The sequence below is a fragment of the Aotus nancymaae genome, unplaced genomic scaffold, assembly GCF_030222135.1.
Source record: "Aotus nancymaae isolate 86718 unplaced genomic scaffold, 86718_ANA_hifiasm-v0.15.2.pri h1tg000108l, whole genome shotgun sequence".
In the NCBI taxonomy this organism is placed as follows: domain Eukaryota; kingdom Metazoa; phylum Chordata; class Mammalia; order Primates; family Aotidae; genus Aotus; species Aotus nancymaae.
The window spans coordinates 37,535,044-37,761,044 of record NW_026988523.1 but is presented as its reverse complement, the minus strand read 5'-3'; the positions used below and the strand labels follow the sequence as shown (position 1 = coordinate 37,761,044).

The window sequence follows — 226,001 nt, the reverse complement described above, 5'->3', positions numbered from 1 at the left end:
GTAAGACTCAATATTGATTGTCAAGATGTCAGTTCTTTCCAACTTGATTTATAGATTCAATGCAATCCCAATTAAATCCTAGTAAGATATTTTGTGCATATCAACATTTTTCCCACATTTTTATTGTATGTATTTAAAAAGTGCAACATATTTCGTATATTTATATATACTGAAATGATTATTATAGTGATGCAATTAACATATCCATCTTCTCACAAAGTTACCTTTTTCATTTTATAACATAAGCACCAACAATCTAATCTTTTTGCAAAAATCTTAAGTCTAGTACAATATTATTAACTGTAGTCCTTATGCTGCATTATGGATCTCTAGAATTATTCATACTACATATCTGCCACTCCATATAAAGTTTAGAATCAATCTGTTGATAGCATAAGTATATTAAATAGCATTTGACATCATTATTAATGAAATGCAAATTAAAACCTCACATCTGTATCACCTCACATCTGTTGGGATGGCTATTATCAAAGAGATAAGAGACAAGTATTAGTGAGGATGTGGAGAAAAGGAAACCCCTGTACACTGTAGACAGAAATGTAGATTGTACAGCCACATTAGTATAGAGATTCCTAAAGAAATTAAAAATAAAACTCATGGAAGAAGTAATTAATAAAGTTGGGTTTTATTAAAATTAAAAATTTCTCCATAATCCTAACACTTTGTGAGGTCAGGGAGGTGTGGATCACTTAAGGTCAGGAGTTCAAGACCAACCTGGCTAATATGGTGAAACCCCATTTCTACTAAAAACACAAAATTTATCTGGGAGTAGTGACACATGCCTGTAGTCCCAGCTATTCAAGAGGCTGAGGCAGGAGAATTGCTTGAACCCAGGAGGTGGAGGTTGCAGTGAGCCGAGATCATGCCACTGCACTCCAGCCTAGACAACAGAGTGAGACTCCATCTCAAAAAAAAAAAAAAATTCTACTCTGCAAAAGACATTTTAAAGAGAATAAAAAGACAAACCACAGATTGAAAAAAAATATTTGCAAAAGATGTATCTGATAAAAGACTGTAGTGGGTACAAATCTAACAAAATATATTCAGTATCTACGTAAGGAAAACTATAAAACTCTCATGAAAGAAACATAAAAATACCAAAATAAAAGGAGAGGTATTTTACATTCATGGGAAGTAAGACTCAATATTGATTGTTAAGATGTCAGTTCTTCCCAACTTGATTTATAGATTCACAAATATATAAGAACTATTAAAACTTAAGAATAAGAAAATCCACAACCTGATTTTTAAAAATCAGGAAAAGATCTAAACATATACTTCACCAAAGAAGATATGTATATGAGAAATAAGCATATGAAAAGATGCTCAACATCATATGTTCACAGGGAATTGCAGATGAACAATAACGAGATACCACTACACATTTATTAGAGTAGCTAAAATCCAAACCCTGACAATACCAAATGCTGGTGAGGATGTGGAGCAACAGAACTCTTATCAATCGCTGGTGGAATTGCAAAATGGTACAGCTATGACAATTTCTTAGAAGACTAAAAATACTCATACATTCCAGCACTTGTTCTCCTTGGTATTTACCTAAAGGAGTTGAAAACTTATGTCCACACAAGAAGGCTTCAGACACGATTATAGTATCTTTACTCAACATTCAGAAGCAACCAAATGTCCTTCAGTAGGTGAGTGGATCAATAAACGGTGGTATATCCAGACAGTGGAATATTATTCAACCCTAGAAGAAATGCGACGTTAAGACTTGAGAAGATATGCAGGAACCCTAAATGTGTATAATTAAATGAAAAAACTAATCTGAAAAGGCTACCTACTGTACAATTCTAAAATGTCAAAAGTATAGAGAGAGTAAAATCAGTGGTTGCCATTTGGTTGTGAGAAGAAAAGGAGTAAATGGAGAACAGTTTTTAGGGCAGTGGTGTATGATACTCTACTGGTGGATACATGTCATTTTGCACTTGTCTAAATGTTTTGAATGCACAATACTAAGAGTGAGCCCTAATATAAATTGCAGAATGTGTCAATGTTGGACACGTTCACTGATTGTAACAAACGTACCTCTCTGGTGGGGGATGTTGATGATGAGGGAGGTAGTACATGTGTGGGGTGAGGGGCATATGGAAACTGTGATTTCCATTTAATTTTGTTGTAAATCTAAAACTGCTCTAAAAAATAAAGTATATTAAACAAAAAAGAAGGTATTATGGAATTTAAAGATAACAAAATTTCTTTGTCATAAAACATCCAGGAAGGGGAGAGCTTGTAAGCAGCCCTGTCAATGAGATCAAAAGTGATTGCCCTGAGATAGGATTTTAGTAGTCTGGCTACTGCTAAAAGAAGACAAGAACTTGTATTAATTGAACTTCTTCTCTACATCAGACTTTAATCACCGTTCTTTTTCATATCCCCTGACTCTTCCCAATAACTTCTCAAGGTTGGTATGCGTTAAGTTGAAACGTTTTATATTTCTGGGTTTTCTTTCTAGCCATGGCCAAAAGAGCACCATGGTCTGTGTTGGAAGTGAAGTTTATATCCTCAAAGAGAACTGAGTCTAGGTCAGTTTCAGAAGTGACTTTGACCACTTTTAAGCAGTCTAGTCAATAAGTAATTGCAGGACTGCTGAAGGGGCACTCTTATTCCACACAAATAAAAACTGGGATTTTGGTCCTTTGCTGAACTTCTGAACAGAATGATACACTTATGGATTCAGGAGTCTTTGTGTTCTCTTAAGTTTGATATGTGTAACTATGATGCGAACAATGATAGGAATCAACAAATTTTTTAAGCACCTACTACACACCAACTTAAATTATCTTTCTTAATTCTTTCAGCAACCTTACAATTAGTATTATTTTCAGTTTTGCAAATGAGGCAAAAAGGGTTAGCTAAATTGCACTACAATTTACAATGATGATTTATGGAATTAGAATTAAAACTCAGTTTTCTGACTGTGTGTTCTATTATGACCAACATTGAAAATTGCGTTTGTGGTCTTATCTTTTAGTAGTGTCTGAGAGTGAGTCATGAGAAACAGCACTATGTGTATGTGGATGGGTTTGCAGACAACCAGAGATGTGCAGACAGGCAGATGAGCTGTTTTTTTTTTTTTTTTTAAAAAAAAGGAAATGACAGTTTAAAAAATGCTCTGAAAGAACATACAAGTATGGTCACATCTTTTTTTATTTTGAACTCCCATGGTATACATTCCTCTTTTTGTGTGTTAGATTGCTTTGATGTATTTTAAAGAAGGAGTCAAGCAATTAACTTGATCTGCTTTCTCTTGATGCTTTTACCCTGGTTTCAAAATGAAAAACACCATTTATCATAGTTCAAAAAAACTTTAAAATGTATGAAGCTCAAGGAATGTGTGTGACCCACTTTGTGCAAGAGTTAGTTAGTAGCAAAGCCTGGATTAAAAGCCAGGTCTCCTGACTCCTAATCTACATCTCCACAGTGACTCCTATGAATGTAGGAAACATTTCCCTTCTGTATGGTTCAGGCAAAGTCTCCTAATCAGGCCTGGGGAAGGGACTCCTAGTTGGACTGTATTCTAGAGCTGTTTCTTTGACATCCTGATCTACACTCCCATGTTCCCAATTAGCATTAATTGAGGGAGAAAGAGGAGAAAACTGAAGCCTGCGCAAAGCTCCCTGTTCCACAACTCATGGAAGGGGTGGTCTCTGTAGAGAATATGTTGATAGTTACAGAAGTTGAGGCTGTGAATCATTCCATGGCACCAGTTCCCTCCTGGGAACTATTTCCTTGCTTCTCTCCCTGGCTTCCCCAGCTCAATTAAGCAGCTTGTTTGCTTTCTCATTAGCAAAACTTGTTAGCACTTTGTTCTATTCCCCTGAGTTGCTTAGGAAAAAAGTTTTGCGGGAGGATTTACTTCACTGGATAGGTCTGGCTCTCATGTTCTCTATGAGATACTGAGGTACCCAGGTCCTCCAAACAGGCCATGTGTAACAGTGGCAGTTCAGCAGTGGGTCCAAGGCTCCACTTGTGTGGCCAAAGGGGAGAGGAAGCAAAAAATCTAGACTGGCTAAGGATAGGGAAGTTCAATGCAACTGCCTCAGATCTAGCTGATGAGGAAATATTTAAGACCTGTTTTGCACACATTGCTCAAAGATTCCCAGGTGCATTGCATATTGTTGGGCCTCTGAGCAGAGGTTCCTGTGCCTCCTTCTCTCTCCTCTCAATGCACAGAACTTCTACAGACCCTACACATTGCTACAGCTTTTCAGAGCTCATCAAGAACTTTCATATCTCAGTAGTGCCTCACCAGTCAGGCAAGCTCCTACTTCCTGAGCGTGAGCTTCCTCTGTTCCTGGCTTACCCGGAACAGAGACTGACTACATTAGTAGGGAGATTTATAGCCCACATATTTCAGGTGAAGTGGAATCTTGGCTTAAGGCAGAAGCTCAATAAGAACGTGTAAATACTCAAGCACCTGGATTTCTTTTTACTCAAGGAGAGAGTCTTCCAATCTTGAGGTTAAAATATTTTCTACAGTAAAACTCTCCAAACAAAATTCATCTTTTCCTGCTGTTTAAATAATTCCAGCTCTCTCAGGAAATTTTTCAAGTTGATATGAGGAGACTCAATGGTTTCCTCTATATTGATGTGATCTATGTGAAAATGCTTTACAGTGAATGTTCTGATATCCAATTTAATTTTGCTATTATCTTGTGTGGGTTTTTTCCCCCTCTGATTCCTAAATATCAAACCACATTTGTATCTACAAATGATGCAAATATAATCTCCAGTGGATCAGTGCTTCAATCTGTTATTTATACAGCCTCTACATCCATCCAGTACATGCTTAGGGATTGTGTTCAGTTGAGGTCAGAGTCCATGTACTGATCATAAGGCTTTTATGAAGATGATGCTGATAGTGATGAAAATGAAAGTGATGATGAAAACATAAATAAACATATGTAAATGCCACATATAAAAACAATATGGTGGTTGTATACACAATGATAGCAATACTGGTTGTGGTGGTTTAGAGCACTACTTGGCACATCGTGAGTATTTGACAATGATTAAATCAATGAATAAATGATAGAGGAGATGGTGAGGGTAGCGGTGATGGTGATTGTTGTGGATACAGAGATAGTCAGAGCAGAAGTGATGGCACTGTGGATCTTTCTCACACTCTGGTAAGGTTAATAATGGAAAAACACTTTTGCAGGGATATGGACCGAGCTGGAGGGCATTATCCTCAGCAAATTAATGCAGGAACAGAAAACCAAATACTGCATGCTTTCACTTATAAGTGGGAGCTAAATGTTGAGAACACATGGACACACAGAGAGGAGCAACATGCACTGGAGCCTATTGGAGGGTGGAGAGTGGGAAGAGGGAGAGGATCAGAAAAAGCAACTGGAGCCCGGCACAGTGGCTCACGCCTGTAATCCCAGCACTTTGGGAGGCCGAGGCGGACGGATCACCTGATCAGGAGTTCATGACCAGCCTGACCAACATGGTGAAACCCCATCTCTACTAAAGACACAAAAATTAGCTGTGCATGGTGGCAGGCGCCTGTAATCTCAGTTGCTTGGGAGGCTGAGACAGGAGAATTGCTTGATGTTGGGAGGCAGAGGTTGCAGTGAGCCGAGATTGTGCCATTGCACCCCAGCCTGGGCAACAAAGAGTAAAATTCCATCTCAAAAAAAAAAAAAAAGAAAAGAAAGAAAAAAGAAGGAAAAAAAATAAAAAGAAAAAATAAGTAATGTGTACTAGGCTTAATACCTGGGTGATAAAATAATCTGTACAACAAAACCCCACGACACAAGTTTACCTATGTAATAAACCTGCACAGGCACCACACATGTATCAAACCTGCACATGGACTGCACGTGTATTAAAATGAAAGTATAACACGTAAGTTAAATAAATGGACAAACAGATTACTTCCTCCTTTCTGGTCATTTGGCTGATCTTATTAGAATGGAGAGGAGATGCAGCTGATTGAGAGGTCTTTTTGCAAAGTAATTTTTAAGAAGATTAAACTCATTTTTCGAGTGATCAAGGTGTTGTTCTCCATGTAGGCACAAGAATATATGAGTTGGATTTGTCTCTTTTTATTAAAGTCTATGTGGGACTTGCAAAACTTCTAGTGGCCCAGAGGAGGCAATGCCCCTGGGATTGGATTCTAAAGTCCACAGTGAGGTTTGCAGAATTGAGAAAAGTCATTTGAGAAATAGAGCTGCCCTGCTGCACTTCCTTTTGCACAACTTCTTGCCCTAGAGAAGTCCTTACCGAAAGCTTTACACACTTGGCAACTCCAGGGAACGTACAGCCAGGAGCCCCTGGGAGGCCTGCATTTCCAGGAATATGAAATATAAGTAGGGGGGTGTCTCGGGGTAGAAAGGACGCCGAGGAGAATGCTGTAAGTTCTAATGTCATCAAAACCATCAGGTAATGGGCAGGAGTGGTGCCGAAAAGATGAGAGTAGTCAGACAAGTAGATGAAGGCTTTGAACGTATTTGAAAGAGGCTTTGAATGAGGCTTATTAGGGTGTGGGAGGAAAACTCAAGTGACATCGATGTTGATTCCCTTCAAAACCCATAATCATTTTCCAATAACTTTACGGAAACATATGTTATCTGTGTTGTAAGAGTCTTAGGAAACAAACTCAGGCTTTTTTTTTTTTTTTTTTTTTTTTTTTAGAAGAGGAAGCTGAGGTTAAGTAAAAAGTTGCTCAACCTGATGTCCATTGCCCCTGAGTGGCAATCAAATCCCTCACTTCAGAAGAGGCTCTGCCGGGCGTGGTGGCTCTCGCCTATAATCCCAGCACTTTGGGAGGTCGAGGTGGGCGGATCACGAGGTCAAGAGATCGAGACCATCCTGGCCAACACGGTGAAACCCCGTCTCTACTAAAAATACAAAAATTAGCTGGGCATGGTGGCACGTGCCTGTAGTCCCAGCTACTCGGGAGGTTGAGGCGGAAGAATCGCTTGAACCCAGGAGGCGGAGGTTGCAGTAAGCCGAGATTGTGACACTGCACCACTCTAGCCTGGCAACAGAGCAAGACTCCATCTCAAACAAAAAAAAAAAAAAGAAAAGAAAAGAAAAGAAAAGAAAAGAAAAGAAAAGTCTCTCCCTTTTATACCAGATTGCTGGCTTCTTGGCTTCCTCTTGACTTCATGGTTTTTCCTTTTTGAGAATTCCTAGCACATATCCTTTGGGGATCATGTTTTCACCCAGCACAGTGTATCCACTGGGTGAATTATCATCAGGCACCATGGGCCTAGGAGTTCACAGTTTTCAAAGATTCTGCATTTCTTTCATTTTCCAGTTTTTCTTCTTCTAGTCCCTACCAGGATAGTCTAAACACTTCAGAGGGGTTTCCTGAAAGAAGCTTCAACATTCACTTTTGAGAGATGACTTTTCTCCCTTCTCCACAGCCCAATACTGTTGGTTATTTTATCATTGGAAATTATGGAGGGATAGCAATAGGAATTTTCTAGCTCTCTTATTATTTGATGATGGAGCAGGGGAGAAAATCACTGAGTCACTGGAGAACTGTATTATAACATAGAAAGGGTTTAAACTGGGACTAGGAGCCCTGGTTTCTAGTCCCAGCCCTGTTACCAACAGACTAGGATATGGGGACAACCATATCTGCTTTTGGGGTTTCAGTTCCTCTAGTGTAAAGTGAGGAACATTGATTAGATAATGTCTCAAGTTCCTTTCAAGTGCTCAGATTTTCTGAATAGGGAAGAAGCTTGAAGTAATTTCTATTCTATCTTTACCCCTTGTTCCTAGGAATTATGGATCACATCAATCATACCTGGATCCAGAGTTTTATCCTTGCTGGTTTCACTACCACTGGGACCCTACAACCTCTTGCCTTCTTGGGAACCCTGTGCATCTATCTCCTCACTCTTGCAGGGAACATTCTCATCATTGTTCTGGTACAGTTAGATTCTGGGTTGTCCACGCCCATGTACTTCTTTATCAGTGTCCTCTCTTTTGTAGAGGTGTGGTATGTCACCACCACAGTGCCCACACTGCTGCATACCTTGCTCCGTGGGTGTTCACCCATCTTACCAGCTGTATGCTTTATTCAGCTGTATGTCTTTCATTCCTTAGGCATGACTGAGTGCTACCTGTTGGGTGTCATGGCACTGGATCGCTACCTTGCCATCTGCCACCCACTCCACTACCATGGACTCATGAGCAGACAGGTACAGTTACGACTAGCTGGAGCCACTTGGGTGGCTGGCTTCTCAGCTGCACTTGTGCCAGCCACCCTCACTGCCACTCTACCCTTCTGCTTGAAAGAGGTGGCCCATTACTTTTGTGACTTGGCACCACTAATGCGGTTGGCATGTGTGGACACAAGCTGGCATGCTAGGGCCCATGGCACAGTGATTGGTGTGGCCACTGGTTGCAACTTTGTGCTCATTTTGGGGCTCTATGGAGGTATCCTGAATGCTGTGCTGAAGCTACCCTCAGCTGCCAGTCGTGCCAAGGCCTTCTCCACTTGTTCCTCCCATGTGACTGTGGTGGCACTATTCTATGCTTCTGCCTTCACAATATATGTGGGCTCACCTGGAAGTCGACCTGAGGGCACAGACAAGCTTATTGCCTTGGTGTATGCCCTTGTTACACCTTTCCTCAATCCTATCATCTATAGCCTTCGCAACAAGGAGGTGAAGGAGGCTTTTAGAAGGGTCATTGACAGGATCAGAACTATTTTAAGGGAACCTCAGTGATCTAATTTGTCATAGCTCAGCTTGTTGGTAATTATGAGAATCAGCTGGATGGTTTGTGAATCATGTGTTCAGAGTCAAAGAAAACACCAGTACAGAAATCAAATAGATCAGTAGTCAAGTGTGCTGCACACACCCGTGCCTGAATTGGTCAAAGTTGGAAGATGTAAAGAGAAAGGGGTTATGGTCTCTGCTTATCCCATTCTAATGGGAAAGAAGTGCCACAAAGGGAGAAAAAATGGGGATGTAAAACAAGTGGTTAAACTGTGTTTATGACTTAGAGAGACAGTGCAATACTGAAAGAAAGAAAGAAGACAAACTAAAGCTAGGAGTGGCAGCTTTAGTCAAGATAAAATTCCTAGAGAAAGGTAAGAAGGTGGAAAACTAGGTTGTCAAAAAGAAGTCTAAAATTTTAGCTTGTGTAAAGTTGCAGATGTAGATCAGTGAGCCATGAGCAGAATGCTTATCAGTTTGTGGCATCCAGGGATTCTGGGTTATTATGTGACCAAAGATTGCTTGATGGAGAAAAAAACTGAAGTCCTGATCACAATTCTTTTCTCTCCAGCTCCTCTATTGCTTCCTCTGCTGAGCAGAGTAATCCCCCATTCCTTAATGGTGTGTGAACTGGGGGGCAAGTGCCTGCTAGAGTATGGTGTATAAATTAGTGAGAAAAATAGGACCAGATCTTGGCAGAGACTAAGTATTGGCTAATCTTGAATACTTTTTCGTTTTCTTCATTCTTAACAGATCTTATTGCTTTATTTTCTGTATGTCTACACTATGCCAGAAATAGTGACAGCTGCCTTCATTTTTCAAAAATTTAATCTTTATAATATCCCTCTGAAGAAGGAAAAATATCCCAATATTAACATAATAAAATTAGGAAGATTATTGAATTTTCAGTAAAGAGAGACAAATTTAATCCTAAATCAACTTCAGCTGACCAGGTGACCCTCCTCAGCCTCTTTCTCTCTGTCTGCAAAATGAAAGGCTGGCAGTGGATGAGTACTCACATTTCTCTCAGCTTAGGGAGTTTTGATTCTATGCTTATAGCTTTTCTTAAGGAAAGCAGGACCTGAACTAGGTCCAGATACATAAGATCTGAATTTCCAGAGCAGAGATGGAAAGGTGTTGGTACAAATTCAAGTGTTGCCATTTTTGTCTCTGTGATTCTGGGCAAAAAACATAAGCTCTCTCTGATGCCAGATTTGTTTTCCCTTAAAAAAATCGACATCAAAGTGTTCCAAAGTTAAATAACACATAGTAAGTATTTCATAAACAAGTTAGTCTCAGTATCCCAGAATCAGGACAGGGTTACAGCGTGGACTTTGAAGTCTATCTGCTTGTGTTCACACATCAATTCCACCATTACTTGTTGTGTGATCATATGGAGTACACTTCCTCTACCTCAGTTTCCTTATATGTAAAATGGGGAAATAAAAGAATATTAAGCATATAAATATTAATCGTTATACTTCAAAGTTTTCCACATAAATGTCTTCATTGGGGATTTATTTCTTTTATAATGCTTAGTTTTACACAGGCATCTTCTTTTGACCTAAGGGTCCAAATTTATCTTTCTGTAAACTGAGAAGTAGTCCCTGCTTTCAAGAAGTCTATGCTGTTTCTCCAAATACAAGGTGCAAAACTCTATTCTGCTGACAGGCTGAGTCTACTGCTTTTAGGCTCCTTTTCTCTCCTTCTGTACCTCACTTCACTCAGATTACTCTTTTTGCAGGAACTATTTTGGGCTCAACAGAAACTCTTCTTTCCCTGAGGAGGCAGCACTAGAGGATGCCTCAAATTGAAATGGCTTAGATCACATTAATTAAGAGGTCATCGTGGTAATAATAATTACTAAAACCATTACAACATTTATTATTAATTGCTAATATCTGTGGGGTGCATACTGTGCAGAGAACATGAGGGACTTACCGTCCTGCAGTGAAGACGTGAGTAGTCATCTAACAACTCCAAGTGGCACATAGCTATTAATTCGTACTATAGTGCTTGGTATCCACTCATATTTGGACAAAAGAATAAATGAATAATCAAACTCTTAAGAGTCAGATGGGTGTGACAGAGATTGAGTGCCCTGCTAAAACTCCACCAGAAGTTGTTTTTTTTTTTCAGATCCATTTATAGCTGCAAACTCCCCTTGCCTTTCATTATGCACTTTTTTTTTTTCTCTTGAGATCTCCTTAGGTATTTCCTTTAGAATACAAAGCTCAGGTCATCTTTAGCACAGAGCTTCTCAACAGATACAAATAACAAATGTGCTGAGTTACCCTGCCCCTAACGCACACCCTGTGAGTGGTCAGATAGGGCCTATGGGAATGGAAGTTCTTGGACTGGTTTCCTCCAGCAGAAAGTGGCCTTTCTGTTCACCTCAGTGTGCCCCACAGATACGGTCCCTTTTATAAGTGCTATGATATGAAAATAAGAGTTTGAGAAGTAGTGCCTTAGTGTGACATATTGGGGTAAGTGCCCAAGATAAAGTCCAACTTTTGACCACTTCTCCTATGGTGACAATTGGATATTGACTCTAGCAAGATAAGCAATAAGAAGCAGTCAGATCTAAAAGGCAGCATCATCAGACCATTCACTCGGTACTAGCATCAAGGCCAACATTCTAGCTCATGGGACATTTAAATTCAAGTACATCAGAGAACAAACTGAAATGCTATCAATGTACCCTGGGATGTCAGATATAAACAACATTTTTGAGCAAACAAGGACATGTGACCTTGGGATCTATCAGTTCAATTACATAGTTATTTTGTTTTAAAAGTTTATTTGCTTCAATAAATAATACCTCTAAAGGGTTTAAAAACTCATTGTATGTGTGAAGTTAAAATTTTTTCTTATGTTTAAAAAAAACATATTTTAAAAAAATAATCAGGTGATTTGAGGACCCGTCTCCTCCCACTCTATGTAATAAATATCTAAAGGGAAGCAACAGTGTTATATGCATCATTTTCTCCAGTTCTTAGAATAAAGTCTGGGGCATAAAAGATGTTTCAAAAATGTATTAAATAAATAGATAAGCAAATTATTGTGAATTCCCCTGTTTCTCGCATTACATTAGTTGCATATCATTTCATTTTTTCCTAACATTTAGAGCATGTTCTAAAAAAATAATGTATTACATAGCACATTAAATGTTTGGTTGAATAGTTACTTCAAAAATTATTCCTCTATTCATTTCTAAATTCCAATAAGCATATGTTGTTTTTCCAAGTAGTAGCAATGATACTATGAATTTTTGAACATGTTGAATACGACTTTTTTCACTTAAGTTTTTAACAAATAATTTTAGATTTCATCTTTCTCCTCAAATAATGAATCGCTTGATGAAGGTATCAGTGTAACCACAGAACCAGTTCAATCTGGTTTAACTTTGTCAGTAACAAAATACAACAAAATGGTGACTTGTTTTTTACTTGCAATAGACCCTCAGGTTGTAATTAACCCAAGCATGGCCAGATGAACTAAGTGTACCAGATTTGTGACCTTGGAGCCAACCAGAACAAAAATGTAAATAACATGTGGAACCTAAGTATTTAGACCAAAGAATGGTGACCAAATTAAAAAGGAAGGGATGAACTGTTTTGCTGCAGCTCAGTCATAAAAATCAAGGATCCAGCATAACCTCTTCTCAGGAACCAATCAGATAATCCTTTGTTGCATTTTCCTATCTGCCTCTTAGCTGCTCTCTGCCTATAAAACTTGTGCCCAGAACTCAGTTCAGGAAGACAGATTTGAACATTGCCTCCTGCCTCCTTGCTGATCAACCTTGAAATAAGGCCTTTTCTTTCTTAAGAGCTGGTGTCATGATATTGGCTTCTAAGCCCATGTGGCAGTGAGCCATTGCACAATAAACCAGAACTTGTCATTTTTCTCACTCTGTTTCTGATACAGAATAAATGCCAAGTGAGCACTCTTTATTGACAAGTGGTGACATAAAAGAGAAGAAATAATGCTCTTGGCTAGGCAAGAACTAAACTTGGAAGCCTCAATCATTTAGTACTCATATCCGCACTAACTGATTCTAGATAATGTTTATAATTCATATATATATATATATATATGTTATTGCATTTTAGATTTGGGGGTACCTGTGAAGAACATGCAGGATTGTTGCATAGGTACACACATGGCAATGTGGTTTGCTGCCTTCCTCCCCATCACCTATATCTGGCATTTCTCCCCATGTTATCCCTCCCCAACTCCCTATCCCCCCACTGTCCCTCCCCTAGTTCCCCCCCACAGACCTCAGTGTGTGATGCTCCCCTCCCTGTGTCCATGTGTTCTCATTGTCCAGCACCCATCTATGAGTGAGAACATGCAGTGTTTGATTTTCTGTCCTTGTGTCAGTTTGCTGACAATGATGGTTTTCAGGTTCATCCATGTCCCTACAAAGGACATGAACTCATCGTTTTTTATGTCTGCATAGTAGTCCATGGTGTATATGTACCACATTTTCCCTGTCCAGTCTATCATCTATGGTCATTTGGGTTGGTTCCAAGTCTTTGCTATTGTAAACAGTACGGCGATGAACATTTGTGTGCATGTGTCCTTATAATAGAACGATTTATAATCCTTTGCTATTGTAAACTGTGCCGTGATGAACATACGTGTGCATGTGTCTTTATAATAGAATGATTTATAATCCTTTAGGTATATACCCAGTAATGGGATCGCTGGGTCAAATGGAATTTCTATTTCTAGGTCCTTGAGGAAATGCCACACTGTCTTCCACAATGGTTGAACTAATTTACACTCCCACCAATGGTGTAAAAGCATTCCTATTTCTCCACATCCTCTCCAGCATCTGTCTCCAGGCTTTTTAATGATTACCATTCTAGCCGCTGTGAGATGGTATCTCAATGTGGTTTTGATTTGCATTTCTCTAATGACCAGTGATTAATGAGCATTTTTTCATATGTTTCTTAGCCTCAAATATGTCTTCTTTTGAAAAGTGTCTGTTCATATCCTTTGCCCACTTTTGAATGAATGGGTTTGTTTCTTTCTTGTAAATCTGTTTTAGTTCTTTGTAGATTCTAGATATTGGCCCTTTGTCAATGCGTAGATTGCAAAAAATTTTTCCCATTCTGTTGGTTGCCAGTTCACTCTAATGATTGTTTCTTTTGTTATACAGAACTCTGGAGTTTAATTAGGTCCCATTTGTCTATTTTGGCTTTTGTTGCCAATGCTTTTGGTGTTTTAGTTATGAAGTCCTTGGCTATGCCTATGTCCTGAATGGTATTGCCTAGGTTTTCTTGTAGGGTTTTTATGATGCTAGGTCTTATCTTTAAATCTTTAATCCATCTGGAGTTAATTTTAGTGTGAGGTGTAAGGAAGTCCAGTTTCTCCTTTCTGCACATGGCTAGCCAGTTTTCTCAACACCATTTATTGAACAGGGAATCCTTTCCCCAATGCTTGTTTTTGTCAGGTTTGTCAAATATCAGATGGTCGTAGATGTGTGACATTGCCTCTGGGGGCTCTGTTCTGTTCCATTGGTCTATATCTCTATTATAGTATCAGTACCATGCTGTTTTGATTACTGTAGCCTTGTAGTACAGTTTGAAGTCAGGCCGCATGATGCCTCCAGAAAAACACTAAAAAGGAAAAGAGTCTGATGGGTAGCAGGGAAACAGACTTAAAGTTAATGGGTCACCTACTATGTACAAGACTGTATTTTGCCCTTTATGTATTTTATCTGAGCCAAACACAACCTAGCTTATGATGTTCTCACAGATTACCAACATCAGACAAAGTCACTCTGTGACCATAATGAAGTGAGAGGGAAAAAATACCACTTAGTAATCCTGTCTAATTACAAACAACACTGTACGATCAGAAAAATATATCTATTCTCCTAGCTAAAATGAGTGACTGATATGATCTTCCTCAATTACAGCTTTAGTCTACTTTAATGAATAAGATTCATTAAGAAACCTAGTCATGGAATTATTTCTAGTAATTGATAGGACCAAATCCAGAGCAAGCTTAGCTTTCTTGAACCCTTCCTCCTCACCTAAAATTGCCTAATGTGAGCCCACATCCTGTAATAATTCCCATCTAACACTCTCTTACAGACATGTCCCACAGCTCCAGTGGTGTGTGATTACCCACATTGTAGTGAGTCAATAAACCTAATTTTGTTGATTATGGATATGTTCCTTTCTTTTGCTGGAATTCCTTGTCCTGTCATGTAATTCTCAAAGCAACCCAAATATGTTCAGTTTAAAGGTGAAGAAAATAAGGCTGTGAGATGCTAAGTCACTTAGACAAAGTTAATTATTTGGAGTAGTTTTCATACATGTATTCTACATCTGCTACTTGAAGTGGGAAATGTAAGCTAACACACTTTAAAACTGTTATAGTTAGTGTTTGCAGTTTATCTTAACTCTCACAGCACACATTTATACATAATAAAATACTGGTTCAAATAAATACATGACTGCCTGAGGCTACATAGATAGAGTAGTAGTTAAGAGCACAGACCTTAAAACAGGCGCCACTTTACGGTAATGTGACCTTGGTTATGATCCTTTGACTATTAGGAACGTTTCTGAGGCAGTGGAGCTTAGAGGTGATGATAATGGGTTCTGGGGTCAGAGTGATTTTTAGTTTACAATTCTGTAGGGCACTTGTGTGACCTTGGACACTTTATTAAACTCTCTGGGCTTCAGTTTTCTCAAATGTGAAATGGGAATAACAATCATACCAACCTCATAGAGTAATTGTGAGGATTGTATTAGTACATACATTGTGCTTAGAACAATATGCGTTGCTTAGCAAATGCTCAGGTAAACAGGTCTTTAATTGGAGCTGCAATTCAAATTAAAGTTTCTGAAGCTCCACAACCCCAGTGTGTTTGTTTGTGTGTGTGTTTGTTTGTTTTAAAAACAGGCAGCTCTTATCAGCTTCTCAAAGGAAGAATAATAATATTAGGTGGGATTCAGCACATTATCAGAAAAAGTAATTGGCTAAAATGATGAGGGTAAATAGTCTCTTTGTATTTCTGAAGTGAGTCAAGAAATGTGAAAGTGCATGAGTTTATGAGAATGGTGGGAAGATTAGGGTCACGTTTTCAGAACCAGAGGTCAAGAGTCTAGGTTCAGAAGTCACTAACGATGAGGGACTAGAAGTGGCAAGGGAGGGTGATGAGATAGCAAACATTTGGGAAAGACTTCTCTGAGCCCACTTCTGCAGGTAAGAGGTAAATTTGGATTCCCAGGAGTCTCCCCTGAGCCAGATTCTCACCTGCCTCTGGCTTCCTTCTGCCACTTGTAGCAAAAACAATCAGTGTTAACTCTGGGGACTCTGCCTCAGGAGGATGAGATTTGTTGTAAAGGAGAAAAGGTTCGTAGATCCAGTTTCCATCTCCCACACATATACTGATCCAGGCAAGATCAAAGCAGACGCTGAATGATGATCGGTGGTTGGTAGGTGAACTAGGGGGCACATTAACTGTATTGATCAGGGATTGGAAAGGTGGCACACAATAAGGGATTTGAAAACATACTACTTCGAAATATAATAATTGATTTAGTGAAAATGTGACTTAAGTAAGCTGGAACTTGAAATAATTCGATTTTGATCATCTTAGAGTATTAGATTTGGAAGAGACTTTAAAGGCCATCTTGTCCACCATTCCCTCCATTTGATTCTTCATTTATTCTACAACCAAGAGATTAGCAATCATTTGCTTTTAAAATGTTGACAGCCAAGAAATTGTCTTGTGTGCTGTCACAGATTGGTCAAGTGCTGACACAGATGGTAGAAAGTAGAGGTTTCTAAAACAATTTTCATGAAATAGAGGCTATGACTGAGAACACCTAATGAGATATAGACAGTCCCCAATGAATGATGATTCTACTTACAGTTTTTCTACTTTACAGTGGTGTGAAAGCAATATACATTCAACAGATTAATACATGAGACATTCAATACTTTATTATAGAATAGGTTTTGTGTTAGATGATTCTGCCCAACTGTAGGCTAATGCAAGTGTTCTGAGCACATATAAGGGATGCTAGGCTAGCATATGATGTTTGGGTATATTACATGCATTTTCAACTTATTTTTATTATGATAGGTTTCTTGGGCTGTAATCCCGTTGTTAAGTTGAGGAGCATCTATACTGTATTCTCTCAGGAGAAACTGCATTTGAAAATGCTTAACCTAGAGAAGGCCTTACATAGATTTTCTATTTGGAAGATTACAGACATTTGGTCATGCAATAATTTGGGGTCCAGATGGCTTTAGGTTGCTCCTGAAATTATTACGTTTGCTAGACCTTACTTGATCTATACATACAGTTGGCTTCAGAAAAGCTAAATTGTATAAAGGGGAAACATTACCAATAACATTTCCTTACACATGAAAGATGATCAAAACTATTTCTTGAGTTTAATTTCTCTGAGTCAGTGGGAGTGATGGTGGGTCTTTCAACAAGATTAGGGAAAGTTGAGGCCAGACTAAATTTGAGATGCTAACTTTATTAGAATACTGTAAGCTTTGAACTGCTAAGAAGACAACAGAAAGGATGCATTCAGGTGCAGTAGAGAAAAATGTAACTTAAATTTAGGCTAGAATAAAACATTAACTGAGTTCACAATTACATACTTATTGTCCTAGGCATTAGCAGGGAAATACATAATAATTAATGAAGTACTACATTTATTCTCAAAGATCTTAACATAAGGGGAAGACAGACTTAGAAAAGTAACAACATGCTAAATGTAACTATTATGAGGGCATAGAAAAGGAATAAATAATTCTTTTTTTGAGGAATTCAACAGAAGAATATTTAAGGAGTTAAGATTTGATCTGATTTTGAAGGCTAAGAAGCAGTTCCCAGATGGAGAAGAGAGATGACCTAGAAGCAAATGAAATGTAATGAAGCAAGAATTTCTTTTTTAACATATTTGTCTCCTGTAATTGGAGAGGTAAATATACAGTCTCTTTAGGTTAGAAGAAAATCAAGAAGAGTCTTTTAAGTATCAATTGCTTTCAATGAGTTTAGCATTCTAAAATATCAAACCCAGAAGTTTATTTCTACTGCAGGGCATTTGAGTTTGGAAGAAATGTTTTGAGTTGGGTGAGTGGTAGAGTTGCAGGGAAAGTACTGGTCTACTAATTATTAATATAATTGTTTAAATTAATTCATTTGGTTATTAAAATCCTATTCAATACTCTTAATGTGACAGCCATTGTGGTGAGTGTCAGGACGATGAAAATAAGCAAGAGGCTTGTTTGTCAGTACGATACTAGAATTAGACAGTTCTCTTCAAATGCAGCATGAGCTACACAGGGTATGGTATGACTGGCGCTGGCTATCGTTTTATGCATTTAAAGTTGCATTGTGTTTTTTGTTGTTCTTTTCTTTTTGGATTTGTTTCACATTTTGTTTAAGAATAATTAGAATGTCCGATACTGTTTTATATAAAATTTCACCAAGCCAACTATATACTCTTCACCTATACTTATATAATTGATTTTCTGAAAATACAGGATTCATGTTTATTGCCAGTGTATCATGTTTGTTTTTGAATCTGCATTCTTACACCAAATGTGATAACCTCCCTAAACCATCTTCCTGTCAGCGACACCCACAAAGCAAATTCATACCTTCAGCTCTGAGCTTGAGTAAGAATAGTTAAATTTTAGTTATGTTTTAAAAATCTGCATCTGACTAGGTCACTCATCTATCAAACATTCCTTAGTGATGCTCTGCATCTACTGAGACAAGGTCTTAAAGCATTGAGTGAGCTCTCCCAGTTTGCTTACCACACAGGGTAAAATATATATTTATTATATATATATTAAGAGAATATATAATATATATATGTATATATAATTGCATTTTAGGTTTTGGGGTACCTGTGAAGAACATGAAAGATTGTTGCATAGGTACATACATGGCAATGTGGTTTGCTGTCTTCCTCTCCATCACCTATATCTGGCATTTCTCTTTTACCTAGCTGATCCAAGCTCTTCTTGGAAAATTCATCTTACATGCATTCTCTAAACGCTTTTTATTCAGTCATCCTGGTCTGAGAAATGAGCCACTTTTCGGGCACTCTGAAGTGTTCTGTACTTTACAAATCCTATTGAAATGTCTGCTTCTCTACAGGGTTATAAGCTTTCTGGTGGCAGAGATTGTACCTTGTTGAATTTTGTATTCCTTCTTCCTGACACATATTTGTTCAATAAATGTTTATAGAGGTGAACTGAACAATAAGAAAAGATTTGCTACTCATTAATCTCATACCCCAAATTCACTCTTTAAGAATTAACTGAAGGAAAAACTATGACCTGGAAAGAGGAGTTAGAATGCTTAGAAACAGTTTATACTATTGTAAAAACCTAGAATGTTTGAGGATGGTCTAAATGTTATTTCTGGAAAATAGTTATCTACAGGAAATAAAAAAGTGTTATAATCACGTTTTCTCTCTATTCCCGAGTTTTCTTATTTGCAAAATATGCAAAACAATGGTGCTTATCTCATTGAAATATAAAAATTAACTAAATATTGAATTCAAGACACTTGTTAAAATGTTTGATGAATAGTAAGTGCTAATAAGAGCTATTATTATTTTTACAGTAATAGTAATAGTAGTGGGAGTAATAGTTGTAATTTACATGCTACTTTTAAGTTAAAAAGAGAGAGAAAGGAGGTTTTGGCATGGATTCAGCAGTCACCTTAATCCAGTGTTTTCTTCTTTCCTTCTTTACGTCAGCCTCCCATGGATCAATACAACCATTCAAGCCTGGCTGAATTTGTGTTCTTTGGCTTTGCCAGTGGGGGCTATGTCAGGGGCTGCCTTTTTGTCCTGCTCCTGTTGGCATACCTGTTCACCATCTGTGGCAACATGCTCATCTTCTTAGTCATCCGACTGGAGTCAGCCCTGCACACACCCATGTACCACTTTGTCAGTGTTCTCTCCTTCTTGGAGTTGTGGTATACAGCTACCACCATCCCTAAGATGCTAGCTAATATTCTCAGTGAGAAGAAAACCATTTCTTTTGCAGGATGCCTCCTTCAGACCTATTTCTTTCACTCCTTGGGAGCCTCAGAATGCTACCTTCTTACAGCCATGGCCTATGATAGATACCTGGCCATTTGTCGGCCCCTCCACTACACTGCAATTATGACGACCACCCTCTGTGCCAAGATGGCTGCCACTTGTTGGACTTGTGGCTTCTTGTGTCCAATTGCTGAGGTCATCCTGGTCTCCCAGCTCCCATTCTGTGGTTACAACGAAATCCAACACATTTTCTGTGACTTTCCACCTTTGCTGAGCTTGGCCTGCAAGGACACATCCACTAACATTCTGGTGGACTTTGCCATTAATGCCTTCATAATTCTTATCACATTCCTCTTTATCATGATTTCTTATGCAAGGATCATTGGGGCTGTGCTGCAGATAAAAACAGCAGCAGGAAGAAAGAAGGCCTTCTCTACCTGTGCCTCACATCTTGCTGTGGTCCTCATCTTCTTTGGGAGCATCATCTTCATGTACGTGTGACTAAAGAAGAGCTATTCACTGACCCTTGACCGGACACTTGCTATAGTTTACTCTGTACTAACACCAATGGTCAACCCAATTATCTACAGTCTTCGTAACAAGGAACTCATTAAAGCCATCAAGAGGACCATCTTCCAGAAGGGGGATAAAGCTAGTCTTGCTCATGACTGACTTTCTTCCAAGGTCCCTTCTCACTTCTATATTCAATTCATAAAAGTTCTATGTTCCTTCAGCTTGGCCTTGAATAATCTTCCCATCACCACACATGCTCTGAATTTCATTTCCTTTCACCTCTTCAAAGACTTAATTTCTTTATGGTTTTCTTCATCTTTACTTTTTCCATTTTTTACTTGATCACTTATATCAGCATTTAAGAATATTATAGTATCTATATTCTTCTTAAAAAAAAACAAAACCATGTATATTTCCTTGGCCACACATGTCCATCCAGCTAGAGATCAATTTCTCTGCTCCTTTTTCCAATCAAACTTTTCAACACACCATATCTCCTCTTCTTTACTTCATATTCACTTTTCAACCCATTCCAATCTTATTTTGACTCAGATCTTCCAGCTAATATTTTGTGAAGGTCATTACTGACCTCCACGCTACCAGATCTATTAGAAAATTATTTTCCTCCTCTGGCCTGAACTCTTGACACATGACCAGTTTCTATGCCTCAACTCTCTTAGCTTTTTATTCCTTAACTCTCATGACATCATTATCTCCCAATTTTCTTCTTATCTTTCTAGTGAGTCTTTCCCAGCCTTCATTGTCCTGCTATGCTATTTCCTTAGATACTCAGAGTTATTCTCATGGATTTAAATACAATCTCTATCACAAGGGCTCTTAAATTTTTATCTCCAAACTACAATTTTTCTCTAAATTTTGGACTTACATGTTCAACTTCCTACTTATCAACACTACCTGGATTGGAATTCTCAATAATTTAAAACTTAATATGTCAAAATGATTTCTTAAAATTTCTAACCATAAAAGCTTGATGCTTTTGTTTCCTTGTGTTTCTTCTAGAAAATTTCAAATACTTTATCTTGCTTCCTTTTCTTGCATCCATAATTCCAATCATTATTAATGTATGCTAATCTTTTCACAAAATATATTCTTAAATAAATTTATTTCTTATTCTCTTTAGTGTTGCTATCCTGGTACAAATCGCCAATATCTTTCAACTGGATTAATATAATAATATTCTACCCACACTCCTTTCTTCTACTCTCATTCTATCCTAATATATTTTTCCACATAAAATACAAAGAAATGTATTTGAAACCTAAATTGTATATATCATTTTATAAAAATGTGAGAAGTTCTCAGTTGCCTTTAGATAAAATTCAAAGCCTCACTATACTTCATAGGGCTAAACAAAATTCTTCCCTGCCTTCCTCTCCAACATAGACTTATACTGCTTCTCCCTCAGCTCCCTCTTCCTTAGTTACATGATTATTCTTTCAGGTCTTCAAATACATTATGGATTTTTCTGGCTTCAGGATCTTTACCCTGTTTTATCCCCAACATTTCATTTGGCTCACTCTTCCTAATTGTGTGAGTTTCTGTTCAAATATCAATTTCTGGACATTACCTTTGAGAGGACTTCTGAACACTCAATCTAATTTATGTCACTCATTTTTATCTCTGATGTATGTTTTGCTTTTCCTCAAAATATGTATCACAATTTATACATTTGTGGACATTTGTGTGTGTATAGATATAGTTATAGATAGATATAGTTTGTCATTCTTTTCTACAAGTATCTATAAACTGGATTTTGCCTCAAATTATTTCAGTTTCATTATTTGTTATATGTCCAGAATCTAGCACAGAGCCTAAACGAGATGAATATTTGAGGCAAGTATAATAAATGAAACATGTAATGAATCTTACCTACATCTGTCAATAACATATTTGGCCTTGAACATGACATCATGAAGCTAATCATTACTGAAACCCACTCTTCTATAGAATGCATCGGTCTTCCCTAGTTGTACTCACTTGTTTTCTGAACATCCCACTCGACTTGTCTCACATCTGCCTTTTGAATTTCCTTGGATAGTACTGGTAACTAGTCCTTAGTTAGCCACTGTGTATCACACTAGGTTATCTTTTCTGGACCTGTATTTTTTTTTTTTTTTACTCACAAACTGGTGTTCAGGTAAGTTATCTCCAGATAATATTCATTTTTAGCTTTATATAGTTATGTGTAAACATACATTTTCGTGTCATTTGGGAAAATGCCTAAGTGTAGGATTGCTGGGTCACATGATAAATATATTATTATAATTAACTATCTAACTGTGTTCCAAAGACTAGTGCTTTTTGGGTCCCTCAGCTGCGGTGCAATGTGGGGAATGTGTAGTGGGAGTCCATTCAGCCTGGGCAGCTTTCCTGAGCTGTGGGATTAGACTTGTCATGAACCCTAGGCTTCTGCTTCTCATTGCTGCCTGTCCATGAATAATAAATCTGCTTTTCCTTATTTGTTCTGTGAGTGTTTTGTCTCATCAGATTCATGAACTTGGTAGAGAACCTTTGCATAGATATGCATGTCCTTTACTCCAAATCTTCCCTGCTGTTCTCCACACAATTTTATCACATATTTTGGTAAAATAAACACACAGTATGTTGCTTCTATGTTTGCTGTATACAGCCAGTTATTTTCTGTAAACAGTGGTGGTAAAAGACAAGAGGTTGAGACGTTAATGAGGACCAAGGAAGTTAATGGAGCTGTAGGTTCAAGACATGTGATGCCATAAAAAGACAGGCAGTTATGTGCTAAAGTCTGCTTATAGTTTTTGAGAAATGATTGATAACTTATTAGGAATTCTGTAGAACATAGCATGGAATCAGATGCAGCGGGAGTATTAGCACTATGCCAATCAGCAAATATTACAAATCAGGGTCTTTTAAAAAATGGCAGGTTATGTCAAAGCTAAATAATGCCAGACACTAAGGTGGTAAGAACAGATTTAATCAGTAATATATGAATATAATTGTGTGCATATATATATATATATATATATACACATATACACACACACACATACATACATACACATACACATATACATAAATTATCTTGGTAGCTTTGAATTTTCTCAGGCAGGCACTTAAAGAGGTGCTGGATTATCTATGGCCTTGAGCTCTTTAGAAACTATGTTAGTGTTTGTTTAAGTCTTTTAATACATGTGGTTTGGAAGGGAAGGTGGGGAGGGTGAATAAAATCATTTTTGCTGTTAGTCTATAGATTTTGTAGGCCAAGGTTGAGGTTTAGTCAAAAAGAGAGCTAACTTTCAATGAAGTAGAAAATCTTTGTTAGAGGAAAGTCAGTTGTGCAGCAATTACCCCAACACAAATAGAGATAGGATATCAGTTGGAGGGGCAGTAGCAGAATTGGTGGACATCTTTTAGGAGCAGAGGATATTCTAGTTCACAGAAAAGAAGTAATTGAAATGAAATTGACAGAGTTGGAAAATTTAGTTTAAAAGGTAGTGGTTCTTTAACCCTTAATTGCCTTATAGGGATTTAGAAAACCTGAATAAACCTGTAGTCATTAAGTAAATAAAATTATTAGTTAAACTTTATGTATACTGGTCAAAAAATAATACGTTGCCTCAAATATTGTTATTAATTAAAAGTCTATTTACCACAAACAAAATATTAAATACTTGCAACTCAATTTGAAAAAAATTCTTCAAGAAAGAGATTAGGAGATCAAAAAATATAAACTTGGACGAAGAACATTGAAAGTGTGAGGGGAACTGGGAACATGACAAAAATTAGTTAATTCTTCTCACAGTTTATATTATAGTTTGTAAGTATTTTTTTTTTTACATTATCACATTTTTAATATGAGGAAAGAAAATCTTTATATTTTTTAAATTTTTATCTGACAAATCATTATATATGTGATGTTTTGATATATGTATGCAGAGTGGAATGATCAAATTAGGCTAATTAACATTTATCACCTCACATATAGTACTTATCATTTCTATTTTGTGGCGAGAGTATTTAAAATCCAATCTCTTGGCAATGTTGCTATCCAAGGCTCAATGAGGTGCCTAATGTCACATAAGTACTTGGAAGAATGGCTGGGATTGAAATCCAAGATTCTGAGGCAGTACTCTTTACAGAGCAGGTAACACTAAAGAGGAGACTGCAGTGTGTAAGACAACACGTAACTGCTGTAAATATGAGCAACAGACAAGATTAGGAGTCGGCCTTGATGATATTTATGGCCTCAGCGTCTTCCCCTCCTCACCCTTTCAGGGTCAGAGAAGGTCAGTCAAATTTTATAAAGATCCTACTATCATAATTGAGATGTATGTGCTTACTCCCAAGTCATGCAGTACAGGAACCCACTTGAACCTAGTTTCCACATCGGTTATTGTTGTGTACTAAAGGGAGTAATTGCCTTGAGAGATGTTCTATATCTCAACTTGGACTGGCAGTTATTGTTGTAGTAACTAACAGGTAATGAAGGACTACTAGCTAATGAACTTGCTGTATGTCAGTTCCCTTCCTGAGAGAGCATGTTAGTGACCCCAGGAGGTCTGCTCAGAAGGCTCATGGGCTTCTGCCTCTACAAGGACCCTATCAAGAATCCAGGTTTTATGTGAAAAGAATTTGTTTTATGGTTTAACTTATTCCCAGAGGCTCCATCAAAGTGATAAACTTCAACCCCTCCAGGCCCCAGGAGTGGTTGAGCATAATATTGCAAATGAGATATAGGAAGTGAGCAGGAAGTTCTCTTCTAACTTGGGACTCTGAAGAAGAGAAGGAAATGGTCCAAACCTGTGAGAATTGTGAACCTGGAAGATGAGAGATTTGGGGGTGCTAGTTTTCTGTGGAAAATAATACTTGATCTGATCCTTTGATTGCTTAGACAATATGGAGGGAGTGAACAACAGCAGGTCATTAGTGAATGATGATACAATGTATAGAATGATAGTAAGTCTTTGGAGTTATGTGGAAACTTTACTTTCTGAGAAAGGAGAGGACAAGATACTGGCTTCTCATATTCAATCATGTGACTGGTCCTCCATGTAGATCTGAAAATTTAGTTAGAAAATTTAGTCCCACTCACAGATGAGTTGTCTAGATTCTGACAACTGGAGGCCAGAAAAGGAAAGAGGTAGCTCCTAGAATGGAACCTTATATTTATATTTAGAAGGGAATGAATGTAGAACATCTAGAAAAGAAGGATTTTTTTTATAAAGAAGAAATAGAAATTTAGGGATAATCCTTTATAGAAGGCAGGTGTGCCTCCAAGACTCGAAAGAAACAGAAGGCAGAATTGGGAAGTTGATAGACATGGATCTGAAGTGAGAAAAACTAAGACAAAGAAATGTTGGTTAATAAAGTAAGTATGCTGAACCAAAATCACCCATATAAAAGTCTGGCCCGGAAGTAGGTCTCTGGAATCTTAGTAGAGAAACTTCCTATACTAAGTCTTTGATTGAGAAGGGCTTTTGTATATGGGATGGACATGTTGCCTAGGTTTGGAAAATGCCAAAAAAATTAGAGTAAACAAAGTTTGGGTGAATTTTAGGATTATGGAGCGGGAAGAAGTGATAAGAAGACTGGAGGGCAGAAAAAGAACACTTGGTGTCTTTCATAACTCTTGGACTTTATACAAGCAATCCCTTTTGCTTCAAATACTCTTTTATATCATTTTTCCATCTAAAAAATTCTGACACTTTCTTGGCTTCAAATATAAATTATAACTTCTGGCAGGGCACAGTGCCTTATGCCTGTAATCCCAGCACTTTGAGAGACCAAAGCAGGTGGATCACTTGAGCCCAAAAGTTCAAGACCAGCCTGGGCAACACGGCTAAACCCTATCTCTACCAAAAATACAAAAATTAGCCAGGCGTGGTAGCACATGCCTGTAGTCCCAGCTGCTTGTGGGGCAGAGGCGGGAGGAATGCTTTAGCCCAGGAGGTCAAGGCTACAGTGAGCGGTGGTCCTGCCACTGCACTCCAGCCTGGGTGATAGAGTGAGACACTGTCTCCAAAAAATAATAATAATTTTAAAAATTATGTGTTCTATGACATTTTCCTGATTTATCACCATATCCAGTCCATGGTTCATAACTCCTACTACATATACAAATTAGCATTTATCTTACTAGATTTGCATATTAATTACACAAATATTTATTGAGTTGTTACTATATTTCAGACATGGCTCTAGGCACTTGACATACACCAGTAAACAAAATAGAAAAGGAAAAAAAAATTTGCCCTTGTGGATCTTATACTATCAAAGAGGAGAGAAACAATAAACAGTAGGAATAATAAGTAAGTACATTTTGTAGCTTAGAACATGATAAGTCCTCTGGAAAATGTTAAAAATAAAGTAGAGAAAGGCAATGGTAGTACAGAATATGGATGTACGAATGAAGGCACAGTGCAGTTATATAGGGTGGCCCAGGTAGTTGAGCTGGTGAAACTTGAGCAAAGATGAAATAAATGAAAGAGCCATCCAAATGGCGAAATAGATTCTAGAACAAGGAAAGAGCTACAGCAATGGCTGTAAAATGATATGTCATTCAACACATTTGATCCATGGAAACGCAGAACCTAATTTAGAATATAACAGGATCGCTCTGGTGTGTTGAGAAGAGGCTGCAGGTGGACAAATGCAAGTAGGGAGATCTGTTAGGAGTCAGTTACAGTAATAGAAGTAAGACGAAAGTGACTTGAACCAAGGTGGTAAAACAGTCCGTTCCTGGATATATGAGAGAAAGATGGAAACAAGGATGACTGCAGGGTTTTGGCTTGTCTGTTGGAAGACTGCAATTGCCACCATTTGCAACAAGAAAGACTATGGGTAGAGCCCTCAGGAGTTCAGTTTGAGATGGCTCTTAGACTCCCAAGAGGAGATGTGAGTAGGCAGTCAAATATATGCGTCTGGAGTAGGGGAGAGAAATATTGCCTAAGATACAGATTCAGATATCTTCAACCCATTTATAGTGTTTAAAGCTATGGTATTAGATGATAGTAGCAGAGGAGTTGAGTTCATACAGAAGGAAAAAAAAGATTAAACACTGACCCTGGGCACTGTGACATTAAAAGGGTGGGGCATGGAGGAGAAACTAATGATGGAGAATGAGAATGAATGACTGATAAGATAGGAAGGAATGGAAAGTATAGTACCCTGAGAATCAAGTGAAGAAAATGTGTGAACAGACAGGATAAATCAACACTGTCAAGAAACACAGATAGTCCAAGTAAGCTGAGGAATGAGAAATGACCACTGGATCCAGCAAATCTTAGATAGTTAATGTCCATGAGAAAGGAGGTTTTGATGGAGTGGTGGTAGTGCAAATCTAATTAAAGTGGGTTTAAGAAGGAACTTAAAGAGAGGAATTAAAGGCGATACTATAGGTGACTCTTGGAAGAATTTTCTTTCAGGGACATAGAAAAAAATAGAGCAGTGGCTATGGGATAAGTGAGTGAAAAGAAAGAATTTAAGGCACTTGCTTTTTTGTCTGTTTAGTAAATGAGAATAATAGCATGTTTTATAGAATATTCCATGAAAGAGCTGTATAATAATTAGTTGTTTCTCTATGTTCTGTATTAAAATATTAGTTTGTTAACATCAGGTGCCACATTTTATTGATCTGTTTAGTCCCTGTTCTAAGTATAATATCTAGAGTACTGAAAATAATCAATTATTGTTACAGTGACCTCAACACAGTAGAGCATGTGCATTTACTATCTACAGAAGCAAAAAACCAGAAAAGAACATTTGGAGTTGAAGGAGGGGGGGAAATGGCAGAAACAATTGATAAAGGAGCCACAGTCTGAACTTGAAATTCAGAAAGATAGATTTGCCTCCTGTCTTTCTTTGGCTCTTTTACTTACTTCAACCTTCTTATTTTGACTTGAATTCTCACCAGTGTCCAAAAGAGGTCTAAATTCTGACCTATGTGCCCTGAAAGATGCTAGTAGACCTGAGTTCTCATAGAGGAATATGAGGGAGCAGAAGGGAAAACAATTGATTCTTTGGTAGCCAGAAAGTTGAAGAAGAAAAGAAATTGAAATGAGAAATTAGAAAAAAATACTTAAATTATATATACTTTGTCCAGTACAGTATCAATATATTATGTGTATAAATGATTTGTCCCTTAGACAAACAATATGTATAAATGTTAATATACACTTTGGATTCGAAATACTTAAATTTCTAAAACCTATATAGATGCTATTGAGAAAGTCAACTGGGTTACAGAATGGATTAGGAAGGCAAAAATTGAGCTGCTTTAATCAGGGGAGACTAAATAAAAAGGTGAATAGTCTGAAGGAGGCTGTTGCCACGAAGGGCAAGGAGGGATGGAATTGAAATGTTGACCTCTCAAAGCATTTACTGAGAGGGCTTTACTCTGGAGGTGAGAGAAGGAAGGGCAATAGTAATTGAGGGTTGCCTTCTTGTTAGAACCTCTTAGCTCAACTTTTTTTTCCTGTGCTTCTGCACTACACATCTAGGCACATGAATAGTGAGCAATGGACACAGGGAACTGGAGCCAGGTAACAGAGTTCATCATCTTGGGCTTCCCCCATCGCCAGGGTGTCCAGATTTATCTCTTTCTCCTGTTGCTTCTCATTTACCTCACGACTGTGGTGGGAAACCTGCTGATATTCCTGGTGGTCTGCCTGGACTCCCAGCTTCACACACCCATGTACCACTTTGTCAGCATCCTCTCCTTCTCAGAGCTTGGCTATACAGCTGCCACCATCCCTAAGATGCTGGCAAATTTGCTGAGTGAGAAGAAGACCATTTCATTCTCTGGATGTCTCCTGCAGGTCTATTTCTTTCACTCCCTTGGAGCAACTGAGTGCTATCTCCTGACAGCTATGGCCTACGATAGGTACTTAGCCATCTGCCGGCCCCTCCATTACCCCACCCTCATGACCCTAACACTCTGTGCAGAGATTGCCAGTGGTTGTTGGTTGGGAGGCTTGGCTGGGCCAGTAGTTGAAATTTCCTTGATTTCACGCCTCCCATTCTGTGGCCCCAATCGCATTCAGCACATCTTTTGTGACTTCCCCCCCTTGCTGAGCTTGGCTTGCACTGATACGTCTATAAATGTCCTAGTAGATTTTGTTATAAATTCCTGCAAGATCCTAGCCACCTTCCTGCTGATCCTCTGCTCCTACGTGCAGATCATCTGCACAGTGCTCAGAATTCCCTCAGCTGCCGGCAAGAGGAAGGCCTTCTCCACGTGTGCCTCCCACCTCACTGTGGTTCTCATCTTCTATGGGAGCATCCTCTTCATGTATGTGCGGCTGAAGAAGAGCTACTCACTGGACTATGACCGGGCCCTGGCAGTGGTCTACTCAGTGCTCACACCCTTCCTCAACCCCTTCATCTACAGCTTGCGCAACAAGGAGATCAAGGAGGCTATGAGGAGGCAGCTAAAGAGAACTGGGATACTGGCATGAGTGGGGGCTGGGAGCAGGCCAATGCTGGGGGCTGAGGATCTGGTGACCCCAGGGATCAACAGTGGCCAGAGATGAAACCAAAAATTCAGTACTTTTCTGCAGGAGATGGTGGAGTTGTAGCAAGTGCTGACTGACTTTCAGTCTTACACCGACCTTCATACCGTCTGCTGGAGCTGCATTTGGCTTGGGACCAGAGACTAGGAAAGGTACACGTTCCTTCAACATGATGTGGTATAGTGATTTTCAAAACTTGGATGTTTATGTATCATACTTAGGATTTTTAAAAAGTCTGTGTCTTACCTACTATATGTATAGAGAGACATTTTTCAAATTTACTTGACTTCATATAGTCAGTCATGTCCTCAATTTTATAATTTAGAATATAAAATTCATAATGTTTTATGTACCACTTGCAATCATTCCATGTGGAGAAGACTGGTACAGTAGAAAAAAGCATGTTTTTTGAACCCACACATATTTGGGTTTCAATCATATTTTATTCAGTCACTTGCTAATTAATCTTTAGAAAGTAACTTAGCATCTCTGAGTCTTACTTTCATCATCTGATAACAATATTTTATTGAAGAGCATTTTGAATATTAGTGTTCATATTTGTAAACCACAATACACAGTGTCTGACATGTAGGTGATAGTAAAATATAAGTTATACTTATTTTTATTTATTTTATTCTGTCAAGACCTCTCATCATTACTCCGAGTCTTAAAACAACATCTAGTAAAACATAAATAAACAGAAATACTTTCCAGGTATTTTCCCCACAGGAAAGAAACCAGCCAGAAGGAATACTTGTGAAAATCCCTGCTGTTTTGTATAAATGTAGCACGATTTAATCATTCATTAGCCATCAGCGTTTTGTATTCTGGAACATTGGCAGCTTCAACTTCACTAGATGATGCCAAGTTGTTTCCCAAAATCTGCCTACCATCAACAGTGCATGCGTTTTTTTTATTGTTGCACGTCTTTTTAAATGTTCTCTGTGGTCACATTTTTTTCTACTTGGCTGTTGTGTAAACAATATGCTACTGCTTCATGTGCAGTTGAATATTTGTGTGTGTGTGTGTGTGTGTGTGTGTGTGTGTGTACTCCTCATTTGGTTGTTTATCTTTTCTTATTACTTGGTAGAAGCTTTTTATATATTCTAAATGATAATCAGTTATATATACATTATTACAAATACAGATTCCTAGTGTGTATCTTGTTGTTTTACTTCTTAATGGTATTATTTGATGAAAGGAAATATTAAATGGTTTAATTCATCAGTCTTTAAATTTTTATGGTTTATATTTATATTGAATTTAAAAATTTTAACTGAAATTCCAATACAATTGACTAAGCAATGCACCATTTCCACAGGCCTGTTGTGCTGGCTATGTTCGTCTTTTCCCCAGTGATCTGCTGTTACTGCTCTCACATATTTTAAAATTCCATATTATATTAGTTTATTTCTTTGCTTCTATTGGCTGTTTACTCCTACTGGTATTTTATTACAAATATTGCTTCATAATAACCTTTAGTAAATAGTAGGACAAGTGCCACCACTTTAATCTCCTTTGAAATGTCTTTTTCTTGGCCCTCATTCTTACATGTCCCACTCCTCCAGACTCAACCTGAGATTTTGATTGAAATTATTGACTTGTAGATGATTGGCATGTTTACGTAACTGAGACATTCTATTCATTAATACAGCATATGGGTCAATTTATGTGTTTGATATATTCCAATACAGTTTTTTAAAGTGCTATGTTTAGATGTAACACATCGTTTATAGTTTTGTATTTTTGTTGATACTTCAAATGGCATCTTTTCATTACATTTTTTGTCACCTGTTACTGACATATAATAATACAGTGTTAAATACATCAGTTTGTATCTATGCACTTGCTGCACTTCATGTTATAATTTGTTTTTTTATTTGTAAATTTTATATCATCTTTAATTGCATTCTTCCTTCTTTATAGTCTAATGCAGTGTGTTTCTTTTTCTTTTCTTATTTTCAAACAAAGTTTTATTTTTTATGATGAACACCCATTTTAATATATGTGTGTATATATATATGTCTGTTTATAGGTATATATACATCTCTATGTATATAATTCTTGAATGGGGATAATAATATATATTATATAATATATATAAATTTCTAGACACTGTTACAAATAATAATAGAAAAAGCTAGTCGATTTCCCAATTTGTTTCTTTGTTCCTGTAATTCTCTCCTTTGATTTCTGTAATACATCATTGCCTTCTTTTTCTCTTAGTTTCCTAAACATTTCGGGATAAGACAGTAAGGTCAACCTACGTTCAAATTCTTGCTCTGCCACCTACTTAGCTACCTGACTACAGGGAAGATACATAGTCATTAAACTTTAGTATTCTCATCTTTTAAGTGGAAACCATAATGACTAATTTATGGAACTATGAAAGGATAAAATGGGGATGAAATATAAAAATGCCTTAGCATATTTGTCACATATTTAATAAATGAAAGTTATTTACTATTAATACCATTTTTCGCTCACCTGCCAATTGTAATCCTCCAGTCTCTTCTCATATCCCCTACATTTTTTTCAATTATCTAGTGCATCCTCATAGTTCAGTTATAATCTCTACTTAAATAACGTAGACATCTGTGTCCACAGGCTTGTCATCTCTTCTGAAATCCAGTCCTTCATCTTTAGTGACAGACATTTCTACTTAAAAGTTCTCTCACATGTTCAAAATGAAATGTCTGTAACTCATCTTCTTATAATTGCCCCTACAAGCTTTTGCTTTAGCTGGTCTTAAATCTGTCAATAGTGCCATCTGGCAGACTAACTGAAGCTTATGAATCTGTTACCTTTAATGTTCTTTTTTTCATCATGGCACAAATATGGTCAGGTGTCAAATCCTATTGATTCTTTATTCACAATTACTCCCATCTCTTCTATCCCTTAATTCCATTATTACAGTTCTATTTTAGGCCTTTACTCCAGACTATTGCAGAATTGGGTCTGATGTCTGGTAGGTACTCAATAAATTTGAGTTGAATAAATTAATAATACTTCTTACTTCCATAATTTCTTTACCTAAATGCATTCTACACATCATCAATGCAATTTTATGCATAAATTATAACTCAAAAATTATCTCATAATTTTCTGTTATATAAAGAATATATTTTTGAAATCCCAATGTCAGACAGTCAAAGACCTCCACACCCTGCCAAACCCTACCTTCCAATTCTGTCTCTTCCCTACTACATTCTACATGCCATCTGATTGAAGCCAAGCGTATGTGTTAAATATTCTGTAAACATGGATCTTGTATTATCACCTCAAAATCCTAGTTGATCCTCTTCTATTAAACATACATTACCCAAGTTTAGGTAAGTCTTAGGGCTATGCATTAAAGGTTAAAATATAAATCAATATTGATAGATAATCATCAAATTTCTTAGAATCTAGACATATAACTAGACAATTTTAACAACAGATGTAGGCACTAGATGCTTTACAAGCACAAAAAAAGAGATCCCCTGGCCAGGCATGGTGGCTCACGCCTGTAATCCCAGCACTTTGAGAGGCCAAGGCAGGAGAATCACCTGAGGTCAGGAGTTCAAGACCAGCCTGGCCAACATAGTGAAACCTTGTCTCTACTAAAAATACAAAAATTAGCTGGGCACTGTGGCAGGCACCTGTAATCCTAGTTACTCATGAGGCTGAGGCAGAAGAATGGCTTGAACCCGGGAGGCGGATGTTGCAGTGAGCCAAGATCACATCATTGCACTCTGTCTGGCCTGGATGCCAAGAGCAAAACTCCGTCTCAAAAGAGAGAGAGAGATCCCCTAAGTAGCCTGCAATCAAGAAAGATTTCCTGAAAGCAGTGATGATGTATCAAATATTTAAAAATTTGTAAGAATTGCAGAGGTGATCTGAGTACAAATATTTTGGGTGGGGAGAAGCAAATTGGGATTCTAATTTCAGGAAAAGGGAAAAGCAGAAAACAAAAACAAAAAAGAACAAAAGCCAATGTACAAAACAGCAATGTGAGATTGTAACTACAATCAGATGAGATTCTGGGACTTATGGTATAAGGCAGGAGGTAGAGTGGGGAGTGGAACTAGAGAAACAAGCAGCAGCTCAAAGAGGGCCTGTATCTTTCCTGTCTTCCTTCTTGGATAAACCAAGTCCTGCTAAGTTATACTGTTATGGGATCTTCGGGGTGTGCTTTTCTGGCCAGAAACCTCTGTGGCCAGTGGCACTTTTGCCCAAGTTTTGCTCTTGCCCTCTGGGCTCGTTCTGCCCACTGAGCCTGGAAGGTTACTTATGCTGCTGGCCTAGATCCCATGCCTGCCAAGGGAGACTGCATGGAGCAGCAAGGAGTGTGTGAGCAAGGGTGGGGTCCAATCACTGTGCAGTCAGACATGCCGGCTGCTGCAGTGGGGTGGGCAGCTCTAGATGCCAGCATAGGCACTGGCTCTCCACAAGGTTGTGGCTGGACCAGATGCACCACAAGCAGCTTCCACAGCTGGCACCAGAGAACATGGGTGGTGCCCTGAAACTTGGAGATGCCAGGAACCACAAGGCCTCAAAGAAGGAGTCACAGGCCGGGCACAGTGGCTCATGCCTGTAATCCCAGCACTTCGGGAGGCTGAGGCAGGCAGATCATGAGGTCAGGAGTTTGAGACCAGCCTGACCAACATGGTGAAACCCTGACTCTACTAAAAATACAAAAATTAGCCAGGCATGGTGGTACATGCCTGTAATCCCAACTACTCAGGAGGCGGAGGCAGAATCGCTTGAACCCAGAAGGCAGAGGTTGCAGTGAGCTGAGATTGCACCACTGCGCTCCAATTTGGGCAACAGAGTAAGACTGTGTCACAAAAATAAATAAATAAATAAATAAAAACAAAAAAAGAAGGAGTCACTGCCCTGGCTTAGGAAGCTCCCAGATCTGGGCTCCCTGAACGGCCACAACTCTTCTCTCCTTCTGTTCACCACAACATGGTAAGCAAGGGACATGTCTTATCCCTGTTTACGTTAAGCTCTTTTAGCCTTATTTGGTGGGTCCTGAGTTCCTGTCCTGTGCCTAGGAAGAATGAGGTATGCAGACAAGCAGAGGGTGAGCAAGACAAAGAGGAGCTTTATTGAGTGACAGAACAGTTCAGAGTAAACACACAGTGGGCAGCTCCTTTCTGCAGCCTGGGTTTCCTGATGAGTGCTCAGCTTCTAGCCGAGAGGTTAGTTCCTCTCGGCTAGGCAAGTCATCCCCACAGGTATTCATCTATTGGCAAAGAGGGTAGCTCCTCTCTGTAGGCAGGTCATACTGTCATCACTCATTGTCTCTGTCATCTCTGCAGCTCTCAGCAGAAAGGAGGCCCTAGAGTGGGTTGCTCCTGTCTGTACCTTGTTATCCCTGGACTTTTGCTCTGGCTAAGCCCTGGGCTTCTATGGGTCTCAGAGGGGAGGAAGTGCACTCCTATTGGTCCATGGGCAGCCATAGGCAGTCTGGAAAAGGCACCACCAGTTCCCACTCTGGTGGGGCAGCTCAGTCCCCCAGTTTTCAGGCTCTCCCTGGCTTGAACGTGGGATCTTACCAGGGACCTTCCCCATTCTGCCCAGGAACCTGTCTGCCTCCTGTTGCTGTTCATGGCTGCCCGGCTATACATGTGAAGGGGAATTTATGGCTCCCTCAGTGCTCCCTCAGCTTCCCTCCTATGCTTGTTGGTGCCCAAAGTCTGGAGGGGGGCAAGGCGTCAAGGGGCTGGTGTATAAGCCCTGCCCCAAGTGTATGCACACTTGGACAGACTGCAATAGCACTAGGGCTCATCCCTACTTTGCTCCTAGATTGGAGTGGACATCGACAGCAGGGAGAAGCCAGGCAGCAGGAGCAGGCACTTTCAAGCCTGTGAGGGCAGGGGGGACCTTCCCGTGCCCCCAGGAGTGCAGAGATGCCTGGGTCTGCATCCATGGTTTGGGTGACTGCACTTGCATGGGGGGGTGGGAGGCCATGATCTGCAGTCATGACTTGGGTGGCTGCAGCCCCATCTTCCTGGGTGGGGCTTCTGTCTGCTCCATGGAGCAGGTGGCCAAGATCTACAGCCTGGGTATGGGTGAATGCAGCTGCACCCAGGAGCACCTGTTCCTGGGTCCCATGAGCACAAGGATGCCTGGGTCTGCAGCAGTGGCTTGCAGTGACACCTGGGGAGCTCCCACCCCAACTCAGAAGGGGCAGGTCTCCCCCTTGTACCCGGCTCCCGCCCCAGCCACACCTTCCTGCTGCAGTGGGCCTGAAGGTGGTGGCCACTCCAGATGGTTCACCACTGCCATCAATGCTGGAAGGTAAGAAAAGACCAAGTCTTTTCAAAAGACCAGGGAATATGTACTTGGGCCTAATCACTAGACATATAATCGAAAGGTAATGCTAGTGTTCACCTAGATTTGAATTTAGAGGATTAAGGCTCAATCTCTTCCATGCCTTGTATTGCCTGTGTGAACTGGAGAAAGCCTTTGGCTTCTCTGAGTCTCTACATCTGCAAAATGGGAATCACTGTAGTCTTGCTTGCCTTATACAAATAGTTTGTTTTTTTTAATGTGATGAAAAGCAAACCACATAAATCTTACCATGCTAGCTGTTTTTTTATTAGCATACAAATACATTTTTTAAAAAATACGATGATGTTGATTGTATCAGCAGAGGGAAAAGAAATCATAGTGAAAATGAGTAAAAGTGGAGAGGAAAGGAGTGTTTACTGACTGAGTATTCCAGAGAATAATGATCCTGGCTGAAGTTTATTCTGACTCCCACAGCTATGCCCCAGTCCCCAGCTTTATACTCTACTCCTATAGGAGAGAAAAGGTTTTATAGTCCCAGGACAACTTATGAAACCTGACCCTGGGGAATGTCTACTAGGTAACATTTTTCTCCTAATTTGTCCCTTAGAGGAGAGAGAAAGATACATGATTTTCCTTTAGACGTTGCATCATACAAAGAGAAATTCCCAGGAAAGACCATCTTTCCATTCTAGATATTCCTGGAAGAGGCCTGAGAGACATTTATACCCTTATTGACAAGCTAGGAGAAGAGGCAGGTGGCTGCAGAGATTTTGAGGAGCATTCTCATGGTGTCAGGCAGGGTAAGTACTAAAGACTGAATTGAAAGTGATTCTCTTGCCTCAGCCTCCCAAGTAGATGGGATTACAGGTGCCTACCACCACGCCTGGCTAATTTTTTTTTATATTTAGTAGAGACAGAGTTTCACCATGTTAGCCAGGCTGGTCTCAAACTCCTGACCTCAGGTGATACACCCGCCTTGGCCTCCCAAAGTGCTGGGATTACAGGTGTGAGCCACTATGCCCAGCAAAGTTGAATTCTTTAGCTAGGCTCAGGCTAGATATCAGTGCTGGGGAATATGGTGAAGCAACATAAACATTGCTGGAAAAAGAGCTCCAATAATATGTGTTTAAATTAATAACTTTTCTGAAAAACAAGAGTAAAAAACAGTTTAAAATGAAGGTACAAGTTTTAAGGCTAAACACAGAGGGATGGAACCAGAAATTAAAAAGTGACCAAACTTACAGAAAATATTTCCAGAGAATGAAATTTGTGTGTTGCTTTGCTTTGTGCACATCAATGGAAGATATTTACCAGAAAGAAAAGGTGATTTAGGGGTCCAACAGTAAATATTTCAGATGATTTTGGCATGGATGTAAAGCTTAAGAGATATTTCTAACTGGTCTCTTCGGGAAGATTCTACAATCAGCTTGAGTAAATCATGACAGAAAATTCAGTGGGTAATCAACATTCCAATTCTAGGAGTCTCTTATTTCCTTTTCTCTGTTCACAGATGACACAGTTGATGACCAGTGAGAATCAGACAATGGTGACTGAGTTCCTCTTCTCTCTGTTCCCGCATCCGCACAGAGGCGGCCTCTCATTCTTTATTCCCTTGCTTCTCATCTACGGATTTATCCTAACTGGAAACTTAATGATGTTCATTGTCATCCAGGTGGACATGGCCCTGCACACCCCTATGTATTTCTTTATCAGTGTCCTGTCCTTCCTGGAGATCTGGTATACCACATCTACTATCCCCAAGATGCTCTCCTGCCTAGTCAGTGAGCAGAAGAGCATCTCTGTGGCTGGATGCCTCATGCAGATGTACTTTTTCCACTCACTTGGTATCACAGAAGGCTGTGTCCTGACAGCAATGGCCATTGACAGGTACATAGCTATCTGCAATCCTCTCCGTTACCCAACCATCATGACTCCCAAACTTTGTATCCAGCTGACAGCTGGATCCTGCTTTTGTGGCTTCCTCCTTGTGCTCCCTGAGATTGCGTGGATTGCCACCTTGCCTTTCTGTGGCTCCAACCAGATCCACCAGATATTCTGTGATTTCACACCTGTGCTGAGCTTGGCCTGCACAGATACATCCCTAGTGGTCATCGTGGATGCCATCCACGCAGTGGAAATCCTAGCCTCCTTTGTGGTCATTGCTCTATCCTACATCCGAATTATTATGGTGATTCTGGGAATGCCCTCGGCTGAAGGTCGTCACAAGGCCTTTTCCACCTGTGCGGCTCACCTTGCTGTGTTCTTGCTATTTTTTGGCAGTGTGGCTGTCATGTATTTGAGATTCTCAGCCACCTACTCAGTGTTTTGGGACACAGCAATTGCTGTCACTTTTGTTATCCTTGCTCCCTTTTTCAATCCCATCATCTATAGCCTGAGAAACAAGGACATGAAAGATGCTATTGGAAGGCTTCTTCACTATCAGAAGAGGGCTGGTTGGACTGGGAAATAGATACAGATCCTGGAGATTCTAAAAAGCCTCTTGGAAGAGCAAAATTTCAATGTTACTTATCTTTCCCATGTCTATCCTCTTTTCCTATTGCTGCAGCTACTTGTTCTATTATTTTTAAAAAGAATGATAAACTGCTGTATGCAGGCTGTGGATGAGAAGTGGATGGCAGTTTACATTAATGCCTCTACCATGCTGGTGACAGCTGAAGCAGTAGAGATGGACCCTCTTGCTTTTAGCACAGGTTGGCTTCCTCCTTGCACTCCAGCAACTAGGTTCCTGCTAGTCTCTTCAGTGACCTCACATAGTAGGACCAGGAAAGAGAATAGAAGAGCCAAGACAGACATGAAAGTTCTGAAAGTTGCTGCTGCTAACTTCCCCAATTCCCTTTCTGGAAATGCATCCCCTGTCATTCAGTATTCCATACAAGTAAATCATTTCTTGATACTAGATAGAGGTCTTCTCCGCTTTTAGCTCATTTAATTCCCAAACTCATTTCAGCAAACATGAACTGCTTATGTACATGATGTGTTACAGAATTTTAGATCCAAAGGGGTTCCACCAAAATTAATAACGATAGCAGCCTACTATATGTTTCTAGCACATTACTATTTAAAATATTTTTACAGATATAAAACCTCTTGAAATTTAAAATACCCTGAAGTAAATAGGTCAAGGATCACCATTATTTAAATGTTGAAACTAAAACTCAAAGAAGTTTAATGACTTGCCTAAGGTCACATAGGTAGTGACAGAGCTGGGATTTAACCTTAGGTACTCTATTGTAGTCTCTGTCCCCAATAAATATATAATTTTGTGTAGTTTACTTGATGTTCCAAAAACTATGCAAACTTTTTCCCCAAAGTTTAATGAAACCTTACCAGTTTTCAGTGAGTCCCAGGAGACAATAGTTCTTTCCTCAATGAATTCCCTAGTCTTCATGTGATTATGGCATCATGGAAAGACTGTTGGACAAGGAGATTTAAGGACTCTATTTTATATCTTTTTCTGACACTAAGTTGTGCCATTTTGGATGATGTACTTAATTTGCTGGACTTCAGCCTCATCTATAATTATGTAGTTGGATTAGATCAGTAATTGCTAAAACTGATTATGAACATTTGTAGTTCACAAAATCTGAAAGTGAAGCCTGGACATTTGCATTTCTGAAAATCTCCAGAAAATTTAGATGATGGGTAAGATTTGGGAACAGCTGGATTGGATGATGACTAAGATAATTCTAGTCCTGCGGCTATTTAACATTCATAAAAGCTAACTTTTTTTATATACTTTAAGTTCTGGGGTACATGTGCAGATCTTGCAGGATTCTTACATAGGTATACATATGCCATGGTGGTTTGCTGCCTCCATCCCCCCATCCCCTACATTAGGTATTTCTCCCAATGTTATCCCTCCCCAATCTCCCCACCCTCCACTATACCTCCCTTAGCCCTCCACTCCCCAACAGACCCCAGTGTGTTCCCTTCCTTGTGTCCTTGTGTTCTCATTGTTCAACACCCACCTATGAGTGAAAATGTGGTGTTTTTCCTAACATGTATTATTTAATTTATTATCAATACTATTTAATAAATATTAACTTCTTTTTACATGAGAAACATGATACACAGAGTTGCAACAGCTAGTCCTAGTACACAGAGATAATTATTATGAATCCAGGGCAGAAATTCATTATGTCTGGTCCCAGAGCCATGTCTTTATTAACCATGATCTCATACCTAGTTCACAGGATTTCATCGTAATCACTAAACTTAAGAAAAGTTCTAAAGGAAATATGGAATTCAATAAGTAAATGTAATCATAAATTATTATACATTGAGTGGTGAAAGGGTTTATTCCTCCAGTCATCAAGATTTATTTATTTGTTAAAAGTTTGAGTAGTAACTCTATGTCAGGCACCCTGTTAGATGTAGAGGATTCACTTTGTGGCCATCATATAAATGGTCTTGGCTTTGGAGACCTTAGAATCTCATAGCAGCTATTAATGAGAACGTCATTACCCATCAAATTTACTGTTTTACTTGTCATGAGATCAGATAATCCCTATGGACTCATTTTTCCCAGACCTAGGCCATTTTATTTTCTCTAAACCTTCTGAAGTTTTTCGTGTGCATTTGAAACCTCTTTAGATAGGTACCCTTTTCTATTCTCTTCTCTCTCTCAACCCTGCACGTTGATTCTTTTCACAAAGATATTCTTAACCTTTATGGCTGAACCTCAGAAATAATTATTTTTAATACTGTTGCCCCAAGCTTCTCAAACTTGTTCCAAATTTCTGCAGTCTTCAAGGAAGATTCCTCACACTAATATCTCTGGCACTAATTTTAGAACCAATATTGGCCCTTATTTTCATGATTTTTTTTCTTTTTATTTCTCTTGCTATTAATATCGTTTTGCTTGTCCCACATCTCTCATTAGACTAAGCAGGAGTCCACAGACAGCAGAAGTGTTTTCTCATTCTTCTGATTGCCAGAACACAGAATATAATTCTGCAGATTATCTATCAACTGCCCAAGCTTTGTTCTTGACTATTGGACATACTGATTGACTGGTTGTGCTGGCTGAGAGAATCAGTGGTTCAAGCCCTGTGGGAACAAAGGAGACAGAATGAGAAGGGGCAGCCTTTGATGTCAATGAGGCCTTTTTTTTTTTTTTTTTTTTTTTTTAATTCTCAGATCTGTCCAAGGGCTAGCTCATGTGTGCTCACCAATACAGCTTTCATGTAGCAGGAAAGGTTGCCCTCCAATCCTTTCCTGACTCCATACCCTTGGGGATGGATATTTGCTGCTGGAACCCCTGAAGCCAGTGAAATCTCATGAAAGCCCCTCACTCCTGCCACCACTGCAAATGGCCCTGTGATCCCTGGATCCTTCTGAAGAAATTCTACTAAGCTGTGCTGGATAGCTCCTGGCTGAATCTTTTGCAATACAAGTCAGGGTTGTGCTGTGCGATTACTAAACTGCTCCAAAGAGTAAATTCTCCTGCCTTTGAACCACATTTTGTTAGTTTCACTCCCTTTGTTCCTTATCTTTCACCTTTCTCAGCAGATATTTTGTAGCAAAAACAATTCTTTTACACCTTGGACAGCATGGAAAATCAAGTACTCTTTTCATCTCACTTCTATCCTAACTTAAAAACCTAGCTTCCCATAGGTGTGTTGACCTCCTGAAAGGGGAGTGTGGCAGTAACTGTTTTCCTAGTTAGACACAAGGGGCATAGAGTTGCTTTTCCCTAATTCCCCAGGAGAGAACTCTTTAGAAGAAAACCTTTCTCCCACTTGGCTATTCCCTGTGAAGCCTAGACTTGTGACTGTGGTTACAACCTTCCTACTTATTGGACTGCAGGGCAATGAAGATGGAGACATCTGGAAAAGAGAAGGTGGCTCTGTTGGTTTCTGGAAGAGGTAGCTATGGACTGAGGGGCTGGACTTTCTACTTTGGGATATGAGTGAATGACTTTATATACTAGATACTGGGGAAGAGTTGTCACAGAACCGTATTATTTTCTACTGGACTTAAAGGAAGGACTTGTGGAAATTTTGTTGAGATTGTGACAACACATGAGGTAGAGTAAAGAACCATAACTTAGGGATGGAGGGCTTTGGTGAGTGTACCCTACAATTAGAGATATCATAACACCTGGACTAATTCTACCAAATTGTGCCCACTAGCTCTATGACTCTTCCATAATTCTGCTAATTTCTGAGTTAAATTAGAATCTAGGTTGTTTGTATTGTATTTAGTGGCATCAAGACAGACTCTTAAGAAAAAAGAAATGTCAGAACAACTAGTGGAGCTTATGGTTGAGATTCTGGGGTATCCACTCCTACAGAAAATGTGGGAGTCCTGTAAGGTATAACTTTGTTCCCAAGACTCTCTATCAAATTGCCTTCCTACAGGTATCTTTTTTCCTTCTTAAAGACTCAAGTTCCTATATACCTACCTTTAAAAAAACTTTCCAGGTTTCAGTTTTCTAATTCCAAACTGTATTGGACATAGAGCTTAATGCTAGTTTCCCTGTTTATCTCCCTACTGCCTCTGTAAGCAGAACACAGAACAATTATATGGGTATCATTTTCTATCATACTAGGGAAGACTGTTGAGGATAATACAATCATAAGATATTGGGGTGATGAAATACTTTTAAAATCTCATATACAGCCATATTATCTGTTCTGCTTAAAGGTTCAGATTTGATTTGGAACCCTATAGAGAGCCAGTATGAGGTTTTCAGACAGAGGATTGACAGCTTTGTATTGAGGAGATTATTTCAGTGGCTATGTGAAGAGTGAGTTGAAGTAAGACAAGTCTTGAAACAATAAGAATAATTAAGATAAAAATTGCTAGAGTATAAATTAGTTTTTATGAACCTTTGTTTTTTATGTAAAGTTTTTTAAAAGAAAAACAAGGGGATGTTCCCCTCATATTCTCCTGTTTCAACATAGACTTACTATTTTGTTGTATGTATGAAAATCAAGAGAAAAAAAATGTGGTTGCTATATACCAAGCTGAGTTCTTATTTGTGAATAGCCTCTGATACTGTGGTTTCAAAATAATGTTATCTGTTTATTGCATCCACTGGCAGTTCACGGTTGTCTGACTTTTTTGGTAGATATCAGTAGCTTTCTCCATGTAGAGGACCCATGGCAGAATAAATTCTGCCGTGCAAACATTTATTAGAAAACAGGTACACACACACACACACACACACACACACAAAAATACTGCTATTAAGGCTTTTCTCAGAAGCTCATGGAAGTCTTAACTTTTTTTTCTTATGCTTTCTGGTTAGTATAATGATAAATATGATATATGTATTTCATTTTTAAGTATCTCAATTTGCTGACTTAATAAAGTCTCATCAGGTTTTTAAAATAAACTTTTCAATCTAAAAAGAAAATTATAAATAAGCAAATCTTAAATCCTTTTAAATGTTTCAATACTGTGATCGATGAAGTAAGATTTCAACTTAAAATAGCTTAGTATTTGTGTAATTTTTATAGACTATTAAATTTAACCTGAGTAAAGTTTTCAAAGTCTAAGTTAATTTCTCAATTACAAATTTAAAATTATAATTTCGAAGTAGATCTGGTATTCTAATAGATAAATTATCTTAAATAATACAAACAAAAATATTAAATATATGTAAATTTACTAAGAAAAACATGAATAATAGGTTTTGATCCTTTTAAATAATTTTATTATTGGCTCTAAAGACCTGACGAGTTTTAAAGATGCTAACCCACTAAAGAAATAATTATATAACCCATTTTTTTTTCATTCATGCAACAAATATTTACCGAGGCTACTTGGCCTAGCACTGTTTTAGGTCGTTGGGGTACAACTGACAAAAAAATTCCCTGCCCTATGTAGCTGATGCTATAATGAGGAGAGGTATTTTAAAAATACATACTAAAAAAAAGCAAAAAAGTATAACAATTACATGAAACTATGTATTTTGTAGGAAATATAAAAGAAAATAGGATAAGATGATCTGGTGTGGGTGGCAGGATAATAACTTTAAAATAGATTGGTAAAGTTGAACCTTATTTAGAGGGTAAAATTTGAACAAAGATTTGAAGAAAATGGAGTTAGCCATATAGAGGGAGTATAAGAGTTAAAGAAGAGGAAAGAAACATGAAACATGGCTTAACAGTCAAAGACAGGTTTTCTTTACATGAAATCTGAGAGGGGCTTCTGGCTGATTTTGGTCAGGAGCACTTTCTTTTACAGACTAAGAGTATATATTGGTTTTAGGGTGAAGGGCTTATTGCAAGCTTGGAATATTTCTGTGTGAGGGAGAAGTTTTATGGCGGGGTTGGAATGTCTCTGGGAGAAGGGAGTTTATCTTGGAGCAGACATCTTTCTGGCTGGAGGGGGGTTATGTAGAGGCTGGCATCTTCCCAGCTGAAGCAGGGTTATCGGGGCTAGCATATCTCTGGTCAGGGAGGAGATTGGAATGTTTCTGGCTGGAAGTGTTATTTGTGGTTTATGGTCACGCTGACCTTAGCTATTAGGCTGATGCCCTTTGGATTTAGGTGGTTTTTTTTAATAAGGCAAACTTTAGAATGAGGGGCTTATCCAAGATGGTGATGCTCCTGCTCTGTCAGGGAGAATAATCCAGACAGCAGTAAAAGCTGGTGAAATAGCCCTGAAGTGGGTTTGGTTTTGTATATTTTAGACTGTTCCATGAGTTAGATTTCAGGAGTGAAGGCTAGAATGGAAATACATGTGCAACTTTTTAATAGAATTTTACTACCAATGAGAAAGAGAATTAGGGTAAGAAGGAGCAAGTGGGATCACTAAAAAGTTTGTTGATTGTGATTCAGAATAAATAATATACTTTAAATCATAACTTAGGACATACATACATACATTTATACATTCATATTATATTTCTAATAGAAAAGCATTTTTATAAAACAATACTTACACTTACTCTATGCAATATTTTTTATCTTTTCTATCCTGTTTTTTTCTTATTTTGTGTTGTTAAAAACATCTTTGGAACTGATTTCACTCACTAATATGTTGTGACCTTCAATTTATAAACAAAATGAGATTAGGTATTTAACCTAATTTAAATTAAATTTAACCTAATTTAAATTACCTTTGAATACAAATTTAACACATGATTTCTATTTTTAATTATCTGTGGTTTCTAACTTTTATGATAAACAATTGCATTATATTAAAAACCAAGTTTTATTTTTAAAAGCGTATGATAATTTTAAGGTGATGAAGAAAATATATACTCTTTAACAATGCTAAGATATCAGAATAGTATAATCCTTTTAAAGTAAATTAGCAATATGAGTCAAAAGAATGAATAAACATGAATATCCACTCAGAAGTAAGAGACAGAGAAAATTTCATCCATGAAGTAGAATTTAAACTGAAACTTAAAGATTGAGAAGGACTGCCCCAGAAAAATATGTAAGATAAGTCATTTGTGCAGATTCCCTTAGGTTAGAAACAGCTGGATGCATTAAAGGAACCAAATGTAGGCATGTGTAAACGGGACACAGTAAGAGTCATGAGATGAAAGCTGGAGGCAAAATATGCAAAATCTTATAGGTCATGCTTTGAGAAATTGGAGTTTAATTCAACCTACAAACGAAGATATCAAGGAGATTAAGTAAAACACTCTTTTAAAATAATATTCCTGGTATGGTATGAATAGTAGATTGGACTTGGAACAAAAGTGTGGAGGTGGGAAGGATGATTTAATATACTTCATCAGTTATCTTTTGCTATATAACAAACCACCCTAAAGTTAATGACTTAAAACAGAACCTATATGTTTGTCTCAGAATTTCATGAGTTAGCTATTTGGGCTGGAGCTAAATGGGTAGTTTCCCTAGTCCTGGTTCGCTCGTGTATCCAAGGTCAGCAACTGGTTGGCTAGAGCAGGCTGAACTGGGACAAGATTAGCTAAGACAATTCTATTCCCATTCATGTGGTCTTTTACTAACCAGAAGTCTGTTTCTGTGTTCTCCCAATTACTGATTAGGGTGTTGAAACAGAGTGTGAGTATCCAAACAAGGTATCTTGAGGCCTAGGCTCAGAACTGATCCACAGTCTCTTTTGTTGTGGCCCAATCCAGTCACAAGGAGACATAGAGGGAGGGAAAGAAATTCCATCTTTTGATGCAAGAGCTGCCAATTCACCTTGCAAGGAGCATGAATACAGGAAAGAGTTAAGATAGTATAATTTTCTTTGCAATATATAGATTATTGGTATTTTCACATTATGCTAAAATCCACTTTGGGACCACTGGAACTAATCATGTATATGTGGGCTAAAAGAGTAGAATAGTGGTCTATATTTAGAACTGTGGTTAAAAAAAAGTATCTTGAGCTAAGTAAACAAATTAATTATAGGATTGCCTTTTATGTGATCAACGGTGTTGTGGCAATGAATTATGCCTTCTTCCACAAAAATGAAAAGCCTTGAAAAAATTGACTATCCTTTCAGAGGATAGTGAAGTAAAAATAAATAAATAAATTCTTAATTTTGTTAAAAGCAATTCTTCAAAAGAACATGTATTCATACAACCTGTTGATTCTGAGCAAATCTATCAAATGAGATCCATACTTTACTTATGACACACTTATGACATAGCAGAGACACTTCGAAAGGACCCCAGTCAATGTCTTCAGATAAAGAGACCTAGGATGAAGGCTCTGGGACTAGGAATATAAATATGCAGAGAGCATGACCAGCCTGAGTCCTTGACTAACTTGCTTCAGAGGCTGCAATGCATTGGTCCTGCACAGAGCCTGGTTTGGGAGGAATAGCTTTCCCCATGAGCCTACCAGGAAAAGCCTTTACTTAGATGCTTGGAGTTCCTGACACTATGGAAAACTAATGAGAAAATATCAGAGAAGGAGATTTCCATTAATTAAGCCATGGGGAAATAGAATTGCTGCTTTTCTCTAGTTATCAGGGGAAATATCCCAGTAGAGAAATCTCCCCAAGAAACCTGTAGAAACAGGTGTAACAGTGCTTCCTGCTGAACAGAAGGGACTTAAATTTCATAAACCCATGGAAGGGTAGGGACCTCATTGTCTCTGCTAGAGGTAAGAGGAGAATGCACATGGGTTCAAGATGTAGGCTTGTCAGGGGTCAAGGAGAAAGTAAATTGCCAAATAGGTAAAGGGAAAAGGACACTTAGCCCGTGCTCTTTCTGTTGACTTAAATAACAGTATCTGGGGACATATTTGAGGCTGCATGGATGGCTGAATAGAATTAGTCTTGGTGGAAGAGGGGAAGATAAACAGGATTAGAAATTAGGGTAAGGTTATATTTTTTTTCTGGAGCATGACATACTGAATAATTGAGAATTTTTTACTGGTCATAATGTTGTTTCTCTGTTTTCATACCCTCATATTTTTCTGTATAATTATGATTGGGGAGGACACCATTGCACATACTGGTATCTGGTTTGAGCCAAATAAATATAAACCATCAATATCATTAATAGGAGAGGTCAGGTATATCAGAATAGTCTATTACTAAAAATCTTATGCCAAAGTATTGACTCAAACAGAACACAGTCTCTATCCCAGATCAATTTTTTATGCTTACCTTCCTTTCTCTCAGTAGGATTGAGTGAGCTTATGTCTTTTCTTCCGAGTCTCCAACAGATAAACTTCTAACTGACATATTAATCTCTGTAGAGCAGAACACTGATTTTCCCAAAACACAGGTAACCTGATTTTATTAAAAAATTTAGCACCAAACATTTTGAAGAAATAGGAATGCCAGAAACACAGTAAAGCTCTGACTGCTTTAGAGGGCCTTATGATCTCAAATTTCTGGAATTAGTAGCAGTCATCTCTATATTAATTTGAAAATTGAGATAGTATATAAGTCTCTTCCTTTAATCTCATGTGTGTAGGTCAGGGCTCGGTAGAGCTGAGAGACAGCATTGAGCTGAGAGGTGTAGGGGTAGTCAAGTAGAGTAACGAGGAGCCATGATGAAAGTTAACAGTGAAGTCTTTAATCACTTAGGGGGATAATGTGAGCAACAAGTTAACACTGGAGAAGGTGCTACTCCTCTCTGTTCTGTTTTCCCCCATGGACTTGTGTGCAGGTCAAGTGGATCAGTGCAGACCTGGAGATTGTTCCACTGCTGAGGGAGTTGCCCAAAAAGGTTGCAGCAATTTTATGGATCCTGTGGGAAGGGGAGGAAGGGAGCTAGAAGTGGGAAAGTACTGGGCTAAGTCAGAGAAGGGCAACATGTCTTCGAAGTTTTCTCTTCTTACCACATCACCCCGTGCATCTCCTGCCACACCAGAAGTCTGAGCAGAGATACTTCAAAAGGACCTCAGCCAGTGTCTTCAGTTAAAGAGACTTAGCATGAAGGCTCTGGGGCTAGGAATATAAATATGCAAAAGCCATGACCAGCCAGGGGTTCCTGAGTCCTTGACTAACTGCGGAGACTGCAATGCAGTCTTGGTCCTGCACCAAGTCTGGTGTGGGGAGAGCAGCTTTCCCATGAGCCCGCCAGGCGAAGCCTTTGTCATTGCCTATTTTCAAGCCTGAAAATTCCTACATAGGTTTTAACCAGGAGCTGAAATTCTTCAACTTGATATCCTAGGACAGGAGTGAGAAACATGGGTTACTTTAATATGGACCTGAGTTGGATCAGATGCTCAGGTGCTGTGACAGCAACAACTCAGGTAATTAGTCTGAGGCAATAGTAGACCTCGACTATAATCAAGATAATTCCAAGTAAGACGATCAGGCTTGCCTGGAGGATTGAATGGAACTTGAGTCCCAACTGTTACCAAGCAAGGAAAAGATGTTACCAAGCCCACTAGGATCTACTTTAAAGAGCCAGAGGGCTTTCTCCTATTTCTATATGAATCTTTTTTACCTGCCTGGAGCATCAATTTGGAAGCAAAGCAACTCTGCCAATAAGCTGACTTAAAGGCCTCCCAGGATTCTAGCATTGTCATGACAGTCGGGGTGCACACACAAGAAGCAGTTTTTCAGAGGAGTCATATGGTCCCCTGTAAACAGAGGATTAAACATTGTTAAGGCATGCCAAGCCAGGAATACATTAGGCAAGTAGTCAGGTTAGCAGGGGCCCCAGTATAGCCCCTCATCATGGGACCTCCTGCCCTTGGGTTTCCAGCTCAGTCTGAATAATTTAGTTTAATGTTTGGTTTCAGAGTAACTGCCTGAGGCAGTTTTAAATCATTTTATTTGTCTGTGGCATTTGTCTATGGGTCTTACAAATGTGGCTGACATCTGCAGGCATTTTTTGGGGAATGTGTAGAAGCTGACACCATCCTCTGTTATCTCATAGTCAGTGTTATCAGTTCTCAGCAGCTTGGAAAGGCGGCCCAGGGAAACATTTTTGGTTTGTTTTTCTTTCTTTATTTGTTTCTTTTTGGAGGAAGGGGGAAACTTCTAAGAGCAAGCCTGAAAAAAGGATTATTAGTATGATTCCCTTTCCCCACGTCTCCCCAGCTGCCGGGTTTTAGTTTACTGTTATCAATATGTCTCCTGTAGTTATCAAAATATTGTCTTTTAAAAATAATTATTGTTTATTTTGTATATGTTATGAAGCATGGAGAATCCATCCTATGGCCCATGATTGGGCTCCTTGATGTGCAGCTTGGGTGGAAAATTGGGGGCATTATCAGATGTGATGTATTCAGGAAAAATGAACAGAAAGCAAATGTGTTTTTCTAGGACATGGATAGTGAGGCCTGGGTGAGTGAAACGGACAGGAATGACTAGGTCAAACTCAGAGAAAGTGTCAGCTGTAGTCAGGATCAAGAGGAACCCTCTGAATGGGACAACGTGATTTACAAGCCAAGAACATCCTGGCCCATTGGCTTTGAACTGTGTCCATGGGCACAGTGTGGTTAGCCTTAGTCAGGTTTTGACAAGCAGACCAGGTTTTCATTCTGTTTTTGAGACTTCTGATGATAGTGGCAGTCTATGTGTGTAGGCCCAGTCTAAGATGGGGTCTGGATTTTTATGGCCATCCTCTTGTGGATCAAGGAGGTGATCAGCCGCACATCAGCTTGCTCTGGGGCTCTGTGTTTAGTTGACAAGGGCAGTCTGCTTATCGGTTATGCTCTCCTTGTTGGCATCCCTATGCTGACCTCTCGGGTAAGCATCCACATGGGTAACAAAAAGCTTAGTAGGAACAAAACTGGTTTCTATCTAAATATCTCGTCCTCATAGTGGAGCCTCTACATGTCAGTACTAGGCTTCCCAGTGGCGCCAACAAAGGGCCAGACTAATAGCTAATGTCCATGTATCAGGTAGGTTTACAGTTTTCCATATGCCTTGCTAAAATAACCTAAACTGCAATAATTTCACAGCATGGGGGCAAAGGCTTGCAGAGGTATACATAGACTACACATTAGTACTGTTAATACATTTAATATTAGGGATTATAACAGTGAAGGTTTATAGGGGTCTGATGGAACCCACTCATAATTGGGCTTGGGCAAGAATACCAGTTATGGTGATCTTGAAACAGGAAGTTATATGTTTTATCCTCATTTTGTTGCCAGTGAGACTCAGTCACCTGTAAATGGGTAGCTAAAAAGTTTAAGATGTACAATTTTCTTTTGTTTCCCTATTGAGTGTTAACCTTGGTTTAGAGTCTCTAGTCCCCTACGTACAGAAGGGCATTGTCCAAACCCTTAGTTTTGTTTATTTTTGAAAACTGTTAGGTCTGGGCAAAAGTCAATGAAGACCTCTAATCCATCCCTAGACCCACAGGGAGGGGCAGAGAGAACCCTTATCACTTATAGAGGCCGGTCCATCAGGATTTGGTGATGAGTTTTCTTGGGTAGGAGCAGGAGTTAAAGAACCAGGAGGAGCAGCAGGCTGAGGCAGACAGTTATTCTTTTTGGTCAGGACTTCTAGGGGCTGTAAAAGGCAGGCTAGTTTCACCCAAGTTTTCTCCCATCTAAGTACTAACCAGGCCCGACCCTGCTTAGCTTCCGAGATCAGACGAGATTGGGCGCGTTCAGGGTGGTATGGCCGTAGACTTGCCCAAGTTTTCTTAGCTTTCTCCTGGCCCCTCTGGTCTTTAACAAACAGGAGCTAAAGAAAAGAACTAAAGTTCTCCCTCAGAACAAATAGTTTATATAAACAATATGCTAGCATCCTTCAAGAATGCCCCATTCCTTCTCTACTAGCACTTTGCCAGTTTCATTGGTATGTTTAGAGAAGTTCCCCTTGGGATTGGTTGGCACTTCCCAAGAATCAATTGCAAAGTGCCCTGTAGGACCTTCAGACTTTTGCAAACAATCTGGTAGCATCTCTCTACGATGTCCTGCAGATTCCTCTAGCACCTCCCTACATTACCCCAAAGGATCTTCATGTTTTTTGCTTTTGCAGAATGGGATTGTTCTTAATTAGGTACCTTGCTTACTGCCCCAATTTGTCAGGACCTCAACTGAGCTGAGAGAGAAAGGAAGAGACAGAGGGAGAGAGAGAATTGAACTGCCAGGAGTAGCTGAGTAAAGAACAAGGAGCTAAAATGAAAGTAACAGGGAATACTTGAATCATTTATTTTGATAGTATGAGCAAAAGACTAAACCCCCTCCAAAAAAAGGTGATTCTCCTGTTTCTTTTATCCCATCAAATGAAGGTTGAGGGTCAGGTGGATCATGGAGATCTGGGGGTCATCTTACTGTATAGAGACAGTAAATACACTGCACATAATCATGTAACAATCACCAGAATCAACACAAGGAAAAAGTCCAGTCCTTGCAGCCTCCCCTCCAAATTTCTTAATTGCGCCATTCAAAATTGACATTTCGTTGACCAGATCTTCTGGCATGGCAATCATTATCTGTTTCTGTTCCTATGCTTTTGCCTTTTATAGAATGCTAGAGTTATATAATGTGTAGCCTTTGACGTTGACTTCTTGCACTTACATAGTTAAGATTCATCCGTGTTGCTGTGTGTACCAGCAGTCATTAATTTTTATTGCTGAGTAGTATTCTATTTATTAAATGTATTTATCACTTTTTTATCCATTTACCACCATTTAGGTTGTTTCCAGTTTTATAAATAAAGCCACTATAAGTATTTGATTTCAGGTTTTGGAGTGAACATAAGCTTTTATGCCTCTTGGGTAAATACCCAGAGGTGTTATTGCTGGATTAATAGTAAGTGTATGTTTAACCTTATAAGAAACTGCTAAACTCTTTTCCACAGTGGTTGTAACATTTTGCATTCCCACAATATATGGAAGATCTAGTTACTCCACATTCTGCCCAGGACTTAGTATTGTCAGGTATTTTGTTTCCTTTTTTAAAAAATTACAGTAGTTATTTTTATAGTGTCTGCTGTTCCTTTCTTTGTGTCCATATGAACTCAAAATTTAACTCCCACTTATAAGTTAGAACATGTGATATTTGGTTGTCTGTTCTTATGTTAGTTTGCTTAGGATAATGACCACCAGCTCCATCCATGTTATGGCAAAGGACACAATCTCATTTTCTTTTGTGGTTTCCTAGTATTTCATTGTGTATATGTACCATTTTTTAAAAATCCTGTCTACTATTGATGGATATTTAGGTTGAATCCATGTTTTGCTATTATGCATAATTCTGTGATGAAAATATGAATGCATGTGTCTTTATGGTAGATTGATTTATATTCCTTTGGGTATATTCTCAATATGGGATTGCTGGGTAAAATGGTAATTCTATTTTAAGTTCTTTGAGAAATCATCACACTGCTTTCCACAATAGCTGAGCTAATTTACACTCCCCTTAGCAGTATATAAGCATTTCCTTTACTCCACAACCTTGCCAGTATGCGTTTTTTTTTTTTTTTTTTTTACTTTTTTTTTTAAATTGTACTTTAGGTTCTGGGGTGCATGTGCAGATCATGCAGGATTGTTGCATAGGTACACACATGGCAATGTGGTTTGCTGCCTCCATCCCCCTGTCACCTACGTCTGGCATTTCTCCCATGTTATTCCTCCCAAACTTCCACCCTCTTGCTGTCCCTCCTTTGGCCCCCCCAACAGACCCCAGGATGTGATGCTCCCCTCCCTGTGTCCCTGTGTTCTCATTGTCCAACACCCACCTATGAGTGAGAACATGCGTTGTTTGATTTTCTATTCTTATATAAGTTTGCTGAGAGTAATGGTTTCCAGATTCATCCGTGTCCCTACAAAGGACATGAACTCATCATTTTTTATGGTTGCATAGTATTCCATGGTGTATATGTGCCACACTTTCCTTGTCCAGTCTATCATCAATGGGCATTTGGGCTGGTTCCAGTTCTTTGCTATTGTAAACAGTGCCGCTATGAACATACATGTGCATATGTCTTTATAGTAGAATGATTTATAACCCTTTGAGTATATACCTAGTAAAGGAATTGCTGGGTCAAATGGAATTTCTATTTCTAGGTCCTTCAGGAAGCGCTACACTGTCTTCCACAATGGTTGAACTAGTTTAGCTATTCTGACTGGTGTGAGATGGTATCTCATTGTGGTTTTGATTTGCATTTCTCTAATGATATGTAGACCACTTTTCATGTGCTTGTTGGCCATGTATATGTCTTTTTTTGAAAAATGTCTGTTCATATCCTTTTCACACTTATTTATGGGGTTTCTTTTACTGTGCAGAAATTCTTTAGCTTAATTAGGTCCCGTTTGTTGATTTTTGTGGGTTTGTTTGTTTTTGCAATTGCTTTTAGTGTCTTCATTATGAAATATTTGCCAGGTCCTGTGTCCAGAATGGTATTTCCTAGGTTATCTTCCTAAGATTTTGTGGTTTTAGGTTTTACATTGAAGTCTTTAATTCATCTTGAGTTTGTTTTTGCATATGGTATAAGAAAGGGGTCCAGTTTTAATCTGCATATGGCTAGCCAGTTATTGCAGCATCATTTATTGAATAGAGTCCTTTCCTCATTGCTTAATTTGTCAGTTTTCTTGAAAATCAGATGGCTGTAGATGTGCACATTATGGAGATGTGCAATTATTTTTGGCTTCTCTTTTCTCTTCCACTGATCTATGTGTCTGTTTTTGTGTCAGTATCATGCTGTTTTGGTTATTGTGGCCTTATAGTATAGTTTGAAGTCAGTAATGTGATACCTCCAGCTTTGTTCTTTTAGCTGAAGGTTGACTTGGCTATTTGGGCTCTATTTTGGTTACATGTGAATTTTTAAATAGTTTTTATTTTAATTCTGTGAAGAATGTCCTTTGGCTTTTCACATAGTTTTCATAATTCTCCTGTCAGTAACTCAAAATAAAAACACAAACAAAAGCAAAAGTAAACTACTGAGATTTTGATTTAAGTTGCATTGAATGACTGGTTTTGGGGAATTGGTATCTTCACAATATAAAGTCTTCCTATCCATAAACACAGTATCTTTCCACTTATGTAAGTGTTCTTTGATTTTTTTCATTAGTGTTTTACAGAGTACAGCATATTGATTCTGCAATATATTTTGAGAGATTTATAACTTTTTATATTTTTGTTATTGTGAATCATAATATTTAAAATTTTATCTTCCAGTTGTTCATTCTTAGTATATATAATATATACAGTAATTGGTTTTTTATATATTGGCCTTTTATTCACTAACCTAGTTTTTCCACCTCAACTCATCTCTGCTTTGATCCATTCTACATAATGCAACCAGACTCACTTTTCAAAATCTAAAGCTTTGTCAAATAAATTTACTTCTCTTTAAAATTCTTGAATAGTTTCCTTATTTCTGGCAGAGTAAAGTCTCATTCCTTCAAGACAAAACTTACTACTTTTTTCAAGATAAGCTTTTTGCTGATTTCTTCAGATTTATCTATAGCATCATCATCATAGTCTCTCTCTCACACACACAGATACACACACACACACACACACATACACACACACATACATTCTCTCTCTGTCTCTCTCTCTCTCTTTTGCTTTCTCTCCCTCTCTCTCTCTCTCTCTCTCTCTCTCTCTCTCTCTCTCTCTCTCTCTCTCTCTCTCTCTGTTCTGCCCAGAGGCAATGAGTTTAATTTCTGGAATGCATCAGTCTACTTTTGTGGGTTTAAAAATAAATCTTTATACTTGGTATTCTTTCTTTCTGAAACACCTCTTTATAGCTTTTTGTCTGTCTCCCTTCTATATATACTTCAGATTTTCAGAAACAAATTGTTTATCTCAGTCTTTCCCAAGCCTAGAACTAGTGTACCCTGTACTTAACTCTCATAGCATTTATATACTGTATTCTAATTGCCTGTCTTTCCAGAGGCACCATTGCATATAGAGGAGTAGCAAAGAGATTTTGTTCTCCATAACAGTATTTGGATGTGCCAGTCCCTGTTCTAAGCATTCTGTTTGTATAAACTGATGTAATTCTACAGCAACTATGCAAATTTAGCATTTTTATTATCTCCATTTTACAGATGAGGAGACTCAGAATATATATAGTTTATACAGTTGCCCAAAAATCACAGATTTAAGAAGCATTAGAGCCGTGGTTCAGACCCGTGCAGTCTATAATTAAATTCCATGTTCTTAAATACTAACTTATTTTAGTCCAGTTTCTACTATGGACTTTCTCTAAATTATGTGCTCAATAAATTGTTCACATTTAAATGAATTAACCCACTCCCATGTGCCTTCCTTCTTCATCATATTCCACTGAAAATTATTTGGATATAGTTAGCAATGATTTTCAAATCACTCCATCTAAAATATTCTTATGTTTCTACCTCTGTATTACTTGAATAATCTTCAAGATTTGAAACTGTCACGTACTACTTTCTTCCTTAAATTTTCTACCTTTCTGATGCACCTTCGCCAGTTAGCTTTTCATGATCCTCTTCCCCATTTCTTTTTATATACTGGTGTTTTCCCGGGCTGCAATTTTCTGTCACTTTACTTTCTACTTTATTACATACTTTCCCTGGATACCTTTTAAGATCCCATTGGTACTCCAAAGTCAGCCACTCTAAGCCTATCTCTTCACTTTACTCCAAATCTACTCCTCCTCCAAAATTCTCCACTTTTCATTAATTTTAATTCGTTGTGGTAAGAACATTTCTTTATTTTTAATGTTTTATTTGGTTATATATTCTCAAAGCCCAGTAAGCTATAAACTGACACACAATAGGAAATCAATAAATGTAAATAAATAAACTAATAATAACTTAAAATGGAAGAATGGTTTTAATAATTAGACCACTCAATTGCCTATACAGTGTTTTAGCATTTAGGCCATTATCTGTAATATATAAGCCTCCTCTCATTTGCAATAGGAAAAGCCACAGTTTATTCTTAGAATCATCTTTATTTTTTTTTTTATTTTTTTATTTTTATTGCATTTTAGGTTTTGGGGTACATGTGAAAAACATGCAAGGTTGTTGCATAAGTACATTTGTGGCAGTGTGATTTGCTGCCTTCCTCCCCTTCACCTATATCTGGCATTTCTCCCCATGCTATCCCTCCCCAACTCCCCACCCCCCTCTATCCCCCCCTCTCCCTCCCAACAGACCCCAGTGTATAGTGCTCCCCTCCCTGTGTCCATGTGTTCTCATTGTTCAACACCCACCTATGAGTGAGAACATGTGGTGTTTGATTTTCTGTTCTTGTGTCAGTTTGCTGAGAATGATGGTTTCCAGGTTCATCCATGTCCCTACAAAGGATGCGAACTCATCGTTTTTGATGGCTGCATAATATTCCATGGTGTATATGTGCCACATTTTTCCTGTCCAGTCTATCATCGATGGGCATTTGGGTTGGTTCCAGGTCTTTGCTATTGTAAACTGTGCTGCAATGAACATTCGTGTGCACGTGTCCTTATAGTAGAACGATTTATAATCCTTTGAATATATACCCAGTAATGGGATTGCTGGGTCAAATGGAATTTCTATTTCTAGGTCCTTGAGGAATCGCCACACTGTTTTCCACAATGGTTGAACTAATTTACACTCCCACCAACAGTGTAAAAGTGTTCCTATTTCTCCACATCCTCTCCAGCATCTGTTGTCTCCAGATTTTTTAATGATCGCCATTCTAACTGGCGTGAGATGGTATCTCAACGTAGTTTTGATTTGCATTTCCCTAATGACCAGTGATGATGAGCATTTTTTCATATGTTTGTTGGCCTCATGTATGTCTTCTTTTGTAAAGTACCTGTTCATATCCTTTGCCCATTTTTGAATGGGCTTGTTTGTTTTTTTCTTGTAAATCTTTTTTAGCTCGTTGTAAATTCTGGATATCAGCCCTTTGTCTGATGGGTAGGTTGCAAAAATTTTTTCCCATTCTGTTGGTTGCCGATTCACTCTATTGACTGTTTCTTTCGCCGTGCAGAAGCTGTGGAGTTTGATCAGGTCCCATTTGTCTATTTTGGCTTTTGTTGCCAATGCTTTTGGTGTTTTGGTCATAAAGTCCTTGCCTACGCCTATGTCCTGAATAGTTTTGCCTAGGTTTTCTTCTAGGGTTTTTATGGTGTTAGGTCTTATGTTTAAGTCTTTAATCCATCTGGAGTCAATTTTAGTGTAAGGTGTCAGGAAGGGGTCCATTTTCTGCTTTCTGTATATGGCTAGCCAGTTTTCCCCACACCACTTATTGAACAGGGATTCCTTTCCCCATTGCTTGTTTTTGTCAGGTTTGTCAAAGATCGGGTGGTTGTAGATATGTTGTGTCACCTCCGAAGCCTCTGTTCTGTTCCATTGATCTATATCTCTGTTTTGGTACCAGTACCATGCTGTTTTGATTACTGTAGTCTTGTAGTATAGTTTGATGTCGGGTAGTGTGATGCCTCCTGCTTTGTTCTTTTTGCTTAGAATTGACTTGGCTATGCGGGCTCTCTTTTGGTTCCATATGAAGTTTAAGGTGGTTTTTTCCAGTTCTGTGAAGAAGGTCATTGGTAGCTTGATGGGGATAGCGTTGAATCTATAAATTACTTTGGGCAGTATGGCCATTTTCACAATATTGATTCTTCCTAACCATGAACATGGAATGTTTCTCCATCTGTTTGTGTCCTCTCTTATTTCGTTGAGCAGTGGTTTGTAGTTCTCCTTGAACAGGTCCTTTACATTCCTTGTTAGTTGTATTCCTAGGTATTTTATTCTCTTTGTAGCAATTGTGAATGGCAGTTCATTCTTGATTTGGCTCTCTTTAAGTCTGTTATTGGTGTATAGGAATGCTTGTGATTTTTGCACATTGATTTTGTATCCTGAGACTTTGCTGAAGTTGCTTATCAGTTTCAGGAGATTTTGGGCTGAGACGATGGGGTCTTCTAGATATACAATTTAAACTTAAAACTAAAATCAGATCAGGTGTATATATTAACATTCCTTTTTCCTATAACATAATCCAGTGTATAAGGTAATTAAGATGAATATATATGTCAAAACAGCTTGTATATAATGAAAACATGTAATTGTATCTATCAATTTAAAATAAACTGAGATAAATATATATAAGATAATTACATACAAAGAGAATATATAAAAATTCACTCTGCTGTGCCTTTAAATATAATCTATTTCAAAACTTACTCTTTAGATTTGAGATTTTTTTACATTGTTATGGATTTTCTCTGCTCATAGAGTAATGAAAGTAAATTATTTTCTCCCTAATCAGTGTATAAATTAAACTGGCTCCAAATGATATCAAGGTTTGTTTACATTTTTGTTTTGTCTTGTTCTGTTTCATTTTTCTGCTTTATGTTTAATTTCTCTTCCCTAAGTAGTACTTTCCTCAAGAAAAGCCAAAAGAATTTTTCTGGTCGGTATCCATTCTGCATCGACAGATTCAAGGTCTAGCTCTGTGACTGTCAATACTCAAGTTATTATTTCTTGACAAGCTACCTTATAATGTAGCAAAAGCCTGTTTCTATTTGGTCCTCAGATTAATTTCTTTTTTTCTCAGTCAATTCATCAATGATAACCAGTTTGGAGTAAAAGGAACCTGATAATTTTCTAGCATCCAGCATCCAGCTTCATGAATTCAGAATTGTATCTCGAAAATAATACGGATATTAAAAAAAAAATGTGAATTGACCGTTGATCAACTTTCTCATATACTTTTTTAGCAACGTTTTATATTCTGAATAATATCAAAGAGGTACTAAACATGGGTGTTTTGATAGTCTGGCACTACAAGAGAAAAGTTGAAGCTCGCTCTGAAAGATTATTTGCCGAAGTGAAACAGTTAAGAGAAGCAGGGAGAGATAGATAGATGATAGATATAAACAGAGATAATAAGATAGAAAGATTATAGCTATCCACGTGCCAGATAGTCCATAAACAACAAATACATCAATAATGATTAATATCTGTAGAGCAGTAATATTTTTGTTTGCAACAATCTTTATAAAAATCTGAAGAATGAGCATATATAAAAACAATCAAAATGTCCTAATTCTCTGTAGGCACTTGATTTTTCAGAAGCTGCCAAAGTAATATTTGTCAAACTTTGTTAATATGAACTCGTTATTGATAGAATGTGTTCATGATGGATATTTTGTTCTGTAATGAGGTGCCTGGCAAATACCAGACTGTACCAAATATTTTTATTCCCTCAATCTATGTTTCAAATCCCTTGTTTTAATTTGAAACTTCAAATATTATTTCTCACTAAAATTACATGGTTTTAAATTCATGATTTATAAATAATTTTTAAAATAGTATTAGCTGAGGAAAGATATTTGCTATCTTCATGAAGAAGTGCTGGTATACAGCATAAGCCATGTTCTTGTCTAAGGAGTTCATTTTTAAAAGGTTCCACATTACCCTGAAGGAGATACTATTTTTCAAACTTCCTTTGTGTTCTAAATCTTTCTCTTTAACTAATTTTCAATCTATCTATTAGGTTAACTTCTGAATTTCCTGGACAATAAGCCCTGAGTACAGCTCACGAGTTTCTTTGCACTACTTTTAGAAATAGCATCATTATAGTTTATGCCACTTGTGAAGGACGTGGTATCAAGAGACAGAAATTGTGCAAGAATCCCTCACTTTGGCTCTTGCCTTCTTATGGTAATGGTCTTTGTCAGGATATAAACAATCTGAATGCTGAGACTTAGATATTTATCAAAAATCTCTGCTTCTTTTCAGTATTTGTCACGGACTGACTTTTAACCTGACTGACAAGATACCAAATCTTCCACTGCCGAATTTCTCACTGATGGCTTCTTTCCATTCTGGCCAATTTCTGGTAGCTTAATTCTTTTCTGCTGCTGAGAATAGAGTTTCCTTCCAAGGCTTCACCTTGATATTTGTGCCTGAAAACTTTACCCTTTTTTCTAGCCACACTCAGTGTCACATCTGACTTTGTCAATTTCTTCTAGGAAGTGAGCTGTGTCTTTCTATCCATAACAGTAACAGTTAAGGTTGCTGAGACCATGGAGAGAAGTAACCAAACTACTACAGTAACAGAGTTTCTCTTCTCTGGATTCCCACAGTTTGAAAATGGTAGCCTCCTCTTCTTTATTCCATTGTTTGTTATCTATGTATTTATTGTCATTGGGAATCTTGTTGTGATTTTTGCAATCAGGGTGGATACTCGTCTCCACAACCCCATGTATAATTTTATCAGCATTTTCTCATTTCTGGAGATCTGGTATACAACTGCCACAATTCCCAAGATGCTCTCCAACCTTATCAGTAGGCAGAAGACCATCTCCATGATTGGCTGCCTCTTGCAAATGTACTTCTTCCATTCACTGGGAAATTCAGAGGGGATTTTGTTGACCACTATGGCCATTGACAGGTACGTTGCTATCTGTAATCCTCTCCGCTACCCAACCGTCATGACCCCCAGGCTCTGTGCTCAGCTCTCTGCAGGGTCCTGCATATTTGGCTTTCTTCTGTTGCTCCCAGAGATTGTATGGATTTCCACACTGCCCTTCTGTGGACCCAACCAAATCCACCAGATCTTCTGTGATTTTGAACCTGTGCTGCGCTTGGCCTGTACAGACACGTCCATGATTCTGATTGAGGATGTGATTCATGCTGTGGCCATTGTATTCTCTGTCCTGATTATTGTCCTCTCTTATATCAGAATCATCACTGTGATCCTGAGAATTTCCTCTACTGAAGGCCGCCAGAAGGCCTTTTCTACCTGTGCAGCCCATCTTGGTGTCTTTCTGATGTTCTATGGCAGTGTATCCCTCATGTACCTGCGTTTCTCTGCCGCTTTCCCACCGATTTTGGACACAGCTATTGCAGTGATGTTTGCAGTTCTTGCTCCCTTTTTCAACCCTATCATCTATAGCTTTAGAAATAAGGACATGAAGATTGCAATTAAGAAACTTTTCTTCCCTCAGAAGATGTTTAATTTCTCTGCAGATTAATGCTAGATCATAGGCATCTTTCACTGTGGATGTTACTCTAACACAATAAACCATATAATTAATATATAATGCATTCATTGTCACACTGATATTTTGTATCTCCTTATCCTCATTCTTCCCATGTACATGTATATCCTGTTTATGCATGCTAAATTAAGATGGAATGGACCTGTCTAGATTTATACAGATGGATAAACTATATAAAGGAAATATGATGTTTAAGCCATTAAACATAATTAAAGTATTTTATGAACATTAATTTACTACTTGTATATAAACTTAATGTAAATGCTTATTGTAGTGCATAAGCATTAATAACAACTATTAATTATAAACCATGGTAGTTAAAAGAATCAGCTCTGTGGAAGAGGTTAAGTTTTGTATTTCAGTGATGCCACATACTAGCTTTGTGACCTTGAACAAGTTGATAATTAAGTTGTCTGCATCTTAGTTTTATCATCTATTAGTATAAAAGTAATATTTTAAAAGGACTTCAAATGCTAATATGAATATTAAATGAGTTACACCTCTATGCAAGTGCTTAGAATATGCATAACACTGAGCATGTGCAAAATACGTGTTCTCTGTTAATGTCCTTTGCAACTAATTACTATCATTTGTTATTGATGTTTTAAAGAATGCTTTAGTAAAGAGTAATATATTAAAAACAAAAACTCAGGAATACTTAGCTGTGATTATTATTTATAGTATATTTGTTGTTATTATTTCTCTGGAGTCAAGTTCAATTCAAACTTCATTTACTTTGACTGCTTTGGTTGAATTCATCCAATTGGTTGAATAAAATTATTTGGTTAAAAGTAGTCTCCAGCACATTCTAAAGTGATAAACAGAGGAAAATAGCAGATAAAATTAAAGAAAACTGTTTCTGAGCTTGAGAGTACTTGAGTCATGGGATCAAAACAGACTTTTATATTATGCAAAATCACTGGAAATAGAATCTGACCTGTTGACATTTTTGAATTAAAAAAAGAAAAAACTACAAGTTAGATAACCAAAATAGGTTCCCAAATCATAAGAAAAGTTAGACAAAACTCAGAAATTATGTCTTCCTATTTGAGAACTTAATACATATTTCCAGAAGAAGATGACATGATAAAAGCAATTAACTTTGAGAAAAAAAAAGAGAACATTGAATTATCGACAGATCAGTGGATGAAGCACATGATATAAATAATACTCTTGTGGAAGAAGATGAGCTATTGATCGTCAATAGAGAAGTCAACAGAACCAGTGTGAGTTGTTCAAGGTAGGAAAGACCCATACACACTCGTGGCATAAAAAAAACAAACAAAAAGACATGGTTTCCTCACTTTCTTCAGTATTGGCGCTAAATCCCCAGTGACATGTTTATTTGAAATGGCCTTATTTTCTGTAAAATAGCTTTTCAAGATGATCTTCTGGTGTCAGTATATTCTCTTCAAGGCTTTCCAAATCTCTGTGTTCATGTAAGAAGGGCAGAACCATGTCAGAACTGCCCTTTGCATAGTATACTGGTAGTGTTGAGTACACTGGTAGTGTAAGTTGCTTTCTCCAGCACTTTCATGACGGTCTCAACTGTTCTTGAGACCGTCATGAAAGTGCTGGAGAAAGAAGCTCAGGAACAGTTGAGACCATCATGAAAGTGCTGGAGAAAGAAGCTTAAAAACTTGGGAAGATGAATACAATCAGGAAAAGTGTGTATATTTATTGACAGTGTTGATCTGAAAATCTAGCAACACAAGAGTAAGAGGGGAAACGTTCTGTTAATTAACCCCATGAGGGAAGGTGATCCACTTCAGTGCAGTGCGGGGAAGAATCCCCCACAGAGCCCATTCCCCATCCTGCTATTCTCTAGGATGCTCCATGGAGAGACTATAAATCCCTTTTTGAAGAGGCTGAAGTAATATCAAGGATGCAGGGACTCAGACAGACTGAGGAGTCCCTGTGTTTTCTGGCAAAGGTGAGTGTAGATGACCAAGTCATGAAGAGAATGAATTCACTTGCTATGCATAATAATAATAATAATTTCATAACCTAAAGACCTTATTATTAAAGAATTTAGAACATCGAATAAGGGTGGAAGGCAAAGGCATTTATAGGAGGAAGTTCTATTCAGTGTGGGCCTGGGTGTGGGTATGTATGAAACAGCATGCCACATTTATGATGCCATTTTCTGAGAGATCATCTAGTCAAGACTTGATTGTGGCTCTCATTAGAACTGAATTGTTATACTTCCCTTTTTAAACAGTCCTCAGTTTACTTAGTTCACATACTCACAGCTGTCTTGTGCATTTAATTATAATTGTACCAAATGGCTGAGTTCCAAGTTAATTTATTTAATACCTACCATCTCCACATACTAACCCTGTCGTAGTCACTATGAGGGATAAAAAGCATTCACATCCCTGAAGGAGAAACTCACAGTCTAGAGAAGGTAAAACAAGTAAGTTGATGATGGAGACTGATGAATGCTTCAACACAGCATAATGGCACTCAACACTTCCAAGTGTTCCCTATATTCCTGACATGAAGGTTTTAAAATACATTTATACCTTTTGCTAGACATAGTCAATCTAGAAGTAGGTCACAGTGTGTCTCTAGAGATTCAGTGCATAAATTTAAATTCTGACCTCGCTCTTCATTAGCTGAGAATTTCTAGACAAAGAATTTAACCTGTCTATATCTAAGTTTTCTCATCTGTAAAATGGGGATAATAATTTCACCTCATTAGAGCATTAAGAACATGAGGTGAAAAAATATATATAATGTGCTTGGAATCATCCCAGCATTAAGGCAATAATACCATATGCTATACTATACAATTCTATTGTTATTATAAAATGTTTAGTCATTCTCAGGACCTCATTAACTAATATTAATATGTTCTCAGTTTTCAAAATGAGATGTTAAAGTCATAGAGAGGCTGAGTAACTTCATTTTAAGTCACAGAGCTGGCAAGCCATAAAGAGGATTTAAATGCTAGCAATTTTTTCTGGCATCTAGACTTTTAACCAGCAGTATGTATTGCTTTTGTGAGAGGAGAGGGGGCAGAGGAGGGAGAGGTATGTTACTTTAAAGTCAGAGGAAGTAGCACAAACTGGAGGGAACTGTGATTTTAGAAAGCAACGTGAACAATGGGACTGCAGGGGAGAGAGGAGTGGGAGAATGTCAGCAGGAGAAGCTACAGAGAGTTAAGAGTCAGATAGTTGGTGTGAAGCTTATAAAAGAGAGATTGGTTGGAGAAAAACATTAAGAAGTATTAATAGTTTAAATCCTGTAAGCGATTGAGGTTACTGAGAGAGCGTATAGAACTGTAAGGTTGGAGTGGATGATAGGAACCTGGGGAACGTAAACTCTTGGGAAAGAGTTTAAGAAAAACAACACAAATTAATATAAGACAGAAGAGGCAGAATAAGAAAGAAAATACAAATGCAAATAAATAAAATAGGAGCAAAAGTCAAAGCTAGAACTGCCTTTGAAGCTGTCTGGGAGTCATACCCCTTAAGAATGGAGTCGTGGAAACAGAGGACCAAAGTCTCAAGCAGGAGTGAAGAAAAGTGTCAAGTGCCAGAGACGACTGGATAGTTTCCATTAGCAATTAGCAGGGCATTGCTGAACGTGATCAGAATAGTATCAGCTTAATGCTCGGGAGGAAGCTCACAGCAGTGTTAAAGGAGAATGAGAAATGCGGTGAGGTAATTGTATCACTTTTTCCAGAAGTTGCCTGTCAAACACTGTTCAAATCTGTCTGCAGGTATTTACTAAATCCTACAGCATCCTTGTTAGATAGGTACTATTTTTAATCCCGTTTTGCAAATGAGTACTTGAGACTCTGAGACATTAAATAATTTTCCAAAAGACGTATAGGTAGTAATAGACTTAGGATTTCAATGTCAATTTCAAGTTTACATTCTAACACCCTAGAAGAGATTTTCAAAGAGCATGTGCACGACGGCCCAGTCGGGTTGGGAAAGGGCATAATATAACTTCTATTATGTTTATTTATATTCATCCTTTTTAATTTTACAATTTATTATATAAGATATATATTTTGTATTATTATGCCATAGTATAGTAAATGTGTATGACTTATAAATGCAGATACTTATATTAGAGATTAAGCTAAAAATAATTTTAGCTAGTTTTTTTTTACTATTAAAACATTTGGAGACACTTATTTCTGCAGTTGTGCCTCTGGAGGAGTAAGTATGAAAAGAATCAAATATTGTACAATACGTACAGTAGTTTAAAGTCAGAAAAAAAAATGTAAACTTCAAGTGGTTCTTTTTCTTCCTCAATGTTGTTTTCCTGTACATCTTATTTATTTTTTTCCCCGCCTCCTCATGAGCTGGACTATGCCCTCTCCTTCATTCACCTTTACTAGAAATATGGAGAGCGGAAACCAATCAACAGTGACTGAATTTATCTTCACTGGGTTCCCTCAGCTTCAGGATGGTAGTCTCCTGTACTTCTTTCCTTTACTTTTCATCTATACTTTTATTATCATTGGTAACTTATTAGTTTTTTCTGCTGTAAGGCTGAACACCCATCTCCACAACCCCATGTATAATTTTATTAGTATATTTTCCTTTCTGGAGATCTGGTACACCACAGCCACCATTCCCAAGATGCTCTCCAACCTCATCAGTGAAAAGAAGGCCATCTCCATGACTGGCTGCCTCTTGCAGATGTATTTCTTCCACTCACTTGGAAATTCAGAGGGGATCTTGCTGACCACCATGGCCATTGACAGATACGTTGCCATCTGCAGCCCTCTTCGCTATCATATGATCATGACACCCCGGCTCTGTGCTCAGCTCTCTGCAGGTTCCTGTATCTTTGGTTTCCTTATCCTGCTTCCCGAGATTGTGATAATTTCCACATTGCCTTTCTGTGGGCCCAACCAAATCCATCAGATCTTCTGTGACTTGGTCCCTGTGCTGAGCCTGGCCTGTACAGACACGTCCATGATTCTGATTGAGGATGTGATCCATGCTGTGACCATCATCATTACCGGTCTAATCATTGCCCTGTCCTATATAAGAATTGTCACTGTGATACTGAGGATTCCCTCTGCTGAAGGGAGGCAAAAGGCTTTTTCTACCTGTGCAGGCCACCTCATGGTCTTCCTGATATTCTTTGGCAGTGTATCACTCATGTACTTGCGTTTCAGTGACACTTATCCACCAGTTTTGGACACAGCCATTGCACTGATGTTTACTGTACTTGCTCCATTCTTCAATCCCATCATTTACAGCCTGAGAAACAAGGACATGAAGAATGCAATTAAAAAACTGCTCTGTCTTCAAAAAGTGTTGACCTAGTCTGGCAAGTCTGGAGGTTAATTCAAAGCCACATGTTCCCTTCCATTGTTTTTTTTTTTCTTTCTTTCTTTTTTGAGATGGAGTTTCACTCTTATTGACCAGGCTGGAGTACAATGGCACAATCTTGGCTCATGATTTTAGCTCACTGCAACCCCTCCATCTCCTGGATTCAAACAATTCTCCTGCCTCAGCCTCCCTAGTAGCTGGGAGGCATGCACCACCACGCTCCGCTAATTTTTGTATTATTAGTAGAGATGGAGTTTCACCATGTTGGTCAGGTTGGTCTCGAATTCCTGACCTTAGGTGATCTGCCCACCTCGGCCTCCCAAAGTGCTGGGATTACAGGTGTGAGCCACTGCACCCAGCCCTTTCCATAGCGTTAATGTTTGTTTAACAGATTAGAACATGAGATTACTCTATACCTAGTGCTTCGTCACAGTGTCATCCTAATTATTTTCCCTATACCTAGAAAAACATATTTATACTCTCCATGTCATCATTATAAAACTTGCTGTGCATATCATGAGGAACCTCATTATGTGGCTTAATAACTGTAGTTTCTTTCTTCTGAAGTGCTGTGATTAAAGAAAATTTGTTTGCCACTTTTTCTCTATAATTTAGAATTATAGAGTTTGCACTTCAGAAGCTGACAATGTACTCTGAGGTATTATGTCTTTGTTTAGGTAACAGATCTTAGAAAAGATTTTTTTTTGGTTGATTATGAATCATGGATTATCTGATTGGGTATTTCCAAAAATAGAGATCTAAGAAAAAGCCAAAACAATATTTAATTAAGTTATATCTTAATTTTTAGTTATGTAGTTACCTATTCATTAGAATAATAAGCATACATGTTTAGTAAGATTAGATTATTAGTACTGCCACACATGTTTAAAAGAAAACTACAATATAGGATACTATTTACAGCAATATGCTTTGGTATCCACAAATATCAATTTTAGTTATTGTTTGCCCTTTCCAGGGTGAAGCATCTTCACTTTCTTTATTTACAGTAAAAAAAAATCTGGTGTACTCATTGAATGGTAGTTTCAAAAACACATATGATTCATTTAACTTTTTGACTAATAACTTTAAAAACTTTATCCTTCCTTCCATATCATCTAACATTGCCTTAATTTAATTTTCTATAATTATTTATGCGCAATTATTTTAACTGTCTTTAAAACACACAAGTAAAATTTTGAAATGAATATAGTGATTGTATCTCATGTTTAAATTTTCTTCTTTAAGAAGTCCAATAAAATTACCAAAGCCTAGATCATATTAACTTCTTAAAGGCTTTAAGCCCAGAAATATTAATAATGATTCTCATTTCTTATTGAGTGGTCCAGCAGTGATCATGTCAACATGTGAACACAAACACACAAAACATAAAAGAACCCTTTACAACATATATCACATTGCTTCCCCTAAGAAAACCCTAAAAACCTATATAAATCTTGACAAACAGAAAAGAGTGACTTCAACAGACAAAATCTAAATGGTTTCCTGAAGACATAGTGCAGAAAAAAATAAAGTTCAAAAAAATTCAATAGAGGCAAAGGAAAGGCCTATTTAGAAGACAATTTGAAGTAATCTTTTCAGTAAGTGTTGGAAATTCCACACTGAGAACAACTTGAATGGCTAGAGATGGGGAGGTTGAAATTTATGAATATCTGAAATATTTCTAGCACATTAGGTGAGAAAGTTGCTTACCTAAATATTTGTTCTCTAGTCTTCACCTGGTGGATCGCATGCTATATAAAGCAGGGCTAGCCTAACTTCAAAAGTTCTAGTTTAAGTTCCCATAGCCATCTTTACTTGATCTGTGCTTGAAAATAAAGTTATGGCATTTAAAAAGTCTTTTAAAATAAAAACTAAAGGAAAAAATAAAAACAAAGGAAAAAATGCACAATGATGATTCTTCATAATATACTTTTACTATATTCATTTTTCTATATGAATTAGAGCTCTAATCTAACAAAGAAACCATTAAAATTAAAAGCAGCTAAGAAAGGGGAGATGACCTTTTAATCCTACATAACATTTTAACCTGTTTCCTTCCTAATCATTTTAAACATGGTTCATATTAATCATAAATAAACAAAAACTTACACCAAAATACCTGTACTTAACTAAAGATTGCACTTCATAGCTTCATGATGGCGTCCTCAGGAAATGTATTATTTTTCTCATGGGAATTCGAACCTGCTATATTAGCATTACTAGGTTTCTGGCAACATGATTTGTGGAAGAGGATGGACCAGGGGTTCTGGAGAATCCGTAGAGAGACAATAGAGTACAATTTTTACCCCAGTGGACACCTTTAGGAACTATACTCACAAGTACTTGCATTTTGCTTGTTTTGAGGGTATGTCCCCTAAACCCCTTCCCAAATGCTTTGTATATGTATGTGTGTGTCTATGCATGTGTCTATGTGTGCATTTAGCTTGTGTCATTTGGAGTTGTCTGTGTGTGTGTGTATGAAGACTACATTGAAGAGTGCATTTTCAGGTACATGATGCACCTTTGGACACAGGCTAATGTAATTTTTAAAATGAGTATCTTCTGTTAATAATACCAAATCTTTAGCCATTAATCACTCTAAGCAAGAGTCACAAAAATAATTTTAAACATATAATGAAAGCATAGAGAACTTTTACTATTAATATATGAACTATGTTAGTGATGGCAAAGTTAGTGATAATAAAAAGTTACAACATATAAAAATGCAATGGAAGAAGAAAATGGAATATTCCAGAAAACTAAACTAGAGATTTAGAATTTTGACTTCAGAAAGTGTCATAAAGCTCAAAAAATAATAAAGTGCCCTATCAAGATTGATGACAAGAAAACTAAATCCTAGAAATGTAATATTAATGAAATAGATATTCCAGAAAGAGAAAGCATAGCAGACTGAGAAGAAAATAAAATTGCTACAACAGCTAGCAATAAAAAAATTGCCTTAAAACTAAATCAGACAAATATTTATGCTTCTAACCAAAATAAAACAGCTTGTAGTAGACCTAACTTTTCACTGAAAATAATAAGGAAGCTGAATAAAACAAGATTAAAAACTCCTTGGAGGAATTTTTCAGATAGCAACACTATAGGCACTTAATCCCCTAGACACTGGGGATTACAATCCAAGATAAGATTTTGGGTGGGGATGCAACCAAACCATATCATACTTGCTTTAGGTAGCTCCTTCCCTTTCAATGCTAAACCCATATGAAGCCATGCTCAGAGAGCCACTGGTTCAGAGAAGGAGAACATGTAAAGCTCACCTGAACCCAACCTGCTTGAAGCCTGGTCGCAGAGACTAGAGCCTGAAGTCTAGCCTATCTTATTGTTGCCTCTGACTGACAGATTTACTAGCACAAAGCTAAATAATTGTTGCTTTAGTACCCATGTGTAAAACACTTCGTAAGTTACTGTCCTCGGTTGTGTGTGTACTTCCTTTGACAATGTACCATTCTGAAATTGCATAAATTTAATATATAGTACTTATCTGAATATTAAGATTGTCTATTGAGTTGCATATACTTAGAATTGTTAGTTAATTTTTGAAACAATTCTATCATTTTCAGAAAGATTTTCTGTGTCAAATGTGTTGTTACTTAACCACACTCTCTGCTCATTTGTATGCTAAAGAATTTTTATCCATTAAAGATATTTTAGGTTATTTATAAATAGAACAGGTGCCGAAGATTTGAAACTGAGTGCTGGGTGGTGAAGAGATACAAGGGAGTCAGTCTTTGAAAGTTGCATTCTCCTTTTTATAACATTTTCTTCATCATTTTTGTGGCTCATAATCATCTTTATCTGTGCTTGAAAATAAAGTTACGGCATTTAAAAAGTCTTTTAAAATAAAATAAAAACTAAATCCAAAAGCTCTTCGTATCATGTAGAAATAAGAACTATGTACAACAGATGGAAGAATTACAGAACATTTCATATTCTTTAACTAGAAACTGCTGCGTTAGGTAAGTTGGTCAGTGTATCTTTGTCTGAAATCATAATACCACTTCTTAGTACACATTTATTTAGTTTGTTTTGGGTGGAAAATTTGTTGTCCTCTTATGAAAAATATATGACCTCTTTAAAGAAGTGAGAAAACAGAGAAAACTTAGAAGAAAATTGGTGAATGATATAGACAAACAATTTAAAGGAGGATAAATTCTAAAGTCTAGTAATTACATGAAGAGATGCTTAAAAATCTTCATTAAGACCAAGTGTTAGAGAAGATGAAGAGACAAAGAAATGCATGCACAGCTGATAAGAAAGTAAACTGGTGTAGCCATTTTGGAGAAAAATCTGGTAGAAATGAAGTTCAAGTGTATCCTTGTTTTAGTAATCCTGCTCCTAGGAATATTTCTCAAAGACATTTTTACACATATTTGTAAGTTGACATACATGAAGATGTTGTTCAGAACGTTAGGTAGTTGGAGACAATCTGGAGCTTCTTAATGGGGAGAACAGGTACTTAACCTATGTCAAATGAATAGTTCAGAGAATCATGCAGGTGCTAAATATTATGAGCTATTGAACATGAAGAAACAAAAATAATTCCTTAAATAATACTAAAAGGTAAAAATAAGCAATACAATGAAATAAACACAGTTTACATAAATAAAAATACATGTGTATGAAACAAAAGTACATGTTTTATAAAAATATATAGAGAAAATATTTGTAAAATTTAATAAATAGTGTATAGAAAAAAGGAGGGTAAGTAAAATTAAAGGGAAGTACATAAAAATAAATTTCAATATAGATTTAGATGTAAACATGCATTTTACAAAAAACCCCATGAAATTAATGTTTTGATGTTTGCTCTCTGAGTTGACAATATGTTTATGTTTTTCCAAGATTTGTTTATGACTTTATTATTATAGTCATAGCATACAGATCTATTCTTTTCTATATAAAATAGCTGTAGCATAATATTCTGTGTTATGTCTGCATGCACCTTATGTTATTTATTTCATTCCTATCGATAGAAATTTAGATTGTTTTCAAATACTTCTAATTTTAAATGAGGCTACAGTGAAACCTTATATATAAATCTGAATACTGCAATATTATTGGGAGATCAAGTCTTAGAAGTATAACTACAGTATCCAATAGTATTCATGATTAAAGATTGAGTAGATAATGACAAATCACCATTCCAAATATTTTAAAACACTGCATATCCAGCAGAATTCGTTGGAAGTTTCTGTTTCAACACATTATCCCACATAGTGTATATCACTCCTTATATTCATTGCCAATTTAATTAGGCAAAAAATACATATATACATATATTTGAAAATTACCAGAGTACAATAAACTGACATATATGTAATAGCCAATTGTAGCTTGTCATTGTTGTTAACTACTTTATTATTTGTTGCCAATTTTTTTCTGCTGAGCTCTTTTATGAATTTCAATTCATTCAAAAAAACACATATTTTATTCTAATTATTAAATTGTAATTAAATAATTACAATTTAATAAATAAAATTAAAATTTTATTAATTATATAAAATTTTAAATAAATAAAATTAAATTAAAATTTATATGTGACATTATAATTTATTAAAATGTTGAACTTTTAAAATAAATCTTAAATGGTTGAAATTACGTACATTTCCTATACATGCTTTTATAAACAACTTGAAGGCTATCATTATCTGATTTTGTAATCTATAATAATAACAGAATTAAATGTAATCTTGTGTTTTCAAATAAATGTGTTACTATGTAAAAAAAAACCTAAAATTTCTTTATAGAGTCTCATAAAACAAATCCAATACTTAAAATTGCACAGATCTGTAAATTCCAGATCTAAAAATGGGCTCAACTGTAGGGTCCAAAAACCATATTCAAACCAATACTCTTTGTTCACCTTTGTAAATGAGTTCTTTCCATTATGATACAGGCAGAAATCTACTAGGGTTTTGGGGATAGCTTTTGCTCTTGCCTCCCAAACACATAACATTCTGCCTTGAATATGGAAGTGATGCCTGAAACTTAGAGTTTTACTTTGTAACCATAAGGAAAAGTCCAGGAGAATAGTTTTTTAAATGAGGAATTAAATAAGCTAAGAGCATGCCTAACTAATGTACATGTAAAATATAGTTTAATTACAGAATTACTAAACATCGTATGTTGAAAAACAATGTTAGCATGCAGTTGAAATCGTCAATGTAAAGCATAATTTAGGAAAAATACATTTCTAGCTATCTATTCTCATATGAAATAATACTCAAAGGACAAAAAAATGCCATTTATTTTCCTAAAAAGTTCATTTGAGTTACTAAAAGTTATTTTTTTTAATTTTATTTATTTATTTATTTATTTTAAAAATTTATTTATTTAACTTTAGGTGCATACTATATCTGGCATTTCTCCCCATGTTATCCCAGGAAACTAGAGCTTTTTGAAAAAGAGCTTACTCCATATCATGGGCAGGAAAATTTAAGAGGAGAATGTACTGTCTTGAGGGCTCAAAGCATGGCTACATTCAAAAAATTCTGGAGCAAAATATAAAATAATAAATGACAATAGAAACATAGATGTTTCAATTAAAAATAAACTTATAAAATCGATATGTCCATAAGGATACTTAAAAAAATGAAGCAATTCATTTTAAATGTTTTTTCTTCAAATAATTAATACATATAATTTGAATTGATACAAAAAATATAACTCTTATAAGTTAGTTATGTGAACCTTAAAAAGATTATCAAATGTCTATTCAATCACATTTATACTCAGGAATAAGTAACTTACTAAATAAATGTCATCACTTCTAGGCTTTAAAACATTGTAAAAACATTTTAAGGCTTTCAATATGCAATTGTATCTTTTATTACTATATCATTCCATAAAAGCTAGAATGAGATTGGCACTTTGGACAGACCCCTGAAAAAGTCTATTCTATTAAGTAGCCATGTGCTTATATGAGATTAATAAATTAGACAATGAAAAAGTAGATTATAACAAAACATGTAAAATCATTTTAATGTGTTTTACTCACAGATGTTAAAAGCCCTTTTAATCGACAAGAACAATCTATGCTATTATCTTTATAACCTACAAGTTAATTTCATGTCAAGCTTCCTCCAGAGACACCTTTTAAACAATGTCAGCAATTACAATTAAAGAACTGTAAAGCCTACAAGAGCATCCACATTTGCCTACTTTCAGAGGACCACTCCGCTGTTTTCCAGATTACTGAGCATCCCATATTTTATTCTTTTTTATCCAATGCTATTAAAATTCCAGAAAAAGTAAAATACTTCTTATTATCATTCTTCAGGTAGAAGAAAGTAGTTAATCATTTCTCCATCATGGGACAGAGAGTAGGTTTTCTTGAAACATTACCTATGACTAGGAGCACAGAGTTAAGCAATAGTTTTAGCCCAGTAGCCACTCTTCTGTCAAAAAAGACATGATTCAAATAACAGAGACAAGGACAGTAAAGGATAGCAGAGGCTATGACATTAACCTTCTAGAGTTGAACTCTAATTCTAATGCTTACTAGTTATGTGTCACTAGGCAGGATTCTTAACCTCTCTATACCACAGTATTCTCATTTGTAAGATTGGTATAATCATAGTTCTTAAATGAGTTTACATAGTATGTACAGTTCCTGACCCTTAGTAAGTGTTTAATAAATGTTATCTTTTATTATTAAGGTCATCTGTATAACGACTTAGTTTGCCTAGTTTTCTTTAATTAATTAATTAATTTGACTTTAGGTGCCTACTGTATCTGGCATTTCTCCCCATGTTATCCTCCCCATCCCCTGCTGTCTCTACCCCACCCCGCCAACTGCCCCCAGTGTGTGATGCTCCTCTCCCTGATGCCTTGTTTTCTTTGAGTCAACAAATAATGTTTTCTGAAGGTGTCTGTAACCACTGGTCTTTGATCTTCAACTCTTCATATCCATATTCCTGTGGATTGCCAGACCCTTTTGATTAATTCATTGCACTGCTGTCTTCATTATGTTGATGGCACCCTCCTCATCTCAAGTCCAAAAATTCACAGAAATTCACCCTTTTACTTTTCCCTTTCCCATCCAAAACACACACGAAAAACACTAACAGGAGGAAAGCATAGGAAGAGTCATATTCCTGAACATAGTTGTGTATGTGTGTGTTTGGTTTGAACAACAGATATTTCTGATTAAAAATGAACACATCTCTAACTTTAGGACCTCGACTTTGTGAATTTTATGTAAGAAACCTCTTAACGGTGTTAAAAGTCAGTAGAGAGAGAAAAGAAAGGCTGGAAAAGGAAACAGGAACCTTGGTTCCTAAAATGAAAGGTAAGATCTGTCTGTCAGATTCTAATTTCCTAAGACAGCACCTGCTCAGAGACAGCTCTGCAGAGCATAGGAAGGGAGAACACACCTTACTGACACCAGCGCCTGTAGGAAGGCCTTCTGCTTTTCATTCTTCTGATCCTTACCTACATAACAGGGTGTTCTTTGGGAGTTGAACAGAGCTGAAATTGGATCTTCATCTCATGATTTCCAGATTGGGGATCCTAGGAAGCTAGTTCTTTCAGATGTAGTTATTTTTGATCAAGCTTCCTCTGAATTAATGAGGGACAATTAATCGCCCCCTTCTAGAACTTTGTTTTGAAATCTACTTGGGAGAGTAACATTTTATGAAATACTAATTTGTCAGCATTTCTATATTCTATATTAGATATTGATTTTATTTAAAAGGGAACCAAATCGTATTAATCTTTTGATTCTCAAAATGTTAATGAATAAATGAAGGAAAGTGAAAACAATTTTGATGGGGCTAGCACACAATGCTGTTCATTTGTTTTAGTCTTGGGAGACTTCCCTGCCTGTCATTCTCTGCCTAGAAATGTCTCTGACCTCTGTGCATAAAGAAGATAAAACAAGAGAAAACCAACATTATTAGATAAAATATTGGCCCCAAATTTCAATAGGAACTAGTAGATGGAAGATGTGGAGGACCAACTGTTTTTTCTAAGGTAGGGCAAAGGCCTGGAAACAAAGAGGATGTAAGTCTAGCTCCCTCCTTTCGTTATCTCCTTCCCTCTACTGTATGAACATCCCTCAGGTCTGGGTCACGGATTTTACTTAGCATTTTGATTCATTAAAAATTCAATCCAACAAAAAATGCCACAGAAAAAGAAGTTTTTAAAAAGAACATTTATTCTGATGTCTACGGCTCTGTAAATTGGAGTTCCCTGGGACTAGGGTTTCCCTAATTACCAGCCTAAACTGCTTTACCCAATTAGAGCCATTATAGGGATAGTTGTTTTCCTACATACATCTTGAGTCATCTGTGTAGAATTCCCAAGAGAGTTTATTTTCTCATTCTAGTTATGCTTAGGAAAGGATATCCACATACCCACATGCAGAGGGAAAAAGAGATAGAAGGAGATAAAGACAGAGAGGAGAAGGAAAGAGAGAGAAGAACTCTACGGAGAGTCAGAGCTATATATCACTGAATAAAGGAAACATCTTGAGGGACTCAAGGTAGAAACATGGCAGAAGAGCAAAGAAAGTTTGTCTTAGTAGCTTTAGATACCGCATATCAGGGTAGAAAAGATAGTCTGCATCTATGTTTATTTTAATTCCATAACCCAATGGCAGCAAGGTCGTTAACAGATAATTAGAGGAAGAATTACACAACTGTGTAAAATGGATGTCCAGATAGGCCTATAGATGTTAAGAATAGCTGTTGGGAAGGTTTTGAGCAAGGACGTCTTAGGAAAGAGTATTATAGGGCACGTTAATACAAAGTGTAAAGATTTCAGTTACTAAATGTCCTAGGAAATGGGTGGGATTCAAATAGGGTCAAAGCTCAAAGGATATCTTTAAAACCACAAACCAGCATTGTGACTGACTTCTGAAATATTTCAGAAATAAATGTTGCAGAAATCAGGTGAGATTTCCAGTTATATGTTGGTCATTTAATATCATTGGCATTTGCACTAGACTTATTATTACTCAGTTTTGCATGTAGATGGTGTTCAACAGGTAAAGTTGAATGTATTTCTTTTTGGTTTAAATCTTCCTCATTATTTCTTTGTCATAATTGCAGCTCTTCAAAAAACTAGGGAATAGGTCTGGGTCTGCTCAGAAGACACCTTCTTGAACTCATAGCCTGATTCAGTTTGTAAAACCCTATTCTGAGGGCCATAGTTAGATGTGGTGACTACTTTTAGAGACATCAAGACTTATGGAAAAATCACATGAGTATGTAAAAATTCAAGAACACTTAAAAAGAAAAATACTTTTATAGGAATATATATATAATACACACACTCATCTCTATATGCACACACACACACACGCTTGTTAAAACTAGAAAAGAACGTGTAGAAATTAGGAAAAATGGAGGCAGAAATTCAGAAATTCGAGGGGAAAGGAGAGGAAGGAGAGATTCCTTTTAGGAATGTTCAGAGACCAGAAAAACATATGTTACATGTTTGAAATAACAGTTTTGCTAAACTGGATAGACAATTTGCAAGTTTCCATAGCAACAGGAGACAAGGTCTCTCTATTTTCTGCAGAAAATAACAACAAATCAATTTTAGGATCATGTTAAAGGAAGATGATGCTCACTTTTATGTATAAAAATAATAGGAGTTTGATGGAATGTAGTCACATAATCAAGTAATAAATGCATGCATAGCTAATATAAATAGGAAGTTATTAATAAATTTCCATTTCCTAAAGCATATGGAAAGCAAGATGATTATTGCCAGACATTAAAAGGAAATTTATTATTTCCTGATTCAGTGATTAGGAAAGAGTTACCCTAGAGGATTTGAGATTGTTTCACTTACAAAGAGGGGCCAATTTGGATGAACAAAATGATGAGAGAATGATACTTAAGTATAGATTTGAGAGGAGACTCACAAGAGGAAACTAATGCTTCACAAAGCTGACTTTTAGAGAATGGAGGCTTGGGTAGCCAAACTAAGACTGGATGCAGAAATTTCTGGAAACTCATTGCAATAGTGTACACACTATGACTGGGCATCCAATTCGGATAAAGAGAGTGGAGTAAAAGATATTAGAGATGTAGTAAAAAATAAATAAATTGGACAGACCTTGATGATTAATTTGGTTTTAGAGTATAAGGAATAATAGACATAAAATGAGTACAGTTGCTATCCAGGTGGACAAAAACTTTAAAAGTCAGTGAGAGAATCTGGCTTAGTGCTGAGGGTAAGGGTGTTGTATTTGTTTGCGAGGGTTGCCATAAGAAGAACTACAGAGTGGGTGGTTTAAACAGCAGAAATTTAATTTCTCACAATTCTGAAGACTAGAAGTCTGAGATTGAGTTTTCAGCAGGGTTACTTTCTTTTGACTCCTTTCTTCTTGACTTGTAGGTGGCTGTTTTCTCACCGACACTTCATATGGTTCTCCCTCCAAAATCCTGTCTAAATTTGCTCTTATTATAAGGACACTAGTTCTATTGAATTAGGGGCCATCCTAATTTCCTCATTTGAACTTTGTTACCTCTTAACTGTATGTCCAAGTACAGTCACATTCTGAGATACTGGGGGTTAGAAATTCAATCTATAAATTTTCAGGGGACACAATTTAACAGCCTATAATAGGTAAGGATGTATGCTTGGGTCAAAGTGAGGTTTCTAAGTAAGAGTCCTGAAAAAAATGTAGAGCTCATGAGAGATATCAAAAACAAGAAATTCTGGAGTCATAATAATTATGGAGAATAGAAGGCCAATACAAGTTGATAAATAATCTTGAATTAATTAGATCTTGGAACAATAGATTCTTCTGTGTGAAAGGAAATATAGAGAAAAGATAAAATGATGACAAAATTTGTGTTTATCTTTATACTTGGGATAAAAACAATTGAATAATCAATGAGGAAAACCAGGATAGTGCGACATCAAATAGGGGAAAAAGGAGAGAGATCACGCATTGGGCAATTGACCTTTGGAAGTTAGTGGCAATGAAGACAGAGGGAGGCCATTACATTTCAATCAGAAAGTTGCTGGTATACCTTAAAAAAAAGATATGGGTAGTTGAGGGTGGATAAATTATTCAAACAGATTCAAAGAAGAATGAATAGAATAAATACCTTTTATAAATTAGAGAAATAATGCAGTTGTTACAAAGGAGGGAAATAATCTGAATAGAAACAGCATTTTGTCCCAAGATAAGAAGAAATGTGCATGTTTAATTGCAGAAGAGAGAGAGAGTAAAACAAATCATTCTGAAAAGGGAATAAATTAATAGAACAATATCCTATAATGTGTGCAGTTTAAATTGTATTCTACAGGGCACTGCAGCTCTGCCCTTCCAACTACCCCATTCAATGGTACCAGAGCAGCTGTATAACTATATTAAGCATTTATTAATATAGTTAGTTTTCATGAATTACTTCATTTGACCAAAGGCTTCTGGCACAAAACCCCTTCAAGATCTCCTGACCAAGCAGACGTAGAAGAGAAGGAAAAGAAGGAGATAGAATGGACCATCTTTTAAAAGAAGGTAAAATAACTTACGATTATTTCTATAGCTTTTCTTCTCCAAATATTCTCTGAATTACGATTAAGAATATACATATGAAGAGAGGCAGAGTTATTAGAGAAAGTAAGAGGGTTGAAAGAATTCACCAGTAATGGCTTTGTCTTTATTATAAAAAATATGCCATTCAAATCATATGCCAAGAATCCAATAAACTGGGAACTTGAGAAAAAAAAATTTGGAACAGTGTGGGAAGATAAGATTTAAATATGGGAAAGAATGTCGTCTTAATTATTTGTGATTCCTTGAATGCCTTGTCTAATTCTCTGATTGCCTAAACAAAATGGTTTTAAAATATGGTCCCCTGACCAGCAGGACCAACATTGCCTGAAAATTTGTTAGAAATGAATATTCTTGCACCCTACCTCAGAACTACAGATTAGGAACAAACTCTGATTATGAGGACCAGCAATCTGAGTTTTAACAAGCCCTCCAGGTAATTTTGATGCATGTTAATATTTGAGAATCTCACATCTAAAATATTGACTATGTTTTCTGATTTTTTTTTCTATACTACAATTTATGTTGTAAGTAAATATGGAATATGGACCACATCCTTCTTCCTTGTCTCCCTTTCTATCCCCATTACAGGACTCTATCCAGAGGCTGGCTTCTTATAAGTGTATTTCTTTAACCAGTAGTCGACGCCTCCTGGAAGCCTTGAGTGCGCTGGAAATTGAAACTCTCACTTCCAGCTTGGAGATGGAGAGCCCCAATCGAACCATTGTTCAGGAGTTTATCTTCTCTGCTTTCCCTTATTCCTGGATTAAGTCTGTTGTCTGCTTTGTCCCACTGCTCTTCATCTATGCTTTCATTGTTGTTGGAAACCTGGTCATCCTCACAGTGGTCCATCTGAATACTCACCTCCACACTCCCATGTATGTTTTTATCAGTGCTCTTTCTTTCCTGGAGATTTGGTATACCACAGCCACAATCCCGAAGATGCTCTCTAGCCTGCTTAGTGAGAGAAGGAGCATTTCCTTCAATGGTTGTCTCCTGCAGATGTATTTCTTCCATTCTACCGGCATCAGTGAGGTGTGTCTCTTGACAGCTATGGCCTTTGACCGCTACCTGGCCATCTGCAGCCCTCTTCATTATCCCACTATCATGACCCCCAAGCTATGTGCCCACCTGACTTTAAGTTGCTGTGTTTGTGGCTTTATCACGCCCCTTCCTGAGATTGTCTGGATCTCTACACTGCCATTTTGTGGTTCGAATCACCTTGAGCATATCTTCTGTGACTTCCTCCCAGTGCTGCGCCTGGCCTGCACAGACACACGAGCCATCGTCATGATTCAGGTAGTGGATGTCATCCATGCAGTGGAGATTATTACAGCTGTGATGCTCATCTTCATATCCTACATTGGTATCGTGGCTGTAATTCTACGGATTCGTTCAGCTGGAGGCCGCCGCAAAGCATTTTCCACGTGTGTCTCTCACCTCATTGTCTTTTTGCTCTTCTTTGGCAGTGTGGCTCTCATGTACCTGCGCTTCTCTGCCACCTACTCCTTGTTCTGGGATACAGCCATTGCTCTGGCCTTTGCAGTTTTGTCTCCCTTCTTCAACCCCATTATCTATAGCCTGAGGAATAAAGAAATAAAAGAAGCTATAAAAAAGCACATAGATCAAGTTAAAACCTTTTTTTGGTAAGACCAGGGACCTCAAGTATGATCGTTTAATTGAGATTCTGTATAGTTGCTGGCTCCTCTTCACCTTCAGCTATCAGCCATCTGTCTTTTTCTATCAGCCTTTTATTGAAACTGGTTTCCCAACACTCACCAAAAAAAAATTTCACTAATAGCTAAAGTCAATAGCTTCTATTTAATCTTTATTCAACTAGACATATTTTTCAACCTGACTTTATTAAACTTTCTGCCACTCAAGTTATTTAAAGTGAATTGATTTTGTTGAAATGTTCTGCATAAACGTTCACTTTAATTTTAAAGCAATCAAAATATTTGTCTGTGTTTTCGGCCGGAACTGCTATCTTCCAGTAATTCGCCAAAATGACGAACACAAAGGGAAAGAGGAGAGGCACTCGATACGTGTTCTGTAGGCCTTTTAGAAAACGTGGAGTTGTTCCTTTGGCCACGTATATGTGAATCTATAAGAAAGGTGATATTGCAGACATCAAGGGAATTCGTACTGTTCAAAAAGGAATGCCCCACAAATGTTATCATGGCAAAACTGGAAGAGTCTACAATGTTACCCAGCACGCTGTTGGCCTTGTTGTAAACAAACAAGTTAAGGGCAAGATTCTTGCCAAGAGAATTAATGTGCATATTGAGCACATCAAGCACTCTAAGAGCCGAGATAGCTTCCTAAAACGTGTGAAGGAAAATGATCAGAAAAAGAAAAGCCAAAGAGAAAGGTACTTGGGTCCAACTGAAGCGCCAGCCTGCTCCACCCAGAGAAGCCCACTTTGTGAGAACCAATGGGAAGGAGCCTGAGCTGCTGGAACCTATTCCCTATTAATTCATGGCATAATAGGTGTTAAAAAAAATAAAAGACCTCTGGACTGTTAAAAAGAAAATTGTCTGTAAGACATGATAATTTAAAAAGTATCCTTTAAAAAGACTAGGTTTTATCCGTGGTGCCTCCAGCTTCTATAGTTGAAGAATGACTCAAATTTTTAAATTGATTATCCAAGTATTAATCAGTAAGCAATTTAATTGTTACTCATTAAATAATCAGTTTTTTCATAATAAATAAAAAGCCCAGATATTGTATTCACTGTGATCAAATGCATTGCACATATTAATAAACATAAAAATTATTTGTTGAATGAATAAACCAACATACCACCATGCTGCATTCTGATTTTGTAGACGATCAATTGTATTAGGCAATGGCTCTTTCAAGCGCTCTCCTTTGGCTTTTAGGATTATGAACTCTTTTTTGTTGTTGTTGTTTGTTTGTTTTGAGACGGAGTTTTGCTCTTGTTACCCAGGCTGGAGTGCAATGGCGCGATCTCGGCTCACCGCAACCTCCGCCTCCTGGGTTCAGGCAATTCTCCTGCCTCAGCCTCCCGAGTAGCTGGGATTACAGGCATGTGCCACCATGCCCAGCTAATTTTTTGTATTTTTAGTAGAGACGAGGTTTCACCATGTTGACCAGGATGGTCTCGATCTCTTGACCTCGTGATCCACCCTCCTCGGCCTCCCAAAGTGCTGGGATTACAGGCGTGAGCCACCGCGCCCGGCCCCTTATGAACTCTTTTTTATCCTACCTCACCGACGCTTCTTCTCTTGCTGAGTCTTCATATCATACATCCTTCATAAAAAGTGATTTTTTTTTCTCCAGGGCTCATGATTCAGTTGGAATAGGATAAAGCTTATTACTGAGCAAATGTTAATAAATTTTCACCCTTCTCTAGCCTGCCAAAACAAATCCTATAGCTGTCAGTGTGATTTCCCCCGCTTTGTGCCACAACCCTTTCATTACTTTTAACCCTAAATCTCATGACATTTTAAAATCAAACAGAAAGGCAAAAGTTAAGGCGAGATCATATAAAAAGGGTTAACGCTATCAAATAAAAGTCTGGGATACGGAAGAGAATAATAATCAGAGAAAAGCTGTTGATTGTGGGTGCAGGGGTTTGGGTAAAAGAAAGGCTTCAGAGAATACTTAGTTTGAGAATAGGAGGACAGAGGGAAAAAGAAATGCAAGAAGGATCACTGAGTTTAAGCCGCATATTTTTAATGTTCTTCAAATGACATGAAAAATGTCATTATTTTTCTAATCAATTGACTAATTTATGCTATTGTAAGTGCAATATTGTTACAGAGCTGATACGCATAAAGCTCCGTTATGTGAAAGGGTCACACCAGTTTTTCTCCATCCTCTCTACTTTTAAGTTTTGTAATAAATAATAATTTCCTAAATATTATCAATATCCCTAAAAATTAATATAGCTAACACTACCTGTCTTACATCCATACTTTCTCAACTTCAAATTTCTTTCTCCACTGCAAACTGAGCTATTCTTCCAACTTAATTCTGATTGCTTTATTACCCTGCCTTAAATCTTCTGTGATTAAACATACCTTCATTTCAAATTATAAACATAAAGTAATTTTACTAGCTCTGTGTGTGTGTGTTCATGCATGTAATAAAAAAAATTCCAAGCTGAGGGAAAAACAAGAGAAAATAAAATGAAAAAAAAAAGTTCATTTGTGTTGATGTTCCTCTTACCTTGTAAATTTGCTCTTAGTGAATACATAGGATTAAGGAAACACGTGCCTTCTGGCTTGGAGAGGACAGAAGCTGCTAATTTATTCCCTGTTAACTTTAAATATATTTATTTTACCTAAAATTGCACTGCATTTATTAATCAAATTTTTACAGCTGATGTTCTCTGGAAAGTGGCACCTCCTGGTAGGAGGCCAACTAGCACAAAATAGAGCATTAAACCACCAAAGGTAAGAACCCTCATGGAGTCCGTTTCACCCAGTTGCCACCTCTACCAGAGGTGAATCTCATGATGTGGCTGGCTATGACAAATGCAGCAATTTATGTATTTGGAATATTGGCTTTTAAAGTGGCAACTCTTTTTATTCTGGCATATTATACAGTACATGGAACATAGTAAGCACTTGCTAAATATTTTGAATAAGCAAATGAAAATGTAATAAATTGCATATCCAACTAGTTTTCTAAACTAGAGCCTCTTTTATTCTTTTTTGTCTCACAGCTGAGAAGATGATAAATAAGAATCGGACAGCAGTGATTGAATGTGTGTTCACTGGCTTTCCTTGCTTGCAGGAGGGTGGGCTTTTGTTTTTTATCCTTTTGCTCCTCATTTACCTGAATCTAGCATGTGTGGACACTGGCACAGTTGTATTAATCAAGCTTGTGGACATTGTACATGCTGTGGAGATCATACAGCTATAATGCTGGTGACTTTGGCTTACGTCCAGATTATTGCAGCAATCCTAAGAAACTGCTCTGCTGATGGATGCCAAAAGGCATTTTCTACCTGTGCTTCCCATCTTGCTATTTTCTTAATCTTTTCTGGAGGTGTAGCCCTGAGGTACCTGCTCTTCTCTGCCAAGTACTCCTTTTTCTGGGACACAAACATCAGCCTAATGTTTGCAGTGCTGTCACCATTCTTCAACACAATTGTCTGTAGTCTGAAGAATAAAGAGATAAAGGAAGCAATAAAAAAGCACATGCTCCAATCAATGATATTCACACATCATGTCAAATAAGACCTAATACACACCTCTTAATTATCAAAGAATATTTACGGGAATACTTACATTAACATTTTCAGTGTGTTTGTTGCTGTTGTGCTTCCTTTTTTGGTGTAGAGGTAGTAAATGATGTTTAGTCATTCTTATTATCTCTGTGGACTTAGTAAATGTCCTCCGAGGTTGATTTATCATAGAATTCAACGGAAGTAGGATACAACCATACACAAGTCCTTGGTTTATTTTTTTTTAATCCAGCAAGAGTCATAAAATATTGTCTATCCCATGATGTCTTCTTCAGCCTATTCATATTGCAGTAAACACACATTTCTCTGTTTCTATAACACAGTTTGGACCCTCTATTTGGCATGATTTTTATACTTTATTATGTCACAGTTTATGTATCTTATCTCTCTCTAATCTGTATACTACTTTAAAGAGGGTATCTTATTTTATTCATCTCCACATTTCCAATGCTTAATAGAATGCTTTGCCCATAGAAACTCTCTATAATAGTTTTCTGGATGGGTAAATGAATAATTAGAGACAGTCTTTATCTCTCAAAGCTATACATTATAGAAAGGGAAACTTAGACTATTTTCATATTATTCAACAGAGAATGGCAAGGATTGGGTAGAGAATGCATAAAGATAAGATGTATAGTATATTTGCACTTAGAGACATTAAAAAAAAAAAAAAAAACAGAATCTTGCCCTGTCCCTCAGACTGAAGTGCAGTGGCATGATCTCTGCTCACTGCAACCTCAGCCTCCCTGGGTTCAAGCAAACCTAGTGCCTCAGTCTCTTGAGTAGCTGAGATTACAGGTGTTCACCAGTATGCCTGGCTAATTTTTGTTTTTTTAGTAGAGACGGGGTTTCACCATGCTGCCCAGTCTCAAACTCCTGACCTTAAGTCATCCACCTGCTTCAGCCTGCCAAAGTGCTGGGATTACAGGCATGAGTCCCAGCACATGGCCATGGAGACAGTTTTTAATAGTAAAATGAAGCTATACAACAGGTAATCCACTCAGATTTGTATGACTGACATGTACCTAGATGTTAAATAGGGCTTTCATTAATACCTTGAGAATCTAGTACCATAAATATAGTAATTAAACTTCATAGTTTAGTCATGACCTTGAAGGCAATGATACATTTAGTTCCACACTTGGCTTTGTTTTCTACTTGCCTCTACTCAAATGAGAAATTATGTTCTTTCACTGAGCTCTTTTTAAGTTTATTTGCCTGAGTGGGACCATGTCACCAAATATACTTGTTGTGTAAAGCTTCTGATAATTTAGGCTGAGATAATTCTCTTCAGGGTTGCTGTAATCAGAGGTAATTATTAGTGGACAGGAGCATGAAGCAATTTTATGCAAGATATGCTAATGATACATTGCAAAATTATACTTTAAGAGATAAGTAGTTAGCTTTGTGAGAAATTATCCCATATCAGATCCATGTCATTTACATTCTGATTTTCAAAATTGAATGATTCAATGTATAAATTTAAGTGCATAAGTATATGCGGTTGGCATTATTCAAATCAGTTTACAATAATAATTACTTTACTATGTAGACTTACATGCAAAGTGCTTTTTAGTTTGCCACCTAAATTGAGCCATATAATGATTTTCTGGACTAGGTATTAGTCATTACTATCCTTATTATATGCTTAATACATTTTAAGTAAATTTCCAATAATCATCTGATCATTAAATACTGGAACCAGAATTTAAACCAGATAGTTTAGCTTCAAATGCAATGTATTTTCTATTGACCTAAGCTGTCTTCCAATTTCAATTATATAGTTAATTGCATTAAAAACCCATAGTTTTAGGGTTTCCTTACTCAGAGCAGTAAAACAAAATAAGTTAACAGAAAAATAATAAAATAACGTGAGAGATGATTAATATAGGAAAAGAGTTCTATTTCTTTGATTAGAGAATTACGAACTTAAGCAAAATATATATTTGATAACTTATATATTGCTCAAGTTTGCAATTCTCTAAGCAAGGAGTCAAGGGATAAATAACCTTAGAAAATCTGAAGTGATAAATCAAAGTGGATATAGTAAACTGCAAAAGGCCTTGTAAAATTATTTGAATGACATTATCTACTGTTCTAACCCATTTAGAGATCAAAATTGGAGAAGTTTTAAAATGAAAACTATTTCTGGAGAATCAAAAAGTAAATATTTATAATAATAAAATAATGATACTTCTATGAGAAAAATTAGTTTTACATTTAAGTTAAAATATTTGTCTTTATTGGTAATCAGCAGAAAAAGCTGAACTCTAAAAGATCCACAAAAAATAGGTATGGATTTTAGTGATTCCACTTGAGAAGACTTTAGAATTTCGGTATATAAAGCATCTCTTAAAGTTTCTGAGTCCAGGAGAAGATCGAACACATCACTTTGCTCTGATGCCTGAACAGAGGATGAGGCAAGCTGTTCAGCGTTGATTAAACTACTGTGTAAAATACAGACCCTCCCAGAAGTGATAACCATGGCCAACTACAACAGCCCTCCACTTTATTCCTGCCTTTGTAAAACTATATTAAACACTGCTAAGTATGTAATTCTCATTTTAAAATCTCTCTAATTTTTGACTTCTATATAGGTCAGAGCATTTAGATAATACAATGCAAAAAAAAAAAATGTTTATTTACTTTTTTTTGCAGTCAACTGTATTCACTTTAACTTCACTTCAGGTCCTCTAAGATTATTTACCCCTTAACTTGATTTGAAAATTTACTAATTACTCAAGTTTGCAATTCTCTAATAAAAAAATAAACTCTTTTTCCGTTTTCTCTTTAATTAATCTGTCTGTAACCAACTCTATAGTGTCTCCTGTAACCTCTCAGCACCAATTTATATCACATAGAATGCCGTTATTTATTGTATTTTAAATTTACTTTAAGTTTTTGAATTCATGTGAAGGTTTGTTACATAGGTATACACGTACCATGGTGGTTTGCTGCACCTATCAACCCATCATCTAGGTTTTAAGCCCCACATGCATAAGGTATTTGTCTTAATGTTCTCTCTTGCCCCCTGCCCCACGATGGGCCCCAGTGTGTGATGTTTTCCTCCCTGTGTCCATGTGTTCTTACTGTTTAACTCCCACTTATGAGTGAGAATATGCAGTGTTTGGTTTTCTATTCCTGTGATAGTTTGCTGAGTATGATGGTTTCCAGCTTTATCCATGTCCCTGCAAGGTCATGAACTCATTCTTTTATATGGTTGCATAGTATTTCATGGTGTATATGTGCCACATTCTTTATCCAGTCTATCATTGATGGGAATTTGGAGCATGCAGTTTTATAGATTGTACCTCCTTTTAGACTTCCGTGGTTTTTATCACGCATTTTGTTTTCCTAAGTCCTTTTAAATAAGGGTCTCTGTGTGATCAGAGCCAATGAATATTCTTGGGAGATTGTAGAAGTACAAGAAGAAAGTAAGAGGTCCAAATGTTAAACCATCAAGGTATGAGACTTCTTCATTATGCCCTTCCATCTATCTCAGGGACATGCCCTGTTACATAGACTAATAATCATAAACAATGCTTAGAGACTGAAGAATCAATGTTAGTTTCAAGGGACGTGGAGTCCAGGGTAGGACTGAATATTAAGTCATCAAATGCCAGAGTAGCAGCCAGAGTACTGTTCAAGCAAACTTTACAATTATTCCAACTTCTCATGAATCTCTGCTGCCTGCAATGACAGAAAACTGAAGTAACGCACCAGTTTTTATGTATCGTACCTTTTCCCTGAATGTCTCCTGTGGACTTTCATATTGCAGTTTTGCTCTAAAGACTATGATGATTCTTATGCACTTTTTTTCCTAATATGGTGAGAAACTTAACGTGAGATCTATCCTCTTAATACATTTTGAAGTGTATAATACTGTATTGTTAATATTAATACAGTATAGTGTAAAGGTACAATGTTGTACAGCATAGCTCTAGAACTCAATCATCTTTCATGGATAAAACTTCATACCTATTTAATGCCCATGTTTCCTTCCCTCAGCCTTTGACAAGCACCATTGACTCTGTTTCTATGAGTTGGACTATTTTCTATACTTCATATAAAGTGGTATCATGCAGTATTGGTCCTTCTGTGACTGGCTTATTTGATTTCACATAATTTCATCAAGGTTCACTCATGTTGCCATATACGACAGGATTCCCTTTGTTGTTATGACCTAGTAATTTCAATTGCATGTAGATGCCACTTTTTTATCTATTCATCTATCATAGACATTTCAGTTGTTTCCATTTCTTGGCTTGTGTTAATAGTGCTGCAATAAACATAAAAGGACAAAAGTGCAAATACCTCCTTACAATCCTGTTTTTAATTCTTTTCGATGTTACCCAGAAGCGGGACTGCTAGATTATGTGATAATGATATTTTTAGTTTTTAGGAAACGCTACACTATTTTCCACAGTGGCTGCACCATTTTACATATCTATCAACAGCGTACAATTATTCCAACTTCTCCACATTTTCAGCAATACTCATCTTTTTTTTTTTCTTTGAAAATAGCCATTCTATCAGTATGGCTTTGATTTGCATTTCCCTGATAATTAGTGATGTTGAGCATATTTTCTTCTTGCTGTTAACCAATTGTATGGCTTCTTTGGAGAAATATCTGTTCAAGTTCTTTGCTCATTTTCTAATTTTCATTTTTGCTTTAGATTTGAAGAAGCGCCTTGTATATTTTGGATTTTACCTCTTTGTTAGATATATGCAAATATTTTCTTCCATTTCATAAGTGAATTTTTTGTTGTTGATTGTTTTCTTTGCTGTGCAGAAGATGTTTAGTTTGATGTATTCCAATTTGTCTATTTTTGCTTTTGTTGCCTTTGTTTCTGGTACCATATCCAAGAAGCAATCGGCAAGACCAAACAGATCACTTTGCTCTGATGCCTGAGCGGAGGCTGAGGCAAGCTGTTCAGTGCTGATTAAACTACCGCTTAAAGTACAGACTCTCCCAGAGGTGATAGCCGTGGCCAAATGCAACAGCCCTCCAAATTACTCCAACCTTTGTAAAATTATATAAAATAATTCTAAATATATAATTTCATTACGTATTATAAAAGTGATAAAGCTTTTTTCCTGGTTTTCTTCAAGGAGTCTTACAGTTTCAGGTTGTAATTTAAGTATCAAGGAGTCTTACAGTTTCAGGTTGTAATTTAAGTATCAAGGAGTCTTACAGTTTCAGGTTGTAATTTAAGTATTTAATCACATTTCAGCTGATTTTTGTACATAGTATGAGTCCAATTATTATTTTTCATGTGAATATGCAATTTTCCCAACACATATGTTGAAAAGACACTTTTATTTCTGTATGATCAGTTCTGCTGATTGGGCCATACTATTTTTCTTATAAACATTATAGAATTAGTAAGCATTTTTCTTTTTTTTTATTATTAGACTTTAAGTGCTGGGATGCATGTGCAGAACGTGCAGGTTTGTTACATAGGTATACATGTGCCATGGTGGTTTACTGCACCCATCAATCCATCATCCACATTAGGTATTTCTCCTAATGCTATCCCTCCCCTAAATCCCCCACCTTTGACAGGCCCCAGTGTGTGATGTTTCCCTCCCTGTGTCCATGTGTTCTCATTGTTCAACTCCCACTTAAAAATGAGAACATGTGGTGTTTGATTTTCTGTTCCTGTGTTAGTTTTTTGAGAATGATGGTTTCCAACTTCATCCATGTCCCTGAAAAGGACATCAATTCATGAACTCATCCCTTATTATGGCTGCATAGTGTTCCATGGTGTATACGTGCCACATTTTCTTTATCCAGTCTATCATTGATGGGCATTTCGGTTGGTTTCAAAGGGCTAATATCCAGAATCTACAAGGAACTTAAACAAATTGACAAGAAAAAAAACCAATCCTATCAAAAAGTGGGCAAAAGATATGAATAAACACTTCTCAAAAGAAGACATTTATGTGGCCAACAAACATAAGAACAAAGCTCATTATCACTGGTCATTAGAGAAATGCAAATCCAAACCACAATGAGATATCACTTCGTGCCAATTAGAATGGTGATCACTAAAAAGTCAGGAAACAACAGATGCTGGAGAGGATGTGAAGATACAGGAACAATTTTACACTGTTGGTGGGAGTTTTAATTAGTTCAACCATTGTGGAAGACAGTGTGGCGATTCCTCAAGGATCTAGAACCAGAAATATCATTTGTCCCAGCAATCCCATTACTGGGTATATACCCAAAGGATTATAAATCATTCTACTACAATGGCACACGAACACATATGTTTATTGCAGCACTATTCACAATGGGACATACTATTTCTTTGGTTACAAGGTTATCACATGTTTGGTATTCTTGGTAAGATGATTCTGGAACAGGAAAACAGAATGAATAATGTTGATGGACTAAGAGGAGATTGACTAAAAAAATGAGTAGCAGAGTGCCATGATAGTCATATTGGTACGGATTTGACTATTTAAATACTTTCAAACCAGATTACCATAGAATAAAACGTTTTTGTTTTTTTTTTAGGGACTGTTTTCTCAATATGTGCCTCACAGAAATTTTAATGATTAGAAATTAATGTAAATTGATTATCTTAATATCATCTAAATATTTCATAGATATTGGTTCTTTTCTCTTAGATAAAGATAAAATAATATCCCCTCCTTATCCCAACCTCAGACAAATGTTCCTCAGTGTGTATGTGTTCATGTGTGTATAGTTCATGCTCTAAAATTATGTTCCTGCCTTTACTACTAAATTTGACTTGAATGTAATAAAGCTATATGGAAAAGTAAAGTGATCCAGACTTTCAGGAAGAGAATGTAAAGGACTCTCAGTTTTTCTGTGACATCCAAGAACAGGGGAAACCACAAATGTAGAATCAAAATCTTCTCTGGTATATCATGGAAATTAGATTATTCAAATTGTATTAAAGGGAATGAAGTTTGTCATGGATAGCCCCAAAGCCTGGTAGAAAGGTCTAAGACCACCCCACTCTTTTCTTTTTACTTATTTGCTTCACTTTTGTAAGTTAGTCTAATACAACTATGCCTATGGAAACAAAGTCTACCTCCTTTTGTTCTCCATTAAAATTAATACATAAAATAGGATGATTTGTACCATATATATTAGAAGGCAGCCCTATTTTCAATTTTTTTGTGACCTCATTAGTTTGTATATGTGGGTTTTTTTTACCCTAATTTTTCATCCAAAAACTACTTTCATTTTTTGAAGTCATATTGAGTAACTTTGAGAGCCAGAGCTTCCCAAAACTGCTGCATCACCCAGTATCTGTAAAAGTTAGCAGTTGCCTCAGCTGAATATGTCTGCTAAAGATAATGTTGATTGTCTGTGACTGGTGGGATTCTAGGATCAAGCAACAGTTTTTTTTTTTTTTGCCCACATACTTAACATTTCTGTATTTCTACTCGAATTGGACTAGACAGTTCCATGTGAATTATTTCTCTCTCTCTCTCTCACTATCTCTTTCTTTCTGACACATTTTATCTTGCCAGGTTCTAAACCTTTAGGAAAAATGGAGCAATTTACAAAGGAAACCGTGAGTACATATTTCTCTATTGTGCAGTTTGTCACTAATGCTATTATGAAAGCTGTCTCCTTTAAAATTTCTATACTATCTTTCCCAGGAACATTAATAATTATTTTGGGTTTTAAAAAGTAGATAATTTTAATTTTAACTCGTTTTTGTGAACAGTAATGTTGAGCTTATGTCTGTGTAGCACCAAAGCCCAGTAATGACTTAAGTCAGTTCCCATAGAGAATAACTAGGTAACTTGAAGCAAAATAATATCCACTAACAACGTGAGTCTCCATGGAATGATCTAATTCTAGGGCCATGCCAGTAATAGCAATTCACAGACTAGCAATTATACTACGGAGGAATAACAGGAGACTAAAATTTAAACTCTATATTAAACATTTTGGCTGAGGTAAGCTAGGGAAAATGATGTTCATATCCAGATGAATGAAGGTGAACCCTATGGTGATTTTGCTGGATATTTTCACAAACAGGTTGGCTCCCTCTATGGGAAAAAGATCCTTATATATTGTTTGACAGTAAAAGGTTTTATATTTCAAAAACCAATTGCAGATATGCTAATAATTTGAAATTTGTGTGATATTTGGGTAGAAGATGGCTGAACTTTTGATTTATAGTTTTTGTGAGAAAGCAAATAAAGAGTAAACAGTATATAAGCTTTAAGTATGAAGAAAACAAAATTTTCAAACTTGCATATATCATTAAATTAATACAAGCCATTCTTTTTTTTTTTTTTTTTTTTTTTTTTTTTTTTTTTTTTTGAGACGGAGTTTCGCTCTTGATACCCAGGCTGGAGTGCAATGGCGCGATCTCGGCTCACCGCAATCTCCGCCTCCTGGGTTCAGGCAATTCTCCTGCCTCAGCCTCCTGAGTAGCTAGGATTACAGGCACGCGCCACCGTGCCCAGCTAATTTTTTTTTTGTATTAGTAGAGACGGGGTTTCACCATGGTGACCAGGATGGTCTCGATCTCTTGACCTCGTGATCCACCCGCCTCGGCCTCCCAAAGTGCTGGGATTACAGGCTTGAGCCACCGCGCCCGGCCACAAGCCATTCTTAATTATTTATTAAGTTCAAAATAATAAGCACTTGTCAACACCTTTTTAGCCCTAGAAAGCAATAACATTACATTTCTTTTTATCTATCCAGAATTCTGTGATTTTGTTAATTAAAACTTGTTCCGTGATCAGTCCAATTTAATTCTATCTATAGAACTTAAATCCTAGCACAAATTTATGTAAAAAGTAGGGAGAGTCTTCTGGATAATCAAGAATTTTTTACCTAAATAGTAGCTCTATCTGGTTAAAAATTATATAAATATACTACAGCACTTCTAACAATAGTCACTTACAGGCTTCAGGATATCTGAACATGGGTCCAACATGAGTAAATACTTGACACATATAAACGGGGAAACACATTAAATATTTGAGAACTAGCAACAAACAGAATCTTTTTAACTTGCAGGTTGTGGAGAGCAGCGGGCCAAAGGTTTTGGAAACAGCAGAAGAGATCCAGGAGAGACGTCAGGAAGTGTTGACTCGGTATCAAAGGTTCAAGGAGCGGGTCGCTGAGAGGGGTCAGAAGCTTGAGGAGTCCCACCGCTTACAAGTTTTCAAGCGAGAGGCAGATGATCTGGGGAAGTGGATCACAGAGAAAATCAAGATGTTAAGCGATAAGAGCTATGAAGACCCAACTAATATACAGGTCACTCAGTTCTCTTGACTGCCCCAGAGCAAACCCTAAGATCTCTAGAGAGGGAAATAGGTTTTTCTTTATGTTAATGATAATGGGTATGTGTGGGTATAATTAGATTCCATTTAGAAACAAAAATAAGTCAGTGGGATGGAAAGTTAAAGAATTAAGAGAAAATCTAAAAGTGCATTTTCCCTTATGAAGTTGGAGAGGTGAGACTGAGAACATAAACACCAAACAAAATGTGATTTTTCAAATTTTTCAATTTTTCAGTTATTGAAAGCACAGAACTGTTTCTTACAATGAACTTAGATTCAGAACCTGTATTGTTTTAAATCATTAACCAAGGATATTGCTTATTGATAAAAGCATAGGATACTTTATATATTATCACGGTCAAGCATTCATCAATGCCAAAAGTAAAAAATCACATCAATTTTTTTCAGATCCAGAACAAACATTATGGTAATTTAAGTGTATATCTGGTTAACTGTAGTGAAGGTGATGTAATAGAAAGATTAGACTACATGTTAGGAAGAGAAATTCTTTGTCTAAATAGTCCATGTCTTCAATTTCTTAAACATTGGAGTGTTATTTGCAAAGGAAATTTTTCTATATAGAATTTGATGGTTATAATATTCATCTGAAATTGATCTATAGCAAATCATCAACTGCAAATTCAAGAAATTTCTGACAAACCATGTGATTTTGATATTTTGGGATGTTAAGAAGGGAAATAGAGTGAAGAGTCATCAATGCTTCTGAAGCAACTGTTCTCCACTCTTCTCAGAAAGATAAGAGTTAATCAGGTTAACAAAAATTGGATTTTTGTTAACCTGGTTAACTCTGTTGCTATTCATGGCTCTTACGTTTTTCCTAAATTGCTGTTCATGGCTCTTAAGTTCTAATGAAAGGTTTCAGTAGAAGTTTGGTGAAAGCTCCTACCCGTTTCTGATCACCTAAAATTATAGCATGTGGCGCTCTTCAGAGAAAGATGAGTTAACCAGAGTTTTATTTTCCTAAATTGTTGTTCATGGCTTTTAACTTCAAATGAGAGTGGTGAAAACTCCTACCCCTTTCTGTTCACCTAAAATTATATCATGTGACATAGTCATAATCAGAAGCAATTGATTTTGGACATGAAACACCTAGAAAAAGAACAAAATAATGTGCTATATTAAGTAGATCAATTTATATATTGCAAGAACAGACACAGCACACACACAAACAAACACCTCTCGAGTTTTCTAAACAGTCATTATTATAACTATCATCTTTCTCATTGTGCTCTACTTCCAAAAAAATTCAGTTATTCCTCTTTTCTGATGAGTAAGGACACTGTGTGTTATGCTCTTTTATTCCTATGACAGTCTATTGAACCTTTAAAATAAGGCTCAGCATAGGTCATAAGGCTCAACATAATTTTCAGTATTTAATGAAAACTTCCTAAAGGCAGTGGGGACAGGAAAGGACTCGTTATGGCCTCTAACTGAGCCTAGGACTCTTTGAGAACCTATGTTTATTGGCTCTACCTAGAGTGAACATTTCCTATGAAGACTGTGCTTCATTAGCCAAAAACTCTGATTTCTAAACTTTAGGCGAAATGTCAGAAGCATGAATCCTTTGAAAAAGAGAAGAAAGCAAAATCAAAAGTCAAGTCTGAACTGGAAAACACGAGCAAAACCCAATTTCCTGAGGGTCATTCTGCCCATGAAGAAACTAAGGTACATGTATGGGTCCTTGAAGAAGTTTCCAATTATTGATTATGTTATCAGTGTTTTAATTGATTATATCAGATATAAACCTTGAGGTGGCTGGCTTGAGAACCAGGACTCCTGCCTCTTATCTTCCACTGGGGTTGAGGCAGAAAAAATGATGGGATATCTTTGTGTTTCTTGGGGTGAAGAGAACTGTGATATGAAAGCCAACATTAAATGGCATAACATTTCTCCTATACCATTACAGGATAATTTGGCTCAAGATCAAGCCCACCTAAACCTGTTCCACATCTCCCAGTTCAATTAGCTTTTCCCAGTGTTCTTTCTAATTATTTCCTCTAAGCTCAATGTCCTTGTCTCTTAACCTCTCCAAGCAAAGAACGCTCTCTCATTTGAATGTTTCCAAAATATTTTTTTCTTTGTCTATGATGCCTCTTTCTTTTCACACCTCATATCCTACAACTACTATTGTACCTCTCCAAACTGTCCCTCCTTATTACTTCTAAAAACTCTTAAAATTCTAAGTATTCAGAAAATCTTCTCTGAACATCTAGAACTGAAGATCATCACTATTTCAATAAGCATTTATACTCTGTAACCTATTACTAATGTAACAGTTATTTTTGGACTTGATCAATGAACTCTTTCAAATGTTTGTGCTAACATTGTATATTCAGTTTGTGTGAGTGAACATTTTACTGTTTGTGTAGTTTTTAATTGTCAAAACAAATTTGCATTACATCTCTTAAAACTGGGTCTGGACTTTCTACATATAGCATAACAATTCTAGCCCATTCTGTCATCAAAACATGATCAAGGAACACCGATTTTTAGCCAGAATAGAATCTTATTTTAAAGAAGAATCTCAAACTTGTTTATTTCTAGAAAATAGAACTGACTTTTGTATTATGAACAGTTTTGCATGTAACCAACGTCTACATTAATTAAAATATTTGAGAAATGTCCAAAACATCTTCATTTCTGTCAGAATCACTGGGGCTATAGCAAATGGTACCACTGCAGGGTTTGAAGACATATGTGGTCCACATGCTACCCAGAGCAATGGAGTTAGTTAAAAAATATAAGAATCTTGAAGATATGACATAGATGGCAATTTCAGTTATATAAGACAGGTAGTACATAATGTTCTGAGTTAACCTGGCATTCAAAGCCCTCTGTAGAGTCTCAAACTGTGTAGTCCCAAAACACTCTTACTGTTTTGGTGCCAATGATTTTCTTATAACTTATAAAAATTATAGCTCTCACACTTTCTGGCAGACAGTTTATGCTAAGTTCTTCTATGCCTTTGCCCTTGCTGCTTGCTGTTCTTAGAACATGCCGTGCTTATTATTGACCTGTCAAAAATCTTTCTGCTCCATAAGCCTCAGTTCAAATGAGCACTTTTCCATATTTTCTTCCTCCTTCCCATCTTATTGTTTGTAATTATTCCATCCTTTAAAACTGCAAAGCATTTTTACAAAATGTTCTCTTATATATGTTCACATTTGGCTTTGTTTATTAGCTATTTCCATATATATCCTATTTCCTCCTTTAAGTATTTGTTGAGCAACTAATGCATGAGTAATTGAAAGAATTTTTATCCAGGTCCCTTTTTGCACAAGTCTCTGAGTGTTTCCCTGATCACAGCCTCTGTGGCTGAGTGGTTCTGCCCCTCTTTCCTAAAGGCCCATATAGAGGAACTACAACGCCTGTGGGACCTGCTGTCAGAGCTGACCGATGAGAAGGGTGCCCTGCTGAAGCAGGCCCTCGAGTTCCAGCAGTACATACAGAAGTGTGCTGACATCTTAGAGTGGATCGGAGACAAGGTAAAGAACTGAAAACAGAAAGCACGTAGGGCCTGCCACTCCTCTGTCTTAGGTACCCCAAGCAAATTACCACAGACTATTCACAAGGAAGTCAGGATGTCTGTTCCTGGCCTTTGTTCTTTGGAAGAAGAGGAAATCTGGGGCCAAAATCTAGGGGTATCTGGAGGTTAACATTGTATGGAGTAAGTCTGAATATATGGATCTGAATATGGAAAAGGCAAGACTTACATAAAGACCATGCATTGAAAGATAATTAGGCTCATCCCTCTTCTGCTTTCATGATTTTTAACTCTCTCTGTTTTGCTCTTACTCTGGGGTCTGGCTGAGAGTATTAACAGCTCTTTCTCTAATCCTTTGTCTCTCAATGCCTATAATGATGGAGGGTTTTATTTTACTAAATACTTAAAGAATACTTCAATAGTTAGGACTAAGATTTAGATAAGCAAATGGCTAATAAAATACTTTCCTGTATACTGAATACATTGAATTGAGTAGAAGCAGGATGCTAACTAGAAACATTATCCCTCATGTTTCAAAACACAAAAGGGAGCTTTCAGGGTCTCTTGCCAATAATGCTCCATTCTCGCTTAGGAACTGTCCAGAAGAGCATTTTCCTTTGGGCCAAGGTGCTACATTAACAAATATACTTCTGCTGCTGGCCTTTCCCAGGAGAGCTTCTCCCGATTTCTCCAGTATCTCCATTTGAGTTGTCCTGGGAATGCAAGCAGGGATTTTGAGCTTTTGACCTGCAGAAACTCCTAAATGTTTGCTGGCAACTATATAAACTTATCTGTGTCTACAGGAGGCTATAGTGACATCAGTGGAGCTAGGTGAAGACTGGGAGCGCACAGAAATTCTGCATAAGAAATTTGAAGACTTCCAAGTGGACCTGGAAGCTAGAGAGAGGAAAGTTGATGAAGTGAACCAATACGCCAATGAGTGTGCCGAGGTGAGGTGGGAGCAAAAGACTCCTCTGTGGAAAGGGTTCTGATCCTTAAGAATAACTTCTGGCCGTTAGTATGTGGGATATGATGGATATGGGGCATTATGAGAAAACAGAAGCTGGCGTGTCCCTGGAGTCACATACTCTGAGCAATTTCCTCTCCCCTCTGGACCCACGCCTTACAAGTCTATTGAAATGGAGGGTTGAGAGAGAGAGAGGGAGAAAGAGTGTGTTTGTGTATGTTTGGAGGAATTAAATATACAATGGGCAGTGAAGCTATTGCCATTTATAACAGCTCCTGTACCATGCAGTACACTAATTACCCATGTTAATAGGGCACTCTTTCTTCATGAAAAAAGCACAAAAATAAAGTAGCAGAGCTTATAAAGTAATGTTGAACTATCATTATATATGCATATATATGTATACATACTATGATTATACATGATTATTTGGGAGGATTGAGGAAGGAATGGAAGTAATTTTACTTTTATTTACTTAAGAAAATACCTAAGTGTGTGAAGCATATATATATATACACACACACACACACACACACATGTAAGTTTAAATGTATATGTAAGTATATGTATATAAAATAAACCCCAACGGTTGCCTATATTTTGCTTTTCCATTTATAGTTTCATTATTATTGCAACTCTATAGTTAGGATGATTGTCCTGCGTTAATAAAAAGAAGACTTCAGGATGAATGAATGCTGGAGTAGAAAAAATAATCTATGTTTTCCTATTTTTTTTTTCAGGCCATATTTCCAGTAGTTTCTAAACTTTCTACCTCCATCACTTTTCTCTTGCTGTGGGATTTTTCAATTATCTATTGCTATCTAACTAATCAAGCAACTTAGCATCTTATTTGTTAATGACTCTGTGAGTCAGATGGTTGAGCTGCTCTGCTGGGCTGTTTTCCTGATCTCACCTAGTGTTTTTATGTGTCTGAAGTTATCGGGTAGCTCAGCGGGGTTGAAGAATCTAAAGTGGCCTCAATCCCATATCTGGGACCCTGGTGAGGATGATGGGGGATTTCTCTGGGTGACCTGTCATCATTCAGTAGACCATGCAGTGTTGCAAGAAGGTGAGAATTGTAAATGAAAGTTTTCTTGAGGCCTAGGTGCTGGAATGCATAGAAAATTACTTCCACTACATTCTATCAGTAAGCAAGTTAAAGACCATCCAAAATCTGAGACTTGAAGAAACATACTCCAGTTATCAAAGGGATGAGCAGCAAAATAGCATGCCATTTTTTCCCAGTCTACCACAGAAAGAATAAATTCGAGACAGTTAGATTATACTGTCTGCTCTACACTGCTGTAATAGAAGGAACCACGTACTTGAGAAGGAGAAAATAGAAAATTCTGTCTGGAGAAACTTGAGAATGGGAATGAAAATGGAGAGAAATAGGGACAGGAAGAATAAAGAGACTTAGGCATATGGAAATGCCTCAAAACTGCAAAGTATCAAAACAGACTGATGCTTCTAGCCTAATCTAGTACTCACAAATCTCACTACTTTGGATGGTTTACAAAAATGTCTGAAATGTTCTACAAAGGCATATGTGAAAGCATGTTTCTATAATTCTGGGAAGAGGAAAATAGCTTTTATTGGATCTCAAAGGTGTGAAGACCACAAAAAAGTTAAGACGCACAATACGAATATTTGAGAAAATTAAATTGTATTTCATAAACAGGAATTTCCTCTTCTTTTCCTTGGTTTCCAGGATTTCATGGAGATTTCAAGCATTGGCAAGGTGGAACACTAAAAATAGCAACAGGACTGGAAAGCCTGTGCTAATAGGCTGGTCCACTGCTGTAGGCACAGGTGCAACATCTGGGAGGTTAATAAGATACTTCCGTGGATACTGAGTATGTTGAATTGAGTAGAAACAGGATGAGTGTATCTTTCATGTTTCAAAACATAAAAGAGTATTTTCAGGGTCTCTTGCCAATAATGCCCCAATCTCGCTAAGGAACTGCCCAAAAGAGCACTTTCCATTAGGTAAAGGAGATCGTTTTTCTAGGTTTTGGTAAGGTACATCACGGAGCTAGGGGCTAGGGCTATGATGCAGTTCAGTGTCTGGCTACAACGGTGCGTCTTCACTTATGAAAACATAAACCAGCGTAAAATGAAAAGTATTTAAATATTTTTTAATACAATCTCTCCTCTAACTCCAGTGTTGTTTTCTTTTGATAGAAAAACCATCCTGAGCTATCCTTAATTAAGTTTAAGCAAGATGAGGTGAATGCTGCCTGGGAGCGCCTTCATGGTCTGGCTCTCCAGAGACAGAAGTCTCTGTCCAGTGCTGCAGACCTCCAACGATTCAAAAGGTATAGATCTGGCCACTGCTTTGTAGAAAACTCTGAAGTGCTTTATAAAAACTGTGTCATTTATATTAGGCTCTTTCTATTTCTGTTAGCAATTAGTGGTCAACACTTCAAACTAAGGTGGATCATGTACTTGCCTTTGAGACAGCAAAGGAAAGGGTAAAGAAATCTGTGACCCACTCTATGGCCAAGGATGTAGAGATTGGAGATCAAAATAATTTAAGAAATAGCACTGGTGATTTAGGAATGGAAGCTCTGCAGAGGGAAGGGAAGCAGGTTAATAATTAGATGGAAGGTGGAGTTAGGAAGAAGCAAAGCATTTGTAAAGAGCTGACCCAGACATGGAACATATCTCTAGAGGCTCAGCTCTCAAGAAGCCCAGATCCTTCACATCTCAATGGAAATAACCATTAAGCAAGAACACTTTATATTACTTTTTGCTCCTATGTAGGAAGAAAGGGTAATTGCTCCTGGGTAAACTAGGGTGGTCTTTGCTGTGTACTCTGTTGGACAGTTTGCCCTGCAATGCATGCTCTCTTCTTTGGTTGGAGCTCTTGTTAATGTCTGCAGGGAAGTGACTGAAGATATCCAGTGGATCAAGGAGAAGGAACCTGCACTCACCTCGGAGGACTATGGAAAAGATCTTGTTGCCTCTGAAGAACTGTTTCACAGTCACAAGGGACTTGAGAGAAATCTTGCAGTCATGAGTGACAAGGTAAGGTGCTGTTAGAGAAATGGTTAGCCTTTTGAGCTAGAAGAGGCAATTGTTGATTATTTTGCCTAATACCATGCCTCCAGAAAGCACAATAAATTCACTCTTTTCAGTGAAGAAAAAATTATGGTGTATTTGAATATATTTCCTCATTCTAGTTCATAACTCATACATGGATACTGGGTATACCTTATTTTCATTTGAATTATTTTTATTTATAAATACACAAACATTTATATTCTCTTGTGTTTTTCTAATTTATTTCACAATTAAAAATATATATGTGTGTGTGTGTGTATATATACACACACACACATATATATATATAACTCCAAGGATGAATGCTAATCTCACTGAGTGAAATACACCCTAGCCAGACTCTATCCTTTCATCTAACCACACTTTGTTCTGTTGCAACTGAAACCTCATTCTTTTTGTATTCAAGATCAGAAAAACAGTTTCTTCTCCTTTTAAAATAAACTTTAAGACACTTAATGCTTAACCTACCTTTAGATTTCCTTTTGAAACCTGGAAAATCTCAGGCACACTAGAACTTGGAGCAAGCTTATTTTCTTAAATGATTTACATCCTTTCCTTCTTCCCCTCACAAATGTAGCCAGAAAGTAAACCAGTTACTTCTGAGGGTCCGCAGGGGAGTCAGCCTACAGAAAGATCCACACCTGCTCTGATTTAATTTTAGCCCTATGCCTGTGTCCAGTTTCCGCAAACTTCCAACATTCTACTTTTTCTTTCATTCTTCCTCTTTGTTGTTGTTTTTGGTCTTTGTCCCTAATAATGAATAATAGAGCCCATAATCTGACTAGCGATGGTAATGAAATTCCAAGTCCTAGACATCATCTGATTATAGTTGAATATAATGAAAGGGCTAATCACATGTGAAAAGCCACCCATATCCACATTTTGCCCTAGTAACCCTGTTCCTCAGAGGTTGCGGTGGAAATGATCCAGCATTACTGAAAACTTCTTGGCCTCTTGGACAGAAACGTCTTTTTACCTCCCACAGTAGTAGTTAGGGAAATGGAATAGAGGGGTGGGGAAGGAAAGACTTAGGTCGGAAACTTGCTCCTGACATTTTCTAGCTGAATGATCTTAAGCAAATAAAATACTTAATCTTTCAGTTTTCACATAAAAGAAAACTAAGAATAATTTCTACCTCGTGGTATTATTAAATGAATAATATAAAATGAGCACATTTTTGTAAATGACTTAGCATAATGAGAGATGGAAAAGTAGTTAGAGAACTGTAATTATCAATATAATACATTGGTATATTAATAGAAATATATCATATGTCTATTTATAAATTATTATTCATATGATTTTTTTTATACCTCTCCCACAAAGCTTTGCCAAGGGGAGTCAGAGTAACTGGATTTCCTACTAGGTTTCCTTTTTATCCCAAAGGTGAAGGAGTTATGTGCCAAAGCAGAGAAGCTGACAGTTTCCTATCCTTCAGATGCACCTGAGATCCAGCAGATGAAAGAGGATCTGGTCTCCAACTGGGAGCATATTCGTGCTCTGGCCACCAGCAGATATGCAAAACTGCAGGCTACTTACTGGTGGGAAATCCCCCTTCTTTATTGCTCTACCTATCTCTACAGGGCTCAGATGTAATAGCAAGAGCAAACATAAGAGTAAAGTGAGTCAAATGGCGAGGGAATCAGCTCTCCTGCCTGCTCAGTAGAGACGAAAGATTTAACTCGCCAAAGGAAGACCTTTGTAGACTGATATAGTCGTACACCTTATCTGTGGTTTCAGTTACCAGCAGTCAACCACAGTTCGAAAATGTTAAATGGAAAATTCCAGAAATGAATAATTTATATGTTTTAAATTGCTTATCATTCTAAGAGGCATGATAAAATGTCTGGCTGGTCCACTTTGTCCCACTGGAAGATGAATCCTTTGTCCAGCATATCGTGCTGTATATCTGGCTCACTTGCTAATCACTTAGAAGCAGTCTAAGTTATGGATTGACTGTCCTCGTATCACAATGGTTATGTTTAAGTAATTCTTATTTGATTGTTCTATGTTATTATTATTGTTGTTAACCTCTTACTGTGCCTAATTTATAAATCAAACTCTATTATAGGCATATGGTATAAGAAAAAACGTAGTGTACATAGTGTTTAGTACTATACAGTTTCTGGCACCTGCTGGGCATATTGAAATGTATCTCCTGCATATAAAGGGAGACAACTGTGATCAGCATCACACCTCCACTCATCTGCAGATTTCCGTCTTCCCCTGCTTGTATTATTGTAAGATGCTATGACGTGGCTCAAAAAACTGGAGAAACATTTCAAAATCTGGCTCTAGCTAAGGAACTGAAATACATGAAATACAAGTTTAAGAGCATCAAAATAACTTCAGTATTATTTCCTGAATGTGAATTACAAGCTTACAAAAACCCCTAATAACCAGGCCTCATTTTAGTATTGCTTCTTATGGTTACTCCTTAAATAACCAGAGGACACTGCTTATCTTATGGTTATGATTTAAAAACACATGATGAGCATTTAACCTTTTAAAATGGATAAATGTTTTGCAGTTCTTGTTTCTTATTAGTAGAGTTAAAGATGAGATAGAAACATGAGGAATCCTAATGCTAATTTCAGTTCTTCCTTCCCACAAGGTACTTCTTATTTCTATAACAACATGTATTGTTTATTGGCTGCATTGTGAGCATCTCACTCCATTTTAAGTACCTCTGGGGTAGGTGTGACCTTGAGGTGGTGGAGATGTAATGCCCATGGGTCACATCCTAAAGTAACACACCTACCCTAGAAATATACAACCTGGAGTGAAGGACTTATAACCTGCACCACTAAACTCTGACTGTAAAAAACAGGAAATATATCAGGAAAAGGGGAAAATAGGATTACAGCAAGGAGCATCTCACAAAAGGTAGCTCAATCCAAACCTAACTCTTTGTTCAATGTCCTTTCATATCTGTTTTCTCCTTGCTGTCTTTTGCCTCACTTTTCCCACAGGTACCATAGGTTCTCATCTGACTTTGATGAACTCTCAGGCTGGATGAAGGAGAAGACTGCTGCAATCAACGCTGATGAGCTGCCAACAGATGTGGCTGGTGGGGAAGTTCTGCTGGACAGGCATCAGCAGCATAAGGTAGAGAAGAAAGGCTCCCCAGTATGGGGGGCGGGGGGTGGGCAGGTGATTTGGCTGAATGCCAGGTTTCCTGCTGCATTTTGAGACATTTTGATTTGTGGCCACAGCATGAAATTGACTCTTACGATGACCAATTTCAATCTGCTGCTGAGACTGGTCAAGACCTCCTGGATGCCTGTCATGAAGCCTCTGATGAAGTTCGGGAAAAGGTAATCTAGTTTAACAGAGTTTGCAAAATTCCAATGATATATTTAGTCATTACATGATCTCACAATACTATGATAATCTCTGAATGGGAAAAGGATACAAATCCTTTAAACATGTTAATAATATGAACCCAACTTTTACACTGCTTCCTTTCATATACAGTTGTCACTTATTGTCCATGGGGCATCGGTTCCAGGACCTCCCTCAGGTGCCAAAATCAGCAGATGCTCAAGAAACGGCACGATATTTGCATACGACACATGCACATTCTCCTGTACACTTTAAATCATCTTCAGATCACTTATAATACTTCATACAATGTAAATGCAATGTAAACAATTGTTATACTGTATTGTTTAGGGAAAAATAGCAAAAAAGTCTGTATATGTTCAGTGCAGATGGAATTTTTAAAAAATATTTTATATATCCATGGTTGGTTGAATCTACAGGTGTGGAACCTACAGATGTGGAGATTTAACTATACTGTTTTGCTAAATTGAGTCCCTTGAAATTTTCAAGATACAGTGTGTGCTTCCTCATTTCTGAGCCTTTATTTCATCAATCCTCTAACTTCTACCTAAATTGAAACCTCCATGCCATTTTGCCTCCTGACACATGCCTGGTTTTGTGACCTTCTCGTTCTCATTTCGAGACTATAAACTCTAGGAGGACTGCACCTTATTCATCTCTAGATCCCCTACTGTGCTTAGCACAGTGCCTGTGGTGGCTGACATCTGTACTTGTTCTTCTTTTCTCTATACAACGTCAGATTAAGCTGACGTTCCTGTATCTGTGATTTTCAAATTGACATCAACTAACAGAACACTCTTAAACATCCAGCATTTCATTGAATGAAGAAATCAGTTTTGTCATCATCCAAAACTCCTACATCACAGGGCTTCACCTCTGCACCCTGACCCAGAATGATTTTGTGCCAGTGGCAGAGTCTGGGCACTCCTTGGAATGATAGTCACAATAAGAGCTTCATGCCTCTTTGCATCTCATTAGATACTAAGCACAGCCTCAAGCACTGTGCCATGGATGAGGTTGAGGTAACCACATTTTGAATTCTCCCAGAACTCTGCAGGAACATTATAATATAGTTTTTGTTTTTGTTTTGATTTGCTTTGTTTTTAACAAGGCTCTGTCAAAGAAAGAGCAGAACTCAAAAGTCCTTGAAAACTCAACAATTATGGGATTCTGATAATTTATTATGCTTTTGTTGTTGCTGTTGATGGAGTATCACTCTCTCACCCAGGCTGGAGTGCAGCGGCCAATCTCAGCTCGCTACAGCCTCCGCCTCCCAGGTTCAAGTGATTCTCCTGCCTCAGCCTTTCAAGTAGCTGGGACTACAGGTGCATGCCACCATGCCCAGCTAATTTTTGTTGTTGTTGTTGTTTTGTTTGTTTTTATTGTTGTTGTTATAGAAACAAAGTTTCACCATGTTGGCCAGGCTGGTCTTGAACTCCTGACCTCTAGTGATCCACCCACCTTTGCCTCCAAAAGTGCTGGAATTACAGGCGTGAATCACCATGCCCAGCCCTGTTCCGCTTTTTTGATGGAGATAATATAGCAGCAGGTGTAATAAGCCAAAAATTATTGGGCATAAGCTTGATCAGAAACAAAGGCTTTTCATGTGTTTGAGAATGTCTCTTTTCTCTTTCCATGATGGTTTTTATGTGTTTTCAGAATAAAATGCAAACTTCTCAGTGTGATGTTTTATGTGATCTATGAACTTGGATCTCATCAACTGTCTATGCTTTTTTACACACTGCACTTTTCTCTAGCTCACATTACATTATCTGACAATTATTTGTAGTTCCTTTGCTTATGGCACTAAGTCCTGATACCCATTCCCTATCTTTTAAATCTGTTTGGTATGATATTTTCCATTATTTCCCATACTTCTACTTCCTGGCTCTCTTAATCAGAATTAGTCTTTTTTCATTTCCTTATACAAACAGTGTTTTATCTCTTTCATGGAATGTATCCCATGTTTCTTATAGTACAATCATTTGCTTAAATGTTGGAATCTTAAAAGTCCATTTCCAGTTTATTTTTTGTATCCTTCAAATGGCTTTGCATTTATTACATGCTTAATAAGTGTAGAATAAAATAAATTAAATATCTTTTATATACATCATCTCTTTCTTTCCAAAGATGGAAATACTTGCCAACAACCTGGCTGCCCTGCTGGAACTGTGGGACAAGCGTCATCATCAGTATGAGCAGTGCTTGGACTTTCACGTCTTCTACCGAGACAGTGAACAAGTGGACAGTTGGATGAGCAGACAAGAGGTAATGGGAGGGGTACATACCATCTCTAGAAGTCATTTCTCTCACCCTTCATTTGCCAGCAAGACTACTGTGAGCTCCCTCACAACCACTCCTGTGAGTCAAAGCTTGTCTTGGGAACTAGAGAGTGATCCACGAGGAAAAGAGAAGATGGGCTCTTTTTATAAGGCTCCTACAGTTCCTTCATCAACAAATGCATATAAAAATGCTTACATTCCTATCAGAGAGGCTTTAACTACAATTGAATGTAAGGCAAAATAAATATCAAATTGGTTAAGGATCAGGAAGAGAAAACTGAAAAGTCAGGCAGGGTACATAAGAGCGGAGGTGAGTAGGGCACTTGAGGCAGTTTTGAGAGCTCAGAATAATGCCTAGATTGGTTGGGGAATTCCATGTAGACAGACCCAGAAACATAGGTGAGAAAATTGTGTGAGAGTATCAGGAAGGAGGCCTGAAGCTCCTGCTTTTTAAGGTTAATCTCTACCTGCTATCATAATCCATGCTAATTCCCACCTTGTTCCCTCCTGCCTTAGTCCTTGTTTCAGAGATATGCCAAGAGGAATGTTTCTTACCAGTGAGGCACAGTTTAGGTGTGTCTTTCTTTCTTCTACAGGCTTTCCTGGAAAACGAGGATCTGGGAAACTCACTGGGCAGTGCGGAAGCCCTTCTTCAGAAGCATGATGACTTTGAGGAGGCCTTTACTGCCCAGGAAGAGAAGATTACAGTAAGAAATGGGCCCTAGTTTGGGCATTGGCTTCCTCTTCGTATACATAATTTTACACAATACCTGACCCTAGACAGCATTACTCCTATAACTCCTAGATGTAACCTGAGGATTTTCCATAATCAAGTTACAACTCTTCTTTTGTCGTTGATGTGTTTATTTGTGTGTTTTTCAAACTCTTTGATTTAATTTTATAAACATACAATGTTTATATAGTGAGAAAGCCAAAACTTAATACTTATCTTTAGGAAAAAAAAGTGAAAATAGCCAGAAAAATACTCAATTTTTATCACACAATTTTTATTCTACAAGTCATATTTAGAAAGTTTTTCTAGATGGTGGGCCATTTTTTTTCTAATGAAGAGTATGATTGTGTTTTATATTTTCTTTTTGTTATTTTATATATATATTATTGCACTTTAGGTTCTGGAGTACATGTACAGAACATACAGGATTGTTGCATAGGTACATACATGGCAATGTGGTTTGCTACCTCCATCCCCATCACCTATATCTGGCATTTCTCCCCTTGTTATCCCTCCCTGACCTCCCTACCCCTCCGCTGTCTCTCCCCTAGTTCCCCCCAACAGAACCAGTATGTGATGCTCCCCTCCCTGTGTCCATGTGTTCTCGCTGTTCAACACCCACCTACGAGTGAGAACATGCGGTGTTTGATTTTCTGTTCTTGTGTCAGTTTCCTGAGAATGATGGTTTCCAGGTTCATCCATGTCCCTACAAAGGACATGAACTCATCACTTTTTATGGCTGTATAGTATTCCATGGTGTAAATGTGCCACATTTTCCTTGTCCAGTCTATCGTCGATGGGCATTTAGGTTGGTTCCAGGTCTTTGCTATTGTAAACAGTGCCACAATGAATATACGTGTGCATGTGTCTTTATAACAGAACTATTTGTAATCCTTTGGATATATACCCAGTAATGGGATTGCTGGGTCAAATGGAATTTCTATTTCTAGGTCCTTGAGGAATCACCACACTGTCTTCCACATTGGTTGAACTAATTTACACTCCCACCAACAGTGTAAAAGTGTTCCTATTTCTCCACATCCTCTCCAGCATCTGTTGTCTTCAGAGTTTTTAATAATTCTAACTGGCATGAGATGGTATCTCAATGTGGTTTTGATTTGCATTTCTCTTATGACCAGTGATGATGAGCATTTTTCATATGTTTGTTGGCTTCATATATGTATCCTTTTGAAAAGCATCTATTCATATCCTTCACCCACTTTTGAATGGGTTTGTTTGTTCTTTTCTTGTAAATTTGTTTTAGTTCTTTGAAGATTCTGGATATTAGCCCTTTGTCAGATGGGTAGATTGCAAAATTTTTTTCCCATTCTGTTGGTTGCTGGTTCACTCTAATGATTGTTTCTTTTGCTGTGCAGAAGCTGTGGAGTTTAATTAGATCCCATTTGTCTATTTTGGCTTTGGTTGCCAATGCTTTTGGTGTTTTAGTCATGAAGTCCTTGCCTATGCCTATGTCCTGAATGGCTTTGCCTAGGTTTTCTTCTAGAGTTTTTATGGTTTTAGGTCTTACGTTTAAGTCTTTAATCCATCTGGAGTTAATTTTAGTATAAGGTGTCAGGAAGGGGTCCAGTTTCTGCTTTCTGCACATGGCTAGACTGTTACGATTTCCATTCTTTTGCATTTGCTGAGGAGTGATTTACTTCCAATTATGTGGTTAATTTTAGAGTAGGTGTGATGTGGTGCTGAGAAGAATGTATATTCCTTGGATTTGGGGTGGAGAGTTCTGTAGATGTCTATTAGGTTTGCTTGGTCCAGATCTGAGTTCAAGTCCTGGAAATCCTTGTTAATTTTCTGTCTTGTTGATCTGTCTAATATTGACAATGGAGAGTTAAAGTCTCCCACTATTATTGTGTGGGAGTCTAAGTCTCTTTGTAGGTCGGTAGGAACTTGCTTTATATATATGGGTGCTCCTGTATTGGGTGAGTATATATTTAGGATCGTTAGCTCTTCTTGATGCATTCATCCTTTTACCATTATGTAATGCCCTTCTTTGCCTCTTTTGATCTTTGTTGTGTAACGTCTATTTTATCAGAGACTAGGATTGCAACTCCTGCTTTTTTTTTGCCCTCCATTTGCTTGGTAAATCTTCCTCCATCCCTTTATTTTGAGCTTATGTGTATCCTTGCACATGAGATGGGTTTCCTGGATACAGCACACTAATGGGTTTTGATTTTTTATCCAATTTGCCAGTCTGTGTCTTTTGATTGGGGCATTTAGCCCATTTTCATTTAAGGTTAATATTATTATGTGTGAATTTGATCCTACCATTTTGATGCTAGCTGGTTGTTTTGGCCCATTAGCTGATGCAGTTTCTTCATTGTGTAGATGGTCTTTACCATTTGGTACATTTTTGGAGTGGCTGGTACTGGTTGTTCCTTTCTATGTTTAGTGCTTCTTTCAGGAGCTCTTGTAAGGCAGGCCTGGTGGTGATGAAATCTCTGAGCAATTGCTTGTTCGTAAAGGATTTTATTTCTTCTTCACTTATGAAGCTTAGTTTGGCTGGATATGAAATCTAGATTGAAAGTTCTTTTCTTTAAGGATGTTGAATATTGGCCCCCACTCTCTTCTGGCTTGTAGGGTTTCTATGGAGAGATCCACTGTGAGTCTGATGGGCTTCCCTTTGTGGGTAACCTGATCTTTCTCTCTGGCTGCCCTTGGCGTTTTTTCCTTCATTTCAACCCTGGTGAATCTGACGATTATGTGCCTTGGGGTTGCTTTCCTTGAGGCATATCTTTGTGGTGTTCTCTGTATTTCCTGGACTTGAATACTGGTCTGCCTTGCGAGGTTGGGGAAGTTCTCCTGCAAAATATCCTGAAGAGTGTTTTCCAGCTTGGATTCATTCTCTCTATCACATTCAGGTACACCTAACAAATGGAGATTAGGTCTTTTCACATAATCCCATATTTCTTGGAGGCTTTGTTAATTTCTTTTTACTCTTTTTTTCTCTAATCTTGCTTTCTTGTTTTATTTCATTGAGTTGATCTTCAATCTCTGATATCCTTTCTTCTGCTTGGTCGATTCAGCTATTGAAATTGTGTATGCTTTGCAAAGTTCTCATGTTGTGTTTTTCAGCTCCATCAATTCATTTATATTTTTTGCTAAGCTGTTTATTCTCATTAGCATTTTATCAAACCTTTTTTCAAGGTTCTTAGTTTCTTTGCATTGGGTTAGAAGATGGTCTTTTAGCTCAGAGAAGTTTGTTATTATCCACTTTCTGAAGCCCGTTTCTGTCAATTCATCAGACTCATTCTCCATCCAGCCTTGTCCCTTTGCTGGTGAGGAGTTGTGATCCCTTGTGGGAGGAGAGGCATTCTGGTTTTGGGTGTTTTCATCCCTTTTGCACTGGTTTCTTCCCATCTCTGTAGATTTATCTACCTGTGGTCTTTGTAGTTGGTGACTTTTGGATGGGGTCTCTGAGTGGTTGTCCTTTTTGTTGATGATGAAGTTATTTCTTTCTGTTTTTTAGTTTTCCTTCTAACAGTCAGGCTCCTCTGTTCTGGAGGTCCACTCCAGAACCTGCTTGCTGGGGAACACCTGCGGTGGCTGCAGAACAGTAAGGGTTGCTGCCTGTTTCTTTTTCTGTTATCTTTGTCCCCACCAGATGTCAGCCTGAGCTCTCCTTTATGAGGTGTCTCTTTGGAATATGGGGCTTGGGGAGCTGCTTGAGGAGACAGTTTGTCCCTGATAGGAGCTCAAGTGCTGAGCTGTGAACTCTGTTGTTCCATTCAGAGCTGCTGGGCAGGTATGTTTAACTCTGCTGCAGCAGAACTCATAACCGCCTCTTTTTCCCAGGTGCTCTGTTCTGAGAAGCTAGGGCTTTATTTATAAGTTCCTGATGTGCTGCTGCCTTTTTTCAGAGATGCCCTGCACAGTGAGGAGGTAGCCTATTCACAGTTTGCCAGCAGAGGCGTTGCTGAGCTGCCGTGGGCTCTGCCCAGCTGCTGTGTGAACTTCCTTGCGGTTTTGTTTATAGAGGTATAGTTAGAACTGCCTCCACAATGGTGGTCTGCCTCAGTAATGGTGGACTGCCTCGGTAGTGGAGGACTACCTCAGTAATGGTGAACACCCTTACCCTCACAGAGCTGGACCATCCCGGGTCCAGCTGTGCTTGCTGTGAAACTCTCAATCCAGAGCCTTTCAGATTGCTGGTCTTTGTAGGGGTGGAACCTGCCGAGCCAGATCACCTGGCTCCCTGTTTCAGCCCATTTTTCCTTTGAATGGGCGACTGTGTCTCCCAGGCATTCCAGGTGCCAGTTGAAATGACCACCCAGATTTGTGTGAGTTTTTGTGCAGAGACCCGCTGTGCTGGCTGAAACAGCCATGCTGGAGACTCATGGTGCTTTTCTGCCTGGGAATCTCCTGGTCTGTGGGCAGTAAAAACTCGTTTGGAAATGTGGTGATCAGTCACCCTCTGCGTTCTCGCTGGGAACTGCACTCCACAGCTGTTCCTATTTGGCCATATTGGATCCATGTTCTATACTTTCTACAGTGTAAACAGAAATTAATTAATTGTTATTCAATATAGAATCATTATTAGAAATTTTAATTTTTTTATTTTTTCCTCTCTAGCAATATCAATATAATTTTCTCTTTCCTAGTAACATCTAGATATCTAAGTGCTGTCTTCTGTTTTCCTTTACAGCCTATTTTTCCTTTAGAATATATCTTTATCTTTCTGTTTTTCATCAAATGCAACTACAGAGTTTTCCTGTGAACCTTAAGTTACAATGGCCCAGAAAGCTGGTGAATGTAAAGGCAGGACTCAGGGAAGTCAAAGGAAGACCTCATGGGTACAATACACTGTATGTCTCTGGCTGTTTCTAGGATTGTGCTGACTTTAACACCACCCTTGCCGCATACACACACATACCACTACCACCACCACCAGAAGCAGAAGCAGCAACAAAAATAACAGGCAAATTCCCAGTCTTCTCTATTAATATTAAATCAATATGGTGAATAAGTGAAAGTCTGATTAATATCAAGTCCCTTATTAATTGATATGTTTGTTCTTTCTGTTGATCCTCATTGGTCAAAGCTAACAGTATAAAATAATTTATTGTTTATAAAATGTCATTTATTTTAGATCATTTTTATATTCAACACATTAATTCTGAGCTCTAGTAATTTGGGATATTTCTGGTTAAACATGGGTAAAAACTTACCTCTGCAGTTTCTGACTCTTCTCCCATATAACTGGAGAGAAAGAGAGAGAGAAAGAGAGAAGGAGAGAAGAGAGATGAATACATGAATAGATAGATAGACAGATGGCTATATCATTGGTAGTGCTTCCTTTTGAAGACAAGAATAAACCAATCACCTCATTTTAACATCTGAATTTATTTATTGTAACTTGTATTTTTAAAATATTGTGACACAGAGAAGGTGATTGATATGCCCTGAGGTATATGTTTTGAAATACAATTTATAACAGAAATCTGAATGAGGATTTACATCTGCTGGCCTTAATACTTCTCCTCCCACATTGCTATGCTTCATCTTCAAACAGCTACCCAAACTGTGGCCACTTACTCAGTAGTCACTGAAGGAATAGTATTCATTTTTATTTTTATTTTTTCAGACTGTAGACAAGACTGCAACCAAATTGATTGATGATGACCATTATGATTCAGAGAACATTGCTGCTATCCGTGACGAGGTATGTCCAAGGGCCTAGAGCTTCTGAGTGTCTGTGCACCAGAATCAGGAAAAGTGTTGTAGGCATGGTGACCAGGGTGGTCAGTGAATCTCACGTATTCACACCTGGTTTTGCTAACCATAAGTTTACTCATGGTTTCTGCAGCTGTTAGCCCGGCGGGATGCCCTACGTAAAAAGGCTGCTACTAGACGTAGATTGCTAAAGGATTCAGTGCTTCTGCAACAACTGTATCAGGACTCAGATGACCTAAAGAACTGGATCAACAAGAAGAAAAAGTTGGCAGATGATGAAGACTACCAGGTAGGCAGAGTTTTCAGGAGCTAGATAGACTTATCAGGAGTTCATTTCATGGAAGCACAGTCTTGGAGTAAAATGAAATTTAGCATTTAGCTGGTGAGCCTCATTTTATAGATGACAAAACAGAAGTTCAGAAAAAGTCAATGACTCCCTGAAGGCTATTTATCCAGTTAAATATCAAGGATCTAGACTTTGGTTTTCCTAAACCCTGATGTTCCTCACCTCTTTCCTGTGGCACAATTTGTGGTGATTCTTAGCCAAATGGGGGAAGGTGGTGAATGTTCCTTACTGAGCTGCTTGTTGCCCCTTTCTCACGTTTTCTGCTCCCCTCTGAATCCCTATAGTAGGTAAATATTGTGTCTAATCCCAACATACATTTACGTTTCTGAAAACTACTAGGAACTCAAAAGCAACCTAAATATTTGGTACAATATAAACTTATAAAATTTTGCAGCTCAAGGGAACAACCCCTTATTTTATAGATAAGGAAACCAGGATCTACATTGGGAAGTGAGTTGCCCAAAGTTATCCAGTTATTTAGAAAGTGGTTTAAGTTAGAAGCATGAACTCTAGAGCAGGTAAACCTGGGTTTGAATTTTTGCTTCAGTTTGTTTATGTAAATTGCAGAATTATCTCTGAGCCACAGATTCCTCTTCCTTAGGGTTGTACTAACACATATTTTGCACTCAAAAATGTTATGTAATGTAAACTATCATGTATACACATATATATTTATAAACTTTCACATTTACCATCAGGGCAAGAATTAGGCTTTTGATTTCTAGGCCAGTATCTACTGAAAGTGTTTATTTTCCTGGTATCATTTAGTCTTAATTGTATACTTCTGATCCTTTTGTTCTTATATCTTGATAGAGCTATGAATATGTTATCCTTGCATTTCATTTTGTGAAACTTGTTAGTGTGTGTTTGCATTCACTAGATAAGTTACAGCTCCAATATATGTTTAACAAACAGATCTATATATGGGTCAAATGGATGAAAGATTCATGTACTACCTGAGGAATGGAAAATAATTTTTACCTTTCGTGACAGCTCTGATTGTTAGTGCTTGAATGGGGTGTCATATTCAAAATGATCTTTAAGCCATATCTAAGCCCAGTGGAAAAAAAAGCTGTATTAGTTTGCCATGTCTGCCACATGTAGAAAGAGGGATTAATTGCATGATTTTCTCAAATGTTGGACTAAGAAAGTTCTTCCTTTTATTCTCTTCTTACTATAGTTAGATTTCTAGTGAGAAGTAACCTCTTATTCTCAAATTCTCTGTCCCTCATTCTTCAAGTAATGGGTTTTTTTTTTTTAATCTTATCTCAGGACACACAGAACTTAAAGAGCAGGGTTCAAAAGCAGCAAGTCTTTGAAGAGGAATTGGCAGATAATGAGATCCTGCTCAAAAACATACAGAAAACTGGCCAAGAGATGATTGATGGTGGTCACTATGCCTCTGACCATGTGGCCACTCGTCTGAGTGAAGTTGACAGCCTCTGGAAGGACTTGCTGGAGGCTACAGCACAGAAAGGTAAAAAGCAGAGGTTTTGGTGAAAGGTCATTTTCTAAATTATGAAATCTACTACATTCATCTTTAGTACTGTGAATTTATCTGGTGGCCTCTATGAGAAGGTCTGCTACACATTTGCTTCCTTGTGTCCTTCTTTTGTTGGTAAAGTTTTAAAAATCCAGCCTGAAATTATAACACTATATATTAACACAATTTTATGTTTTCTTCAGGTGTGTGGGGTTTTTTAAGACATTTTTTTGGCAGGGGCAGATGTGCTGAAATTACTTTGGGTTTCCTCACTTTTTCCCCACTTTGTTGTTTTTCTTTCCCTTGAACAAATATTCTTGAACCATAAATTTTCTGTATTTTGGTTCTATAAACTAGACAAGATACTATGACCCAGGTTATTACATTAAACATTAAAAGATTGTTAATGTCACATGTGATTTTCCTACAACATTTTATTCTTATAGAGTCTGATGTCTTGTTGATTTTTTAAACCTATTTGAAAATGTTTAGGTTCAGCTATAGGCTCTTAAAACAATCCCACATATCTTCTTGGAGAGTTTTCACTTATATTTTACCCCTTACTTTGGAAAATTAATCAAATTTTAGTAATTAACACAAGTAATGTGTTTCCTATTAGTGTGCCCCTTGTTATAAATATCATCTTTAAACATGACTTTTCCATGATTACAGAAGAAATATATCATACTGATTTTTTTTTATAACATCTTTATCTTTGGTTTAGAAAAACAAAATCCAACTTGGCTATGACAATATCTCACTGCTACTCTTCACCATCAGGAGACACAGCAATTGCTTTGCAGAAATAATTCAAATAATTGCTATAAAATCAGTACAGAATCAATTTGAGCAGAGTGTGAATAAAGACATTTTCTAGAAGATAAAATTGTGAGGAACAGTTGGTGATAAAAGACAGGCACTAAGAGGGGGAAATCAAAGTTCAGTAAAATAATTTTTTTTTTTTTTTTTTTTTTTTTTTTTTTTTATTGCATTTTAGGTTTTGGGGTACATGTGAAAAACATGCAAGGTTGATGCTTAGGTGCATACGTGGCAGTGTGATTTGCTGCCTTCCTCCCCTTCACCCATATCTGGCATTTCTCCCCATGCTATCCCTCCCCAATTCCCCACCCCCCCCGCTGTCCCCCCCCACTCCCCCACAACAGACCCCCATGTATAGTGCTCCCCTCCCTGTGTCCATGTGTTCTCCTTGTTCAACACCCGCCTATGAGTGAGAACATGTGGTGTTTGATTTTGTGTTCTTGTGTCAGTTTGCTGAGAATGATGGTTTCCAGGTTCATCCATGTCCCTACAAAGGACGCGAACTCCTCGTTTTTAATGGCTGCATAATATTCCATGGTGTATATGTGCCACATTTTTCCTGTCCAGTCTATCATCGATGGGCATTTGGGTTGGTTCCAGGTCTTTGCTATTGTAAACTGTGCTGCTATGAACATTCGTGTGCATGTGTCCTTATAGTAGAACGATTTATAATCCTTTGGATATATGCCCAGTAATGGGATTGCTGGGTCAAATGGAATTTCTATTTCTAGGTCCTTGAGGAATCGCCACACTGTTTTCCACAATGGTTGAACTAATTTACACTCCCACCAACAGTGTAAAAGTGTTCCTATTTCTCCACATCCTCTCCAGCATCTGTTGTCTCCAGATTTTTTAATGATTGCCATTCTAACTGGTGTGAGGTGGTATCTCAATGTAGTTTTGATTTGCATTTCTCTAATGGCCAGTGATGATGAGCATTTTTTCATATGCTTGTTGGCCTCATGTATGTCTTCTTTTGTAAAGTATCTGTTCATGTCCTTCGCCCACTTTTGAATGGGCTTGTTTGTTTTTTTCTTGTAAATCTTTTTTAGCTCGTTGTAAATTCTGGATATCAGCCCTTTGTCAGATGGGTAGGCTGCAAAAATTTTTTCCCATTCTGTTGGTTGCCGATTCACTCTATTGACTGTTTCTTTTGCTGTGCAGAAGCTGTGGAGTTTGATTAGGTCCCATTTGTCTATTTTGGCTTTTGTTGCCAATGCTTTTGGTGTTTTGGTCATGAAGTCCTTGCCTACGCCTATGTCCTGAATGGTTTTGCCTAGGTTTCCTTCTAGTGTTTTTATGGTGTTAGGTCTTATGTTTAAGTCTTTAATCCATCTGGAGTCAATTTTAGTGTAAGGTGTCAGGAAGGGGTCCAGTTTCTGCTTTCTGCATATGGCTAGCCAGTTTTCCCAACACCACTTATTGAACAGGGAATCCTTTCCCCATTGCTTGTTTTTATCAGGTTTGTCAAAGATCAGGTGGTTGTAGATATGTTGTGTTGCCTCCGACGCCTCTGTTCTGTTCCATTGGTCTATATCTCTGTTTTGGTACCAGTACCATGCTGTTTTGATTACTGTAGCCTTGTAGTAGAGTTTGATGTCTGGTAGTGTGATGCCTCCTGCTTTGTTCTTTTTGCTTAGAATTGACTTGGCTATGCGGGCTCTCTTTTGGTTCCATATGAAGTTTAAGGTGGTTTTTTCCAGTTCTGTGAAGAAGGTCATTGGTAGCTTGATGGGGATAGCGTTGAATCTGTAAATTACTTTGGGCAGTATGGCCATTTTCACGATATTAATTCTTCCTAACCATGAACATGGAATGTTTCTCCATCTGTTTGTGTCCTCTCTTATTTCGTTGAGCAGTGATTTGTAGTTCTCCTTGAAGAGGTCCTTTACATTCCTTGTTAGTTGTATTCCTAGGTATTTTATTCTCTTTGTAGCAATTGTGAATGGCAGTTCGTTCTTGATTTGGCTCTCTTTAAGTCTGTTATTGGTGTATAGGAACGCTTGTGATTTTTGCACATTGATTTTGTATCCTGAGACTTTGCTGAAGTTGCTTATCAGTTTCAGGAGCTTTTGGGCTGAGATGAGGGGGTCTTCTAGATATACAATCATGTCGTCTGCAAATAGAGACAATTTGACTTCCTCCTTTCCTAATTGAATACCCTTTATTTCTTTTTCTTGCCTGATTGCTCTGGCTAGAACTTCCAGGACTATATTGAATAGGAGTGGTGAGAGAGGGCATCCTTGTCTAGTGCCAGATTTCAAAGGGAATGCTTCCAGTTTTTGCCCGTTCAGTATGATATTGGCTGTCGGTTTGTCGTAAATAGCTTTTATTATTTTGAGATACGTTCCATCGATACCTAGTTTATTGAGGGTTTTTAGCATAAAGGGCTGTTGAATTTTGTCGAAGGCCTTCTCTGCATCAATTGAGATAATCATGTGGTTTTTGTCTTTGGTTCTGTTTATGTGGTGAATTACATTTATAGACTTGCGTATATTGAACCAGCCTTGCATCCCCGGGATGAATCCTACTTGATCATGGTGGATAAGCTTTTTGATGTGCTGTTGTAATCGGCTTGCCATTATTTTATTGAAGATTTTTGCATCTATGTTCATCATGGATATTGGCCTGTAGTTTTCTTTTCTTGTTGAGTCTCTGCCAGGTTTTGGTATTAGGATGATGTTGGTCTCATAAAATGATTTGGGAAGGATTCCCTCTTTTTGGATTATTTGGAATAGTTTCAGTATGAATGGTATCAGTTCCTCTTTGTATGTCTGGTAGAATTCGGCTGTGAACCCATCTGGACCTGGGCTTTTTTTGGGTGGTAGGCTCTTAATTGCTGCCTCGACTTCAGACCTTGTTATTGGTCTATTCAGGGTTTCGACTTCTTCCTGGTTTAGGCTTGGCAGGAGGCAGCTGTCCAGGAATTTATCCATTTCCTCCAGGTTTTCTAATTTATGTGCATAGAGTTGTTTGTAATAATCTCTGATGATGGTTTGAATTTCTGTGGAATCTGTGGTGATATCCCCTTTATCATTTTTTATTGCATCTATTTGATTATTCTCTCTTTTCTTTTTTATTAGTCTGGCTAGTGGTCTGTCTATTTTGTTGATCTTTTCAAAAAACCAGCTCCTGGATTTATTGATTTTTTGAAGGGTTTTTCGTGTCTCTATCTCCTTCAATTCTGCTTTGATCTTAGTTATTTCTTGTCTTCTGCTAGGTTTTGAGTTTTTTTGATCTTGCTCCTCTAGCTCTTTCAATTTTGACGATAGGGTGTCAATTTTAGATCTCTCCTTTCTTCTCATGTGGGCACTTATTGCTATATATTTTCCTCTAGAGACTGCTTTAAATGTGTCCCAGAGATTCTGGTATGTGGTGTCTTCATTCTCGTTGGTTTCGAAGAACGTCTTTATTTCTGCCTTCATTTCATTGTTTATCCAGTCAACATTCAGGAGAAAGTTGTTCATTTTCCATGAGGCTGTGCGGTTCTGGGTTGGTTTCTGAATTCTGAGTTCTAACTTGATTGCACTGTGGTCTGAGAGACTGTTTGTTATGGTTTCCGTTCTTTTGCATTTGCTGAGGAGTGATTTACTTCCAATTATGTGGTCAATTTTAGAGTAGGTGTGATGTGGTGCTGAGAAGAATGTATATTCTGTGGATTTGGGGTGGAGAGTTCTGTAAATGTCTATTAGGTTTGCTTGTTCCAGGTCTGAGTTCAAGTCCTGGATATCCTTGTTAATTTTCTGTCTCGTTGATCTGTCTAATATTGACAATGGTGTGTTGAAGTCTCCCACTATTATTGTGTGGGAGTCTAAGTCTCTTTGTAAGTCTTTAAGAACTTGCCTTATGTATCTGGGTGCTCCTGTATTAGGTGCATATATATTTAGGATCGTTAGCTCTTCTTGCTGCATTGATCCTTTTACCATTATGTAATGTCCTTCTTTGTCTCTTTTGATCTTTGTTGCTTTAAAGTCTATTTTATCAGAGATGAGAATTGCAACTCCTGCTTTTTTTTGCTCTCCATTTGCTTGGTAAATCTTCCTCCATCCCTTTATTTTGAGCCTTTGTGTATCCTTGCATGCGAGATGGGTTTCCTGGATACAGCACACTGATGGGTTTTGGCTTTTTATCCAATTTGCCAGTCTGTGTCTTTTGATTGGGGCATTTAGTCCGTTTACATTTAGGGTTAATATTGTTATGTGTGAATTCAATCCTGTCATTTTGGTGCTAGGTGGCTGTTTTGCCCTTTGGTTGATGCAGATTCTTTATTGTGTTGATGCACTTTACCTTTTCGTGTGTTTTTGGAGTGGCTGGTACTGGTTGTTCTTTTCTATGTGTAGTGCCTCCTTCAGGAGCTCTTGTAGAGCTGGTCTGGTGGTGATGAACTCTCTGAGTTCTTGCTTGTTCACAAAGGATTTTATTTTTCCTTCACTTATGAAGCTTAGTTTGGCTGGATACGAAATTCTGGGTTGAAAGTTCTTTTCCTTAAGGATGTTGAATATCGGCCCCCACTCTCTTCTGGCCTGTAGGGTTTCTGCTGAGAGATCTGCAGTGAGTCTGATGGGCTTCCCTTTGTGGGTAACCCGACCTTTCTCTCTGGCTGCCCTTAGTATTTTCTCCTTCATTTCAACCCTGGTGAATCTGATGATTATGTGTCTTGGGGTTGCTCTTCTAGAGGAGTATCTTTGTGGTATTCTCTGTATTTCCTGGACTTGAATCTCGGCCTGCCTTGTTAGGTTGGGGAAGTTTTCCTGGATAATATCCTGAAGAGTATTTTCCAGCTTGGATGCATTCTCTTCGTCACATTCAGGTACACCTATCAAACGTAGATTAGGTCTTTTCACATAGTCCCATATTTCTTGTTGACTTTGTTCATTCCTTTTTACCCTGTTTTCTCTAATCTTGCCTTCTCGTTTTATTTCATTGAGTTGATCTTCGACCTCTGATATCCTTTCTTCTGCTTGGTCAATTCGGCTGTTGAAACTTGTGCATGCTTCACGAAGTTCTCGTGTTGTGTTTTTCAGCTCCATCAATTCGCTCATATTCCTCTCTAAGTTGTCCATTCTTGTTAGCATTTCGTCAAGTCTTTTTTCAAGGTTCTTAGTTTCTTTGCATTGGGTTAGAACATGTTCTTTTAGCTCACGGAAGTTTCTTATTATCCACTTTCTGAAAGCTGATTCTGTCATTTCATCACACTCATTCTCCATCCAGTCTTCTTCCCTTGCTGGTGAGGAGTTGTGATCCCTTGTAGGAGGAGAAGTGTTCTGGTTTTGGGTGTTTTCATCCTTTTTGCGCTGGTTTCTTCCCATCTTTGTGGATTTATCCACCTGTTGACTTTGTAGTTGTTGTCTTTCTGATTTTGGTAATTTTAAGTCTGCTGTGGCAGAACTCATAAACCCCCTGCTCTTCCCCCCAGGTGTTCTGTCCCAGGGAGTTACGGTTTTATGATGTTCCCCTGTGCGGTTGCTGTTTTCCCTGCCCACAAGGTGGCAGCCTAGTCACACTCAGGTTGCAGAGGCTTCGCTAAGCTGCTGTGGGCTCCACCCAGCTTCCGTGTGAACTTCTGGGTGTAGTTAGAACTGCTTCCGATATGTTGGCCCGCCCCTGTAGTGACGGAGTCTCTGTAGTGGCGGATTGCCTTGGTAGAGAACAGCAGGGTGCCTATGGAGAACGCCCCTCCTCCACAGAGCTGGACCGTCCCGGTTTCAGTTGTGTTTCAGGTCTTCTTGCTGGGTAAGAGGGGACACCGTCTCATCTGATCTGCCTCCGGAGCCTCTGCGTTGGCTAAAGCCGCGGCTCTGAGATTCGTGGCGCTGGCCTGGCTCCCCGTTTCAGCTCCCCTTGCTGGCTTATAGGGGACTCAGACTCTCTCACTTTGTACCGTGAGCCGTTGCCTCAGGGTGCCGGCCCAGCGGCTGCGCCGTTCAAGCCAGCCGCGCCAGCGGCGCTGGCGACCAGTGTGGCTTCTCTGCGTGTGAATCTCCTGGTCTGTGGGCAGTAAAAATCAGTCTGGAAATACGGCGTCCACTCACCCTCTGTGCTTTCTCTCAGAGCTGCATTCCCGAGTTCCTCCTAAGCGGCCATCTTGGATCTATCTTCCGTAAAATAATTTTATAAAAAGAAACATAAATTTCAAACTGAACCAACCTCATTATGCTTCTCTTAGAGTGTTTGGATTTGAATTTTCTTGAAAAAGAAGTCCAGATAGAGGTAAAAATCACATAAGTAAACACCCAAGATGGTTAAAATCTGACACTACAGAACTATACCTTATCAGGCAATATAACTTCTTATTTATTTTTGCTTTGAGAACATTACTATATTCAGAAACAAATATTATCAGAATTCTACAAATTAAGATGACTTTTTGTGAGACGTGAGACAGTTATATTTTCCTCTTTGCAATATTAAAATATTATATTGATCTTTAAATTAGAGGAAGGTATATTATAGTGTAAAGAAGAATAGTTATGGTACCTAATGTTTTCCACCTGATGTCTTCTCCCAGGGACCCAGTTGTATGAGGCCAGTCAGCAGCTGCAATTTGAAAACAATGCAGAAGATTTGCAGCACTGGCTAGAGGAGGTGGAGTGGCAAGTCACCTCTGAGGATTATGGGAAAGGCCTGGCCGATGTGCAGAATCGACTCAGGAAACATGGCCTCCTGGAGTCAGCTGTCGCTGCTCGTCAGGTTTGTTGTTATCTCTTTGGCCAGTTATAAGCAATGATTGTACATGTTCTGAGCACACTCATAATAATTATTATTATTCAGAGAGCAAAACAGTGAAGAACAAAAGGTAAAAACTCAAAATTGTTAGTAAACCAACTGCCTTTTCCCCAGGTTTCCTCCAATCTAGCCAGGGGTGCTGAGTGCTCAGTGTCTTCGATCAGAACCTCATGGTTGATGGAAGGCTCTATTGACTTTTCTAAATATAAACTCTTCTCTCAATCTAGAAATCTGGGTTGTATGTACATTCTTATGGGTTATTAGTTATGTGATCTTTGATAGGTCATTTCGCTTTTTGCATCTCAGTATCCTCACTGTCCTCATCTGTAAAATAAGGGCTTGGGATAAAGTTGTTTTTTCCTGTTCAGGTATTCTGTGATTCAAAGAGTAAAAATATTTTAAATTCTACCATTTTTTAAAAAAATAAAGACAATTGAAATCCATGGAAGTAAAGTGACTTTCCCAATGTTACAGCGAAAATTAACAACAAAGCCAGGACTATAATAAACAGATGTCTAGTTGCTAGTTTCAGAGATATTTCCTCCAACATCATACCAGACTATTATTTAAAATGAATTTATTCCCAAAGTTCCTAGATCATGGATATTCTATGGTTTTGGAGAATTCAGTGGAAATCCACTTCCAGCCAACTCAATTTCTCATCCCAGGAATCCTAACTTGTGTTTAAAGATTATTCCACCATTCCCTAGAAGATCACACTAACCTGCCTTTCAAAAATACACTTTCATGATGCCTACTCTATGGTCATTCTGAGTTAAATGGATAAAACAGAAGAATCTACAGAAAATAGGAAAAAAGTCATTTGTATACCTTTAGAGGTGGCTCAGTGGGGCTTTAAATAAAGTAAAAGACTGTAGTGGTAAAATCATACAAATATAGCTTTGAAATCTACCAAGAGAACAGAGTTTCAAAGGATGGAGGGGTACAATTTGTTTAATTTTTTTGTTTAAAAGCAAATGAAAAAGGACATCTTGAAGAAGATAAACTGTATGTGTAAGAACTTAAGTAATAGGAGTGTGTCACATCATTTGGGAAAGTTAGGGTGGTTGATCACCAGGAATTTGAACCTCTAGTGGAGGGAGAGACAAAGAAATGATGCTTACAAGGGAAATTTTAGATATAGTATGTTAAAGTTGAAAAAGATCTTCAATATTCTCTAGCCCAACGTTTTCATTATATAGTTGAAGAAACTAAGATCAAAACAGGTGAAAGAGCTTTCCCAAGATCAAACAGCAATGGACTAGCAGCCAAGGGTAAGAGCCAGATATCCTCTCCCCCTCATCAGGTGCATCTTGCACTACATTAGAGGTTTTCAAAGAGTACAGTGGACCCATAGTGATGATGATAATGATTATGTTCCAAAATCCTTCTATTATGTTCCGATTTACAAAAATGTCCTAAGAAATGAGAACAGTTGGCTACTGAAGGATTTTAATTTTATTTCCTTATCATTTCCCTAATTTAAAAAAATTATTTTAAGTTCTGGGATACATGTGCAGAATGTGTAGGTTCGTTATGTGGTATACATGTACCATGGTGGTTTGCTGTGCCTATCAACCCCTTGTCTAGGTTTTAAGCCCTGCATTCATTAGGTATTTGTCCTAATGCTCTTCGTCCCCTCCCCACTAGCCCTCGACAGGCCCTGATGTGTGATATTCCCCTCCCTGTGTCCATGTGTTCTCATTGTTCAACTCCCACTTATGAGTGAGAATATATGGTGTTGGTTTTCTGTTCCTGTGTTAGTTTGCTGAGAATCATGGCTTCCAGCTTCATCCATGTCCCTGCAAAGGACATGAATTCATTCTTTTTTATGGCTGCATAATATTCCATGGTATATATGTGCCACATTTTCTTTATCCAGTCTATCATGGATGGGCATTTGGATTGGTTCCAAGTCTCTGCTATTGTAAATAGTGCTGCAATAAATATATGTGTGCATGTGTCTTTATAGTAGAATGATTTATAATTCTTTGAGTATATACCCAGTAATGGGATTGCTGGGTCAAATGGTATTTCTGGTTCTAGATCCTTGAGGAATTGCCACACTGTCTTCCATAATGGTTGAACTAATTTACACTCCCACCAACAGTGTAAAAGTGTAAGGCCTCTAATTTTTTATGGAAAAGTGAGTATGTGTTTTAAGAAGTTACTGGTAGTCAGTGTTTTTAAACTTCTCTCCAAATGGTGGAGCCATAGATAACATCCTTTATAGACTGAGCACTGAACAGCAAAATAGCGAAAATAAAACCAAATGCCTGATGTTTCTCTGTCTCTTGAAGAACATTTAAAAAATTATACTTTAAATTCTGGGATACATGTGCAGAATGCACAGGTGTGTTACTTAGTTATACATATGCCATGGTGGTTTGCTGCACCCATCAACCCGTCATCTAGGTTTTAAGCCCCACATGAATTAGGTATTTGTCCTAATGCTCTCCCTCCTTGCTTATGTGCCACTCTCATACCCAACAAACAAATGAGAAAAACAAGCAGATAAAAATCCTGGGTACTGTGTTTCTGCCAGGCCAGGTATAGTTTACCTCACTAATAAAAATTTGATGTAATGTACCTGTGACATCTATTTTATCATATAGGTATACAACTAAACTTTTATTTCTAGGGAGAACCTTCAAAATCCTGTTTCTGTATCTCTGTTTTCTCAGATATGTCTCAAAGGAGGACAACTATCTGGTGGTATGGCATTCCTTTAAATTTCTTTTTCTGGGCTTCTGACATTTGTCTGTAACATCACATTTCATCTCATAGGTATTGTTTCCGCTATGCAACAAATTTAAGCCTGAGGAGTTTTCCATTTATTTGCAGTTACAGCTCTTTTTAAAGAGAGAGAAAGAATATAGAAGGTGAACTGAGATAGAAAAACACTTCTGCTTTTTTTCTTGGGACCCAATTTATCAATACTCTTAAACAATCAAACTCTGCAGTTCTAATTTTTCTGATTCCCTTGAAGCATTCTATAAATATTTTGATGTTTCTAAACATGTTCTGAGAACTACTTTCCTATGAAGAGCCTCACCTGATGTAGTGGTCCTCAATGTAGCAATCCATCCAATTCCATTTCACTGATTTAATTAGAGATAATAATACAGTGTGTACGGGAACTGATTTTTCCCTGCCCCCTTTTCCACCATGCCAAACTCCTATCACTTCCTACTAAATGATGGGATTTCTTGACATTCGTTCTATTTCTCCCTTAGGATCAGGTGGAAACCCTCACAGAACTGGCTGCATATTTTGAAGAAATAGGCCATCCTGATTCTAAGGACATACGGGCAAGGCAGGAGTCCTTGGTATCCCGATTTGAAGCTCTGAAAGAGCCACTGGCTACCCGGAAGAAGAAGCTCCTTGACTTACTCCAACTACAGCTGATTTGCAGAGACACAGAGGATGAGGAGGCCTGGATCCAAGAGACTGAACCCTCAGCTGCTTCCACCTACCTTGGTTAGTACAGCCTGAGCAGGCTGAGACATTAGGAAAGAACGAGCGTCTATAGATTGAGAGATCTGGGGTACAGCAGTGGGACTGTAGAAAGCTTGCTCTTAGCTGCTTCTTCTCAGACTCATGAAAATTTGTCCAGTCCTTCGTAAAAAGATGTTTTTAAATTATACTAAAAAATACACCTCCTAAAACTGAACATGAGCAATGCCATGAATTTAGGGCCTCTGGGAAGAGCTAGAGTGCTCAGTATTTGGTTGCTTGCTCTAAAACTTAAGTTGCTGTGAAGGTCTTTGAGCAGTCATGGTTAATGTCTGAGATACTAGGTGTTTGTGTTTAGGCTGTAGTTGGCTATGAGCTATTTATTCTGACAATAGCAGGGGTGAAGTAGCAGATAAAGCACGTATTGTTCTTTCCTTCAGAAGTTGCTAGTTCACCAGTGTCAAAGCCAGTACATTTATACTGATGTACAGAAAAAGGTGTACACAAATACGGTGCAGGTTGGTATGCATATTTTGGAAAAAAAATCTATGAAGGGCTGGACAATTATGACAATGGAAGGGTTAGTCTGGGAAAACTTTATTGAAGGAAAAAGTCTGAGGCTTATTGGAAAGGCATAGAAAGTTTCTGGAGAGATGTTTTGAATGGGAAGTAGTAAGAAAGAAAGTTTAGAGGGTAAAGAGATAAAGCACGGTTAAGAGGCAGGGAGGATGAAGCAGACAGCAGGATTAGGGGATCTTATAAGATGGAAATTCACAGTAAGTAGTATTTATTGTTTGCTTGTTAATGTTAGTCAATCAGTGAGGCATTTTTTGTAAGTTATTTCTAATGATTACAAATAGATCTTCAAACCAGTTACACTGTGCCTTTTTCATGATGAGAAAACTTATGCATAGAGGATTTAAAATCTTTCTGAAGTCCACAGAAATTAGCAAGTAGAAGTTCCTTCCTTGTACATCACAATATGCTGAAAGACAATTGTGTGCATAATATTGGACATTTGAACTAAGAAGTTACTTGCCTTCCTGCCTATCTTTCAACAAAAATAGTGATGTTTCATTATCTGTTATATAATAATGAACTGAAATTTATGAATAAAAAGAAGTGAGAGAAAAAGCAAAGATAAAGTAGATTCAAACAGATGATATAAATTTAAAGAATCTTACTCAATGGTTAGAACTCAAAGGAAGAACCTGTGTGTCCAAGAGTTCTAAAAAAGTGAGGTATGCTACTTCCATACACCAGGATGATCCCAAACTTTGAAATTTCTTTCCTCTGCAGGAAAGGACCTGATTGCCTCCAAAAATCTTCTGAATAGGCACCAAGTCATCCTGGAGAACATTGCCAGCCATGAACCACGCATTCAAGCGATAACAGAAAGGGGGGAAAAAATGGTAGAGGAAGGTATGTATGATTGAGATTCAGCTGGCCAAAACATCACCAGGCCATACCTCTGGGAAGAAGTTTGTACTATCTTAGGGCTTCAAGGGAATTTAAAAATATCTGACTCATTTTCCCACTTAATTCTCTTTTAGCATTTCTGACAAATGGGCATATGGCTTTGTTTGTATATTCCAATAATAGGAATATTTCAATCCTGTGAACCACTATTTTTTGTAAAACAAAAATTATTAAAGTAAAATGTCTTTATCCTAATCATTAACATGCTTCTTTGTAGAAATTCAGAATTCAGAATCTAATTTACAAAGCCCTATGAATTAAATCAGGTCTCTTTTCCATGTTGGAGCTTCCAGATCTGTGAAGGCAGATCTTAGTTATGCAATGTCCAACTATTTCATAGTAAACTGTTCCATTTCTTCGATTCTCACTTTATATAGTTTCAGTGCCTCTCTTCATTCTTTTCATTCAGTTAAGAAATTCCTGGTGCTTAAGTATGACATTCAGTTCTGAACATCATAAGGCTAGGTATGGTGTAAACAATGCAGATTACATTGGGATTTTTCCTCTGTTGACTGAAGAATCAATTGTTGCAACCAATATCTAGTTTTCAAAAGTATAGGTTAAAATTCAGTTTCATGAGCAAAACTGCAGATCCCAACCCAGTAATTCAAACCAACAAATGTTTACTTGGAATATCTATGTTACTATAGAAATTCACCTGTTTTTAAAATCTTCAACTATAGTTGTGGATTTTGTCTTCTTCTTTTTTCAGTTCTATCAGTTTTTGTTTCATATATGTTGAAGCTCTTTTATTATGTGCATATACATTTAGGATAGTTATGTCTTTTTGATGAAGTTAAATCTTCACATTATAAAATATCAATCTTTTTCCCTGGTGAAATTCTTTGTTCTGAAGTCTACCTACTTTGACTTTAATAAAAGCCACATGAGCTATCTTTTAATTAGTTTTTGCATGGTGCATATTTCTCCACTCTTTTGCTTATACTCTGTTTCTTATATTTCAAGTGAGATTCTTATGAATAAGATATAATCAGGCCTTGTTTTTATTATATTCAATCTGGTAATTTTTCTTTTTAAATTGTAATATTTAGACAATTTACACTTAGTATAATTATCAATATGATTTATTTTAAATCTGGCATGTTGTTATATTTTTTCTTTTTATCTATCACTTTATGTTTTCTTTAGATCAATTTTGTATTTACTGTGATTCCATCTTATCTTCAAATTGGCCTATTAGCTACATTTGCTGTTTTGTGTTTGTGTGTGTGTATGTGTTTATTACAGTGCGATGATTTTGGCATTGTGATTTGGAGTCTTTTTGGGGCCTCTGACACACTTTTAGTGGGTTCACAAAGTTAAAATATTTTCATAATAGTGCTAAGACTATTATTTTTCTTTTAACGACTTATTCTTTCATAAGCATAGAGTGGAGTTTTCCAGAGCCAACAGATGGGTGATGATGTCACTGTTCTGTCTAATGGAGTATATACTTGTATATTCTTTTCTTTCAAAACTTCTTGTTTTAATAGCAAAGACTTGGAACCAACCCAAATGCCCATCGATGATAGACTGGACAGGGAAAATGTGGTACATATACACCATGGAATACTATGCAGCCATAAAAAATGATGAGTTCATGTCCTTTGTAGGGACATGGATGAAACTGGGAAACATCATTCTCAGCAAAATGACACAAGAACAGAAAATCAAACACCACGTGTTCTCACTTATAGGCAGGTGTCGAACAATGAGAACACATGGACACAGGGAGAGGAACATCACACACTGGGGTCTGTTGGGGGGAACTAGGGGAGGGACAGCAGGGTATGGGGAGTTGGGGAGGGATAACATGGGGAGAAATGACAGAAATAGGTGATGGGGAGGAAGGCAGCAAACCACATTGCCATATGTGTACCTATGCAACGATTTTGCATGTTCTTCACATGTACCCCAAACCTAAAACACAATAAAATATATATTTAAAAAAAAGGAAAAAAGAAAACATTGTAAAAATAAACCTTGTAGAAATAAATTTTAAAAAACTTATTGTTTTGATTTCTGATATGGGAACTACTAATGAGTCTAACTATATAAGCAAAAGCTTTTTTGCATCCTCAATAATTTTTAAAATTGTAAAGGAATCCCAAAAGCAAAATTTTGAAAGCCACTATTCCAGGAATTAAAATATAGATTTTTTAATCTATTATAGTCTAACTTCAAATAGTATTATGCATTTCATGTTTAATATAAGATTCTTAAATATATACTTCCATTTGTTTTTACCCTCATGCTTAAGGAGGTTTTGGGCTGAGACAATGGGGTCTTCTAAATATATGATCATGTCGTCTGCAAATAGGGACAGTTTGACTTCTTCTTTTCCTAATTGAATGCACTTTATTTCTTTTTCTTGCCTAATTGCTCTGGCTAGAACTTCCAATACTATATTGAATAGGAGTGGTGAGAGAGGGCTTCCTTGTCTAGTGCCAGTTTTCAAAGGGAATGCCTCTAGTTTTTGCCTATTCAGTATGATATTGACTGTGGGTTTATCGTAAATAGCTTTTATTATTTTGAGATACGTTCCATCAACACCTAGTCTATTGAGAGTTTTTACCCTAAAGGGCTGTTGAATTTTGTCAAAGGCCTTCTCTGCATCTATTGAGATAATCATGTGGTTTTTGACTTTGGTTCTGTTTATGTGATGGATTATGTTTATAGACTTGCATATGTTGAACCAGACTTGCATCCCCAGGATGAAGCCTACTTGATCGTGATGGATAAGCTTTTTGAAGTGCCATTGCAATCAGTTTGCCAGTATTTTATTGAAGATTTTTGCATCAATGTTCATCATAGATATTGGCCTGTAGTTTTCTTTTTTAGTTGTGTCTCTGCCAGGTTTTTGTATCAGGATGATGTTGGTCTCATAGAAAGAGTTAGGGAGGATTCCCTCTTTTTGTATTGTTTGGAATAGTTTCAGCAGGAATGGTACCAATTCCTCTTTGTACGTCTGGTAGAATTCAGCTGTGAACCTGTCTGGACCTGGACTTTTTTTAGTTGGTAGGCTATTAATTGCTGCCTTGACCTCAGACCTTGTTATTGGTCTATTCAGGGTTTCAACTTCTTCCTGGCTTAGTCTTGGGAGTGTGCAAGCGTCCAGGAATTTATCCATTTCTTCCAGATTTACTGGTTTATGTGCATAGAGTTGTTTGTAGTAATCTCTGATGGTAGTTTGTATTTCTCAGGAATCTGTGGTGATCTCCCATTTATTGTTTTTTATTGCGTCTATTTGATTCTTCTCTCTTTTCTTTTCTATTAGTCTGGCTTGTGGTCTATTTTGTTGATCTTTTCAAAAAACCAGCTCCTGGATTTATTGATTTTTTGAAGGGTTTTTTTGTGTCTCTATTTCCTTCAGTTCTGCTCTGATGTTAGTTATTTCTTGTCTTCTGCTAGCTTTTGAGTTTTTTTAATCTCGCTCCTCTAGCTCTTTTAATTTTGATGATAGGGTGTTGATTTTAGATCTTTCCCTGTTTCTCATGTGGGCATTTATTGCTATAAATTTCCTTCTAGACATTGCTTTAAATATGTCCTATAGGATCTAGTACATTGTGTCTTCATTCTCATTGGTTTTGAAGAACTTTTTTATTTCTTTCTTTGTTTCATTGTTTATCCATTCATCATTCTGGAGCAAGTTGTTCAGTTTCCATGTGATTGTGTGGTTTTGAGTGCTTTTCTTAATCCTGAGTTCTAATTTGATTGTGCTGTGGTCTGAGACAGTGTTTGTTTTGATTTCTGTTCTTTTGTGTTTGCTGAGGAGTGATTTACTTCCAATTGTGTGGTCAGTTTTGGAGTAAGTGCAATGTGGTGCTGAGAAGAATGTGTATTCTGTGGATTTGGGGTGGAGTGTCCTGTAACTGTCTATTAGGTCCACTTGGTCCAAATCTGCATTCAAGTCCTGGATATCCTTGTTGTCTTTCTGTCTCATTGATCTGTCCAATATTGTCAGTGGAGTGTTAAAGAGTCCTACTATTATTGTGTGGGAGTTTGTAGGTTATTAAGTTGTAGGTTATTAAGAACTTGCTTTATGTATCTGGGCGCTCCTGCATTGGGTGCATATATATTTAGGTTAGTTAGCTCTTCTTGTTGCATTGATCCTTTTACCATTATGTAATGCCCTTCTTTGTTTCTTTTGATCTTTGTTGGTTTAAAGTCAATTTTTTCAGAGACTAGGATTGCTACCCTTGGTTTTCGTGTTTTTTTTTTTTTTTCCTCTTCATTTGCTTGGTAAATCTTCTTCCATCCCTTTATTTTGAGTCTATGTGAGTCTTTGGATGTGAGATGGTCTCCTGAATACAGTGCACCAATGGGCCTTGACTTTTTATCCAGTTTGCCAGTCTGTGTCTTTTGACTGGGGTGTTTAGGCCATTTACATTCAACATTAATATTATTACATTTGAATTTGATCCTGGCATTTTGTTACTGGCTGGTTGTTTTGCCTGTTAGTTAACATGGTTTCTTCATTGTGTCATTACCATTACCATTTGGTACGTTTTTGTAGTGGCTGGTACTGGTTGTTCCTTTCCCTGTTTAGTACTTCCTTTAGTAGCTCTTATAAGGCAGGTCTTGTAGCAACAAAATCTCTCAGCTATTGCTTCTCTGTAAAGGATTTTATTTCTCCTTCACTTATGAAGCTTAGTTTGGCCAGATATGAAATTCTGGGTTGAAAGTTCTTTTCTTTATGGATATTGAATATTGCCCCCCACTCTCTTCTGGCTTGTAGGGTTTCTGCTGAGAGATCCACTGTGAGTCTGATGGCCTTTCCTTTGTGGGTGACTCGACCTTTCTCTCTGGCTGTCCTTGCATTTTTTCCTTCATTTCAACCCTGGTGAATCTGACAATTATGTGCCTTGGAGTTGCTCTTCTTGAGGAATATCTTTGTGGTGTTCTCTGTATTTCCTGGACTTGAATATTGGTCTGCCTTTTTAGGTTGGGAAAGTTCTCTCGGATAATATATTGAAGAGTGTTTTCCAACTTGGATTCATTCTCCGCGTCACATTCAGGTATGCCAATCAAGCGTAGATTAGGTCTTTTCACATCATCCCATAGTTGTTGGAGGTTTTGTTCATTTTCTTTCACTCTTTTTTTCTCTAATCTTGCCTTCTCATTTTATTTCAAGGATTTGATCTTCTATCTCTGATACCCTTTCTTCTGTTTGATCTATTTATTTGGCAGTTGAAACTTGTGTATGCCTTACGAAGTTCTCATGCTGTGTTTTTCAGCTCCATCAAGTTGTTTATATTCTTCTCTAAGCTGATTATTCTAGTTAGCATTTCATCTAACCTTTTATCAAGGTTCTTAGTTTCTTTGAATTGGATTAGAAGATGGTCTTTTAACTCAGAGAAGTTTGTTATTACCCACCTTCTGAAACCCGCTTCTGTCAATTCATCAGATTCATTCTTTGTCTTTTTTTGTTCCCTTGATGGTGAGGAGTTGTGATCCCTGGGAGGAGAAGATGTGTTCTGTTCTTTGACAGTTTCATCCTTTCTGCGCTTTTTTTCCCATCTTCATGGATTTATCTCCCTTTGATCTTTAAAGTTGGTGACTTCAGGAGGAGTCCCTGAGTGGATGTTTTTTTCTGTTGAGGTTGGAGCTATATCTTTTTTGGCCTGTAGAGGGCGTTGCTGGCCTCTCAGGTTCAGTCAGATTGCTGGGTGGGTGGTCCTTTCCCGGGGCTTGTTGCAGGTGAGATTGGCGCCGCCTTCTCAATGGCGTCTCCCCCAGAGCTCCATCTTCCTAGCTGAGGTCAAACTGGTGTATTTGCTGCCAAGCTTTCTAGCGAGGGCTTTAGTTCGAGTTCTGTGGAGGTGGGGCCTGCCAGGCCTTATGGTCTGTTTCCTTGCTTTCAACTCTGCCTCCCTCTGTGGGACGGTCTGTCCCGCTGGCGTTAGTGCAAACTTCCGCCCAGGTCCGTGTGACAATTTGCCCCACCTGGCGGTAGCCGCAGCTCAGTTTTGCATGGACAACCCACGGCGCCCCACAGTCTGGCTGGGCTCTCCTGGACCGTGGGTTGTAGGAGGGATGAGGTAAGCACAGGCTCCGCATCGGAGCTCCGAGGGGGTGAAGTGCCTCCCAACCCTCCGAGCCGGCTGCAACTCAGGTGCGCCCCTTATCCCCTCACGCCCCCCACCCCCTCACCCCCCACCCCCGTCTTGATTTGTTCCCCCTGGGCGGCTCTCGCCCTGTGGCTCCTTCCCTGGGCTATTTTCAGTGCCCTATCAGTCCTACCAAAACCAACCCAGGACCACCTTTGGAATCGTGAGGTCCTCTAGCGCTCTGCGTTTCATTCCCTGGGAGCTGCATTCTGGTGTTGTCTTCTCACGGCCATCTTGGCGCCTCTAAGGCTAGGTTAATATTTTCATTTGTATTATTTTTCTTTTGCTTGAAGAACTTCATCTAACATTCCTTATACTGCAGGTCTTCTATCCATAAATTCTCTACACTTTTGTTCATCTAAAAGTATTCTACTTTCCTTTTTGAAATATATTTTCACTACATATAAAATTCTCGGTTGAGAATTTCTTTCTTCCAGTATTTTAAAGATGCACTAAGTTGTCTTCTGACTTTGCAAATTTTTGATAAGAAGTCTGCTGTCATCGTGATCTTTGCTCCTCTGTATGTAATATGTCTTTTTTATTCCCTCTGTTTTAAAGCTTTTCTCTTTATCACTGGTGTTAAACAATTTGATTATAATATAACTTAATGGGACTTTTCTTGTTTCTTCAGCTTGGTGATTGTTGAGCTTCTTGAATCTGTTTTGTTATAGTATTCCCGGGGCAGGCTTTATTCAGGGACTGATTTAGAGATGAGTCTAATATTGATATGTTATTTCTGAGGACCCTATCTCATGTATTCCAATATTTTCCCATTTTGGTGGGTGGTAATGTTAATGATTTTCGTTCTTATTTGAGCTCTAGAAGTTGTTTGGCCACTGCTTTTAAATCACTCTTTTCTCACCCTCCAGGATTTCTTTACACATGTGTGCATATAAGTAGTCAGACAAATACTCAAGGGGCCATCTCTGATGTGTTCTATCTGTCTGTGACGCCCTTCTCTTTAATACTCTACCTCACAAGTTCTAGTTCTTTTTCCCAAATGTTGATCTCTGTTTCCTCAGCTCAGTGTGACTGGTAGCTCTATTTGGGTTAGTTCCCCACAGCCCAGAAACCTCTAGAGGCATAAGCTTGGCAATTACAGAATATATCTCATTTATTTCCCTTTTCTCAGAATCACAGCCCTCTATCCATTGTCTGAAAATCATTTTATCTTGCAGCTTTTACTGTTTTTTAGTTGTTTAGGGTAGAAGAGCAATTATCATAGTGATAAATTCTTTATCGGCAGAAATGGAAATCTGCTGATTTTTCTGCTTAATCTAAAGAAGACGCGATTTTGGAACTCTGAGCATCACCCACACATTCGTATTCTGTTTTCAAGTCTGTATTTGTCAGACTATACCAACCTATTCAGCACCACACGCCTACCTCCCATTCGTAAGTATTGCCACTTAATCTCACTTAGGATATTTAAATTCCCAGGTAAGTCAAGAAAAATATAATGTTGACTAAATAAGGTACCATCCTTATAACTTCCTTTCTCTTTTTCAAGATACCAAAAGGATGAGTGTACGGTAAACATTCATGATGATCATACTCACCTTTTCTATAACTACTCCATAGGACACTTTGCTGCAGAAGACGTGGCCTCTAGGGTCAAGAGTTTGAACCAGAATATGGAGTCTCTCCGTGCTAGAGCTGCTAGGCGACAAAATGATCTTGAAGCCAATGTCCAGTTCCAGCAGTACCTGGCTGACCTGCATGAAGCAGAAACATGGATCAGAGAGAAGGAGCCTGTTGTAGACAATACTAACTATGGGGCTGATGAAGAAGCGGCTGGGGTAAGGTGGGAGTGGGTTTAACATTGTGAATCCTCAACAAATGCAACCACATTATCAATTTAGGGTTTGCTTAGGTGGTGGGACAGCTACAGATTTTGCTAGATTATTTGGGGTTTCCAGAGTTACCGCCTTTGGCCTTCATCTGCTGAGACTTCCTCAGAGTTGACAGGAATCCTGAAAGGTACACCACATTTTCTCATCCCACAGAGATTCATACTTTCTTTAGATATTATCTAAATCAAAAGAATGTGTCCAGAATCATAGTCATAGTTCCATCCTAAACTTTCCAGAGTAACCCTGAGCTTTTTTTTTTTTTTTTTTTGAGACGGAGTCTTGCTCTGTTGCCAGGCTGGAGCACAGTGGCACAGTCCCGGCTCACTGCAACCTCTGCCTCACAGGTTCAAACCATTCTTCCACCTCAGCCTCCCAAGTAGCTGAGACTACAGGTGCCTGCCAAACGCCTGGCTAATTTTTGTATTTTTAGTAGAGACGGGATTTCACCATGTTGGCCAGGATGGTCTCGATCTCTTGACCTTGTCATCCACCCGCCTTGGCCTCCCAAAGTGCTGGGATTACAGGTGTGAACCAGCACACCCGGCCAAACTTGAGCTTTTATAAACCAATCGTGGTTTTAAGATATAGACCCCTTAATTACTTTATTAAAATAAAATTGGACAGATATGTTGGGGCAGGAAAAACCTCAGAGGTTATAATCACACTTTGTATCTATTTATTTGTTTTGCTCATTGTCCTATAGGAAGCTGGTATAGTATTTCCCAAACCTTTGTCATTAGAAATAATTGGCATGCACTTTTTAAGTTATGCTAATGTTTATCAAAGTAACAATATCAACAGCATCCTTTTTTTGGCTATAATCTTATTGATAAAAATACTTTTGCAAATTTGAGTTAATTTTGATTTTAGTAAACATATTGAAATTACAACTTATTAACTCCCATTTTCTTAAGGCTTGCAAATTTAGGGTTAAAAAGAACTTTATAATAGATGGAAAGTGGCTTTTACCAGGATTGAAGACAAATAGCATAACCTAAAATAAGAGTAGTTGAAATAATAGTGTTCCTCCTATATTCATTCTGATGATCTTCCATCAATAAATCCAGGCTCTTCTAAAGAAGCACGAGGCCTTTCTATTGGATCTCAATGCATTTGGAAACAGTATGGAAGCTCTACGAAATCAGGCAGAAGCCTGCCAGGTAAGACTAATTTACTGATGACAGAACACACACTTCCCACCACAGAGAAACAGAAACTGTCTTTATTGTTGACTTTTTACTTTCCACAACCCCCAAAACAATGACAAATAAAACACTAAGTTCTATGACGTTTACATGCAGGAACTGTAGCATCCGCAATTTAGTCCAAAGGAGACTTTGTCCAAAAGAAGTTTTTGATAAATAGTATCATGGTTCATTGATGTATTTTTGGCTTTCCTCTTTCCTTCCTTTTATATTTCTACCCTTCTTTCTTTCTTACTTTTCTTCATTTGTATCTCTTTGTATCTTTTTTCTTTATTCCCTTCCTTTGTTTCTTAATTTTTAATGCCAACACTTACTAAATGGCTACTATATGCAAGTATGAATAACAAATCCTGATCTGAAGAAAAATTACGGTCTATTAGAAGCCCAGAGATTTAACAATAAGTGCATGTTATCGATGTATAAACAGGACAAAGAGTCTCAAAGCAAGGACTATTGTGTTCTCTTGAAATAACAGTACTGGAAAATAGGAAAATGTTCATAGTCAAGGGAAACCATCTTATCTGAATTAAAGAAAAAAAGATGGGTGGTTTACTGTACAGGGAAAGAGGAGAAGGATTTTTCTAGTCAATAAGCCATGAGAGCAAATGCACTGAGGCACAAAACAATCAAGTTTTGTGGAAAATGCGATTGGGTAAGAACGTGAGAATGGAAGATGCAATTGGTTGAGAATATAAGAATGGCTCAGGTATAAGGCGAAGTGGGGTGTCATGAAGATTAATTGAACTGGAATCAAATAAATGTTATAACAATGTCTCCTGAATGTAGTGGTTAAAAAAAAAAAAAAGACATAATTGTTACCTTCAAGGAATTCTTTCAATGAAAGGTTGTTAATCTGCACATCCAGAGTAAACAAAAGACACAGACTCAACCTGTCAAGTCAGCGTACATTTACAGGCCTCTATGCTGTGTCTTCACCAGGCTCTGCACCGTGGGTGCCTAAACAAGAACAGATGAATTTATACATTGTATGCTATGAGGAAACATGTTACCTAAAGGATATGACATCGGAGGGGGAAGTGCACCGTCAACTCCAATCTGAGGAAGGGGTGGGTCATTCCTTAGGAAGAGGGGTTATGCTTTGCTTCATTTCTCAGAGACATGATATTGGCAGAAAGTCCAAGTCAAAGAAAATTCTACCAATGCAGGCTGCTTACTAAACAGAGGCTCAAAATATTTTTAATGATCTCAGTTATTGTTCTCAATTTTGAAATTCTGTGGCTTTTCCTGTGCTTTTGATCACTCATCCCTCAAATAGAAGGTCCAGAGCTCTTGATATAGTAACTTAAAGGCCAGAAGGAGTGGGAAGAATTATCAGTGGAGGCGAAAGGTGATGACAGACAGTGGGTCTTTCACTTTCTCAAACAATTTTCTGAAATGTTGATGTGTATAATCCTTTTAGACCTTCTTAAAGAAGTACACTTCTTAAAATACACTCCTCCCATTTTAAGAACTGATGGGTTAGAGTATTTAATACATTTCTGACAAACTGTGTATTTGCTTCCTTGTTCTGGGTTTATAGTTCCCAACCTGACTGTCCCCTTGATAAGTGTCAGAATGGAGCAGTCTCTCTGAAAAAGACCACATACTTTAATCTCTGCAGCCATGTAAGAGGGTCCACCCAGAGGCTCTTTTCTTCTGGGAAGCCCAAGGGAATGCACACCCTTGGTAGGCTGCACAGGGAGATATTTCCAATGTGTGACTGACACCTGCTTCCTGTTTTCGTTCAGCAACAACAGTCCGCACCAGTGGATGGAGCTGCTGCAGAACAAAGGGTCATGGCTTTATATGACTTCCAGGCCCGCAGCCCCCGAGAAGTCACCATGAAGAAAGGTGATGTCTTAACGCTGCTCAGTTCCATCAATAAGGTGACTTTTCCTTCTACTCTTTCCATCAAAAAGTAGCTCTTTCAGAACCATCTCTCCCAATCCTGCCAGATATTCATATTTTCACCACCCAACAATTTTTGATTACTTTAATTCCTAAATAACTGTAACTGATTAAGTAGTATTTTTTCTCTATATATTTTGCAGGACCCTACACATATCTTTAGGAATTACAATCCTGATGTTGCAGTTAAAATCATAAAGAATGGAAGTTATATAATTAACCCAAAGATATAGAAAGTATGACTGGAAATTCTATATTTCAAGGACTAAACTGTACCTTTCTTTCTTTCTCTTTACTTGTTCCTCTTCTGTGCCAGTATTCCTAGTGATAAAACAACAGTGTCTGGGGTTAGAAGGAGCCTACTAAAAGATGAGCCTTTTATTGATTTTCTTTAGATCTAGTACCTGGGAGAACAGTGATAAAATATTGGTTGGGATTTTAAAATATATTTTTCATAAGAACTCAAGTAATTTTTATATCTAATACCTAATTAACCTACAAAAATTTTTAAGAAGAAAAATAGTTGGGCTATTTTTTAGGAAGTTTGGGCAAAATTTTTAAGAAGAAAAGAAAATAGTTTGGAGAGGCAGAGTTTTCATTATCAAATAATGTGTGCCAGTCCCTTTTATCTTTGTCTAGTCCTCTTGATTATTTTTTGAGGAAATTAACCTCAGAGTGTCAGTAGATCTAGCAACAGTTCAAAAATAAAACAACACTTAGATATATGAATTTCAGAGTAATTCACATTTTTCAGACCTCTGGAAGAAGAATAGAGGAGAAGAAATTTTTGAGCAATATCCTCCTACACAGACGCTCCACTGCCAAGAAATCCAGCTGGAGCCTGGCTGCATGTGTTTTTTTTTTTTTTTTTTTTGTAAACTCCTGAGAACAAAGTGCCCCATCATCAAAAGAGCTGTCTTCATTGTTTGAAAACCTCTCCAAAGTTAAGGGCCTAACATTAGGTATCCAGTTCTTGATTTCAGGGGCTTGGCTGTGCAATTCCTCATTTAATTTCTTGGTCATATATGAAAATTATGTGCCACCCATTAGACAGTTAGCTTATCTTTGCCATTAACCTGTACCTGTGCCAAGAGACTTAGTTAGTGTTGAAGCCTCTCCCATTTGTGGCTTTTCCAAGAATTAATGAAGGAGTGGGGATCTTCTCTCCCTTCAGGACTGGTGGAAGGTGGAAGCTGACGATCATCAGGGCTTTGTCCCAGCGGTTTATGTTAAGAGACTGGCCCATGATGAGTTTCCGATGCTCCCACGGCGGCGACGAGAAGAGCCAGGCAACATCACTGAACGCCAGGAGCAGATTGAGAACCAGTAAGTTCTGGAGCCTGGAGAACTGAACAGTGTGTGGCCAGACATTTGTGGCCGAAGACATTCTTCTCATGACCCTGCATCTATTAGATTAGAGATGCTATGGAAAAGTTAAAGACTTTAAGAATTGAAAGTAAACCTAGAATCCTTTAAATATTTTGGCTTCTTTTTGAGGAAAGGCAACCCCAGAATTGTTCCATCAATTTCCTGAGGTCAGACACTGAACAGGGCTTTTCTGATTCCTGCCCCACATTCTTTCAAGGTTATTAAAAAGTCTCCTGACATCTATATGAACTTCATTTACTACACCAGGCTTTTCACATCCAATTGTCAATTTTCATGTAAAAATGTCACTTTGATGAAATGAGAAAGGAACGTTGCCAGCCGTACTATTGGGTCACTGGCATTTTTATTATTTTTAAATATAATATTATGTGTTTATCTTTCTGCCCCGAAGGCTGTTTTCCTTCTATCTTTATTTCCTCCTCTCTTCTACTGTTCTTTTGCTTTTGTTTTTTCCTTTCATTTTTGTCCCTTTTTTCTCTACGTTTTTCCCTCAGCCTCTGCTCTTCTGTTTTTCCTCCTTCTTTGTTCCACTTTTCTTTCTTTTATTCCACTTTTCCCATTTTCTTGACTTCTCCATCCAGATACCGCTCCCTCTTGGATCGCGCAGAAGACCGCAGACGTCGTCTGTTGCAACGTTACAATGAATTTTTCTTGGCCTATGAGGCAGGAGATATGTTGGAATGGATTCAAGAGAAAAAGGCAGAAAATACTGGGGTGGAACTAGATGATGTTTGGGAGCTGCAGAAGAAGTTTGATGAGTTCCAAAAGGTGAGAAAGAGGAACCTTCTCCAGACACCTTTTTGAAGTTTGCCGTAGTTCCCTTGTATCCCGAAGCTTAGTCTATGTGATCTTAAAAAAATAAAATTAAAAAAATAAATAAATAAAAATAATTTATTTCACACTTGTTCAATGTTCTCCCCAAAGCTATTGGCAGCTCCCTGGCTCAGAGCTCCCTCTGGGTATTGTAGTTGTCAGTAACTGGAAGGGAAATGCAGAGAACACTAGTTACCCTAACTGCAGCCTTCAGTCCCTCCCACTCCAAAGTCTTGACTGGAGTGCTGGTCTTCCTAAATTATTCACAACTCGCTCTATGCTATACTTTGTTTCTAATGCCCAGGTTAAGATGAGGCATTGTTGGACCATGTGCACAGTTTAATTATGGGGCAGAGTTTGGGTGGAAAGGGAAGAACCTGACTTGACAAACAATTTCTAAGTTTTTGCCTACCTAAAACCCTTTCAGCATCCTTTTTCTATTATCTTAACTAGCAGTGAGTGTACATTCCTTCTTTTCTTTCTTTTTCTATTGATATCTTCCACATGGGATTCAACATAACACACACACACACAGAGAGAGAGAGAGAGAGAGAGGAAGAGAGCAGGGTGGGGGAGAGAGATAACACTCCTTAGAGCTGTTTCTTACAATATCTTGTAATATAGGCAGATAAGAACTCAGTTAATGAAAATCTATAAAGCTGGAGTTTGTACTGGTGGAAAAGGATGTTACACAGCTCAGGTATCAATCCTTCTAGTGGTATAACTTAATCCAGGAGAGATTTTAAGAAATCTAGAAAAATAACTATGCTTCATACTGCAGATAAATAATAGTTCTCTTGACAAGTTTTGGATAGCCACTAGTTGTCAAGATCTTTAAGGATACTCTTCTCAGTAGTGGATTGGAGGAAGGGAGCTTGGTGTGTATTACAGGTGAGGTTAGCAATGTTTTGCTATTTAGCCAAGTAGGGGCAGAGATGGACAGGTAAGTATGGCAGATTCTTGATGAGGATATTTACACTTCTTTGGATGAATTTGCCCATTCAGGATTTGAAGACCAATGAACCTCGGCTAAGGGATATCAACAAAGTAGCTGATGATCTACTATTTGAAGGACTTCTAACACCAGAAGGAGCTCAAATTCGGCAGGTAACTAAGGCTCCCTCCATTCCTCCTCCCTACCAGGTTGGGGTTTGGGAGTCCTCATTTCACTAAAACATGCAACATTCTATTCTGCATATCCACTAGAACATGCAGAAGGTAACAGCAGCGTGGAATTGGCCACAGGAAAGGCCAAAGACAATAGCTTAAATAGTCCATATATTTTTGTTGTCTAAATTAACTTAATTAAAGCAGGCACATTTGTTAACACATATTGAGTGTTCTCCATGCCTTCACATATGTCATTTCATGGACGGAGTGGGAAAGGAGACAAAAGTATTGGTAGCAGAAATGCAGATGTAGCTTTCAGAGGCAGTATGAGGAAGGTTAGATAATATTACACCGGACGTTAGGTAAATTAGATTTAAGTTCATACCTCTATTCTTGTCTGACTATGTGTCCTCAGAAAAGTCTCTTCATTTCTACAAACCTCAGTTTCCACATCTGAAAAGCAAGTATTTGATCGCATGATATCCAAATTACAATATCCAAATTTCCTTTTAATCTTCTGTACCAGGCTATACCAAGTTTTTTCCTTATATCTAAACCCAATAATATAATTGAATTTGAATTGCAATTTTGGAATATATACATTTGGACTGACCTAAAATTCTTAAATTACAACACACACTCACCTCCCTCTCACTGACACACACACACAAGAAATTCTCAATTACGTGAATGCAAAGAACATGCAGATAAAGAATCTATGATAGTGGGAAGAGGTTGATTAATGGAGTTTACTGGAAGACCCAGGCTCTGATCAACATACTGAAGAAGGAGAATAAGGTCAGTAGAAATGGGGGAGAGGCCATCCTTGACCTGATTCAGATCTGGTCTATGATTCCATAAAAGATCTAATGAATGTCAATAAATGTTCAGTCTAGTTCTCTGGATTGCCATAAGCCAGTGAGGATGAGTTTTCTACCTCTTGTTGTAGTGGTTGTTGTGGGATGAGAGGGAGAAGAAATGTGAAGGGGAGCAATGTACTTACCCCCTATAGAAAATAGGGCTTTACGAGCCTACTCAGTTTATTCAATTCAGGATACAGAACTGTTAGTGTTAGAGAAATGTGATCATTTCTAACTACCAAGGCCACACTTTCCACTCATTCTTTTGGAGTTTACAGTGTAGTCTCTGTAATAGCAAGCATTGATTACTGCTCCAGAGTTGATGGTTTCACCCTGGAACATCAGTTTGGGAAGATATCCCTTTCTCTGCTGCATTGGCAAAAATGAGGCCCAAGCTCAAGCTGTCCAAGAAAGAAGCAAAGCTATGCAATTTCTGAAGAAAATAACATAAGAGCAACTATGGTTTTAATCTCGTCTGGTCTTCAGACACCACTGAGCTATGCGCATTAGTTCTCCGTCTCAAGTCTGATGTTTTTGCCTCTTTTAGGATTTGAATGCCCGCTGGGGCTCCTTGCAGAGGCTTGCAGATGAACAGCGGCAGCTGCTAGGCAGTGCCTATGCTGTTGAGATGTTTCACAGGTAAGAATTTTAACTCTAAAAAGCAGTGCTGCCTTAAAACCTACTCAAAAAAAAACTTCTAAGTGGAACCATAGATATCAATATAGTCTTTTTTCTTGAGATCGAGACAATGTGCCAATGGAAAATTAGGTTTTGTAGTAGTTTAATTCTCACTTTGCAAACAGGACACTTTCAGACAACGAACTTCAATTTTCTAATGCCTAGGCTTGGGCCTTGGAACATAATTAGAAGTCTATATATATTTCCATGAGAATGAATAAAACAGGCTGAGTGCAGTGGCTCACAGCTATAATCCCAGCGAGGCAGGATAATTGCTTTAGGCTGGGAATTGGAGACCAACCTGGGCAACAAAGCAAAACATCATCTCTACAAAAAAATAAAAAATAAAAAAATTAGCCCAGTGTGGTGGCACAGGTCTGTGGTCCCAGATACTTGGGAGGCTGAGCTGGGAGAATCACTTGAGTCCAGGTGGCTGAGGCTACCGTGAGCCTTGATCACGCCATTCCACTCCAGCCTATTGCAAGAGAGTGAGACCCCTGTCTTTAAAATCAAAACAGAAAGAAAGAAACTTGAAGTTGAAACAAGAGGTTTAAGTAATTACATTTCTGAACTAGAAGCCGACAGTAGAGGGCAACAGACATCACATTGACTAACAGCTCATTCAAAATTTTTCCTGTTTGATTTTCAAACTAAGAACCACAAAGACACATACAAACAAGGAAACAAACAAAGAAAACAGAAACCAAACACCTTTACTGTGTATAAATGTATTTTTGATGATGCAGGGAAGGAAAAACTGAGACTCAGACAGGTCTGGGTGTTCAGAACACTTAAGATAGAAAGCTATGAAATGTGATAGTTAAGCATGTGACAACCATCAGATCTACTGGTTCAAGCTTAGGCTCCACCATTCAGCAGCGATATACTCTTGAGAAAATACATATCCTCTTCAGTCCTCAGTTTTCTGATTTGTATAATGGGAATGGGAATAGTAACTATGCCTCTAGGAGTTGTGAAGATTAAATGAGCCTAAGTTTCTAGCACATAAAAAAGAATGATGGCGATTGGTGGAGGTGGAAGTGGGAAGGTGGGGAGTGGTAGTGATGATAACTTTCTTGTGAGCCCCACTAACCTGCCTCTGGTACATATTCTTACTTTTAAACTCTCTACTCTCTTGTATACCAGAGAAGCAGATGACACGAAGGAGCAGATTGAGAAGAAGTGCCAGGCCCTCAGTGCCACAGACCCTGGCTCAGATCTGTTCAGTGTTCAGGCTCTTCAGCGACAGCATAAGGCCTTTGAAAGGGACCTCGCACCCCTGGGAGATAAGGTGAGACATGTCTTTCAAAGCTTTTCCAACACTTTCCACTTTGCATTTAGCCCTATACCCATGCCCCCTTCTTTGGTTCTCTTTCCCAGTCTCTTATTCTTATATTTCTCTTTGTCTTGTGCCATATTTGTTCTTGTACTCTCTCACTAAGGCAAGACCATGAAAAGGTTACGCCCCATGACCATTAACATGGGGAAACAACATGGTAAACTCCTGCTGTCTGAGTGAGCACCCTATATCCCCTTGCCTCTTTAGTGGGTTACAGACTTGTGGCAACTAGATGGAGGCCAGTAGCCCAAGAGAAATAGCAAATGTCCATACCCAGGATCGTCAGGCCAATGCCTGAGCATGGTGCATGTTTTTCTTAGCAAGGAATTGAATGAGTTTAATTCTGTTTTAATACAAAAGTGTACTCTGGAGCTTGCTGGGTACACTCAAAGGCTTGGCATTATTATGCAGAGCAAAAAGAAGCTCCTCACATGAAGAATCAAGACTCTTGGTTTTCCTAATTGAGGATGCCACTAACCAGCAGAGTCACTTAACCACTATTCCCCACAACCCTCTTATTCTTAAAAAGAAGTATGGTAATGCCAGTTGTGACTACCTCAGGGAGTTATGTGGACTAAAAGGTTGGTATTATTTTATAAATTATTATGGCATGCTTGTACATCACTGATGTCTATTTGGGGAGCTGAATACTGGGACTCAGGACTCTCCTTTTGCTAAGACTCAGGTGCATCTATAGGCTGATTATCAGAGCTATTGCACCTCCCTAGGTGATCATATTGGGGGAGACAGCAGAGCGGCTCTGTGAGTCCCATCCAGATGCCACTGAGGACCTGCAGAGACAGAGGATGGAGCTGAATGAGGCCTGGGATGATCTGCAGGGGCGTACAAAGGATCGTAAGGAGAACCTAAATGAAGCCGAGAAATTCTACCTGTTCCTCAGCAAAGCCAGGTAAAGTGGGATGGGTAATTCTATGTCTGGCCCCTAAGTAGACTGTCTAAGAGCAATCTAGGTACAGATGATGTTCACTGCAGGGTTTGGAGGGCACTAATATGTTCAAGTCTCACCTCTTGCAAGGCATAAAAATTTCAGGTTTGATACCTGAAGCAACAAAATACAAAGTTTGAAAGAATATGAAGCCATCTAAGCCAATTAAGTAAGCTTCCGTAAATGTATACTGTATATAAGGTACTATGTTGTGGGGTATTGGAGTTTTGTTCTACCGAAGGGACAGTAGTATTCAGTCTTCTACTATATTCAGTATTCTGCTGGATACAAATAACTATGATAGAACATAATGCGGCCCAAATCACACATGCTAACAAACAGCAGTGGGAATTCCGAGTTGGGTAGAATAGATGATGCACTGTAGATAAAGTGGTCTTTTATTACACCTTATCAGTCAAAATTTTAACAGAAGAGAAAACAATTCCTGTAGCCTGAACTAGGCAAACAAAGACACAATCATAAGAAAAGAATAGGAATAAGAACATGTTCAGGGGCGGGGCGTTAAGAAGGTAGTGAGAGATAAACTTAGGAATATGGGGAACAAATTCCAGAGAATCGTCAATATCTTGCTAAAGTCTAGACATTATCACAATCCAAAATTCACCTCACAAACATACTTTGTGCAACACTTCCCATAGTCCGCTCCATCACATCAGTCCGCTGGGAGGAGCATTAGAGGGTCCAGGAAGTTGTAGCTTTCAAGGCAATGCTTTTCAAGAAAAAAAGAGGCAAATTTTGGTAAATGACTGTAGTTACTCTTAGAAATCCCCTCCCCAATTCAGCGCTGAAAAGCTATAGTTTTTGACACAGTTTAAATAAATAGCACCCACACCCGTTCCAGTGCTTCCTCCTTCCCTTTATGAAGCTATACTCCTCATATTTCAAAGTAGTGTTCCCAGGCCACGAGCAACATTAATATCTTATTTTACCCCTTTGTGATACTTTTGCTTTCAGGTTTTTTAAATTGCTATTAATGCCTATGCTCTGTTTGCTTTTTTTTTTTTCCATTTGTAATGTAAAGTATGAGTTCCTAGAAAGCATAGATATGTCTTTTTCACAATGTTTGGTACTTAGCAAGCACCCAGTAAAACTTAATGGCGTGAATAAATGAATTTGCAAAAGAAGAGACCTCTCTTCTCTAGAGCTAAGGGTTCCTATCGAGCAAACAAGAGTAATGACATTCTTTATGAGATGCTTAATTTATCCATCAAGTATGCTTTAAAGTTAATGCATGGTTAAAATTTGCCTTTTAGGCAGATAGGCCTTAGTTTTCCTTGTCTAACTTCCTGACTACTAAAAGGGTAGGGAAATAGGCCTTGATATAATCAACAGTGTGGACGCCTGCATATATATGTATGTGTGTGTTGGTCAAAATATGTGCTAGATTCTCTCGAGAATACAAGTAAGAGGAAAGACATGCTTTCTTTGAGACTCTATAATAAGATGTATCTTCAAACCCTAGAAACCACTTATAGGAACAAGAACCAACAGAAGTAATGAAATATGTAACAGTCCAGGATTCCAGAGGTCTGAGTTCTATTCAAGATGTCTGCTTTTAGTTATATCACATGGGCAAATTAATTATCTTTTCTAAGTTGACTTTTTTATCTCCATAATGAACACAAAAAATTCCCAGAATCTCTGCAGGATTACTGAAAGAATTGAAAAAGGTAATAAAAATGAAGAGGCTTTCAAACACAAGGGGTTGTTATCATTAAGTGATACAATAAAAAAAGCAAGCATATAGAGCCAGATAAAAAATGTTCTGCTGGAAATGTTTTCTAGAGAATGGAAAACTGTAGGACAAATAGCCCTGTAGCAAGTTGCAAGGTTTTCTTGTCAATTCCAATGTGTCTATTTATCTAGGGATCTGCAGAATTGGATCAGCAGCATTGGTGGCATGGTATCATCTCAGGAGCTGGCTGAAGACTTAACTGGCACAGAGATCTTGCTGGAGAGACATTGGGTATAACTACAAAAGCTATAGCCACTGATCATATGACCTGAAACCTCTACTAATTTAAAAAATTTCCAATGGAATTGGCCTCACTGATTTCTTCCCCCTTTTTCCCACAGGAGCACCGTGCTGACATGGAGGCAGAGGCTCCCTCCTTCCAAGCCTTAGAGGACTTTGGTGCAGAACTTATAGACAGTGGGCACCGTGCCAGCCCTGAAATTGAAAAAAAGCTTCAAACTGTCAGGCTGGAGAGAGATGATTTGGAGAAGGCTTGGGAACAACGCAAGAAGTTCCTAGACCAGTGCCTGGAGTTGCAGGTACAGCTAATTCCCAGTTGTTAAGCAGGTTGAGTAGTCTGTTTCTTCTATGCCATTTTATGTGGTCATTACAGGCTCAGTTCACCAGACTTTCCACATTATTACCACAAAGGGAGCTCATCTCTTGATTATCTAGCATCGTACTATGCTTTCTATACCAATCATTGTCATATTCTCTGCTCTTTCCTGTTAGAAGAGCCAAACAAGATGCTGATCAGTCCTGAACATGTGGTGGGTTGATTATCATTTGTTGATTGACTGAGGAATTGATTGGCTGATGTTTGTTGAGACTACTCTGTGGAGGCTCTGGGTGCCACAAAGATTAGTAAGATAGTTTCCCATTTCTTAAATAGTGAAATTAGACATATAGACATATTTTTCTACTACAATGAACTGATCATTAATAAAACATAATGTATAAGTGCTTTCAGGCTAAAGAGAAATAAGTGATTAAAGCTTTTGGGGGAAGTGAGTGGTTGTGTCATAGGCTATCCTGAAGGATAACATTTTACAGAGTCTTAAGGAAATGACCAACCAGTATTAACAAGGTTTAAGAAGTAGGAACTAGCACCCCAGAAACTGGAGGCAGCTTATACATAAACATCAAGTGTGTGTTTGGGAAAGAGGAAAAGTTCCAGTTCAGGTAAGATTTGTCATATGAGTGTTTCTTGGAAGATGGTAAGAACTCCTTGCAAAACCCTTTGTGTCACAATCACGAAAGAGGTGGAACATCATTTCCTCCACACCACCTGGACTGTACCATATGCCTCTCATTTAATTCCTCATAGATGTTCCAAGGGAACTGTGATCAAATTGAGAGCTGGATGGTGGCACGTGAGAATTCCCTGAAGTCAGACGATAAAGGTCTCTTAGACAGTCTGGAGACCCTGATGAAGAAACGGGACGATTTGGACAAAGCAATCACTGCCCAGGTAATAACGACTGGTAAAGAAACTAAAGTAATAATCAGTAGTAATAATAACAGAAATTCTACACATCTGTCTGGTTTTATAATTTATAAACATTTGTCTGGTTTTATAATTTGTAAACATTTTGAATCACATTTTTTTTTTGAGATGAAGTTTCGTTCTGTCACCCAGGCTGGAGTACAGTGGCACAATCTTGGCTCACTGCAGCCTCTGCTTCCCAGGTTCAAGCGATTCTCCTGGCTTAACCTCCTGTGTAGCTGGGATTACAGACACCTGCCACCACGCCCAGCTGATTTTTGTACTTTTTGCAGAGATGAGGTTTTACCATGTTAGCCAGGCTGATCTCAAACGCCTGACCTCAAGTGATCTACCCACCTCAGCCTCCCAAAGTGCTAAGATTACCGGCGTGGGCCACTGCACCCAGTTTTGATTCCTGTTTGCTTCTTAAAGAAAACCTGAGGCAGGCAGGGCAGCCTGACACTTGACATTTATTCACCCAAGTCACAGGCAGCAAGTGGACTTTCTTACTTTTAATCCAGCAATCTAAAATCTGACTTTTAGGATTGAAAATGACTTTATATACTATTCAAACATCTCACTCAATACAGGATTCACCCTCTACAATGGTCATGAGAAGTGTCTGTTCTTTGGGGAACTCAGTACCACACAAGTAGCCCATTATTATATGTTTCTCCTTCTGTTAAGTTGAAATTCACCTCCCTGTAAGGCATTTATTGTTTGATCCTGAATGTATCTCCTGGACCACAAAGGATACCTCTATTCTTTTCTAGGAGGGAGTCTGGGATTGCACCAAGGGCCTAATCTCCAGGCATCTGGGCTCTTTCCTTTTCCTTCATTTAGGAAGGGAAGATCACTGACCTAGAAAATTTTGCTGAGCGCCTCATTGCTGATGAACACTATGCCAAGGAAGAGATTGCTACTCGGCTCCAACTTGTGCTAGACAGGTCAGGCCTGAGTGATTGTTTTATGTGCTACAGGAAGAGGTAGCAAACTAACCTCTTTGCTAGCATTGAATTGGGAGGTACTCTGACTTCCTGTCATTTCTAGATGCCTAAAGCTATCTTGACATCTGTGCAGACTATCTGACTTAGATTTATAGAATGGAAGACATAAAAGATAGCTTAGAAATTACCTGGCTTTACCACTGCATTTTATATCTGATAATAACAAGACTGTGTGAGAAGAAAAGAGGCATGTTAGCCAATGGGAAGATTTATGGATATGGCATCAGAGCATGGGAAGGGTGGAGGAGGCATAGAGTGATCTGGTCCCCTCCTCTAGATGGAAGGCTCTCAAAGCACAACTGATTGCTGAGCGGACAAAGCTTGGAGACTACGCTGACCTAAAACAATTCTACCGTGACCTTGAGGAGCTGGAAGCATGGATCAGTGAAATGCTGCCCACAGCCTGTGATGAATCCTACAAAGACCCTACAAACATTCAGGCAAGTTCAAAACAGAAACTTTGCAAGATTTCACCATTCCGAGCTTGTTGGTTGGATAATCATCACCTTTGTTACTCTAACACTTTCTGACTCTTGAGACTACCATGCCCACTCTCAGAGACTTAAGACTCTGATGTGGAGCAGGTTCTTCAGAAGTCACCATCACCTTGGTCATGATAGAAATATCACCCCTTCCTTTTAACTATAATTTACCTTATCTTGTCTCCCTAAATAAAAATATAATTTCTGTTTTGTTTTCCCTTCAGAGGAAATACCTGAAACACCAGACCTTTGCAAATGAAGTCCATGGCCGAGCTGACCAGGTGGATGGCGTTATCAACCTGGGGAACTCCCTGATTGAGCGGAGCGCTTGTGATGGCAATGAAGAGGCCGTGAAGGTAAAGCTCAGGATGAGTTTTGGGCTACAAAGGCAAAGAGGAATCGTATACTCTTTCAATGTTCCATGAGTAGAGATATAAAATATGTTCTGTGACCATGTCACAGAAGAACAGTCTTCCCTCTGATGGTTGCACAAAGAAGGAGAAAAGCAGTGATGCCCAGTCCTTATTACTCCCATCATACTCAGTACCTGGAACTCTAAGAAAGCTTTTGGCTTAATCCCAAAGTCTTATGCTTGTTTTACGTTTTCTATCCCTTCTGCCAATAGTCTTTTGGCATTTGGGTGTCAGTCTCTTTACTCAACACAGGACCCTTTTTTCAAACTTTCTCTTTTGTCCAACAACCCCTATTGTTTTTCCAGATTAAGTATAACTGGTTTGAAATGTATGACATTCAAGTATCAATAAATTTTGGCTAGTCCCTGCCTTCACAGCCTTCCTACATTATTCTCTCAAGTAGTTACAGGACCCAGGATCCAAAAGATTGTAATGACTCCTCACTGTGCTTGGGTTAGGAGCAACTGAAAGAGCTGAAGGAACATTGGGATCACCTGCTTGAGAGAACAAATGACAAAGGGCAGAAGCTCGATGAGGCCAGTCGTCAACAGAGGTTCAACACAAGCATCCGGGACTTTGAGTTCTGGCTCTCAGAGGTAATTGCACAAGAGTTTAATACATACTTGTCAGACAAATGAATTTATACATGGGCAATTTCCTTGACCTTTCTTGAGGAAAGTCTGGGGACATAGCTGCTAATCTTATTCTCCTTAAAGGTAGTTTCACCTGGCAGCTTTATTACTTATATCTGTATTTCCAGGCAGAGACATTGCTGGCCATGAAAGATCAAGCCAGGGACTTGGCTTCAGCAGGAAACCTACTCAAGAAGCATCAGCTATTGGAGACGGAGATGATGGCTCGAGAGGTAAGTAGTGCTGGCATCCCACTCTTCTGGGCAGAATAGAAATGTTTCTGGCTTTTCTCCCTCCTGTCTTAGGAGATCAGTTGAAAACACAGCCTTGCAAAATTGTTCTTAGTGTTCTCAACCAGCAGTCATTTTAATTGGGTAAAATTAATGGCCTATGAAGCCATTAAAACTGTCACTGATAATCAATTATCACTAAACTATAGACGCTAAGATTCCAGGAAGTAGACCCTAAAAACTATCTTTTTTATCTTTTACTGATGCATACATATAAACCAATTATCTTTCAAACTATGTATTTAATCTGGTCTTTGAAAGAAAGTGGATGTTTATAAAATGACAAACAAAAAGTCAAATTGGGGCATGTGAAATGAAGTTGAACTACACCCTGGAAATCCTGTCAAGGATTCCAGTTGCATCCTAATACCAACCAAAAATTTGTCCTGACAGCAGTGATAAAAATCCTGACAGTTGTTAATTTTATACTAAAGAATTTTATAATTATCAGTTACACTTGATAATACAGATACACACAGAAGAGGAAGAAGTCAAAGGTCTTGGGACTTGGTGATGTTTCCTATGACATCACTCAGGGGCTAGGTTAGAATAGGAGTAGACACAGAAGAGACAGGTGTGTTTAATGGGCAGCTAAGATTGTTACCAACAGAGTAGTTCTTGTTGAATATTTAATCAATCTGTCAAAGTCAGTACTGTGAAGGAATACAGTTTTGTATGGGGACAAACAATTGCCCACCACGATTTTCTTTTTTTAATTGGGAACAGAAGGCAAATACTGAAAACATCAGAAAGAGAAACAGGACCCAGAGGCTACATGTACAGTTTGAATAATGTGGCCATGCTATCACTATTCCTTTCACATATGGCCTTCTCCAATCTGCACATATGCTAACACATATAACACATAATCAAATTCCATATCTTTAAAACCAATGTATTTGACCCAATCTTTGAGCCAGACCACCATTGTTAAAGTGTGAGATCTGAGTAATGCCTGTACTATGCTGTTCACTGAGTATCCTGGGACTTTTAGGATGCACTCAAGGACCTGAATACATTGGCTGCAGATCTGCTCTCCAGTGGGACTTTCAATGTTGACCAGATTACGGAGAAAAGAGATAGTGTCAACGAGCGTTTCCTGAATGTCCAAGACTTGGCAGCTGCACACCATGAAAAACTGAAAGAGACCTATGCCTTGTTCCAGTTCTTCCAGGATCTAGATGATGAGGAATCCTGGATACAGTATGTGCCACCAGCTCAAAATGTGTAGATAATTCAAGAGAGTAGATAATCGACCAAACTTGTTCCAACGTGTGCTGAAATGAAATGTGTAATTGTTTCTTGAAATTAGTATTACTTCATTTTTGCCTCAGCTTAAAGTTAACATTAGTTTTATTTTTTTCCCAAATTTCCTTACTGTATTCAAGCCAGAGAAAGGCAGGTGTGGAGGAAGTGAGGAGCAGTTAACATACATGACAGGATCTATCTAGAAGCCATCTGCGTTTGTTCTAGATAGTTCATAGAATGATATGCAGTCCTCACAGAGACAGGTGGGCATTTACACAGCTGATCAGATCCTTGTCATGATTCTTTTTATATCCAGTGTATCTTATATGACACTGAGTTGGACACTCAATAGAGAATGTTACTAAGTGTCTGCCATGGTTTCATTACTCATTCTATTTTTGTTGTAAAATATGATTGAGAAAATCTTAGCAAATCACATTATTTTGCCCACTTCCTATTTAACCTGCCTCATCACGCTTCTCTTCTACAAAGCTGCTGATTCTTATGAGTAATCAATAAATTAGAGGGAAGCACAGTGCATGGAGCAATAAATAATATGTTTTAAAAATATTTTTGGAAACCATAAGACAGAATAATCTTGTCCATGTAGTCTTTGTGCTTCATGGTGACACTCAAACATTTTACACTTGGAAGCATCCCAACTGCCGTGACTACTATAAAATCAGCTCTTTATACCCATTCTATCTTAATTTATTATTGGTATTAATAGACAAAAATAAAACCCACAGAGATCATATATAATTTTCACATTTTTTGGAAAAAGGAAACATTAGTGTATATTCTTGAGCGAAAAAGAGAAGATATACAGGTGGACAGGCAAAAGGACTAATGCAAAGGCTGTTACAATTGTGCATATGGTGGAGATCAGTATGTTATTTTAATTTGTATTAGCTAAGTCAGAAGTTTTACTGCAAGCCTCTTCCATTAATTATATTTTTGGTCATTGGCAACAGACTATTAAAGAATTTACAACCACCCTAACTACCAGCAACACACATACTCTTAGAAAACCATTGCTGTAGGGTGACCTTAGATGTCTAGACTCCAAACTTTCTGTTTTCTTTCTTGATTCCAGAGAGAAGTTGATACAAGTGAGCTCCCGGGACTGTGGGAGAGATCTTCAGGGCGTTCAGAACTTGCTGAAAAAGCACAAACGCCTAGAGGGGGAGCTGGTGGCACATGAGCCTGCTATCCAGGTAGGAATAGAATACCAGACCTGAAAATATAGAAATCATCTCACAGCAACCCCTCGTGTTACAGATAAATAAGAGGGTGCTATAAAATGTGAAAGTAAGATGTCAAGGCCAGAGAGAATTGGCTAAAGAGTTTACAAATATTCTTTTCTCTTCCACATTTAGTATCCTATAAAAGGAGCATTTCTAACCACTCCTGGGCAGTGATTGACAAATGGGATGCAGGTTGGGACATCTGGGAAAACTGTACTTGAGCCATCTGGGAGCAAGGCAACTCTGAGTCTGACCTGGCAACAGGATTACCCTGTGACCATGAATAGACCAGAAAGCAGATTATGGAGAGTAGCCTAGTGCAAGTACTGATATATTTGCCAAAATACTTGGGACAGGTTAGCATAGTAAATCTTGCTGCAGCTTTCATTATTCTCCCTGGACTTTCAGGACCCTCAGAAAGTCACGTGGAGTTTATAAATAATCTGGAGGGTAGGATGAGCCGGATACTTTGCTAAGGAACTGTGGCTAAATGGGGAGAGATTATGGAGTAATGCAACATGAATGGGGGGTGTTCTTCAGAATGTGCTGGATATGGCGGAGGAGCTGAAAGACAAGGCTGCTGTGGGGCAAGAGGAGATCCAGTTGCGGCTGGCTCAGTTTGTTGAACATTGGGAGAAGCTCAAAGAGTTGGCCAAGGCCCGGTGAGTGGGGTATAGAAGGCCCAGTTCTCTTCCTGGATTTTGGTTATTGGGCAGGTGTTGGGAGGATACTTAAGTGCCTGCTCAGCATTGTCTACTCTCCCCAACTACCTGTCTACCTCGTTAAGTCACTTCTCAAATGCCAAGTCTACCATGAAGCTTTCCCCCATATACTCCAGGAACAGTGATCACTGCCTCTGTTCTAAATCTACCTCTCCTTCTGCATTTACATGAAGCTTTTATTACTGTTTTCCTACATGTGTTATCCTTCATATCAAGTTATTAGCCACACATCTCTTTTATCTCCCAGTTTTTATATTATATGCAGCCCTTGGATGAAGAATTATTTTTCCCTATAGCCATATAGCCAGTTCGAACCCCATACGCAATGTATTAGTTCGTTCTCACATTGCTATAAAGAACTACCTGAGACTGGGTAATTTACGAAGAAAAGAGCTTTAATTCACTCACGGTTTCATAGACTCTACAGGAGGCATGACTGGGAAACCTCTGGAAACTTACAGTAATGGCAGAAGGCAAAGTGGAAACAAGCACATCTTACCAAGGCAGAACAGGGGGTTGAGGTGGGGGGTGGGTGCTGAACACTTTTAAATCATCAGGTCTTGTGAGAACTCACTACCACGAAAACAGCAAGAAGGAAATCTGCCCCCGTGATCCATTCACCTCCCACCAGGTCCCTCCCCTGACACGTAGGGATTGCAGTTCGAGATGAGATTTGGGTGGGGACGTGGAGCCAGACCATATCACACATAGAGCCAAATATGATATGTTTTGTCTGTGATTCCATTGTCTGTTGCTTATAGGAAGACTTTTTTTTTCCCTGGGGAGATAAAAGGGAGATTCTGGCACTATGTGGTTCTTCATCATAAAAGAAAGAAGGCAGTACTCAGAGTAGAAAGAGACATTGTATCACTGCTGATATTCTTCAACACTGAAGTCACCATTTCCTTTTTGTTTTGTTTTGTTTTGTTTTGTTTTGTTTGTTTGTTTTTGACCAGGGTTTCCTCTCTCCAACAAAGTTTCCTAGAGAATAGATGGTGTCACAAAATGAACTTCTAGGGCAGGAGTCTCCTCCATTTTGCAGCAGATCTTCACCACTGACCAGTAGGCACATAACATATTGTGTCGAGGCCCAGTTTAACTGTGGCTACCTTTTGAGAATAAGCTGATTTGTCTTAATGAGATTGTGCCACCCATTGTACTCCCACTGCTTACCAGTTTGTTCTTCTCCTCAATGGGGCTTGCCACTCTGTTATAGAGGACTTCAGTTGGAAGAATCCCTAGAATACTTGCAATTCATGCAGAATGCTGAGGAAGAGGAAGCTTGGATCAATGAAAAGAATGCTATGGTTGCCCGAGGGGATTCTGGAGATACATTAGCTGCTACTCAGGTGAGGAACAGGCAGAATGGATTCTTTTTCTTCTCTTCAATTTGATTCTTTTCCTAGGTAGTCAGTGTTTTTACCTGTAATATTAAGACCTTTTTCTAGTGAAAGAAGATGAAGGAAAATGACTAATCCTGACAGTTTTACATATAAAAAGTTAAAGTCCAAGGATGTAAGTGACTTGCCCAAGATTATGGAACCAGCCAGATCTGAAGGCAGGACTCAGATCTTAATTCCATAATCTGTGATCTGTCTGTGAGTCAAAGACATCATGGTTAAAGACCTTTCCTTACAAGTTAGATTCTTTGCAGATTGTAGATTTTGTAAAGATTCCCTTAAATCCTCATGTTACACTGATCTGAAAATTCTTCTTATGTCTGGACATTGGCCGAAGTTTCAATAAAATATAATTGTAGGAAGAAGGGCCTACTGGACAAAATAGTTCCACAGTTTATAGACATCCTTTTAAATGCAGGGTGGGGTTTCTCAATAAAGAAATGAACAAGTAATCAGTGTGATCTTGAGTTCATGTAAATTTTGACAGCTTTTGAGAGAGTGATTACAAAATAATAATGTTATTAGGAGCTTGGGAACTGTGTCTAGTAACCCTAAAAATTGGGATTTACCAAGAACTCTTTGTAGAGATTTATTCACTTTAACGTAATGACATAAGGAAAGGCTTAGACTTGCAAAAAATGTAGCTTAAAGCCTATACAGCATATGATTCCAATTATCTGCTCCTCTTATCTGTAAGTCTTTTGGATCATGTGTGGGCACCTCACTGCACATGTTCAAGCATTTTAAGGCTTCCTATCAAATGCTCTCAAAGGCTTCCCTTTCTTTAAAACAACTTTTTGTTTTGAGAATTAAAGATTTATATGCAGTTATAAGAAATAATACAGAGAGATCTCATGTGTCCTTTACCAAGTTTTCTCCAATGGAAACATCAAGGAAAACAGTATATCATAAATGGGATATTGACATTGTCAAGATTCAGTTAAGATTCAGAAGGCTACCATCAACACAAAAATCGCTGATGTTGCTTTTTTGTAACCACCTCCTCTCCCTTCCTCTTTAATCTGTGACAACCACTAATCTGTTCTACATTTCCATAAGTTTGTCATTTCGGCTCCTATACAAATGAACACATATAGTATGTAACTTTTGAAGATTGGCCTTTTCCCTCATCACTGAACTCCAGTGATTAATTATGGTTATTGTGTGTAACGATAGTTCATCCCTTCTTATTGCTGAGCAGTATCGTGGTATATCACAGATGAACCACTCACCTGTTGAGGGGCATGTGGGTTGTTTCCACTTTTTGATGACTGTGAGAAAGCTATTATAAATACTTATGCACATATTTTAATGCAAACATCAATCTATTTCTCTGGGATAAATGTTCAGGACTCCAATCACTGAACCATATGGTAACTGCCTATTTAGTTTTGGACCAAAAAAAAAAAAAGCAAAATTGTTTTCCTGTTTATATGGCTATAACATTTTACATTCCTGCCAACAATGCATAAATGATGCAGTTTCTCTTATATCCCTGCTAGCATTTTGTGTTGTCACTACTTTTATTTTAGCCATTCAAATAGATGTAAAATGATACATTGTAGTTTGTATATGCATTTTCTTAATGACTAATGATGTCTTACATTTTTTATGTGTTTATTTGACATCTGTATATTTTTTTCAGGGAACTGTCTCTTTGTTCATTTTCTAATTGAATTGTTAGTTTGTTCACTTTGATTTGTTTTATTCTGAAAAGAACACTTAACATGAGATCTACTGTCTTAATATATTAGTACGTGTATAACATATTATTGTTGACTATAGGTACGATGTTGTGCGGGAGAACTCTAGAGCATCTTCATCTCGCTTGACTGTAATTTATGCTTTATGATTAGTAAAACTTCAATATTTTTTCTCCACCCTGGTAATTACTATTCCAGTCTTTGATTTTATAAATTTGTCTAGTGGAATCATGTAGCATGTGTCTTTTTATAACTGGTTTATTTTGCTTAGCGTAATGTCCTCGAGTTTCATTTATGTTGTTATATATTGCAGAACTTTCTTCTTTTTTAAGACTAAATGGAATTTTATTGCATGAATATACCAGACATTTTTCATCCACTCATCTGTTGATGGACATTTAGGTTGTTTTTATATGTTGGCTATTGTTAATAATGCTGCAATGAACATAAGCATGCTAATATCTTATTGAGAGTCTTATTTTGGTACTTTTGGATAAATGCACAGAAATAGAATTACTGGATCATAAGGTAGTCTTATTTTAAATGTTCTGAAGAATAGTCACGTTGTTTTCCATAACAGCTGTGCCATTTTGCATTGTCACTAACAATGTGAAAGGGTTTCAATTTCTGCATATCCTTACTAACACTGGTCTTTTGTTTTTTGTTAATAGCCATCCTGGCAGGTGTGAGGTGATATCTCATTGTGGTTTAATTTGCATTTTCCTAATGATTAGTAACCTGAAACATCTTTTCATATACCTGAGGGGCATTTACATGCCTTTTTGGATAATTTTCTATTAAAATTCTTAGCTCATTTTTATTTATTTTTTAAATTTATTTATTTCAATAGTTTTTGAGGTACAGGTGGTTTTGGTTACATGGATAAGTTCTTGAGATATCTAAAATTCTGGTACACTTATCACCCAAGCAGTGTACACTATATCCAATATGTAGTCTTTATCTCTCACCCCTTTCCCATGCTTTCCCTCAAGTACTCTAAGTCCATTATATCATTTTTATGCCTTTTCATCCTCAAAGCTTAGCTCCTACTTATAAATGAGAACATAAGATACTTGATTTTCCATTCCTGAGTTACTTCACTTAGAGTGGCCCCCAGTTCTATCTAGGTCACTGAAAATGCCATTATTTTGTTTCATTTTGGGGCTGAGAACTATTCTGTGATGTATATATACCACATTTTCTTTTTCCACCCATTAGTTGGGCATTTAAGTTAGTTCCATATTTTTGCAATGGCAAATTGTACTGCTGTAAACAGAAGTATGCATGTGTCTTTTTCGTGAATGACTCTTTTCCTTTGGGTAGATATCCAATAGTGGGATTGCTGGATGGAATGGTAGTTCTACTTTTAGTTCTTTAAGAAATCTCCATACATTTTTTATAGTGGTTGTACTAGTTTACATTTTCACCAGCAGTGTAAGAGTGTTCCTTTTTACCACATCTATACCAACATCTATTATTTTTTAACTTTTGAATTATGGCCATTCTTTCAGGAGTAAGGTGATATCTCATTGTGGTTTTAATTTGCATGTCCCTGCTAAGTAGTGATATTAAGCATTCTTTTCACTCGTGTTTTTTGTTTGTTTGTTTGTTTTTAGCAATAATGGAGCTTTTTATTTCATTTACATGGAAATACCTACAGAGACAGTCACAAACATACAAAATAATTGGCCTCAAACTATTTTACACACTTGTTTTTTTCTTTTTCTTTTTTATTATTATGCTTTAAGTTCTGGGGTACATGTGGAGATTGTGCAGGTTTGTTACATAGGTATACACATGCCATGGTGGTTTGCTGCATCCATCCCACTGTCATCTACATTAGTTCTTTCTCCTAATGTTATCCCTTCCCAATCCCCCCACTCCCTCCTGTTCCTCTCCTAGCTATCCCACCCCACAACAGGCCCTGGTATGTGATGTTCTCCTCCTTATGTCCATGTGTTCTCATAGGTCAACACCCGCTTATGAGGGTGAACATGTGGTGTTTGGTTTTCTGTTCTTGTGTCAGTTTGCTGAGAATGATGGTTTCCAGCTTAATACATGTCCCTGCAAAGGACATGAACTCATCCATTTTTATGGCTGCATAGTATTCCATGGTGTATATGGGCCACATTTTCTTTATCCAGTCTATCATTGATGGGCATTTGGTTGGTCCCAAGTTGTAGCTATTGTAAACAGTGCCACAATGAACATATATGTGCATGTGTTTTTATAATAGAAAAATTTATAATCCTTTAGGTATATACCCAATAATGGGATTGCTGGGTCAAATGGTATTTCTAGTCTAGATCCTTGAGGAATCGCCACACTGTCTTCCACAATGGTTGAACTAATTTACACTCCTACCAACAGTGTAAAAGCATTCCTATTTCTCCACATCCTCTCCAACATCTGTTGTCTCTTGATTTTTTAATGATTGCCATTCTAACTGGTGTGAGATGGTATCTCAATGTGGTTTTGATTTGCGTTTCTCTAATGACCAGTGATGATGAGCATTTCTTCATATGTTCGTTGGCTGCATAAATGTCTTCTCTTGAGAAGTATCTGTTCATATCCTTTGCCCATTTTTGATGGGGTTGCTTTTTCTTGTAAATTTGTTTAAGTTCCTTATAGATTCTGAATATTAGCCCTTTGTCAGGTGGGTATATTGTAAAAATTTTTTTCCATTTTGTTGGTGGCCAGTTTACTCTAATGATTGTTTCTCTTGCTTTGCAGAAGCTCTTGTTTAGTTAGATCCCATTTGTGTATTTTGGCTTTTGTTTCCGTTGCTTTTGGCATTTTAGTCATGAAGTCCTTGCCTCTGCCTATGTCCTGAATGGTATTGCCTAGGTTTTCTTCTAGGATTTTTATGATGTTAGGTTTTATGTTTAAATCTTTAATCCATCTGGAGTTAATTTTTGTATAAGGTGTAAGGAAGGGGTCCAGTTTCAACTTTCTGCATATACCTAGCCAGTTTTCCCAACACCATTTATTAAACAGGGAATCCTTTCCCCATTAATTGTTTTTGTCAGGTTTGTCAAAGATCAAATGGTTGTAGATGTGTGACATTACTTCTGAGGCCTCTGTTCTGTTCCATTGGTCTATATCTCTGTTTTGGTACTAGTGCCATGCTTTTTGATTACTGTAGTTTTAGGTATAGTTTGAAGTCAGGTAGTGTGATGCCTCTATCTTTATTTTTTTGATTAGGATTGTCTTGGCTACCTTCAGAAGCCTGCTTCTGTCAGTTCATCAAACTCATTCTCCATCCAGTTTTGTTCCCTTGCTGGTGAGGAGTTGTGATCCCTTGGAGGAGAAGAGGCATTCTGGTTTTTGGTGATTTCAGCCTTTTTGCACTGGTTTCTTCCCACTTCATGGATTTATCTCCCTTTGATCTTTGAAGTTGGTGACTTTCAGATGGCATCTCTGAGTGGACGTCCTTTCTGTTGATGTTGAAGCTATTTCTTTATGATTTTTAGTCTTCCTTCTAATAGTCAGGTCCCTCTGCTGCAGGACTTCTGGAGGTCCACTTCAGACCCTGCTTGCCTGGGAATCACCTACGGGGGCTGCAGAACAGCAAAGATTGCCACCTGTTCCTTCCTCTGGTAGCTTCGTCCCAGAAGGGTACCCACCAGATGTGAGCCAGATCTGTACTGTATGACGTGTCACATTTGTTTTTAGCCCATTTTTAAATCAAGTTATTAGGGTTTTTTAAATTTTATTTTTTATTTACTTTTTAGTATTGAGTTATGTTAGTTCCTTATATATCTTAGTTATTAACCCCTTATCAGAGAAATAGTTTATAAGTATTAACTCTCATTCTGTGGGTTTCCTTTTCACTCTGTTGATTGTTTCCTTTGCTGCACAGAAGTTTTAGCTTTATATACTCCCACTTGTTTACTTTTTTCTTTTCGTTGCCTGTGCTTTTAGTGTCATGTCTATTTAATCATTGCCAAGACCAATATCATGAAGCTTTTACCCTATGTTTTCTTTCAGGAGTTCTACAGTTTCAAGACTTAACATTTAAGTCTTTAGTCAATTTTGAGTTGATTCTTGGGTATGGCATAAGGATTTTATTTCATTATTCTGCAAGTGAATAGCAGTTTTCCTAGCACTATTTGTAAAAGAAACTGTCTATTGACCATTGTATATTTTTGGCACTGTTATCAAACATCAGTTGACTATGTGTACATGGGTTTATTTTTTGGATCTCTGTTCTGTTTTATTCATCTATGTGTGTTTCTATGCCAGTATCATACTTTTAATTATTGTAGCTTTTTAACATATTTTAAAGTCAGGAAGTGTAATACCTTTAGTTTTGTTCTTCTTTGTCAAGATTGATTTGACTACTTGTCATCTTTTCCAAAAAAAATTTTAGAATTGATTTTTCTATTACTGTAAAAAATGCCATTGGGATTTTAATAGGTATTTCATTGCCTCTGTATGTCACCGTGGGTAGTATTCACATTTCAAACATATTGAATCTTCTAATCCATGAACAAAGAATGTTTTTCCATTTGTTTATGCCTTCTTTAATTTCTTTTATCAATGTTATCTAGTTTTCAGTGTATGAGCTTTCACCTCCTTAGTTACATTTATTTTTATATATTTTATTCTTTGATGTGATTGTAAAAGGAATTATTTTCTTAATTTCTTTTTCAGATAGTTTATTGTTAGTTTATAATTTCTAAACTGACTGTTATGTTTTGAGTTTTGTTCTGTAACTTTGCTGATTGGTTTACTAGTTCTAACAGTTTTTTTTTATGGAGTCTTCAGAGTCGTCTGTATTTAAGATTATATCACTTGCAAACAAAGACAGTTTTACTTCTTCCTTTCTTATTTAGATGACTTTTACTAGGACTTCCAGTACTATGTTGAATAGAAATAGTGAGAGCGAGCATCTTTGCCTTGTTCATAATCCTAGAGGAAAAACTTGTTTCACCATTAAATGTTATGTTAGCTGTGGGCATTTAATACGTGTACTTTATCACATTGAGGTAATATCCTTCTGTTCTTAGTTTGTTGATGGTTTTTATCATCAATGAGTGCTGAATTCTGTCATTTTTTTTCAGAATCTATTGAGATGATGATGTAGTTTTATCTTTTATTGTGACAATGTGTTGTCACATATAGTGATCTGCATATGTTGAACCATCCTTGCATCCCAGGGATAAATTCCACTTGTTTGTGGTATATAATAATTTAAATGTGCTGTTGCAATCTGTATGCTAGTATTTTGCTGAGGAGTTTTGCATCTATGTTAAATAAGAATATTAGCTGCTCTGTATATATTCAGATAGATAGATAGGTCAAGAGAGACAAACTGTATCTATCTATCTATCTGTCTATCATCTATCTAGAATTATTGCCTGGCTTTGGTATCAGGGTAATTCTGGCTTTGTGACGGTGTTTAGAAATGTTCCCTCCTCTTACATTTTTCAAAACAGTTTGAGAAGAATTGGTATTAATTATTTAAATGTTTGATTTAATTCATCAGTGAAGCCATCTGGTTTTGGGATTTTCTTTGTTGAGAGGTTTATTTCTGATTCAGTCTCCATACTAGTTATAGATTTATTTGGACTTTCTTCATGATTTAGTCTTGGTAAGTTGTCTGTTTCTAGGAATTTATTTTCTCTAGATTTTCTAGTTTATTGGCATATAATTGTTTTAATAGTTTCTTGTGATCACTATTATTTCTTTGACATTGGTTCTATTGTTTCTCCTTTTATTTTTGAATTTGTTATTTGAAAATAGAAGGTGAATGTGAAGATGTTAAAGAGACTTTATTTCATGCGGTATACATATATAAAAATGTGATTCATTCAGGCATTCAGTCATACAAAGTCAATTGCCTTTTCAATATTAATTTACAGTTTCTTCAAAACTATGAAATGTAATACAGTTATAACATATAATGTACTTCATCTTGTTTTACAATTAGTAACCATCTTATTTTAGTGCCTCAACATCATGAACTGAAAGCTCTTTTATTTTCAAAATGGATTTGAAAAAGCATAATAATAGTCATAGAAATTGTTTCTTCCTTTAGCCTGAGTTACTATGTTGTACAGAAAAAAACATTGACAGAGTGCTTTTATGCTAAGAGGGAGATGAAAGCAGCAGTGGGAGCAGTGGCAGTGATGGGTGCTCGTGTTGATGGTGATGATGGGCTTATATAGATATTTCTCTGGAAAGTACAACAGAAGACAAAGTACCACTCTTCATGCTTCAGCCTCACTTCTGTTTTCATTCTGCCAGCTTTATAGACATCATGTTTCCAGAAAGCAGTCAGAGAAGACTTGGAGTGATAGTCAATGGCAGCTCCATGTTCTCATTCTCTCTCTTTAGGATCAGGGCTTAGTTTACAATGTTATTGATACTATTTTTTTTTCTGCTAGACACATTACTTCATTGAATTAGATAAACCTCAATATGGAGGAATCTCTATATATTACTTCAGTCAAAACGCTCATTCCAACATCAAAATAAGATAGCAGTCACATACAAAGTTAAGAGTGTCACTTGTATATCTTTGACTCTTTTTTCCGGTAAGTTGTAGTCATTGATAAGTGAGAATTTGAGAAAGCAATTGAGTATAGTTGTTCTGAATATGGATGAAAATAGATTTTCTAGTTTTGGATACCTTGATTCTCACTGATTCATTTATGCAGAGCTTGCTAAAGAAGCATGAAGCTTTGGAAAACGACTTTGCTGTCCATGAGACCCGAGTACAAAATGTGTGTGCACAAGGAGAAGACATCCTAAGTAAGGTGAACTAGTTAAGGAATTCCAGCTCAAACTTCCATTTTCCAAAAGAGACTGGCCCAAATATAGAAACATGGGCAGTGCTAATATCACATGCAGAACTTTAACAGTATCTTCTAAACTGCGTTTTGTTGTGGTGGTGGTTAGGAAACAATTATCTACTCAATTGCTGTAATTTTTTTTTCAAGTTTGTATACATACACATTTTAGTTTTCCTTAAATCCTTTGTTGACATTCTTGTTGTCTTATACAGAACATGGTGTTTATAAAAGTCTTATCACTAGCTTTGGTCATAGAATGTTATAATAATTTGAAGAAATTTCTTTCTAAGCCTCTAGGAAGGAAACCACACTGAAACTTCTTTTAAATTTGAGAATTATTTCTTTGTTTAAAAGTAGCTTTTTAAATAAATTGATCTAACTGCTATTAAGACCATTAAGCAGAGCAGAGATGACTCCCTACCTTCTAGAAACTTATACCAACTAAGAAGGTCACACTTATACAGAAATACATGAGAAGATCATCTAAATGCTGGAATGGAAATAACCTTCTTAGACATGAAAGAATAATAAAATAATTACATTAGACCAGAGGACTGTGGTTATATAATTTAAATAACAGAGATAAGTGCTGTCTATTGGTACTAAAGGATTCACATTTCTAGCCCTGCACATTCATAAATATGTTTGTCTCTCTCCTTCTCACAGGTTTTACAGGAGGAAAGTCAGAACAAAGAGATTTCTTCCAAGATAGAGGCTCTCAATGAAAAGACCCCTTCTCTGGCCAAGGCAATAGCTGCTTGGAAGTTGCAATTGGAAGATGATTATGCCTTTCAGGAATTCAACTGGAAGGCTGATGTGGTAGAGGCCTGGATAGGTATAACGTGTCAGGTCCAGGGTCCCTTGGGTTTCAGAAATCCTAATAAATCCCATGTGTACAATGGTCTCTGGGACTTTTCTCTTACCACATGAAAAGAGGTGTTTCCATCACTACCCATTCCTATCCTTTCTGGACAGAATTACACTTACATTTGTGTACATGCACGCACGTACACACACACACACACACACTGAGAGAGAGAACTATGCTGATGCAGTAACTATGTACCATAACTCCAGAGAACACATTTTTGGGGAATTGGAGATTTTGTGTGTGATATTCAGAAAGGGAAAGCCATAGCAAATTGTTCTAAGAAATAATCTAAACTGTTTGTTTGATTTACTTAACATTTATATCTAATTTACGATTTCTCCCTTTTTTTCTATGAAGTACTCAAAAACTCTCATGACCCTAGCTCTGTTTCATTTTTATCCTGCCTAAGAAGAAAAATGATCCATTGATCCCCACTGCTCACATATTCTAATGAATCATCAACTCTAAGAGTCAAGAAGCTTTCTTGTGCATTGTAAATATTCTCTTTCTCCTTACCATGACTCAAACAAGACCAACTGTCTTTCTCTTCTTATTTTTGCCTTTTAGCTGATAAGGAAACAAGCCTGAAGACCAATGGAAATGGTGCAGACCTTGGTGACTTCCTCACACTCCTGGCAAAACAGGTGAGACTGATAGATGTTAGGTAAGGCCAAGACCTGATTCACATAGAAGTTCATCCTCCATGATTATGTATTTCTGAATTTTTGGACTCTGTTGTGTGTAGCATCTGTAAGATTGTCCCTTCTTAATATTAATAATTTCCTCACTATTATTTTATCCTCTCTCTCTCATGAGTCTTGCTACTGGGTTTTCAGCATTTTGTTTTTAGAGAATCAACTTTCAGCTTTTAATTTTTCTCTTTTTTGTGTATTCTATTCCATTAATAACTTTTTATATTATTAACATTTTTTTGCTTTATTTGGGATTACTTTGATGTTTTCTTTTAATTTCTTGAAATGGATAATTCGATTATCAAAATTTTAGCCTTTTATCTTTTCTAATATATCAATTTTAAATATGTTCTTTCCCAAAGCAAAGCTTTAGCTGCATTCCACAAATTTTGTCATTTCTTTTGTCATTTAGTTAAATTTTTTTCTGAGATTTCTTATTTGATTTTTTTCTATTATCCATTTATCATTTGATAGTAAATTGTTTAATTTCAAATATTTGGGATTTTTCTCATTATCTGTTTGACATTTATATCTATTTTAATTCCACTATATTTAAAAAATATATTCTATATTATTCAGAAACTTGATTTATATCTAGCAATTGTCTATTTTATTGTATATTGTATGTACATTTGAAAAGGATGTGTATTTTTCAGTGGTTTATATTACCAACCAGATTTTCATTTTTAATCATATTGTTTAAATACTTTGTTATTTTTATAAATTTTGAGGTTAGGCTAAAAGTTGTGTTGACATTTTGAATTGTGAAATCATCTTATTGGATTGATACTTTTAATTATAAAATGTTCATCTTTATCTTGAATTATATTTCTTGATTTAAAGTCTACTTTTTCAGATACTAGTATACTGTGCTAACATTTTTTAGTGTCTGCAGAAATAACTATTTCCACCTTTAGGGCTTTAAAAAACATTTTTGTGTCTATATTTTGTATGTGTCTTTTATAAATATTATGTAGTTGAGTATTACTTTCTCTTTGATAAATTTATGGAAAGTGAGTCTGTTGATATTTAAAGTATTATAATTAACTCATGATTTTTGGTTTAAAGCTATAACTAAACACCCTCTGCCATCCAACCTCCTACTTCTTGGTCAGGGATTGAAATGATTCAGGACATAGTTTCAATTTCTTTGAGTACTCACTTTTTCACTTTGCCTCTATGGACTATCAGGCATTTCAATGGAAGCCCTTTAACCAGGGCTGCTTCTGCTTGATGGGTCCTGAAGTCAGCACTGTGTCACTACTGAAAACTCCAGTTAGGATCTGACATTTTTAGCTACCATTTCTGCTTGGCTTCTAGGACTTGTGTCCTGTAGAGTTTTGGCATCTGTAATGCTTTGAGGGGAAAAGACAACAAGATATTCACTATTTTTCTGCAGTTTCCTTGTTACAGCTTCTCAAATCCTGGCTACTACAGTTCCCTATTATGCCAATTTACGTCTCTTTATCTCCATGAGATTGTCAGATGCTCTGAGCAATGCTTACTCCTCAGCCTCTAATACTTCAATGTATAAGAACTTATACAGCTTATACTTCAAAGGGAAATTTGGAGAGACTATTATTCTGACTTCAGTGCTGTTCCCTTGTCTGGAATTTTAGTCCCTTGAGTTGTAGCTACCTAGGTTTCATTCTGATCCATTTCAAGCAGCTGACTTTTTGTACCTTTATCAAGCTGTTAATAAAGTTATCATCAAATACAAGCCACTCTATCAAAACTGAAAGGGGGACTTCCCAAATATTGTGTGATTTTGATATCAACATTTCTGCAAAAAAAAATATATTTGTATAATTGGCACATCTAGAAGGTCTTTTGTTAGTTTGTGTACTTCCAAGATCTCTAGTAGTACACTGCTACTAATTAGAACGAAGAATGTAGTAAGTAATATAAGAGAATCTTGGAAAGGTATGTGCTGTAGGAAATATTTGGTTTATATTGTGAAAATTTAGAATGTCATATCATACTCCAGTATTTCCTTAATATTAATGTATTAGTCCATTATCATTTTGCTAATGAAGACATACCCAAGACTGGGTAATTTATAAAGAATAGAAGTTTAATTGACTCACAGTTCAGCATGGCTGGGGAGGCTTCAGGATACTTACAATCATGGCAGAAGGGGAAACAAACACATCCTTCTTCACATGGTGGTAGGAAGGAGAAGTGCCAAGCCAAAGGAGGAAAAGCCCATTATAAAACTATCAGATCTCATGAGAACTCACTCACTGTCATAAGAAAAGCATGAGGATAACTGCCCTCATGATTAAATTATCTCCCACTGAGTCCCTCCCGTGACATGTGGGGACTATGAGAGCTATAATTCAAGATGAGATTTGGGTGGAGAGACAGCCAAACCATATTATTCCACCTCTGGGCCCTCCCAAATCTCATGTCCTCACGTTTCAAAACACAATTATGCCCTTCCAACAGTCTCCCAAAGTCTTAACTTATTCCAGCATTAACTCAAAAGTCTAGGTTCAAAGTTTCTGAGATAAGGTAAATCCCTTCTGTCCATGATTCTGTAAAATCAAAAGCAAGTTAGTTACTTCCTTAATACAATGGAGGTACATGCTTTGGGTAAATACCCTATTTCCAAATGGGATAAACTGGCCAAAACAAAGGGGCTACAGGCCTCATGCAAGTCTGAAATCCAATATGGCAGTCATTAAACTTTGAAGTTCCAAAATGATCTCTTTTGACTCTCTGTCCCACATCCAGGGCACAATGATGCAAGAGGTGGGCTCCCATAGCCTTGGACAGCTCCACCCTGTGGCTTTGCAGGGTACAGTACCCATCCCAGGTGCTTTCAATGGCTGGCATTGAGTGCCTGCAGCTTTTCCAGGTGCATGGTGCAAGGTGTTGGTGGATCTACCATTCTGCAGTCCGGAAGACAGTGGCCCTTTTCTCATAGCTCCACTAGGTAGTACCTCAGTGGGGACTCTGTGGGGGGCTCCAACCCCATGTTTCCCTTCTGTGCTGCCCTAGCAGAGGTTCTCCATGAGGACTCTGCCCCTGCAGCAGACTTCTGCCTGAACATCTAGGTGTTTCCATACATCCTCTGGAATCTAAGAGGCTCCCAAACCTCAATTCTTGACTTCTGTGCACCTGAAGGCTCAACACCACATGGAAGCTGCCAAGGTTTGAAACTTGCACCCTCGGAAGCCATGGCCTGAGTTGTACCTTGGCCCCTTTTAGCTACAGCTAGAACAGCTGAATGCAGAGCACCAAGTCACTAGGCTGCCCAAAGTAAGGGGCCCTGGGCCCATCCCAGGAAACCATTTTCCCCTCGTAAGCCTTGTAACCTGTGATGGGAGGGGCTGCCATGGAGCTTTCTGACATGCCCTGGAGACATTCCTCCTCCCATCCCTTGTCTTGGTGATAAACCTTCAGCTACTTGTTACTTATGCAAATTTCTGCAGCTGGCTTGAGTTTCTCCCCAGAAAATGCGTTTTGTTTTTCTATTGCATCATCAGGCTACAAACTTTCCAAACTCTTACATTCTGCTTCCTATTGAATGCTTTCCTGCTTAGAAATTTCTTTTGCCAGATACCCTAAATAATCTCTCTCAAGTTCAAAGTTCCACAGATCTCTAGGGCAGGGTAAAATGCTGCCAGTCTCTTTGCTAAAGCCTAGCAAGCAACACCTTTATTTCAGCTCCCAACAAGTTCCTCATCTCCATCTGAGACCACCACCTCCTGTACTTCATTGTCCATATCACTATCAGCAATTTCGTCAAAGCCATTTGACAAGTGTCTGGGAAATTCCAAATTTTACCACATCTTCCTGTCTTCTGAACCCTCCACATCTCTAGGAAGTTCCAAACCTTCACACACATTTCTGTCTTCCTCTGAGCCCACTAAACTGTTCTAAGCTCTGCTTGCCTAGGCAGTTTCAAAGTCGCTTCCACATTTTCAGGTATCTTTATAGCAGCACCCCATTCTCTGCTGTACCAGTGTACTGTATTAGTCTGTTCTCACACTGCTTATAAAGACATACCCAACACTGGGTAATTTATAAAAAAATAGAGGTTTAATTGACACATTTCAGCATGGCTGGGGAGGCCTGAGGAAACTTATAATTATGGCAGAAAGGGAAGCAAACATGTCCTTCTTCACATGGCAGCAGGAAGAAGTGTTGAGCAAAAGGGGGAAAAGCCCCTCATAAAACCATCAGATCTTGTGAGAGCAAACTCACTGTCACAAGAACAGCATGAGGGTAACTGCCCCCATGATTAAATTACCTCCAACTGGCTCCCTCCCATGACATGTGGGGACTACAGGAACTACAATTCAAGATGAGATTTGGGTGGGGACACAGCCAAACCATATCAATTAATCTTATATATAACACAAAATCTAACTGTAAAATATATATAAACTGAAGCTTTCAGCCCCAAATGTTTGCATACATCTCTAAGTTATATTTCCTTTTTCTTAATCATCATCTTAATTCTTGCCTTATCTATAATTAAAATCTAGTGGAATCCGATGTGAATGACCCCTGCACCATTTTCCTGTTCATGGCCTCTCTCCTGATCTCTCTCAGGACACTCTGGACGCCAGTCTGCAGAGTTTTCAGCAAGAGAGACTTTCCGAGATCGCTGACCTGAAGGATCAATTGATTGGTGCTCAACACAACCAGTCTAAAGCCATTGAAGAGCGTTATGCTGCCCTGCTGAAGCGCTGGGAACAGTTGCTAGAAGCCTCTGCAGTCCACAAACAGAAATTGATGGAGAAACAGCTGCCTCTACAAAAGGTTTAAAAAAAAATGAGGCATGATCGATTCTCTGTTATCTGCATATTAGCCATGAAATTCAGAAACAGATATTGGGAACTGTGTTTGGACAATACACAGATCTTTTATTGCATTGAAAGAGGTTGGGAAGATATTCTTATTGAGCAAAAAGTAGATTGAAAAGAAGCTTTAAGAAAAGTTTTTAGATTGATTGATTAGCTACATAACTAACATGAGATAGAAGCCAGGCAAATAGAGCAGGAGAGGTGGATGGAACAAGAGGGTGGAAGGTCTTTGTATATGATAGGATTAAAATTGTCAGGCAAAAGTCAAGGTTGTCCCTGTGTTTTTCCCAACCCAAATAAAAGGAGCATTGGACAAGTTGTCATAAAACATGTTCTCAACTTATATCAAGCTTTCCTAGGTTGAAGACCTTGTAAAAGTCACTTAACATCCCAAACCTTTTTATCCCATTTAGAAAATAGAGTATATCACCATCCTATCCTGCCTTTCTGTGTTATTACTATTTAAAAAGATAATGGATCTAAATGTGCAATATAAACCCCTAAGTTCCATATAAATATGTGATTAAAATTTTCCTTCAAATGTTGGCTGCTAAGGCATTGGATATTGATCATAAAAATATCATTAATAAAAGGAACTCAGAATGGTCAGTGGAATTACTGAGCACTCCTAGACCCTAAGAAACATTGTACTTGGTAACAAATTAAGTCAAGGAGTTAGAGAATTTAGGAAATAACATATGAGTAAAAGTCAGGTTAGATTCTTAGTTAATTTCTCCACTTTTGAAAAACGTAGGACCTACAGAAATAAATCTTAGGTGAAAAATCAGTTAAGTGGGCAACTTTACATATATATGTGCATTCTACACGGGACACTCCTTCATATTTTTAATCTTTTTTAAAAATTTCAAACTGCAAGTTTTATTTTATTTTCTGATAACAAAATATTTATAAAACATTCACTCAATTTATAATATTATGAAAATAATATGAAATACTTTCTAGGTTTCTGTGTCCTTTCCATGTAGAGGTCATGTTAATTTTCTCTATTGATCTATTTTGGCATATGGATTGCTGAAATGAGTACAGGGTCAGATGTAATGGTTTAATACCTCTGTAATCCCTCCTCCATTTGGGCAGTTTTCTTCTTTTTAATTCTTTTATTTGAGAATGAAAAATTCATTTTCATGTTTGCTCAAGACAAACCTCTTCAGAAGTACAATCTGCTAACCCAAAATCTGTGATGTATTTTAAGTATAAAAGTATTTTCAATCACTTGCTGTTTGAAAAAAAATCATGCTTTTTCTGTCATTCAGTAATACAGAAAATTCAGAGCTATTCAGAGCATATGGATAACTCCAGACAGTAATACAATGATGCATATATTTGTGCTAAGGATACAGGTTAGAGGGTAGTGGTTTGGAAAGCTTCAGCCATTAAATGAGGCCTGAACAAGGTTTAAAAGGAAGTTAGGAAAATGATCTAGCCTTGTCAAAGAGAAGTCAGCTGGGTGTGGTCTACAGAAGCTTGTAGGATAAAAAGATAAAGTAGATAAAGGAGACAACAGATTTTCTTGGTTTATTTATTCAATTATTATTTCATCCATTCATCCAATGCCTTTTTTTTTTTAATGTTTACTACCTACCAGGTAGAATTGGAGCATAGACTTCAGAATAAGAAACCGTATAATTGAAAACTACCTTTGCCACTTTGGAATTTTAAAACTGAAATAACTTCAGAAATCATTTGACCCCCTCATTTGTAAATGATGGAAGATTTAAACAATTTCACACAATGAGAAATGCCAGAATCAGGGCTTGTACCTCTAAGTCACATGTTCACCCATCGAAGTACATAGACCCTATTGGTTTTAGTTCTGCCCTTTTAGATTCCTGGCCCTGTAGATATTTAAAGACAGGCATTATTTTTATCCTCAATCTTCTCTTCTGCTGAGAGGCTTTATCAGAAAGATGGTAGTGTCTTTTTTCTTTCTCTCTGCAGGCTGAGGAGCTGTTCATGGAATTTGCACATAAGGCTTCAGCTTTCAACAACTGGTGTGAAAAGGCAGAAGAAAACTTGTCAGAGCCTGTGCACTGTGTCTCTCTGAATGAAATTCGGCAGCTGCAGAAAGACCACGAGGATTTCTTGGCCTCCTTGGCTGGGGCTCAAGCAGACTTTAAATATTTGCTGGAGCTAGACCACCAGATTAAGGCCTTAGGTGTGCCTTCTAGCCCTTATACCTGGTTAACAGTGGATGTGCTGGAGAGGATCTGGAAGCACCTATCTGACATCATCAAGGTAACCTGGAACATGGCGGAAACTTCTTTTGGCTACAGTGAACATAACCACTTTATTATCCAAGTTAAGAGACTTTTGAGATAGAAGGAGCACTATTAATAATTATACTGGGACATAGTCATAAAACATGACTGTCTAAGAAAAATTGAAAAATATGTTCACAATAGGTATACTCTATGCCCTGTAATTTGAGCAGTTTCCTGCTTCTGAGTGTTGAACAATAATTTTGAGAGCAAACAGAAGCCCTGAGACATGATTCTAATGATGAGCTGTGAAAAGTTCATTAGGTTTGTGCATGTATTCAGAGTCTACATATCCCCCCATTCAAGGTATTTTCTTTTTTATATATACCTCCAAAAGTGTCTTGCTATGTATGTATTTTTAATTTTTGTCTGTATATAATAATGCTCATTACTGAAACTATAAAACAAAAAAGTGTAATAAAAGACTATAATGTCACCATTTTTAGATGACAACTATTGTTTCTAAGGGTAGCAAGCCCTTTAAGGCTGCTTTTATGTTCATTTAAATTAAATTTCACCAAAAAAATTATAAAGAAGGGAGATTTGCCTTTATTGCTAACTTACTTGTTACAGAGCTTGGTCTTAGAGGATGCTGCAAGTACTCTTGGGAAGTACATAAGCTATCTTTACATTTTAGAGGTGAGAGAGGTGGACTGCATGGAATATGAGCACATAGGCACACACCTGTGGAAGCTAGGTTAGACTTGAGAGAGGGAAGATATGCTGTTGAGACTACCAGCAAATTCTCTAATGGCAAAGAAAGGCCTTCAATGTCAGTCACATTGTCTGTGATTTGGTGTTTTAGGAACGGGAGCAGGAGCTGCAAAAGGAGGAGGCAAGACAGGTCAAGAACTTTGAGATGTGTCAGGAGTTTGAACAGAATGCTAGTGCCTTCCTTCAGTGGATCCTGGAAACCAGGTGTGCTATGCTACATCCCAAACCATCACCCGTACGCTACACACCATCTGCCATAGGGATAAAATACGCATTTGAAGGGAAGAGGAGAGATTCCTACGGCATGTATTCTGCCCTCAAATCACTGTATCTTGCCTATGCTTTATATTTGTAGTTGACTGTTTTCTGAATGAATCCTTGGAAAACCAAGAAATGACAGTTTCATCCTGATGCTCATAATGTACACTTATGTATTCTCTCCTTGATACTCTCAACTTTCTTTCTGTTGCCTGTAATTTCAGTCCAAAATAATAACAATTTATTATATCTGCATGCCACATTGCACTTTACAGAGTACTTCCACATCCATTACCTCACCTAACTGTCAGAGCAACCTTGAAAAGCATACAAAGCAGATCTTATTAGCTCTGTTTCCAAGTGTGGAAAGTTCAAGTGGATAAATTTACTTGCTCAAGGTCACATATGTATTTACTACCACAACCAAAAGCAGCACCTTCTATGAATACCTCATATGAAGCTATTCTGTTGTGTACCTACCAAAATTGTAATGAGAATCAAGTGAGATAATATATGTTAATTGTACTTATTAATAACAAATTATTCTGTACCTGAAGATAACATATGTCACATCTTCTGAGGTAAATGACCTAGAAAAAGGAGACTTAGAAGATGTAATATGTTAGAATATATGGTCACAGTTGGTAGATAGTATCCTGTGGGTGGGTCAAAACTGTGGTGTTCTGAGGGTTAATGTAGTGGTTTAGACAATTCATGATATATACTTTCCTACATTGTCACTGACAAGGATAAATGAACAAAAAGAAATCATGTACCATGTCTGAACCATCTGACAGAAGGCAGAGACGACACAGAACACCCTCCTCTTCCTCTTTTCTTGGTGACTTCATCACATCCTAGCTGTGTGTGTCCAACACCAAGCATTTTGCTTGACATTGGTGCTCTTTGTCCCAAAGCAAGGAGCTTTATGGGAAACTCTGATCTCAGAGTTGGGGAAGCCTTGGGAACCAGTGGGTGGTCAGGTTCATGCTTTGTGGCTACAAAAGATTTAAAATGTTTCATAAATCTGAGGAAATGAGATCGTTAAAGTAATCAATTTTAACATATCATCTCCCTTTTCTCTCATGTGATTCCTGTTCCGGACCTCCACGTCCAGGGCTTACTTTCTGGATGGGTCAGTATTTTATGTTATCATCATGTTTGTTTTATTATATTTTTCTGTAAGAATTCATTAAGAAGGACTTAGTGCTGAGACATTTTCATTCCATTGTAATCTGGTAGTATGTACATAAAAATGTGGAGTGAAAAAGAAAAGCTCATTATATTTTATTCTGCCCTTACACTTCAGTAGATGGAATCTTGCCTACATTGCTTAAGTGTGTGTTTACAAAGAATAATTAAGAGGGATACGTAAATCCCTTCTCCTAGTCGGAGAACTCGGAAAAGTCTTCCCTTCTTGTCAGTCTGGCAAGGTTGTGAAAATTTGGCTCTATAAAATGTTGCTTCATGGAAGCCACATAACCTTGGAGAATTTGAAGCAGAGGAGCTTTGAGTTGGTGTGCATGTATGAAATATTGACCTGTGATGTGATGCGTAATGTTTTCCTTTGGTTCTTAACTAGATCATTGCTCAAAGAAACAGGAACTCTGGAATCCCAGCTGGAGGCAAATAAAGTAAGCATTGTGTTTTCATTAGCTGAAGATGTTGTTAAAATTACAAAGAATGCAAAAATAGTTAAGGGCAGCCCAGGTAATACTTTTAGGTACATATCACCTAAAGTCAGAAAGCTAAGGCTGTAGTTCCAATTCTATCATCAATTTGCATTTTAACCATAGGCCACCACATTATGAATATAAACCTCAGTCTACTTAAATCTCTGAAATTCAATTTCTGAATCTATACACTAGAGCTAATATCCATTGTAGAGTCATTGTTTGCCTTAAAGAAATAATTTTATGGAAGACTCTGAGCTGCCCAGAGTGGGAGAGGCTTCGGGAACAGTGGGAGGACAGGTTCACGTTTTGTGACTAGAAAGGATTTGGAACATAATGATGAAGTACAGGAGCAAATGTAAAAGCGCCTAACACTGGCAAATTTCTGTTTTTATATGATGTAGTAAGATGACAGTTGAGTGTAATCATCTCTTGACAATTGAGTGAAGTAATGGGTTAGAACAGTGTTTCTCAACATTTTTTTTCACAATTGTTCTTCCAGGAGAAAAAAAAATCAAGTAATTACATTTAATTATTTTCTAACAAAAGAAAATGAAATACTAAAGAGCAAGATGTCAGGTAGTTTTGACTGTCATCTCACCTGAGTTAAAGTGGCTTTTATCAAAAAGACAAGGAATAAGGGATACTGGTGAGGATGTAGAGAAAGTAGAAATAGTATAGCCACTATGGAAAACAGTATGGAAATTCCTCAAGAAACTAAAAAGAGAGGCTGGGCACCTGTAATCCCTGCACTTTGGGAGGCTGAGGTGGGCAGATTATGAGGTCCAGATATCAAGACCATCTTGGCCAGCATGGTGAAACCCCATCTCTATGAAAAATACAAAAATTAGCTGGGTATGGTGACACACACCTGTAGTCCCAGCTACTTGGGAGGCTGAGGCAGGGGGATTGCTTGAACAAAGAAGGTGGAGGTTGCAGTGAGCCAAGATCTTGCCAGTGCACTCCAGTCTGGTGACAGAGCGAGACTCCATCTCAAAGGAAAAAAACTGAAAAGAGAAATACCATATGATTCATGAGTCCCATTACTGGGTATATATCTAAAAGAAAGGAAATTAACATATCAGAGAAATACCTGCACTCCAATGTTTATAACAGCACTATTTACAACAGCCAAAATATGGAATCAACCTAAATGCCCATCAATGGATTAACTGATAAAGAAAACACAGTATACACAATGGAATATTATTTATCCATTAAAAAAATAAAATTCTGACATTTGGAGCAATGCGGATGGAAATGAATGTCATTATGTTAAGTGAAAGAAGCCAAGCACAGTAAGACAAATATTGTATGTTTTCACTCATAAGTGGGAGCTAAAAAAATGGATCTCATGAAGATAGAGAGTACACTGGAGGTTACTAGAGGATAGGAAGAGTAGGGGGAGAAAGGGGAATGAAGAGAAGTTGATTATTGGGTATCAATACACAGTTTGATAGAATAAATAAGACTAGTATTTGATAGACCAGTAGGGTAACTATAGTTTACAATAATATCTTGTATATTTCAAAATAGTTAGAAGAAAATAATTTGATTGTTTCTAGCATAAAGAAAAGACAGATACTTAAGGCAATAGACATCCAATGTATACTGATGTGATCTTTACAAATTATATGAACATATTAAATTGTCATGTATACCCTGAAATGTGTACATCTATTATATATAATTAAAACTTTTTAGAAAAAGATATCAGGCAGATTTGACCTTTGAAGGGTTACAAGCTTTGTCGTATCCCAGATTTTTTTCACTGCGCTCCACAATCATCAGAATCAATTCACACCTACCCTCTGTGGGGAGCAGTGTTCCCTCATTGAAAAAGCATGGGTAAGATACAGAAATTTGGCATATAACATGAGTAGATGGCAGGAGCAGCCCATGAACATCATCCCAAGTTGACGAAGGGAGCTCAGGAGTGAACAACACTGTTGAGCTTAAGTGTGAGCCTGAGAGCTTAGCCACAATCAGTGTTGCAGATAAATCCCTGTGCAGAGCACTGGGAGCCGATGATGATGCATAGACCCTGGAAATTCTATTCTTGTTTATTGGCTCTCTCGATAGATGATAGATAGTTAGATAGATGATAGATAGATAGATAGATAGATAGATAGATAGATAGATAGGATAGGATATAGATATTGATGTATGTGTGTGAGTGTGTGTGTATAGCTATTTTAGATTTATATATTGCAGAATACTGGAATGACAAGTATTATTCACCTAAACTTCCCACTATTTTATAAATGAGGATTACAGAAGTGAAGTGGTTTTCCTGAGTAGTTCATTTTTTCAGAGAACAAGAAGATCCCTGAAAATAAAATCAGCCTGTTATCTACTCTTCCACCTTTTGGTTTTGAGCTGGTAACCTGGGCAACTGACTGCCTCTCTTCTCTGTCATTTTTCCAGAGAAAACAGAAGGAGATCCAGGCAATGAAGCGTCAACTAACCAAGATTGAGGACCTGGGGGACAACCTGGAAGACGCTCTGATCCTTGATATCAAATACAGCACCATTGGATTGGCCCAGCAGTGGGACCAACTCTACCAGCTTGGGTTGCGGATGCAACACAACCTGGAGCAACAGATCCAGGCCAAGTATTGAGGGCACGAGGCCAGGGCAGGGAAGGGTGCGGGTGGTGGTAGCGTTCGGACCTTAATTAAGAGCTAGAGTTTGGTGCATCAGATAAAAGAGCTGCTTCAGAGAACAAACAGTCTGTCTTTACTTCCCCACAGAATGACTATTTCTCTTTATACTGAAATCCATCATGAAAAAAAAGTTAGTGCTCTCCATCCACCTGAGCCTACTCATCACTCATTTGGACAACTGACTTTTATACCCAGTTTCTCAGAGTCCCTTCACCATCTTATGTGATCTCTTATGTGACACTTTAATGAGACTCAATTGTGATCCCTTAGGAAACCATTTCCTTTCATAGAATTTTATCTAAAATACAATGTCTAGAATAAAAGAAACATTTAAAGTGTTGCCAAATAGAGCAGAGGGGCAGAAACTCATTATTTTCTAGATAAATTCATTATATCTAAGCAGCTCTAGGTCTCAGTAGCTTTTTGACAACATTTTTATCTAGATTAGAATTGGCAAACTTTTTCTGTGAATGACCTGATAATAGATAATTTAGACTTTGTGAAGCATGTATATTTTCTGCTGTAACTCTTCGACTCTGCTGTTGTAGTGAAAAAAGCAGCTATGATAAGTGAATGACCATGGCCATGTTCCAATAAAACTTTATTTATGGACATTGAAATTTAAATTTTATATAATTTTCATGTTTCAAAAAATTTTCTTCTTTTGATAATCTTCAACCGTATGAAAATGCAAAAACTACTCTTGGTTCCTGGACAGTACAAAAACAGGTGGCAGCTAGATTTGGCCCATGGACTATAGTTTGCCAACTCCTGAACTAGATGATTCAATTAGCAAATTGTCCATTAAAATTCCTCTCTCTTCCTCTCTCATGGCTTGTGTTCTGCTACTCTGTGTTTTATATACAGGGTAAATTTGTGTTTTTTTTTTTTTCTTTCAGGGACACCATAGGTGTGAGTGAAGAGACTCTAAAGGAGTTTAGCACAATCTATAAGTGAGTGTAATTTCATAGTTTACTGCTTCTTTGTTTTTCAGACTCTTCAGAATGAGTCTACAAATAATGTTTCTGTCATGCTATGAGGCTTGGTGGGATCTTAAATGAAGATCTAGATATGTTCATTGGCTCCAGTTACGGCTTTCTATGAGATTTTGGGACTTCAAGAAATACATTTCTTCATTCTCAATGTTTTATGCTTTTCTCTCCATTAGGTTAAAAAATGTACAGGGGGGCCGGGCGCGGTGGCTCACGCCTGTAATCCCAGCACTTTGGGAGGCCGAGGAGGGTGGATCACGAGGTCAAGAGATCGAGACCATCCTGGTCAACATGGTGAAACCCCGTCTCTACTAAAAATACAAAAATTAGCTGGGCATGGTGGCGCGTGCCTGTAATCCCAGCTACTCAGGAGGCTGAGGCAGGAGAATTGCCTGAACCCAGGAGGCGGAGGTTGCAGTGAGCCGAGATCACGCCATTGCACTCCAGCCTGGGTAACAAGAGCTAAACTCCGTCTCAAAAAAAAAAAAAAAAGTACAGGGACACAAACAGGCTTTCATATAAATATACATATATATATAATTGTACTTTAGGTTCTGGGGTACATGTGCAGAATGTGCAGAACTGTTGCATAGGTATACACATGGCAATGTGGTTTGCTGTATCCATCCCCCTGTCACCTATATCTGGCATTTCTCCCCATGTTATCCCTCCCCAATCTCCCTACCCCCCACTGTCCCTCCCCTAGTCCCCCCAAAGAGACCCCTGTGTATGATTCTGTTCTTGTGGCTGTTTGCTGAGAATGATGGTTTCCAGATTCATCCATGTCCCTACAAAGGACATGAACTCATCATTTTTTATGGCTGCATAGTATTCCATGATGTATATGTGCCACATTTTCCTTGTCCAGTCTATCAACGATGGACATTTGGGTTGGTTCCAGGTCTTTGCTATTGTAAACAGTGCCGAAATGAACATATGTGTGCATGTGTCTTTATAATAGAACAATTTATAATCCTTTGGATATATACCCAGTAATGGGATTGCTGGGTCAAATGGAATTTCTATTTCTAGGTCCTTGAGGAATTGCCACAATGTCTTCCACAATGGTTGAACTAATTTACACCCTACCAACAGTGTAAAAGTGTTCCTGTTTCTCCACATCCTCTCTAACATCTGTTGTCTCCAGATTTTTAAAGATCACCATTTTTTTAAAAAATTGTAATTTAGGTTCTGGGGCACATGTGCAAATCATGCAGGATTGTTGCATAGGTACATACATGGCAACGTGGTTTGCTGCCTTCATCCCCCCATCACCTATATCTGGTATTTCTCCCCTCATTATCCCTTGCCACCTTCCCCACCCCCGCTGTCCCCCCCTTAGCCCCCCCCAACCACTGACCGCAGTGTGTGATGCTCCCCTCCCTGTGTCCATGTGTTCTAATTGTTCAACACCTGCCTATGAGTGATAACACATGGTGTTTGGTTTTCTGTTCTTGTGTCAGTTTGCTGAGAATGATGGTTTCTAGATTAATCCATGTCCCTATGAAGGACATGAACTCATCTTCTTTTATGGCTGCGTAGTATTCCATGGTGTATATGTGCCACATTTTCTTTATCCAATCTATCAATGATGGACATTTGGGTTGGTTCCAGGTCTTTGCTATTGTAAACTGCTGCGGTGAACATACGTGTGCATGTGTCTTTATAATAGAACAATTTATAATTCTTTGGGTATATACCCAGTAATGGAATTGCTGGGTCAAATGGAATTTCTATTTCTAGGTCCTTGAGGAAGCATCACACTGTCTTCCACAATGGTTGAACTAATTTGCACTCCCACCAACAGTGTAAAAGTGTTCCTATTTCTCCACATCCTCTCCAGCATCTGTTGTCTCCAGATTTTTTAATGATCGCCATTCTAACTGGTGTGAGATGGTATCTCAATGTGGTTTTGATTTACATTTCTCTAATGACCAATGATTGATGAGCATTTTTTCATATGTTTCTTGGCCTCATCGATGTCTTCTTTTGTGAAGTGTCTATTCATATCCTTTGCCCACTTTTGAATGGGTTTGTTTGGTTTTTTTCTTGTAAATCTGTTTTAGTTTGTAGATTCTGGGTATTAGCCCTTTGTCAGATGGGTAGATTGCAAAAATTTTTTTCCCATTCTGTTGGTTGCTGGTTCACTCTAATAATCACACCAGTTAGAATGGCAATCATTAAAAAATCTGGAGACAACAGATGCTGGAGAGGATGTGGAGAAATAGGAACACTTTCCTTTGCTGTACAGAAGCTCTGGACTTTAATTAGATCCCATTTGTCTATTTTGGCTTTTGCTGCCATTGCTTTTGGTGTTTTAGTCATGAAGTCCTTGCCTGTGCCTATGTCCTGAATGGTTTTGCCTAGGTTTCCTTCCAGGGTTTTTATGGTATTAGGTCTTATATTTAAATCTTTAATCCATCTGGAGTTAATTTCAGTGTGAGGTGTCAGGAAGGGGTCCAGTTTCTACTTTCTGCATGGGGCTAGCCAGTTTTCCCAACACCATTTATTAAACAGGGAATCCTTTCCCCATTGCTTGTTTTTATCAGGTTTGCCAAAGATCAGATGATTGCAGATGTGTGGTGTTGCTTCTGAGGCCTCTATTCTGTTCCATCAGTCTATGTCTCTGTTTTGCTACCAGTACCATGCTCTTTTGATTACTGTGGCCTTGTATAGTTTGAAGTCAGACAGTGTGATGCTTCTGGCTTTGTTCTTTTTGCTTAGGATTGTTTTGGCTATGAGGGCTCTCTTTGGTTCCATATGAAGTTTGAAGTGATTTTTTCCAGTTCTGTGAAGAAGGTCATTGTTAGCTTGATGGGGATAGCATTGAATCTATAAATTACTTTGGGCAGTATGGCCATTTTCACTATGTTGATTCTTCCCAACCATGAGCATGGGATGTTTTTCCATCTGTTTGTGTCCCCTCTTATTTCCTTGAGCAGTGGTTTGTAGTTCTCCTTGAAGAGGTCCTTTACATCCTTTGATAGTTGTATTCCTAGGTATTTTATTCTCTTTTTAGCAATTGTGAATGGGAGTTCACTTTTTATTTGGCTCTCTGTTAGTGTGTTATTGGTGTATAGGAATGCTTGTAATTTCTGCACATTGATTTTGTATCCTGAGACTTTGGTGAAGTTGCTTATCAGTTTCAGGAGATTTTGGGCTGAGACAATGGGGTCTTCTAAATACACAATCATGTCATCTGCGAACAGAGACAATTTGACTTCCTCTCTTCCTATTTGAATACGCTTTATCTCTTTCTCTTGCCTGATTGCCCTGGCTAGAACTTCCAATACTACATTGAATAGGAGTGGTGAGAGAGGGCATTCTTGTCTTGTACCAGATTTCAAAGGTAATGCTTCCAGTTTTTGCCCATTCAATATGATATTGGCTGTGGATTTGTCATAAATAGCTTTTATTATTTTATTATATGTACCATTGATGCCTAGTATATTGAGGGTTTTTAGCATAAAGTGCTGTTGAATTTTGTTGAAGGCCTTTTCTGCATCTATTGAGATAATTGTGTGGTTTTTGTCTTTGGTCCTGTTTATGTGATGGATTACATTTATAGACTTGCTTATGTTGAACCAGCCTTACATCCCTGGGATGAAGCCTACTTGATCATAATGAATAAGCTTTTTGATTTGCTGTTGCATTCTGTTTGCCAGTGTTTTGTTGAAGATTTTTGCATCGATCTTCATGGTGGATATTGGCCTGAAGTTTTCTTTTTTAGTTGCATCTCTGCCCGGTTTTGGTATTAGGATGATATTGATCTCATAAAATGAGTTGGGAAGGATTCCCTCTTTTTGTACTGTTTGGAATAGTTTTAGAAGGAATGGTACCAGCTCTTCTTTGTAAGTCTGGTAGAATTCGGTTGTAAACTCGTCTGGACCTGGGCTTTTTTTAGTTGGTAGGCTACTGATTGATGCCTCAACTTCAGCCCTTGCTACTGGTCTGTTCAGGGATTCAGCTTCTTCCTGGTTTAGTCTTGGGAGAATGCAAATGTCCAGGAATTTATCCATTCTTTCCACGTTTACTGTTCTGTGTGCCTAGAGTTCTTTGTAGTGCTCTCTGATGGTAGTTTGTATGTCTGTGGAATTGGTGGTGATGTCCCCTTTATCATTTTGTATTGCATCTATTTGATTCTTCTCTCTTTCTTTTTTATTAGTCTGGCTAGCGGTCTATCTATTTTGTTGATCTTTTCAAAAAACCAGCTCCTGGATTTGTTGATTTTTTGAAGGGTTTTTTTGTGTCTCTATTTCCTTCAGTTCTGCTCTGATCTTCGTTATTTCTTGTCTTCTGCTAGGTTTTGAGTTTTTTTGATCTTGCTCCTCTCTTTCAATTTTGATGATAGGGTGTTGATTTTAGACCTTTCTTGCTCCTCATGTGGGCATTTATTGCTCCTCATGTGGGCATTTATTGCTATGATTTTCCCTCTAGACACTGCTTTGAATGTGTCCCAGAGATTCTGGTATGTTGTGTCTTCGTTCTCATTGGTTTCGAATAACATCTTTATTTCTGCCTTCATTTCATTATTTATCGAGTCTACATTCAGGAGCCAGTTGTTCATTTTCCATGAAGTTGTGCGGTTTTGAGTTAGTTTCTTAATCCTGAGTTCTAATTTGATTGCACTGTGGTCTGAGAGACAGTTTGTTATGATTTCCATTCATTTGCATTTGCTGAGGAGTGATTTACTTCCAATTATTTGGTCGATTTTAGAGTAATTGCAATGTGGTGCTGAGAAGAATGTATATTCTGTGGATTTGGGGTTAAGAGTTCTGTAAATGTCTATTAAGTTCGCTTGGTCCAGATCTGCATTCAAGTCCTGGATTTCCTTGTTGATTTTCTGTCTCATTGATCTGTCTAATACTGACAGTGATGTGTTAAAATCTCCCACCATTATTGTGTGGAAGTCTAAGTCTCTTTATCATTAAGGACTTGCATTATGTATCTAGGTGCTCCTGTATTGGGTGCATATATGCTTAAGATCATTAGCTCCTCCTGTTGTATTGATCCTTTTACCATTATATAATGCCCTTCTTTGTCTCTTTTGAATTTTGTTGGTTTAAAGTCCATTTTATCAAAGACTAGGATTGCCACCCTGACTTTTTTTTTGCTCTCCATTTACTTAGTTAATCTTCTCCCATTCCTTTATTTTGAGTCTATGTGTGTCTTTGCACATGAGATGTGTTTCCTTAATACAGCACACCGATGGTTCTTGGCTTTTTATCCAATTTGCCAGTCTGTGTCTTTTTATTGGGGCATTTAGTCCATTTACATTTAATGTTAATATTGTTATGTGTGAATTTGATCCTGCCATTTTATTACTGGTTGGTTGTTTTACCCTTTGGTTGGCGTAATTTCTTCATTGTGTCTATGGTCTTTACCATTTGGTATGTTTTTGGAGTGGCTGACACTAGTTGTTCCTTTACATGTTTAGTGCTTGTTTCAGGAGCTCTTGTAAGGCAGACCTGGTGGTGACGAAATCTGTCAGCAATTGCTTGTTCCTAAAGGATTTTATTTCTCCTTCACTTATGAAGCTTAGTTTGGCTGGATATGAAATTCTAGGTTGCGAGGTCTTTTCTTTAAGGATATTGAATATTGGCCCCCATTCTCTTCTGGCTTGTAGGGTTTCTGCTGAGAGATCCTCTGTGAGTCTGATGGGCTTCCCTTTGTGGGTAACCTGACTTTTCTCTCTGACTGCTTTTAGCATTTTTTCCTTCATTTCAACCCTGGCGAATCTGACAATTATGTGCCTTGTGGTTGCTCTTCTTGAGGAATATCTTTGTGGTGTTCTCTGTATTTCCTGGACTTGAATGCTGGCCTGCCTTGCTAGTTTGGGAAGTTCTCATGGATAATGTCCTGAAGAGTGTTTTCCAGCTTGGATTCATTCTCCCTGTCATCTTCTGGTACACTGATCAGGTGTAGATTAGGTCTTTTCACATAATCCCATATTTGTTCATTTCTTTTCACTATTTTTTTCTCTAATCTTACCTTCTCATTTTATTTCATTGAGTTCATCTTCAATCTCTGATATCCTTTCTTCTGCTTGGTCGATTTGGCTACTGAAACTTGTGTTTGCTTCGCAAAGTTCTCTTGTGTTTTTCATCTCCATCAGGTCATTTATATTCTTCTCGAAGCTGTTTATTCTTGTTAGCATTTCTTCTAACCTGTTTTCAAGGTTATTAGTTTCTTTGCATTGGGTTAGAACATGTTCTTTTAGCTCAGAGATGTTTGTTATTATCCGCCTTCTGAAGCCTGTTTCTGTCAATTCATCAGACTCATTCTCCATCCAGCTTTGTTCCCTTCCTGGTGTGGAGTTGTGATCCCTTGGAGGAGGAGAGGCATTCTGGTTTTTGATGTTTTTATCCTTTTTGCACTGGTTTCTTCCCATCTTTATGGATTGATCTACCTGTGGTCTTTGTCATAGGTGACTTTCAGATGGGGGTCTCCGAGTGGATGTCCTTTTTGTTGATGCTGAAGTTCTTTCTTCCTGTTTTTCAGTTTCCTTCTAACCACCAGGCCCCTCTGCTGTAGGCCTGCTGGAGGTCCACTCCAAACCCTCCTTGCCTGGGGGTCACCCACGGGGGCTGCAGAACAGTAAGGGTTGCTACCAGTTTCTTCTTCTGTTATCTTCATCCCAGAAGTGTATCCACCAGATGTCAGCCTGAGCTCTCCTTTACAAGGTGTCTCTTTGGATATACAGGGTTCAGGGATATACAGCTCCTCAGAGCTGCTTGAGGAGACAGTCTCTACCTTATAGGAGCTCAAGTGCTGAGCTGGGAGCTTGTTGTTCCATTCAGAGCTTCTGGGCAGGTACGTTTAGTCTGCTACAGGCAAACTCATAAATGCCTTTTTCCTCAGGTGCTCTGTCCTGGGAAGGTGGGGCTTTATTTATAAGTTCCTGATATGCTGTTGCCTTTTTTCAGAGATTCCCTGCCCAGCAAGGTGGTAGCCTAGTCACAGTCTGCCAGCAGAGGCATTACTGAGCTGCTGTTATAGCTGTTGTGTGAACTTCCTGTTAGAACTGCCTTGGTAATGGTGGTCTGCCTTAGTAATGGCAGATTGCCTCGGTAATGGCAGACTGCCTCAGTAAAGGCGGACTGCCTCGGTAATGGCTGACACCCTTCCCTCCACTGAGCTGGACTGGCCCCGGTCCTGCTGTGCTTGCTGCGAAACTCTCTATCCAGAGTGTTTCAGATTGCTGGTCTTTGTGGGGGGTGGGACCCACTGAGCCAGATCACCTGGATCCCTGTTTCAGCTCCCTTTTTTTCAGTTAAATGGGTGGCTCTGTATCCCAGGCGTTCCAGGCACCTGTTGAAACAGCCACCCGGATTTGTGTGAGTTTTTGTGCAGAGACCGGCAGCACCAGCTGAAACAGTCATGCTGGAAACTCATGGCACTTTTCAGCCTGGGAATCTCCTGGTCTGTGGGCAGTAAAAACTCATTTGGAAATGCTGTGATCACTTACCCTCTGCATTCTTCTCACTGGGAACTGCACTCCAGAGCTGTTTCTATTCGGCCATCTTGGATCTCTCACAAACAGCCTTTCTATTCAGTCCTCTGACAGCTTTATGGCAGGTCAATAAAGTTCCAGCTGACACAATAAGACATATTCCTTTCTGTTCTATTGAGCTTGATAATGTATTTTCTTTTTTTATTCTTTAGACACTTTGATGAGAATTTGACAGGGCGCTTGACTCACAAAGAGTTCCGGTCCTGCCTAAGAGGACTCAATTACTACTTGCCTATGGTGGAGGAGGGTGAACCTGAGCCCAAGTTTGAGAAGTTCCTGGATGCTGTGGATCCAGGGAGGTAGGAAGAGGACTAAGGTTTGGACCACAGCAGGGATTGGGGTTTGGAGGAAGAAACACAGAGAGTAAAATGATCTGTAAAACATAAAATTAACTCATCTGAAAATAGAAAGAAATAGGCAACCATAAGTGAATTAGGCAGCTCTTGGTGCCCTTTCGAGATTAGCTCAGCAGTAAATGGTGCTAACTTCAACTCAAGGACTAGCTTTGCAATTTCCTCAATTCATGATTTATGTTCAGTCTATGAATTTCAGCTGCTTTTGAGGATGAGACTAGAGAGAAGAATCTCTCCATGTATGTGAGATCTTAAGGAGACATAAGTGATTCAGAGACCAACACATGGGGTTGGATTTATTGTGTGCTTATGAGAATGTGTTAGAATCATTGAGAGATCAAGTTACTGTTAGAAACTAATTCTTGCTAATACTAAAACCCAAATAAGACCAGAAATTATTTGAGGTACCTAAGGACTGGTGCTGATGGGAAATTTCAAAATTCACTGAGAGTCAGGCTGAATGACCCATGTCCAAACAGAGTCTGGAGCTTAGTAAAGAGTGTATATTTGGCTATAAGAGGGTGATGAAGGGGAGTCAAAATGGAGATCATAGCCCACCTCATCTCAGAAAGCTTAGCTGGAAGAGACACTTGGCGTATCTGGCTTCCCTCTGTTTCTGAGACACTGACTATGATTTTAAAAAGGTGGAGGGGGTGCCTTCCTTCTCTGCCTTGTGAAGGCACAGCTCCTGATTCATTTCTCCCACAGGAAGGGCTATGTCTCACTGGAGGACTATACCTCATTCCTGATTGACAAGGAATCAGAAAACATCAAGTCCAGCGATGAAATAGAGAATGCTTTCCAAGCCCTGGCAGAGGGCAAGGCATATATTACCAAAGAAGACATGAAGCAGGTCCGATATTGGTTACTTCCACTACTATACTGTCATCCTAATCTGAATTTTGGTCATCTCGGGCCTGGTGGCCTACTTTGAAAAAACCCACCCACATTTTTTTTTGTTTTAGACCTTCCCTTACACAAGTTGTAATTTGCTTTGGTCACCACTTCATTTTGTCTTGACCCAATTCAAAAATGTACTGTGGTTCTTTATTGAATCTGAGAGTCAATTCAAAATCTGCAACTCAGTTTTTAAGGCTATTTCTTATCCCTTCTGTTTAATAAAACAACCTTAGGGAATGGGATTCTTAGAATAGTCAAAGTGAGTAAGCTCTCTTTTTCAAGCAAAGGCTGAGTTTAAAAGTTAAGTTACTCATTAGAAATTATCAATTTATGAGAAAAAAATGTGTGTAATAGAAACAGGGCTTGCTTTTTCCAGAGACTCTCCATCTCCTGCATTTAGGGCATAAGGAAGCCCCAAGGAACCACCTATTTCAAATCCCTATAACTGTATTTTTCTCTATTTATGCTTTCCAGGCCCTTACCCCAGAGCAAGTGTCATTCTGTGCCACACATATGCAGCAATATATGGACCCACGGGGTCGAAGCCACCACTCTGGCTACGACTACGTTGGCTTCACCAACTCCTACTTTGGCAACTAATAAGCAGCTCCTTGTGGATCAAGAAAATCTTAGTGTCATGAGAAATTTACTGGGAGGTGAAGAATACAGGCAAATGTGGAAGATAAAGATGGCCTTGTGTGTATATATATGTGTGTGTGTGTGTGTGTGTGTGTATTACACTTATTGCAGGATCTTAAATAATCTCAAGGGTGGGAGATAGGTTAATAGAGTTGGGGGAGTGGAAGCTATTTTGTATGCAACTAGTCACTGTTGAGGGGTGTCAAGGTTTCTATTTTTATTTGTTTTGCATATCATTATCTTTTGTTTTATTCTGATTATAGAATAAAGTACTTCTTTTTAAAAATATTTTTGGGTAAAAGTTAAGTGAAATGTTGAACTTCTGTATTTCTGGGAAATGTACTCATATAAGGGTGAGCAGCTAATTGTACTGTAAAGAAAGGCCATGGTAGAGTAGATAAATAAAATCCAAGGCAATTTGCAAATTATTTTTTAAACTTTGGAATATATTCAAATTTAAATTTGAAAATGAAGGTATTTGATATTCTGGGGAACATCAGTATTTTAGTTTGTACAATGAAACAACACACAGATCAGCATAACACCTGCTTTATTCTTAACTTATTTTTTCCATACTTCAAAATTACAGTATATGTTGTTATTCTCAGAATGACAAAATTCCAGCAAAGCAGGGCTTTCTAGTGTCCTCCAAGCTCCTGTATTTTCTCTTAAGTTTTAATGTAATAAAAATAATACTTCCATATCCTATTAAAGTAATAGTTAATATAATTATTTTTAAAATTAATTTAAAGAATTAATTTAAAAAGGAAGAGGTGATGCTATCTTCAGAAACTTTCAGGCCAGGTTTACTCTGAACAGATTTACATGCTGACATTCTGAATTGATTTATAAAAGGTAATGGTGTCCTTTGCTGGTGAGAATTCTTAGATCATTTACTTGCTGTTATAAAACTCCTAGCATTCTGCACAAATAGCTCCCACTTACCAATTCATTAATGTTGCCACTTGATTACCATCTTAAGTACCAGTCCCTTCCTCCGCATAGAAATTAATCTGTACAGGGTAAATGCTGTCACAGGAGCCTTTTAAAAAATTAGTTAAAGTTAAAAAGTTATCATTAATGCTAACAACATAGAGGTATTTTAGTGATTCTTTTCTTAAATAGTCAAATATTATGGAATGTAACAAGCAGAAAGTATTTTCAAAATTAATGTTCAGAAATTTCTAAATTGTCTTATTATGAGTTACCAAAAATAGCACAGTTAGAAAAGATATAGGCCATCACAAATTAGTATTGTTTAATATCACACTTACCACATATGGATAGTCTAAAACTATTTGTGCTGAAAATAATCATAAGCAAAGGTGGATGTGGTTTCATTCCCCCAATGCTAAGTCTGCCAAAATTTTTCAAAGCCTAAATCGGATTATTAGTCATTTAGTGGGTCAAATCATGCTCTTCAAGACAAAGAATAATTAGCTTCACCTTAAAAAAGAGATTGGTTAATATAAAGGCTAGAAAACCAAAATAAAAATAACATCAGCTGAAACTGTCATAACTGTATATAGCTTTTTCTGAAATCAGATCTGTCCACCTTTGCACTCAAGTAAAAAATAGTAATAATATTGCAATCTGCATAAATAATTTAATAGGGGTTATAAATGTTTGATATATAATATTATGATAATAAGAATTTGCATCAAATTTCCCTCTTCCTCTCAGAGTTAAGTGCCTCCTAATTAATACTTATCTTTTCTTGACCTTCTACCAACTTTAAACTGAAATCCTTGCCTTATCTTTCTAATTATCTTCTTAGTTAGTCCAGACTAGATTTAAAACCTAACAAGTCTGATTCCAGTGTTTCTGGTATTAATTGGCTCTTGCAAAGGACCATGAGTTGGGCATATGTGGTCATGTTCATATCAGAAGGACCTTTGTTTTACTGTTCATGTGTACCTGGAATAAGACTTTGCCCTTTTTAAGCACATAGTCACATACTTAATCAAGGGAGAAAATTTGATTCACCAAACAAGATTCTGAAGACTGTCTATTTTGTCCCTATCCCAGATCAATTCTTTCAAGGTCTGTAGAGATAGATCCCAGAAATACCTATTTGGAAAAAATCTCTCCAACTGATTTTATACCCTTCCATACTTAAGACTACTACATGTGGAAGTTAGACCTTTAAGTATTGCTTAGCAATTCTTGAAACATCTGTACCAACCATTGGTCAGTGTGCATTTATCCAATGTTATGCTGAGTGGACTGAATGAATTGGTGAAATGAATTTGCTCACATGGCCTCAGTGCAATGAGGGATTACTTTTCCCTATAGTGAAAAGAACCCTAGAGCAGATGGTCTTTCTCCCCTGACGAGGCCCTTTTGGCTGTCTGGCTAATTCACCTACTTCTCTTTGTCCTGGTTCTCTTCTCTGAGATCTAGCTTCCTTCCTCTCAAATTTGGTTTTCATCAAATTTCTATTAGAGGATATGTTTCTTTCCTGAGAGCATGGAAAAATGTGGATTTCCATCTGAAAAACACCTTTTCAACCTAAATTCTTCCCTTATCTCTCAAGCCATGCCTCACTTCTATCTCACTGCCAAATCCTGTGAATCCTACCTTCTCAAAATCTCATGTTTGTGATTTCCTTCTGTCTCTGGTGTGACTATCCATATTCAAGCCTTCCTGCCTTTCTTTAAGCTGATAGCAATGGGTTTCTTGCTGATCTCCTTGCCTCTGGTTTCTCTCTGCTGAAATCTATCATCCCCTCTGCTGCTGGATTAATCTTCCTAAATCCCTTCCCAGATGCCACTCTCTGCTCACAGTTTTACTGTGCCTTGTCTCCTATGGACAAAAGGACCATGTCTGAAGCAAGGTATTCAAATTCTTTCAACAAGTAAGTCTTGACTCAAACTAACTTCTCTGCATTATTTGTGAGGCGTTTCCAGCCCCTCGGAACAACTCACACACTCTAAAACAGGCCGATATTGTCTTACCATCAAGCCTTTGGCTGTTATGTTCTCTCTTCTGAGAATGTACTTTCTCCCCAGTCAGTGCATTCAAAGCTCACTCATCCTTTAGGAACAAGTTCAAGTACTCTTTAAAACATGAAGTCTTCTCTGATCCTCCACCTAGAGAAGACTCTCCCTAAACTAAAAGCCAATATCTTCTTCCTTCGCACATTTTAGTAATAGCAACTGGAACTTATTGGAAGATCACTGTGATCCAAGCGTTGTGCTAAGTTCTTTGTATTCATGATCCTATTTAGTCACCAACACAAAACTGAAGTTACAACCATTTACAGATAAGAACTTTGAAGCTGAAAAATGTTAAAGAACTTACCTAGAGTTACACAGCTAGTAAGTTGAAGAGCTTCCATTCAAACCCCTGCCTGACAGTCCTGTGAGTTCACTACTCTTTCTCTAATAATGTCTAACACTATATATAACACCTTGTTTGTAGAAAGTGAAATAGGCAGAACAAATAGTTCTGCAATAAATTCAAAAGGACAGTATCTAGTTTAGTGAATGACCCAAATGAGGTAGGTCTCTGACATGCAAGATTCTGAAGCTACCAGAGAGCATTAAAAATTATCAAAAAAATAGGAAATAAATATATTTTCTGAAAGATATACTACCCAGCTTGGAAAATCAATTAAAACAAAAAGGGTAAAGTAATAGAGTCAGAGATAGTGAGGACAACTATATAAAATATGATTTCATGTCTTCGCTACTGTCAACAGCACAATGATGAACCTATAAGCACATGTACCCCACTGTATATAAAATAAAAGTTGAAATTTTAAAAATATAAAAACATAAAAAGATGAAAGACACCCAGTAGGAGTAAGAATAATCCACCTATTCATTTAACAAAGCATTAACCTAACCTGTGAAGCTGATATTCACCAGGTTTCAAGTCTTGGAAGAACATTACAGATCAAATAGTCTAATTATGTAATGATTTTAGAAATCTCTACAGTATCCCTGATAGGCTCCTGGCAGCCCTGCCTTGAACTTGAACACTCCAAACTTCCCTCATTTTGTTCAGCTCAATTAAAAAATTCATAACTAACTTAATTAAATTTTTAATTCTTAATGGGTTTCAGTAACTAGGGGTGGCATCTAGGAGGCTGAAAGTTAAAATTCAGATTTGAGGCTCATTTTGACTTGCGCACAGTGAGCAGAGCAGGAAGCCCGGAAGGAAGAGCAGCAGGCAGGATAAGGCTCTTCCAGAGGATTGGCGGTAAGAGAGCTTCGGCCTGAGGCCTTGAATATCTGACCCTTTGGCTTGGTTTCTTCAGAAGAAAGTGTCCTATCAGGGTAACCTTCATCCTTTACCCAGCAATCTCCCTCTAAAAACATTCCTCAAAGCTGTCTGTACAGCCCTATTCCTTAGACTATAAACAACGGGGTTGAGGAGAGGGGTCACCACAGTATAGGTCACGGCAATAAGCTGATCTCTCTCAAGAGAGTAGCTGGCTTTAGGCCTCAAGTACATGAAGGAGGCACAGCCATAGTGAATAATGACCACTGTGAGGTGAGAGGCACAAGTGGAGAAGGCCTTCTTCTGCCCCTCAGCAGAGGGGATCTTCAGTATTGCCACCGAGATGTAGGCGTAGGAGATGGTGATGAAGAAGAAGGAGACCAAGAGGACCAGAAGACTGAGGATGAGGATCCCCAGCTCACTCAGGCCTGTATCCCCACAGGCTAGGCTGAGCACTGGTGGCGTGTCACAAAAAAAGTGCTGGATCTCATGGGAGCTGCAGAATGAGAGGTGGAAAATAACCAGTGTCATTCCCAGTCCAAAGAAGTATCCACTCAGGAAGGAGGTGCCAACTAGCTGGGCACAGAGGGTGGGATTCATGCGGCTGACATAGTACAGTGGGGCACAGATGGCTACATATCTGTCAAAGCCCATGGCAGCCAGAAGGAAGCAGTTAGTACAGGCCCATGAGGCGGAGAAGAACATCTGGGCAGCACAGCCCACATAGGAGATAGCCTGGTCCCCCATAACCAGGCCGGAGAGCATCCTAGGGATGATGCCCAAAGTGTAGCAGGTCTCGGAGAAGGATAGGAAGGAAAGGAAGAGGTACATGGGTGTGTGCAGATGGCTATCCAGCCTGATGACTATGATAATGAAGACATTGCTGGTCAGGGTGACGAGATACAGAGAGAGGAACAAGGCAAAGAGCAGGAGTTGTAACTCCCCAAAACTGGAGAAGCCCAGGAAGACAAAATCTCTCCAGGAGGTTACATTGGTCCGCTCCATTCTGAGAGATATCCCTGATAGATTTGTTGATTATTTTCTGCCTTGCCAGTAGGTGACTAGCTTCTTTAAAAGGTGGGATGATATGGATTCTTTTTCTCTTGTTCCTGTTGTAACTTAAAGAGGAAGTTCTGATTTAGACTCTACTCAAACTTCAAAAAGGTATTTGTTAAATTAGACAAGAATGTATGGATCCATTCTCACATGACTGTATGTGCATATACATATAAACAGATAAACAATCGTACATATTCATGTGCACATACTTGCACACAAACATATATGACTACGTATATGCAAATGCATGTATGCTTTATAGCATTCACACATTTATGCATATTTTACACATTTAAAACTACACATACATTTACTATTAATGGCCATATTCACAAATATATCAGGCATGCACATACATTACAAATACATATATATTTAGATAGCATGCAAATTCATAGATACACATATCACGTATACATTTATATCATCTTTATACATACATGTCACATAAGAATACACATATGGACACACCCATATTACTTGTTAGAACTTGAGAGGGAGGTGGGGAGACTTGATCTTGATGGATTTTGTTTTATAGATCAGGTAACAAAGACCAAGAGAGGTGAAGTGACTTTCTTGAAGTCACACAGAACCAGGATTAGAAAGCAAGTATGGTGAGTCTTAATCTATCATTATTTTCCCCATACAATGATGAACCTCTTTAGATACTACGGGGCACTCACTAATATGAATATAGAATAAGAAATAGCTTGCTAAACAATAATCACTGTATCTGTACAACCTCTCTTCCAAGCCATTTTACCCGTCCAAATTCTTGGGCAGAGTAAGGCAGGCTCCTTTTACCTGTAAATCTATATTGAGCACTGAAGAAAAAGTCAGGGCTCAAGGTAAGTTGTGCAGCAGGCATCTCTCAGCCCAAAAATCAGGTACTGCTGCCTCCAAAAACTCTACTGTAAACCAAAGCATAACAGATCAGTCAAGGGAGGTTCTCCACTCACCTGAAGAGGCTCGCACTGACCTGAGGAGGCTGAGAGAGCAAGTCCTGCCTTTTAGCTCCCATACACTAGACTGCCTCACAGCAGGCTAGCCCCACAGGAGAAAGACTTGAGATGCATCTTGGAATCTCCTATTCTGAGCAGTGTGATGTCTCCAAATGATACCAAGAAATCTTCTTCCACACCCCTAGCTCCAGGTGGTAAATCATATCTTCTTCCACTCAAACAGCTTCTCTCTCAGAGGATTCTCTAGTCCCAGTGGGTCCTGTCTCAGGAAGCACATCTAATTGTGTTTTTTGTCATTAGTTGGGAATATCCTTTTGGGGAAAGCAGAGAGGGGAATGTTAACAAGAGATACTAGGATCATGATTCAAATAATTGGTATGGTATCGTGCTAAATAGTACATTAATTTTTTCACAAGATAAATCTTTTAAAATTTACAAAAGTGTAGTGAGGTAGTGTTAATAGTTAAACTTTATTGAAGTGTAACTGAGCCTAATCACATTACAGAACTAAGGATTTATGCTTATAAATTTACACCATAAGATGTATAATTTAAAAATAAACAAGAATTCAGTTGTTCCTCCACTGTTGTCTCAAGAGCTTGATATAACTACTTTGGATATGTGTCTGGTTTCAAAGTCATTCTGAAGAAAATCTTGATCTCTTTCAGAGTCAGTTTCTTCCTGTATCCTCATTTGTCTATTCCATTTTTTCTCAGGTGCATCATTTTAAAAGCAACTTTACCTTATTTTCATTCTCTTCCTTTGTTTCCACAATGCTGCAATATCTGCACCCAGACATGTAATACATTTTCCACCTTCAGATTGTTTTGAAACTTTAAAATGTCCCAAAAGTTCACCAGAATAGATTAATCTGACTTGTCACTATTAAAATGCATGTTTCTCTGATATACTAATGGTGTAAATATTTGCACCTTCAACCTACATCTTCACTCATTCACTGATTCAATCGATAAAACAATGGTAATTGGTAACATGTATTCAACATCAGATATCAACTAATTTCATTATGTAAATTTAATAAAATATTTAAGGATTATTATTATTCCTATTTTTCTGATAAGAATACTGAGGCATGAAAAATATTAAATAACTTATCCAAGATAACATAGCTAATTGGTGATACAGTGGTAAGTATACTTAAGAAGCCTTTCTTTTATTTACCATATTATTTCCAGGACACTGCCTTGGGGTTAGGAAGGTCCAAAAGATGATTTAGACATTAGAAAAAGATAACAATTGATTTTATAACTATTTTCTTGCAGTGGTGTTTTAGTTGTTGGTCTAGGAATTACAGCATGTATTTTTAACATACTCTACTTAAATTTAACACTGAAGTCTTTCCAGTTAAATGTAGTAAATTTGCAATGTCTTAGTCCCAAATATGTAAATCTAACACATTGTCATAATTTTTGAACAGATATATGCTATTATAAGGAAATTAAGATCTCTCTAAGAGAAATACCCAAAGTAATTATAAGGTGGTATGGTAAGTATGTGTTTTGTTTTAAAGGAAACTGACAATTTTCCAAAGTAGCTGTACCATTTTGCATTCTCACCAGCAGTTTATGAGAGCTCCTGTCTCCTCCACAGCCTTGTCAGCATGTGGTATTATCACTATTTTTTTAGGGTTTTTTTGCTGTTTGTTTACAGTCTTTTATTAGGTTTAAGGGGTACATGTGCAAGTGTTTTACATGGGTAAATTGCATTTCACAGGGGACTGATGTACAGATAATTTTGTAACCTAGTTAATCAGCATAATAGCTGATAATTTTCCAATTCTCACTTTCCTCCCACCTTTGACTCTCAATTAGGCTCTGGTGTCTATTTTTCCCTTCTTTGTGTCTATGTGTATTCAATGTTTAGCTCCCACTTACAAATGACAACATTCAGTATTTGGTTTTCTGTTACTGTGTTAATTTGCTTCGAATAATGGCCTACAGCTCCATCCACATTGCTACAAAAGACATGATTTCATTCTTCTTTATGGCTGGGTAGTATTCCATGGTATGCATGTACCACATTTTCCTTATCCACCCTACCATTGATGAGCATTTGGGTTGATTCCATGTCTTTTGTATTGTGAATAGTACGGTAATGAACATACATATGCTGTGTCTCTATGGTAGAATTATTTATATTTCATTGGGTATATATGCAGTAATAGGATTGCTGGGTCAAATTTCTGCCTCTAGGTCTTTCAGAAATCTCCAGACTGCTTTCCACAGCACCTGAACTAATTTACATTCCCACCAGCAATGTATAAGCATTCCCTTTTCTCTGCAAAGTTGCAAGCATCTGTTCTGTTTTGACACTTTAATTCTCTTTGTTGAAGAGAGAATTAATAAATATTTGGAGTTTAGAGAAAATATACATTGTAAAATGACCTTGGTTTATGATGCTTTTTTAAATGAAATGTGATGTTCACTTTTGGATGAGTCAACTCTCTGTTTTTATGACTGTCATAAACCTATCACTTATTTCCATTAAAAGTAAATATGTGAATTTGTGTTTGAGTTAAATAAAATACTACATATGTTAATTCCTAAAAAAGACATATGTTCTTTGAGACAAGTAAACTGCATTATACTATACCTCAATTGTGTCTTACCTATGAGTTGGTATTCTTTTTGATGCTAAAAGCTTGAAATGAGATTATTGTCAGAGTTAGATCATTTGTATCTGATATTCAGACAATTAAATGATATTAAGCTGGAGCTGTTGGCTAAACTGATAATTCGGTTGTTTGTTAAGGGCTCATGCTTTAACGGAATACTGAAAACACATATCACTCATCAACTGCCAAAAATGTTCACTTCTTTGATAAACATGTTTTTCCTATAGGTAAATGTCACTTTTTCTTGCTAATTTTAAGATATTTTTGCCTTTAGTTTTTTGGAAGTTCGACTATGATGTGTCTTGGTATGGAATTATTTGGTTTTATCCTGTTTACTATTTGCTCAACGACAACAACAAAAAAACTGGAAAGAAAAAGTGAATGGAAATTTTCTTGGTTCTTAGCATGATGAGGTATTTTCTATTGGAACCTGAGTATTTTAGGTATCATGTTATGGCTTTGGATCTCATTTAAACCTTCTGTTTTACCTGGCTGCTTCTAACACTGCTCCAACAGGGGAAAGTGGGAGTGCTGACATTTACTACTAAATTAGGTAGAAGTCCAGATTCTCCACTCAGCCTCCATTGACTTCAGGGATGGTGAGAGCATCCTCCTTACTGCTGGGCTGGGTGGGATTTCCAGCTCCCTACTCTCTTTTGCTTACGCTACCTTGATCATTCTGGAGTGCCTCTTTGGGGCTCCCTTAGCCTCCACTGCGTCACTGAGGAAGTGGTGAAAATCCTGACTCTGCAGTGTCTTTGATAGCACGAGGTGCCTTACTTCTTTTTCCAAGTGAGGGTGGAAATTCCAGTTTCCTACATGGTCTTCACAGACACCCCTGGGGGAGATGGGGGCAAGAGGGAGCTTGTTATCAGTCAGCAGAGATCGCAGAGACCCTAGCTTCCTGCTAAGCCTTCTCTGACACTACCCTCCGGCAAGGACATTGAGGGACCTTGTTACAGCCTCATGAAGGTGGAAGTCTAGACTCCCCACTTGGCTTTTTGTAACACAGGGTTATGGTACTTTCTGTGGTATTTAGCTGTAGTTAGCAGTTACTCTTTAAGAATGTTATGTCTTAATAGGGTGTCCCCTCCTGGTCTTTGGCACTGGAAAGCAGGCTTTTCTTAGACTTGAAAAACAAAAACAAAAACAAACAAACAAACAAAACTATGCTCATTTGTGTATCTGGGTTGCTGACTTTACCACCTCAAAGACTGAGATATATGAGGCAACAAGAAAATTCAGGATACCTACCACTATATTTTCTTTGGGTCACAAAGACCCTACCTGGAAGGGGAAGTCCTTGCTGTCACTTAAGTTTTATCATAAAGTGTTTACTAAATTGAATGAGTGAAATCTATGTCTTTAACCTCTCCAAAGTCAGGTGACTAGAAGAGTACATAAATAGCTGATGCATATTATAGGCTAAAAGAATTTTAACAACAAAAAAAGAATCTATGGACCAAGGTGATTGAAATTAATAGTATTTTCATTTCTCCCAAGCTCCTGAACATAAAACATTAAGCAAAGTGTTTAGAAAAAAGAGCTAAACAATCGTACTTAACAGTCATTTGATAATAACTGAAAAACTTATGATGAATTAGTGAGAATCTGAAAAAAAATTGAATGTTAATGATAAACAGTGAATACCTTTTTTTACAGGTTAAGTAGAGTCCTTATTACTTGGGGAACACAGAAGAAGTAACTGATAACATTATCCTCTAATTATATTATTGAATTTAACTTTTAGTGATAGATCATTAACCTATGAATGTTACATAACTTGGATGGAATTCAAAGAATTGAGTAGCATTACTATTAAAAAATAAATTCATTAAAGTTCCTTTAATGACTTTTTTCATACTACTATAAGAGTTTCTAGTGTTTCTATCTGTAAAAATAAAACTGATTCTGATCTGTTTTGTTTTTACAAAAATAAATACTAGCTATGAATAGATGAGGTAATTTTAAAGCAGTGTTTTTATTCAGGGATAATTTCACCTTAAAATTTTAACTTTCACACTTAACATTTTCTCTTTTATATAACATATAATAAAAACTTATTTTACAATCAACCAATAAACATTTTGTTATAGAGAAGTATAAGGCAGTCAACCAAAGATGTATACATATATATATACACACACATATGTGTGTGTGTGTGTGTGTGTATTAGAAATGTTCCAAAAGAAAAATAAGATATGTTTTAGATGGAAGATGTAAAATAGAAAATTACTGTTGCGTTTAAATTCTGTTGCATACATTTTTTTTAAATGAGCTAGCAGGAATATTTTAAAATAGTAATATGCATAATATTTAGGTATTTATCTCTCTATATAAATACATATTTAGCAGTCCCCAATATAAAGGGAACTTCCCAAGCAGATCTAAAATAACTTGAGCTATTACTTATTATATTTTTCATTTCTGTAATTCCCATTTTGTTATTGCTTTTCTACTTTTTATTTTTTATATGTTTCAAGGAAATTTGCAATTGCTTATTGAATCAATTTTATGGAGGCTACTTTAAAATCATTTTCAGTTCTACTATCTGGTTCACTTGGTACTGCCATCAGTTGGTTGTCTTTTCTCACTTAGTTGATATTTTCTTGGTTCTTGGTATCAAGGGTGATTTTCAATTGTATCTTGGCATGTTTAATATTATGTTAAGGTCTCCATAGTTAGGCTTAGTGAGTAGGTTTCTGGCAACCATCCTGCACCTCGTTGACATAGACTCTGGGGCCAAAGAGCTCACCACCTATCAAATCAACACTGGACCAAAAGACAAACTGAGCTTCCCAGGTTGTTGTGGCAATGATCATCCTGCTGCTGTCAGGTTGTGTGAGGCAGAGGATGGATTACTCTTCTAGGCTCTGCTGGCCATGTCACTATGGGCAGATGAGGTCTTAATGGCTGGTGAGAGATAGAGATTGAATTAGGATTCAAGCTTCCTTAGTATTGCAGCTACGAACAGATTAGAGTTCTCATTGCCATTGGTGATGAGTCTCCCTATTAAGTCTCTGTTTGGCTTTCTTTTCCTTTTCCCTTGACCAAAGACAATGAATTTTACTTTTCCTTTCTTCGTTTTTGTCTATGCCTGTTGACAGTTCAAGGTTTTCCACATCCCAGTCTGGGATCTATGGGAGGTAAAATAAATCCTAGGGAGCTTACCATGGTGGTGTTCTCCAAGTCCTGTGGTCAGTCCACCTTCTCTTTCTTTTTTACCTTTCAGAGTCATTTTATGATGATCTATTTAATTCTTTCCAGGTTATTCGGTTGTATTTAGAGAAGAAAGGTGGAAAAATAGTGAATATATATCATCTTGCCTGGGAACCTGAATAGATTGAACTTTTTAAGAGATTGACAAATTATTTTTCAAAATTCCAGACTATTTTATTACTTACACATCTCTAAGAACAGTGTATGAGTTACAGTTCTTTCAAATCCTCACCAACACTGGTATGGTCAATATAGTTTTCTTAATTTTAAGTATTTGAACAATTATGTAGTAGAATCATATTGTGTTTTTTTTTTTTCTTTTTTTTTTTTGAGATGGAGTTTCGCTCTTGTTACCCAGGCTGGAGTGCAATGGCGCGATCTTGGCTCACCACAACCTCCGCCTCCTGGGTTCAGGCAATTCCCCTGCCTCAGCCTCCTGAGTAGCTGGGATTACAGGCACGCGCCACCATGCCCAGCTAATTTTTTGTGTTTTTAGTAGAGACGGGATTTCACCATGTTGACCAGGATGGTCTCTATCTCTTGACCTCGTGATCCACCCACCTCGGCCTCGCAAAGTGCTGGGATTACAGGCGTGAGCCACCGCGCCCGGCCTTATATTGTGTTTTTAATTTTTGTTTTCTAATAAATGATACAGGTGAATATCTTTTCAGATACTTATTTTCCACTTAATGATGTATTTGTACTGAACTGCCACAAGATAGTACAACCTATAGTACAACAGAAACTCAAATTTCACTCTATTTTATTTATTTATCTATTTGTTTATTATTTTATTTATTTTTAGAGATGGGATCTCACTATGTTGTCCAGGCTTGTCTCAAACTCCTGCCCTAAGGCAGTCCTCCCCCTCCCCCAGCCTCCTGAGTCACTGGGATTACAGCCATGAGCAAGCACCACTGACTTGCTGCTTATTTTTAGAAGTCTTTCCAACACCCCTACTCTATACCTCTTTCTGACAACCTGGTCCAGTTTATTTTTTTAATTGCATTTTAGGTTTGGGGGTACATGTGAAGAACATGCAAGATTATTGCATAGGTACACACATGGCAGCGTGATTTGCTGCCTTCCTCCCCTTCACCTATATCTGGCATTTCTCCCCAGGCTATCTCTCCCCAACTCCCCATCCCCTCCCCGCTGTTCCTCCCCTAGTTCCCCTCAACAGACCCCAGTGTGTGGTGCTCCCCTCCCTGTGTCCATGTGTTCTCATTGTTCAATACCCACCTATGAGTGAGAACATGCGGTGTTTGATTTTCTGTTCTTGTGTCAGTTTGCTAAGAATGATGGTTTCCAGGTTCATCCATGTCCCTAACAAAGGGCACGAACTCATCATTTTTGATGGCTGCATAATATTCCATGGTGTATATGTGCCACATTTTTCCTGTCCAGTCTATCATCGATGGGCATTTGGGTTGGTTCCAGGTCTTTGCTATTGTAAACAGTGCTGCAATGAACATTCGTGTGCATGTGTCCTTATAGTAGAACAATTTATAATCCTTTTGATATATACCCAGTTGTTTTTTATCTTACCTCATCTAAACATTGTTGTAGTTCTCAGCTTACTACAGTGCTGCTTCCTACAATTCACTTTTCATGGACATGACCTTCTTTCCTCCAAAGAAGTATAAACCCCTTGTAAGAAGATACCATTTCTTGTATTTTTCTGAGTTCTCCTTCAATGCTTGGAGCAGTTTTTAATACACTGTAGGTCTTTCTTAACTACCCAGAAAGGGAGTCAGTGATTAAAGGGAAATAATGAGTATATTTGTGGTGAGTGGTGTCGATGAAATGCAGAGGTATGCAGTAGTTAAGATAGCAAAATATACTTTGTTCAGTAATTATTACAATAGAAACAGACCTCCATTTAATACTGGACTCAATTTTGAATACAGCGTGGAAAAGTGTGGATCCATAGCCAAAGGATGGGTAGTAGAGTCAGTGAATAGGAGTCCACATCAGGAGTCCACAACAGGAGTAAAGGGGAATTCTCACTGAATTGATCTAACAGGACTCTTGCTGAAGACAGGCCAGGATGATTAGCTAATACCCAAAGGATGGTAAAAGATGAGGAATTTGATTAGATATTGAGGGTGAGTGAATATCAAGGATAGGGGATTCTCTCCAAACTCACTTAGCAAGGTTCTTGCTACAATTAGGTGGTACAGACTCAACAAGGATGGACACTGAACCCTGAATTTGAAGTCCAGTTGAGAAGAGAGCTTAGAGGAGTGTGACTAAAGTCTAATCTGGGAGAGAACTTTGGTCAGTGAGAGAGTGAATTGGTTGCAAATTTTATTTACCCTCCCTGACGAAACAAAACTTATAAAGTAGCAGAAAGCACTGTTTATGGGCGGGATATAAACTCTGCAAGTTTAAAATCTCAAGAGACTCCCAGAAGAGTTTTACAAGTTACATGTTACACAAAGCATTGTAACTAATGAGAGCAAATTACAAAGTTGAGTGAAGAAGTTATCTGCAGCCTCTGATGAAAGAGAGAGGAATCCCTTGGGATCACCTAACCAAAACCAAACCTCTAGAACTGAGGAATCTCCAGGGCTTATAATAATCAAACAATACCTCTGAATCAGTAGAAAAGAAGGCTCCAAACCATTGTAATTTAGTGGGCGGTGGGGGCTGATCACATCAGGTATGGACTAACTTCACAATTCATGTCACAAAACTCTAGAGCCATAGAATACGAAAGCTTGCACAAACTCGGGACCCTTTTTCTTTTTTACCATCTGGGGAAACTCAAATCCAGAAAATGCAGCAGATTTCCCAATGTCACTAAGCTAGCAGTGATAAAAGTAAGAATCCAGACTGTCATACTAAATCAATGTTTAGTGTTTTTCAGACTAAATCAATCTCTGTCTTTTTTGAGTGGTGAACAAAGTATGCTTCCAGCAATATTGTGAAGATTTTCTTTCAGAAGAACATAATCGTGACAGTGAATTCACTTTGGAGCCTGATAAAATACACAAGGTAGGAAACTATTCTAGATGGTTTTACTGTCTTCTCGTATCTAATTATCACTACAAAAGGAAAGGATCATTGGGATAAAATTACATATCTTTTCCATATTGCCATTTCTCTTTGGGAAGTGTGTATATATATAAATATTTTGGTCAGTGGATTAATATCCCAAATTAAATTTAACACAGATGGATTTAGGGACAACTTCAGAGATAGGTGAGGTAGGGTGGGACATAATACCCTCGCAACACACACATACACACACACACAATCACGCACACATTTAGAATATGCCCCAAGTAGAGATTCTGACATTTATACTCTACTGCTGATGATTCACCAAGGAAATATTTAGCACACAGTCAAGTAAGGACTAGATAAGAAAAGATCTATCTTAGGATTTGTATTGTTGATTATTTGCATTTTCAAAATGCTTATGAATTTAATCGTGACTTTAAAAACAGAAACTTTCCCAATCCACTCGCCATCCCTCAGTTTCTGTCTCAACTCCCAGAGCTGTGTTGGGAGAGGAAAACATGTGTAAAATCAAACTTTTCTTTTTCTGGTAGTATGTTAGAAAAAGCTTGAGTTTTGTACCGAGGACATCACGTACTAAAACAACTTATTGTTTTGCTAATATATTGCATATTTTCTCTTTGCTCTACTTAATCCTTCAGTTCTAGAATACACATAGTTGCCTTTCTTACAGAGTTACTGTGAAGGGTCAAGAGTGCTTGGGAGCCTTGATGTGTGAAGTGCTCTACTGATGGGAGGAATTTTCCACAGTGGCTTAGGGATAAGCCTCTGAAATAGTTGAAAATGCAGCAGCATGCTGATCATAGAGAAAAGTGAAACAATCATCTGCAAGTAGATTTAGAAACCTAAGAAACTCATGCTGACTTGATAAGCATTGATAAATGAAAAGAACATACAATTCAAGTCAAAGCTGTTTGCTTCTAGTCACAAATACGCCACATCTGAGACTTAATTTTATTTCTAGAATAAGTAAAGAAATCACAATTGTCCTACCCATTTCACAGCTGTCCCATGCACTTTATATTTATGCTGTGAAGAGTAAAATCAATAAACATTTGAAAGAATTTGGAAAAATATAAACCCTATAAATGCTAGTTATTAAATAGATTGACATATGGAGCAGGAAAAACAGTAGTTCAATATACTACAGGGCTGAAACAATGTGTTAAATATAAGGACAAAAAACATGTTATAGAAATCAGAGAAGTATGAGATTAAATCCGATGTAGCATTATTGGAAAATTTGTACAATTAGTAAAAGCCACTTAGTTTCTTTGAAGGCTGAGCTTGGAATTAACGAAATAGACACAATCTCAATTGACACCTGTACTATGCATGTGCAGTCTGTTTATCAAAACCATTTACAGATTCTAATTAATTCCTGTCAATCCTGAGGGTCCTAGGGTGCCCTATCTTTCTTCTTTCCCTCTTCTCAAAATAGAAAGAATGAAACATGCATGTTTTTTACTTTCCTTTAAAATTCTAGGACCTAAATATATTCTCCAAGAAGGGGTAATGACTTTGGGCTTCTCCAACAATTGCAAGTCATTGTCCAAGTTTTGTCCTAAAATTATTTGGAAATCAATTCTCAATATTTACACAGTAAATATTTATAGACCACACATTGTGTGGAAGTTTCTATGTTGAACCCTGACTCTGTCTATTAGCCACTTAAAAGTTTTCTCAGTGTTCAGAAGCTAATCCATTAAGGCTCACCTAATGTATCTGAATCTCTTTCATCTGAGCATTAACCAGAGTGCTTCTTCCCACATTATATCACCTGCCAAAAAAAAAAATCCTTTTAAAAATTGGCCAGAGCAAGCCTTCTTGTCATGTACTAAGCCATCACTAATTAGTTTTTGAATAAAGGAAAAAAAATGAGTGACTGGAAAATGAGAAAAACACATTACCTACATATATATGGTTTTGCTAAACTGCATGAAAAAGCAGTTGGTAATTATAATTCTGATGATTTGTCTTAGTCATCACAATTTTCATCTGATGATATCAAAAGATAATGGAGTTGAATGTTTGTTGTTGTTTCTTTCAAATTTCAGACATTCAAACAATGAAGAGCAACCAGACAATCCTGAAGGAATTCATTCTCATTGGCTTTTCTGTGTACCCACATGTACAGACATTTCTTTTTGTGGTCTTCTTTTGTCTCTACCTTCTCACCCTTGCAGGTAATCTGACCATCATGGGTCTAACTTGGGTGGACAGGTACCTCCACACCCCTATGTATCTCTTCCTTAGTGCACTTTCCTTCTCTGAGACCTGCTACACACTGGCTATCATCCCCAAGATGCTGGAAGATCTACTGGCCAAGGACAGAAGCATTTCAGTCATAGGTTGTAGCTTACAGATGTGTTTCTTCTTGGGTCTTGGTGGCACAAACTGTATCATCCTCACTTTGATGGGATATGACCGTTTCCTGGCCATCTGTAACCCTCTAAGATATCCACTGCTTATGACCAACATTGCATGTGGAAAACTTGTGGCCTCTGCTTGCGCTGGAGGCTTCTTTATCTCTCTTACAGAGACTACACTGATATTCAGGAACTCTTTCTGCAGACCCAACCTTGTCAAACACTTCTTCTGCCATATGCGGGCAGTTGTTAGGCTGTCCTGCGTAGACAGTAACCTCACGGAATTCATTGTAACACTGATCTCAGTGTCCGGCTTGCTGGGTACCTTCCTGCTCATTATCCTGACTTATATCTTCATTATTTCTACTGTCCTCAGGATCCCTTCCACTGAGGGCAAGCAGAAGGCCTTCTCCACCTGTGCCTCCCACCTCACAGTGGTTATAATCCACTTTGGTTTCGCATCTATCGTTTATTTGAAGCCAGAAGCCTCAAGAGGAGATGATATACTCATAGCAGTCCCTTATACTGTCATTACCCCCTTCCTCAGCCCCATCATATTCAGCCTGAGGAATAAGGACATGAAAAATGCTTTCAGAAGAATGACGGGAAACACAGTTGCCTTGAAAAAATAATCTTAGGTTGTTGCTGCTTGTTTGAAGCATGGCTCAATGTCCCCAGAATTCAATGAGGGCATTTATCCTATGACACCTGGAGAAGTCTAAACCACTTGCCTTGTTTCTGAGGTTGGGATATAAGCAGCAAGTAACTGAGACTGGGAACTAAGTCATCACAGGCATCTAACTTGTTAAGAGAAGTTGTCTAACCCTTCTCCTATCCAGTATCAGAAGAAGAATGCCCCTGAAGATATAGGATTCTAATAATCAACTTCTATGTGTCCTGAATATTCATTAATTGAGTAAAGAGTGTGGAAGGAAAAAAAAAAAGCATATAAAACCACTGCATTGAGAGATGTTTTAAATATCTAAAGCTGTCAGCCATGCCTGTTGGCTCACACTTGTAATCCCAGCACTTCGGGAGGCCGAGATGGGAGGATCACTTGAGGCCAGGAGTTTGAGACCAGTCTGGCCAACATGGTAAAACCTTGTCTCTACCAAAAATACAAAAGTTAACCAGGCATGGTGGTGGGCACCTGTAATCCCAGCTACTTGGGAGGCTGAGGCAGGAGAATCGCCTGAACCCAGGAGGCAGAGGTTACAGTGAGTGGAGACCGCGCCATTTCACTCCAGCCTGGGTGACAAAAGCAAAACTCCATCTCAAATAATAATTATAATAATAATAAAAGTTAAGGAATTTTTAGGCAAAATTATGAAGCACTGGAATGTACCTTCCATAAGACAAATGATTTCTAACAAGATATATAAGAGTATTGATGTAATTTTGAGTTCTGTTACTTATGGGAATGTTATGAAATAAATGAAATAATGGATAAAGTTATTATGCACATTAACTGATTAAGTTTACCCCTGACATGACTCTCTTTCTTTGGGATTATTTTCATGACACATGTACAGACAAAAATCTCTGCTACCTTCAATCTGCAGCCATTACTTAGTGGCAAGAGTCTTCTTTTACTTCAGTTCTACTCCTGACAATTGGTTGTTTAATCTAGGGAAGCTAAACATCTCAAAAATAAATACTATTTACTCCCTTATGGTGGATGCAGAGGATATTACGTCAAGTCTAGACTCAAGATTCTGAACCTAAATTTGGGCCAATTAGCCTGCTTGTGCCTGATATAGTGACTGTGGTGGGGATTGCTAGTTGCCAGAAATAAGTAACTAAATGGAAGCTGAAAATACCTAAAGACTCATGCACATATGGGCACTTGCTTTATGACAAATAAAGTATTGCAGAACAGTGAGAAAATGATAGACGTTCAATATAACTGGTGCTAGGAAAATAGCATATCCATATGGGAAAAACAAAATCTGGAAAAAATAATCGATTTCTAAAAATAAAAAACTAAATTTGAAAAGTGAAACTATAAAACTTTTAGCGATTAAGAAGATATCTTCACTAACTTGGGATAGAAATTACTGTTTAAGCTGTGTGTAAAATTTTTAACTAAAAGGAAAAAGGCTGATCAAATCAAAATTGAGACATTTTATTCATCAAAAAGACATTATTGACAGAGTGGAAAAGAAAGCCAAATAATATAGCTGTAAAGAAATTTCAGACAGTGATAAGTATGAAATTTAGGATCATGATTCCTTTTAGAAGGAGGAGTCTGTGATGAGCAGGACAGGAGGCACATGGAACAGCTCCTGATGGGCAATGTTCTTTTCCTTGGTCTAGGTAGTAATTGCAAGGGGTTTCGCCCATGAGAGATTAAATAATCTATGTATTTGTTTAGATAATTTTCTGTGTTTACACTTTGTTTTATAATGTAAGGATTAAACAAAGCAATGCACAGAAAGAGAAAAAAGTCTGCAACATGTAACTGGCAAAGGCCCTTATTTGGTATATACAGTCATCTGTCACTTAACAATGAGAATGTATTCTGAGTAATATGTAATTTTGTGATTTTGCCATTGTGTAAACATCACAGAATGTACTTACACAAACCTACTCTGCATGTAGACTGTATGATATAGCCTAATGCTCCGAGGTTACAAACATGTACAGTATATTACTGTACTGAATACTGTAGGCAATTCTAACACAATGGTGTTTATGTATCTAAACATATCTAAGCATAGAAAAGGCACAGTAGAAATATGGTATTATAATCTGTGGAACTACCATTGTCTGTGTGGTCTGTCATTGACCAAAACATCGTGTAGTTTATGACTGTATAAATAATTTCTAGAAGAAATAAAATTCTCAATAAATGAAAAGACAAAGGAAAAATTTCTAAGAGATGCAAATAGATCTTTTATAAAAGAGAATATTCAAATGTTCAATAAATACCTTAAAACGTGCTTGATCTCATTAGTAAACATGAAAATGAACATTAAAACCCCAGTGAAGTACTATCACAAACTCACTTGAATGGTTAAAATTAAAAGGCTGGATTAATGAGTGTCAAAAAAGAAACATAAAGCAACAAGAACTCTTCAGTGCTCTTGATAAGAGTGTATAATTGTTCAGTCATTTTAGAAAACAGTCTGGTATTATAAACTTATTTTGGAGATACTCATAACCTGTGGTTAAACTTTTCTACTCTTAGGTGTATGCCCTAAACAATAGTATGCACATGTGTATTGTAAGACACACATCAACGTCCTTAAACACAGTATTTGTAAAATGGCAAAAGCTGAAAATTATTCAGCTAATTTACTACAGAATGGATAGAAAATTTATGGCATATTCAGGTATGCCATAATTATTTCTTTGTGGCAGTAATAAAAATGAATAAACTATAGCTATATACTTCAGCATGCATGTGAAACTCTTTTTTTCCTTTTTATATCATATCTTTCTTCTATAATCTAATATATATAATTCAAGACTTTGTCTCTGACCCAATTTCTCATTAGGGTTTTCTAAATTTTTATACCAAGAAATTTCTTTAATGGAAAGAAATGAAAATATTCTCTAATGTCAATAAGCAATATAGTAAGACATTAATGAAGAAACAAAATAAGAGGTAAATTCTGTTCTGCATCTAAATGTAGAGTGCTTTTTTGTGTAAAAAATGTCCATTTGTCTCTTCTATATATATGAGTAATTCATTGTATTCAAGACACTACAATAACCATGGGGAAAACAAAAAACATAAGATATATTTTTTTGCTCTCAAAAAACTTATATTCTACTAGTGGGGAGGCTAAAAAATTATGATGTAACATGAATTAAGGCTTATACAGATTTATGGGAGCACTCAGGAGATACAGTATCCACATAAGATCACTATAGGATTTACCCATATTGTTGGCTAGCATCCTCAGAATAGACTGTTCTACCTGAATATCATTTAATATGTCCTCTAAACAGGAAAAAGAGAGAGCCAGGAGTAGCCCTCTTGGGGTAATAGCAAATCACAAACACTGATGTCAGTAACTATTCCTTCAAAGAAGTCTGAATTTTATTGAATTATTCAGTAGAGAAATTTATGTTCTAGGACATTTTTTTAAACAATGGAGCAATCAGCTGGTAATTATTAGATTAAAAGCTGGATGTATTTAGGAAAGGGGACAACATAAGCTCTGCCAAAATTATTGTCACTATGTGTGTCTTCTGAAAAGCAACATTAAAGACTTAATACTACGGAAGTATAGGAGAGGATAGACTTTACTAAAACAATCCCGCCAGTCACTGAACAAGTAAACAAGCAAATAATTAAAACAAGACTTAATGGAGAGAGAGGGGAGAAAGACCAGTGACCAGAGTTTCTACAATATATTATACAAAATTCCAGTCTCCAATGTAAAATATAAATTATGCAAAGAAAGAGAAAACTATGACCCATATTAAAAAAAGGGCAACAAAAACTGTCTGTGAGAATGTGACTAAATGCCATATCTAAACACAGACTTCAAAGTAACCATTATAAATATATTTGAAGATCTAAAGAAAATCACCATTAAATAAAGGAAGATATTTAACAATATCACATCCAATACAGAATACTAACAGAGAGAAAGAAATGATAAATAAAAAACAAATGAAAACTTTGGAATTGAAAGTATAATCACTGAAGAGAAAAATTTACAAGGGCACTCAACAATAAATTTGAACTAACAGAAATTAAAAAACTAATGAACTTGAAGTTAGAGTGATAAAGATTATGCAACTTGAAGGAAAAAAAGAAGAAACAATGAAAAGAAATAGAGCCTCAGAGTAATGTGAGACATAATTAAACATGCCAAAACTGGTGTAATAGGAGTACCAGGAAGAAAGAACAAAGAGAAAGAAACAAACAAACAAACAAAAATTTGAGGAAATACTGGCAGAATACTTTCCAAATTTACTGAAAAACATAAAGCTACATATCTAGGAAGCTTAACGAATTTCACATAGGATAAATGCAAAGAGATACATAAAAAGACACAACATACTAAAAATGCTGAAAGCCAAAGACAATGAGGAAATTTTGAAAGCATCAAAAGAATAAATGGCTCATTATTGATGAGTCAGCCCCAGTAAGTTTAACAGTTGACTTTTCAATGAAACAATGAAGACTAAAAAACAGTGGGATAACACATCCAGTGTTCAAAAAACAAAACAAAACTTTTCAACTAAGAATTCAATCTCAAATATTTTTAAATTGTCTACATTTAAAATAATCAAAAACTGGAGGCCAGGCATGGTGACTTAAGCCTGTAATTGCAGCACTTTAGGAGGCCGAGGCAGGCTGATCACCAGAGGTCAGGCATTCAAGACCAGCCTGACATGGTGAAACCCCGTCTCTACTAAAAATACAAAATTAGTCATGCATGGTGGCACACATCTGTAATCCCAGCTACTCGGGAGGCTGAGGAAGGAGAATCACTTGAACCTGGGAGACAGAGGTTGCAGTGACCTGGGATCACACCAGTGTACTCCAGCCTGGGCAACAGGAGTGAAACTTTGTCACACACACACACACACACACACACACACACACAAAACCACCAAAATTTCCTTCAAGAAGGGACTACTTAAACTGTAGTATATCTATAACTTGAAATACTACTCAACAATGAAAAGGGACAAACCATTGATAGAAACATACAATCTAAATCAATCTCTTGACAATTATGCTAAATGAAAAACATCACTAAAGGTACATACTACAAATAAATACAAATAAGAACCAAATGAAAACTCTGGATTTGAAAGTATAATCACTCTAGAGAAAAATTCACAAAAGCACTAAATATATGTATGTACCTTTATAAATGTATACATGTATATTTATAAATATATACATGTATATGTATACGTACATATTTATAAATAGATACTACATTTATAAATATATACATCTAAGTTTAATTTTTGTCTTTGTCACATACTAGGTTTGTGATTCTGTCATATATGTATACACACACATATGTGATCTTTAACAGGATCATAATTTCTTGTATCTGAAATTGCCAATGAGAATATATATTCTTATTGTGAGTTTAGTAATAGAACCCTCTGGAATTTTGGCTGAGTACACAAATGGCCAGTTAGTTATTACATTTCTTAGCTTTCTCTGTGGCCAGGTTTGACTATCATGTGACCAAGTTCTTATCAATGATATATAAGTGTAAATGATGGGTGAAACTTCTGTATCTCATTCTTAAGATCAGTTTCTCTCTTTCTGCTTTCCTGATGGCTAGGATGTGGAAAACCAGACCAGCGCCTTGGTCTTGCCAACAGAAACTTTCTATTGAGTCTGGGAGGACCAACCATCTGCCTGTGGTTTATACAACCTTGTGAAGTCAAGCTGCTCCACAGGCCCTCCCAGCTGTGAACCACTCATCACTGTGGGGTTACATGAAAGAGAAATACAATTCTATCTTATTTAAGCAGTTGTATTTTTGTACCAATCTAAACTTGTTTAGATTGTAGCTACATTTTATTGCTAAGATAAATAAAACATTTATGAAGTTTTTAGCAAAATGTCCAGCATATGGTACATAGTGATTATTCAGTAAATGGCAATTGCGTATTTTTTTGCACCAACAGGAAAAAGTGTAAAAATAGCTTCCTCTTTTTTATTTTAATAGTTTTTTCTTGTTTTCTCACCACCCTCACCTTCCTGAAACTGTCTAGCCCCTTAACTCCAGAAAACACGGTACTCTTACAATCCCTTTCTTAGACTTTCGGTCTTTTTCCTTCTTTGGTCTACATTGCTCAAGCATTTCCTTTACATCCTTCTCTTTCTTTCTTTTTGTTTTCAACTCTATTCCTCTGGTTACATTTATCAAGTGTGATTATACGTATTTATTAATGCTGATTCCCAAGTTTATAATCTGAAGACAGACATAAGATCCAAGCCATTATTTCTGATTTATTGCTGCATATATCTGCTTTCCCTTGAGCTTAATATGTCAAGCCTGAACTCATCCCTGGCTTTCTCATGTTGTTCCACCTTCTGTGTTTTCTGAAAGTTACCATCTCCTTACCACTTTGAGCTAAAAGCTCAGTGATAACTGTATTTCTCTAACTCCTTATAGCATCATTTAATCTTTTGCAAAGTACTTACTTATAACTCTATTGTTCTGCAGTAACAACAAATTGCCATTATTGCCAAGAGAAGAGACCCATCATTTTTACTGCAGGCACTCCCTCTCCAATATTGCATCCTAAACAGGTCATCTGGGCTCTGCTTGAACACTTGCAGTGATAGGCTGGTTAGCACACACCCTACAAGGTACCCTACTCCATTTGTGACAGTTCAATGGACCAAGAAGCAAAGAAGCAACCTGGGTATTAATGACAGTCAGGAAAACCAGAGTTGTGAGAGAAAGAAACTCCCATTATTTTCAGAAACAGACTCAGATCTAAGGCAGGAATCAAGAATTCACAAGCACTCCTCTACACATCTTCCCACCAATTATCCTGAGAGCTTCCCTATGCATCCAGTTTTATTTACAAAGGGTTGTAAAGAAGGGCAAGCAGCAAATGGACTTTTTTCGTGGAAACTATAGACTTATGGAAGAGAGATAAATCATCTCTTCCAATATGTAAGCACAAACAAGTGAAAGCAGGCAACAGTGAACAGAGTTTTACAAATAAACATCTTCTCAAAAAATGTAATAGTCTAAATAACCCATCAGAATTAATTTGTCCATAATGCTTACTTTTTTGTTTTACTTCCTCACTAGAATTTTAGTCCCCATCATTATATCTATGCACCTCTTAAGTACCTCTGAAAATAAGGTTTGCAGAAGCACTACATGGATGGCACACAGGCAATGAACCCAAGGACTTTACTCCACTTCAGTGCATACCCATGTCCCTCCGGACAATGTTCTTTTATTCTATCTCCTATGCCCTAGAACAAATGGTCCCTGAGGCAACTTGGATATAATCTTGTTGGGGAGAGATAGATCACCATGACAATACTTACTAAGGAGCTATGTCCCTGATGGGAATGTAATGAGGAAAATGTAATAAGGGCTGGCTACCACTGCCCCTGTTGGCTTCAGGGCCCCATCTGCCAAACCTCAGCCCTATCACGCCACAAACAACTTAGAGACCAGCATGAAGTATCAACTTAATTGAAGAGTTCCTAGATCAAACCATACCTGCAAAAGATACCAGCCTATTGACAAATACCCAAAAGCGGGGTATGTGTGTGAATATGGAAGACAGGCAAGCAAAGAAGTAGGTGAAATTCTCTGAGAAATTTTGTCCTTATTCAGGTTAGACGCCTCAAATCCTTCATCCATTCCTACAATTTTCAGTTCCTTATAATCCGGAAAACCGCTTGAATTTCTAAAGATATACAATGTGCTTAAAATTTGAAAAAGCTTAATCATTCGAACATCTCAGAGTGAGTACTCTGTCATTTTAATCTTTTAATTTTATGCTTATGATTCTAGAGGTAGCACCTGAGAAATGCATTTGAAATGTTCACGAGGGTGACGGATATTTTTTAAGTGGCAATGTGGTAAAATGCTAGAGATTTGTAAAGACTTTGATCAGGGCAGGAAAATATGCGTGGGAAAGGAGAACCCAGAAAGCAGAAAGCCATGATAAAAGAGGCAAACGCCAATCTTGGTGTATTTAGGGTGTAGCACTTCACTTGCCCTAAGGCAAGACTCAAAGAAATACCAGTTAATTAAGTTTATATCTATGAATTCGAATAAGATTTGAGAAAAAAAAAAAACTATTGAATGAATTTGATTACCATACACAAAGAAGCCAAACAAACAAACAAAAAACCTTTATTCTTATATAAGTGAGTCCATCTGGCTATATCCATGGACATTTGCTTATTTCCATGGCAGATGTATAGGATAGAGGTTAAATTTCCCACCATACCTTTATAGCGAGATTTAGGTTTATTCTACTTCTACAATTTTCTAGATGTATAATCTTGACAAAAAACAAGATTTATCTGTGTCATTTACAAATAGAAATAATGGTGCTTAAACTCACTGAGCTGCTGTGAGAATTAAGTTAGTATATGAAAAATACTCACTACCCTGCACAGAATAATCAATTATTATTATATCTTCTTTATATGCCTTGTAGATCAAAGACAGTAATTATAATAGTTTCAGATAGTCCTCTGTTGTTTATTCACCAGCTTTTGGTAGGCACATTAAAATTCTTCACTTTGTGATGATAAAATGAGGAATTCAAGAGAACCAAAAAAAAAAAGAAAAGAAAGTTTTCATTGGATGTGGGATATGCCTAGGCTCTGCCCAATGTGTCTCCAGGTGAAGGCTTGTGTCGCTTCCCAGCACCACTGGACACCAGGCAATCTACTACTAACCTTCACTTATGTAACTCTAGAAGGTAGAGGTTAAGCAAGAATCCAGGCAAATGTGCTGGTGTGAATCGCTAATTTGGATGATCTGAGTTATATCTACATGGTTTCAGGCCCACAGACCTATGGCATCACCAAGATGCTTTACAATAATGAATTTTTTCATGTTATGGGCAAATAATTCTCAGCTAATTGTCTCTTTTAATGTGATATAGTCTAATGAAGTAGGAATGGCAAATATTACCAGCAGCGGCAGCAGCAGAACTATTTCACAAATAATAAAACAGATTTGACATTCTACCCCTGAAATGATATTCTACCTTTTAAATTTCCAAGTTCTTGAAGTTTACCCTATTCATTTCTTAACTAACTTGATAAATATGTATTGTTTACGTATTGTGGCCAAAGCGATGAACTTAACTAGAAAAGAACAAGTGAGATCTCTGGTACCAAGGAGAAAAAATCCAGGAAGATACACAGCTACCCCATAGATCTATTAACAGAGTCATGGTCATAATAGTAGCTGTGGGTGTGAAGGATCTTTTGGACAAAGTCCTCACAGAGGCACCATTGTTTATTATGTTGATTCATGTGCAAAAGACAGATGTGAAATAACAGAACGGTGTCTTGAAGAACTCTGATGTGCCTGGAGGAACAAATAAGAGGGATGGTAAACAGGAGTAAAGGGGAGGGTAATGGTGAAAGGGAGCATTCAAAGGCTAATAAAAGATATATTGTACAATAGCATCAATATCATCTAGTCCTGAGAAGACCAACCCATAAAGAGCTGTTCTTGGTCCTGAGGGAAAATGCAATGGGAGAAATCTTCAAGGTGCTTCCTATTAATTATTACTTGGAACCTAAGTTGCCAAATGAGAAATGTATGTTTAAAGAGATCATCACCGTGTGACTGTTAGCATTGCAGGCTCAGATGTACTGTGCCACCCTGATGGTAGAATCCTCCCCTGATTCAAACATTTCATAGAGCTAGTAAAGGAGGATGGGACCCCAGACTGATGATGGAGAAAAGACGTACCTAAAAGTTAAAGCAAACAAGAAATAAAAAAAAGGACAAACACAAGAAGAATTCAGTGGGCACAGGGCCCTGATCTACTCAGAGCTACAGAAGGGATCTGACTACTATGATTCAGAAGTAATCTATCGAGGAAGCCTTCTTCAAAAAGGGAGGGCAGATTTGGTGCAGGAAAAGAATAAAAGAACAGACCATTTCTGGTGGAGAATAGGGGTTGGAGTTGCCTTGGTTGGAGAAGAAAATTCTTGTCAGTAGCAGGCCAGACGGAATAGCAAACAGGATTCAGTTTTCAGCAACTGAGCTGGAAACCCATGAAGATCATGACATAATATTACTGAGGAGTGGGCAGGAGGTAGGAGTATGGGTACCTCTGGGCACAAGGGGACCAACTTGCAGGCTTGTCTTTGAATCAGCAGACAGCCTAAGCCATGGTAGAATATTGGCTTTAACAAACTTGTGAACAGTCAGTAAATTTCTAAGGCTGCTTCCCACCTTTCACTCCATTTTCCAACAACTTTTCTCCCACATCCCTCAGGACTGACCCTGGTAAGTTGGAATTTCAACCAATTTTATGCAGTGCAGTAACTGAAAAAGAACCCTAGTTTTTCTTTAGTTCAATTATCTATATTTTCTAAGTATAATGTGAATCTGAATGATTTAAATTTAAGCCTATACAAATCAAGACTGAAATTCATTCCAGTAATATTTATTGAGTGCCTACTGTAGTTTGCTACTGCTCTGTTATACTGATAATAGAGGGATGAGGACAAGTCCCTCTTCAGATGTTCTGTCATTGTTCAGTCTACCTTAGCATCTCAATTCCCTTACCTTGTCTCTTGAGAGTTTCCAGCCATCATTTTCAAGTTTTTCCCATCCTCTGTTATTACCTACTCCTGGGGAATGATGGGCTTCCTTCCTACCCTGTCCCTAACCTTGCCATGCACACCTTCTCTTTAAACTCTCATTCAGAAAAGTATCTGAAGCATTAAGGCACTGTTTCCAAACTGGACTTATTGGACACTTGAGGTTACAAAAACAAAAGTCTTCCAAGGTCCAAGCAGGAATAGTTCCAAAGGACCGATTCTCTTATCTTCAGCTCCCTTAAGAGCTCTTAAAATTGATCTGCTAGAGAAAGTGTCTTTTCCTTTTCCACTTCTCTTTTCTTTTTTTTAACAAAGAAAGGTATAGCAAAATCTTGTCACATGGAAGTGCCCAAGAGTGTAAGTTAGTGCCAATGCCAATGTCAGTGTCGAGAAAGTAAAGGACTAAGAACTGGGTATCAAATCAGTTCCCTGGTCAGTGGTTTACAATCTGTCTCTTTCAACACAGATGAAATAGAAGCTAATCAAGCTGTCAGCTAGTAGATCAACAAAAATAATTTTGATGATATGTTACTGAAAATATTTTCTGGCATACAATCAATTAAAAGTTTAAAGAATCTAGTGTTCTTCTATAACAAACTTTCATTCACGGAGCTATAGTACATCAATATCACTTATATGTGAGCTGGTTTTCTTAGTGTTTACTCTCTAAAATGAAAATTCAGAATAGAATCAATGCTAAAGTCTTTCTCATCGTGGTAATAAGTCTTACAACACACACAAACATTGGACGAAAGCATAATATACCTTATTATGAGACAGTTTTCCAATAAATTTAAAATTTTTTGTACAATATATTTTTTGGTGTTTTATATATTTATATTTATATTGCTTTAGGTAAATGTATGCTAGTTATATAACAGCTAGAGGAAATATTTTATGAAGCACTCATAGTCTTAAAAGTACAGTGTACGAAAACATGTAGGTAGATACGGAGAAATCAATAAAAGACTTGCAATTACAAATATATTACAGTACCATGAATTATGAGTTTGGTGAAATAAATGATGTAAAATTTCCAGTTTTAAAAAGATATGTTCATTTATATACTTGTTTAAGCAAGTATTAGTGGGTATCATTACCATAGCATTGATATTTAGATTTTGTTAAATACATAAAGAAGTCATCTAATAGTTTCAGTTCTCACAATGCAGTAAAAAATTAGGCTCTCTGTGGCCACATAAATGTCTGATAAAAAATAGATGTTGTACCTGCAGTCCTAGCTACACAGGAGGCTGAAGTGAAAGGATTCCTTGAGCTCAGGAGTTTGAGTCCAACTTGAACAACATAGCAAGAATGCATCTTAAAAAAAAAAAAAACGATGTCAAGTTAAAACTATGCAACTAGTATATCATTTTTAAAGTTTCATAGAGGAAAATAACGTTTAAAGACAGGTACTTAAATCACACCAAAAATGAAAATGCTTAATGACATGTGACCCAATCTCAAGTCAGACTTGTAATTTTACCAGTTTTCCTGGAGATGTTAGGTCACTAGCAGTGTTGACAGGAGACTGGAAAAGCATAGAAGAACGGTGGGAAAAATGGCTTCCTCTTTCATTTTCCTGCCTCACCAGCTGCATCAGTTTCCCATTGCTGCTGTAACAAACTGCCACAAATATGGTGGCTTATAACAGAGATTTATTGTCTCACAGTTCTGGAGGCCAGAAATCCAAAACCAGTATCACTTGGCTCAATTCAAGAAATCGGCAGAGCTGCACTCCCCCTGGGGGCTCTTGAGAAATTCTTTCCTGGCACTTTTAGCTTCTGATGGCAGCAGGCATTTTTTGTCTTGTGGCCAAATCGTTTCAGTCTTTAAGGCCAGCATCCTTAAATCTTTCTCTGCTTCATCTTTACATTGCCTCTCCTCTGTACATCTGTTTCAAATTTCACTCTGCCTCTGTCTTATAGAGATCTTTGATTGTATTTAAGTCCCACCTAAAAAATCCAGGATAAGCCCTCCATCTCAAAGTCCTTAATTTAATCACATTTGCAAAATATTTGCCATATGATGTAACATTTACAGATTCCAGGAATTAAGACATGCACAACTTTCAGGAGGTCCATTTTTTTTTTTTTTTTTTTTTTGAGACGGAATTTCGCTCGTTACCCAGGCTGGAGTGCAACGGCGCGATCTCAGCTCACTGCAACCTCCGCCTCCTGGGTTCAGGCAATTCTCCTGCCTCAGCCTCCCGAGTAGCTGGGATTACAGGCACGTGCCACCATGCCCAGCTAATTTTTTGTATTTTTAGTAGAGACAGGGTTTCACCATGTTGACCAGGATGGTCTCGATCTCTTGAAGGAGGTCCATTTTTTAACCTAGTATATCTCCTGGAAACAAGACTGTCTTAATTCTACCACTAAAAATGTATTCAAACATATATGTAAAATGAATGGAAAAATAACTATTCTCTGGAGCAGAGCTTCATTACCTTTTTTGAACTGAATTTTCTCTCCAAGATGCTAACCCCTAAGCATCTCCAGTGGTTATAACCTTGAGGCTATGTTGGTGGTTTGTTGCACCTGTCTTTCAAACCTCTTGTTCTTCCTGTGATTTATTTTAGGCACTCAAGTGGACGAAAACCATGAGAAATTTGAGTGGAGGCCATGTTGAGGGCTTTGTCTTGGTGGGTTTCCCTACCACTCCACCCCTCCAGCTGCTCCTCTTTGTCCTTTTTTTTGTAATTTACCTTCTGACGTTGTTGGAGAATGCACTCATTGTCATCACAATATGGCTCACTCCAAGCCTTCATCGCCCCATGTACTTTTTCCTCGGCCATCTCTCTCTCCTGGAGCTATGGTACGTCAATGTCACCATTCCTCGGCTCTTGACGACCTTTCTTACCTGGGATGGTAGAGTCTCCTATGTGGGTTGCATGACCCAACTCTACTTCTTTATTGCCTTAGCCTGTACCGAATGTGTGCTGTTGGCAGTTATGGCCTATGACCGCTACCTGGCCATCTGTGGACCCCTCCGTTACCCTAGTCTCATGCCTTCCAGTCTGGCAACTCGCCTTGCTGCTGCCTCTTGGGGAAGTGGCTTCTTCAGCTCCATGATGAAGCTTCTTTTTATTTCCCAATTGTCCTACTGTGGCCCCAACATCATCAACCACTTTTTCTGTGATATTTCCCCACTACTCAACCTCACCTGCTCTGACAAGGAGCAAGCAGAGCTCGTAGACTTCCTTCTGGCCTTGGTGATGATTCTACTCCCTCTGTTGGCTGTGGTTTCATCATATGCTGCCATCATTGCAGCCATCCTGAGGATCTCTACTTCCCAGGGACGCTGGAAAGCCTTTTCCACTTGTGCCGCTCATCTGGCAGTGGTTGTTATCTACTACTCCTCCACTCTCTTCACCTATGCACGGCCCCGGGCCATGTACACCTTCAACCATAACAAGATGATCTCTGTGCTCTACACGATCATTGTACCATTCCTCAACCCAGCCATCTACTGCTTGAGGAACAAGGAGGTAAAGGATGCCTTCAGGAAGACGGTGATGGGCAGATGTCGCTATCTTAGGGATGTTGTGGATTGATATACAATAGGTCCTGGGAGGAGTGAAAATATTGGAATCTTAGTAGGGCTTCCTCAAGGAATCAGAATGGGTTTAAAGGGAACATAAATATAACTTGTCAACAGTTTCTCTAAATATTGTCTGGGACCTTCTGACACAAATAAAAGTTTATGAATTGTTTATTTTTTTTTACAGGGGTTTTCGAACTAAGACTGGGCTAGCCATGTAAGAATCACTTGGAAGTTTGTTAAAATAAAGAGTCCCCCCGCTGAAAAAAAATATGTGGAGAGTCTTACTAAGTATGTCTGAAATATAACCCTGCTATGAATAACTTTCAAAACTTCCTAGAAACTCCTATGTCAGACAGTTTGGGATTCCCTAGTCTAGACCAAGCCCATTATTGTATAAGTGAGAAAATATAACATGAGAATAAAAGGGAACTAAAAAAATTAGGTAGACTTCAATGGAACAATTTCAAAGATCCAGAATCTCAGATCCCACTTTCATAAGAAACTGCACAAGTATGTTATATCCCAAGAACTAAATTTCATGTCATCTAATCAATATCCTTTACCTCTACGAAACTCACATTCATTGAAAGTCAAAGCAGAGAGAGATGCAATGCTGGTATTTAAGCATATATTCACTACTCAATATGGCTAAATATCCTCTCCATCTCCCTTCTTTGAATCTCAGGGGAATATAAAGCTGGTTGACCTAATAAATATTGAGCAGGTAGTAGGTAAAATGTTATAGAAAATTTATATACAGATCTTCTTCACTATGGCCAGCACCTGTTTTAATTAATTAGTAACAGGGCCATACCAGTTGTCAAATATTTTAAATTGTGTTCCCAGTCAAAGAACTGTAAGAACAGAAAATGCCTTTATAAAAAAAAAGATTGAAGAGCCATAGATAGGATGCAGATATCTCTATGGCAATTGGGATGCCTCAGGTTCATAGCCTGAATCATAGATATTCTAGCAAGTTCCTTTGATATTTTTGGAAAGTTGCTTGAATTGCTCAGAGAAATTTTTTATATCTTGAATCCAGGCTCATTTAAGAAAACCAAATTCAATGATTATTTAGATGTGAGATATGTGAAACAAAAAAATAAAAAATAAACATACAATTGAACAAATTCCAATGAACACAGATTGTTGGTCAGTGCACATTTGCCTAGTTTGAGAGGTTTTGAGGGAGAAAAAGACATGTCCATCAACGGAAACCACTTTATCAACAATCATTTTAGATTTTCCAGTATTAAAAACAAAATAACAATTAAAAATCTGATACTCAAAACAGTTTCAGTTGTTTGTTTTCATGCAATTTCTAAATAGTCTTGGAAACATCTCTGAATGTAGCTCAATTTACATTATATTCTCCCCTCCTTTCATAGAATTATCAAAGACATGGCGTTCAGAATTCAGACCCTAGAACCAGCAAATTTCAATTTGATCCTGGCTTTACTAATAACAAGTTATGTGATCATAGGCAAGGAATGTTACATCACTGCTCTTAGTTTCTCTTTGATAATAAAAATAATATATTTTCCATCATATGGGCTTGTTGTTAGTATTAAATAAATAATGCATATGTGGGCAAAGGATTTTTTTTTCTCTTTCTTTGTGGATAGATTTGATCTTGGGTTAATTTCTCATTCTGGTTCCCTAGAAACCTAATAAACATTACTATGCAACATTGCTTGTAGTACAAATTATCTCTAATCAGTAAACGACTTCTGAACTGGGAGGATGATGAGTATGTTATAGATATCTAGGGAAAATGATAGCTTCAGGCTACTTTTGTAACTTGGCATGCCTTTTGCAGGGAATTGTAGCAGCTATGAAAGCCCATGAAAATGTTACAAGTGATACAGGTGCTTACAGGGCTTGAGAATTCCAAGTTAAGGTGGACACTGCACCCCTTGATGAGAATCTTATGTCCTCCTACCTGAGCTGTGACTTTAAATGACTTTAAACGACTTTAAGTGACTTATTCCTTCAACTGCATTCAAGACTTCTTTCTCATAACAGAAACTCCTAAAACTGCCCTTCTGGAAGGTTGGATTTACTATCCTGTTTCCCTGAGTTAATTTTATGTCAGGTGAGGCCTTTGATAGTGTGTGAGTTTGTTTGGTGGAACCTAAGAAGACCTTCTGGCATGTAATACAGTTAACTCACAGTAAGCATTTAATAAATGCCAAGCTTCATCATTATTATCACTTTATTATTACAAATATCATTATATGCTTTCTAATAGATGTGTCCATTCTATTAACCATGTATTAAACTCAGTCTTACTCAGACTGAGATTGGAGAATTGGCTTTCTCTAAAACATATATAGAAAGGAAAGCTCCAGCCATCTTTGTAACTATTTGGAGTAGGTAACAAGTTGACCAGAAAGTTTAGCATTTCAATTATATAATCTAAAATTGTGCCAAGATGTCATCAGATTGAGTCAGTGAAGTTCCTCTTTTAAAAAATGATTAAAACATGCTATTTCTATAACTCTCATTATGTCATAGTCATATTTTCCTCACTGGAAGATCACAGTGCTTTTGATTTATTCTTCCTCTACTGTGAGAGATTCCTATACTGCATTAATTGGTGTTGAGGGTTTCTAACTGCTTACTTCATAGATTTCTTTAAACATTCTATTTTACTCCAACAATGATGCTTTTAATATAAAACATGCTTTGAAAATGGTTCTTATTTGCAGCTCAGTTTCAACTAAGAAAAAAAGTGAGTGTTTTTTAGTTGCCTGGCCAAAAGTGACCTCATTTTTCATTGCTAGAATAACCTAATTTTTTGAAACTGAAAACATGCCTGACCCAGGCAACAAACCTACATTGATGCCATATAGTTGATATCTCAGCTTCTCTTGAAACTAAGACTGGCTATGTATCTAATTTTTTCTCAGTAAAATATAAATGGAATTCTGCTGGAGAGGTTGTCTTTTAGAGAGAAAGATGTGTCTGGTTCTGCTGCTAGCACTGTCCCTTTCCCTTTTCTGAACCTGGATCTGATGCTGGAATTCCAGCAGCCATCTGGAAGGTAATAAATATGGGAGAAAAGGTCAACACACAAGGCTAGAGATGCAGAAATATATGAAAATCATGAGTGTTTAGCAGTATGGCTGAAAAACTGAACTAGGTTGGTGCAAAAGTAATTGCAGTTCTGTACCGTGAATTTTAAACCATTATAACTAGGCTCAAACACATCTCTGTTAACCAAAATAGGAACCATTACAATCAATATATTTTTGCCAATGAGAAATAAGTTTGCTTATTCCTGTAGTGTAAAATTCCACGCTTTGGGGTTTGATGAACTCTTAGAAAGCATTTTCTTCATCCTGCTGGTTGTGAAAGTGTTTTTCCTGCAAAAAGTTGTCAAGATGCTTGAAAAAATGGTAGTTGGTTGGCAACAGGTCAAGTGAATATGGTGGATAAGCCAAAGCTTCATAGCCCAATTCATTAAACTTTTGGAGCACTGGTTGTGTGACATGCAGCTAGACATTGTGGTGGAGAATTGAGCCCTTTCTCTTGACCGATGCTGGCTACAGGTGTTACAGTTTTTGTTGCATTTTGTTGGTTTGCTGAGCTTACTTCTCAGATGTAATGGTTTTGCTGGGATTCAGAAAGCTGTAATGGATCAGACAGGCAGCAGACCACCAAACAGTGACGATGACGTTTTCTTGGTGCAAGATTTTGACTTTGCAAAGTGCTTTGGAACTTCTTCTCGTCTAACCACTGAGCTGGCCTTCACCGATTGTTATATGAAATTTACTTTTCTTTACAAGTCACAATCTGATCAAGAAATGGTTCATTGTTGTTGCATAGAATAAGAGAAGACAACACTTCCAAATGACTACTTGTTTTTATTTTCACTCAGCTCAAGGGCAGTCACTTATTGAGCTTTTTCACATTTCCAGTTTCTTCAAATGCCAAACAATCAGAGAATGGTCGACGTTGACTTCTTTGGCAACTTCTCATGTAGTTGTAAAAGGATCAGCTTTGATGATTGCTCTCAGTTTGTTATTGTCAACTTCTGATAGCCAGCCACTATGCTCCTCAGCTTCAAGGCTCTCATCTCCTTTGCAAAACTTCTTGAACCACCACTATACTGTACATTCGTTAGCAGTTCCTGGGTCAAATGTGTTGCTGATGTTGCAAGTTGTCTCTGCTGCTTTACGGCTCATTTTGAACTCGAATAAGAAAATTAATTTGCTCTTTGTCTAACATAATTTCCACACCCTAAAATAAACATAAAATCAACAGCACAGTGGCCGGCTATCA

General features: G+C 37.7%; 11 protein-coding genes across 11 annotated transcripts; 10 read left to right on the top strand and 1 right to left on the bottom strand.

Moving 5' to 3' along the window:
• The first annotated feature begins 7,721 nt into the window (after positions 1-7,721).
• On the top strand, positions 7,722-8,777 carry LOC105715528 (olfactory receptor 10C1-like). The gene has a single exon (XM_012449954.2). It carries the CDS (start codon positions 7,788-7,790, stop codon positions 8,733-8,735), a length of 948 nt encoding a protein of 315 aa, XP_012305377.2. The 5' UTR covers positions 7,722-7,787; the 3' UTR covers positions 8,736-8,777.
• Positions 8,778-19,492: 10,715 nt separating this feature from the next.
• LOC105715505 (olfactory receptor 6N2) lies at positions 19,493-20,446 on the top strand. Its single transcript, XM_012449934.2, is given in 1 exon segment — positions 19,493-20,446. A coding segment is annotated over 1 exon segment (954 nt).
• An 8,354-nt stretch (positions 20,447-28,800) lies between these two features.
• On the top strand, positions 28,801-29,739 carry LOC105715530 (olfactory receptor 6N1). The gene has a single exon (XM_012449955.2). It carries the CDS (start codon positions 28,801-28,803, stop codon positions 29,737-29,739), a length of 939 nt encoding a protein of 312 aa, XP_012305378.1.
• A 7,688-nt stretch (positions 29,740-37,427) lies between these two features.
• Positions 37,428-38,589, top strand: LOC105715531 (olfactory receptor 6K6). Its single transcript, XM_012449956.2, has one exon. It carries the CDS (start codon positions 37,514-37,516, stop codon positions 38,543-38,545), a length of 1,032 nt encoding a protein of 343 aa, XP_012305379.1. The 5' UTR covers positions 37,428-37,513; the 3' UTR covers positions 38,546-38,589.
• A 21,822-nt stretch (positions 38,590-60,411) lies between these two features.
• On the top strand, positions 60,412-61,362 carry LOC105715506 (olfactory receptor 6K3-like). Its single transcript, XM_012449935.2, has one exon. It carries the CDS (start codon positions 60,412-60,414, stop codon positions 61,360-61,362), a length of 951 nt encoding a protein of 316 aa, XP_012305358.2.
• A 4,343-nt stretch (positions 61,363-65,705) lies between these two features.
• LOC105715532 (olfactory receptor 6K3) lies at positions 65,706-66,686 on the top strand. The gene has a single exon (XM_012449957.2). It carries the CDS (start codon positions 65,706-65,708, stop codon positions 66,684-66,686), a length of 981 nt encoding a protein of 326 aa, XP_012305380.2.
• Positions 66,687-79,935: 13,249 nt separating this feature from the next.
• Positions 79,936-80,911, top strand: LOC105715533 (olfactory receptor 6K2). The gene has a single exon (XM_012449959.2). The coding sequence runs from the start codon at positions 79,936-79,938 to the stop codon at positions 80,881-80,883; it is 948 nt and encodes a 315-aa protein (XP_012305382.2). The 3' UTR covers positions 80,884-80,911.
• A 10,870-nt stretch (positions 80,912-91,781) lies between these two features.
• On the top strand, positions 91,782-189,686 carry SPTA1 (spectrin alpha, erythrocytic 1). The gene is made up of 52 exons (XM_064370743.1): positions 91,782-92,007; positions 93,474-93,713; positions 95,300-95,425; positions 97,105-97,245; positions 98,048-98,194; positions 100,396-100,529; positions 101,097-101,241; positions 102,664-102,818; positions 104,250-104,385; positions 104,493-104,594; positions 106,753-106,890; positions 107,501-107,611; positions 113,237-113,314; positions 113,459-113,614; positions 114,944-115,148; positions 122,482-122,663; positions 125,936-126,179; positions 127,455-127,577; positions 135,326-135,543; positions 136,665-136,757; positions 138,551-138,688; positions 139,885-140,036; positions 140,681-140,867; positions 141,918-142,019; positions 143,430-143,521; positions 144,707-144,851; positions 145,628-145,809; positions 147,733-147,832; positions 147,943-148,140; positions 148,929-149,072; positions 149,931-150,034; positions 150,372-150,534; positions 150,801-150,932; positions 151,448-151,585; positions 151,750-151,854; positions 152,906-153,114; positions 154,256-154,376; positions 154,947-155,068; positions 156,345-156,477; positions 164,897-164,995; positions 165,698-165,866; positions 166,470-166,546; positions 171,158-171,367; positions 173,371-173,667; positions 174,496-174,608; positions 175,780-175,797; positions 176,245-176,296; positions 178,763-178,950; positions 179,901-179,954; positions 187,659-187,805; positions 188,568-188,712; positions 189,234-189,686. Exons 1-52 carry the CDS (start codon positions 91,984-91,986, stop codon positions 189,357-189,359), a joined length of 7,260 nt encoding a protein of 2,419 aa, XP_064226813.1. The 5' UTR covers positions 91,782-91,983; the 3' UTR covers positions 189,360-189,686.
• A 4,002-nt stretch (positions 189,687-193,688) lies between these two features.
• On the bottom strand, positions 193,689-194,630 carry LOC105715404 (olfactory receptor 10Z1). The gene has a single exon (XM_064370742.1). The coding sequence runs from the start codon at positions 194,628-194,630 to the stop codon at positions 193,689-193,691; it is 942 nt and encodes a 313-aa protein (XP_064226812.1).
• An 11,778-nt stretch (positions 194,631-206,408) lies between these two features.
• On the top strand, positions 206,409-208,120 carry LOC105715535 (olfactory receptor 10X1). The gene has a single exon (XM_012449960.3). The coding sequence runs from the start codon at positions 206,545-206,547 to the stop codon at positions 207,526-207,528; it is 984 nt and encodes a 327-aa protein (XP_012305383.2). The 5' UTR covers positions 206,409-206,544; the 3' UTR covers positions 207,529-208,120.
• Positions 208,121-220,770: 12,650 nt separating this feature from the next.
• On the top strand, positions 220,771-221,724 carry LOC105715536 (olfactory receptor 6P1). Its single transcript, XM_012449961.2, has one exon. It carries the CDS (start codon positions 220,771-220,773, stop codon positions 221,722-221,724), a length of 954 nt encoding a protein of 317 aa, XP_012305384.2.
• Positions 221,725-226,001: the final 4,277 nt, after the last annotated feature.

What these genes read in the sequence shown, in the direction of transcription:
- LOC105715528 (XM_012449954.2), top strand. Translation starts at nt 7,788, where the DNA reads ATGGATCACATCAATCATACCTGGATCCAGAGTTTTATCCTTGCTGGT.
- LOC105715532 (XM_012449957.2), top strand. Translation starts at nt 65,706, where the DNA reads ATGAGCTGGACTATGCCCTCTCCTTCATTCACCTTTACTAGAAATATG.
- LOC105715533 (XM_012449959.2), top strand. Translation starts at nt 79,936, where the DNA reads ATGGAGAGCCCCAATCGAACCATTGTTCAGGAGTTTATCTTCTCTGCT.
- LOC105715404 (XM_064370742.1), bottom strand. Translation starts at nt 194,630, where the DNA reads ATGGAGCGGACCAATGTAACCTCCTGGAGAGATTTTGTCTTCCTGGGC.
- LOC105715535 (XM_012449960.3), top strand. Translation starts at nt 206,545, where the DNA reads ATGGAGTTGAATGTTTGTTGTTGTTTCTTTCAAATTTCAGACATTCAA.
- LOC105715506 (XM_012449935.2), top strand. Translation starts at nt 60,412, where the DNA reads ATGGAGAGAAGTAACCAAACTACTACAGTAACAGAGTTTCTCTTCTCT.
- LOC105715530 (XM_012449955.2), top strand. Translation starts at nt 28,801, where the DNA reads ATGGACACAGGGAACTGGAGCCAGGTAACAGAGTTCATCATCTTGGGC.
- LOC105715536 (XM_012449961.2), top strand. Translation starts at nt 220,771, where the DNA reads ATGAGAAATTTGAGTGGAGGCCATGTTGAGGGCTTTGTCTTGGTGGGT.
- SPTA1 (XM_064370743.1), top strand. Translation starts at nt 91,984, where the DNA reads ATGGAGCAATTTACAAAGGAAACC. An exon ending in TGCTCAGTTCCATCAATAAG is followed by an intron (nt 138,689 to 139,884) that starts GTGACTTTTCCT and finishes CTCTCCCTTCAG; the next exon opens with GACTGGTGGAAGGTGGAAGC. An exon ending in TCGCACCCCTGGGAGATAAG is followed by an intron (nt 144,852 to 145,627) that starts GTGAGACATGTC and finishes GCACCTCCCTAG; the next exon opens with GTGATCATATTGGGGGAGAC.
- LOC105715531 (XM_012449956.2), top strand. Translation starts at nt 37,514, where the DNA reads ATGACAGAAAATTCAGTGGGTAATCAACATTCCAATTCTAGGAGTCTC.